General features: G+C 41.6%; 2 protein-coding genes, 1 long non-coding RNA gene, 2 other non-coding genes and 4 pseudogenes across 9 annotated transcripts; 4 read left to right on the top strand and 5 right to left on the bottom strand.

The window, feature by feature from the left end:
- Positions 1-46,177: 46,177 nt before the first annotated feature.
- On the bottom strand, positions 46,178-46,911 carry LOC101709907 (N-alpha-acetyltransferase 50 pseudogene; annotated as a pseudogene).
- A 7,852-nt stretch (positions 46,912-54,763) lies between these two features.
- LOC101710261 (large ribosomal subunit protein eL33 pseudogene) lies at positions 54,764-55,210 on the bottom strand (annotated as a pseudogene). Its single transcript, XR_015444995.1, has one exon. The product of XR_015444995.1 is annotated as a large ribosomal subunit protein eL33 pseudogene (transcript).
- Positions 55,211-73,291: 18,081 nt separating this feature from the next.
- LOC101703181 (F-box-like/WD repeat-containing protein TBL1XR1 pseudogene) lies at positions 73,292-74,841 on the top strand (annotated as a pseudogene).
- Positions 74,842-92,264: 17,423 nt separating this feature from the next.
- Sgpp1 (sphingosine-1-phosphate phosphatase 1) lies at positions 92,265-132,289 on the top strand. Its single transcript, XM_004837419.4, has 3 exons — positions 92,265-93,016; positions 116,700-116,789; positions 129,461-132,289. Exons 1-3 carry the CDS (start codon positions 92,387-92,389, stop codon positions 130,010-130,012), a joined length of 1,272 nt encoding a protein of 423 aa, XP_004837476.2. The 5' UTR covers positions 92,265-92,386; the 3' UTR covers positions 130,013-132,289.
- Positions 103,969-116,181, bottom strand: LOC147822742 (mitochondrial import receptor subunit TOM40B pseudogene; annotated as a pseudogene). Its single transcript, XR_015444993.1, has one exon. The product of XR_015444993.1 is annotated as a mitochondrial import receptor subunit TOM40B pseudogene (transcript).
- A 12,543-nt stretch (positions 132,290-144,832) lies between the features above and the next one.
- LOC147822740 (uncharacterized) lies at positions 144,833-178,495 on the bottom strand. Its single transcript, XR_015444994.1, has 2 exons — positions 178,110-178,495; positions 144,833-154,903 (listed from the first exon to the last, which is right to left on the bottom strand). It is a non-coding gene; the product is annotated as an uncharacterized LOC147822740 (long non-coding RNA).
- On the bottom strand, positions 152,459-152,565 carry LOC147822741 (U6 spliceosomal RNA). Its single transcript, XR_015445232.1, has one exon. It is a non-coding gene; the product is annotated as a U6 spliceosomal RNA (small nuclear RNA).
- Positions 178,496-178,613: 118 nt separating the features above from the next.
- Wdr89 (WD repeat domain 89) lies at positions 178,614-216,114 on the top strand. 3 transcript variants are annotated; one of them, XM_004837421.3, is made up of 2 exons: positions 178,614-178,786; positions 213,605-216,114. In XM_004837421.3, the coding sequence occupies exon 2, from the start codon at positions 213,714-213,716 to the stop codon at positions 214,887-214,889; it is 1,176 nt and encodes a 391-aa protein (XP_004837478.2). In that variant the 5' UTR covers positions 178,614-178,786; positions 213,605-213,713; the 3' UTR covers positions 214,890-216,114. The 3 variants fall into 3 exon arrangements, with proteins under 3 accessions (XP_004837478.2, XP_004837477.2, XP_087051370.1); XM_004837420.3 differs by having other exon boundaries at positions 178,677-179,063; XM_087195244.1 differs by lacking the exon at positions 178,614-178,786 and adding an exon at positions 212,544-212,566.
- Positions 216,115-233,464: 17,350 nt separating this feature from the next.
- On the top strand, positions 233,465-233,571 carry LOC147822739 (U6 spliceosomal RNA). The gene has a single exon (XR_015445248.1). It is a non-coding gene; the product is annotated as a U6 spliceosomal RNA (small nuclear RNA).
- Positions 233,572-235,698: the final 2,127 nt, after the last annotated feature.

The raw sequence follows: 235,698 nt of genomic DNA, 5'->3' as shown, positions 1-235,698 counted from the left end.
GTAGATGACAGTAGATAGATAGGCTGGGAGGTAGCTCAGTGCAAAGGCTTTGGATTCAATCCCCAGTACCACAAGAAAAAGTAACTGGATTTCCTAAACGATCCCATAAAGAAAAACAAGTCCCTAGGCTAAAATTCTTACTTTACTGTTACTTGAAAGAAGAAAAAAAACGTGTATATTCTTTAAGCCTCTCTACTTTGGGTTCCCTTTACTATGGCGAGGTTAGCTTTACCCATAGTAAGACACTAGATCAAAGATTTCAGTGTGAACATCAAAATAGTAGAACTTTCAGAAGAACGTAGGCATCATTAATTCGGGGTATGGCATAATTTCTTAATACATAGAACTAAAGGAAAAAGAGCACCTCCCCACATACATTAAGACTAAGAGTTCTGGGCCGAGGATTTAGCTCAGTGGTTTCGCTGCTTGCTGCACAAGCGCAAGGTCCTGAGTTCGATCCCCAGTACCAAAAAAGAAAAAGAAAAAGAAAAAAAAAAGACTAAGAGTTCTGGTCATGAAAAGGTACCATTAAAGAAATAAAAAGACAAGTTACGGAAAGAAGTTTGCCACTTTTCCCACACAAATAACTGGCCAAGATCTAGAATGAAGAATATGTGTAAATCTTTTATAAATCAATTAGGAAAAAAAATGAGACAAATAGAATAGTTGAACTGTAAATTAAAAGAAGAGAAAGTCCAAGTGTTCAATAAATGAGGAGAGACGCTCCATTTTATTAGTCAGAAAAATTTAAATTTAAAGCATGGTGAGGTAACATTTCTACTATATTGACAACATTTTTAAAAATATATGAATATGCCAAGTATTTTTGAGGATATGGACCAATAAGAATTTTTATATAATGGAATTAAAAATTGGTAAAATCACTCAAAGATATATTCACATTATCCTGTAAAGCTGAAAAGTTACAAACCCTATGTCAGAAGATTTGGATTTCTAGGTATATACTATGCATACTATGTAGAATGTACCTGCACATGGCGTGTATGAAATTCACATGGGCGAGGGTGGCAATAGCTACATTTCTAGCATCATTGTGTGTGTGAGTGTTGCTGGGAAATGAACCTAAGGCCTTGTACACGTTAAGCATTAGCTCTACAACTGAGCTTCATGCCCAACCAGCATTATTTTAAAATAAACTATTGAGGAATAATTTACTTATATAATAAATGCACAAAATGTAAGGGTACAGTTTCATGAAGTTGTTTGTTTGTTTGGTTTGCAGTACTGGGATTGAACCCAAGGCCTCCCACATGCCAGGCAAGTGTGAAGGACCCTAGTTAGCAAGACAGACTCCATATTGCTGCTTGACCCACCTGCCTGCCCTTTAGATGAACTCAGAAGGAGGAAGCTTAAAAACCTCCTCCCCTTAGAAAGTCTCTTTAGAAATAACAATTAATCAACTATTGTTTTACAAATGTTCCAACAGCAGGACGTTCTGCTTCTGTACCTTTTGCTTGCTTTGCCAGTTCTATCCCATAGGGGGGCCTAGAAACTGTTGGCCTCAAAGGTGTAAAAAAACATGTTTGTCAACCCCCAGTTGAGGCTTGAGTCTGATGCTCGGCTCAGTTCCCGGCCAGTAATAAACTCCTGTGTGGATTTAATATCGGTCTCTGGTTGGTTCTCTCTCACTGGGTGTAACAAAGTGCTCTACCATTAAGCAACTAGATGTGTCTAGATGGCCCCCCAAAGCCTCAAGCAGTCACAGGTGGGGGTTTTTCAAAGGTGGCTGGATCTAGAGTGTGTGACCCTGGGATTAAGGGTGTGTGTTTACTAAATCAGTCCACTGATTGCTTTGGCACCACCCTAATGTTTGTAACCTAGATAGAGTTTAAAAGGGACAGAAAAAAGCTGCTAAGGTCCCTTGCTGCTTTGCTACCTTCTTCCCACCATGAACTGTTTCTCCTCTGCAATGCCCCTCTTCCATGCCACCTGGCCTTGGAGCCAGCTGACTGTGGACTGAAACCACTACAAACTATGGACCAAATATGCCTTTCCTCCCTTTACTTCTAGCAGCAGTTATTTTGCCTCAGCAACAGAAAACGTCACTAAAACAACGCCCAATCCTTTTATATTTTGAGACAGACTCTCTAAATTTCCTAGGCTGGCCTCTGTTTTAGTTACTTTTCCTGCTGCTGAGACAAAAATACTCAATGCCCAAAGTTAAAGGAAGAAAGGTTTATTTGGCTCACAGTTTGTGGAGGTTTCAGTCTACCATCAGCTGGCTCCTCGGCAGGGCGGTGTGCCAGAGGGGCCTCGCAGAGGAGAAACAGCTTGTGGCAGCCAGCAGGCAGCAAAAGCATCCAAGCAGCAAGCAGTGAGTGACAAGTGGCCACAATGGCCCTTTTCCTCTCCCTTATATTTTATCTACGCGGGGTGGGGCAGCCTTAATCCTACCCGGAACCTTGCCAAGCCAATCCGTGACTGATTTAGTAATCATACACTCTTAATCCCAACATCACACACTCTGGATCCAGCCACCTCTGACTGCTTGAGGCTTTGGGGGCATCTAGACACAAGCACAACAGCCTCTCACCTGCAATCCTGGCATCCCATCCTCCTGAGCAGCTGGGTTTGTAAGCACACAGCACTGTGCCTAGCATCAGTGAGTTTTGATAAAAGTGTTTGCCTGTGCTACCGATTCCACATTGAAGATACTGAATATTTCCATAACCCCAGAAAATTTCTTTTGTACCCCGTCGTAGTTGATCTTTCTCCTCTGGCGACCACTGATCTGATTTCTGCCACCATATATTAGTTTTCCCTATTCTGGGATTTGTATAAATGCAATCAGTGTGCATTCTTTCACACTCGCATTTCCCTCGGGATGTTTTTGAGACTCACCAGTAGTTTCGGATGTATGAGTTCATTCACTTTCGTTACTCGTGAACTTTTCATTATATGAATATATCACCCCAATGGCTGTGCTGTTTCCATTTGAAATTGTTATTACAGATAAATCTGCTATAAGTATTTTTTTCTTTTTTTTTTCCAGTACCAGGCATCAAACTCAGGACCTTGTGCTTGCAAAGCAGGTGCAGTGCCACTGAGCTAAATCTCCAGCTGCTATAAATATTCTTGTACAAGTCTTTTTGTAGATACATGTTTTCATCTCTCTTATAAATACAGTACTCAGAAATGGGGGCCTGAGCAAGTAGCTCAGTGGTAAAAGCACTTGTCTAGCATGAATGAAGCCCTGGGTTCTATCCCCAGCACCAAAACAAAACAAAACAAAACAAAAACCAACCAAACAACAGCCTAGCAATGCAACTGCTGGGATATTAAGTAGATACAGCTTTAATTTTATTAAAACATAATGAAAAGGTTCTTTAAAGTAATCATACCGTTTTATATTTCCACAAACAGTGTACAAGATTTCCAGTTACCACACTTGACACCATCAGTCTTTAATATGAGTCTTTCTAATGGGTTCAAAGAAGTCAGGCAATATGGTTTTAGTTTGTTTTGTTTTGAGACAGAGTCTCACTATATAGTCCAGGCTGACCATAAACTCCCTACTTAGCCCAGGCTGGCATCAAACTTGTGACCCTCCTGCCCACAATATTTGGACACATGTATACATTGTGTAATGTTTACCTCAGGTTACACATATCTACCTCCTCAACTATATATCATTTCTTTGAGGTGAAAACATTAAAAATCATTTAACTTTTAAAATTTACAGTACACAATTTTTGTCTATAGTCACTTTACTGTTCAATAGCTTAGCAGAATTATTTACTCCTATCTAACTGTAACTTAGTACTCACTGATAAACCTTTCCCCATCTCCCTTTCCTCCCTAGGGTTTTTTTTTTTTTTTGGTACCTGGGATCGAACTCAGGTCCTTGTGCTTGCACAGCAGGCAGCAAAACCACTGAGCTAAATCCCCGGCCCTTTGCTTTTGTTTTTTAATCTTTATTTTTTGAGACAGGGCCTCTCTCTGTAGCCCAGGCTGGTCTCAAACTTGTAATGTTCCTGCCTCTGTGTCCCACGTGTTGGAATTACAGATGTGCACCACTGTGCCTGGTGCTTATTTTGTCTGCTTTTATTTATGTATTTGTTTATTTTTGTTGCTGTTGTTGTTTTGGGACTGGAGCTGAACTCAAGGCCTTGTGCTTGCTAGGTAGCTGCTGTGCTGCTGAGCTGCATCCCTGGCTCTTTTTTTTTTTTTTTTTTTTTGTGGTACGGGGGATTGAACTCAAGGTGCCACTAAACTAAATCCCCAGTCCCCTGGACCTATTTTGAATTGGATTCTTTGTGTAGTGTTGTTAGAGTTCTTTTATATAATCCATTATCAAATTTATGTACTACATTGTGAATATTTTCTCATAGTTTGTGATTTGACTTTCCTTTTTGTCTTTTCTCCTTCTCTTTTTCCTTCTTCTTCTCCTCCTCCCCCTCCTTATCCATCTTCTATTCTCTGTCTTTCTCTCTGTCTCTCTGTCTCTCTGTCTCTCTGTCTCTCTCTCTCTCTCTCTCTGCCAGCCAAGTGCTCTACCACAAAGTTACACCTCCAGCCCTCATTTTTTACAGGTATATTTGGGAAACAAAGGTTTGGTTTTTATTATGTTGTTGCTGTTTGAATTTGAAGACATAAATATAAATAATTAACAAACAGTTACCATTCTTACTTTTTTTTTTTTTGGTACCAGGGATCAAACTCAGGACCTTGCACTTGGAAAGCAGGCAGCGGCACCACTGAGCTAAATCCCCGGACCCATTCTTACTTTTCAAATGAGGAACACAATGCTCCTGATTATGCTATTTACCAAGACCTGTCATTACAATAACTCTTAAAACTTGGGTTATGTGGTAATTGTATGTTTAAGTTTTTTGAAGAACCACCAAATTATTTTCTGAGGTGACTACACTATTTTGCAATCCCACCAACAGTATACAAGTCTTCTGGTTTTTCATACTCTCATCCACTCTTCTGTCTTATATATTTTACCCATTCTTGAGTGTGTGAAATGGTATCTCATTAGGGTTTTGGTTTGCCTTTCCCTAGAAACTAGTGATGTTGTTTATCTTTTGTGGGATTATTGGCCATTTGCACATTTTCCTCAGAGAATTGTTTATCGAGATACTTTACTCATTCTATTTTCCATTTGGCTGTCTGTGCTTAACTATTCTGGCTACAAGTCTCTTACTTTACATATGATTAGTAAATACTTCTCCAATTCTGTGTGTTTTCTTTATGTTTTCAAGGATGTCTGAAGCATAAAAGTTTTTCATTTTAACAACATAAAATTCACCTATTTTTCTTTTGATGTCCTATTTTTTAAAAAACACCACCTAGGGCCGGGGATTTAGCTCAGTGGTTTCACTGCCTGCCTTGCAAGTGCAAGGACCCAAGTTTGATCCCGAGTACCAAAAAGAAATAAAATTTTAAAAAACAAAACAAAACAAAAAAACCACCACCTAACCCAAAGTCCTGAAGACAGACAGACACATAGGTTATCGTCTATGAGGTGTTTTTTTGTTTGTTTGTTTGTTTGTTTTTGGTACTGGGGATTGAACTCAGGACCTTGTGCCTGCCACTGAGCTAAATCCCTGGCCCTCTTCTATGAGTTTTATAGTTTACCTTTCACTTTTAGGTCACTGGCCCCCTGGAATTAGCTTCTGTACATGGTATGATGTAGGAGTCCAGTTCCAATTGTTTGAGTGTTAACGAACATCCAACTCTCCTCGCACTATTCATTGAAAAGACTTTTTGCCAATTGAAGTTGAACATTTTTTCATATATTTATTTGCCATTTCTTTTTTTTGTTTTTTTTAAGACAGGGTCTCACTATGTAGTTCAGGCTGGCCTTGAACTCACTATGTAGCTCAGGCTGGCCGAGAACTTGCAGTGATCCTCCTGCCTCAGCCTCCCTAGTGCTGGGATTACAGGTGTGCACCACCACACCTGGCATTATTTACCATTTCTAATCCTTCATCCAAAATGCATGTTTTTATTTCAGATGCCATTTTGTATTGGGTCTTTAAATTTGGGGGGCACAGGCACATTTTATAAGAACACAAGTCTGTGGGCCGGGGATTTAGCTCAGTGGTTTCACTGCCTGCTGCGCAAACGCAAGGACCCAAGTTTGATCCCCGGTACCAAAAAAAAAAAAAAAAGAACACAAGTCTGTGATTCTACATATATTAATGCTTAGAATTAGGTTAAGGTAGGTTTTTTAAAAAAGTATTAAAATGAAAATGTGTTACTTTTCTCTCCTTGCTGAGACAAAATGCCCAACCTCCAAAATTAAAGGGGAAAGGTTTATTTAGCTCACAGTTTGTAGGTTTCAATCTATAATCAGCCAGCGCCAAGGCAGAGTGGCACATGGCGGACGGATTTCAAAGAAGAGAAAAAGTTCATGGGCCCCACGTGGTACTAAAAGCAACAAGGGACGACCACGACTCTTTCTGCCCCTTTTATCTTATTCAGACTACTGAGGGCAGGTAGCACTCAACACCCTTAATCCCAGTGCCCTCAGACCTAGCATTTCACTATGATTCCATCACGCATTCTACACTCAGTCACCCCTGAAAAAGCCCCATCTAAGACTGCATGAGGCTTTGGGGGGACATCTAGACACAACCACAACATTCTGCCCTGGCCCTCAAAGACTCGGGTACATTCCTTTATAAAAAACACATTTAGTCCATCTCTAAGAGTTGCCAAAGTCCTAACAGTTACTCCTGAAAAGAATGAGTCCCAAGTCTATGAGATTTAAGGCAAACTCTTAGCTGCAAGCCCTTGTACAAATGAAAAAAAAGTTAAACACTCCAACATTTGATGTCACAAGATAGACATTACTATTCCAAAAGGTACAAATAGGGAGATACAAAGGAATGGGACCACAGCAAGTCCAAAATCCAGCAGGGCAAACATTAAATCCCACAGTTCCACTTCAGCATTCCCGGCAATCTGTGGCAAGTTGTGAACTCCAAAGGGCTTGGGTGGCTCCTCCCCTGTGACACTGCCAGTGGTTGTAGCTCCCATGGCTTCTCTCTTGGGCTGGTTCTGTTCCCTCCATGCAGCTTTCTTCAGATGATCCACGTTCCTGGCTTCTCCAAACTTCTGGGGTCTCCTCTGTACCTTTGGCCTCATACTCACAGATTCACACGCTACCCTCTCAGGGCACACTGCCTGGCCTCCCAGGCCTTCTTCTGAAATCTGGGTGGAAACCTTCCTAACCCCTCGCATTCTTCATGAGGCTAACATCAGCACCACATGGATAACATTAAGGTCTGCTCCCAGCTGGAGCAGAAGCCAAGCTTCCTTCTCTTTTGGCTGTATGGGTCGCGTGCCTATGAACCAAATCCTGAGCAATAACTTCCCTAGGCTGCTGCCACTCTGGATCATGGTGCTCTGGGACTTTCTCAGTCTTTCCTTTTTGTAATTTTGAGGCTGCAGAGGGTGGAGTCCTGCTGCTTCTTGTGATACCCTCAGGGCATCTTTCCTATTCTCCCATACCTTCTCAGCAATCAAGATCTCTTCTACTTTATCTTTGCTGGCCACAACTTCACTGGAGCATCCTTTCTGGCCAAACTCAAAACATTTTAAATCATTCTGCTGGGCTCTTTGCTCTTTTTTGGGGGGGGGGCTCTTTGCTCTTGATGCTCAACATAAATCTGGCTAAAAGCCCCCAACAGTAGCCATGCCACTGTCTCAACATTAAACTGTTTTGAAATTTCTTCTGCCGGATTAATTAGTTCACCACCCTTAATCTCAGTCTCAGACAAAGTCTCTGGACATGAGCAAAATGCAGACAAACTTTCTGCCAAGGCATAACACACATTGTCTGGGGGCAGGGACTTAGTTCAGTGATTCCACCACCTGCCTCCCAAGTGCAAGGTCCCGAGTTTGATTCCCGGTACCAAACAACAACAACAACAACAACAAACAAACACACTTGTTTAGAGTCCAGAAACCAGTGCTTCCTTCTTCTGTTGGGAAGAAGAAGGCCTGAGCCTGGCCTTTATCAGCTGGATTTCTTCAGCCTTCTATTCTAAACTCTGACCAGAATCTCTCACACAGTACAGCCTTAGGCATTCCAGCTCTACTTTTTCAGCCGGCATCTCTGAACCTTTCCTAACTCTTCCCACAGGCCAGTCCCAAAGGCTCCTGAACCACCTGGTCAGGTAAAGTCACAGCACTGACCCCCACTCTCAGTACCAAATTCTGTGTTAGTTACTTTCCTCTCATTGCTAATACAAAATATGCGATACCCGAAGTGAAAGGGGAAAGGATTTTCTTAGCTCACAGTTTATAGAAGCTTCAGTCCATAATTATCTGGCTCCAAGGCACAGTGGCACATGGCAGATCGGCATCCCAGAGGAGAAACAGTTCATGGGCACCACATGGTAGCAAAGGCAACTAGGGACCACCAAGGCTCTTTCGGCCCCTTTTACCTTATTCAGACTGAGGGCAGGTAGCACTCACACCTTTAATCCTAGTACCCTGAGGCTTAGCATTGTACCAAGAATCAATCACACACCCTAGATTCAGCCACCCCATCTAAGACTGCATGAGGCTTTGGGGGGACATCTAGGCACAACCATAATAGACAGGAATATGGATTGATGCAGAAGTATTTTTTAAACAATACCACATAAGGCTGGAGTATAGCTCAGTAGTAGAGCACTTGTGTAGCATGCACAAGGCCCTGGGTTCAATCCCCAGCATGGACACACACACACACACACACACACACACACACACACACACACCACAGTTAGCCTGATGATACTGCAAAAAGTTATGAATATAGCAAGTTTTAGAAAAATTAGAAAAATAATAAAGAAAAAAACCAAAGCACATTGTGTGTGATTAAGAAAGCAGTATTAATTTGATAAAATTTGAAAGAGAATCGGGAATCTGGACAGATCCACTTCTAAACAATGCATGGACAGCAGAGGTTGCCGTTATCCCCCTGTGGTTTTATCTCACACAGACTCAGGCTCTTCGTCCACTGCTGTTTCCTATCTCCTCGAAGTCCTATGACCCACCTGAGAGAGAAGCGACAAAGCAGACAGGGCTACATCTGTACATTCGCCCCCTGAAGGATTGGGTACAGAAAATCATCTATGTGGCTATTTAAACATGTTAATATTAATGAGAGCAATCTGTAATATATAATTTGATTCAGAAGTAACTTTCTTGAGGAATAATACACATACAGAAAAGCATCAAAGAAAAATCACACAGCAATTAGAGATTCCTAACACCATCTATCCTTTGTTTTTAAGCTGTCTTGCATTGCCGAAACTTATCTGTTCACTTTTGCCAGAATGAAATAGTGAAACAGACATTTGACTGCTAATCAGGATTTTGTAGCCATCATCTCTTGGAACTTCATAAAGAGGGGTGCTTTTAATTTTTAAAATTTAAGTGTGAAATAGCTTTATTATTGTTGTTTTGTTGTTGTTATGATTCTTCTTCTACTTCAACACAGAGGGAAGATTACCACAAGGGCATTTCTCTGGAGGGCTTTCATTCCAACAGTGGTCTTCGCTGTCTTTACTTTTCCTGGGCAGCTCATCTCCTTTAGTTGATTAAAAGCCCAAGCAGGAGTAGGAGTAGAACATAGGAAATAAATATATAAATAAATGCCCAAACAAAATATCTGCATTACTTTTTTAGTGTATTACTAAGCCTGTTAGAGTATGACTTTCTATTTCTCCTCTGTGACAGCTGATCTTCTACTACAGAGCTGCAAGCATCTCACCTGCCCCCACCCTGTTCTGAACTGTTCGATTGTAACTTCAAACAACCATTTTTCCATGGTGGATTACGCTGATTTTCAAATTCAGAAGAAAATTTCACAAACCTCACAAAAGAGGCTGGGTGTGGTGGCAGATGCCTATAATCTCAGCGCTCGGGAGGGTGAAGCAGGGGGATCACCTTGAGTTTATGGTCAGACTGGGCTACATAGCAAGACCCTGACTCAAGAAAAAAAAACCTCATGAAAGAGGACTTCCAGACTGTTTCAGAAAGTGGCGAGAATTGGTGGGAATACTATTCCAAACGGAGGAGAGAGTTCTAAAAGGGATTAATGGCAATGCACCTTTTATTATATTGTTAATTTTAAAAAATGTAAATATTTACTATATATTCTGATCATAAGTTTATAATATTTTAATGATGCCAGTAGTCATTAAGATTTTTAGAAAAATTAGCCAGCCATGGTGGCCCATGCCTATAATCTGAGCTATTCAGGAGGCTGAAGAAGGAGGATCGCAAGGTTGAGGGCAGCGTGGGCAACTTAGCAAGACCCTGTCTCAAAATAAAATAAGAACTGGGCCGGGGATTTAGCTCAGTGGTTCTGCCACCTGCCTCGCAAGTGCAAGGATCCAAGTTTGATCCCCGGTACCAAATATAAATAAATAAATAAATAAATAAATAAATAAAATAAAATAAAATAAGAAGTAAAAAATAAAATAAAATAAAATAAAATAAGAAGTGCTGGGGTGTAGCTCAGGGATAGAGAAGCCTGGGTTCAATCTCTGCTAACACACACATACAGACACTCAATTTTTAGACAGATAAGGATTATGTTCTAATATTCTCTACTTTCAGAGAGCTTATATGTATGATTCTTTTATCTTTTTCTCTCAAAGTTCAAATTTTTTTCTGGCATATGCCTCTAAGTATTAGTCTATTATCATTACCTTTTTTTTCTTAAAACATTCACTTCCAAAACTTAGGCATATGCCAGAAAGAAGTTTGAACTTCGAGAGAAAAAGATAAAAGAATCATACATACAAGCTAAAACAAATGCTAACAACAACAAAAAGAATCAAACCATGCTCAGACTTTCATCTATTTTTTTTTTTTTTTTTTGGTACCGGGGATTGAACTCAGGTCCTTGCGCTTGCGCAGCAGGTGGTGAAACCACTGAGCTAAATCCCCGGCCCTCATCTACTTTTGATACTAGAAAGCAATGAAAGAATGTCCTTGTACTTTGAGAGTTTCAGTTTCAAGATATCTACTCTTAGTCAAAATGTCACTTAAATATAAAGAGAGTTTTGTGAGAAAGGACAGCCTCTTCAAGAAATGGTGCTGGGAAAACGATATCCACATGCAGAAAAAGAAACAAGACCTCTATCACCATATACAAAAATCAACTAGAAATAGATCAAAGACTTAAGTGGAAGTAATGAAACTATAAAACCACTAGCAAAAAATATAGGAGAAATATTTCAGGACATTTGTCTGGGCAAAGATTATTTGGATATGGCCCTAAAAGGACAGGCAACAAAAGCAAAAATTGACAAATGAGATCACAACAAACCTCAAACCTTTTCACAGTAAAGAAAACAACCAACAGAGAGAAGAGAAAACCTACAGGCGGGAAAAATTATTTACAAACTACCCTCAAAAAAGGATGAATCATAAGATGATATAAAGAACGCATTGAATCTGGTGGTACATGCCTATAATCCCAGCACTCCAGGAAGCTGAGGTTGGAAGACCACAAGTTTAAGCCCAGCCTGGACAATTTAGTAACTTAGTGAAACCCTACCTCAAAATTTAAAAAAAAATTTTTTTTTTTGGTACCAGGGATTGAACTTGGGTCCTTGCGCTTGCACAGCAGGCAGTGAAACCACTGAGCTAAATCCCTGGGCCCAAAATGAAAAAAATTTAAAAGGGGCTGGGGATGTATCTCCATGTGAAGGCCTTGGGTTCAGTCTTTAGTACCATACACACACACACACACACGCACATAACATGCACATGTGCATGCAAAGAATATGTAAAAAATTCAAACAATCTAATAGCAAAAACAAAACAAAACAAAAATCCAATTAAAAACTTAGCAAATGGGCTGGAGATTTAGCTCAGCAGCACTGCACCTGCCTTGCAAGGACAAGGTCCTGAGTTCGATCCCTGGTACCAAAAAAAAAAAAACTAAGCAAATGACTTGGAGATATTTCTCAAAAGAGGACATACTAATGATCAACAAACGTTAGAAAAAATATTCAACATCACTAATAATCAGGGAAATAAATGCAAATCAATCCCACAAAACTACACCATCTGCTCCCAGTGAGAATGACTACTATAAAAAAGAAGACAAGCTGTTTCCTGACTGCCATGAGGTGAACAGCTTTCCTCCACCATGACCTTCCCCCATGATGCTTCTGCCTTGGAGCCAGTGGCCATGGACTGAAATGATCTCATAGTCCCCTTTAAACACACCTAAACTGACATGCAAAGACTCGTAGAAGGGTCTTGAAGATTTCATATTTGCCCTTGTGAAAGGATTAAAAACAGGAGTCAATATGTATATATCTGTGAATTCACTTAGACTCATCATTACAGATAATGGCATTGGCTGTATTTTTATCAAGAAAATTAAAAATTATTGACTCCATTAAAACAATCTGGTTGGATCACTTGTCATTCAAGAGATGCAGATGAAAACAACACTGAGATTCCACCTCACCCCAGAAAGAGTGGCTGCTATCAAGAAATCAACCAATAACAAATGCTGGTGGAGGTGTGGGGAGAAAGGAACCCTTCTCCATTGTTGGTGGGAGTGCAGACTGGTGGAATCACTGTGGAAATCAATATGGAGATACCTCAAAGAACCAGGACTAGAGTTCCCATTTGACCCAGCTATTCCCCTGCTGGGTATCTTCCCAAAAGAATTAAAAGAATCATACCACAGTGATATATGTGCACCCATGTTCATAGTGGCACAGTTTGTAATAGCCAAAGCTTGGAAGCAGCCCAAATGCACATCAACTAGAAACTGGATAAAGAAAATGTGGTTTTTTTATAAAATGGAGTACTACTCAGCCATAAAGAACGAGAAACTAGAGTCATTTATAGCTAAATAGATGCATATTGAGGCCATACTCTTAAGTGAAATAAATAGGACACATATGTGTAAATACCAAATAGTTTCTCTAGGGTGAGAAACTGAGAGTGTAAATAAGGATGAAAACGATTAAAATGAATAATTGATAATCTGAAATAGGAAAAAAGGTTCAAAGACGAAGGAGTGAAGGGAGGGGAAGGGGAAAGGAAAAGAGGGAAAGGAAAAACTATGAGAAAAGGAAAAAAAATGGAAATGAAATCTATGTAAATAGGGAAGGGTGGAGGGGGTAAAGGGTGCACAGGCAATGGGGAAAAAAAAATAGGAACCAAGATATATCATGTACAGGTACAAACACCCAATGATAAATGTAAATGAATTGTACCCCTAAAATGTACCAATAAAAGAACTAAAAAAAAACCCTAACAACAACAATCTGGTTGGGGGATCATATTGAATCCATAAATGAAGAAAATATCATTGGATGATGTCACTATGCCAAGAAGTTAAAAAAAATTTAAAAAGAGGAATTTTTCTTGTTTTTTAGTTTTTTGAGACAAGGTCTCACTATTACTTCAGTCTGGCCTAGAACTCACTATGTATCCCAGGCTGGTCTCGAACTCACAGCAATCCTCCTGCCTCAGCCTCCCAAGTGCTGGGATTACTTGTGTGTGCGACCACCCACAGCAAAAAAAGAACTCTTTTATCATGAAGTTAATAGAATTTAAGAAGGCATGGCTGGGCATGTTATGGTTTAAATGTGTCCTTCAAAATCCCTATGTTAAACTCCTAATGACCAGTACATTTGTTTTTGGTACCCGGGAGGGAATCGAACTCGGGACCTTGCACTTGTGCAGTAGGCGGCGAAACCACTGAGCTAAATCCCCAGCCCCTTGACCAGTACTTTTGAATGAGACAGTGTCTGGACATCTGGTCTTTAAAAAGTTAAAATGCCAGCACCTGCCTCGCAAGCCCAAGGTCCCAAGTTTGATCTTGGGTACCAAAAAACAAAAAGAAGAAAGAAAGAAAGAAAGAAAGAAAGAAAGAAAGAAAGAAAGAAAGAAAGAAAGAAAGAAAGAAAGAAAGAAAGAAAGAAGGAAGGAAGGAAGGAAGGAAGGAAGGAAGGAAGGAAGGAAGGAAGAAAGAAAGAAAGAAAGAAAGAAAGAAAGAAAGAAAGAAAGAAAGAAAGAAAGAAAGAAAGAAATAAGGTAAGTGCTGGTGAGAATGTGGAGAAAGGGAACTCTCATACACTGTTGATGGGAAAGTAGTAGAGCCATTATGGATAGTGGCATGGAGGTTGCTCAGAAGACAAGAAATAGAATCACCATGTGATCCAGGAGTCCCACTACTAGGTGGATAACCAAAGGAAGTGAAATCAGTACGTTAAAGAGGTATCTACCTTCACGTGTTTATTGCAGCACCACTCATAATAGACAAGCCAGAGAACTAACGTATGTGTCCATTGATGCAGAAATGGATCAAATATGTGATATATATTCACCAGGGAATATTATTGAGCCATTAAAAAATAAAATCCTGACATTTGCAGCAACACAGATGGAATTGGAGGACATTAATGTTAAGGGAAATAAGTCAGGCATAGAAAGATAAATACTGCATGTTTTAACTTGCAACTATTTTTCTCAAAAGTAGAGAGTAGCATAGAGCTTCCTTATAGTAGTCATTTTCCACTACTGGGACAAAATAACTGATACCCACAATTTAAAGGAGAAGAGGTTTAATTTGGCTCACAGTTCAGGAGACTCAATCCAGGTCAGCTGGCTCCCAGGAAGAAACATTATGGTGAAGGGATGTGAGAGAGGAAAACTGCTCACCTCATGGCAGCCAGGAAGCAGAGAGAAGGGAGGAGCCATAGAGGGAAATCTGTCCTCCAGGCCATGCCCCCAGTGACACACCTCTCTCAACCAGGCCCCACCTCTTAACAGCACAGTTAGCTATGAAATCGTTGGTGGATCAACCCACTGATGAGTACAGCACCCCCACGATCCAATCACCATTCAAAAGCCCCACCTCTGAGTATGAAACTTTTGTGGGGACATTTTAGATCTAAACCACAATATTCCTCCACACCTTTGTGGCAGAGGCAGGGATGGAGAGAGAATGGTCAGTGGCTAGAGGGGCAGAGTTGCACAGCAAGAATACTTTCTAATGTTTTGCAGCACAGTAGGATCACTATGGTTGATCATAATTAAGAGAGTATTTCAAAATAGCTGATAGGATTTTGATTATTCCCAGCACAAAGAAATGATATATGACTGAGGAGATATACAATTATCCTGATATGATCACTACCCATTGTATATATGCATTGAAATGTCACACTTTCTCCATAAATATGTATAATTACTACATGTGAATTTAATTAAAAACATATTAACTTGGGAGGCTGAGGCAGGAGGATCACAAGTTCCAGCCTGGGGAACTTAATGAGACGCTGTCTCAGAATTTAAAAGGCGAGGCTGCTGGAGATGTACCTCAGCATGAAGACTTGAGGTTCAATTCCCAGTACAAAAAAAAAAAAGACAAGCTTTGAGAATGAAGATTTTCAACTGCCGCAGACCAGCTGCAGTCGATGTAGGGTAGGAAGGGGAGAGGTCTCGGGCCAGCGATGAGAGAAGAACCTTCGCAAGCAATGTTCAGGTTCCCTCTGACAAGTCTCAGGGTCTGATTTATTTTTATATCTTTAAGCAATAGCTAAGAAGCATTGGGCGGAACATGTTTACATTTTTGGTTACCTTAGCAATATCTAGTGAGGTAAAAGTTATTTCTTACTAAACAGTATATTTTTTCTAAGCTGATTCATTTCAATGAACATCATGAATACATTTCTTAAAAATTACAATTGTCCCCTTATTTTCCCATACCTAAGCAGAACAAAATGTAACTTAATCAAAATCTCTGTATCAGTGGGGATACAAGCAAGATTTAATTAATTAAATGTCAAACTTGTGGTCACCAGCTAGCCCTTGAGAAACTGCACAATGGTTAATATAGTTTGCTATTAGCTCTCTACTTTCCTATACCTCTATTTGTCTTACCTAAGTGTCATTCGGGTTCATAGTCCATGAGCAGGAGATATTTTCAGCACTGTGAGAAGTACTGAATAACTTGCCCCCTTAATGTATTTGCCTGTCTTAACTTTCTCTCCATTTCTCATTTCCCACTATTACTTACATCTAAGGTCTGTCCTTCTAATTTCTTTATAAGACCCCTTTAGTAAAAGGAACGTCAGCAATAAGAGAGGGAGTTATAGTTAGTGGGAAAACAGAGGGAGTTTCAGGAGAGGTTTCTTTAGAAGTAGATGAGGTAATAGAACTAAGAGAAACTGGAATTTGGGACTTTTGAGCCAGATCAGATTTCAGTGCATCATTGCCAATTTGCCTCATGGAGAGTTTGTCGTTAGTCACAAACACAATGACTCCTGTGACCAGAGTAACAATTTTAAACATTAGGGCATGAAAAAAAAAAAACATGAGGGTACGATGTGTTCCACCCTTCTTTTCCCCAAGCTGGAACTTTGTCAAGCAGTATTGGAGGTCGGATGGGCTTCGACATTCAACAAAATGAAACATAGGTCAAATAATAATAATTCTTGGGGAATGGAACTCTTGGAGAGTTTCAAATGCATTCTGCCCTTTCCCACCAGTGGCTTCTAGGCTTCTGGTTCTTACAACTATTATAGTCATGACCAAGTTGTGGTATATCCATATAATGGAATACCACTTGGTAATGCAAAGGAATGACTTGTTGATTTTTGCAAGAAGGTAGATGAATTGTAAAACAATTGTGCAGGGAGAAAGAAGCCAGATGAAAAGAATACATATTACATGATTTTGTTTATATGATTTTTTATTTTTTTTTTGGTACTGGGGATCGAACTTGGGGCCTTGCGCTTGCGAGGCAGGAGGCGAAACCACTTAGCTAAATCCTTAGCTAAATCCTCTGCCCTTTATGAATTTTTTTTTTTTCTGGTACCAGGGATCAAACTCGGGTCCTTGTGCTTGCGCAGCAGGCAGTGAAACCACTGAGCTAAATCCCCAGCCCCCTTTATGAATTTTTTAAAAAATAAGTTAATCTGGGCCCAGGATTTAGCTCAGTGGTTCCGCCACCTGCCTCACAAGCTCAAGGTCCTGAGTTCGATCTCTGGCACCCCCCCAAAAAAGTTAATCTACAGTTTCAGAAAGCAAATCAGTGTTTGCTTTGGGATAGATAGGCTAAGGAGGGAATTTCAAAGGGATATTGTATCATTTTTGAGGTAAAAGATATTTTCTTTAGTTTATACTGATGGTTTTAAGGACTTTTAAATACAAAACTTGTTAAATTGTATACTTTACATATATACATTTTATTGTATACCAGCTACACTCATTAAAACATAAAAATAAGAAAATATATGATATTTCAGGGACTTATAAAAAAAAGATTTACTTGGATTTTGGTTGGGATTACGCTGACTATATAGATCAATTTGAAGTGAATTTCCAGCATGGTAGTGCACACATGTACTCCTTGTACTTTGGAAGGCTGATACAGGAGAATCTCAATTTTGAGCCCAGCCTAGGCAAATCAGCAATTTAGTGAGACCCTGTCTCAAAATAAAAGATAAAAAAGGGATGAGGATGCAGCCAGTGTGAAGGCCCTGGGTTTAATCCCAGTATCGAGGGGAGAGGGGGAGAGAGACACACACACACACATAAATTTACTGCACCATTGCAGAATCCTGCCAGAAAGCAAGCCATCACCTACCTGAGGATGGTGGTACATGCTTGTAACGCCAGCATCCTGGGAGGCTGAGGCAGGAGGATTGCAAGTTTGAACCCAGAGTGGGGTATTTACAGACTTAGAGAGACCCTGACCCAAAATAAAAAATTTAAAAAGAGCTGAGGAGGTAGCTCAATGAGAAGGCCCTGGATTCAATCTCCAGTACAAAAATTTAAAAATCCAAGAATGGGCCGGGGATTTAGCTCAGTGGTTCTGTCACCTGCTTAGCAAGTGCAAGTTTCCGAGTTTGATCCCCAGTACCAAAGACAAAACAAAACAAAACCTGAGAAAATTCTTTGAGGGCTGGGCATTTAGCTCAGTGGTTTCACCGTCTGCTGCGTAAGCGCAAGGACCCGAGTTTGATCCCCGGTACCAAAAAAAGTGTGAGATCTTCCTGCTTCTGCTATTTTTCAGTAAGCCAAAGTAGGATATTTTGGGGTAGCATGAACTAAGCCTCAGCACTTCCCATCTGAAACTTCTCCCGAGAAGCCTCATAGTCCTGAGGCTGGTAGACTGACCCATAACTCTCTGGTCCAGCCTTGCAGTTGGTGGGAAGAGTTCAGTCCTGTTCAATGACTGGGTTTCATTTCTGTGTTGCAGGTTGTCTCCCACCAAAGTTTGGCCTCTGAATGGTGTGGGCAATCAGGTGTTTAATAGAGGTATTTATATGGAAACAAAAGAAAATCTAAGGTTAAGGACTGAAGCCAATTATAAACTCAGTTTCTTTTCTTCCTTATTCTTTTGTAGCGCTAGGGTTCTAGTCCAGGCCCTTGCCCTTGCACATGGGAGGCAACGTTTCACCACTGAGCTACATCCCTAGATGCTCATAAACTGAGTTTCTGAGTCTGGAGGGTGGTCAGTTAAAAGATTTATATATTTTGAAGGCTGGGGATCTAGCTCAGTGGTTCCGCCTCCTGCCTCGCAAGCAAAAGGACCCGAGTTAGATCCCTGGTACCAAAAAAAAAAAGGAAAAAATTGATACATTTTGAGTTTCAAACATATCTTCTGCTCTTAGTGGCTTTTTTTTTTTTTTTTTTTGGGTACCGGGGATGGAACTCAGGTCCTTGCATTTGTGCAGCAGAGGGCGAAACCACTGAGCTAAAGCCCCAGCCCATGCTCTTAGTGTAGATAGCACTGCTGGGGCTGAAAGACCATTCCCTCCATTCACTGAAATCTGGGCAACACCTCTGGGCCAATCCTTCCCATGTCCTAAGAGAAGCAAAAGTAAAAATAACAAAGGCCCAGGAAATTCCTAAAGCTCCAGGCAAGGAGCACATGTGTGTCAGATAGCATAGCCAGACTACAGTAACCTTTTCACTACCCAAAATTCATTAACAGTTCATAGATAGGGACCACATGTCATGCATGTTATTATAGCAGAGTGAATGATGGGAAAGTCATGTGCACTGGATACCATGGAGATGATGGCTGCACCCTGTCAATCATTTGTCAATTCCACCAACAGAGATCCAATGAGAGACTCCCCAGGCAGGAAGCACATTTTTTCATGTTTTTTTTTTTTTTGTACCGGGGATCAAACTCTGGTCCTTGCGCTTACAGGAGGCACATTTTTTTAAAACTAAAAGCCTAACTCCTCTTCCATTACCTCTGGCCCCAACACTCATGCTATCTGTTTTGTTTCTGCTGTTCAATTCCTTCACTCTGAGCTCAACCCCTGCCCCCCATTAACTTCAATAAATGTAGCTGCTTTTTCTTTTATCTTCATGTGTATAACTTGCAATTTGTTCCTTGTGGCATGCAAGAATCTGGAATCTATCTCTCCGGAACCTGTCTCACACTGTTACTCTGAATATCCTAGGTGATGCTTTGGTGAAGTTTCTGAGTGGCCAGCACAAGCAGCAGGCCTGGAGACTGCCCATCCATAAGCTATTGGGGTGATTTCTTTGAAATTTATGCCAAATTCTCTACTTCAGCTTGAGGACTTTGGGAAAAGGGCAGTTTTTTTCTTAGTGATGGCAAGTCAGAAATAGAAGGCTGGAGGAAATTGGAAATTGGAGAATCACAGCCAGATATTGGAGCATATATAATCAAGAATCCAGCAGAAGCAGGAAGATCAAAATTTCAAGCCAGCCTGGAGTAACTAAGTGCCTTAGCAAGACCGTGTCTCAAAAAAAAAAGAGAGAGAGAAAAGAAAGGAAAAGAATAACGAAGAAAGTTACCTTAAAGATAATAAACATGGCTAGAGATGTGTAGGGAATAAGGAAAGGGGACGTTACCAGAACCTCTGCAGTGAGTCCTGGTCTCCTGTGAGCCCCAAAAGCACAATGTGAATTAAAGACTAAACACAGACAACGAGACTTAGAGCAGCAGCTGGGTTCTGGGCCTGATCAAAGACAAAGGCACCCCAAGCTTGCCACTATTTGGGGGGTTCATAGGGCATAACAGATGACTCAGAGGGCAGTGATAATCCTAAATTGACGAGGATCTTATAATCAGAGGAAGTATCAGAGGTCCCCAAGGGTGGCGATAATTCTGTGACCATGAAGATCTTATGCTGATGAGGATCTTATGTTGATTAGGATGCTAAGATGAGCAAAGATGTTTTTACAACAGTAGGTGGGTGAATTAAGCTGATAAGGAATTTGTCCCTCCCCAGGTGAAACTCTTCTACTCAGTTCTCAAGGAACCAGGATGTCTTCAATTTATGTAATTTTGCCCTTGAGCACAGTATCAAGGGACCACTGAGATCCAGCTGTGACCAGAGGCAAAAATGGAGTTATGTCTCAGCATGTCATAGCTGGCCTGTAGGCAAGGAGACTAGGCCTAGTCATAATTTGTAAGGGACAGGGAAAAAAGGGGACGTTACTAGAACCTCTGCAGTAAATCCTAGTCTCCTGCGAGCCATGGCAGCACACGGAGAATTACAGGAAAGGTAGACAAATGAGAAGAAGCTGAGCTTTGGGTCTGATCAGTGCTGCTCTGGGCGGCAAAGACAAAGCCCCCCGCTTACCGCACCTTTTACTCAGTACTCAGTACATCGGGAGAAACAAATGTAACAAATGACTTGCGGAGAGTTCAGTACATCCTGCGTAAATAAGATGTAACAATCCAAGATCAAGGAGGAACTGAGTAGATGTTTGTTCCTCCCAGGATGTTCTCAGCTCCCAGGATGTTCTCAGCTCCCAGGACGTTTCTTGTCCTGGAGCATCACAGCATCACCAGATCATTGGGGTCTCAGTTGTGACCGGAGGCCAAAATGGAATTATGTCTCGGAATTCCATAGCTGGGCTGTAGGCAGGAGAACTAGGCTAACCAAATGATTTTACCCTAAAATTATGTAGCATTGCTCCCGACAATAATTTAATTGTGAAATGATTTTTCTCCAAAATTATGTAGAATGGCTCCCGACAAAGATGCAGTATAGTTTTCTACAGAAATAATTTTTCTCTTTACAGTCACTCTCACTTCTATAAAAGATAATCATAATAAGACTCATTTGTTTGCAAAATAAATCTAGTATCATTATAATTGACCTGATTATTTACATAAATGTAACAAGAATAGTGATTGACCATCAGGGATTTTTTTTTTTTTGTACTGGGGACCTTGCATTTTTGAACTCAGGACCTTGTGCTTGGGAAGCAGGCAGCGGCACTGAGCTAAATCCCTGGCCCTATTAGGGCTATTTTAAAATGTCCTTTGTTGGAACTCCCCTCACCCCTCCAGCACTGGGGATTAAATCTAGGCACTACCATGGAACAGGCAGATGTGGTCCCAGCTCTTTTGTATGACAAGGAAAGAATTGCCAAGTACAGGGACGGGGGTAATAGCCAGGAAAAAAGATAAAATGGGATCTTACTAAGCTTCATAAAATTAATAAGAAGCCTTACTAAAGGAAGTTTCTGCTTCTACAGATAGACTCTGCAGTTAGAGCAATTGGAAAGACAAAGGAGGGAGAGAGAAACTAGACCTGGGAGGCACCAGTAACACAATTACTAAAAGAATTTATCAAGAAGAGGTAACAGAAGAAGCCAGAAACAAAAAAGACCAGAAAAACCAGCTCCCCTCACCCACCTGATAGAATGCAAGGGAGATAAGGGGCAGCCATCTCAGGATTCTTAAGTGTGTAAAGCACCACACACACGTACACACATGTATACACACCTACACATATACCTGTATATATATGTTCCCACTTTAACTTTACTATATTATTGCATCAGATACACACATGTACACATGTTCCCTTTATTTAATCATTACCTCTAAGTTACCTTTCTAGGAGGCCACACATACACACACACACACACACACATACCTCTATCATAAAGGGACAGGAAGAAATCAAAGGGCCAGAAGGAATGCAGGCAGACATGCCTAAATTAGGATCAAAGACAGCCAAGGGAGCAAACCAGTGACAACTTTCAGATGCCCACATGGGGAGTGGGAAAGACACTAGTTCCCAATAAAAGGGAGCTGAGACAAAGATCCACTAATATTTCACTTTCAAATACTCCCTATTTGACCAGAGTAGTTTTCCATCATCTCTTTCCCCTTTCCCCACCTTCAAATTAATGGTCTTCTTTTATTTTAAACTCTGCTTTCTTAGTTCTTTATTGATGCTGAGTATAGGATCACCAGAAGCTGTGTTTTCCAGCAGAACAGTGGTGTGCTGTCTACCCTGGATGTAACACAAGTGTATACCCAGTAGCAAGTGGCTAGCAGCTACATTTATTGGAGATTACAGAAAGTTGTGGTCAGGGCAAGTCCATACTGACAAAAGATATGACACAGACAGAAAAGCAGTGCCTGGGTGACAGAAAAGTAAAAGCACTGCACACCATTCATAACACATGGAAAACAGCAACAGCAGCAACCCCCATAAATCAGGCTTTTGGAATTCAAAGGACATGCATCTCAGGCCAGGTGCCTCCCCCTGAATCTTCAGGTGTGATTGGCAGGAGTGACTGACAGGGAGCTGGATCCCTTATTGTAGATAGCTAAGTTAGTTAGATATATTATAGAAAGTTAGACAGGGCTGGGCCCTGGAGGGAGTCGGCCCACAAGACAATTGTGTGAGGCACATTCACTGAAGGCCAGGCTTCAAGAAAAAGAGGAAGAACTACACCCACGTGCTTCCCCTAGGGATGAACAGCAGTGATTGATATTCTAAATAGGCATCAATCACTTGGATGGGGGACCAAGAGCCTAACTCATACAGGGAAGGTGCCTGACCCATCCCTTACCAAAAATCCTTGTTTGGACCTCATATGCTTTCTACATGGCTTACTTCCCCATTTGATCCTCATTTAATCAGTATTACCTAAGTGACTATATGTCAAGGAACAGAAGAGTATTAAGGCCTAATTGGCCTCCTCTGTGAGCACTGAGGAGAAAGGCTGCACTCAAGGGTGATTGCAGATTAGGGAACAGTTAAAACAGCTGTGGTTAAATTGTTTAGCAGAGAATGTACTAATGAATATTGGAAACCAGATGATTCTTGTGTTACTTTGATGGCTTGTGCCTGGGTTTGGGTGAATAAAAGCAACATGAGCTAAAGGCTTGGGACTTCTTTGCTACTAGAGACAGGAGATCCCTGGCTTCCACATTTAAGCTGGCTCCATGTCTCTGTCATTCATCCTCCTTTGCCCCTGGGTCAGGGAAAACAAGGTATGGAATCTAGATCCTGGAGCAAGGCTGGCTGAGTGGGTCCATTACAAGTGGTGCCCCAGTGTGGAGCTCAGGACCTGGGCTTGCTTACAGTTGGTACCCTGAACAGGGACCTGAGATCAAGGTCACCAACAACTATACTTATGGTAATCATATTGGTTGACCAAAGTGAAGCAGGAGAAAAGGTGGGATACCCGGACAGAACGCTCTGACACACAAAGAAGGAACAAATCAGCTTTAATGCCAGTGGCTCAGCAAGTGACTCCAATCAGCCTCAAGAGCCCAATAGAAGTTTGCTCTTCTTTATATACCTCTTTTTACATCTATGAGGCTTGATTTCATTCAAATATCTCTGGGAATGTAGCAAGCAGAATTTACACGGGGGCGGGGGGAGTTCTGGCAGGAGATTCTGAGACCCTTAGGGTCCTTTGGGGAAAGATTACAGAAGTTGTCATGGTTAATCAAGTGCATTCCACAAAGAGCATAGTTACCTAGTTAACCCATACTTGCCCAATTCCATATGGAGGGGTGGTTTCCTCTCTCGATAGTTTGTTCTATACCCACCTTGTGAGTTTCCATTGGATCAATATCACCTAAGGGGCTATACTTGTAATCTTATTAGTGAACTATGGTTTTGTCCCACCTTGTATCTGTCTCACCTTGTGGCTTTGCTCCATAAAAAATCCCTTGAGAAGTGGGGTCCCCAGCCACCTACTCAGGACTTCTTCTGTCTCTTAGACAGAAGCTATCTTTCTCAATAAATTCTTCCTACTCTTAACCTCTGTTCCTAGAATTCATCCTTTGATTTTAGAGAACAGGAACTCAGAGTGTTGGACATCTAACAGGTTTGGAGTTATAATATTTCCCTTATATTATTTGGAAGTTCATATATCATATGCCCTATATCATTCTCAGAGACTCTCAACGTGCATGCTTGTCCCAGATCCTATCTGAGCTTAATTACTTTTATGAAATGTACATATTTATGAACCTTTAATGGGGTGGGAGTAGAGTGCAGGTGACTGAAGGTCAAGCCAGGAGATCCAATATGCTTGTGCTCTTGCCTGCAATACCAGAGATTTCCTGGGTTTTTATTTTATTTTCTACCGTACCTCTCTTAGGACAATGGAAGGAGGAATGACCATAGGATGCCATAGGTACTGTTTAGCATTAAATGGATGGAAGGGAGTGACTCCCCCAGCTCTATTATTATTTTTGGGGGGGGGGGGGGACTGGGAATCGAACTTGGGACCTTGCGCTTGCAAGGCAGGTGCTGAAACCACTGAGCTAAATCCCCGGCTCAAGCTCTATTATTTCTAACCATACTATAGGGGCCTGTGCATGTTAGGCAAGTGCTCTATGGGCTACAGCCACAGCCTTTTCTATTTTGGGGGACAGAACCTCACAAAGCTGCCCTTGATGGCCTTAAACTTGTGATCTTCCTGCCTTAGCCTCCCAAGTAATTCCAGGCTGGGATTGCAGCCAGTTCCATCTCACCTGGCTGAAACTCTTAATAAGAAATTTCAGATTGACCCAGGCAAGGTGGCAGGAGGATTGCAAGTTACTCAGAGATGGAGGCAAGAATATTGCAAATTAGAGTCTAGCCTGGGCAGGGTAGTGAGACCCTATCTCAAAACAAAATAAAAAGGGGCTGGAGGTGTACCTCAGTGGAAAGGCCCTGAGTTCACTGCCCCCAAAGTATGGAGAGGGGTATGTATTCACAATCAAATGCTATTTCACAGTTTGAAAGTAGGAAATTTTGTCATTTATAACAAAACGGATGATCCCAGAGGACATTATGTTAAGTGAAATAACCCAGACACAGAGAAACAAGTACTTTAAAAACTCCACTCACAAAAATGAAATGGAGGCCGGGGATTTAGCTCAGTGGTTTCGCCGCCTGCTGCACAAGTGCAAGGACCCGAGTTTGATCTCCAGTACCAAAAAAAAAAAAAAAAAAGTGAAGTGGAGAGAGCTTTACTGTCTCAGAGACAGGGGGTGGGGGTAGACAGGGAAGCAGGAGACACCGGTCAATGAGTGCAAAGTACTAAGGAAAATCCCAGCACTTGGGAGGCTGAGGCAGGAGGATCACCTTGAGTTCAAGGCCAATATGGGCTACATAGTGAGTTCAAGGCCAGCTTGAACTAAAAAGCAAAACTCTGTCTGAAAAAAAAAAGAAGTACTGCAGATTGGACATAGGTCCTTTGCACTGAGCTGCGCTCCCAACACTTTTTACTTTATATTTTGAGACAGGGCCTCACTAAATTGCAAAACTGCCCAGGCTGGTTCAAACTTCTGATCCTCCTGCCTCAGCCTCCTAGAGTGCTGGGATTATATGGGTATACTACCCTGCCAAGCTCCGGATGGTCATAGTTTCTATTTCTTGATTATCTATGCTGTATAGAAGAAGAAAGGTGTTAAACTTTGAGTTATTTTTTTGCTAGGTATTTAGAATAACAAGCTTTTAATTTTTTGTGTTAATTTCTATAATTTTTAATTAAGTGATTTGTGTTTCTGATCCAAAGTGTTACATTTTATTGGCATGCAGTTATTAGTCTTTCCAAAAAACTAACTTTACTTTTCCTAAGTGTTTGAATTTCATTTCCTTTTTTCAATTCAATGATTTATGCTTTGTGTTGTTTCTTTTTCTTCTATGCTTTTGTTTTTAATTTGCTGTTTAAAATTTCCCTCTAAGTACTTATTCAGCTGTATCTCATAAATTTTATATCTTTGTTATATTCTACTTGCAACTGTTTAAAATTTCCACTATATTTTCCTCTACCACATGTAAGTTTTTAGGAAGTATTTTGGAAAATTTCTAGACACTGCAGATTTTTTAATTACCCAATAAAAAATTACCTATGTTTTTTCTTTAAACAGTTTGATGAGCCACATGGTTCAAGTCAACACATATGAGAATTGACGCTGCGATTTTTCTCTTGTTTTTGTTGGTGACTTGGCTGGATGCAGAGCTGAGCTTTGGACCCTGCAGGATGACTCTGGGCTCAACTTGCAGCACGTGCATCAGCTCTGGCGAGCACGAGGGATGAATCCCACCATGCTCCCCATCTGTTGTGTTTCTGTATAACTGCAGGCACAGGGAAACACTCAGGAGCTTACAAACGATTTTCTAGAGGGATTTCCTCCATCCTCATTTTGCTATTAAGTTCAACAATGATAGACAAAGAAAGTTCTTTCTTGTCTTTGTTAAGCCTTGAATGGATGTTTAGTGTAATAATTTTATTTAAAAACAATTTTTTTTCTCCTTAAATTCTTTTATTGGTACATTTTAGGTATACGATATGTTTACGTTTATCATTGGGTGCTTGTACCTGAACATGATGTATCTTGGTTCTTATTTTTTCCCCATTACCTGTGCACCCTTCACCCCCTCCACCCTTCCCTATTTACATAGACTTTGTTTCCATTTTTTTTTCTTTTCTCATAATTTTTCCTTTCCCTTTCCCCTCCCACCACCCCTACCCCTTTGGACCTTTTCCTATTTCAAAGTATCAATTATTTGTTATTAATCCTTTTCATCCTTATTTACACTTTCAGTTTCTCACACTAGTGAAACTATTCAGTATTTATGCATGTGTGTCCTATTTATTTCACTTAAGAGTATGGCCTCAATATGCATCCATTTTGCTATAAATGTGTCTAGTTTCTCGTTTTTTATGGTGGAGTAGTACTCCGTTTTATAATAAAAACACATTTTCTTTATCCAGTCTCCAGTTGATGGGCACTTGGGCTGCTTCCAAGTTTTAGCTATTACAAACTGTGCTGCTATGAACATGGGTGCACATATATATCTGTGGTATGATTCTTTTAATTCTTTGGGGAAGATCCCCAGCAGGGGAATAGCTGGGTCAAATGGGACTTCCAGTCCTAGTTCTTTGAGGTATCTCCATACTGATTTCCACAGTGGTTGCACCAGTCTACACTCCCACCAACAGTGGAGAAGGGTTCCTTTCTCCCCACAACCCAGCCAGCATTTGTTATTGGTTGATTTCTTGATAGCAGCCATTCTTTCTGGGGTGAGGTGGAATCTCAGTGTTGTTTTCATTTGCATCTCTCGAATGACCAGTGATGTTGAACATTTTTTCATATGTTTATTTTCTGCTTTTACTTCTTTGCCTGAGAAATGTCTGTTCATTTCAGATGCCCATTTTTGAATTGGATCTTTGAATTTAGGGGGTCTAATTTTTTTCAGTTCTTTATAGATTCTAGTTGAAATTTTTTTCCCCACATTATAGGTTGTCTCAGCCCTGTTGGTGGTTTCTCTTGCAGTGCAGAAGCTTTTTAATAAGATGAGATCCCAGTTGTTGATTCTTTGTGCTAGTTCCCGTGCTACTGAGGTTTTGTTCATAAAGTCTTTTCCTATCCCAATGTCTTCAAGAGTTCTATCTAACTTATCTTCCAGCAACTTTAGTGTTTCTGTCTTGATATTTAGATCTTTAATCCACTTCAATCTTAGTGTAGTGCATGGTGATAGATATGGGTCTAGTTTTAATCCCTGGCAGGTTGAAATTCAGTTTTTCCAACACCACTTATTAAATAGGCTATCTTTCCTTCAATGAGGGTGGTTGGCTCCTTTGTCAAAGATGAGGTGGCTGAGTATGTCTGGAGTTGTTTCTGCATCTTCTAATCTATTCCACTGATCCTCGGGTCTGTTAAAAACAATGTTTTTGGAAACAAGATTTTGTTGTGTGGCCCAGGCTGGTCTGGAACTTAAGACCCTCCTCAGCCCAGGGATGTAGCTCAGGGGTGCTCCCTGCCTTGTAAGTGCAAAGTCCTGAGTTTGATCCCCGGTACGAAAAAAAAAAAAGACCTTCCTGCCTCAGCTTTCCAATTGCTGGGATTAAGTGTGTACCACCATGCTTGGCAAATGTAATAATTTTAAGTGAGCTATTGCCAGGGATTTAGCTCAGTTGTTCCGCTGCCTACCTTGAAAGCACAAGGTCCCGAGTTTGATCCCCGGTACCAAAAAAAAAAGTGAGCTATTATTATACTTTATGTTTTAAAGAATTAGATGATAAAAGAATAGATAATATATATTTATATATGTAATATATTTATGTATGTAGGAATGAATGAAAGTTAACGAAGTATTCTAACTATTTTCCATCCTCAGAAAAGGTTGGAGCCAGGGATTAAGCTCAGTGGTTCCACCGCCTGCCTCGAAAGCACAAGGTCCTTAGTTCAATCCCTGGTACCAAAAAACAAAAAAGAAAAAGAAAAGGGTGGGAAACAGCACAGATCACAAAGATGCAAAAAGGTCCCCAAAAGAACTTCAAAATTAAGACATACTGAGAGAATTAAAAGTTCTTTACTAGATTGTCTTTGAATATTTGTCATTCTTCAGCAAGCTTTGCATGTTTTTATGTTTTCATTCTATTTGAGACAGGGTCTCACTATGTAGCCCAGGCTGAATTTGAACTTTCAGGGATCCTCCTGTCTCAGCCTCCTGAGTGCTGCAATTGCAGGAATGTGCCATCACTACTGGCTGTTGAATGTTTTTGGATATGGCCAAATCCTAAATTCTATACAACAGAATCTTTCCTGATATTCCTTTGAGGGAAATCATCCTGGGTTGCTGGGTGTGACAGTACAGGCCTGTAATCCCAGTCCTCTGGAGACTGAAGCAGAAGGATCCCCGTGAGTTCGAGGCCAACCTGAGCTACATAGTAAGTTCATGGCCAGTCTGAACCACGTAGCAAGCAAGACCCTGTCTCAACAACCCCCCCCCCCCAAAAAAATAAAATCCTGGGATAAGACCCATCTGCATCTCATGGCGGTGTTATCTATTAGGGAAAAAGAAAGACTCCTTTGACCCAAGGAGAAACAATGTTACTTTTCAAGTACAATAGTGACATCTAGTGGAAATAATTCTCAACTCTCAGTAGGCCACCAAATGGATGAATTAAACCTTGTCTGTCAATTTAAAAAGGTATGCTTTGGGGCTGGGGATTTACCTCAGTGGCTCTGCCGCCTGCCTCGAAGGCGCAGGGTCCTGAGTTCCATCCTCGGTACCAAAAGAAACAAACAAACAAACAAAAGGTATGCTTGGGGGGCTGGGATTTAGCTCAGTGATTCTGCCACCGGCCTCGCAAGTGCAAGGACCCGAGTTTGATCCCTGGTACCAAAAAAACCAAAAAAGATATGCTTATAAAAGTGCCCTTTCACCAGGCATGGTGATGCACACCTGCTGGCTGATTCAAGAAGACTGCTGCAAATTCAAGGCCAGCCTGAAATACTGTGTGTAGTGAGACCCCGTCTCAAAGAAACAAACATACAAACAAAAAAAGTGTCTTACTAGGACTAGAGGTCCCATTTGACCCAGCTATTCCCCTGCTGGGGATCTTCTCAAAAGAATTAAAGGAATCATACCACAGTGATATATGTGCACCCATGTTTATAGCTGCACAGTTCCTAATAGCTAAAGCTTGGAAACAGCCCAAGTGCCCATCAACTGGAAACTGGATAAAGAAGATGTGGGTTTTTTTCTAAAATGGAGTACTACTCAGCCATAAAGGACAACAAACTAGAGACATTTATAGCTAAATGAATGCACATTGAGGCCATCCTCTTAAGTGAAATAAATAGGACACACGTGTATAAATACTGAATAGTTTCTCTGGTGAAAGTGTAAGTAAGGATTGAAATGAATAATCGATAACGTGAAATAGGAAGAAAAGGTCCAAAGGGGTAGGGAAAGTAGAAGGGGTAGGGGAAAGGAAAGAAGAGAAAGGAAAAAAATATAAGAAAAGGAAAAAATGGAAATAAAGTCTTTGTAAACAGGGAAGGGTGGAGGGGGTGAAGGGAGGACAGGGAATGGGGAAAAAATAAGAACTAAGATACTCATGTAAAGGTACAAGTTCCCAATGATAAATGTAAATGTATACCTATAATGTAGTAATAAAAGAATTAAAGAAAAAAAAAGTGTCTCTTGGGCCAGGATGGTAGCACATGCTTGTAATCCTAGCATTCTGGGAGGTTGAAGCAAGAGGATCACAAATCCCAGCTCAGCCTGGGCAATTTAGTAATTTAGTGAGATTTCACCTCAAAATTTAAAAAACAATTTTTTGAAAGGGTTGGGGGATATGCTCAGTGTGAGGGCCTTGTTTTCAACCCCCAGGAACATATACACAAAAAGTGACCCTTAATAAATGCTTTTTTTTTTGGTACCAGGGATGGAACTCGGGTCCTTGTGCTTGCGTAGCAGGTGGTGAAACCACTGAGCTAAATCCCCAGCCCAATAAATAATGCATTTCTTTTAGAAATACAAGTGCCAACACTTACACTAAAAAGGCCCTCAGAAACTCGGTGAGTTGCTAGGACCTTGAGCTCTTAGACAAGTTGTTCGGCCAGTTATTAGGTAATATCTAGCACACATCAGAGTTCTTTTGGGAAAGGGACAAAGCCTGTTCCTAACCACCTTTCTTCCCTCCCGTGGGTCTCCAGTGTAGTGTTTTGACAACAGTAACCATCGAGACTGTGGATGGGGCCCTGATCATACTGAAATAGGACACCAAGTAATCTAAATAAGAACTCCCAACTTGCTAGACATCTGAAATGTGACTTCATGTTCTCTAAAATCAAAGAATGAATTCTAGGAACAATGGGAAGTTAAGAATTGGAAAAATTTATTGAGAGAAGATAGGTTCTGTCTAACAGAGACAGAAGGGGGACTGGAAAATGGGTTGCACGGGACCTCGTTTCCCAGGGAGTTTTAATGGAGCAAAGCCACAAGGTGAGATGGTACAAAAGTGAGGCAACTAATAAGATCCAATGGAAAGCCACAAGGTGGGCATGAGGTAGGACAAACCCATAATTCACCAATAATATTACAAGTACAGTCACCCAGGTAATATTGATTAAATGGGGATCAAAAGGGAAAACAAGTCACGTAGAATGTGTCTTGATTGTCTTTCATATTGAGTCCTCCAGGGCCGGCCCTGTCTAACTGCTTACAAGATATCTACTTAACTTAACTTACCTATCTACAATAATACTCCTTCAAGATTCTTGGAGAAAATACTTTTTTTTTTCTGATACTGTGGTTTAAATTTTATTCTTTCCACAAAAAGCATCTCCTTTCCCAGTTAATATTTTCAAAAAGCTGCTCTGAAGAGATCTGCTCTGCCCCAGTGGGGCAGTCTCAGCCCTGGGTACCTCCTGGGCCTCCTGACCCCTGGCAGTGGGCAGATGTGGGCGGCTCTCTCTGCTGGAACCTCCTGACCACCGTCCTCTCCATCAGGGCTAGGCTTTCAAGTCCCTGTGGCAAGTGGTATCCTACTTCTATCATTTGGGGGGGGCGGGGTGCCAGGGTTAGAACTCTGGACCTTGCACTTGTAAGGCAGGTGTGGTGTCACTGAGCTAAATCCATGGCACAACTTCTGTCATTTTTATTCTACACGGTGCTAAAGTCCTGGCCATATAACCAGGAAAGTGAAAAAATAAATGGCATCCAAATCAGAAAGGAAGCAGTGAAATTGTCAGTTTGCAGATGACATGATCTTACATAGACAAAACTCAAAGACCCAAGTATCGGGCAGGTAAGCTGAAGGGAGGTGCATCATGCCAGGTTCCCAAAGGAAAGAACACAAGTGGAGTAGACGTCACAAGACAGCAGGAACCAAACTTTAATTTTACAACATAAGGCATGAGAGTTGGAGCTCCAGCTGAAGAGCTCAAGAGCTATGTGTCTTTATTATCAGGTTTTCTGAGACAAAGCAGCCACATGACCCTGTATAGCCATGAGGTATGTGTGACTTATTATGGTAGGTATGCTGACTTATTATTATAACAAAGTCTGTCATGCGCCTGTGCTAAACAACAGACTTTGTATTCTCAGACGCCCAGGCTTTGACACATCTGCCAGTGGGCCCCTACATCCACCAAAAACCTATTTGAATTAAAATATTCAGCAAAGTTGAAGAACACAAAGTCAACACATAAAAATGAATACTATTTCTCTATGCCAATTGTGAGTTACCTGAAAAGGAAGGAATTAAGAAAGCAATCTTATTTATAATAGTTACAGAATAAAGCCCTAGAAATAAATTTAATCCAAATGCAAACAATCCTTACAATGAAAGGAATAAAAATTAATAAAAGACTCACATGTGCAAGGTCCTGAGTTCTATCCCCAGTAACAACAACAACAACAAAAATAATAATTAAAGAAATTGAAGCTGGGCCAGACATGCTTGTGCATGGCTATAATCCCAGCTACTCAGGAGGCTGAGGCAGAAGGATTGTTTGACCCAGATGTTTGGTGCTAGCTTGGACAACATGACAAGACTGTCTCTTAAACAAACAAAAAACTAGAATTAAAGGAAGGAAGAATGGAGGGAAAGGGAAGACAAAAAAAAAGAAAGAATAAGATTTTAAAAAAACAAAGACATCCATGTTCATGAATTGGAAGACTCAATACTGTTTAAATATCCTTATTACTGAAAATGATCCTACAGATTTAATGCAATCTATTAAAATGCCAATGACATTCTTCACAGAACTAGAGAAAAATTTCTAAAATTTGTCAAACCATACCAACCCCCCCCCACAAAACCAAACAACCAAAGCAATCTTGAGCAAAAAGAATAAAGATCTTGAACTCAAAATGTACTATAAAGCTATAATAATCAAAACAGCATGGCATTGGCATAAAAAGAAATACACAGGCTAGTGAAATTCCACCTTTCCAATTCCCCTCCTAGAGAAACCAAGGGCCTTTTCCCCCCCTTCTTCAGGGATAAGAGTAGCAATTTTCAGAACCATTGGATGATCTCTTCTTTTTTTTTTTTTAGTACCTGGGAATCAAACTCCTTGGGACCTTGAGCTTGCAAAGCAGGTGGCAGAACCACTGAGCTAAATCCCCAGCCCTCAGAACCATTGTATGAAATGTCTCTTCTAACCTGCTTTGTCCTCACCACCATGTGAAATCACAGGAGAGAACAGCAGGAACCCAGGTAGTGAGGTAGAATAGAAAATATAAAGATAGGTACTGGGCCAGGGATTTAGCTCAGTGGTTCTGCTGCCTGCCTTGAAAGCACAAGGTCCTGAGTTCGATCCCTGGTACCAAAAAAAAAAAAAGAAAGAAAGAAAGAAAGAAAAAGAAAATATAAAGATAGATACAAAGGAGACAAGGAAAATCAAAATTTTAAAAATGAAAACTACAGCTTCAGGACACAAGCCTACTTTAATTTTTTTCCCAGAACACAATAAGCTCCCCAATTCCCTTTTACCTGTAAATGGATTCAACCACTCTCTTTTTACTTGCAAATGGGCTTCTTTCACCTGTGAACAGACCCCCTCTTTTCACCTGTAAAATAGGCTTTTCCCCAGGAACAGGCCTGTGGGTGGGCCACCCCTTTTCCCAAAACTTACAGTAAGATGAAACTTACTGTAGAGCCACACATTCCTCCCCAGCTCCAAACTATAGTACCTCTCTCTCTCTTTCTGACCTACTTTATATTTCTTTGAATGTGTACTTTTAAATTTGTCTAATAAACTTTTACTGTGCCTCTTAAACAAAACAAAGAAAAGGAAATACACAGACCAATTAACAAAATAAAGAGTCTAGAACTAGCCTTAGACCTAATAGAACTAGATCTACAACCAACTGATTTTTTATAAAGGTGCTAAGAGCATGCACTAGTGAGAGTCTCTTTCATAAGTGGGGCTGGGAAAATGGGATATTCACATGTGGAACAATGAATCGAGATCCCAATCTCTCACCATATAAAAAAATCAACTCAAAATGGATTAAAGACTTAACTGTAAGACCTGAAACTATTAAACTACTAGAAGGAAATGTAAAGAAAATGCTTCACGACATTGGAATGTGCAAGGACTTTTTGGATAAGACCCTCAGAATACAAAAAACAAAAGCAAAAATCTACAACGAGATTACATAAGACTAAAAAGCTTCTGCACAGCAAAGGAAACAAAGTGAACAGATAAACTACAGGGCATAGGAGAAAATATTTACAAATTCTACATCTGACAAGGGGTTAATCTAGAATATATAAACAAATCAAATAGTAGCAAAAAAACCCAGAACAAAAACAAACAAAAAAGAAGATGAGCTGGCTGTGGTGGTGATATAGGGATGACAAAGGACCTCCAAATAATTCAAATAGCATAAAGGAAATATAACTCCCACCCTGCTTGATACATTGAGTTTATGTCCTCTAAAGTCAAAGAATTAATTCTAGGAACAACAGAAGTTAAGAGTAGTTAGTATTTATTGAGAGAAAGATAGCTTCTGGCTAGGAGAGACAGAAGGGGTCCCAAGTGGGTGGCCCACAAACCCCACTTCTCAAAGAGGTTTTATAAAGCAAAATCATAGGAGGGTACAAAATCACCAGGCAGGCATAAGGTGGGACAAAACTATGGTCAATCAATAAGACTACAAGTATAGTCCTTTAGATAATATTGATCCAATAAGGAAGCAAGTCCTTTAGCAAGTGTGCATAGAAAGAACAAGGGCCTTTATTGGAAGGGGTGAGTCAGGGACCTTTCTTAGAAAGGATGGGTCAAGGTCTTGGTCACACCCAGGTGATGGATGCCTATTTAGAATATCAATCATTATTGTTTATCCCTGGGGAAGTAGGTGTAGTAATTTTATCTTTTCATCTTTGTTTTGAGCTCTGGGCTTCAATGAATGTGCCTCCACCCACAGTTGTAATGTGTCCCCCCCCCCCCCCCACTGGAATCAAACTCTGGACCTTGCTCTACCCAGGCAGGTGCAGTGCCACTGAGCTACACCTAGGCTGCCCCTAATGAGTTCTTATCTTCCGCATTGGCTTCTACGAGGGCCCAGTCCTGTCTGACTGCCTGGAATATTTCTAACTAATTTAGCTGTCTACAATAGTGGTACTGCAGATAGGTAAGTTAATTGGATATCTTGTAGGCAGTTAGACAGGGCCAGCCCAGGAGGAGCCAACATGGAGGACAGTGAAGACACATTCACTGAAGACCAGAACTGTAAAAGGAGAGAAACTGTCACACCCATCTAGGATGAATAGCAGTGATTGATATTCTCTAAACAGGTATCAATCACTGGGGTTGGGGACAAAGATCTTCCAAGAAAGATCTCTGACCCATCCCTTTCCACTGAAATCCTTGCTCATTCCTTGTATGCTTGCTATGTGACTTGTTTCCCAATTGGATCCCCATTTAATCAATATTACCTAAGCAACTATATTTGTCATAATCTTATTGGTTGTTCATAGTTTTGTCTGCCTTGTGATTTCTCATTGGTCCAATATTACCTAAGCAACTGTACTTGTAATCTTACTCAGTTGGCTATAGTTTTGTCCCACCTTGAACCCACCTCACCTCATGGCTTTGCCCCATAAAACATCTTTGAGAAGTTGGGTGAGTGGGTAACCCACTTTCCAGTCCCCTTTCCATCTCTTAGACAGAAGCTTTCTTTCTCTCAATAAATTTTGCCTACTCTTAACCTCTGTTGTTCCTAGAATTCATTCTTCAATTTTAGAGAACACGAACCACAAACTCGCACTCTGGATATCTAGCAGCTTTGGGAGTTGCCTCTATTACGCCTGTATCAGTTTACTTCCCAACATCACACCCAGCTATAAACCCATCAGTGGAATGAGCCAAGCATGGTGCTGCACACCTATAGTCCTAGGACTTGGGAGGCTGAGGCAGGAGGATTACTATGAATCTGAGGCCAGCCTGGGCTAGGTAGTGAGACTCTGTCTCAAAAACAACAACAACAACAAAAATATATAAGGACTAATTCAGTGATGAGTTTCACACCCATGATCTAGTCACCCTCCCAAAGCCCCCTTATGGGCTCATAAGGCTTTGGAGGGACATTTAGATATAAATCGTAACATTGCATCCCTGGCCCCCAAAAGACCCGTGTGCATCCCTCTGTGCAGAAAGCATTTTGTCCTTCTCCAAGAGTTGCCAAAGTCTTATCAGTTTCAACACTGCTGAAAAGTCCAAGTCCCAAGTCTCCTCTCAGATTTAAGGCAAACTTAGCTGTTAAACCCAGTCAAAATGAAAAGAAAATTAAACACTCCCCCCCACACAATGGGACCGGCTAAGCACTGCCAGTCCACCAGGTACAAATAGGAGGACAGAATCAAGTGGGACCAAAGCAAGATGAAAATCCAGCAAGGCAAACATTAAATCCCACAGTTTCACAGCCAGGACCTGGGACAATCTGTAGTGAGATGTGAACTCCAAAGGGCTTGGGTGGCTCCACCCCTATGGCACTGCCAATAGTTGTGGCCCTCATGGGCTCATGGCCTCTCTCTTGGGCCGGCTTCCCTCACTCCTCTTGGCCTTCCTCAAATGTTTCATGTTCCTGGCATTTCTCACATCCTGGGGTCTCTACTGCACTGGCTTCACCCTCACAGCTTCATGCGTTGCCCTCTCAGGGCACACTGCCTGGCCTCCCAGGCCTTCTTCTGAAATCTGGGTGGAAGCCTTCCTGACTCCACAACTCCTGCATTCTGCATGTGCCTAAAACCAGCACCATGTGGATGACACCAAGGTCTGCTGCCAGCTGGAGCAGTAGTTGAGCCCCTTTGCATCTTGCTGGTGGTTGCAGAGGTCTTTGAGTGCCTGGATGAATGAGCAAGGTGAACAGAATGCTGGGGAATCAATTCGCATTCCCTAAACTGCAGCCATCCTGGAGCATGGTACCCTGGGGCTCTCTTCTCAAAGCAATCTTTCACCTTTGGAATTTTGAGGCTGCAAAGGGTGGAGTACTACTGGTTCTTGTGATACCCTCAGGCCATCATCTTTTCTATTATCTTCTTCCAGAGTACTTGGCTTTTTGGTTTTGTTTTGTTTTTTTTTAGATAGGGTCTCAGTCTGTAGCTCAAGCTGGCCTCAAACTCACAGCAATCCTCCTGTTTCAGCCTTCTAAATGCTGGGATTATAGGCATTTACCACCACCCCTAGCCAGTACTTGGCATTTTGAAGCTAATCTTTTCAGCAACCAAATTTTCCTGTTTCATCTTTGTGTAGGTCTCAACTTTAACGAGCTTCCTTTGCAACCAAACTCAAAATTTTTTAAATCATTCTTCTGGCCTGTTTGCTTTTTTTGTTGTTGTTACTAGGGATAGAACTCTGGTCTTTGTGCCTTCGAGGCAGGCAGTGGAACCACTGAGCTAAATCCCTGGCCCTGGGCTGCTTGCTTTTGATTCTCAAAATAGAGTTAGCTAAAAGCCTCCTCTAACAACATCCATGCCAGTTTCTTTAACCAGATTAATTAATTCACTGCCCTTAATCTTAGACCTGTGAAATGTCTCAGGACATGAGAAAACTGTAGACAAATTTTCTGGGGGTATTGGGAATCAAATTCAGGGCCTCATGCTTGCAGGCAAGTGCTGTGCCACTGAGCTACATCCCCAGCCCCACCAGCTGCATTTCTATTAGCATTCTGATCTTCTGAGCTCTGACCAGAATCTCTCATCAAGCTCAGCTCACAGCATTCTAGGACGGCTTCTCTCACCAGCATCTTCAAACCTTTCCAAACTCTTCCTATAAGCCAGTCCCAAAGGCTTCTGAATGACACGGTCAGGTAGTGTCACAGCAAAAACCTCACTCTTGGCACCAAAATCTGTCTTAGTTATTTTCTTGTTGCTGGGACAAAATGCCTAATACCTCTAAGTTAAAAGAGGAGAGGTTCACTCTGGCTCAGTGTTTTTTTGTGGTTTTTTTTGGTACCGGGGATCAAATTCGGGTCCTTGCGCTTGCAAGGCAGGTGACCGAACCACTGAGCTAAATACCTGGCCCCTGGCTCAATTTTTAATAGGTTTCAGTACATAATCAGCTGGTTCCAAGGCAGGGCGGCATGGCAGAGGGGCTTGGTAGAGGAGAAACAGTTCATGGCATGACAGGAGGAAGCAGAGAGGGATCAAGGGAGGAGGAGGGCTAAATTCCCTTCTAGGCCACACTCACAGTGACCACTTCTTCCTACCAGGCTTTACCTCCTGACATCACACCCAGGCAAAAACTCATCAGTGGACTAATCCAGCGATGAGTAGCACACATCCATGATCCAGTCACCTCCCCAAAGCTCTACCTATGAGCCCATGAGGCTTTGGGGGGCATACAGAAACAAACCATAACAAACTATAATGAAATATTACCTTCAGTTTTCTATTATCAAAAATAGTGGTGCATGCCTGTTCCCAGCACTCAGGAGGCTGAGGCGGGAGGATCGCTGCAAGCTCATGGCCAGCCTGCGCTACATAGTGAGTTCAAGGCCAGGTTGAACGAGAGACCCTGTCTTGGAAAAAAAAATTAAAGAGATAATTATACTACTCTATTCGTTGTAGCACTATTCCCAATAGCCAAGATACAGAATCAATCTATGTGTCCATTGACACATGAATGGATAAAGAAAATTTGGTGTATATATGCAGTAAAATGCTATCCAGCCATGAAAAAGGATGAAATCCTGTCATTACAACAATGTGGATGGAACTGGAAGACATTATATAATGTGAGATAAGCCAACCACAGAAAGACAAATACTGCATGATCACTCATACATGGATCTAAACAAATTGACCTCATAGAAGTTGAGAATAGAGTAATGAATATAAGCCATTGGGGAGGGCCGGGTGAGAGGAGGGGATAGAAAAAATAAGTTCTGGTTTTTTATTGCACTGTAGGATGACTATAGATCACAATAGTGTATTGTGCATTTCAAAAAGCTAGAGGAAAGGATACTGGATGTTTTCCCCATAAAGAAATGATAAATGGCTGAGGAGATAGATGAGCCTACTCTGACTAGAACACTGCACAATGTATACATGTGTGCGAGTCTGTTTTCCATTACTATAATGAAACGCCTGAGTCTGGGTACTTTATGAAGAAAAGAGGTTTATTTAGGTCACAGGGCTGACATCTTCTCAGGCCTCATGAGGCCTCTTGGCTGAGCCCCATGGTGGATGGCTCATGGTAGGGGGTATGTGAGAGTAAAAGGTCACATGGAGAGACTGGAAGCCAGAGACAGAAGTAGAGATTGTCTTTCTCTTCTAGAACAACCCTCTCTTGAGAACTAACCAGAGTTCCCCAAGAACCACATGAACCCCTTCCAGTGACAGTGCCCCAAGATGCAAGGATCCTACACTAGGTCCTTCCTCTTCAGGAGCCCATCCCACCCCTGAACATCACCACACTGGGTCTACACATCTGGGGCATGGTGTTTGGGACACAGACCACACCAACCCACGGCAACATGTACCAAGCACCACACAGTATCCACAAGTGGGTACACTTTCACACATCCACAGATGTCAACAGGGAAAGGAAATGGAGATGTTCTTTATTAGCTGAAGGATAAACTGTTTTTGCTGTTTTCCTAAAACTGGAAAATAACATCTTTGCTTGGTATAACCAAATTCAGTTTATATCTTCAATTTCAGGAGAAAGTCTCAATAATTTTGCTTCATCAAACATTTTAAAAGAGCACCAAAATTTGATTGAAGCCGGGCATGATGATGTCACTTATAATCTCAGCTACTTGGAAGGCTGAGGCATAAGGATTATAAATTTGAGGCCAAGGTGGGAACGACCCTATCTCAAGATGAAATGAAATTGGCAAGTGTGGCTGCATGCCAGTAATCCTAGCACTCTGGGACCCTGAGGCAGGAGGATAAAAAGGTCTAGCCCAACCTGGGCCATTTACCAACTTAGTGAGTGATAGAGTTCTCTACCAGACAAAATGGCACCAAAGGTCCTACATTCTAAAATGGCTCCCGTTCCTAAAATGGTTCCCACTTGTAGAAATGAGCCACTTGGGGCGGGTGTGTGTGTGTGTGTGTGTGTGAAACCTACCCCCTCTGGAGAAGCAAAACCTAACTTATTGCTCCATCCTGCTACTCACATGATCATCTCCTTCCAATCACCCGACATCCCATTGCCTGCCCAACAACCCGACCACTTTTCAACTTTCAGGATACTCTTTCCACTGCAGGGCCGGGGATTTAGCCCAGTGGTTCCAGCGCCTGCCTCGCAAGCGCAAGGTCCCAAGTTAGATCCCCGGTACCCAAAAAAACAACACACACTCTTCCCACTGCACTGCCATACATAAACTTCACCCCAGTTAGTCTTGCTCTCTCTCGCCATTGTTTGAGGCAGCCCTGCCGCTCTTTCCCCCAATAAAGCCTTGCCTCGGGTGCTCCTGTTTCGGCAGGCTCATTTTCTTTCAGTGAGACCCTGTCTCAAAACTTAAAAAGTGAAAGCGCTCTGGAGATGTAGCTCAGTGTGAAGGGTCTGGGTTAAAGTCCCAGGACTGCTAACTAAACAACAAATGAGCTGGGGATGTAGTTCAGTGGTAGAGTGCATTGTGAGGCCCTGGATTTGATCCTCAGCATTGTTGCAGGAATCTAAGAGACTAGAGGGACCCATGGACTGAAACAGGAGGACTTTATTTCAGGTTTAAGGAGTGCACCGCCTCAACAGACTCCTGTCCAAAGAAAGAGTGGTGAACAAAGGGAAGTTCCTTCTTGTATACATTTTGTCCAAGGGGGTGGTTTTTCTAGTGACATAGCAAGTTAGTTTACTGGAACAGGACAAAGGCAGACAGTTTTGTAACTTTGCCTTGAAAGAAGACAGTGTCTTATGAATCAAATGAGAACAAAGTGTCATACACTTTGTTTACAGGAGGTAGTTGTCAATTTTATCTGTACCAGAACAAAACAAAGAGTTACAGCTACCGAGGAAATGGAGTGGGGGGTGGGGAAGGACACGGTCCAAGGGTGGGAAGGACTTGTTTTTATTTAAGTCCTGCATCACAAAAAATAAAAATAAAATTATATATATTATATATTTTAAAATTTAGATTAGCAAAAAGCTAACCACATGACTTTTTTAATCAATTGCTTAGATTTGAACTCTGGTTTGCCTTTTTATTAACTGTGTGTTTTTCAGTAAGTTACTTAGCTTCCAAGTGCCTCCTCTAGAAACAGAATAATAATAGATATTCTCTCAGTGCTGTTTGGGGGATTAAAGTGCTTAGAACAATGCCTATTACATCACAAAGGCTTTTGTTTTTCAGAGCTGGGGATCAAACCCTGGGCCTCTGCACTGAGCTACACCCCTTGTTAGGGCTGTGTTTGGATGTCTCCCCACAGCCTCACACTTTTCCAGAGGTGGCTCAATCTAGAGTGTGTGATTGACTCATGGTGGGCACGAGGATTGAGGGTGTGAGTTCCACCCACCATAAGTAGTATGAATAAGGTAAAGGGGGCAGAAAGACGCTATTAAGGTCTCTTGTTGCCTTTGCTACTGTCTGTCCCCCGTGAACTGTTGCCCCTCTGCCACCTTGCCTTGGAGCCAGCCAATTATGGACTGAAACCTCTGTGAATTGTGTGCTAAATAAAAACTTTTCCCCTTTAACTTTGGGTATTGGCTATTTTGTCTCAGCAATGAGAGAAAAGTAACACACTCCTAGCCCTTTAATTTTTAAATTTTGAGACAGGGTCTTACTAAATTGCCCAGGCTGAGCTTGTTGTGCCCAGATCGCGAAGTCCCCAAAGACCATCAAGGAGCCGTTTCCGATGTAAACACACGGGGGTCGTTTATTCAAACTCGAGCAGGGGCACTCAATCGTCACCGACGCAGCGGATCAGGATTGAGAGCCCCGAATTCCAAATCAGGGTTTTTATTGTGGCTACCGCAAGGTTTGGAGATGTTCCATTTAGCAGTTACATGATTGGTTGATATTTAGCAAGCATGGGGGGGTTGAGGGGTGGCTACATGTAGAGTTTATGGGAAAAAGGAACAATCAGCACCATTGACAGAATGTTTTATAGATAATGGGCCCGGGAGCATCTGTTTTCTGGGCAGACAGAGGATTGAGTTAGGAGCTGTGTCTTTTTTTTATCTGTTGTCCCACAGCAAGGACATTTTATCATTAGTTTATGGGCACAAAGGAGACTAGGGGAATAGTTGACTTCAGTGAAGTGGAATTTATGTCAAGGCCATTTTACTGTCTTATATTTAAGATGGAGTCAAACTTTAAAATGGAGTTAGTTAGGTCTCACAAGCTCAAATTTACAATCCTCTTGCCTTAGTATTCCAGAGTGCTGGGATTACAGGTATGTGCCTCTACTCCCAGCTAGCCTGCCTTTTTGATAAGAGCCACTCTAGTGAGTATCTCACTAGTGATATCACTCTAGTTATATCCCACTGTAGTTTTAATTTGCATTTTCCTAGTGTTTATGACATTTCATAAGCTTATTAGTCACGTATCTCCTTTAGTGAATGTTTATTATTCTACTAATTGTTTGATGAGGTTATTTGTTTTCTTTTAATAAGTTGCAAGACTGTGTGCAGAGTTGTTCTTTTTCATTTAGAGTAGGGTATTCAAGTCTCCAGTTCTTGGAGCTGGGGTGGCAAAAGCGACAATGTTTGAAGAAGCCGCCTCTGTATTACAGATCCCACAGACTGCCTGCCCTTGGCTGAGCGGAACACTGTGACTGCTGACAGACAGAATGCGGGAGGTCAGGAGTCACAATGGTCTTGGCTTGGTTTCAGCCTCTGTATCTGACCTAACATCCTCATGACTATTAGGTAAATTTCTTGGAATGTGTAGTAAGATGAGCAGACCTCTGGCCCTCAACAACCCTAAAGCTAAGAGTGCTGTAAGGTAACTCTGGAAATACAGAAGCCATTTCCCCTACTTTGCTGCAGCCTGTCTATCTAATGGCCTCACATATGTACTTTCAAATGTATTGACTAACAACTTTTTGTTGTTGTGGCGGTTCTTTGGTTATAAAATTTCATAGCAGAACATGCCATTCAGAGTAACTTGAATCTATTTCAGGGTCATGGTCACTCATATTTGATGCAGAATATACTGTTTTCTTATCTTGAAGGCAGAGGGATTTTTTTGTTTGTTTTTGAGACAGGATCTGCTATGCAGTTCAGGCTGGCCTTGAACTCATGGCAATCTTCCTGCCTCAGCCTCCCAAGTGCCAGGATTACAAGCATGTGCCACCATACTCCGCTAGGTCTCTGTTTTAAATGTGTGTGTGTGTATATTTTTTTTGGGGGGGGTACCGGGGATCGAACTCAGGACCTTACACTTGAAAGGCAGGTGCCAGAACCACTGAGCTAAATCCCCAATCCCTTACATTTATATGTTTTTATAGTTGCTATATTTTACAGATGGACTGATCATTTTATCATTATAAAATGTCTCTTGGGGCAGGGATGTAGCCCAGCAGTCCTGGTGCCTGCCTGGGAAGCACAAGGTCCTGAGTTCAATACCTGGTACCCCTCCAAAAAAGTCTTTTTTTCACCTATAGTAACTTTTTTTCATCTCAAAGTTTACCTTGATATTAGTATATCCATTCCAGCTTTTGTGATTACTTTTCTTATCATCTTATGTTTAACTTATTTAAATTTTTGAATCGAAAGTGTATTCATGGATAGCAGGAGTTGAATGTTATTTATCTGACAATCTCAGCCTTTTTATTGTATTTTTTTGGTATTTTTTGGTACTGGGGATCGAACTGAGGTCCTTGCGCTTGTGGGGCAGGCGGCAAAACCACTGAGCTAAATCCCCAGCCCTTCAGCCTTTTTATTGGAGTGTTTAATGCATGTATATTTAATATAACTATTTGTATGACTGGGATTAGGCCTGCTATTTTCCCTTTTGTTTTCTGTGTTTTGTTGTTTTTGTTATTGTTCCAAATTTGTTGCTTTCTTTTCCATGAAACATATTTTTCAGTATATCATTTCAATTTCTTTGTTTTTTAGCTATTCTTTGATGTATTTTCTTATTGTTTGTTCTAAGAGTTATAGTATACATCATTTCTTTTTTTTTTTTTTGGTCCTGGGGATTGAACTCAGGACCTTGAGCTTTCGAGGCAAGCACTGGACCACTGAGCTAAATCGCTGGTCCTATAGTATACATCTTTAATTTATCAAAATCTGCATTAGGCAAGGCCAAGGATTTAGCTCAGTGGTTCCGCCACCTGCCGCGCAAGCGCAAGGACCCGAGTTCGATCCCTGGTATCTAAAAAAAACCCCAAAAAACAAAACCAAAATCTGCTTTAGGCATAAACTAATTCTGGCAAAATATAGCAAACTCAATATATTTTCATTTCTCCTCCCAGCGATAATGAAGGGAAAAAATGAAATAGATGGTACTGGTATGAAGGGAAACAGAGGAGGGTGGGGGACAGAGCTGAGAGAAGCAGCGTTTCTCAGCAGGTGCAGGGCCCTGGGTTTGATTCTGAACACACACACACACACACACTCAGAAAAAAGCAGTAAGGAAGTGACAGAAGCCTCAAATGTTGGACCTTGAAGCCATCTAAGTCCATGGGGAAGAGGGCACTGAAAGGGCACTAAATTTATTACATCATAGAGAGACTATATGGTCACATCTGCATTCCATTCCAGCTAGACCACTTTCTTAAACTTCGTTTCTTTTTGGTACTGGGTATTGAACTCGGGGCCTTGCGCTTGCTAGGCAGGCAGCAGAACCACTGAGCTAAATCCCCAGCCCTTAAACTTTTTTTATTTTTTATTTTTTATTTTTTTTTGGTACTGGGGATCGAACTCCGGTCCTTGCGCTTGCAAGGCTGGCGGCGGAACCACTGAGCTAAATCCCCAGCCCCTCTTAAACTTTTAATATTTATTCATTTATTACTCATGAAAGTTCATTGAACAGGAGTTTAAAAAAAAAAGTTTTCAAAGCAGTTACTTTTCCTTTTAAACTTTTTGATTAGTACGTGTTTATAGCATGCAAAGATTACATTCATTGTGAGAAGTTGGGACATGTATCTTACATCATAATTTTTTACTTCCTCTTTCTCTCCCAACATTCCCTTCCCCCATCTTTTTGGTTTTTTTGGACACAGGGTCTCTCTTTGTAGTCTAGGCTGGCTCTGAACTCACTATATAGCCCAGGCTGGCCTCGAACTTGCGGCAATTCTCCTGTCTCAGCCTAACAACTGTTGGGATTACAGGCCTGCACCACCATGCCTGGCATTCCCCTGTCTCTTGTTCCCTTCCCATTTATAAAAGATCTAGGTCCTTGTCTTTTGTTATCTATTTTTTTTTTCCTTTAGGGGTGTTAACCTATAAGTACATCAACTTCATTTTAAAAGTTAAACTCAATATACTATTGTTGGGCTTACTGAAGAAAAAGGACAGGAAAAAAACCTAAATCACAATAAACTTCTTTAGGTCAGTTAAAGGCCATTATCTCTAGCTAGGATATTAAAAAAATTTAATCTCACCAGCTCACACTCTAAATGTTAATACCTCTAGTAACAATAGCAGGAAAAACAAACCTGCTGACAACCAGTCCACTGGTTAACAAAAAAGCAGTTTAACTCAAATACTTAGGCCAAAGTATAACACTACCTACCCAAACTGTCCCACCCATCAGCAAGAGAAAAATCAATCGCTTTAAAAATCTAAATAAGCTTAGTATTTCTTACAAGGATAACAATGGTCCAACTCCTGAGAGTGCTCAGAAGGACTAAAGGTGGAGTGAAGGCAATGTCCAGGAATAAGCATCCCAGAAATAGTTTTTAAAAACCCAAAGTACCACAAACACACTAAACTTGTCTATGAAATCAGAGAAAAAGATATTGCTGCTGCTTCTTTTAGTCTTTTGAAATAAACAATATTTGTAGGCTCTACCCTTCAATGTGAAAATAGGACATTTAAAAAAAAAAGCTAAAAAATTTGAAATCATTTGATACCCAAAATTTTCGGGTTATACATCTTAACTATGAAACTAAACAGATCATCTTCCTTCAATCCAACCACCTCACAAAACTGAGAGAACTAAAACAATCCAAACATGATTATTTTTAGAAGTCCTTGAAATAAAACTTTTAAAGGATCAAAGGGCGAAGGGGGGTGGGAAGGAAAACAAGGAACAAGAGAACAAGGAGGGAAAGCTTAACAAAGGGGGCTGGGGAATTAATGGGCCTCTCTTTCTATTTGGCGATAAGCAAGTGCAAGAAAGTTCATTTGTAATTTGTTCAGTTGTCTGTCGTTTGCGCATCTGCATTCCGACCAGGAGGGACTTTGAGGTTTTTCTGAAGCACATGAGCATCAGCAGGCTCTATCCTCTTACAGTAGTTCTTCTTTGTCTCAATAATCTCAAAACCAAACTTCCTGTAGAAGTCAATTGCTGACTCATTGCTGATCTGGACGTGCAGATAGATGTTGTCAAAAGTGCCATCTTTTTCGCAGATGTTTAAGACATGATTTAGCATTTTAGTTCCTATTCCTGGCCTTCGGTAAGGTGCAAGACATCCTAGTGCCATGATGTAAAGTCTCTTCTGATTCTGTGAATGATCCACCCTGCAGCATACTGCGCCTACAGCAATATCATTGAAATAGGCAAGTTTTGCTAGCTCGCCAACCTCCAGCACATCCTTGTAGAACTTGTCATTATAGCTGACTGGAAAGATGACCTGGTTTAACCTCTTCAACTGTTTGATATTGTGTGGTGTTACATCTCCGAGCTCGATCCGGCTACCTTTCATCTTCCCCGCCTGCAGAGGCCGTCCTCCCCGCCGCTCTGAGCTTTCCGCGCCCTCGGCTGGGGCCACTCAACCCAAGCCGGCCTCCTCGCCTAGGGTAGGAGTTGAGGGGGTGACGGAGGCCGCAAAAGTCGAGCACGGCCCTGAATCTACGGAGCGGGCGGGGACGTCTCCCGCCGGCGCGCAGGTAACCCCGCTCCTCCACACGTGCACACGCTCCTCCCTCCCGCCGCCAGCCAGACCCGCCGCGCGGTGACCTTTCACCTCGCCTCTATCTATCTTTTACTGTGCTCTTTAAATTATTTATACTTTGGGTTTCTCATATAAAAGAAACCATGTGCTATTTAAGCTTCTGTGGATGATTTTTTTTTTTTTTTTTTTGAGACAGGGTCTCACTATGTAGCTCAGGCTAGCCTTGAATTTACAGTGATACTCCTGCTTCAGCCTCCCAAGTGCTGGGATTACAGGCATGCCCCACACCATGCCTGGCTCTGTGTCTGATTTATTTCACTTAACTTTTTGTTTTTGTTTTTGTTTTTTGAGACAGCGTCTCACTATGTAGTCCAGGATGGCCTCGAACTCATGGTGATCCTCCTGCCTCAGCCTCCTGAGTATTGGGATTACAGGTGTGCATCACCTCACTCAGCTTACACTTAACATTATGATCTCAAGCTACAAGTGACTCGAATTTTCTACAAATGACTCAAATTTACCCTTCTGTATGGCAGAGTAGTATCCCACTATGTACAAACACAATTTTTAAAATTCATTCATCTATAGATGGACATATAGGCTGCTTCCAAGATTTAGCTATTGTGAATTGTGCTGCTATAACTATGGATATGCATGTATTAGTATAATATGAGATCTTTAAATCTATTGGGAAGATTACTGGAAGGGGAAGAGCTGGGTCAAATGGAATTTCTAGTTTTGGTTTTCTGAGGAATCTCCATACTGATTTCCATAGTGGTTGTACCGGTTTACACTCCTACCAACAATGCAGGAGGGTTTCTTTCCCTCCAGGCTCTCCAGCTTTGTTATTATTTGATTTCTATTTTTTTTCGGCACTGGGGATTGAACTCTGGACTTTGCGCTTGTGCAGCAGGCGGGAGAACCACTGAGCTAAATCCCCGGCATTATTTGATTTCTTGATGATAGCCATTCTTTCTGGAGATGGAATCTTTTTTTTTTTTTTTTTTTGCTACCTAGGATCAAACTCACGACCTTGTGCTTGGAAGGCAGGCAGCAGAACCACTGAGCTAAATCCCTGGCCCCCTCAGTCTTGTTTTAATTTGCACTTCCCTAATGTCCAGAGACAGCCATCTCTGCCTGTATTTATTGGCCATTTGTACTTCTTCTGAGAAGTGTCTGTTCATGTTACCCCCAACCCTTCAGGACTTATACTTCTAGCTTGCAGGGCCCAAAGGTGTGGACTCCACGGCTTCGGACCTGCAGTGTGCAGAATTGTGCACTTCATTGTCCCATGGTCCATGAGCCTGCAAGTAGTGAGGCCCCAAGTGTCCCTGTCCCATGCCTTCTTCCTGCTTTAATCTCACTTATTAGGTCCTTCATATTATGGATGAAGAAAAAGAAAAAAAGCTTTCTACTTTTTCATAGAGTAAATGATGGGGGAGTAAGAGTTTGAAACTAAGAATCCAAATGAAGCTTGTGACTGTTGGTGTACTACAGTCCAGGTTACTCTAGTTTCTGTAAATTATAAACTTCTCCCCTTTTTTTTTTTTGGTACCAGGGATCAAACTCAGGACCTTGTGCTTGCAAGTCAGGCGCCACGCCACTGAGCTAAATCCCTGGCCCTACTTCACCCTTTTTCTGCATCCATTAACTTATCACCAGAACAGTCACTCCCAAAGTTATTAATAATTTTAATAAAGTTCTTGATTTTAATTAGTGTTTTACTTGCTTTTTTTGTGTGTGTGTGCCGGGGATTGAACTCAGGACCTTGAGCTTGCAAGTGTTTTGTTTTTACTTTAGGGGAGGGTATTTAGGCTCCTGAAAATTCCCACCTAGCTGGATGCGCCTATAATGACTATAATCCTTGCACTCTGGAAGGCTGAGGCTGACTTAGCAAGACCCTGTCTTAAAATGAAAAATAAAAGGGCTGGGGATTTAGCTCAGTGATGCTGTCGCCTGCCTCCCAAGCGCAAGGTTCTGAGTTCGATCCCCAGTACCAAAAATAAAAAAGGGTTGGGGATACAAGTCAATGCAAAGGCTCTGGGTTCAATACCTAATACATAAACAAAATCTCCCACATGAGGGATAATTATAAATAAAATTCATAGAGGGAGGAAAAAATACATAGTGAATAGTGAAATTATTCAACAATGTAACTGAATTGGTTTTTCTTTTTTCTTTTTGTTGGCACCAGAGATCGAACTCAGGACCTTGTGTTTTCGAGGCAGTTGTGGTGCCACTGAGTTAAATCCCTGGCCCTGAACTGGTATTTCTTAAAGTTAGAGGTAGATATTCTTTGGACACATATCTAACTACCATCCCTCAAGCACGGAAATTACATTAAATTGGAAGGGTAATACACTGATGACAATCTAAGGACCCAAAGAGTTTAACAAATCACTATGCCACAAATATTTGCAACTCCATTTGACAGAAAGTTAGACGTTAGCAGGCTGGAGACAGCGTCTGGAGGCTATAACTGAAAAGCAAAGAAGAGTGATTTTTTCCCCTCTGCTTTCCTATTTTTAGCTATAGATAAAATCTACACAAGCTTGTGGTTTCAAATTTTAGCTCAGAGAAAGTAACATCATCTGAGCCTACTGACAAGTCTGGGCCTTGTAGCAAGTCCAGACCATGGGTAGGGAGTGAAGAGGAAACCCTGAGGTCTCAAACTACAGGGAAAACCGCCGCTCTGCAGTGGACAGGGGTTTGGGAGGCCCACACAACCCATTTCTCAGGGAAGAAACGGATGAGGTCGGGGGAGGAAAGGCTAGTATTCTGTGGAAGGCCAGTCACTCCTATAACCGGCACCTGAGACACACGTGGCACTACGTCCTGGCCCTCGCTCACTTCTTATTCTCTCACGTCTGCCCTGAAATCTCTTGTTTTGCAATTTACTCTACCTGTAGTCTAGACAACAGCCCACGTGTCCTGTTGACAAAGAATGGAGGTTTGGGCCTGGAGGTGCTGGGATCCAGCCCCCCCGCCCCTTGCTCCGTGGTGTGCGATGCAGTAGCACTCAGTCTCAGTGCTGGGAGTCATGAAGGTGCCCTTGTCGGTGGGGGCAGAGTCCAGGGAGCTTGACTGACCGAAGCACCGCCTACAAAGCAGAGAGCCCTCACCAACGCTCCATGTGATACAGGGGAGGAGATGTAACTCCCAAACCTACTAGATATCCGAAGCGGGAGTTCTTGTTCTCTAAAATCGAAGAATGGGGGTCCAGGGATTTAGCTCAGTGGTTCTGCCGCCTGCCTTGCAAGCACAAGGAGCAGAGTTCGATCCCTGGTACCAAAAATAAATAAATGAATAAATAAATAAATAAATAAAAATAAAATCGAAGAATGAATTCTAGTAGGAAAAATGGTTTCGCCGCCTGCTGCGCAAGCGCAAGGACCCGAGTTCGATCCCCAATACAAAAAAAAAAGAAAAGAAAAAGAGTAGGAAAAATTTATTGAAAGAAAGCCTCTAAGAGAGACAGAAGGGGGACCGGAAAGTGGGTTGCCCGTCCACCCCACTTTTCAAAGATGTTTTATACAGCAAAGCCGTGTGGTGAGGCGGGTACAAAGTGGGACAAAACTATAAGACACAATGGAAATTTACAAGGCGGGCATGAGGTGGAACAAAACCATGACCAACCAATAAGATTACAAATACAGTCACCCAGGTAATATTGATTAAATGGGGATCAAAAGGGAAGACAAATCACATACAAGGAATTTCCCATTTAGAATATCAATTACTGGGCTGGGGACTTAGCTCAGTGGCACTGTTGCCTGCCTTGGAAGCGCAAGGTTCTGAGTTTGATCCCTGGTAACCCCCCCCCATCAATTACTGTTATCAATCTCTCGAGGAAGTAGGACTTTTCCTTTCTATAATGCTAACCAGTGAATGTCCCTCAGTTGTTCTCCATGTTGGCTCCTTGCTGTGTTGGCTCCTGGAGGGCTGGTCCCGTCTAATTGCACACAATATATCTAATTAAATTACCTATCTACAGTACATATGCTGGCACTTTGGTTGTGGGTTCCTACCTTCCAGAAAAACAAATTTGTATTGTTTATAAATTACCCAAGTTAGGAGTCGGGCATGGTGCCGCATGCCTGTAATCCCAGCACTCCAGAAGAGGAGGCAGTAGGATTGCTGAGTTCCAGGACAGCCCTGGGCTACAAAGTGAATTCAAGGCCAGTGTGAACTACATATCGAGACCCTGTCTCAAAACAAAACATTACCTAAGCTAAGGCATTTTGTTATAGCAGCCCAATTTTATGAAGAGAGAAGGCTAAAATAATCCACAAATAGGAGAGTTAAAATTTAGTAGGCTACAGCCGGGGATTTGGCTCAGTGGTACCATCACCTACCTCGAAAGTGCAAGGTCCCGAGTTTGATCCCGGTACAAAAAAAAAAGTTAGCAAGCCATAGATGCAGCTCAGTGGTACAGTGCATACTTGGCACACATGAGGCTCCAAGTTTGATCTCCAGCACCACCAGAAAGCTGCCCAAAACCACCAGCTGTAAACATCACAGCAGGAAGAATGAGTTTGGCTGTACAGAGGCTAAATTCACCTTTACTTAAGAACTTCCTGGTGTTTGGGACCAGGAAATGCAAAGAGAGGACTTTAGCAGTCGGCCCAGGGCAGTGCTCCCACCTGGGGAGGAGTCACAAGCCAGCACACACTCCCAAAATGTCACCAGGTGGCAGGGAACTCAAAGCTGCACCTGTGACAAACACTTGAGGTGTTTGTCCCGGAGAGCTGATGTTTGAAGTGTCCTCGGGAGAAAGATGAATCCCATCTCTGCTGGCCCACAGGGTGAAATGAAGGCCAATCAGTAGATGCCACCGACCAGCAGGTTTCAGCTCAAACTGAGATCTCTCCCACCCCGTCCCCCGATTCCATTCCCGTACTGGGGATCGAACTCAGGACTTTGCACTTGCCAGGCAGGCATGGTGCCACTGAGCTACATCCCTAACCAGCAAATTGAGATGTTTTTAATACTAGAACACTCACGAAATAAAATGGGCTGTTCGTGGAGATAGATTTCTAGCAATAATAATAATGGCTGTGACTGATTGAGGATTTATAATGCACCAAGCTATATCCTAAATGTTCTACATAAATTAATTCTTTGGACCTTCAAAATAACTCTACAAGGAGCCACTGTTATCCTCATTTTCCGGATAAAGAAACTAAATTTGCTGCCCACAGCCAGACACCAGACGGATAGAAAGCGGCAGATTTGGGGCTGAAAATTCGGCTCAGCCTGTGAGGGGCCAGGGCATGCATGAAGCCTAGGGCTGATCCTCGGCACACACACAAAAGGTGAGACAAAACCAGCTGGCCTGTCTGGAGCCACAGAAGCCTGACTCAAGGCTGGACTCTAAGGGAGCCGTGTGAGGGCAGGCAGAGGCTAACAGGAGGGCCGGGGTCGGAAGGTCGCACAGGGGATCCTACTCCAACTAGGATGAGAAAGTGCACGATACTGACAGCTGCACTTGCTGACCTGTGTAGCAAGCACCGGCCCAGAGATTTCTTAATCAGAACCCTTGGCAGAGCAGGTATTATAAATATTCAATGTACTGTTAGCTGTTACAATCACTTTGAATTGGCTCAGCAGCTGTATCAGATAAGTATTAGCATATTCATTTTTCTAATGGAGAAACGAACTGAAGTCTTGAGAAATTCCACAAATCACCAAAGGCCAAGCAGCTATAAGGGCTAAAGCCAGCAAGTGGGCATAGGTCATTGCTCCTGAGCTACAGCTCTGTCCTTTTGCCCTACGCCCTGCTTCCATCAGAGCACCCACATTTCCACCTGAAGTGCTGCAGTTCTAGGAAACCAGGAAGAAGTGACAATAAATTTAACTTAAAAAAAATGTTGGCTGGCATGGCAGTGCACACCTGTAATCCCAGCTATGTGTAAGATGGGAGGCTGAGGCAGCAGGATGGCAAGTTTGAGCCCAGCCTGCACAACTTAGCAAGAACGTGTCTCAAAATAAAAAGTTAAAAGGACTGAGGATGTGACTCAGTGTGAAGGCTTTGGGTTCAGTAACCATACCAAAAAAAAAAAAAAAGATTTCAAGCAACCAATGAGATAATGGTATTCTAATTTTTCGTGTGGGTGTGTGGGACTACAGCTTGAAGCCCGAGTACTGGGTGATGGGCACACACCATCACACTGTGGTGGATGTGTAGTTATAACCTTCTCAGAAGAGGCAATAGATGGCAACAGCAGAAAAAAGGGCATTATGGACAGGAATGGAGTGGAAATGAGAGCTATGGAAAACATGCCGAAGATGGTGCAGAAAGAAAGAAGAATATAGGAAAGAGAATTTTAGAAATGTGAAAAACGGAATAAGAAACTTCAACATGTGCCTAGGAAAAACACCAAGAGGAGGAAGAGTAGAGAGAATAGAGAGAAGTAATATTCAAAAAGCTTCAGGTGGGGGCTTTTCTAGACACAAATCTAAGACTGAAAATACCAATGAACTTTAGTCAGAACAAATACTGCAACTCCTAGCTGGGTGTGGTGGCACACACCTGTAATCCCAGCACTCTGGAGGCTGAGGCAGGAGGATGGATCGCCGTGAGTTCGAGGCCAGCCTAGGCTCCATAATGAGTTCAAGGCCAGCCTGACTACAGAGTGAGACCCTGTCTCAAAAAAAACAAACAGGGCCGGGGATTTAGCTCAGTGGTTCGCGCCTGCTACGCAAGCACAAGGACCTGAGTTCGATCCCCAGTACCAAAAAAACCCCCAAACAAATAAACAAAAGCAAAAAACAAAAAAGAAACAAATATAGCAACTCAACAGCACACTTCTGTTCATGAGCAAACCTTCCAACATACTGAGGATGAGAGGTAGGAAGATGTTGCCTGGGCTTCTCATCAGTGGGCTTTGTTCCTTTGTTTTGTTTTTTGAGACACGGTCTCACTGTGTAGTCAGGCTGGCCTTGGACTCAATCAATTCTTCTGCCTCAGCCTCCCAAATCAGTGGGCATTTTATTAGCAGTAGAGCATTAGGGAAACAAAACTGAGTGAAATTGGACATGTCTCTTCTCATACATCAGATCTGGGGCAGCCATTAAATCGCTCCTTCTCTGTACTGAGTCTAGACAGGATTTCTCCTCTCGTCAGAGAGGAGAGTTTGAAGAGGGGCCCAGGGAGAAGGAAGCTTCCACCAGGAGGTAAACAAGTAGCCAATAAAGTTATACCCTCGAGCTGGCGATTCTTTGCACACGGAGCAGGACGCCTCTGCCAGGTGTAGAACAGAGTGAGTCCTTTCCTGACCTTCTGTTCTCCTCACCTCTACTCGTTCTCGCCACCCACTGAGTGGAGACCATTATGTATCTTAGACATGCTTCTCTGCAATATTTGATTTCATTTTTTTCAAACTTCTCAACAAAGGGCTGGGGATTTAGCTCAGTGGATGGGATTACAGGCACGTGCTGCTGCACCTGGTTCAAAATATCTTATTGTACTGAATTTTTAGGCTGAGGTTGCCTTTGTAGAACTAAAACCTCAGAAAGCAAAGCTGAAGATAATAGAGAACTAATATAACATCAATTTTCTTTTTAGTGGTTGCTCTGAATTTTTTTTTTTTTTTTTTTTTTGGGTACTGGGGATCGAACTCAGGACCTTGTGCTTGTGAGGAATGTGGCGGAACCACTGAGCTAAATGCTCTGAATTGTTTGAGGGGGGCAGGTGTTGCTGAGGTGCTAGAACACACTAAATACATGCTCTACTGCTGAGCTACACCCCCAGCCCCAACTTTATTCATTTAGTTTTCTTTTTTTTTTTTTTTTTTTTAAATACAAGAGCACAAATCCACTTTTATTTTTCATTAGTTTAAATCCTTGACAGGTACAGCATCACACAGATTCGGTGTCCAATGGCCTTAGCAGGAAGGTTGCTTTGGAACTTGGCCCGACCCATGTCGCTGTTTCCATGGGCTCGAGTTACCTTTCCCCAGATCACTCTGGTTTTGTTTGGTTTGCCACCTGGAGTCACTGTGTTGTTTTTCGCTTTGTACACATAAGCACATCTCTTGCCCAAATAGAATTCAGTTTCATCGCGGGCATAAACACCTTCAATTTTAAGAAGAGCTGTGTATTCCCTTTGGTTCCGGAGACCTCGCTTATAGCCAGCAAAAATGGCCTTGCACCACAGTCTTCCAGACATGTTTGTCTTTTGTAAGTCCTGTTCCCAGCAGGCCTCCACAAACTCCAAGATGGCGGAAAGAGAAGGCCATGCATTTAGTTTTTTGAGACAAGGTCACACTATGTAGCACAGGCTGGCCTCAAACTTGTGGTGATCCTACTGCTTCAGGCTCCTGAGTGCTGGGATTATAGGTGGGCACCACCATGCCCACCTACTTTAACATTTATTTATTTATTTATTTTGGTACCAGGGATCAAACTCACATCCTTGTGCTTGAAAGGCAGGTACCAGAACCACTGAGCTAAGTCTCCGGCCCTACTTTAACATTTTTAATACCACATGCTACCTTTAAATACTATACTGCTGTGCAGTGACCTCACAAGTGCATATTTCCACTTCTCCCTTCCTGTCTCTGTATTATTGTCATGCTTTTTACTTCTACATCTGTTATAAATGCTATCATATGTTAGGTTTTTTTAGTTAAATCACCAATTACATTATAAAATATTTTTAATTAAGGAAAAGTCTCCCTCATCAATGTACTGAGCAGGGGTTAAAGATCTGGGTGGGGCCAGGGATTTAGCTCAGTGGCACTGTGCCTGCCTGGAAATCTCACGGTTCTGAGTTTGATCCAGAGTATAAAAAAAGAAATCTGGGTGGGATTTGCACGCAGAACTTGCTGTTCCATCTCTGCGGTTCTCTCCTTTCCTCATTTCTTTTTTTTTTTTCAGTCACTGACATCCCTCTAAGACTGTAGCCTTCAGCTTAGCTGAAGTTCTGGTTGTCCCACTCTGCATGACCTGGGGAAGGCCCAGGAGGGAAAATTCTTAATGATTATACATAAAGCCAGACATAGCGGCTCACCCCTGTAATCCCTGCTTGGGAGGCTGAGGCATGAGGATCACAAATTCACCTCAGCCTGGGCAATTTAGCGATTTAATGAGGCTCTGTCTCAAAATAGAAAAATAAAAAGGCCTGGGGATGCAGCTCATTGTGAAGGCCCTGGGTCCAATCTCCAGTACTGAAAAACTTTTTTCCTTCTGTGAGAGGTTGGCCCAATGAGAATTATTTCACCAGAAGTAAACTACCAGAACAGCAAGAGGGATATGGTAAAACCTTGGTTTTCAAGAATAATTCATGCTGGAAACGTGCTTGTAATCCAAAGCACTTGTATATCAAAGTGAATTTCCCCAGCAGAAATAATGGAAACTCAGGATTTGTTCCACGACCCAAAAATATTTCCATAAAAATGATTACAACCTGTAATATAATGCAAAATAATGAAGAAAATACACAATATAAAGAAAAATAAATTAACCTGTACTTACCTTTGAAAATTTTATGGCTGGTAGGAGAGAGACAAGAGAGGGTTATTGTGTATGACTTTCATTATCACTATCAGAATCACTGTGTGGTGGATTGACTAATGGTCAACTTGTAATGCCCAGCTGAACTGAATCAGCCTATTTTGGGTGTGGAAGACCCACATGAAGATTGTTACCAATAGCCATAAACAGAACAGGAGGGGACGATCAGGGCCTGTTGATTTTCTAGAAGCTTGCTGTGGATGGTTTTCCTGATGGGAATTAGGCTGTTCTCATCCGAGAAGGAGCTCGGGGCCTCACTGTCCCTAGGAATGGCTGCTGTTCTCTTTAGGGGAGCTCTGATCTTCACTGTGAGCATCACTTCCTGGCTCCAGTGTGGATCCCTCAGCTTGGTGCCACAAATCCTTCATCTCACCGGTGTAGGTTTTCTGGCTTCCACCACTGGTCTTTGGTCCTTCCAGGTGCCGATCCTCAATACTGACAAAGCATGAGACATTGCCGTGGGCTCTAGGCCACTGGCTGGACTCAAGGACATTGCCTTGGACTCTAAGCCTTTTTTTTTGGACTCTAAGCCTTTAGCTGGACTTGTGTGGGAAATTGCTGGGATACAGACCCTCAGCTGGATCCTTTGGGCCTGTAGTGTGTGGTTAATCTCTCTTGCACTTCTTTGCATTTGACTTTTTTTGGTAATTATTATAATCCTATAAATTATGTGTCTTATAGTAAATGTATACTCTTGTCAAAACCCTGACTACAACCACACTGCTGCCTATTGGCTCAATGGAATCGTTTTCTTTTCATGCATCTTTAACAAGGAACCCCTCGAATGACTCTTTTTTTTTTTTATGACTCTTGCTTTTGCCTCCTTTTGAGGATTTCACAGAAATGTGACACCACATCGTCATTAAAGATTCATCGCTCGCACTGCTAGAGCCCCATTCAGGTGGTGCTTTTCTACAAAAATGTGCACTTTTTCCTTCATTTTACACGTCTCCCTGATCTCATTTGAAGTCAGAGATTCCTCTGCCTTTTTCTCCTTCTCCTCCTCCTTCATAACCTTTTGCTGTTGGGAGACAATCACCCACAATCCTGCAATGAGAGAGAGAAGAAACATTGGCTCAGTTGTGATCATGTGATGTTCAGCCTCACGTACAACTCCTATTGCAAGTTAAAGTTTATTAGAAATGTTTGCTTGTCTCATGGAACACTTGCATAACACTTTACTCGCAATCCAAGGTTTTGCTGTATTTTTAAATTATAATCATTTTCTCTGGGTCCTCCATTTGAGGGCTTGAGTCTATTTATGTATATTAATTTCTGTGACAGATATAGTTAGAGATATTAACAAAATTTGGACATGCTTCCATCAGTAATAATTTATTTTCTGGGAATGGAAGATATATTTTCCCAGTTTTTGTTCTGAGTGTAAGTCTGTCATGTGTTCTAACAATGTGTTATGACAGAACAACCAAATGCAAATTCTTTCAGCTGTGAGTCACCCTTCTTATTAAAACCTGCATAATATGGTCTACAGACTTTCTCCATCTGTCAGGTAAAGAACACACTTCCTCCCAGAATAGCACCATTGTATTAGTTTCATATGATTTTCTTAGAAGGCCCTGTTTTTAAAAAGTTTGTAAATTCTAGTTCAGATAACCTTCTGGAGTCTCTCGAATGAAGTAACTTAATAACTTAATATATTTTAGTTTGCTTGGCTATGAGTGATATTTGTATATAAAAGTAAATTTTGGTGTAGAAATTCCCAGGCCTGGGAGAACCCCTTCAGTGTGCTGCTAGCCTGACACCAGCTGGGCTCACTTATCAGTAAATCACTCCTCTGATTTCTATTTGAACTCATCCCAGGAGCATAACACAGAACTCTCTTTATTACCAATGATTTTGCCGTCATTATTGTTAGTCTGTATGATTTTTTTCATGGCTTTGTTGTGAGAAAAAGAAAAGTTTATTCCAGTCAACAGAGACTAAAATCAGGAGATTCTAGCAGCTAGCTGGGAAAGGCTGAGTTTATCACATCCGTGTGTGGATGGGCTGACACTGGGAGAGAGCAGTAGCTAGCTAGGAGAGATTTCATCTGTGAGTGGATGGGCTAACACCAGGGGAGAGAGATGTTAGCAACTAACTGGGAAAGGAACTAAGCTTACCAAGGTTTTGAAGGGGCTAAGGAATCTGAGTGAAATATTTGACTTGGATGCCCCTGGATGGTCTGCTCAGGTGTGTACACAATTACTGGATTTCTCGGCACCAGAGGGGTTTCAACATTTTCTACATTTGAGTCTATTTGTCCTATTTACTAGGAAGCTCCTGTTTGCTGAGAGCAGTGTTTTCTTTGTCCTGTTTGTTTGTGAAGGACTAATGTAAGTTAGACCTGACAGTAATAAAACTAAAAGACAGGGCACCAGGAATGTAGCTCAACAGCACAGTGCCTGCCTAGCAAGGCCCTGAGTTCCATTCCTGGTATAAAAAACCAAAACAAAACAAAAACCTAGAAGACAAAGACAGGGTTTAGGGCTGGAGATGTAGCCCAGTGATAGAGCATTTGCCTTGCATGAGAGAGGTCTTGGCCTTTATCCCTGGCATCATATAAAAATAGAAAGAAAAGGGCCAGGGATTTAGCTCAGTGGCACTGCAGCTGCCTTGAAAGCGCAAGGTCCTGAGTTTGATCCTCCTACTACAAAAAGAAAAAAAAAATTTGTGCTGGTACAGTGTTCTTGGCAATGTTACTTAAGTTCAAAGGCCTGTGGCAGCTACACCAAAGGAAGATTTTTAGCACTGAGCTTCTAAAATCAGACACTGTCACAAGACTGTCATTGTTTGAGCGTTTCATTCAATCATATTTGTGATTTTTTTTGTAAGGTTCAGAATTGTCAACACCTAGACATACATATTCACCAGGAGGTGGAAATTGTCATTTTGTGCTTAGAATCATTAATCATCTGTCCATCTTATCAAGAGGAGTGAATACTGACAATCAATCACAGGGAGCCTCATTTAAATGCAAACAATGCAGCAATGTAGGTCAGTAAGTTCTCTCCCTCTTGGTGTACTTAGCAGTTAAGTACAGGCATTCTGAAGGTTGCTGATGGTAAAGGAAAAGTACTAGGTGCTCTTTTTGGTATGTTAACTGAGAAGACAATGTCGCGTCTTGGGCCTGTACACAAAGATATAATACCTGACCTAAAATACTGGCAGATTGCCCAACCTACACTGTAAGTTTCTTAAGGGACACAGGTCATGGGGAGGGGGTGTTGATTGAAAAATACACTGAAATGTTTAAATTTTTAAAATTTATTACAGTAAAGACAGTTGCCATGAATCCCTCTCAAAATACTCTCCTTTTTTTGAACACACTTATCCCATCATTCTGGCCACTTTCTGAAGCAGTTCTGGAAGTGTCTTTTACTATAATAAATTTTACAAATTCAAATACTTTTTTATTACATCTAGTATTATTATTTGCAATTTGGTCAGTGCCTCACATCTGCCTCATAATTTATTAGCTGGACAGCAAATATTTATTAAATCCATTAGCTTTTAGTAAACTGCATGAGCTAAGTTGCTCAACTATCAGGAGAGCTTGAGACCTAACTGACTTTTGCTTTGAGGAAGTCACTGTCTCTCAGCAGGGACAGGTTCCAGGCCAAATCCCTGATACACAACGCATGGGATTTGCATACAACCTATGCCCGGCTCCCATACATTTGAATCATCTCCAGATTGCTTAAAGTGTAATAGGGCACAAAGGCTGGGTAAACAGTCCTCCCACTGCAGTGCTTTGGGCGTCATGATAGCACCCAGAAGAAAATCCTTCTTGAGTTTCCTAAACTCTAAAATAGGGAAAATGTCTTCTACTGATTCTTGATAACCTGTAAAATAGCATACAAAGAAAATCTTCGTTTATCAAACTTGTGAACGACCTCTGAGAGGTCAGGATTTTAACTATCATCATAATTCAAAGCCAAGATGTTCTCTTAGCTCACTTGATCTTCACCAAAAGGCTGAGAAGCCATAAGATGTGCTGAGCTCAAACAAAAGATTATTCTATCAGAAAGATCATCACAGATAATCATTGGCAAATGGATGGGCATTTGCACTTTTCATTTACAACTGAAGTCTACTGCTTTAGAGATGACCTGTTTATAACCACACAAAAAACTAGTTTAAAATGGCCAAGTCATTTGTGCCTGTACTTGGGAGGCTGAGGCAGGAAGATTGAAGGTTTGAGACCACCCTAGGCCACTCAGCAAGACCCTGTTTCTCTCTCTCTCTCTCTTTTTTTTGGACCACAGATCGAACTCAGGACCTTGGGCTTGCCAGACTGGCACTATGCCAGTGAGGTACATCCTTGGCCCAAGACCCTGTCTCAAAATAAAAAATAATAAGGGCATGTAGTGTAGCTCAATGGTAGAGCAAAGGTGTGCTTAGCATATGCAAGGCCATGGCTTCAATCCCCAGCACTACCAAGATCATTTTTTAAAGTTTTTAAAAATAAGTCTTTATATATATATATATATATATATATATATGTATAGCCCCCCCAAAAAGTGTAAATAGCCAATTTTTTTGTTTTGTTTTTGGTACCGGGGATCGAACTCGGGTCCTTGCGCTTTCGAGGCAGGCAGTGGAACCACTGAGCTAAATCCCCAGCCCATAAATAGCCTATTTTAAAAATGCAGTAAAACCAATAGGCTATAAATAAAGTTATATCACTAATAATTACTAATAAAACTGTTCCTGATTTAATTATATTAAAATGTAATCATACTAATAAAGCAAATATAATTAATAAAAACAGCATACATTTATATTAATACTAATTAATAATAAAAAATTTGAAATGGAGTCTCGCTATGTTACTCAGGCTGATCTCAAACTCCTGGGTTCAAGCAATCTCCCTGCCTCAGCTTCCCAAGTAGCTAGGATCACAGGAGTGCTCCACGGCACCTAGCACTATTAGATTTTTTAAAAATGCAGACTAGCTATGGCAGGGACGGTTAGCTTAATGGTGACAAGTACATTTTTTCTAATTAAAACTAACCCAGGCCAGGGATTTAGCTCAGTGGTTCAGGAGCCTGCCTTGCAAGTGAAAGGTCCTGAGTTTGATCCCTGGTACCAAAAAAAAAAAAAACCTAACCAGTGCTAGGCATGGTGGTGCACTCCTGTAATCCAGCACTCTAGAGGGAGGGTGAGGCAGGTGGATCACAAGTTTGAGCCCAGCCTGGGTATCTTAGTGACTTAGCAAAAACCTGCCTTAAAGAAAAAGAAGAGATGGAGATACAGCTCAGTGCCAAGGCCCTGAGTTCAATCCTCAGCACTGCAAAACAAAAACAAAAAATTAGTAAAATTGTACAAATCACTGAAGTGAAGACCAGAGCCCAGGGAATGCACTGTGTGCTCTGTCTTCATGACTGGCCAGTGGAGACACTGGCGAGCAGGACAGGACATTCCCACCGGCCGAGTGGGCTCAGGCCTGGCCTCTCAGCCCTAGCACAGCTGAGCTTCCTACCACGGTTGACAGGAGCCTCCAGCTTGTTTATGCGGGGACTGATGACTTGCGGCAGCCACGGGAAGTCACAGGCTATGCCAGGGACCAGGAGCACGGGGGCAGCTCCTACTCTCAAAAGGGCAGCAAACATGGAGACTTCTGATGTTATTATTGGGAACTAGATGATAAATGCAAGAGTAAAGTACAACTAAGTATGTACAATTATAATAATCACCTGATTTTGAGTACTCTTTGCTACCTCTGAATAAGTGCCTGTTTTCTTTCCCTATCATTAATCTTCATATCATGGATCATACTGTAAGTTCCTCCCTCCCCACTTCTATACTGGGGATTGAACCAGGGCTTTGGGGGTGCTAGTCAAGCACTCGGCCACTGAGCTGCATCCTCAATCCTTTACTATGAGACCATCTCACTCTGCAGCCTAGACTAGCCTCATACTTAGATCCTCCTGAGTAGCTGGGATCACAAGCATGTGCCACTGTACCTGGGTCATTTCCATAGGCTCTCTGCTGTTGGAATACAGCAACAGACAAGGAGACCAGCTGTGCTGCTAGTAGTTTAGGGTCCAGCAGGGGTTCGAGGCATCAACGAAGTCTTGACAGGATAAGGGCTACCAAATGGAAAGTCCCAAAGGAAGCTTCCAAAAAAACTCACCTGCCAGGTGACATTTCTCACTGGGTGCTGGTTCCTTTTGATATGGGGGAATAGATGTAACCCACAAACCTGCTAGACATTCAAAGCGGGAGTTCATGTTCTCTAAAATCAAAGAATGAATTCTAGGAACAATGGAGGTTAAGAGTAGGAAAATTTGAGAGAAAGAAAGCTTCTAAGAGAGACTGAAGGGGACCAGAAAATGGGTTGCCCGCTCACCCAACTTCTCAAAGGCGTTTTATGGGACAAAGCCAGGAGGTGAGGCGGGTTCAAGGTGGGACAAAACTGTAGCCAACTAGTAAGATCACAAGTACAGTTGCTTAGGTAATATTGATCTAATGAGAAATCAAAAGGTGGAAAAAACTATGAACAACCAAACAGACTATGAGAAGTATATACACTTAGGTAATATTGATTAAATGCGAATCCAATGGGGACACAAGTCACATAGCAAGCGTACAAGAAAAGAGCAAGGATTTTCGGTGGTAAGGGGTGAGTCGGGCATCTTTTTTGGAAGATCTTGGTCCCTCACCCAGGTGATTGACACCTATGTAGAATATCAATCACTGCTATTCATCCTACATGGGAGTGGTAGTTTCTCTCCTTTTAGAGTGCTGGCCTTCAGTGAATGTGTCTTCACTGTCCTCCATGTTGGCTCCTCGTGGGCTGGCCCTATATAACTGCCTACCGGATATCTAATTAACTTACCTATCTGTAATACTGTCATTTGCGGGTTTCTTTTCTTCTTTTTTTTTTTTTTTGGTACCAGGGATTGAACTCGGGACCTTGTGCTTGCAAGGCAGGCACCGGAACCACTGAGCTAAATCCCTGGCCCTTATTTGTGGTTTTCCTTTGTTTGGGTCTTGAGGCTAATTTTGCTTCAAGTCAACTCAAATTCTTTGATGTAGCAAAGATGTGCTGGTGTGGTTGACCACACAGGGACATTCACAACCCTGCCCTTCACAAGACCCTGAAGTGACACATTGACTAGAACTTCTCAGCTGGGTTCTCACCCATGGAAATGGTGACTTATTTACAAGGAGACTCTAATCATCTCAGAAGTTGGCCAAACAGAGAAAGGAGAGAAGAGAGTGTGCACAGACTGGAGCTGGCCAGAATGAAGAGAAGAAAGGACGGGGCTGCTCGTCACTACAGTGTGGGTCTGGAGTGTCACCAAGGCCTGTGTGTTGGCGGCTTGGACAGGGTGGCACTTCTGAGAGATGGTGGGGCCTTCCGGCCATGAACCCCCACCCTTCCTCTCCCGTCCGCTTCCTGGCCTTGGTGAGGGTTCTGGCTCAATACTGTGGGTAGGTAAATTAATTAGCTATCTTGTAGGCAGTTAAACAAGGCCAGCCTCGAGGAGCCAACAGGAAGGACGATGGAGACACATTCACTGAAGGCCAGCATTGTAAAAAAGAAACTGCCAAAGCCACGTGCTTTCCCCCGCCCCACCCGGGATGAATAGCAGTGATAGATATTGTAAGTAGGTGTCTATCACCTGGGTGGGGGACCAAGATCTTACCCACCCCTTCCAGGAAAGGTCTGGGACCCATCCCCTACTGAAAATCCTTGCTCGGTCGTTGTATGCTTGCTGTGTGACTTGCTTCCCCATTGGATCTCCATTTAATCAATATTACCAAAATGTCTATACTTGCAATCTTATTGGTTGATCATAGTTCTGTCCCACCTTGTGATTTCTCATTGTATCAATATTACCTTAGGGACCATATTTGTAATCTTACTAGTTGATTACAGTTTTTTCCCACCTTGAACCCACCTCACCTCATGGCTTTGTCCCATAAAACAACTTTGAGAAGCAGGGTTGGCTGCTAACCCATTTTCCAGTCTTCTTTCTGTCTCTTAGACAGAAGCTATCTGGGCCAGGGATGTAGCTCAGCGGCACAGTACCTGCCGGGCAAGGGTGAAGTCCTGAGTTTGATCCCTGATACAAAAGAAAAAAGAAGAAGGAGTTAACTTTCTCTGAATACGTTTTTCCTACTCTTGACCTCTGTTGCTCCTAGAATTCTTTCTTCAATTTTAGAGAACACGAACTTGCGCTTTGGATGCCTAGCAGGTTTGGAAGTTACATCTATTCCTGCTATATCACCACCACGGCCTTTGGCACTCGGCATGGCCACGACATGGCCAAAGCCCTGGGGTCAGCCCCATCTGGGACGGCACCCCCTAAAACTGCAAGTCACACCAAATCTCTTCGTAAAGCCCAGGGAGCCCGAGGTCCCAGCAGGAAGCTGATCGAGGCTGTCTCCAGGCGACAACGGGCTGAGGAAGCAGCGGCCTTCCGGGCTGCGGTGGGGTCCGATCTATCAGAGAAGCAAGAAAGGAGATTTGCCTAGGAAACTCTCAAGTTTTAGGGTCTTTGGTGGTGGGGGGTGCCAGGGATTGAACTCGGGACCTTGTGCTTTTGAGGCAGATGCAGTACCACTGAGCTAAATCTCCAGCCCAGCGTCAAGTAATTTTTAAAATTCGTGCAAGCTGAATATACCGTTCTTGCCTTTTTGTGCTCGTGGGACTGTGTTGCACGGTGACTTTCCAGGCATGCAGACTTCTGGAACCGGTTTCCTTTCCCACTCTGCTCAGCTCTCCCCGCTCTGCCCCACCGGAACTTGCTCCTGCACCAGTGAGTCCATGGGAAGGCAGAGGTTAGCGGGCTTCCAGTTCTTCTCCCTGGCTTGCTTCACAGGAGTGGAGCAGGGGGGCGAGGCGAGTGTAAGGTTCTCTTTTCCCCTCCTTCTTTCCCGGAAGGCTGAGGCCGGGGTGAGAATGTCTTTCCTGCCTTGGCAGCGGCCCCCTTGAAGAGAGGAGCTCGGGAGCTCTCTACAGCTGACCCGTCCTCTGCCATGTTGTCACAGGGTGCAGTCCTGTCCCTGGGTGACCCCATGGAGTGCGACTTAACCACACTGTCACAAAGGAAACCCCAGCTGTCCCAACAGCTCTGTCTGTGTCCCACCATGAATGCTCCTTTTTTTTCTTTTTTTTTTTCGGGACAGGGTCTCCCGATGTAGTCCAGGCTGGCCTCAAACTCACAGCCATCTTCCTGCCTCAGCCTCCAAAGTGCTAGGATGATAGGCACACCTCACAGCACCTGGCTTCAGTTTTTGTTCACACATCAGTTAGGAGGTTCCAGAAGCAGATATAACTAAATAGGTGCTGCATTCCTTTGAGCACCTGCACTTCGCTCTTGAGTACATCCTACATCACCTCTAATACATCTTCATGCCTCTTAAAAAAAAATAAAACTGTAGGGCTGGGAATTTAGCTCAGTGGTTCTGCCACCTTCCTCACAAGGTGGAAGTGCAAGGACCCGAGTTTGATCCTTGGTACCAAAAAAAAAAAAAAAAAAAAGAAAAAGATAACTGTAAATATATTTGACTACTGAAGGTCCAAAATGAACTTAATATTTGGTAGCAATCCCACACAAATTCAGATATAGTTGGGACATACTTTTCCAGTCCTGCTTCTCATTAGTCTTTTCTCTCTTTTTTTTGGTACCTAGGATCAAACTCAGGACCTTGCGCTTTCGAGGCAGGCAGCAGAACCACTGAGCTAAATCCCTGGCCCATTAGTCTTTTTTCTTGAGCTGGGGTCTCACTGTGTTGCCCAGGTTGGCCTTGAACTCCTGGGCTAATAAAGCCACCTCGTGCCTCAGCCTCCCGAGTACTGGGACTACAGCCACAAGTCACCACGTCCGGCTTCTCACCATTCCCCACCCCATACTGGGAATCAAACTCAGGACCTTGTGCTTGCCAGGCAGGCGAGGCACCACTGAGCTACATTCCTGGCCCTCTCACCACTCTTACAATCAGCTCTAGACAGGAGTGGTGGCGCACACCTGTAATTCCAGCACTCAGGAGGCTGAGGCAGGAGAATCGTCAAGAGTGCAAGGTCAACCTGGGCTGCATAGGGAGTTCAAACTCAGCCTGCACTACCTAGCAAGACCCTGTGTCAAAACAACAACAAATCAAATACTGTTCCCAGAATTTCCTACTTCCTGTTGCTTGTCAAAATCCTGTCTCGTATGACACATCCAACTGCATACCAGCACACTCTGACGTACATGTCTCACAAACATCAGACCAGAGAGACTGACCTGTAGGAAGAGCGGTGGCTCTGAGGACATTTCTAGTGAATTTGTCCCCGGGGAGTCCCAGGAGCCGGCCTCTGTCAACCCGAGTAGACAGGTGTGGTTTTCTGTGGGGGCAGCTGTGTGGTTCTCTTGTGCAAGACTCGGTGGGTTGACACTGCACTTCTGCTCCTGCCTCCAGCACGCTGGGTGGAGACTCCCCAGGCCGAGTCACGGGCTGTAGTTGGTCCCAAGTTGACAGCTAGGATTTCTACCGAGAAGGAAGTCAGCTCCCACTGTGAGCAATGGAAAGAAGGCGGCAGCAAGGCCTGGGCGGGAGGCCCAGGGGAGGAAAGCTGGGATCAGGAAAGAAACTAAGAAGTTGAGTGAGTCGGGGGTCACAGGCGGGTGAGCCAAAGAAAGAGCTGCTGTCCACACCTGCAGAAAACACAGGCCAAGGGACCGGGGACTCCTGAGACCCCGAAAGCTGCATAGCTATTCCCACTGCTAATCCTCCTAGGCCTCAGATTCCTTTCTCTGTCCTTTGCCCTAAATTGCTGAGAGCAAATCCTGGGTTTGACAAGACACAGCTGAAGTGAATCAGTACTTCAGCTTCAGGTACCCTGAGGAGGCTGGCAACTTTCACAGCATTTAGTGGATAGATTGTTTTACATTTAATTTTTATTATTTTAAAAATAAATTTTATTTTACATTTAATTTGTAATATACATCTCTTTAAACTTAATTTTAAAAATATATTTCTGTTTTTTCCTCTGTTTTGTTTTGTTTTTTGAGACAAGCTTTCACTATGTAGTTCAGGCTGGCCTTGAATTTACTATGTAGCCCAGGCTGCCCTCAAACCTGTGATGATCCTCCTGCTTCAGCCACCCAAGTGCTGGGAATGCAGGTGTGCGCCACCACACTGGGCCTCTTCTTTTGTTGTTATGTTTTTCTTTTGTTGTCTTCTCTTATTATAATAATATAGTAGATACATCTTTTTTTTGGTACTGGGGATCGAACTCGGGTCCTTGTACTTTCGCAGCAGGTGGCGAAACCACTGAGCTAAATCCCCAGCCCCAATACATCTTTGAATAGACCTGGGGTTCAGAAAATGCCTGAACCTGATTATTTTTAGTATGCATGTTGACCTAGGGTCACTCCAATAGAAGTTAAGCTCTCCAGGGCGGGGGTTTGGCTCAGTGGTTCCTTTGCCTGCCTTCCAAGTGCAGAGTCCTGAGTTCGATCCCTAGTACCAAAACAAACAACAAAAAAGTTAAGGTCTCCAAAGAAGCATGACTAAAAAACTCATGGTAATTCTCCTGCCTCAGCCTCCCGAGTGCTGGGATTACAGGCCTGAGTCCCATGCCCAGCTGTGTGTCAGATCTTGATCTTTTCAGTCCCCTTCCCTCTCACTCGCCCTCTCTGCCTTTCCCTGGTCTTTCCACCCTCAAGACTCTGACCTCTCTGTTTCCTACCATCTTTCTTTTAAATTTTTCAAATAAGAAATCATGTGATACTTGACCTTCTGTTTGACTTATTTCACTTAACATTAAAGTCTCAAGATCTATCCATTTTCCTACAAATGAGTCAGACTCATCCTTTTATGGCTGAATAATACTCCAGTGCATATTTATACCACATTTTCCTTATTCATTCATTTATTGATGGGTATCTGGGCTGTTTCCATGGTTTCTGTATTTTGAAGTGAGCTGCTGTTGACATGGCTATACAAGAAGTATCGCTATAGACAGATGCTTACTTACAGTTTTTATCCTCTGCACTTGGGAGGCTGAGGCAGGAGGATCACCCATTTGAGGCCAGTCTAAACTATGTAGTAAGCTTGAGGCCAGCCTGGACTAAATAGTGAGACTATGTGTCAAAAATCAAAAACAGGGCCAGAGATTTAGCTCAGTGGTTCTGGGGCCTGCCTTGAAATCGCAAGGTCCCGAGTTCGCTCCCTGGTCCCCACTCCAAAAAAAATCAAAACCAAAAATTTTTATCCTTTATAGTTTTCAACATTCCCAATGTTTGGATATTCCAAAATTTCCAACATATAGTGTTGAATAAATGTGAAATACTATTGGAAATCCTTTAAGATTATGGTTCTCACTAGACTGGGACTGTGTATATTGAAAGAAGAGCAAGGGCCAGTTCTTTGCTTGCTCAAGTGCATTTGTTAATTGTCTCAGCAAGGTTTTCTAAAACTATTTCAATAACAGATAAGAATAATAAGAATATTGCAGTCATAGTTGGCACCTTAACCGAACATCAGTTTAAATTGCTGGCAAAAAACCAACCCTCCCCAGCACCCCCCCCACCTGTATAAATGTCCTCTAGTGCAGTCTTGAAATGCTATTTCACAACTTAACAACACTTATTCAACTCACAGAAGTGTTTCTCACACATAAACCATACCCATATACAACACCAATTACAAACATTACTTTCTTCAGTGTAGCAATGAAATATTTTTAATTTTAATTTATTTGTTTGATTGTTTATTTATTTTGAGACAGGGCCTCACTATGCATCCCAGGCTGGCCTTGAACTCGAGGTGATCCTCCTACCTCAGCCTCCTGAGTGCTGGGATCACAGGTGTGTGCCACCATGCCTGGCATTGTTTCTTTTCTTTTTAGACTGCCCATTTCTTTACTTTCTTTCTCTCTCTCTCTCTCTCTCTCTCTCTCTCTCTCTCTCTCTCTTCTCTTTCTTTCTGTACCTTGGATCAAACTCGGGTCCTTGTGCTTTTGCAGCAGGCGGCGAAACCACTGAGCTAAATCCCCGGTCCCCTATGTTTCAGATATTCTTTCTGGTGATGATTCTAAAGCTTAAGAATTTGAAACACAAATCCACATGCAGTGGCACATGCTTGTAATCTCAGCTACTTTGGAGCCTGAGGCAGGAAGATTGAAAGTTCAGAGCCAGCCTGGGCTATTTATGATGCCCTGTCTCAACATAAAAAAATAGAAAGGTCTGGGGTGATAACTCTGTGCTCCCTGGGTTCAATCTCTAATACCCCTCTTCCCTCCAAATTGAAACAGAAATGTATATTGAGGATCTGAAAGTATTTTTGTGAGCAACAAATGAAAGGTGTTGGGCATGGAAGTCCAGCCTACCATTGGTAGTGAAGTGTGATGTTTACACCTTTTCCCTCCCTGTTTCCTCGCCTGCACCTGCTCCCGAGCTCACACACGGTTTCCCGGGACTGCTGGCCCCACCTGCAGACGGAAGGTGCAGACCCTCCAGGCTCCGAGGAACCTGCAGAGACAACCTCCTCAGGACCTTTGCCAGCAACGTTGAGAAACTGGCACTGTCTGTTGCTGGGATCTGCAGCTGCGCGGAGGATGCAAGCCCGGAGGTGCAGATAACCACCTCAGGGAGCACAAAGCCCAACACAGAGTGGTGTGAGCGGCCTCCCAGGCAGGTGCTGGAGACTCTCAATCTGCTGTACTTAAAGCCAGACGCAAGGACATTTTTAACTTTTGCTGTTTATTATTACTGTTTTTTGAGATGAGACCTCATTATGTTGCCCAGGTTGGCCTAGAATTCCTGGTCTAGAAGTCCTCCTGCCTCAGCCTCCCTATACTCCCTCCTGCACTACAGACACCAGGCTCTAGAAGCAATTTTATATTCCCTGCTACATACCCCATGAAGCCCTTTGGGTTTAAATAATCGTGAGTTAGGTTTCTGCCATTTGCAACAAAAGAGAACCTTGACAGTGAGAACGCTATAAATATTCAGTTGCAGTAATGCCCAGGTATGGCCTTCATTCTAGGCACCTGCGGGTCAGAGCTCAGAAAGTGGGGAACTTCTGGTCTTCACTGAGGTATAATGAAGCACAACTCCATCACAGTGGCTCCAGCGTTTTAAATTATGCTTTAATTTCGATGAATTTTTAGATCTATCATGTATGTAAAGGGTTAAAAAACCTTAGAGAACAGTAATAAAAGGAACATCCATGTATCAACTCCGAGGTTGAGAAACAGGAGCCTGCAGCTGGGCATGGTGGTGAACACCTGCCGTTCCTGCACTGGGGAGGCTGAGGCCAGCTGATGACAAGTTTGAGCCCAGCCCAGGCCTCCTAGTGACTTCTCCACATCTCTCCAAGTAATAATAGAAAGGAAGCTGGGAGTGGTGATGCATACTTGTCATCCCAGTGAGCAGGAGACTGATATTTCAACTGTTCTCATGGCTGAACTGATTTAGTAGAATATGGCTATAAATCTTTGTGAATTGATCACATTTAATTTTTTATTCTCGCTGTTTTTGATTTTTTTTTTCGGTGCAGGGGATCAAGTCCAGTAGCTGAAATGATAATATGTGCCACCATGCCCAGCTTCTATCGTTTGAGATAGCATCTCATACCATCGTAGGCTAGGTTGACCCTGAACTCCTTCCTACCTGGCTAGGACTGGCCTTTTGGTGAAATTTGGCTTTAATTTCTCTTGATTTCTTAGGTCAAACAAGTTAGTTTTTTGATTTGGTGATGTGGAACTTCAGTATGAGTGGTCCCATTTTGGTGTTTTTTTGTTTGTTTTTTGGTACCGGGGATCGAACTCGGGTCCTTGAGCTTGCGCAGCAGGCGGCGAAACCGCTGAGCTAAATTCCCGGCTTGGTTTTTATTCTGATCGGTTAGGACCCAGTGTTTGGGGCTTAGGTCAAAACAGTGGCTTCCTGAGACGCTGACAAGTGTATCCCCAGACTTCCTTCCATTCAGTCCATCTTCGTTAATATACGTAAAACTGTGAAGTGTAGCTCAGCGGGGCCCCGCCTGCCTGGCAAGCACAAGGTCCGTCAATTCCCGGTACCGCCCCCCCCCCCCCCAAACACAACTGCCCAGGATCTCCATGACTTTATAGAAGAGGCATTTATCCATTCGCATATGCAAATAGTATTCCTCTGTTAGTAGAGATCTCTGGACTATAGTGAGAGGGAACCTGTTGAAGAACGTGTGTAAAGCAGCTAAAGATCTGAGTCAGGGGTAGTGAGCTGGGAGGGGGCGTGGCCAAGCTGGCTGGAGTGACAAGCGGGACCTGCTCCTTAGGAGATACCAGGACCGCGCCAAGTAATTCCCAGGATCCCCTATGCAGGACTTCTTGCTAGTTCTCACAAACTTTGGGCACTGTTTCTGGTTTGTCCGGTCCAATTCTTTGAGGCAAAAAGGACCTGGAATATGTTTAATTGGGAGCCAATTCTAAAGGAACTACCTGATAACAGTAGCGTACTTGCGCTAGGCCCTCCATTCTTTGCTCTGCAATATACTAGTGTGTGTGTGTGTGTGTGTGTGTGTGTGTGTGTAAGGCAGATAGATTTATTCGAAGTAAGTTCTTTCATCTGTATTATCTTTTTTTTTTTTTTTTTTGATGGTGGTGGTGGGACTGGGATTGAGCCCAGGATCTTTGTACTGAGCTATATCCCCAACCCTTTTTTAAAATTTTGAGACAGGGTCTAGCTAAGTCTCTAAGATCCCTGACCCACCCCTTACTGAAAATCCTTGCTCATTCCTTGTACGCTTGCTGTGTGACTTGCTTCTCCCTTCTCCATTGGATTCCCTTTTTTTTTTTTGGTACTGGGGATTGAACTCGGGACCTTGCACTTGCGAGGCAGGCACCAGAACCACTGAGATAAATCCCTGGCCCTGGGTTCCCATTTAATCAATATTACCTAAGCAACTATACTTGTCATAATCTTATTGGTTGTTCATAGTTTCGTCCACTTTTTGATTTCTCACTGGATCAATATTACCTAAGCGACTGTACTTGTGATCTTACTCAGTTGACTATAATTTTGTCCCACCTTGAGCCCATCTCCCCTCGTGGCTTTGTCCCATAAAACACCTTTGAGAAGTTGGGTGAGCGGGCAACCCACTTTCTGGTCCCCCTTCTGTCTCTCTTAGACAGAAGCTATCTTTCAATAAATTTTTCCTACTCTTAACCTCCATTGTTCCTAGAATTCATTCCTCAATTTTAGAGAACATGAACTCGAGCTTTGGATGTCTAGCAGGTTTGTGAGTTACATCTATTCCCTCACATCAGTATCATAACATGCCACTAAAAAAGTCCAGGAGCCTGTATCTCTCTTTTTTTCTTTATGGTGCTGGGAATTGAACCCTGTGCTTCATCCCCAGCCCTTTTAAATTATTTTTTGTTTGGACCCCAGGCTGGGCTCCAATTGAAGACCATCTTGCCTTAGCCTCCCAGAATGCTAGGCTGTGAGGCGTGTGATGCCACATCTGGCTAAGGTCATCATTCTTGACCTTCTCTTTGTTTTGTTTTTTTGGTACCAGGGATCAAACTCAGGACCCTGCACTTGCCAGGGAGGGGCAAGATCACTGAGCTACATCCCTGGTAAAATTTGTGAATTTGTGTTTGTGTGTGTGTGTGTGTGTGTGTGTGTGTGTGTGTGTGTATAGACTGGATAAATAAGAAGCTTATCTTCTATTTGCTTTGCCTAAGGTCCTCTTTTCAGCAACAATTCTGTGCCTTGTGTGGTGGCACACACATGTAAGGCCAGCACTTAGATGGCTGAGGCAGGAGGGTCGCATGAGTTCAAGGCTAATCTAGGCTACATAGTAAAACCCTATCTCAAAAACTAAACAATCTGAAGTTTTCATCTGTGCCTGGAACCCCGTTAGTGATCTCTGGCATCAGGGTTGGGAGAATCAACAGCAAGAATATGGAATTTTAGTGAAAACAGCACTGGTGGTTCCACACAGTTAGTACTTAGACATTGCATACGAGGAGGACAAGATGTTTCAAGTAACAAGGATGTAACATCTCTAGATTGGAATAGTGAACGTACGCTTCTAGCAACTGGTTCATAGGATGGATTTGCCAGAATATGGACTAAAGATGGTAATCTTGCTAGCACTTTAGGGCAGCATAAAGGCCCTGTATTTGCATTAAAATGGAATAAGAAAGGATATTTCATCCTAAGTGCTGGAGTAGATAAGACTACAATTATTTGGGATGCACATACTGGTGAAGCCAAGCAACAGTTTCCTTTTCATTCAGCACCAGCATTGGATGTTGACTGGCAGAGCAACAATACCTTCGCTTCCTGTAGTACAGATATGTGCATTCATGCCTGCAAATTAGGACAAGACAGACCTATTAAAACATTCCAGGGACATATGAATGAAGTAAATGCTATCAAATGGGACCCAACTGGCAATCTCCTGGCCTCCTGTTCTGATGACATGACTTTGAAGATACGGAGTATGAAACAAGACAATTGTGTCCATGATTTGCAAGCACATAATAAAGAAATGTATACTATTAAGTAGAGTCCAACAGGACCAGGGACAAATAATCTAAATGCCAATCTTATGTTAGCAAGTGCATCCTTTGATTCTACTGTTAGGTTATGGGATGTAGACCGAGGGATTTGTATCCATATTTTGACAAAACACCAAGAGCCTGTGTACAGTGTAGCGTTCAGTCCTGACGGCAGGTATCTATCTGGCAAGTGGTTCTTTTGACAAATGCGTGCACATCTAGAACACACAGACAGGCGCTCTAGTTCACAGCTGTAGGGGAACAGGTGGAATTTTTGAAGTTTGCTGGAATGCAGCAGGAGACAAAGTTGGAGCCAGTGCATCAGATGGTTCAGTTTGTGTATTAGACCTTCAGAAATAGTGCTACTAGTTGGGAGCCATGGACCGACTATGAATGTGTACATAGCCAAAATGACTGTCCCTGACCTATGTACTGGTATAGTCCCACTTGAACCATGACCAGTCCACTACAGCCAAATCTAAAAGAAATATATACATACCAGTGTATATAAACAAAATTGCACCCTGAAGATGACAGAGCTTTGTCACAGCTTGTGAATTCTGTTCACCAAGTGCTGGAATCTAATCTGCTGTGCCCCTAAAATAGCATTTAGAAGTTTTGGATATGAAAAACAGAAGAGAGAAAGAAATATATGTTATAAAAGCAGACCATCCATGTACCTGTTTTTGGATACTAATGACAGCCTTATTTCTCCCCTTTGAATCAGCAGACACCATGGATTATATTCTTTTTTTCCCTTCAGTAGTGAGCAGTTTGTATGTACAGAGAAAATGGACTTATAAAAACTTGCAGCAGTAGTTTGTTCTTGCTTTTAAATTTTGCTTTGGTTTAGATTATGGATGCATGAAGTAAGGGAGTGAATCAATTTCTTTATTTTTTTTCACCTTTTAAACAAAAAAAATTCTTTAAAATACTTTTATGCATTCTTTTTGAAGACATAGATGTTTGGTACATTTTATAGCTCTCACAGCATATATTCAGTTGGTGCATATTGTGAAAGAGGGAATTGGAAATTAAATGAAAACTTATGACTTTGGTCATGTCAATCTGTAAGACACATCAGTGAAAGGGTAATAGCTCTGGTTTTTTGTGGTTTTTGTTTTGTTTTTGGTGATGTGGCTTAAACACAATAGTTTCTTTTGGGGGGGACATTTCTGCCAATTAAAGACTAGGAGAGCACAACATTTTTTTTAAATACCATAGAGAAGATTCATTAAAAAAAAAATCTTCTGATATTTTGTAGCCATAACTAAATTATGGTTAAAATGTGCACTGTTGTAAAAAGGAGCAAAGTTTTGGATTTTTTTGTTTGTTTGTTTTACTCTGTTTTCTAAGAGATTAAAATGTTTCTGGATAAGGATTAGCTTCTCAAAGTGTCCATCATTCTGTGTAGAAGCTTAACTATGTAATGTAACCAAACTCCAATATTAAAAATCTCTCACGTTATTTTTCTTTATACAAAACAAGATAATGGCATATAATACTGCCATTACATGGCAAAATGTTTGCTACCTTAGTTTTAAAAACAATCTTTAAAATAAAAGACTTGCTTCAAGATGTTTTTAAATAGCAGTGATTCTTGGGCCAGGGATTTAGATTCTGAATTTTTTCAAAAGTATATAATTGCACTAACCTCCCTGGTGCTCTGAATATGCATTTGTGGTACTTGTGACTACATTTTTTCAAATATAGATAGATTTAAGCTGCTATTTTTTTCCAGTAATCACTACTATCTCATGTCTTTTACTCTGTTTATATCAAGTATTTTCTTAAAGAAGTAGGTATCAAATCTCCTCATGCTCACACAACTAAAGTAAAATATACAGATAAATGTTAGCATGAGGCCATGTGTATATATATTAACAGGGTTTGTCATGATTAAAATGATCCAGGAGTGTCAAGTTTAAAGAAAATTGTTGTCAAATTTATACCTTACAGATTTCAATTAACCAATTGCTTGTTTTCAAGCTTAGCAAATTAAAAACACTATTCCTGTCACTAATTACTTTGAGGCCTTTACTACTAAAATTTTAGCCTGTGTTCTAAGTAGAAACTGATTTAACCCAAGTAATGCAGCTTTGATTTGCATTTGTTGTTTTGCTATTTTTACAAAACAGCATTGATTGAAGCAAGTCTTGGTTTTCCTAAGGTAGGGTAGCATTTGCTATTGGTAAGAGAATAAATACACTTAATTTCACAATACATTGTTATATGTACCCCAGTTGCTGTTAGTGGGGACTTTGATACTGTAATAATATTTTTTAAAATTTACACCCAGAGAGACAGTCATGATGGTTTTGTGCCAGCTGTTTTTAGGGTTTTGGATCACATTAGAGATACTTAGAACTTATTACCCTGTGACTTATGTAGGAAACCTAATATGCTGAGTATCTGGCACTTGAAATCCTCCTTTTCTTGCTAGAGGTCCACATCTATGGTTGACCTCTGTTGTTGTTTAAAAATAAATAAATAAAAATTTAAAAATCTGTGCAATAATTTTTAAATGTGCTCCCAGGAATAGACACAAATGTTTTGAGTATGTTTAAGCTGCATTTTCCTTTCGCGATGCATTTGTCAATTGCACTGAACTTAAATCTGAACGTCAGAGGTGATTATTGATAGTTACTTTTGATTTTTGAAATGGACAGTTTATTCATTTGCATAGTTATTGACTTTTTTCCCCAGCTGATTAAAAGATAGCAAGAAATTCTGCAATATAGCTGCCAAAATAGACAGCTACATTTTAATGATATTGCCATCTTTTTTGTTTTTTAAATTTTTTAGCTATTTTACTTTAGCATAATAGTCGCAATAGGACATATAAAAGATTGTAAATGCTGAGCTTTATTATCCTGAAGTCTTGGGTCTTTTTAAGAATGAACTTCTCTTGAAAGGTATCCATTTTGTAGGCTTGGGTTCTTCATGAACATATGATTGTTTGTTTTTGCTGCTGTTCTCAACATCATCATTGCCTGCTGATGTGTCATGATGCTGCTCCAGTAGAAAAACATAAGATCGGGCTGGGGCTTTAGCTCCGTGGTTTTGCCGCCTGCTGCGCAAGCTCAAGGACCCCAGTTCGATCCCCGGTACCAAAAAAAAAAAGAAGAGAAAAACGTAAGATCGTCTCAAATTTGAACAGTAACATGTTTGCAAGAGATGAAGTTTCACAGCCTGGGAAGTTCTATATTTGAGGTTCTTACTCATTTTTCCTATTTTTTTTCCTAACAACTTACTCCTGAAGATCAGTTGAACCCAGTAATTTTTCTGTGGTGTTCATCATACACTATCATTTTATATACTACTACAAGGGGCTTATAAGGAAAAACAGGGAGGAAAATGAATGAATACTCCTTGATCAAAATAGAATAAAGAAAGAGCAGCTGCCACTCTTAAATGTCATGAAGGAATATCTTTTTCTCCACGTAGGAAATTCTTTACTTATATTTGTTCCAATCCCCTATAATGAATCAGGTAATATCGTTGACTTTCAAGTGACTTTTAGAAGTGGTAACTGGTAATTTCCTAACAGGTCTTAGAGTGTAGTAAATTCTGTTTTAATTAATTATTCTCTAGGTAAGTATGTCTTAGGATTAAACATCTTTTACAGATACTGAAAGTGCCTCCTTTTGTGGTGTAAAAAACAAATTATGGTGCAAAAACTAATCACTAGATTGAACTACATGAACGTTTTTTGCTTTTTGACATGTAAAAATGTCAAGAGAAGGGCCAAAGATTTGTATTCTTTCACTTAACTTATAAGGCACTCCTTTTTTCCTTAAACTTCTTTCTGTCAAATTAGATTTAATGAGAAAGTACTATTTTTATATTCTTTTTTTCTTTCTTTTGGTATCTGGTGTCGAACTTGGGTCCTTGCGCTTGTGCAGCAAGCGGCAAAACCACTGAGCTAAATCCCCGACCCTGAGGAAGTACTATTTTTAAGGAGCTATCTGTTTATGTAGAGTGGTTTTGTTAAGAGTAATGTAAACTATAAATGAGTAGAGGCCTAAAGAGGACTGTGCATTTTTGCTATTTAAAGGAATCACAAATGATCATACCTTAGTAAGAAAAAATGAAGAGTTTTACTAAGTGGAAAAATAAATCTGAAATGCAGCGTTTACTCTTTTAAGACAATTTTCATTTTCTTAAACACATTGTACATTTCTACAGAACCTGTGTTTATTCTCACATGCTAAGGACGGTACTTGCGTATGGTGAATTACTGTCGACAGTTTCTGTGGAAATCCTGTTTCAGTGGACCAACATTGCGGCAGGCAGCAAATGCTGACATTTTGGGGAATAGCAGCAAACCCAGAAGAGACCCTGGTTGTTGTTTTTGTTTGTTTTGTTTGTTTCTCCCTCTCTCCCTTCTCTGAACCAGCAGGGATGGAAGGAAAGTAGGGAAGTTATGAATTACTCCTTCCAGTAGTAGCTCTGAAGTGTCACATTTAATATCAAGTTTTTAAAAACACGATTCTAGTTAAATGTAGGAGTGGAAGAAAGAGGAAGTGTTCACTTTTTTAATACCCTGATTTAGAAATTTGATGTCTTATTTCAGTAGCTCTGAGGTATTGATAGCATTCTTTATTTCTGCTTTATGTTGACAGTGTTGAAGCAGGGTGAATAACTAGGGCATATTATTTTTTTCCTAGTAAGCCAGCCATTCATGATGTTTTCTTTGGAATTTCTGGATAAGTTCAAGAAAACATTCTGCATGTTAAATCTAGTCTGATGTACTTATCCATCTCATTACAAACAAAAACATGCAAACTGCATTTTGTAGCTCTATAATCCTTGAATATAGAAATAATCTTCTTTCCTGACTCTGACATTGTAGCTATGTTTTCATTTTGATTTTTACAAATCCTTTGGGTCTAATTCTGTGAGCACTATAGCACTGCATTAAAATGTCTGCATCATTTTTTAGTTATCCAGTTAACTTTAAAACTGTTGTAAAACTGTAAACCAGCCCGTGAGAGTTTTTTGTTTGTTTGTTTTTCGGGGGGTTTTTTTGGTACTGGGGATCGAACTCAGGTCCTTGCGCTTTCGAGGCAGGCGCCGGAACCACTGAACTAAACTCCTGGCCCCATGACAGTTTTTTGTACACATTAAAGAACTTTATTGTTCAGTTTTCATGATTATTGTGTAAGGAAGACTGATATAGATGCTCTATGCTGTCCTGGACTATGTTAATTACACTTATGATGTATTTTGGTTCCACATCACACTGATTTGTCCCTAATAACCCTTTTATCCTTTCTAGGCACACTTTTTGTTGTTGTTCTTGCAGTTTCCCTTTGCATTGTATTGCTTTGACAACTGTAATTTGAATCAGACCTGAAAGAGGTCCAGAATAAAATATATTTAAAAACAAAACAAAGCAAAACCCAACCAAACAAAAAACAGTTTTGGCATAGAGCCCTGACTAGGCCAGGGCATTAAACTGTAATGAGAATAGCTTTGAATAGAATGAAATGACTATCTTCCAAATAAACTTTAAAATACTAAAAATAAAATAAAATACTACCCTATAGTCTTTGTCCTGAGACTGAACATCCCAAAAACAACAACAACAAAGAGGAATCTGACTATAAAGGAATGTCTCTTTATTTTGACACTGTTGAATGTATATGAAAGTGGGAGAGGGCCAGAGATTTAGCTCAGTGGCAAGGCGCCTGCTTTGCAAGCGCAAGGTCCTGAGTTTGATCCCTGGTACTAAAAAAAAAAAAAAAAAAAAAGGTGGGAGAATCCCTTCATCCGTTTGTGATCCTGAAAACAGCTATTGCAAGCCCCCCCCCCCCGCCATGTGGTTGGCTGAGGCTTGGGAACCCCCTTGTCCATTCCCGAGGCCCCGATTCCCACTCCCTGCTGGTCGCCAGCGCGCCTGACTGACCCCGCCCCCAGTCCCCGCTAACCCCAAGGAAGGAAACGCTCCTCAGCCAACTTTGGTTCAAAGCACCCCACCCAGTCTGAGTCAGCCTCATCTCTGCTCCTCTCCCGTCCCGCGGCCTTTCATCCCCTCCCCACACTGCTTCTCTCCAGCTGCCTTCTGTCCTTTCTTTAGTAGAAAACTTTTCCTGGCCTCACTTCTGAAAACTGCGCTGTTAAGAGTCATAGACTCTGCCACGTTCCCTCTCAGGCTCCTACAGCGGGCTCCTCCCCCCTGTAATGATCCTCTGCGACCTGGATTTTTATTGGCAATCTGTCATTGTACATGGTTATGGTTTTTTTGGTTTTGTTTTTGAGGTTCTGGGGATTGAACCCAGGAACTCATGCATGCTAGGCAAAGGCTCTACCACAGAGTTACATCCCCATCCCTTTTGATTTTTTTATTTTGAAACAATCTCCCTAATTTGCCTGGACTGGCCTCAGACTTGCAATCTTTCTGCCTCAGCCTCTGAATGGCTGAGATCATAGGCAGGCATCACCACCACGTCAGGCACCAGGTCTTATATTTTAGTGACCAACTAGCTGGGCATGGTGGTGCGTGCCTGTGATGCCCGTAGGATCGAGGCAGGAGGATCATTGTGAGTTCAAGGCCAGCCTGGCCTACACAGGGAGTTCAAGGTCAGCCTGAACTGCAGAGTAAGACCTTGTCTAAAAATAAAAGTATGGGGGCTGGGGATTTAGCTCAGTGGTTCCGCCACCTGCCTGGAAAGCTGAAGGTCCCAAGTTTGATCCCTGGTACCAAAATGAAAAAAAAAAAAAATTATGGAAGTTCGGGATTTAGAAGTCAGTTGAATCTTGTTTTCTGAAAGGCCAAAGATGGGATTTCCTAAATAGTGACGGTTTAATAAGAGCAGGGTGGGGTGGCGCAGGCTTGTGATTCCAGCACGCTGAGAGGCTGAGGCGAAAGGATCACAAGTTTGAGCCAAGATTGGGTGACTTATCAAGACTCTGTCTCAGAATAAAAACATTTAAAAAGGGCTGGGGATGTAGCTCAGTGCCAAGACCCTGAGTTCAATCCTCAGAGTCACACACAAACACATACACATATGGAGAGAGAGAGAACAGAAAAAAATGGAAGAATAATCTTAATCTTAGGAGGCAGCATAGCACAGTTTATTTTTATTTTTTGAGACAGGATCTAGTTATGTGACCCAGGCTCTGCTCACGAACAGCTCTCTCTCTCTCTCTCACTTTCTCTCTCTCTTGTCTCCTCCCTCATAGCGGGAATTGAACTCAGGGATTGTCATGCTGAGCTACATCTCCAGCACTGTTTGTATTTTTTATTTTGAGACAGGGTCTCTTTAAATCACTGAGTTGTCCCAACTGGGCTTTAACATGAGATTCTCCCACTTCAGCCTCCTGTAGTGCTGGGATGACATATTTGCACCAGTACACCTCACTTTCTCTTTTCTATTTCTTTTTTATATTGATTGATTGCTGGGGAGCAAAGTGCTGCAGATCACTATGGCCAGGCCTAACTCGCCTCCTCCCACTGATGAAGCAGGGACCCTTGTGGAAGGAGGAACATGCATTTTGATTGCTTCCTCCCCTGGATGAGGCAGGGTCCTGCGGGAGGAGAACAGGGGATAAGAGGGCATGGCAGAGCATGGTCTGGCCTAGAAGAGGACTGTCTCCCTCCCCACCCATTCGCCAGAAAAGCAAGCCTGAAGTCTTGCAGACCTTAGCTACTCTCCTGCCTCCGGTTACAGACCAGCCCTTTTACCTCCCCGGCAGTTCCCTTATCTCTACAAATAAAGGTGTGGTCTTTTTATTTTTCTATTTTTTCGGTACCAGGGATTGAACTCAGGACTTTGTGCTTCAAGGCAGGTAGCAGAACCACTGAGCTAAATCCCTGGGCCCAAGACGTGGTCTTTTTTTTGGTACCAGGGATGCAACTCTCCAGGCAGGCAGTGGAACCACTGAGCTAAATCCATGGCCCCCAAGGGGATGGTCTTTTGCTTGGTGGTCTTTTCCTCCCATCAGGAGTTAAGAGCCCTACCTGGCCCCACCTAAACCTTATTAAATCTCTGTCTTTTTAAATCTCACCATTGTTTTTCACTCAGTGAACCATCTTTCTTTCTTTCTTTCTTTCTTTCTTTCTTTCTTTCTTTCTTTCTTTCTTTATTGAGACAGGGTCTCACTACATAGTCCAGACTGGCCTTGAACTCATTATGTAGCCCAGGCTGGTTTCAAACTTGCAGCAGCCCTCCTGCCTCAGCCTCCCAAGTACTGGTGTATGCTACCACACCTGGCTTTCTTTTTTATTTCTTTTGGCATCTTAGGCAGCATAATGTATGAGTGTAAACCCTGTTTTAGATGGTCTATTACTGCCCAGCTGTATGACCTTCAATATTCTGTGCTGAAAGTTTCTATGCCTCACTTTTTGCATAAGTGGAATGAGAATAAAAAGAACATTTACCTTACCATAGTTGTGAGAATTGGATTAGTTACTGCCTGTAAGACACATGCTGGTAATAAAGCCCAATAGATGTTACCATTATTGGTAAATGAAGAGGGAAGGGTGCACTTTGCATCCTAATCTTTTTTTTTTTTTTTATGTACCAGGGATCTAACTCAGGACCTGGCGCTTGTGAGGCAGACAGTGGAACCACTGAATTAAATCCCCAGCCCTCTTTCTCTTTCTTTCTCTCTTTTTCTTTCTCTTTCTTTCTCTCTCTCTCTCTCCCTTCCTTCCTTCCCTCTCTTCCTTTCTTTCTTCTTCCTTCCTTTCTCTCCCCTTCATTTTCTTCTGAGACAGACCGTCACTGTGTAGTGCACTGCTCATTATGCACTCACTGTGTAGTCCAGACTAGCCTGGATCCACCTGCCTCAGTGTCCCAGGTACTGAGATCTAGTAGTCATTTAAGTGAAATAATTGCAAAGAATGTGTTGCCAAACAGCTGCTAGACATGCTGGTTTGACCAGAAAATGTGCATCCCTAAGATCATCAGGCTGCCTTGAAGATTTGTCTACAGCTGTGATGTTGAACCTTTTAGAGCTTTCAATGATACAAACACCCCACTGGGGCACACATGCCACAGGTTTGCCACTACTGGTCCAGGGGGTTGGCGTGTAGCTTGGTGTGGAACACCTGAGGTCCTGGGTTCGATCCCCAGTACCACCCTGGTGGGGTGATTTGTATAAGGACTAGTAAAGAGTGACTCCCTAAAACCTGTAGCTGCCCTGGGAATGAGCCAATGCCAAACAGTTAAGATCAGACAAGTTTTAATAATCCTTCAGGGTCCAGCTTTGCTTTGGTTTTGTGTTTTGGTGCTGAGGGTCAAATGCTAGGCCAGCACTCCTCAGCTACACCTCCTGCCTATTTCAGTATCTCTTGGGGGAGTTCTATAGCAATGGGTTTTAAAAGTTCATGCATTCATATTTTTTAAATAACTTTATTATCAAACACACACACACAAATTAAAACCATTCAAAGAAGAACAATGCAAGGGGAAAAAACTACAATAATAATCAAATACAGTAGAACTCAAGCACAACAAAACTGAAAAGCACTTAAACATTTTTCCATATAACTTAAAAAAGCATCTGAAGCACCAACAAGACACCAGAGGATGTGATTTGTTTCAGAAAGATCCCCAAAACCAACATTGAATAAATAGTGGTCTGGAAAAAAAACTCCAGTTAGCTAGCAGACTCCACATAAGCCAAGCTTCTCCCTAATTTAAATTTTGATACAGTCATATGACATGTGATGGAAACACAATCTGAGAAATATGTTATTAGGCCATTTCATCTGTGTGTATCCTTATTTACACTTTCAGTTTCTCACACTAGAGAAACTATTCGGTATTTACACATGTGTGTCCTATTTATTTCACTTAAGAGGATGGCCTCAATGTGCATCCATTTCGCTATAAATGACTCTAATTTCTCATTCTTTATGGCTGAGTAGTACTCCATTTTATAAAAAAACCACATTTTCTTTATCCAGTTTCCAGTTGATGGGCACTTGGGCAGTTTCCAAGCTTTAGCTATTACAAACTGTGCTGCTGTAAACATGGGTGCACATAAATCACTGTGGTATGATTTTTTAAAATTCTTTTGGGAAGATATCCAGCAGGGGGATAACTGGGTTGAATGAGACCTCTAACCCTAATTCTTTGAGGTATCTCCATACTGATTTCCACAGTGGTTGCCCCAGTCTGCACTCCCACCAACAATGGAGAAGGGTTCCTTTCTCCCCACACCCCTGCCAGCATTTGTTATTGGTTGATTTCTTAATAGCAGCCATTCTTTCTGGGGTGAGGTGGAATCTCAGTGTTGTTTTCATCTGGATCTCTCAAATGACCAGTGATGTTGAACATTTTTTCATATATTTATTTGCTGCTTTTATTTCTTTTTTCTGAGAAATGTCTGTTCATTTCAGATGCCCATTTTGAATTGGGTCTTTGAATTTGGGGGGTTTTATTTTTTTCAGTTCTTTATATATTCTAGATAGTAGTCCTTTGTTTGAGGTACAGCTGCTGAAAATTTTTTCCCACATTGTAGGTTGTCTCTTAGCTCTGTTGATGGTTTCTCTTGCAGTGCAGAAGCTTTTTAATAAGATGAGATCCCAGTTGTTGATTCTTTGTGCAAGTTCCCATGCCACTGAGGTTTTCTTATTTTGGTACCAGGGATCGAACTTGGGTCCTTGCACTTGTGCAGCAGGCGGCGAAACCACTGAGCTAAATCCCCAGCCCACCACTGAGGTTTTGTTCATAAAAATCTTTTCCTATACCAGTGTCTTCGAGAGTTCTACCTAACTTATCTTCCAGCAAGTTTAGTGTTTCTGTCTTAAGATTTAGATCTTTAATCCACTTTGATCTTAATTTAGTGCATGGTGATAGGTATGGGTCTAGTTTTATTTGATTTTTTTTTTTTTTTTTTGGTACCGGGGATCGAACTCAGGTCCTTGCGCTTGTGCAGCAGGCGGCGAAACCACTGATCTAAATCCCTGGCCCAGGTCTAGTTTTAATCTTTGGCAGGTTGAAATCCAGTTTTTCTGACACCATTTATTAAATAGGCTATCTTTCCTCCAATGAGGATGGTTGGCTCCTTTGTCAAAGATGAGGTGGCTGAGCATATCTGTAGTCATTTCTGCATCTTCTAACCTATTCCGCTGATCCTTGGGTCTGTTTCTTTGCCAGTACCATGCTGTTTTTATCACAGTAGCTTTGTAGTATAGTTTCAAGTTGGGGATTGTGATACCTCCAGCCATATCTCTGTTGGCTAAAATTTCTTTTCCTATTCTAGGTCTCTTCTGGTTCCAAATGAATTTTTGGATTGTTTTCTCTAGTTCTGTGAAATATATTGTTGGAATTTCAATTGGCATTGCATTAAACCTATATAATAGTTTTGGAAGTATGGCCATTTTCACTATATTGGTTCTTCCTATCCAGGAGCAAGGGATGTCTTTCCATTTTCTTATATCCTCTTCAATCTCCTTTTTCAGAGTGCTGTAGTTTTCAGTGTAGAGGTCTTTTGCTTCCTTTGTTAGATTGACTCCTAGATATTTCATTTTTTTGGATGCTATTATAAAAGGAATTGTTTCCCTAATTTCTCTCTCAGTGAGTCTGCTATTTGTGTATAAGAAGGCTATTGTTTTTTGAGTGTTGACCTTATATCCAGCTACTCTACTGAATCTGTCAATTAAGTCTAGAAGGCTTTTGGCAGAGTATTTTGGGTCTTCTATGTAAAGTATCATATCGTCAGCAAATAATGACAGTTTAACTTCTTCCTTTCCTATTTTTATTCCTTTTATTTCTTTCTCTTTTCTAATTGCTGTGGCTAATGTTTCAAGAAGAATATTAAACAGGAGTGGTGATAGTGGGCATCCTTGTCTTGTTCCTGATTTTAGCGTGAAAGTTTTCAGATTTTGACCATTTAGTATGATGTTGGCTGTTGGTTTTTCATAGATAGCCTTAATCAGGTTGAGATAAAGACCTTCTATTCCAATTTTCTGTAGGGTTTTTATCATGAATGGGTGTTGGATTTCGCATGCATTCATGTTTATCCATTCCATCATTCAATAAATCCTTCTGAACTCTGTGTGTGTGTGTGTGTGTGTGTGTGTGTGTGTGTGTGTATGGCACATATTTGTAACCCCAGCACTATGTGAGGCTGAGACAGGAGGACTGCAAGTTCCAGCTCAGCCCAGGCAATTTAGGGATTTGGCCAGATCCCATCTCAAATAAAAAGAGGCTGGGGATGTAGCTCAGTGCAAGGGACCTGTACTCAATCCCTAATACCACCAAACAAACAAGGAAACAACTCAAAGCAAACAAAGAAAACCCCGGAACAAACTGTCTTGGGTTGTGTCTAGATGTTCCCCCATAGCCTCTTGTGGCCATGGGTGTGGGTTTTTTAGAGGTGCCTGGATCTAGGGTGTGTGATGCTGGGATCTAGAATGTGTGATTGGGACCAGGGATTTAGCTCAGTGGTTCTGCTGCCTGCTGCCCAAGCGCAAGGACCGGAGTTCAATCCCCAGTACCAAAAAAAAAAAAAAAAGAATGTGTGATTACTAATTAGTCTACTGACTGGCTTGGCATAGTGCTGGGTTAGATAAGGGGAAGGCCCACCCTGGGTGTGTGCTACCCACCCTAAGAACATGCAGCCTGGATAGAATACAAGGGACAGAAAGAGGGGTGCTCTTGTCCTACTGCTTCTTTGCTTTGCTGCCTTCTGCCTACCATGAACTGTTTCTCCTCTGTGATGCCCCTCTGCCATGCCACTCTGCCTTGGAGCCAGCCAGCTATGAACTGAAACCTCTACAAACTATGAGTCAAATAAACCTTTCCTGCTTTAACTTTGAGTGTTGAGTAAGTATTTTGTCTCAGCAACGAGAAAAGTAACCAAGACACAAACACACAAAACATTACTTTTCTGGGTTAAGAGATATGAATATAGAAATCAAGTATAGTGTTCCTGTCTTCTACTAACTCATGGTTTCATGTAGAAGATAGTCTTGTTTTGTGCTGTTTCTGGAGACAGGGTCTTGCTATGTAGTCCAGGCTGGCCTGGAACCTTCAATCCTTGTATTCAGCCTCTCAAATGCTCAGTTTACCAAGCCAGGTTCAGGAGTGGTCTTGAAGGATTCAGCAAGGGCAGCAGTGCAAGAGTTCAAGACAGAGAAAAATAGTATGAACTTCTGGGGTATAGCTGAGTAACGGAGCCTGTAAATTCAAGGCTCTGGGCTCAGCCTCAGTGTGTACATGCACACACACGCACACACATGTATGAACTGAAACACAGGCAGAAAAGAGCATGAAACACTCAGGGAGCTTCATTTCAGAATAACAGCACCTGGAGCGAGAGAAACGATACAGGATAGCCATGGGGGTCGGTCCTAGCAGCATCTGGCTCTCTGTTGTTTGTTTCGGTCCTCTCAGCTTGTACATCATGGGAGCTGGAAGGGCAGGCAAAAAACCCTGGCTATGAACCTTGGACATTAAGATCGAAGAAAGGCTGGGCGTGGTAGCACATACCTATAATCTCAGCACTCCAGGAGGCTGAGACCAGAAGATTGCAGAGCCCAACCTGGGTGATTTAGTGAGACCCTGTCTCAGAATAAAAAATAAAAAAGGGCTGGGGATGCAGCTCAGTGGGAAAGCCCTGGGTCCAGTACACTGGCCTCTCCAGTAGTCCTGCCCATCCTCCAAGTAATCAGGATGTGTGTGTGAGGCTCAGGCAGGTCTGCTGGGCAGAGGAAACAGTGCAGGACCTGAAGGGAGAGGTCATAGGGCCCCGAGCTTGGGCTTCTGCATGTGCTCCAGGAAGTGGCCTTTAAGGTGGTGACCTAAGCTGTTTTGCCTAAAGATGGTCTTTGAAAGCTTAGAATCTGCTTCTTCATTTGAAGGTCACCTCATCAAGAGGTTAATTCATGGGCCGGGGATTTAGCTCTGGTCTCACAGCCTGCTGTGCAAGCACAAGGGCCCAAGTTTGATCCCCGGTACAAAAAAAAAAAAGAGGTTAATTCATGGGTTTAGAGGATTTGGGTGTGGCTGGGCCTGGAAAGGAAAAAAAACCCCCAAACCCTAAAACCCCCATGGAGGATGAAGGAGGCTGGGGAGGGAAGATACGGAGGATGAGGACCTTGTGTCCTGAAGCTGCAGGTTTCTTGCAGTACAATTTTAAAACAAGTTTCCCTTCTCTCCTTTCTACCTGTCTTTATTTCTCCTATCTGACTTCATCCTTCTAGCCTTTCCACAACCCATCAAACGGAGAGGACTATCATTCTACCATTTTGCGATGAGGAACGATAACTCTGGGGTTCTAAAGGATTCCTTTCCATAAGGTTATGGAGGAAGTTGGGTGAAGATACAAATCTCAAACACAGCTCTTCTGACTGACAGTGTACTGAATGCCCTTGTTTGTTTCGGTCCCGAGATGAAACTCCAGACGTTGCGTTTGCCAGGCAGGCTCGGTGCTACTGAGCTACATCCCCAGCCTTGTTTTTTGAGACTCACTATGTAGTTCAGGCTGATCTTTTGGTTGTTGTCATTGTTTTTGTTTCTTTGTTTATTTTTTGAGACAGGGTCTTGGTATGTAGTTCAGGCTGGCCTTGAACTCACTAAGTAGCCCAAGCTGCCTTGAATTCATGATAATCCTCCTGCCTCAGCCTCCTGAGTGCTGGGATTTCAGGTGTGTGCCACCACCCTAGCTGATAGTGACCCATCAGCTCTTCATTGGCTATTGTGTAATCAATGGTGTAGTGGAAATAAAAAAGATTTATAGATTCAGATCAGAACCTTGCCTATAAGTGACAGTATCACTGTCAGTTGGCAAAGCTCTAAAACTGTCAAGTGGATCCTGGTCTCTGATGCCTCTAAGCACCTGTGTGATTATATTTTATCAGACAGTAACAGACACCCAACTCAAGGGAACCTAATCAGAGAGGGAACTTTATTGGCTCATGAAATCCAAGGAAAGGTTGACAAAATCAGGCATCAAGAAAGGCCAATTGCCAGGGAGATGGTATGAACAACTGACCCAAGGGCCTCCAACCTTGTTAGGAAGCTTCCAGAACTTTTCTTTGTTGCTTTCTGCCTGGCAACTAGTTACCCTTTCTCTTACTGCTAACCAGTTTTCTCTACAGGCCGGAAACATGCTTACAATGCTTCTGCATTTAGATTTAATGCTTTAAACAAAGAAGAAAAAAAGCTGAGCGAGGATGTTGGCACATACCTGTAATTTCAGCATTTGGGAGGCTGAGGCAGGAGGATTGTCAACCTTTAGTCCCACTTGGGCAATTTAGTGAGATCCTGTCTCAAAGAATAAAGAAAGGGCTGAGTAGCTCAGTGTGAAGGCCCTGGGTTGTTTTGTTTTGTTTTTGAGCAAAACCTTTGTTGGTACTTTTGTTGGGTTTTTTTGTTTGTTTGTTTTTGGTACAGGATCAAACTTGGGACCTTGGCTTGCTTCCCCTTCCTTCCAGTTTGAGACAGGACGTGGTAAATTACCCGGACTGACCTCAAACTCTCCTCCCTCCTGCCTCAGCCTCCTTGAGTACTAGTGTAGGTCAGAAGGGACCCCTGGGGAAGGTTAAAAGACCTGAGCCCTTTTTAGAGGGTAGAAAATGCAGGCTCTGTGTGGCTATGAGCAACAAGCAGTTTCCAAGCAGCATTGTGGTTTAGAGCTGACAGTTTGTGGTGCTGACACCTGGCCCTCCTAGTGCAGGCTGCCATGCCTGCCCAAATTCTCTTTAGCCCACAAGACCAAACCCCTAGCAACAAGCCCAGTGTCCAGTTGGCCAAGTGTGGACCCTCAAGGAGTAAAGACAAGACTCCTATCTATTCCCCATCCTGTGGCAGTAGGATATGGAATCAGAGGAGGAATTTAGGGACAGTGAGAAGGGGAGACAGGCAGAGATGCAGGGCATGGCTAACATAGCACAGCCTGTGGCAGACAGCTATAGAATTACTGGACATTACCCTTTGTGAAACCTTTAGTGGTGTGAAACAGCTATTCTTTAACTCTTAATAAAAGACTCATCTTTGTACACTGGAACCACCCTAAAACTCCATAAACCTTAGCCCACCCAAGCAACAAGCTCACCCCAGCAAGAAAGGCTAAGATCCTGACTGGCTGAAAACCCGTATAAAAAATGGGCAGAGCAAGGACACCATCCGGAAGGGCTCACTTTTGAGCTCTCCCTGCCAACCAAATTTGTTGCTGGACTGCTTTGTCCTGCCTTGGTAATGCTATAAGTAAACCTCTGCTTCACACCAAGTGTGCTCTCTGAGTTCCTCAGTCTGCTCCCCTAGGCCTGCCTCAGAGGCCCGGAGGATCCCACGCTTTGAGTCAGCAGTGCTCCGCCCTTGCATTCCTGGCCTGGGTGAGAGCAGACAACGAGAGGGCTGGCCTCAGAGAGCCCTTGGTCTCCTTCTTCTCACCATCTGTGGCCTTCCTAGAGTGTGAGTGCCTTTCTATAAGACACAGCAGGGATGGGCTAGTATCTGCATGTAGACCGGCGTTTAAAGGAAACAGCTTAAGTTTTCCTAGTCCCAGAATCTCATTCAAATCTCTCCCCTTTCCTCCATCCCCTGCATCGGCCCCAGAGGCCCTCCTCAGGCCCTCAACCTCTGGCATCTGATTACTGTAATTGCCTTCTAAATATTTGCCTGGGTTTCAGTCTCTGGCTTCTAGCAGTTCATCTGATTTCCTTCCCAGTTATCTCTCCAAAATTCGGATGAGGTAGTCTAGGAGGGCTCCCAATAGCTGCGTGTGGCCGTGGATGCCTGAGGCTGAGGCAGGAGGATCACTGCGAGTTCGAGACCAACCTGGGCTACAAACACTCCCTATAAAATGAAAGCCCTAGCTTGGAATTCAAGGCTTTACAATCCAATCCTACCCCTCCTTTCTAGCCCCATTTCTAATTTTAGTATATGTGCTGCTGAAGCCAGCACTCTAGCCCCATTTCCAATCACCCTTCCTACCCTGTGTCATATGCACTGTTACTTACCAAATATATCTTTGCTTATTTCTATTTCCTGTCTTTGTTCATTTTCTCTTCCTAAGAAAGACTTAGAGTGTGTTTTTTTCTTTCTTTCTTTCTTTTTTTTTTTTTTTTTTTCAGTACCAGGGATCAAACTCAGGACCTTGCGCTTGCAAGGCAGGCGAAGTGCCACTGAGCTAAATCCCTGGCCCTTGTGTGTGTGTTAATTAGGATGGAACCCAGGGCTTTCACACTGAACTACATCCCCAGCTCTTATTCACTATTTTGAGACAGGGTCTTGCTGGGCTCAAACTTGTGATCCTCGTGCCACAGCCTTCCAGAATGCTGGGATTACAGGTCTGTGCCACCATGGTGGGCTCCAGCCTTCTATTTTTTGAGGCAAGGTCTTGCTAAATTGCCAACTGGGATTAAAAGTTGGGCTCTTCCTGCCATAGCCTCCCAACTGTTAGATTTTTTTCTTTCTCTAACCACAGCTTATCAAAAGAGGAGGAATCAATAATTTTCTCTGGGAAGTTAAAGTATTTCTAATGAGGCAAGGGCATGGGACATTTTCCAGCCTTTTTCTTGGAATTCGCTCAAATTTGTTAATTATAGACCTACACCTTTCCCGAAATAACTTTCTAGAATTAGAGTTCACACACTTTATAATAAAAGTGTTCTCTCTAGCAGTCGTTTGTTACTTGTGAGACAGAAATTAAGCTTCTAAATCAGCCCAAATCAAACTGGAAATTTGCATACTACATTCCACACTGGTTCCATTTCTTCTGTGCAACTCTGCGGAGTATGAAAATTGATGAAGCTGACACGCATAATCCAGAATACCTGTGCTCCCTTCACATACACTAAAGTAGCTGATAAATGACAATATTTTGAATTTAAAGGCAATTGGTCCCGCCGACCCCAGCCTCAGCTGCTCATTTGACAGGTTACGCATCCTGGCTCAGTTCTAGTATCTAAGTATCTATGGCCAATCTTGCCACCCCTGGGCAATCGGCACGTGGCTTTCCGGACATCAACCATCCCAGGCAGCTCTGTAATTACTCGTTAATGACCAGAGTCGCACGGTGGCCTCCATTCATCATTCACTACTTGACTCTGTACCAACAGGATGTCTGGCAGCTTGGTCACCCGTGCTGCTCCCCCACCGGGATCGCGACCTTTCCGAGGCTGCGTAGGGCAGAGGGAAGCGGACAACACCAGCGCGCTCCGGTCGGGTGCAGTTGAAGCGGGACAGGCCAGGTCCTGCTCTCTGGACTCCGCGCCGCCTGGTGGCCGCACCTCGGAAGCCTCCGGGCGGGGCGAGGGGCGTGCGCGTGGAGGCGGCGGGGCGGGGCGCGCGCGTGGAGGCGGTGGTGGGGCGGGGCGCGCGGCCTGTGGCGCCGTCCCCGGCCGACTCGGGCGGGTGGAGCGAGGAGGCGCAGCCGCGCCGGGGGCCGGGCGCGCTGAGACGGTTCCGGGCTGCGCTGGGGCCCTCGCGCCCTGCCGCGCGTCCGGTCGGCATGTCGCTGGGGCCGCGCCTGGCCCGGCTGGCCGGCTGGCTGCAGGAGCCGCAGAAGGTGGCCCGCTTTCAGCGGCTGTGCGGCGTGCAGGCGCCGCCGCCCCGCGAAGCTGAGGCGGCCGAGGCGCCCTCGGCCAGAGCCCCCCGGCGCCGAGACGCGAGGTCGCGGCCCGCCAAACCCGGGGACGGCAGCGGCGGCGCCCCCAACGGCGTGCGCAACGGGCTGGCGGCCGAGCGGGGCCCGGGCGCGGCGCGGATGACGGGCGCCCAGCGCCGCAACTCGCTGACTGGCGAGGAGGGCGAGCCGGCGCGCGTGAGCAACTGGCCGCTTTACTACCTGTTCTGCCTGGGCACCGAGCTGGGTAACGAGCTCTTCTACATCCTCTTCTTCCCCTTCTGGATCTGGAACCTGGACCCCCTGGTGGGCCGCAGGCTGGTGATCGTCTGGGTGATGGTCATGTACCTGGGCCAGTGCACCAAGGACGTGATCCGCTGGCCGCGGCCCGCCTCGCCGCCCGTGGTCAAGCTGGAGGTGCTGTACAACTCCGAGTACGGCCTGCCCTCTACTCACGCCATGTCCGGCACCGCCATCCCCATCGCCCTGGTCCTGCTCACCTACGGCCGCTGGCAGGTAAGGACCTGCCGCCCCCGGACCCCGGCTCCCCACGGTACTCGGGGGCGCGCCTTCCCCTCCGCAACCCCTTTCCCGGGACCTTCTCGGTACCCGCCGACCAGCCCCTGCCGGGTTTAAAAAAATTGAGATGGAGAAAGCCTAGAAACTTAGCCAATAAATCATACATTCCTAGCAGTGCCTTTGTTAGAATCCAAACGCTTTTGATGCAGGAATACATTCTCACTGGACTTTGAGTTTTTAAACTGTCCTCATTCTTATGATGCACAGTGCAAGTGGATCTCCCTTAAAATCAGTCACTTGTTCTAAGACCCAGTTTTACTGAATATGGGGTGGCTTCCCCAAAACAGATTCGGTTTCAGGCTGAGGTAAAGTCCTCAGCTTTCCTGGGAGACGGTGTTTACAAAACCGCAGTGTAATTCCAAAGCAAACATGCTGGTTGTAAGCGATGAAAGGAGAGATTTTCAACAAAAGCTGCCCTTTTTGGGGAAAGTTAATGGAGCAGTGTCTAAGCGAGTTTGTTTTTAAGGGATGTGGTTGCTAATTTGCTGATAGACTCAAAGTTTAATTATCTCCTGGATCACTGATCTGTGGTATTGGTTTTGAGCTGTCACGGTATTATTGCCTTAACTGTAAAAGTGCATAGTTTTTCTTTTTCTTTCTTTCTTTCTTTCTTTTTTTTTTTTTTGGTACCAGGGATTGAACTTGGGACCTTTCGCTTTTGAGGCAGGTGGTGGAACCACTGAACTAAATCCCTGGCCTTTAAAAGTGCATAGTTTAACTATTCTCGTAGCTAGGGTTAGACCGTTGGGTTTATTAAAAGGGCCAATATGACCGCAGGATCAATCTTACAATAAAGGATGAGTGTTTAATAGTGATCATTTTTATCTTACCTACTTCCACTGGTCCTCCCCAATTCTGAGTTCTCCATGGTCCACATATGTTACATCGTTTTAGAAACTAATTATGTTTCATATTATGGGAGCATGTTTATTCTTAGACTGCTGGGCTTGCTTTATCTGTCTTAAATTGTAAGATTTGTTAGCCTTGCAGACCAGTCTCTTGAAAATAAAACATAATTGTGAAGACTCTAAGGAAGCTGACTTTCTCTAAGTTTTTCTTTTGCTGCAAAATCTTATTTTAAATTGAGAAACATTCTATGTAAAATGCTATTATGATACACTTGCTTAGCCCACATTCAGTTGCAGCATAGATAAAATCTTGTCGCTGTGGATAGTTCTCTGTCCTCTCTCTCAAGTAACAAAGTGTGTAACGTGCAGAGTTAAGAATGGCAGAATTAAGAGCGAACAGCGCCGCCGATAGTCTTTCACTGTGTAGCCAAAGGAGATGTACAGTGACCCTCAGGTTGTAAAAAAGGGCTACCTGTTTTGCTTAATAAATATCTCAAAATTTTTATATAATCTGTTTTCTCTGCAGTACTGAGGGTTGAATCCAGGGCCTCCCAAATGCTAGGCAAGCACTGTTTTTTTTTTTTTTTTTTTTTTTTTTTTGGTACCGCGGATTGAACTCAGGACCTTGTGCTTGCAAGGCAGGCATGGTACCACTGAGTTAAATCCCCAGCCCAGGCAAGCGCTCTTCTGAGTTGTATCTCCAATCCTTTTGCTTTTTAAAAATTTTACTTTGAGACAAGGTATCTCTTTGTTGCCAGTCTGGCTTTGAACTTGGGATCCTCCTGCTTCAGCCTACTGAGTAGTTGGGATTACAGGCATATGCTATCATTTAATCTAAGTATTTCAGAATTTAATACTGTCAGTCAGCTGTATTTAGCATTATGTTTACTCGTTAGCTGAAGATGTTTCTCTTAATTTCATGAGACTTTTGGGATTTTAAGATTGGGAGGCCTAATGCCTCTTCAGTGAGTAGTTAGGTCATATTATTATTAGGAATGTTTAGAAGACAGTTATGTGTTTGTTCCTCATGTATTCACAACACATGCTAATAGGAAGTCTGAAAATAGTACTTGTAAATGGGAGGTATCTACCACTATTATAACATTTCAGGGTAATTTGAATGATCAGGTTAAACTTACTTAAACCAATCTGTATTTAATTCAAAGCTTGAAGAATTTGTGTAGCATATAGTTTTAGAAATTTGAGCTAGACAGGATGTTAGAAAGCACATGTATCAGTCATTTTACAAATGTAGGAATTGCCTAGTTACATTGGAATTAATTTTATAATGACTTAAATTTTTTTGTTTTGTTTTTTAAGACAGGATCTGGCTATGTAGTTAAGGCTGGCCTGAACTCACTATGTAGCCCAGCCAGGCCTCCTACTCTGTAGTTCTCCTGCTTCATCCTCCAAAGTGCTGGAATTATAGGTGTGCACCACCATGGTTGGCTGTGGCTTAAATTTCTGGTTTTTCTTTTCACTCTAAATTTGAATAAACTTCTAAATTTGCATAACTGTTGATTTTTTTCTACATTGTTTTGAAAGAAAACCTTCTTTTTTTTTTTTTTTGGTACCGGGGATTGAACTCAGATCCTTGTCCTTTCAAGGCAGGCGGCGGAACCACTGAGCTAAATCCCCAGCCCTTGAAAGAAAACCTTCTTTTATAAAAGTTCTACCTTTATAAATGTTTAGCTGTAATCAGTACACAAACCAAAATGATTTTTTTGCTTTTTTACTTTCCTTTAAGTCCTTGTTATATATTGGTCAACTTGTTTGGTCCTCTTTGTCAGTGTTTTACTACTTTGGAGGCTTCTCTTTACAGGGTGGGTAATGAAAAAACTATCAGAAACTCTCAGAGAATTAAACAATGAAAGCCTGGTGCCTTTCTAACCAGCTCCCACCTTGGTGGCTGATCCTGTCCATTACCGCGCTGCAGCTGCGTGGTCAGGAGCGATGTGGTGCTGTTCCGTGTCCAGGATGTGGACATCCCTCCCAAAGTTGAATCACCTCTCCTCTCCTGCTGCTCCCCTCCTCACTGAATGTCCCACCCTCCTTGAAACTTGTTCAAGAGTCACCACCTATGTGGAGCCTTTCAAAGTGACTTTTTGTTTCTTTTTCTTTTTTGTGGCACTGGGGATCCAACCCGGGTCCTTGCGCTTGCAAGGCAGGTGGTGGAACCACTGAGCTAAATCCCTGGCCCTGTTTGATTATTTTTTTGCTTACTCTTAAAGTGACAGCATACCAAAAAAATTAACGGGGTTAAAGTACAAGTTTCTGTACCTTAATCCTAGAGATTCTGATCCGTTAGATGTGTAAGGAGCTTTGTATTTTGCTGGAGGAAGTTCCTCAAAGATTAGGACTCCTCTTAGCCCCTTAGAATATATCTTCCATTTAACAAAGCTTTTGTACATGGGGAGGGGAGGGTTACGAGGGGAGGGTGATGGGAAAAAAGAGGTGGGATGTACCTTGTACAGGTGCAAATTCCGTATGAGTGTTATCATTATGTATGCCTAAAATGTACCAGTAAATGTGCTATTAAAAAAAAGAATATATCTTCCATTTCTTCAAAATAATCTTTCTTCTTTTGAGACAGGGTCGCTGTGTAATACTATGGTGCTATGTTATCTTGCCTCTCAGTTATTTTACATTACTCTGTCAGATGCAGCCACACTGGGTGTGGCAGCAGTGCCTGTAGTCCCAGCTACTTGGGAGGCAGAGGCAGGAAAATCACTTGAATTCAAGTTTGAGACCTTCCTGACCATCCTGGGCAACAGTGAAACCCTGTCTCTAAACAATGCAACACAAGACTAAATGTATTTGAATTTTATTTATTTAGTAAATGATAGCACAGTATTATTAAAGGTGGGAAGAGAGGGCTGGGGATTTAGCTCGGTGCTGCTGCCTGCTTCGCAAGGGTAAGGTCCTGGATTTGACCCCCGGTACCAAAAAAAAAAAAGGAAAAGAAACAGGCTCTGTAGAGCAAGTCTGGGCCATGTAAAAGTAGGAAAAGAAGTATACCCTATAGTATGAGGGTGGGGAATTTTAACAGATAATATGAAATTGCCCTTTATAAATACTGTACCTATTTGCATTCCCGCCATCAATATATGACAGAACCTGTTTTCCTATGCTGTAGGCTCACAGTTGTAGTAATATATTGTGAAACTTACTGATCTTTCCCTTAGATAATTTTAATTATTTAATTTGCATTTCTCTTATCAGTGAAGAGCTTCACATAGGTTTACTGGCCTTTTATATTTCCTTCTTTTGAACTGCCCATTCTCTGCTTTTTCTGTTAGATTGTTGGTGTTTTATTTATTGCTTTTTTTAAAGTATACTTTTCCTTTTAAGTAATACTCTACCATTTCATGTGTGGCAAAAAAACCTTGTAAAAACCAGGCTGACTTCAAACTTGCAGTTACCTTCCTGCCTCAGCCTCCCAAATACTGGAATCACAGGTGTGCACCACCTCGCCTGGCCTGGCTTGTGTAACTTCTTAAAGAACTTCTTTTCACGTATTTTCTAGTGTAAATCTGTGAGCACTGATGCTTTCTTAGGTTTTTATTGGGGACACAGGGTCACTGCATCATTATTAAACTACATTCCCAGGCCTTTTAATTTAATTGTATTTATTTAAAAACTACTTTTGAGGTAGGCCAAGTGTAGTCACTAAGTTGGCCAGGTTGGCTCAGACTTGCCTCCTGCCATAGCTTCCCAGCGTGCTGCCATCACGGGTGTGCACCACCACGGCCGGCTCATTCCGCGTCTTTATTGTGGTGCTGGGGATGGAAACCAGGGCGTTTGCGCTCAGTCCCACCCCAGCCCTTTTTCAGCCTTGGTAAGTCGCGGGCCGCCTTTGACTTGCTTCCCACCCTCGGGTCAGTCTCCTAGTTGTCGGGATTGTAGGCAGGTGCTGACGCGAGCGACTGCCTGACTAGCTTTTTCCTTTTCCTTTCTTCAGTACTGTGGATTGAACCCAGGGCCTTTGTACTCAGCTACAGTCTCAGCCCTTTTCTATTTTTTGTTATTTTTATTTTTATTTATTTACTTTTTGTTTTGAGGCAGGGTCTAAGTCATCCAAGCTGGGCTCAAACCTGTGGCCCCCTTGCCTCATCCTCCCACAGGGCTGGGATTACAAGGGTGCGCCACCATGCCTGGCTGCAGTTTACGTTTTTCTTTGGAAAAATATTTTCATTTGGAAAAATATTTTTATGAGATATAGAATTCTAGGTTGATGGGTTTTCTTTCCCTACTTTTATCATCTTAAATATGTTGCTCCACTGTCTGCTGCTTTAAGCTTTTTTATTTTTTTTAAACAGTCTCACTATGCAGTTCAGGCTGGCTTTGAACTCACAGGGATCCTCCTGCCTCTGGCTCCCAAGTACTGAGATTATGGGTGTGCATCACCACTGGATGATTTGAATAGGCATCAACTTGCAGTGATTATTTGCAGCCCTCTGTATGTGGTTTTTTTTCTTCTGACTGCTTTTAAGATTTTCTTTATCATGAGATTTGAGCAATTTGAAAATGAAGGGTTGTGATAAAATTTTCTTTATAATTTGATTTGGGGTTTATTGATGTTGGGTCTGTGAGGTTTTTTTTCCGGGACTGGGAACTGAGCTCAGGACCTTGTGGTTGCCAGGCAGGCACGGCGCGCCTGAGCTAAACCCCTGGCAGGTCTGTGAGTTTCTATCTTTAATTATATTTGGTTTTGGTTTTGGTTTTTTGAGACAGGGTCTCCCTTTGTAGTTCAGGTTGACCCTGAACTCACTGTGTAGCCCAGGCTGGCCTCAAACTTAAGGCGATCCTCCTGCCTCAGCCTCCTGAAGTGCTGGGATCACAGGTGTGCGCCACACCTGGCTAGGTTAAGTTTTTCTATCATGAAGGATGTGCAATGAGAAGATTAAAGAGTGGCTTGAAATTAGGAGCATCGAGGGACATCGTGTGATGTTTGGGGCTCAGTAAACTTATGTATTTGAAGATAAGGACTTGTAAATTTTTAGTTGCATCCTTCTGACAAGATCTAAGGATCTAATTTTAGTAAAAATGTTCCAATTAGAGAAGATACATGAACTCTGAAGATAAAGCTTTCCGTTTAGCAGGTCTGCGGATGTAGCACAGTGGTAGAGTACTTGACTACCATGGGTTGAATCTTCAGTACTGAAAGAAAAAAAATATTGAGCGTTTTGAGACAAAGTCTTGCTGTGTAGTCCATTTATGTTCCTCCTGCCTCAGCTTCCCAAGTGGTAGAGTTATAAATATGTGCTGTCACACTCCATGCCCAGCATTTATTTTTCTCTGTCCTTCCTTTCCCTTTCTCTTTGTTTCTCTGTTTTTTTGAGATGGTCTCACTATGTTCATTTCTCTTGATATCTGCCTAGAATTGAATTTTGATTTTACAAAAAGCCAGCCAGGGCCGGGGATTTTAGTTCAGTGGTTCCCGTGCCTGCCTCGCAAGCACAAGGGTCCCGAGTTTGATCCCTGGTACCAAAAAAAAAAAAAGCCAGCCAGATTAGTGTTCAGAAATGAAGGACTAGATTAGATAGGAATAGATTAAAAGGCCAGGCGTGGTGGCACATGCCTGTCATCCCAGCACTTGAGACTGAGGCAGGAGGATCGCTGTGAGTTCAGGGTCAGCCTGGGTTACATAGTGAGTGCAAGGCCAGCCTGAACTACACAGTGAGACCTTGTCTCGAGCAAAATAAAAAAATAAAAAAAGAAATAGACAATGTGAAAGTGAAGTGGAGGAGCACAGCAAATATATGTATCAGAAGTAAGAGACAGGTTGGTTCAATTGCTATGGCAGAGGAAAAGGGGAAGAGATAGTTCCTCCTAAGTCTGCCTGCTTCTTACTTTTTAAAAACCAGAAACAAGGCCCTTAAAGAATTGCTAAAGGTGCCACACATGGTGGTGCATTCCTTTAATCCCAGAACTCTAAAAGGCTGAGGCAGGAGGATTGTGAGTTTGAGTTTTGCCTGAGCAATTTAGCAACTTAGTAAGGACGAATCTCAAAATTTAAAAGGGAGGGGCGGTCTGGTGATGTAGCTCAGTGCGAAGGTCCTAGGTTCCATCCCCAGTACTGGGGAAAAAAATTGCTAAACTTTCCAGTGTGGAAAAGACAGATTTTTTGATAAGTGTTGTAGTGCCTTTTGCGTTTTGAGATTTATTATCCTTAATTAACAGCGCTGCACTCACTGTCTGATGTGTAGGGCAGAGGCACAAGAACTGTTGCCATCCAGAGTCAGTTGGCTTCCAGTCTGGGTTAAGGGATCAAATAAAAATTGCACAGAATCGACACTAGAAAGCCAGTTTTTCCAGCGCCATTTATTAAAGAGGCTTTCTTCCAGTAAAGGTGTTTGGCTCCTTTGATAAGGTGGCTGAGTGTGTTTGGAGTTGTTTCTGCATCTTCCAATCTGTTCCGTTCATCCTGGAGTTGGTTTTTTTTTTTAATTTTTTTTTTTTTTTACCCCAGTACTGGAGATCAAACTCAGGACCTTGTGCTTTCGAGGCAGGTGTGACCAAATCCCTGGCAAGTCTGTTTTGTTTTTTTTTTAACCATGTTGTTTTGTAGTATAATTTCAACTCAGGGATTCTGATACCCCCAGCCATGTCTCTGTTGCCCAGAATTGCCTTTGCTATTCTAGGTCTCTTCGGGTTCCAAATGAATTTTAGGATTGTTTCTCTAATTCTGTGAGATATGCTGTTGGAATTTCCATCAGGATTGCATTAAATCTATATAATAGTTTTGGAAGTATGGCCATTTTCACTATATTGGTTCTTTCTGCCTCAAAACAAAGGATTTTGTTTTTGTTTTTTGTTTTGGTACCGGAGGCAGGTCGAACTCAGGTCCTTGCACTTGCAAGGCAGGCGCGGTGCCACTGAGCTAAATCCCCAGCCCTAAAACAAGGGCTATCTTTCCATTCTCTGATACCTTCAGTCTCTTTTTTTCAGAGTACTGTAGTTTTCAATGTAAAAGTCTTTTGCTTCCTTCATTAGATTGATTCCTAGGTATTTCATGTTTTTGGATGCTATTGTGAAAGGTGTTGTTTCCCTAATTTCTCAGTGAGTTGGTTATTTATGTAGAGGAATGCTATTGATTTTTGAGTGCTGACTTTGTATCTGGCAATGCTGCAGAATTTGGTTATTAAATCTAGATGTCTTTTGGTGGAGTTTTGGGGGGTCTTCTATATAGAATATCATGTCATCTGCAAATTATAATTTCAACTTTTGGGCCGGGGATTTAGCTCAGTGGTTCCGCCGCCTGCCTCACAAGCGCAAGGACCCGAGTTCGATCCCCGGTACCAAAAAAAAAAAAAAATAATAATTCCAATTTTTTCCTTTCCTATACTTAATCCTTTTCTTTCTTTCTCTTGTCTAATTGTGCTGGCTAATGTTTCCAGAATTATATTGAATAAAAATGATGATAGTGACATCCTTGTCTTGTTCCTGATTTTAGAGTGAAAGCTTTCAGTTTTTGACCATTTAGTATGAAGCTGGCTGTTGGATTGTCATAGATGGCTTTTATCAGATTGGGATAAAGACCATCTATTCCAATTTTCTGTAGGGTTTTTATCATGAATGGGTGTTGGAGTTTGTCAAATCCTTTTACGCATCTACTGAGATGATCATATGATTTTTGTCCTTGGCTCTGTTAATATGTGTATTACATTTATTGAATTGCATATGTTGAACCATCCCTATATCCCTGGGATGAATCCTACTTGGTCATGATGTATAATTTTCTTGATGATTTGCTGCATTCTGTTTGCCAATATCTTATTGAAGCTCTTTGCATCTGTGTTCATTAGGGAGATTAGCCCATATTTCTCTTTTTTGGTTGGATCCTTTTCTGGTTTTGGTATCAGGGTATGCTTGCTTCCAGGAATGAATTTGGGAGTACTGCTTCTTTTTCAGTTTCATTAAAGAGTTCAAGAAGTTTAAGAAGCATTAGATCTTAGATAGTAGAATTCAGCAGTGAATCTGTCAGGACCTCAGTTTTCTTTGGTGGTAGGTTTTTAATTAATATCTTCAGGGCCGGGGATTTAGCCCAGTGGTTCCATCGCCTGCCTCGCAAGCACAAGGACCTGAGTTTGATCTCCGGTACCAAAAAAAGAAAAAGAAAAAAAACCCTTCAATTTCGTTGACATTGGTTCACTTAGAATTTTTATATCTTTTTTGATTCAGCTTTGGTAATTCATTTGTGGATTTTTTTGTTTGATTGGTTTTGTTTTGGTTTTGGTACTGGGGATCAAACTCTGGACCTTGCGTTTTCGAGGCAGGTGCCAGAACCACTGAGCTAAATCCCTGGGCCTGTTTGTTTGTTTTTTGAGAGAGGGCCTCACTTTGTAGTTCAGGCTGGCCTGAACTCACTATGTAGCCTAGGCTAGCCTTGAACTCATGGCAATCCTCCTGCCTCTGCCTCCTGAGTGCTGGTAATTTCTTCTGTGTTTTCCATCTTATTAGAATACAGGTTCTCGAAGTAGGTATTAATGACCTGGATTTCTGTAGGATCTGTTGTGATTTCACCTTTTTCATCCTTAATTGCATGGATTTGAATCTTTCCCTTTTTTTTTTTTGGTACCAGGGATCCAACTTAGGACCTTGTGCTTGTGAGTCAGTCAGCAGCACCACTGAGCTAAATGCCCAGCCTAGTATTTCCTTTTTTTTTTTGTAATACTGGGGATTGAACTCAGGACCTTGAGCTTGCTAGGCAGCCGTGATGCCACTGACCTACATCCCTGGCATCTTTACTCTTTTTTTTTTCGGTACCGAGGATTGAACATCTTTCCTCTTTTTGATAAGGTTGGCTAAGTCTTTTTTTTTTTTTTTTTTGGTACGGGGTCGGGGGTGGGGGAGATTGAACTTGGGACCTTGCGCTTGTGAGGGAGACGCTGGAACCACTGAGCTAAATCCCTGGCCCTGATAAGGTTGTCTAAGAGTTTATCAATTTTTTTTGATCTTTCAAAGAACTCTTTGATTCATTGAGTTTTTTGGTAGTTTCTTAGTCTCAATTGCATTAATTTTTGCTCTGATCTATTGAGGTTTTTGGTATTTTCTTAGTCTCAATTGCATTAATTTTTGCTCTGATGTTTATAATTTTCTCCTTCCTATCAGCTTTCAGCTTGATTGTTCTTTTTTAGAAGCTGGATGTTCAACATTAGGTTGTTTATTTGAGCTTCTTCTATTTTTATCCTTTTTTCTTTTTGAGACCGGGTCTCACTTAGCCCAGGCTGGCTTCAAACTCATAGTGATCTTCCTGTCTCTGTCTCCCAAGTGCTGGAATTACAGGCATGCATTACAGCATCTGGCTATTTTTTGATATGGGAATTTGTTGCAGAATTCTAGGAGACAGGAGAGACCAAATGGGAGTCAGGAGGATTTAAAGTGTATACACCAGCTTAGTCAACTCTGTGTCCAAAATGGCTGAGTGTTGAACAAAGAGAAGTTTCAGCTTTTATACAGAAGGTGGGTAGTTTTTCTAGTGATGCAGCAAGTGATTTTATTGGGACAGGACAAGGGCAGACAGTTTTGTAACTTTGCCTTGAGAGAAGACAGTATCTTATGAATCATTTGAGAACAGAGTGTCATAAACTTTGTTTACAGGATGTAGTTGTCAATTTTATCTGTACCAGAACAAAGAGTTACAGTTACAGGGAAAAAGAGGGTGATGGGGGGAGTACTGCCCAAGACTGGGAAGGACTTGTTTTTGAGTCCTGCTTCAAATTCACCACTAAATATTTCCCTTGTAGGACTGCTTTCATTGTGTTCCATAATTTCCAGTATGTTGTTGGCATTATTGTTTAATAGTACAAACTAATTTCTTAATTTCATCTGTGACCACTGCTTGTTCAGAAGCGTGTTAATTTCCTTGTGTTTATGAAATTCTTATAGCTTCTTTTGCCATTGATTTCTAATTTCTTTCTTTTTTTTTTTTTTGGTACTGCGGATCGAACTCAGGTCCTTACTCTTGCAAGGCAGGCAGGCAGCGGAACCACTGAGCTAAATCCCCGGCCCCTGATTTCTGATTTCATTGCACTATGGTATGATAACATGCTTGGGATATTTTCAGTTCCTTTGCATTTACTTAAGCATGTTCTGTGAACTAATACGTGATCTGCTTTGGAGACCATCCTGTGTGCAGCTGAGAAGAATGTATTTTCTGATGGTGTGGGATGGAATACTCTGTAGAAATCTACTAAGTCCATTTGTTCAAAAATTTGTTTCAGTTGCTTTGTTGATTTTTTTGTCTGGTTGATCTATTTGTGATGGGTATTGAGGTTTCCTATTACAATTGTTTGTGTTTATTTGATTTTTCATGTCCATTAATATTTGTTTTATACAGTTGGGTGCACTGGCATTTGGTGTGTATATATTGATGATTGTTATCTCTTCCTTTTGGATTGTTCCCTTTACAAGGATGTGGTGATTTTTTTTGTGTCTTAATCAGCCTTGGCTTGAAATCTCCTTTGCAAATAGAATAGCTACCCTTGCTTTTTTTCCTGGTTCCTGTTGTATGGAGTATTGTTTTGCATACTTTGACTTTCAGTCTGTGAATTTCTTTTTGAGTTAAATGTGTTTCTTGTATGTGGCGTATTGTTGGATCTTGCTTCTTGATCCATTCTGCCAGTCTGTTTCTTTTAATTGGTGAATTGAGACCATTTACATTGATGGTTATAACTGATGATATGTATTGACTTATCTTTGTCATGCTATTTTCCTCTTGTTCGTTCCATTTCATTTTTCCCGTTTTTTTTTTTTTTTTTTGTACCGGGGATCAAACTCCAGACCTTGTTCCTTCGAGGCAGGTGGCGGAACCACTGAGCTAAATCCCTGCCACATCCCCCCTCCCACGCCCATTTAATTACTTGCCTTGCCTTTTTTTTTCTCTAGTACCTGGGATCAAACTCAGGACATTGCACTTTCAAGGCAGGCGAGGCACCACTGAGCCACATCACTGGCCCTCACTTTCTTTTTTTTTTTTTTTTGGTACTGGGGATCGAACTCAGGACTTTGTGCTTGCCAGGCAGGTGTGGTGCCACTGAGCTACATCTCTGGCCCTTGCCTTGCCTTTTGTTGGGGTTATGGAGTTGTAGTCCTCATTATCTCTTTCTAGAATGTCCTTCAGAAAATTTTGGAGTGCTGGTTTGGTGGTCATGAATTTCTTCAGGTGTTCTTTTTCATGAAAGTACCTTATTTATTCATCAGTTTTTAAAGATAGTTTTCTGGGGTACATCAATCTGGGTTGGAAGTTGTTTTCTTTTAGGGCTTGAAATACCTCACTCTGAGCTCTCCTTGACTTAAAGGTTTGTGTTGAAAAGTCTGCTATGATTCTGATGGGTTTCCTTTATAGGTGATTTGTTTCTTTTTCTCTAACAACTTTTAATATTCTTTTTTTGTGTTAAGTTTCTGGAATCTTGGCTATTATATACCTTGGTGAAGTTTTTTTTTTTGATCATGGCTAATCACAGTTCTATATACCTCACTTACCTGTATGTAATTTTCTGCCATTACTTCTGTGAACAGGTTTTTAAAATCGTTTGTGCTATCTCTTGCTTTTCATTGACTCCTGTCATTCTTTGCGTTATCTAGCAGCTGTTGGACTGATTTTTTTGCAATCCCTTGATATTTTTAAGCAACTTTCTTTTTATGATGCTAACCACAATCCTGTCTTCTGTATTCGATCTTCTAACCTCACATTGGCTCATTCTGCTGCATGTACTTTCAGTGGAATTTTTTAATCTCCTGGATATCAGTTTCATGTATTCAATTTCTATTCTGTTGGGTGTTCATGGTTTCTCTCATTTTCCTAACCTCCTCTATTGTTTTTATCTGTATCTGCTCTAGAATCACTGTGTCTTTAATTGTGATTATCATTTCTGTAGTTATCTGAGAAATTATTTCTGATTTAATATTTACCAGAACCTCATTCATATGCTTTGTTACTTCTGATGCTACCATTTTAGAGAGTACAGGTCAATGGCTTTTAAATTGTTTCACCTCGTTGCCCTCTGGGTTTGCCTTTAGTGAGCTGGAAGTTTGGGGTTGCATCTTGCTTAAGTGTCTTCTCCTTTTCTTCTTTTTTTTTTCAGTTTAATTCCTGGGTTGATGCTTATAAATTGCTTATGGCAAGTAGTTTTATTGTTAATATTTAGAACCTTTAGGAAATCACTGCGTCTCTTCTAACTTTTGGGTGTTGAGTTTGTTGCAAGATCCTCCCTCTATAATTTATTGGGGATGAGAAGTTGCTGCCTATTTGGCCTAGTCCCTGGTTCTTTGACACTGGTGTATAGTATTGTTTATGACCCTTAGGCAATCTTGGTCTTGGCATACCAGGACAACTACTTTTAAAACAGTTATGTCACCTTGGGTAAAGTAGTACAATCAGCAATAACAATAGTATCAAACAGAGCCTAGAAAATGAGAAACTGTGGTAACTACTAATTTGCCACCTTTAACTATATGAACTAGATTTGTGTTTATATAACAAAATCTAAAACAAACCAGAAAGTTGTATCCAGTAAATATGTCCTCAATATGGTGATTTTACCCTCAGAGGAGAAAATTTAAAAGGGGGTGGGGGAAAAATAGAGAAATAGAAGAAAAGAGGAAGAGATTAGAAACAAGGCCAGAGGACAAAGGAAGAGTACACAAGCTTTCTGAAACTGGTGAAGAAGACAGAAGAGAAAGAGAAAAGGAAGAATAAAAACAAGAATAGAGCCAGGTGTGGTGGTGCATGCCTGTAATCTCAGCAGTTGGGAGGCAGAGGCAGAAGCATTTCCTGGAGTTTGAGGCCTACCTGGGCTACATAGAGAGTTCAGGGCCAGCCTGAACAACAAAGTGAGACCCTGTCTCAAAACAAAAACAACAAGAATAGAACAGAACAGAAAAACAATTTTAAAAAACCCCTAGAAACAATGTTCACACTCATAAAAACAAGAACAGATAGTCAAGAAAAAAGAAAACAAAAGAAAAAGAAACAAAATGCCCACTTCAGGGCATGTGTCTGCTGTCACCAGTAGACAGATTGGGCAGACAGAGCCAATACTCATGTTGATTAATCCCAATATGCCATATGTAGGTTTATGATGGGGTAATGAATAATCCCAGGAATCCTGCGCCTTCAGTTCCACTGAAGTTTCATGTGGTTTCTTGGCTGTGATACTGGGACCCAATTTGTTTAGTCTGCAATACTCTATGTGCCTCCTGCCTGCTTGAGCTATGCTCCTTGATTTACTGCCAGTTTGAACTCGGTTCTGCCTTAACCTGATACTAGGAGCTGCTAGATGGAGCCAGTCCACAGCTGCTCTGAGTTCCAACTCAGTAGGCCTCTCTCCAAGATGGCTCCCAGCTAATCGCCCTCTCCTGGGGGGTCTTCTGAACCCAAATAACTCACCATGTACTACAGTCTGCTCCATCCCACTGGTGCATTTGTCCGTGGAGGCCTCTGAGGTCACCAGTTGTCACCGTGTGTCTGCAGGTTCAAACTGCCCCTCCCATGTGGTAGGTCAAGGCTCAGGGAAAAAGCACTGCTTGCCACCGCCTCTTTCTGCATTGAGGTCTCTTTCTTTGCTCTTCCCATGGGCTTTAATTGTTGTTTCAGATTCTTGCTTGTTTCCAGGGGACCCACTTCCTTCCTTCTTCTCTTTCTCATTTTCTATATTCCAGCATTTGGATACCAGATCTGAGAGAGGCTGTTTCTCTGCTGTTCTCCACACTGCCATCTTCCTGGAAGTCCCCTATTTTGTTAACATAAGACCATATCAACTACACTAATAAAAATAATACTTTCATTGTGGTTTGTGATATAAAGTATGCTTTAAAGTTATGACTTTAAGTGATTAGTTCTGTTGCCGTATTGGTTCTTTATAATTTTAAACCTTTGTAACATTGCAACTTTTGAGTTTGAAAGAAGAATGATAACTAGAACATGTATTTTTTTTTTCAAGCAAAACTTTTATGGGCATGTTTTAGATGCATGTAATGATAATACTCGTCATAGGGAATTTGCACTTGTACATGATATATCCTGTCTCTTCTTTTTTTCCCATTACCCCCCTCCCCTCAAGCCTTCCTCCCTTCCCTATATACAAAAGCTTTGTTTCCATTTTTTCTTTTATTTTTACTTTTTTTCCTTGTCCCTTTTTTCCTTTCTCCTTCCCCCCTTCCTTGTTCCCCTTCCCATTTGAACATTTAGAATGGGTATTTTTTTTTGGCACCAGGGATAAAATTCCGGACCTTGCGCTTATGAGCCAGGTGGCAGAACCACTGAGCTAAATCCCTGGCCCTAGAACAGGTATGTTTTAAGAGCTCAGACTATGGAATGTTCCCCTATTATGTTTAGATAAGCTTTGAAAGTCCCTTTAAAGTTTACTTAAATGGACTTTCCCAGTGTGGTTTATCATGGTGGATTCCCCAGATACTTTCAGAACTAAAAGTTAACACAGCCCATGTGTGAGGCCAGGAACTGAATGTTTCCATGGCTTTGACCCACATTATCCTGAATATGACACTGTAGGACTGGCATCCTTGGTGGGGGAAGCTTAGGGTTCTTTCATTTTAGTAAGTGTTATTGGTTAGTACATATTCTTGCATTCCTGGGAGAAATCTCAGTTGGCCATGGGGTATAATCATTTGAACATACTGCTGTATTCAGTTTGCTAATGTTTTGTAAAGGATTTTTATATTGGTATCCGTAAGGGATATTGGTCTATAATTTTTTTTCTTGTGATACCTGTTGTTTAGTTTTGCTATTGGGGTGATACTGGCCTCATAGAATGAGTTAGGAAGTAATCTTTTCTCATTTTTTGGAAGAATTGTAAAGATGGATGCTAATTCTTCTTTAAATGGTTTATGCAATTCACCAGTGAAGCCATCAAGTCCTAGGTTTTTCTTTCTTAGGAGGGTTTTGATCACTGATTTAGTCTCTTACTATGTTTGCTCGGACTTCTTATTTCTTCTTCAGTCAGTTCAAAGTTATTTGTGTATTTATAGGAGTTTGTCCATCTCATATAGGTTATGTAACTTTTTGGCATACAGCTGTCCATAGTGCGTTCTTATATTCCTTCTTATATAAGGAATATTATAATCTGTAAGATTGCTAGTTATGTTCCCACTTCGATTTCTCATTTTGGTCATTTACATTGTCAAGGCTTTTTTGTCATGCTAAGTTTATTGATTTTATTGATCTTTTCAAAGAAACAAGTTTTGCCTTTCCTGATTGTCTTTATTGTTTTTCTATTCTTGATCTTACTTTTTTCATTTAAGCCATTTTATTATTTCCCTATTATAACTGGATTTGGATTAGTTTGCTCTTTTTCTAGTTCCTTGGGAATCAGAGTTGTTTTGATTTGTTATTGATTTGAGTTGTTAATAATTTTTTTTTCGCTACCAGGAATCGAACTCAGGGTCTTGGACTTGCCAGGCAGGCACTGCGCTGCTGAGCTGCATTCCTAGCCCAAGTTGTTAATAATTTGAGATGTTTCTTCCTTTCAATATAGGCCTCTACTTCTATAACTTTCTCTGAGCACTGTGTTTAATGTATTCCATAATTTTTGGTAAATTGTGTTTTTGATTTTGTCTCCAAGTAGTCTCTAATTCCTCTTGTGATTTTTTTGAGCCACTGGTTATTTAAGATTGGTTTAATGTCTGCATGTAGTCAGTCCTTATTATTCCTGGATTCTCAGTTTGTAAATGAATCTACTTCCTGAAACTTCTTTGTAAGTCCATGTCAGTGTTTTTGGTGTTTCATAGCCATTCATGGACGTGTGCAGAGTGGTGAAAATTTGAGGTATTCCCAGCTGAGGTTGAGAAATATAGAAAAAAATATTTTGACCCAAAAAAGATAAATCAGTTGACTAAAATGAAAGTGATTTTTTTTTTTCTAACTACTGACCTCCTCCCGCAAGGACTATAGATGTCATGGAATAGGGGAAAAAGGAAGGGCTAAGAAAGTAGTTTGTGTGTTTTACTTCTTGGCCATCATTTGCTATTAATAGTGTTTTTGTTTGGTTTGGTTTTTTGATTTTTTGAGACAAGGTCCTACTGTGCAGTTTAGACTGGCTTTGAACTCACTGTGTAGCCCTCACTGGCCTCAACTTGCTGAGATCCTCTTGGCCCAGCATCCCAAGTGCTGGGATTGCAAGTGTGCGCCACCACGCCCGGCTGCTGGTAACAATTTTTAACAAATTAACAGAAACACAAAAGGCCTAAGCGCCTGCTGTAGAGACAGAAACCTCTTAACTAACTGGTCTCTCTGTTGCCACCTTTGGTCCTCAAAATTTCATCTCAGTGCAGCAGCCATCAGAACACTGTTCCACGCAAAACCCCGCATTGGGTTCCTGTTGATTCACAGCAGATGTCAAACTTCTTTCGACAGCCTCAGCTCTTCTTGGCCTGGCTCCATTTCCTCTCTGACCTCTCTCTGACACTTGCTTTCTCTGTCCCCATCACACTAACTTTGACACCAGCCATGCTGGGTTGGTAGGACTCCAGTAGTGATTCCCCTGCATTGTGTGTCCTCCCCGCAGGTGTGAACTACCTGTGTAGTTCATTCTCTTACTTCCATCCATCCTTGCCTTTAATCCCAGCTTTCAGTGAAGCCCACGATGACCATAGTGTCTTCTCCTTCACCAACACCCCAAACTCCCGATCCTGTGTCTGCTTTGTGTAGGCTTGGTGGTGCTCTGATATTGACTTAACCCCCAGATCTCAGTGATCTTACACAACAAAGCGTGTCTGATTTGTGTTACACGTCCACGCCAACTCAGCAACAGCTTTGTCCACTTAGGACCTAACAGACCCAGCCCTACAGAAGTTTGCCTGTACCAGGGACCCCTGAAACATTATCAGAAACCTCTGCAGTAGGCTCCAATCTCCTGCTCAGTGTACAATGCAAGCCTGAGAAAAAAACCTAAAAAACAGAACTAATGGAGACAGAAAGCAGGGCACTAGGATGACCAGTGCTGCTCTAGCAAAAGGCACTGGTCCATCCAAGCCACTCATTTTTATTAGTAATCAATTGAGGTGTAAAGGCAAGCTATGTGCAAGGGCAATACTATATGTGAGGATGCACAGTTGAGAGGTTTCTATGGAAATTAATGTAAGCAAGGCTCATGAAAGACAGGACAAAGCATTCTCGAATTGGGAACAGAAGAGACAGAATATATGGTTGTAATTAGAACATTGTCCTTCTAGTCAAGAAGACTGTGGGAACAGAATTTGGCTGCGAGTTACTCTGACCTTACTGCATAGACTTTGGCCAGACTCACTTCCATAAACAAGCCAATTGTGGGGTTAATTCTTTACAGCCTGCACTGCTTACAGCCTGCATGGGTATAATCAATATTGCAGTCCCCTGACCCCGTTCTGTGATACATCTCAACATACTGTTTGTGGGGTGACGTCTACAGAAAGGTTCAGTGAATGATGGAAGGTGGGATAAGCCCGCACCACCAGCTTATTGGCAAAAACTAGTCACAGGCCCCTAATCTAACTAACTGCAAGTGAACCTGAAGATGTGGAACATGGGGAATATTAATGAGTGCTACTGTTAATTTAACACTTCATTTCATTTTATGTTCTCTATGCTGTTTGATTTTATATATAATTTATTTATAATTTGCCTAGTTCTGTGTTTACTACATAGTGCCCCACTACCACGAGGAAGAATTATTCTAGCAGAAAATCACACTCTGCACAATTTCTTGCACGCTGAAGAGCCTTTGCTCATGCTGCTTCCGCTATTGCTAATTCTGTCTATCGTGTTTTTGCTCTGTCCCCACTCCTTCCTTTCATTAATGAAATCCTACCCATCTTTCAGGAAGTTTCAGTCTTCTTTAATCTGGGAGGCCTCGTTAACATCCCTAAGCTAAGTGCTCACCCCCTAGAGTCCCTCTAGAGTTTTATGTACTTCTGTCACAGCACTTAGCTCATTCTGTGGAGAAATGTCTGCCCCATAACCAAGTCCCTCATGCATGGCGGGGCTGAGGGGTGTTTGGAGAAATTGAGCCTTGGAATGAAGATGTGGAACTCTGAGTAAGAGCAATGTAAGTAAGGATGCGAAAGAGAGACACATCAAGGGATGTTTAGAAAATGAGACTTGGTAAGCCTAGATTATGTTATGAAATAGGAAATAGGAGAGACACATTTGGGTGATAGAGGGATGTTTGGTTTTCGGTATAGTGGGTTTAACTCCAAAGGGAGCTGAAGGTGCAGATATGTTCAAGAGTTGGACGTGTGTGTGTGTGTGTGTGTGTGTGTGTGTGTGTGTGTGTCTGTGTGTCTGTGTGTCTGTTTCTTTTTTTTTCTTTTATTAGATTTTATTTTATTGGTACATTTTAGGTATACAATATAATGACATTCATCATTGGAAATTTGCACCTTTACATAGTCTCTCTTGGTTCTTATTTTTTCCCCCTTCCCCTGCCCTCCCTTCAACCTATGTGTATGTTTCTTTTTACAGATTTTTAAGAATTCAATAGAGAGCAAAGTAGTAGCTCACAGGCTTGGTTATAAAAGCCTTCCTGAGATTGATAACATCTATCACTTCACCACTCCAGCATCACCAGACTGAAGTAGAGCATGGAAAGTCTTGTTCACTCTTCTTCCTAGGCTTTTTCTTTCCTCTCTAGTGGGTCAATTGGTTGGATTTTTCATTTCCCTTGAAGTTATGGTCATTCATAGTTTCATGGCCAAAGCCAATGGTTTATTGGTACATTTTAGGTATACAGTATGTTTACATTTATCATTGGGTGCTTGTACCTGTACATGATGTATCTTGGTTCTTATTTTTTCCCCATTACCTCTGAGCCCTTAACCCCTTCCACCCTTCCTTACATAGACTTTGTTTCCATTTTTTTCTTTTCTCGTAATTTTTCCTTTTCCTTCTTTCCTTTCCCCTTCCCCTCCCATTTCCCCTACCCCTTTAGAGCTTTTCTTCCTATTTCAAATTATTATTCGTTTTAATCATTTTAATCCTTATTTACACTTTCAGTTTCTCATACTAGAGAAACTATTTGGTATTTACACATGTGTGTCCTATTTATTTCACTTAAGAGTATGGCCTCAATGTGCATCCATTTAGCTATAAATGTCTCTAGTTTCTCATTCTTTATGGCTGAGTAGTACTCCATTTTATTAAAAAAACCACAACTTCTTTATCCAGTTTTCAGTTGATGGGCACTTGGGCTGTTTCCAAGCTTTAGCTATTCCAAACTGTGCCGCTATAAACATGGGTGCACATGTATTTCTGTGGTATGATTCTTTTAATTCTTTGGGGAAGATACCCAGCAGGGGAATAGCTGGGTCAAATGGGACCTCTAGCCCTAGTTCTTTGAGGTATCTCCACACTGATTTCCACAGTGGTTGCCCCAGTCTGCACTCCCACCAACAATGGAGAAGGGTTCCTTTCTCCCCACAGCCCCGCCAGCATTTGTTATTGTTTGATTTCTTGATAGCAGCCATTCTTTATGGTGGAATCTCAGTGTTGTTTTCATCTGCATCTCTTGAATAACCAGTGGCCAGTCCCTGGTTTAGTGGTTTACAGTCTACCTGGGCTATGAGGTATGAACCACTTCTGTCTTGCTCATTGCTTAATGAATGAGTGAGTTTGCCAGAGAGGGAACACTTTATACTACAGAACAACAAACTCACCTTGTAGAACTTGCTATAGAGGGCCAGACCCTCAGATTCTGTACAGTTCTGGCCATATCTGGAGTTTTCTTTACACCTGGCTCTCAGAGCTCTGGCTTTAGGAAAAACTTGGCATGGTGAGAGAAGACAGTGTGAGAGGCCCTGCTGGGGACCTTTGAAATTTGTGATAAATTTGTCATACCATGGGGCGGGGATTTAGTTTAGTGGCGCTGGACTTGCCTGGCAGGTGCAAGGTCCTGAGTTCAATCCCTGGAACCAAAAAAAAAAAAAATTTTTTTTTTCTCATACCAGAGCATGATTTTCTCTAATGTTCAGACTTCCCATCTCTGAGGGGTGGTTCTGGAGATCAGGGCCAGGACAAGAGTCCCTCCAAGCTGCCCTGTCTTTCCCTGGTCACCCCACTGCTTCCTGTGAAGGCTTCTGGATACAAAGTTGCTGGGCCTGTTGGTGGAGCTCCACAGCATGAACAGCACATTGCTGGCCCCAAACCCAGTGTATTCAGGGACTGCCCGATGTGATGCCCCTGCTTCAGCAGATCTGCAGCTGAGGCCGGGCTGACCTCCTGCCCCAGCCTTCCTGGGTCACACTGGCCTGGAAAGGGGAAATCATTGGGACAAGAGATTGGGAAGGAGGAAGGGAGCTCAGTGATGACAATGAATGACAGAAGCAATAACTGCCTCTTCATGCAGTCGTGGGGGTGGCCATGGGTACAAAGTTGTTATCTGGAAGCACAGAATACAGAGGAGGAAGCCTCAGGGAAGAGAGGTAACCCTCCTTCCTGGAACGGCGAGCCCCCACTTTCTGAGGCCACAGATTTAGCCTCTTCGCCGTCCTTTCTCAGGCTTGGGAGGCCATGGGATGGGAAAAAAGGATGGGGAGCGAGTCCCATGCAGACCTTGGCTCTCAAGAGCAAGGGGCTAGGTGCTTTAGTCCAGAGGAAAACAAGGATTTGAGGAGGAAGCTGCAGCCAGACACACTCCTTTCTCCTCCCTTTGTCCAGAGCCACAGCCTGGGGAAGGTGACAGTGGGGCCAGTGGCAGACGTAGGAGCCTCAGACCACTGCCTCATAGCTGACTCAGTGCCAGCTTCAGCTTTGAGGAGAGTGTGGTCCTGTGCCCTACTCTGTTCCTGAGACCTGAAGGTCACCCAGCAAGGTGGGTCTGGAGAGGGGCCTAGTGTTTGGCGTGGGGCACCTGACTCAGGTTCGAGCTGCTGTGGGCACAGCTCGGGTCGACCTCAGCCCACAGTGGTGCTGAAGCCACAGTGGACTCTATTGGGCGGGGACTGAGTAAGGCTCTGACGGCCAGGGTGACGGGCAGGGGCATCTTCTCCAGCACGGCACCTCTTCCCCAGTTCTGTTCACCAGGCCTGTAAATGCCGTGGTGGCCTGGGGGCGGGGTCAGGGGGCAACCAAAGGAGGAGGTTGTATCTGGAAGCCTCCACTCATTTGCTCTGTGGTGGTAACTTGCTTGGGTCCCACCTGATCCCACATTCCATGTAGCTGCCCACTGTATGTCCAAGTCCTTCCCAACCTGGGAAGGCCTCCGGGGGGCCTCCTCGCTGCCTGGGTGCCAGTGATGAACTAGCTCTCTTCCCAGCATCAGCTGGTGAGTGAGCTCTGCAGGAAGTGAGCAGCTGTGATCACTGATTCCCCAGTCAGGTCAGGATTTCCTAGGGTCAGTGGCTGTGTAATCATCTCCCTGATGCTCGCTATCTGAGTGTCGTGTCCGGAACTTGGCCTGCTGTGTCTGGAAGACAGCCTTAGCTGGGAGCCACTCTGCCAACAGAAGGGGCCTGGGCACTGAGGCTGCCACTGCCATCTGCACCCACTACCACCTGCACCCACTACCACAGTGGGGAGCACCTCAGTAGGGCTGAGCTGCCAGGCCCCTGCCTGGGTGGCATGGAGGTGATAGCCCAGCAGGCCCAGGGCAGTCGTGTACAGCATGAGACTCCTGGAGTGGCTGCTCAGACCATGTTGACAGCAAGCTTCTCTCCCTCCGTCTGTGCTGGGAATACATCTTGGCAGGGCTCTGGCCCAGTGTGTTCCCCATTTCAGTCTAGAGGACAAGGAGGGGCCGAGGTTAACCAGCTCAGACCATCCTGCAGCCCTTTCCCCGGGGACACCCCATCCTCTCGAGGGGGACAGCAATCTCAAGTGATACAGGGGGATGGATAGGTCTCCATCACCTTAAGTAGTATCTAGAAACTGAGAAAGGGCAAGACTACCAGTAACTCCAAAGGACAGAATCCTTATTCCTACTGATGTTGAAGGAACAAGAAGAGGAAGATAAACTCTTGTGTGGGAAACAGAGGAAAAAATAGAAGGTAAGAAGAAAACTGAAGAGCCTGAAACTGTGGCAGTCAGGGTATTTAGTTTCAAGAAGAAAGTGGGCCTTATAAGGAGAAGTCAGATCAAAAGAACGGTTACTGAAGCTTTCCTTCTCCTACAATCCAACTTCTTTCTTTCAGCTCCACTTGTCCAAACACCTTAGCTTCCGTTTCGTGGAGAAGCATGAAGGCCTAAGGCATGTGCTGTCCCAAGCGTGCCTGCCCCCGCCCTCCTTCCTCTGCAAACTGACCACTGCCATACCCACCTGCCTTTCCTCTCCCTCCCCTCCCAGGCCGCTAGGCAGCAGCTCTTGCCCTGGTGCCGTGGATACCAAAGGTGTCAGTACTTTCTTATGCTTTTCCCCTTCTTTGCAGTTTCTGCTCCCACTACACCACCAGCCTTTATGATTACCAATTGAAATCTTAGTGGAAATGAATGATGCAGCATTGAATACTGAAGGCAGGAGAGGAGAGGAAGTATGAGAACGATTGTACTCAGAGGTCACAGATAGGCCCAACAGGGCACGGACGTGGACTGGACCTGGGTGTTGTGTCAGAGCACTTTGATTTTGGAGCCTGTGACGACCTCCTCTAGCCTGTACAGCATGCCAGTGAGAGTGCTGAAAAGCGAAAGAAAGCCAGTTCTTCCCTTAAGAAGAGTGCAGAAACATGAGATTTTTTTGTTCATTTCAGCAAAAGTATTTCTTTAATGTTTGCTATGGAAGTAAAAACACGTGTACTTGGGTTTTTATCTGCCTGTTGTGTCTAACTGAGCTTTACTTTCCCCTCAGTACCCTCTGCTGTACGGCCTGGTGCTCATTCCCTGCTGGAGCTCTCTGGTGTGCCTGAGCAGGATATATATGGGCATGCACTCCCTGCTGGTAAGGAAACGCCACGTCCTTTATGCGATATGTTTTTACAAAGTTTTATAATTTTAATCATTTGCAAGCTTACATGAAACCTAAATGAGAAAATATAGCTGTTATAAGTCTTCTACCTTGATTTTGCAAAAACACCAATACAGTGGCTCACGAAGTAGCAAGGTCGTCATCATGTGTAGCATAGACACCTTTTCTGGCCACCACAGTGGCCAAATACTGTGCCCAGCAGAACATGTATTCCTGCTTCCAGTTTCACTTTTATTTTTCTTTAGAATCTCTTCTGTGCCTCTATCACTGAACCCAAACCAACAACTGTACAGAAACCCAGGAGAGCTCTAAGTATTAGCCAAGACTTAGTGACTGGAAACTACATGAAGGGAAACTGCCCTGGTCCCATTTGGGTTTACATAATGAAACTCCATTCCCCGACCCCATCCCCTTGGTACTTTTTAGGACTCAGATGTTTTGAGAATGCAGCTCAGTTTCAAAAGCAGCAGCACAGGGACCTTGCTCTGCTGGTAGCCCCTTCTCCCTTCCCATCCTTCTCACCCCGTTAATGCCCCTTTGTGGCCTGAGTTGTGTTCTGACAAGATTAGCTCACTCATTTGTTTGCAGGTGTGGGGGTTGAACCCAGAACCTTTACACTGAGCTGCACCCACAGCCCTTTTTATCTTTTGTTTTGAGACACAGTCTGGCTGAATTACCCAGGCGGGGCTCAGGTCTGTCCTCCTGTCTCAGACCTCTGTAGTCTGTGGTTCAGAGCCTGCTTCTAATTCGCCTCTGATCCACTTGGTATTCTAGACTTTCCCAAGCACAGATATGTTGGCATACTGAACTTCTTATATGTCTACAGTGAACGCGTATTTAATTTGTATCTTTTGGCCAGGGATTTAGCTCAGTGGTGCCACTGACTGCCTCGAAAGTGCAAGGTCCCGAGTTCAATACCCGGTACCAAAAAAAAATTTGTATTTTTAAGCTGGGCAGGATTGTGATGCACACCTGTGATCCCAGTGTTCCGAGAGGGTGAGGCAAAGAGGGTCTTAAATTCAAGCCCAATCTGGGCAACTTAGTGAGACCCTGTCTCCAGAATAAAAAATGAAAACGGGCTGAGGATGTAGCTCAGTGCAAAGGCCCTGGGTTCAATTGTTAGTATCACAAATAAAAAAGTTTTTAATTAATTAAAGAAGATTAAAAATTCAAAACATTTTTAATAATGTTTTGTAGTCAAGAGGGTATATTACAATGATTTTGTTGTCAGAAATCCTGTTGGTATCATTGGTACACTGAAATTAGAACCGGAACACTGAAATGTGTATAGTTAAATGAAAATCCACAGGAGACTGTTGACCTGAATTCCAGTCTTAGCAAATCACTAGCCGCTCTAGGTCTGTTTCAAGATCAGGAGAAATGAAAAGGAGATAAGTTTAGATTTAATACATAGTGCCTAATTTTTTTTTTTTGGTACCGGAGATCGAACTCGGGTCCTTGTGCTTGCAAGGCAAACGGCAGAACCACTGAGCTAAATCCCTGGCCCACATAGTGCCTGTTGAAATTCTGCCGTTTGATATCATCTGTAAATTTGTTGATAATCCTAAATATTCCATTCAAATGTACAATTAGTAACAACTTTTAGGGTTTAAGACTTAATAAATATCTACTGGGTGGCATCACACACCTGCAATCCAAGCTACTTCAGAGGCGGAGGCAGGAGGATCACAAGTACAAGGCCAGCCTGGGAGCCTGGGCAACAGTGAGATCCTGTGTCAAAATAACAATAATAGTAAGTATCTTCTCAGACTAGCACTCTGGAGACTGCGGCAGGAGGATTGTGAGTTTCAGACCAGCCACAGCTATATTGTAAGTTCAACTAGTCTTAAGCTATATAGCGAAACATTATCTCAAACAAAATAAAAACAAAACCACCTGCCTGTTTAAGGAAACCATACATTTTTGTCAACTTTGGACAATTCTGAGATGGGAAATTAGATGCTTTTAATATGTCCTGGAGGGCTCAGAGGTAGAGTACTTGCCTAGCATGCACAAGGCCTTGGGTTTAATTCCTGGCACTGCCCCCTCTCCCCCAAAAAGCAACTCTCGCAGATAACAAGAAGAAAATGGGACTTTTCAGGCAAGTCGTCAGACTTGATGTGATTACTAACCACTTACCAGTCCAGTTATTTAAATACAGGATGACTAAATACTGCATTTTTTTGTTAATTTTTATAAGATAACAGGAAATATAAAAATGACAATTTTATCAAACTTATTCAGTGCAAGAATTGACTGGTTGAAATGACACCTGTTCCAGTGACACTCCAGATAGTATGTATATGTTGGACTTTTTTTTTCTTTTTTTCTTTTTTTGGTACTGGAGATCGAACTCAGATCCTTGTGCTTGCAAGGCAGGTGGCAGAACCACTGAGCTAAATCCCCGACCAGATAGTATGTAAATGAATGCACTGCCTGAGCGATGCTTGGGGTATTGTTGAGTGGTTAAGTGTGACACTAATTGTAAAGTATTGGAACAATGTTTTTAGCACAAAAACTATTACTTGGAGTTTTTTGAGACAAGATCTCACTATGCAGTTCAGGATGGCCTTGAACTCACTATGTAGACCAGTCTGGCCTAGAACTTGCAGAGGTCCTCCTGTCTCAGCCTCCTGAGTGCTGGGATTAAAAGCATGCACATCACATCAGGCTAGAAAATATTATTGTTGAAAATGCTTTTAGGCCTGGTTCAAGATATTGTGCAGCATCTGTTTTTCTTAGAGAGTTCTTGTCAAGATGCAGTTAATATAGTCAGTGGGGTCTAAAGAATCAGTCTAATTGTCTTGATTTAACTAACCAAACATTTATTCTCTGCCAGCACTGAGGGTATGCATATAATTAAGATGAGGTTTTTGCTTTTGAGTAGTCACTGTCTGAATATGTAGTATCACTGTGTAATGTGGTAATTTTGACCTGGGAATGCATACTAGATTAATTGAGATTTTAAACAATCTTGACACACCCCCTTACACACACACAATTTATATTGTTAGATAAGACTCTCTGAAGAGTGTCCCAGGCATCAGTGTTTTTATAATGGTCTCCCAAGCAAATTGAACCCGCAACAGGGTTGTGAGCCGCTTTTCTGGGAGAAGTAGATATGCAAGGAATGGAAAGCTGCTGGGGTAGGTGTGTGGAGTGTGCTATTGGTCTGGAGAGGAAAAAGTTCCTTTACTGTGTGCCGAGTCTTGGACCTAGAGCCTCTTGCATGCTGCACAAGTTCTCTTCCACTGAGCTGTGCTCACACCCCAAGAAGGTTCCTTACATTGGGGTAAAAGGCCAAAGCTTAGGGAGGAGGTAGATGCCTGAGCAGAATCTCATAGAATATAAAACAGTTTGCCCAAAATATAGGCAGGACAGCTAGTTCCAAGACAAGAGGAAATAGTGTGAACTCACTGTCAGGTCTGGTATTACATGAGGCTCTGTGGCCAGCAGAAGCCAGAAGTGAAATGCTTATGCTGAAGAAGTTTGAACACATGAATGGTATTCATTGCTGTAGTTGATAACTTCTTAAACACGCTGTTAACTAATTATATAATATTTTCCTCTGTCTGTTATGAGAAGAGACTATATAAAAAGAACACCATCAAAATTTTAAATAACTGGGCTGGGGATTTGGCTCAGTGGCACCTTGCCTGCCTCCCAAGTGCTAGGTCCTGAGTTTGATCCCTGGTACTGGAAAAAAAAAGAAAAAAAATTTTGAATAACTTTTTTTCATATTGTGGAATAGGCAGATACTCACAAAACATTTTATATAGAAATGAATTTTGTAAATACTCTTTATTTTTGGGGGCTGAGGGTTGAATCCATTTCTTATGTTTATAATACAATATGATGAAGAGCAGAGTGAAGACATTTATTTACCAGTAATTTGGTAGATTCTTTTTTTTTTTTGGTAGATTCTTTCAAAATAGTTAAAGCAATTTCCTTTGAAAAGTTGGCTTATTTATTCATTCAGTCAACAAATATTTTAGTAATCTGTCAGGGAAAGTGGTTAAACAGAACAGGAATCTATTTTCCTCAACATTTTGTAGATGACTGTTCAGTTTCAGTTCATCTCCATCTTCTCTGTTATCCCACAGGGCTCTGACTTGGAGTTGAGTATAATTTAGAACAGTGGTTTCAAGCACTATTGACTTTGCTTATCCATGGCAGAGTTTTTATTGAATTATAGTACTGTAAGGATAATTGGGGGAGCTTTTCATTTATCCACATTCATTCATTTGGGGCCACTGTGTTCCCTCTTGCATGGTGGCTGCCATTATGCTGTAGGTACACTGTACTTTTCCTACTCTTACTTGACCCAAACTTGCTCTGCAGAGCTGGTTTCTTTTCCCACCTGTAATAAAACTTTCTTACTGTTTGTGCTTGTCTTGATCATTTCTTTGCTCAGGACAGAAAGAACCTAGAAACCATGTCCAGAAAGAGACTCCAGCATCCCAAAATCCAGTAGCAAGTTCAAGGCCAGACTGAACCCCAGAGGATGTAGCTCAGAGAGAAGCCCCTGGGGTCCAGCCCCAGAAAAACAAACAAACAAACATATATTCAATGGAAAGGACTGGCCTTTAGTCAGTGTTATTTTAGAATGTGTACTGTCAGGCTGTATATGAATTGGGGTGCCTATGTAATGGCAGGCTCAACTATCCCAATTCTTGCCATGAGAGAGTATATCAGCAAGGAAGAAAATAATTTCAAAAACAAATACCAGTTATTGAGCTCTTTTCTATATGTAATACTTCAAAAAATTGATGAAAATGAAAAATATGAAAGAGCTAAGGTCATAACTTAAGAGGTTAAAAAGATCAGAAAAAACTCTTCCTCCCTTCCTAGAATTAAAAGAGCTGGGTGTGGTAGGTAGCACATGCCTGTAGTCCCAGCTGGTGAGGCTGTCGAAACAGGAAGATTGTGCCAACCAGGCCCTCCAAGGCCAGCTTGGGCAACATCACGAGACTCTGTCTCAAAAAAAGAAAAGTAAAAGGAGGAAGAAATAGGAAAAAAGGAGCAGAAATTGGTAAGAAAAAACACACATGCACAATAGAGAATTAAACTTGGCACATTTAAGGGGGAAAGGGCAAAAAATAAGAAATATTATGAATTTTTTTTTTCCAGTATCAGGGATGGAACTCAGGACCTTGTGCTGTGAGGCAGGCACAGCTACATCCCTGGCCTAATATTATGAATTTAAATAAAAATATTAAAAACCATGCCAGGGACTTAAAGAATACTATAATTAGAAAATGTTACTAATGCCCTTATGCCAATAAATTTTAAAGTTTAGATGAGAAGAGCCTATTAGAAATACCTAGTGACTAAAAAAAAACTGACTCAAGAAGAAACAGCAAACCTTAGTCCCATAACTGGTAAAGAAATAGAACCAGTGGTTAAAAACCCACTCACAAGATTGACTGGAAGGGGACATGGGTCTCACTAAGTTGCTAAAATGCCCAGGCTGGGCTCAGACTTGTGATGCTCCTGCCTGAGCCCCCCAGAGTGCCGGGATTACAGGCACCATAGGTGTGTACCACCACGCTTGGCTTTTTCTTTCCAGTGCTGAGGATCAAACCCAGGCCTTACACACACCAAGCAAGAATTACCACTAAGCCACGCCTAGCCATCACTCTTAACTCTTTCAGTATTTTCTATGTATTGGCTAATACTGCCCAAATTATGTTGAAGAATAATGAAATATTATAAAAGAAATAGTGAATTCATTTGTTCCTTTTTTTTAATGATGTCTTTTATCAAAATATCGCTCATTAGTCACATTTGTCTTTGTTGTATTTTTTGAGAGACAAGGTCTCACTATGCAGTTCAGGCTGGCCTGGAACTCATTATGAAGCTGAGGCTGGCCTCAAACTTGGGGCAATCTTCCTGCTTCAGCCTCCCGAGTGCTGGGATTATAGGCGTGTGATACCACACTCAGCTCAGGCTTGTTCTTAAGTGTTGCTCTTGCTGAATCAAGTCAGCTGAATTTGAGATGCTGCACTGAGCAGCATCATTTCTTCAAAATTAACTCATCGTCTTGAGTTTAAGATACTGAACCAGGAACACCTGGCCCCATCCAAACCCTGCAAATAAATTTTTTTTTTGTGTGGTACCAGGGATTGAACTCGGGATGTTGCGCTTGCAAGGCAGGCAACAGAACCACTGAGCTAAATCCCCGGCCCTACATTTTTTTTTTGAGACAAGGTCTCACTTTGTATTTCAGGCTGGCCCTGAACTCACTAGGTAGCCCAGGCTGGCCTCAAACTTACAGCAATCCTCCTGCCTGGGCAGGAGTGTGCCACCATGCCCAGCTCTGCAGATACATTTTTCACTCAAGAAATTTCAGATTTCCGTGAGACCCACTCCCCTGAACAACAGCATGGATGGGAGAGTGAACACATACAGGCCGTGTCCTGCCATGCAAGGCCAGTGTCACACCCTCGATCGGGTCCTCTAAGTGCCTTTCTGTTCCCCACCTCTGCTGTCCTGGCCCACTTGTTCTTCCCAAGAAGATGGAATTCACATTGGTGCACACCTGTAATCCCAGAACTCTGGGAGCCTGAGGCTGGGGGATCACAAGGTCCAGACCAGCTTGCAGAGCTTGCAGTGACGGGGAGCTTTTGGTGATACAAACAGCCCGCTACAGCATGCGTGCCATAGGCTCACCACTGCTGGCTTCGTGATTAAGTGAGACTCTGCCACCAAAAGAGCTACACCAAGGGATGTAGCTGCTCAATGTGAAGGCCCTGGGTTCAGTTGCCAGTACTCCCAGGGAGGGGGCTGCGCACTACACCGTGCATTTTTTGAGACAGGGTCTCACTGTGTGTACCAGGCCAGTCGTGAACTTGTGACCCTCTTGCCTCAGCAGCCTTTTAAGTGCTGGGATTGCAGATGTTTAGCACCTTACCTGGCAACTGCATGCTACATGATAACATTTTTACAAAGTTCAAAGAGGCAAAACTAGGTAATATATTGATTGGAGATGTGTGGTAAAACAATTTTTAAAAGCATTTTTAAAAATTTTATTTTTATTAGTACATGTTAGCAGTATAATGATTACATATATTGGGTGGACTTTGTACATGTGCATAACACATCTTAGTTCATTTTGTCCCCTTCCCTTGCCGTCCCTCCTTGTTCCCTCCAGCTGTTGTTCTTCTTCCCACTTGATTTGAAAAAGCTCTGTAGTTCATGCTGGCCTTGAACTCAGCCTCCCTCAGCCTCAGGCATGCTGAGATGACTGGCTTGTGCCACTACGCCCAGCTATTCCATTATTTTTCAGTCCTTTTTTCCTTCTCTCCTCCCTCCATCTCTTCCCCTTCCCATTCCCAAAATATATCCTTGCTTCCTATTATCTATCCTTTGTTTTGCTCCTTATTTATATTTTGGGTTTCTTATGTAAGAGAAATCATGCGATATTTAAACTTGTGTCCTGATTTATTTCACTTAACATTTATGGTCTCAATGTGCACTCATTTACCTACAAATGCCTCAAGCTTGTCCTTTATGGCAGAGTGGTATTCCATTGTGTATATTACTACATTTTCTTTATCCATTTATCTGTTGATGGGTATACAGGGTCCATTTCAAAGATTTAGCTGTTGTAAATTGTGGTGCTGTAAACATGGGTATGCATGTATCACTGTAATATGATGACTTTAACTCTTTTGGGAAGATTCCTAGAAGGGGAATACCTAGGTCAAATTTTAGTTTTTTGAGGAATTTCCATAGTGGTTGTACTAGTTTATATTCCCACCAACAATGTAGAAGGAGCCCTTCCCCCCGAGCCTTGCTAGCAATTGTTATTACAGGATTTCTTTTTGGTACTGGGGATCGAACATGGGTCCTTGCACTTGTGCAGCAGGCGGTGAAACCACTGAGCTAAATCCCCGGCCAGGATTTCTTGATGATAGCCATTCTTTCTGGAGTAAGATGGAATCTCAAGTGTTGTTTTGTTGTTGTTGTTTTGTTTTGTTTTTTGCAGTTCGGGGGATGGAACTCAGGACCTTGTGCTTTGCTTTCAAGGCTGCCACAGTGCCATTGAGCTAAATCCCCAGCCCTCAAGTGTTGTTTTAATTTGCACTTCTTCAATGGCGAGTGATGTTGTTCTTTATATATTTATTGGCCATTTGTACTTCTTCTGAGAAGTATGTATTCATTTCAGTTGCCTGTTTCTTGATTGGGTCCTTTATTTTGAGGGGTCTAATTTTTTTGAGTTCTTTATATAATCTAGATGTTGTTTCTCTGAGCAATAGCTGGCAAAGTTTTTCCCCATTGTGTAGGTTGTCTCTTCATTGTATTTGTTGTTTCCTTTACTGTGCTGAAGCTTTTTAATCTGATGTGATCCCATTTGTTGATTCTCAATATCATTTCCTACGCCATTGGGGTACTGTTCAGAAAGTTCTTTCCTAGGCCTAGGTCTTCAAGAGTTTTATCTATTTCATCTTGCAGCAGATTGAGTGTTTCTGTTTTAACATTTAGATCTTTGATCTACTTTTAGTTTACTACATGATGAGATATTTGGGTCTAGACTCAATCTTCTGCATATGGATATTCAATTTTCCCAGCATTACTTATTAGAGGCTGTCGGGGCTGGGGGTGTTTTTCATTCGGTGTTTGCTTTTGCCTTTTTGTCACAGATCAAATAGCTGAATGTGTCTGGTGTTGTTTCTGCTTCCTCAGTGCTGTTCCACTGATCCATAAATCTGTTTGTGGATTGGTACCATGCTTTTTTTTTAATCATCACCGTAGCCTTGTACTATAACTTCAAATGTGTGATTATGATGCCGCCTGCTTGCTATTGTCTTTTCTGAATCCACATGAATGTTTGGATTATTTTCTCTCTGTATCTGTGAGAAATGCTGTTGGTATTTTAACTGAGATTACATTAAATCTATATATCAGTTTTGGAAGTATAGCCATGTTGACTCTATTGGTTCTGCCTATCCAGGAACATGGGATATATTTCTATTTTCCGATATCCTCTTCAATCTCTTCTTTCAGAGTGATGTAATTTTCTTTTTCTTTTTTTTTTTTTGGTACCTGGGATCGAACTCGGGTCCTTGTGCTCGCACAGCAGGCGGCAAAAACACTGAGCTAAATCCCCGGCCCATGATGTAATTTTCATTGTAGAAGTTTTTCACTTCCTTGGTTAGGTTAATTTCTAAGTGTGTAATTTTCCTTGTAGAAGTTTTTTACTTCCTTGGTTAGGTTAATTTCTAAGTGTGTAATTTTCCTTGATACTACTGTGAATGGTATTGTTTTCCTGATTTTTTTCTCAGTTCCTTATTAGTGTGTGAGAATGGTATTGATTTTTGTGTGTTCATTTTATATCCTGCTACACTTCTGAATTTAGTTATTAATTCTAGGGGTCTTTCAGTTGAATCTTTTGGGTCTTGTAAGTAGAGGATCATGTTATCTGCAAATAATGACACTCTGTGACTTCTTCTTTACCTTTTCTTTCTTTCTCTTGCCTGATTGCTCTGGCTAATGTTTCAAGGACTGTGTTAAACAGGAGTGGTGCTAATGGACATCCTTGTCTTCTTCCAGATTTAGAGTGAAAGCTTTCAATTTTTCCCTACTTGATGTGATGTTGGTGGTACTTTTGTCATAAATGGCTTTTATCAGATTGAGATAAGGTCTCTCTATACCTACTTTCTTCAGGGTTTTTATCATGAATAGATGTTGGCTTCTGTCAAAGGCTTTTGCTGCATCTATTGAGATGATCCTGTAATTTTTGCCCTTGCTTCTATTTATGTGGTATATTACATTTATTGATTTGCATATGTTAAGCCATCCTTGCATCCCTGAGATGAATGAATCCTACTTGGTCATGGTGTATGATCTTTTTGATGATTTGTTGCATTCTGTTTGCTAGTATCTTGCTGGGGACTTTTTGTATCTATGTTCATTACAGAAATTGGCCTATACCTCTCTTTTTTGGTTGGATCCTTGTCCAGTTTTTCAGTCAGGGTAATGCTAGCTTCCAGGAATGACTTTAGGAGTACTCTCTCCCTTTCAGTTTCATTAAATAGGAGTACTGGCATTAGATCTTCCCTGACTTTATAGAATTCAGTGGTGAATCCATCTGTTCCTGGATGGATTCTTAGTTGATATGTTTTTTATTACTGCTTCAATTTCATTACCTGTTATTTGATTATTTCGGAGTTTTATGTCCTCTTGGTTCAGTTTTAGTAATTCATACGTATCTAAGAGTCTCTGCATTTCTTCTGAGTTCTCCAATTTATTGGTGTACAAGTTTGAAGTAGTAGGAAGAATACTCTGGGTTTCAGCAGGGTCCATTGTGACCTCACCTTTTTCATTTCTAATTGGATTGATTGGGTTTTGGTAAGATTTGCTGAGGGTTTGTCTGTTTATTCTTTCAAAGAGCCAGCTCTTGGGTTCATTGATTTTTTTTTTGTACCCATTTCATTGATTTCTGCTGTGATTTTGCACTAGCTCTGGGTTTGGATTGTTCTTGTCTCTGTAGGACTTTGAGGTGCACATTGTGTTATTTTTCTGAGCTCTTTCTGTTAAGAAAGCATTTAACCAGCTCTTGGAAGTTGCCTCGGGGGAGGATAGAATGATACATTGAGAGGCAGCCTGTGAGTAAACTTGACCTTACGGTAATACAGTTTTGATAGTAACTTTATAATTCCATATGCATCTTACATGCATTTCTGTGTGTATCAAATACTGTTAGAAAATTTCACAGAGGAAACATGAAGCAAGCAGTGCACTGTTTAAGTGTCTTCAGTGCTGTTGAGAAATGACCATTGTTTTTTGGCAGCAGGAAGATCATTAGTATGAGGGAAAGGAATGGTTTCAGTGCAGTGGTGAGTCTAGAAAAAACCAGGCCATGTAGACAATGAATATAAACAACTTCCAGGTTTTGTTTGTTTTTTTCAAGGTTAAAATTATGGAACTGCTGTTGTATGTTTTCAGGACTGGTTCAGAAAGGGAAGTTTCCTGCCTGAAGTAGGAGTAACCTTTGGTGTCCCTCTTTTTTTTTTTTTTTTGGTACCGGGGATCGAACTTGGGCCCTTGCGCTTGGTCCCTCTCTTTTGCTCTTTTCCCACATTCAATCGATCACCAAGTTACAATTGTTGACTCTAATTTAAAAATATAGCGCTGACTCCACCTACGTACTTTCCATTTGGACATGGGCTGTGCTGAGTGTGGATCCCAGGGTGGTCTCCGTGGCTGTCTTCAGTGGTCTCCGCTACGCCACACTTTTCCAAACCAGCAATCTTCTCCCACAGCGCCGGGAGCACACTTCCACAAATACCAGTCAGATTGTCAGCTCCTGTGCAGAAAGCTCCCAGTGCTGGCTCCCTCCCACTTGGGAATTAAAATCTAAACTCTTTCCCTAGCCTACAAGGGCTGTACAGGATTGGACTTCTTTGTGTATCTTTTTGTGTGTGTGTGCGTGTATCTTTGACCTTGTAACACATCCCTCTTTCAAAAGATTTGTCTGTGCCTGCCTTCCAAGCACAAGGTCCTGAGTTCGATCCCTGGTACCAAACTAAAGATTTGAGTCATAACAGGTTTTTAGTTCCTTGAACTGTTCTCTGCCTCAAAATCTTTTGTTTTTTTTAAAAAAAATTTTTTTAAAAATTGGGGCATATTTGCAGTACATGATTAAATCCATCATGGGGAGTTGGTACATGTACATACCACATCTTCATTCTTTTATGTCCCCTTCTCTCTGTACCTCCCCTCACCCTCTGTCCTTTTGCCTTTGCATTTGGTATTCCTTCGACCTGAAATACTTCCTTTAGCTTTGACGATAAGGCTGACTCCTTTTTAGAATTAAATCTTTAGCTGAGTGTGGTGGCACACATCTGAAATTCCAGCGTTTGGGAGGCTGAGGCAGGAGGATTGCCACCAGTGACGCCAGTATAGAAGAGTTGCTATCTCAAAAACAACAACAACAAAGAATCAAATCTTAACTTGGGTCACCTCCTCAGACAAGCTTCCCTAACCACTGTAATGGAGTTTTTCATTATGGTATCTTGTCTTAGTTTCTTTCTTAGTTGTCTTCTGAAACTATAATATTTACCTGCTTTCTTACTTACATGGTTATTGTCAGTCTTCCCCACTAATAAAGCTCTACAACAGCAAGTAAACATCATTTCCTTGAATTATAAATACCCTCTTTTTGAGCCGGGGATTTAGCTCAGTGGTGCCATTACCTGCCTCGCAAGTGCAAGGTCCTGAGTTTGATCCCTGGTACCAAAAAAAAAAAGTATATATTATACTCTCTCTCTGTCTCCCCCCCCCATCAGAAATAAAACTGTCCCTAGTACTGCAAAAAGAAGGGGAGGGAAAAAGAGACAAGGAGAAAAGAAAAAAAACAACAACAAAACCACACAATATAAGCATAGTTTATTTTTCAGAATCTGAATACAAATTTGTGCATGCTATATATGTAGCTGATTTATGAAGCTAGAATTTAAGTGAAAACTAAATCTTATCATTAAAACAGTTTTTAGTGCCTATTATACAGTCAGTTTGTAAAGTTTATTTTAAGAATTTGGCTGTAAAATTCATATCCAGGATTTAAAAAGTGAAATAACACTTCTTTTAAATGCTAAAAAATAGTATATTAAACAACCACATTTTTTCTTTTTTCCCAGGACATTATTGCTGGCTTCCTATACACCATTTTAATCTTGGCTGTCTTCTATCCGTTTGTGGACCTGATTGACAACTTCAACCAAACTCACAAATATGCTCCATTGATCATCATTGGGCTCCATTTAGCTTTGGGGATCTTTTCTTTCACTCTGGACACCTGGAGCACATCCCGAGGAGACACAGCTCAGATTCTAGGAAGTGGTGCTGGAATTGCATGTGGATCTCATGTTACTCACAGCATGGCTCTAATATTAGATCCTTCTCCAGACATTTTACCTCTGCGTACCCCTCCCATTACTCTGACTGTCTTTGCAAAAGCCATATTGCGGGTCCTCATAGGAATGGGAGTTGTACTCATAGTTAGAAATATAATGAAAAAGATCACCATTCCTTTGGCCTGTAAAATCTTTAAAATACCTTGTGATGATATTCGAAAAGCAAGACAGCACATGGAAGTTGAACTTCCTTATCGATATATTACCTATGGAATGGTTGGTTTCTGTACCACATTTTTAGTTCCCTACATATTTTTGTTTATTGGTATCTCTTGATGGGGAAATACTGTTTATAATAAGAAAGGAGACTATCAGTTACTGACATCTAAAAATACACTGTAAGTAAAAGGTCAGAGTTAGGCTTTGGCAAGTAAATTCTTAAGAGTCAGTACATTTTATCATTGCACATCCAGGCATTGTTTTAGGTGGGCTGATCTATTTAACACTGAGAAAATGCTAAGTTTCCATTTAGAATGTTCATATGTTTGGAGAGTTTTGTGCTTTCATGGATTCAAGTTATATATATAATATATATTAAGGTACATAATATGCAATCATATATCTAATATATGTTATATATAAAATAATATACCTAAGTTTTTTTAGACAGTAGGGTGTGTATTATAAAATCAAGAATAATATGCAAACAATTGTGCCTGTGTATTTGGAAGTAATACAGGTATGTTGTTCCTAACAAATAATGTTTAGGGCCGGGGATTTAGCTCAGTGGTTCTGCTGCCTCCCTCGCAAGCGCAAGGACCTGAGTTTGATCCCCAGTACCAAAAAGAAAAAGAAACAAACCCTGACCCTAGCACCAGCTGTGTGACGTGGGGTGGTCACTTCTTAACTTCTTGGGCTGAGGACTTAGCTCAGTGGTTCTGCCACCTGCCTTGCAAGTGCAAGGTCCCGAGTTTGATCCTCGGTACCAAAAACACAACAAATAATGTTTAGCATTTATTTGCTATGGGAGTCATGACCTAACTGAACTGCATAATTGCTACACCAGAACTCTTAGGCTACCACATACTGATTTACTGCCTCTTTTTACACTGCCACCACCTTTCACGTTACCCATGAGGCTGAACATGGGGAGCAGTTTCACTGGACCAAACTGGGATTTGTTTTTGGAGTCCTTGTTTTTTTAAGTTCTGTACACTGTATTGAATGTACTTCTTTTGCAACTGTTTTGGGCATAAGTTTAATAAATCAGGTACTGAATTTTATTGCTTGCTAATTGTGCCTTTCTGTTGCTGACTTAAACACCATGTATACTGTGATGTAAAAGTAAGACTCTAAGTTGCATATACCTAGGCAAATATTTTTAAAATATATGTCAAACTAACAGGGATCGAAGTAAACCACCAGTATGTAACTCTTTAGTCTTTCTTTAGAAAGAAATTGAACTGGGCTAAAATTTCTCACTAATTTATTGGAAAGCTAAATAGATAAATACTTCCATTTTTGTAGGTATTTTTCTGTGTACTGTTAAGTTATAGGAACAAGATGTATTTTTGTACATTGTCTTGATTGTTTATACTACAAGTAGATGTTTCCAGTGCATGGGAAAGGGTGTTGGAGTTTATAGATGGAACAGTGCACATGGTTCCTTATGTAAACAAACTGTTTCTCTACATTACTTGGAAAGGATTGGATTTCCCACAATTAACTTTTAATACCTACTTACCAGCTGTAAAAGATGATAAATTGTAAAAAAAAAAATCTAAAAGTAGCATTAGTAGTTTAGATCCTTTTTTTTTCCAACTTTTTATTTTCACAGTGGAAAATTTGAGTATAGTGTGTATAGTATTGAACTATTCTTTTTTCTTTGTGTGCCTTTATATTTTGAAGTGTGATTGTAATTAGTTTAACGTTAAGTTTATTTGTAGTAAACTTGTCATAAAGAAGAAAATTGCCAGGTGTGGTGGTGCATGCCTGTAATCCCAGCATTCAGGAGGCTGAGACTGGAAGGTGGCGGTGAGTTTGAGGCCAGCCTCATCTGCATAGTGAGTTCAAGGTCAGCCTGGATTACTGAATTAAATAGTGAGACTTTGTCTCAAGAAAAGAAAAGAAAATTAACTTTCCATATAAATGAATATCAAGTATGAGATTACTGACTTTAGTGCAATATCTATATGGTTATCCAAAGTAGCAATTAAGATGTTTCTATTTTGGACAACAATTATTTGAGCTCATATTTTTATAATCCTGATTGAAAATTTAAGGGCATGGTAATTTTTACCAAAACTGAATCTGATAATTTTAAGTAAAGCAACTGAGTTTGGGCTGTTTACTTATTAGTTGAAAAGAAACCAGGGCACCTAGAAACTTGTCTCGGTACATTGGAAAATGTGACAACTTTTTGTTCAAAATGTGTAGTTAATGAATTGAATTTTAAGAATTGTTTCCCGAAATCTGGGTCTGTGCTAGCCTATTGATTTTTGTCTAGCTTAAAAAGTACTTGAAAATACTATTTCTTGGTGTTTTGTTACTTCCTGTCCTATGACAGTTCTATGCTAAATGTATTTTAAAATAAAAGTCAGATTCAAGATTGAAGGGTTTTTGTTTTGTTTTGTGTGTCTTCTATGTGTTTGTCTCTAAATTATCTGATAGAGAGTTCTGAAATGCATGTAAGATTTTTGTCTTGGCAGACTTCCTCTGAGCCATTTTATTCAAATCAGAGTAATGGGGCCAGGGATTTGGGTCAGTGGTTCCGCCGCCTGCCTCGCAAGCACAAGGTCTTGACTGAATTCAATCCCTGGTACCCCCCCAAAAAGAAGATATTGAAGAATTGAAGAAATTCCTTTTTTTGTTTTTTGCAGTACTATTAAAGAAATTCTTTGATTCAGTTTGAGAGTCCTGAGGATTTAGCTCAGTGGTGCCACGCCTGCCAAACACAAGGTCCTGAGTTCAGTTCCCAGTACCAGAAAAAACAAAAGGACACCAAAACCCAAAAAGATTCAGCCTGAGTTTTTGCTCCATTTATGATCATTTCTATCACTCTACTTAATGTGCTTTTAGTGAAAAGTTTTGTAATATTTCTTAGAAAAAAGTTTGAGTTTGAGACCAGCCCTGGGGTACATGAGTTCAAGGACAGCCTGAACTACATAGTGAGATCCTGTCTCAAAAAAGCAAAAATTTTTTTTAACTTTTTCTGCAAATATTTAAAGGTTATGGTTTAGATTCTTACAAAGTTTTATACATAATTATTACAATACCCTGTGGTATAGAGTAGGATTTGTATCTAAATTAGTTTTGAGATTTGTTTTTCCCAAGACAGGATCTTACTAGGTAGCCCAGACTGGCCTTGAACTTGTGATCTTCCTGCTTCAGCCTCCCAAGTTCTGGTGGACAGTGTTATTTTTGCTCATTTCTGAATGAAATTGAGTAACAGTCTTAATATAAATTAAGAGACTGGAAGCCAGGTGCAGTGGCACAGGCCTGTAATCCCAGAACTCTGGAAGACTGGGGCCGGAAGATTGTAAGTTCAAACCCAGCCTGGGCAACTCAGCGGCTTAGTGAGACCCTGTCTCAAAATCAAATAAAAAGGGCTAGATATGTAGTTAAGTGCAAGGCCCTGGGTTCAACCCCCTGTACCGAATAGAAAAAGAAAACAAAGCAGAGATACAATCCCTCAACATTCTCCACTCTGCAAAATATTTGAAATAGCTTTACAGATTTTACAGATAGATACTTAAAAGTACTTATTTCCAGCCGGGCGTGGTGGCGTGGGGCTGCATGCCTGTAATCCCAGCACTCGGGAGGCTGAGGCTGGGGCTGGGGCTGGGGCTGGGGCAGGAGGATTGCTGTGAGTTTGAAGCCAGCCTGAGCTACACAGGCCCTGTCTCAAAACCCCCCCAAAAACAAAAATTTGCTTCTTGGAAGTACATTCTCAAAATCTTATTTATTCAAGGACATGGTGTAAATTTTTTACCTTAATATGTAACTTGATTTATAGTTATCAACTGATTATAAATTGAAACCCAACATTTACATGTGAAAATTTTTCTGCCTTTTATAAAAAATATTTTTCTTTTCCTGCACTAAGCTACATCCTCAGCACTGCTCACTTAGCTCGTGGATGAAATCCACCAACTTGAAAGGGATCAAAACTATTATTTGTTTGGCTTTTTTTTTGGTGTTTTTGAGACAAGGTCTCACTATGTAGTGCAGGCTGGGCTCGAACTCACTGAGGTGATCCTCCTGTCCCAGCCTCCAGAGTGCTGGGATTATAGACGTTCACCACCATGCCTGGCTCAAAACTGTTATTTAACTGATGTTTAATTGTTTTTTTAGTCTGTGGTAATGAAGAGAATTATGTGTTTTAAGTTGTTTACTTATGAAGAGGAAAATAATGTAATTTTATATACAAAGCAGCCTGAGCCCTTCAATTTTAGTGAAATCAGAACTTTAGGGAGTTAGGGAATTTCGAGTGTGAAGGAGACTCTCCCCACCTTTTAAGAGGGTTGTGTAAGAAATTAATGAAGCAGTTAGAAGCCCATGCAGAACCACACCACTGAGGTGACAAAGGGCAGTGCAGACCAGGGCCATGGCCTTTCTGTCTCCAGGGAAGACTTCCGAGAGTCTCCCTCTGGGCTTCCCAGGCAGCTCTGGGAATAAAGCTGGAGCTAATGAATTGATGTTCACCCCATCATAATTAAAGGACTGAAATTTCTTCTGTGGACTGATAACAGAAGCAGCCACACATCTGTCTCATCCCAGCTGCTGGGGACCTGAAGTGGTGGCGTAGGCGTGGGTGGACTTGGGATACCTAGGTATGTCTGTGGGCATCAGTCATGCTCAGCACACCTGTAACCACGTATTTTTTTCTGATTTAATGTTATTGTCTGAAAAGGCTTTCTTTCATCTTCCTCATTAGGTTGTCTACTACCTAGGAAAATGGACATGATGACCACATTGTCTTACATTTACCTTATAACCACCCCACAAACAAGTTAGTAGCTATTGAAGATCTAAGATAGCAGTTCCGCAAGCATCAGTCACCTGAAATTCCAAGTCCAGAGACAACTTTGGTGACTTTTCTATGAGATGGTTTCACAGGTAAGGAGGAAAATGTACAGGCTTCTGCCTTTGGGGGTTGTAAGGTGTTCCGTGTCCCATGTTACATGATGTTTTCGCCTTGTTACCTCTGTCATAAAGCTGGCTTCAGATTGTGGACTTGCAAATAGTGGCTTTTCCCAAATCTTGATCCTACCACTTTACAGACCTCTTTTGCCCATTCTTGTTTAAAGTTTTGCATGTAAGTTCCTTCTGCTTGAAAATACGGGTGCCAAAAAAAAAAAAAAAAAAAAAAAAAGGGAAGAAAAGAAAATACAGGTGCCAAAATGGGTTGCTGGTTTTTGTGGGTTTTTTTGGTACTGGGGATTGAACTCAGGTCCTTGCGCTTGTGCAGCAGGCGGTAAAACCACTGAGCTAAATCCCCGGCCCTGTCTGAAATATTTTTTATGAGTTCTTGCATAAAACTTGGGGACAAAAAAAAATGTAATATACTATTATAAACAGAGCCAGGAACAAAAACTCTATGACCCTTTCAACAGATGCTGAAAAAGCGTGTGATAAGGTCCCACACCCATTCATGATAAAAAAACCCTACAGAAAATTTCTCAATCTGATAAAATCAGATTAAAAAAATAAAGAAAGAAAAGGAATAAGGATAGGAAAGGAAGAAGTTGGGCCAGGGACTTAGCTCAGTGGTTCCGGCGCCTGCCTCGAAAGTGCAAGGTCCAGAGTTTGCTTCCCGATACCAAAAAAAAAAAGACAGGAAAGGAAGAAGTTAAATTTAAATCATTATTTGCTGATGACATGATACTCTACATAGCCCCAAAACTCCACCAAAAGACTCCTAGATTTGATAACCAAATTCAGTGGCATAGCTGGATACAAAGTCAACACTCAAAAATCAATAGCCCTCCTGTATATGAATAACAGACTCATAGAGAAATTAAAGAAACAATCCCTTTCACAATAGCACCCCCAAAAATGAAATATGTAGGAATCAATCTAATGAAGAAAGTAAAAGATCTCTATGTTGAAAACTACAGAACTCTGAAAAAGGAGATTGAAGAGGATATCAGAAAATGGAAAGACATCCTTTGTTCTTGGATAAGAAAAACCAATATAGTGAAAATGGCCTTACTTCCAAAATTGTTACACAGATTCAATGCAAACCCGATCAAAATCCCAACAGCAGGGCTGGGCATTTAACTCAGTGGTTCCACTGCCTGCCTCACAGGCACAAGGTCCTGAGTTCGATCCCCAGTACTAAAAAAAAAAAAAAAAAATCCCAACGTCATATCTCACAGAATTAGAGAAAACAATCCTAAAATTCATTTGGAACCAGAAGAGACCTAGAATAGCAAAGGCAATCCTGGGCAACAAAGGCAAGGCAGGAGGCATCACAATCCCTGAGTTGAAATTATACTACAAAGCTACTGTGATAAAAACAGCATGGTACTGGCAAAAGAACAAAGCTGAGGATCAGTGGAATGGACTAGAGGATGCAGAAACAACTCCAGACATACTCAGCCACCTAATCTTTGACAAAGGAACCAAACACCTCTACTGGAAGAAAGCCTCTTTAATAAATGATGCTGGAAAAACTGGCTTTCCACATGCCAAAGATTGAAACTAGACCCATATCTGTCACCAAGCACTGACCTAAAATCAGAATGGATCAAAGATCTAAATATTAAAATTGAAACACTAAGCCTGCTGGAAGAGAGAATACGTAGAACGCTTGAGGACACAGGAGTAGGCAAAGACTTCATAAACAAAACCCAGATGGCATGGGAATTACTACAAAGAATCAACAACTGGGACCTCATCTTATTAATAAGCTTTTGAACTGTAAGAGAAACCACCAACAGAGTGAAGAGAAAACCCACAGTGTGGGAAAAATTTTTTACCAGCTATTCAGGTAAAGGACTATTATCTCGAATACATAAAGAACTCAAGGGCCGGGATTTAGCTCAGTGGTTCTGCCACCTGCCTTGCAAGCATAAGGACTCGAGTTCAATCTCTGGTACAAAAAAAAAAAAAAAAAAAGACAAAAAATCAGACTCTCCCAAATTTAAAGACCCAATTCAATAATGGGCATCTAAAATGACGATACTTCTTAGATGAAGAATTAGACACAACAAATAAATATATGAAAAAAATGTTCAACATCACTGGTCATTCATGAAGTACAAAGTAAAACACTGAGATTCCATCTCACTCCAGAAAGAATGGCTGCTATAAAAAAAAAATCAATGAATAACAAATGCTGGCAAGGCTATGGGGAGACACACTGTTCTCCACTGTTGGTGGGGAGTATAGACTGGTGCAACCACTATGGAAATCGGTATGGAGATTTCTCAATTTCTCAAAATTTCTCAATTTCTCAAAAAACCTAAAATTAGAGGTTCCATTTGACTCAGATACACCTTTTCTTGGTATTTTCCTGAAATAATTAAAAGTATCATACCACAGGGATATATGCACACCCATGTTTATGCACCACAGTGTGTAATAGCTAACTCTTGGAAACAGCCCAAATGCCCATCAGCTGACAAGTGGATAAAGAAGATGTGGTTTAAAAAAATATAATGGAGTACTCCTCAGCCATAAAGAAGGATAAACTAGAGACATTTAGAGCTAAATGGATGGGGCTTCAGATCATAATCCTAAGTGAAATGAATCAAGACACACATGTTTAAATACCATATTATTTCTCTAGTGTGAGAAACCTAAAGTAGAAATAAGGACTAAAATGTATACTAGATATTGAGAAATGGGAAGAAAATGTTCAAACAGGAAAGGAAACAAGGGAAGACGGAGGGAAAAAGGAAGGAAGGAACAGGAAAAATTCAAAATGGAAAAAATGGAAACAAAGCTTTTGTATGTAGGGAGGGGAGGAGGATGAAGGGAGGGAATGACATAAAATAAAACAAAATTCATTAAAGTATAAAAATATAATATTAGATCTCTCAAAAAAACCCAATCAAGGATGCACAACTGAAATGAACAGACACTTGTCAGAAGAAGTACAAATGTCCAAGAAATACATGAAAAAATGTTCAATATCTCTGGCCATTAGAGAAATGCAAATTAAAACAATACTGAGATTCTGTCTTGCTCCAGAAAGAATGGCCATCATCAAGAAGTCAGGGCCAGGGATTTAGCTCAGTGGCCCCACACCTGCCTTGCAAGTGCAAGGTCCTGAGTTCAATCCCTGGTACCCCCCCCCAAAGTCAAATAATAACAATTGCTGGCAAGGCTGTAGGGGAAAATGGAACCCTTCTACATTGTTGGTGGGGATGTAAACTAGTACAGCCACTATGGAAAGCAGTATGGAGATTTCTCAAAAAATTAAAGTAGAAATTTCATTCAATCCAGCTATTCCTCTTTATTTTTCCAAAACAGTTAAAGTCAAATTATAGTGATACATGCATACCCCTGTTTATAGCAGCACAATTCATAACAGCTAAACTTTGGAAGCAGCCTGTATGTCCATTAGCAATGTATGGATAAAGAATATGTGGTCTTTATATACAGTGGAGAACTACTCTGCCATGAAGGATAAATGTGAGTCATTTGTTGGAAAATGAATGTTAGTGTTAAGTGAAACAAATCAGACACAGAAGCTTAAATATTGCAAAGTTCCTTTTATATGACAATCCCAAAATATAAATAAGTCAAAGAGCAAAATAAAAGACAGATAATAGGAAACGGGGAAAAAGATCTTCTGCAAAAGGGAAGGGCATGTAGCCGGGGATGTAGCTTAGTAGCACAGCACCTGCCTGCCAAGCGTGAGGTCCTGAGTTTGATCCCTGGTACCAAAAAAAAAACACCAAAAAAGAAGGGGCCAAGAGGTGGAGGGAGATGGGAGGGCAGGCAAGGAAGGGTGATGAAAAAGGAATGAAGATGTGTTAGGTACTTGTACCAAATCTCCATGATGAATGTGATCATTGTGTACTTACCGCAAGTATGTACTAATAAAAATAAAAATTAAAAAAACCAAAATGGATCAAAGAGTTAAAACCATAAAATTCTTTTTTTTTTTTTTGTACCGGGGATCGAACTCGGGTCCTTGCGCTTGCACAGCAGGCGGCAAAACCACTGAGCTAAATCCCTGGCCCTAAAACCATAAAATTCTTAGAAGGATACCTAGAGCTGATAATACTTTTTTTTTTAACTTCAATTAGGCAATAAGATCTTAGATATGACACCAAAAATATTCAATAAGAACAAAAATTAGATAAGTTGGACTTCTTTAAAATTAAAGAACAAAGGATACTGTCAAGGAAGGGAAAAAATCATCTATGGAATGGGAAGAAAATATTTGCAAATCATATATCTGATAAAGGATCTGGTAGTCATAATATGAAAAGAACCTTTACAACTTGAAATTTTAAAAACTCCAATCTAAAAACTAGGCAAAGGGTTTAAATGACACTTCCCTAAAGGAGATATACAAAAAAGCCAATAAGCACTTGAAAAGATGTTCAACATTATTAGTTAGTAGAGAACTGGAAGTAAAAACCAAAATAATACAGTGGTTCATACCCACTAATATGACCATAATAAAAAGATGCATAATATCAAGTGTTCAAGATGTAGAGAAATTAGAATCCTGGTAAACTGCTGGTGGGATATGTATAATAGCTTAGTACTGTTGGAAAACAGTTCATCAGTTCCTCAAATGCAAATGTTGTTATCCTATGGCCCTGCAGTTCCACTCTTTGTAATGAGTTAATGTGGGAAGGGGATGGAATCAGAGAATGAGGCAGTAAGTACATTTCTGAGGTCTATAGATTTATAAAATTGGTACCCATTACATGCTAGAATGTTTTCATTATATGCAGTTTTTAAAAAATCCACATTAAATCTAAAATTAGACAACCTCTAATCAAAAGGTAAGTAAAGCTACGTGTTGTGGGGTGACTATAATCCCAGCATTCCAGGAGGCTGAGGCAGGAAAATCGAAAGTTCCAGCCCAGCCTGGACAACTTAGTGAGAGTGTCTCAAAACACTGGAGGGCTGGAAGTGTAGCTCAGTGTGAAGGCCCTGGTTTCAATCCCATTACCCTAGGCGGGGAAAGGTCAGTAAAACCTAAAGCAAACAATATGCAGCAAATGACTGTAGCACCTGATCTTAAGGTAATAAAGTCTAGTGCCATTAATGTAGTTTTTATCTTACACTCTTCAAACAACAGAAAAAATATTGAGAATCATATCAAGGGAATTAGCTCAACTGTCTGGCTTGGTAATTCTCAATGTGCAACCTCCTGAGCACAACACGGGCAGCTCCTGGATCCCATGTCTGACTCACTGAATCAGAACTTGGGGGCCAAGCCCCAGCAAGTTGGTTAACAAACCCCCAGGTAATTCAGATGCACACTCAAGTTATTACTCAAGTCACGCATTGAAGCAGAACTTTCCCGTTAAATAAACCATAGTTATTAAACTGCTGATCCACTCACTTTGCTGACCCAGATTCTCAAACACCAAACCCTTTCAAGCGGTGAGGGAGGACTGAAAGTCTTTTAAGGGTATTGAGGGCCGGACTGGCCAGCTGTGTTCTATTTTAAGCGCTCCAAAGCAAAGATCCTTCCCCCCCCCCCCCCATTGCGGGGCCTAAGCATTCCCGTTAAAGTCCGCAGTCGCCACGGTGAGGACCTGCTCTCACGCCCAGAGCCAATTTCTAGCAGGTTAAGGAACATACCACGAAGAACATACTGTTTGGTCGAATTTTGCTCACTCTCTATTTACAATATCAATCAATCCTACAACAGTTCTTCCCTTTTATAAAACGGTTTGCTTTACGTCTATGACATCGCTCCTTTACACTTCACACCTCATTGCCCGTGGTCTGAGAACAAAAAGTGAAGAATCCCACCAATGGCCATCCTTCTGGGTAGCATGGGGACTCACATCACCCTGCCTCACCCTCCTGAGGCGCCCTCAGCCGGCGACCCACGCAGTGTGAACCACCCTTGGCCCTCTCGCGTCTCGGCGCTTGCATCCGGGTGACCCGATTTACTTTAACGGTAGCCCCAAAGTGCAGGAGCAGTGAGGTCGACAATTCGGAGGTACCAGCGACAAACAGGACAGCGCTTCCTGTGAGGGAAAGGGTGGTGTTTCTTAGTAAGGAAGAAGAAAGCAATGCTGAGGTTGCTAAGGTGTGTGGCAGGAACATCCATTCTATGTGTTGGATACTCTCCGCCTTTTCAGGCCTCGCCTGGTGTCTTGCCCGACCGTTCGGCATTTCCAAATAACCAGCTCGTCACACAGACCCCTACTCTAGGAAGCACACCCTCCTGTCGGGTCTCTCCTGCAGCCTGTGGTAAGGGACTTAACCTAACGCGTTGGACATCTGGCTTCTTTGTGTAGCATCAGTTGAGTCCGAGGGACAGAATATGCAGCCAGCATTTACCTCAGAGTTGACTGTGCTGACTGACCTGTGCTCCTTACCCCATGCCTGTGGACTGCAACGTGGTCCCGGCTGTTACTGGTCAGGCTGTCTTTGGGCCAAAGCTGGCAGCAGCAGCTTTGCATGCGCCACACTGTCTGCCAGGCAGGAAGTCTGAGACAGAACTCCACTATTAGATCAATAACCTTGTGATTTAATATTGGCATAAATGGCCAGGAACATTGATTCATTAATGGTTTTCTCTTAAATAAAAAATTAAGAGCTGGGTGTGGTGGTGCATGCCTGTAATCTCAGCACTTGGAAGGCTGAGACAAGAGAATCGCAAGTTCAAGACCAGCCTGGGCAACATATGGAGATCCTGTCCCAACAAAACCAAACCAACAAAAATTAAAAATCCCCTCTAGTAATCAATAATTTATAATAAAAATTATAGCACTGGCTTAATGATATTTGCACCATCCATTTAAAATCATTTAAAGGGCCGAGGATTTAGCTCAGTGGTTCTGCCTGGTTTCAGAAGTGGTTCCCCTTCTGAACCGGGGTGGATCAGCATGTTCTGGGCAGCTCAGGAGCATCCTATGGCCTCCACATTTTTGCCCATCTGAACCAGGCTGTATCGGCATGTTGCCCACAGCTGGGGAACTTGTGTCCTCCACAGTACTGCCCGTCTGAACCGGACTGGATGGGCGTGTTTCCCCCAGCTCGGGAGCTTGCTGTGGCCTCGGTAGGGTTGCCTATCTGAACCAGGCTGGGTCGGCATATGCTGCATACCTCGGGTGCTTGCTGTGGCCTCCACAGGCTTGCCGGTCAGAACTGGGCTGGATAGGTGTGTTCTGCATAGCTTTGGAGCTTACTGTGGCCTCTGCTGAGTTGCCCATCTGAACCGGGCTGGATTGGCATGTTGCCCACAGCTCGGGAACTTGTAGCCTCCCCAGTCTTGCCCTTCTGAACTGGGCTGGATCGGCGTATTCCCTGCAGCTCCGGTGCTTGTTGTGGCCTTGGCAGTCTTGTCTGTCTGAACTGGTCTGGATCAGCGTGTTCAGCTCTGCTGGGGATCTTGCTGTGCCCTCTGAGACTTGCCCATCTGAACTGGGTTAGATCGGCATGTTCCTCACAGCTCGGGATCTTGCTGTGGCCTCGGAAGACTTGCCTATCTGAACTGGGCTGAATTGGCATGTTCTGCGCAGCTCAGGAACTTGGCTGTGGCCTCCAAGACTTGCCCGTCTGAACTGTGCAACATTGGCATGTTTTGAGTAGCTCGGGCACTTTCTGTGACCTCTGCAGACTTACCCATCCCAACTGTGCCGGATTGGCAAGTTCCTCGCAACTCAGGACATTTTTGTGCCCTCTGTAGACTTGCCCTTCTGAACCGGGGTGGACTGGCATGTTGCCCACAGCTCGGGAACTTACTGTGGCCTCTGCACACTTGCCCGTCTGAACCAGGGTGGATCATCGTGTTCTGGGCAGATGGGGAGCTTGCTGTTGCCTCTGCATGTGTGCCCTTTTGAACTGGGCTGGACTGGCGTGTTCCGTGTAGCTGGAGAGCTTGCTGTGGCCTCAGCAGCCTTGCCTATCTAAATCGGGCTGGATCGGCGTGTTCCACGCAGCTCAAGATCTTGCTGTGGCCTCTGCAGTCTTGCCCATCTGAACTGGGCTGGACTGGCCTGTTCCTCAGAGCTCAGGAGCTTGCTCTCTCCTTTGCAGACTTGCACATCTGAAGTGGTCTGGATCCGCCTTTTCCAGGAAGCTCGGGAGCTTGCTGTGTCTTCCGTGGATTTGCCCTTCTGAGCCGTGGTGGATAATCGTGTTCCTCGTAGCTCGGGAGCTTTGCTGTGGCCTCCGCAGACTTGCCTGTGTGTACCAGGCCAGATTGGCGTGTGCCTCACAGCTCGGGAGCTTGCTGTGGCCTCCACAGACTTGCCCGTCTGAACTGGGGTGGATCATCGTGTTCTTTGCAGATGGGGAGCTTGCTGTCCCCTCTTACATGACGTTTCAGTGTAGCTGTTTTCATGGAAGAAAAGTGAAAATCTCCCATCCACACCCTCAGTCACAGAATCTCACTCCTCAGAGGTAACCACCAATAACTAGTTATACTGTAGACTTTAAAAATGGATATATTAGCACATACCATTTTAGAAGTAATTTCAATAAAAATGAACTACATATGTGGCTCTGTAGATTCTTCACTTAGACATGTACCAGAAGGATTTATGTCATTTTAATGGCTGTGTATTACTTTATTCTTACAGTGTTATGTAGCTAGAATTCTATTTGGACATTTAGGGTACTGTGCGGTTTAAAAAGTTACAGTGGTAACAGTGCCCAGTCTTGCATAGACATTTTAATGCACTTACGGGAAGTGGAATTGATGAGTCTAAATTCTTGTGGATTTTGCATGTTGATAGACATTGTCAAATTGCCCCTATGGCATCAATTTACAGCGCCATGGATGGGATACCAGAGCACCAGTCTCCCCAGTCAGCATCGGCATTGGCTTGATATTACAGAACTTTCCTGCCTTTTCATTCCAGTGAAAACTCCTCATTCTACATATTATTTTTATTATTCTTTTCTTTTCAAAAGTTTTTTCTTGGCCTGGAGATTTAGCTCAGTGGCACCACACCTGCCTCACAAATGCAAGGTCCTGAGTTCGATCCCCAGTACCAAAAAAAGTTTTTTTCTTTGCTTTAAATATTCAAATGTATGTTACATTTTCTTAGGCTTGCTTTTCTTTGTCTTACTGATTTGTGAGAGCTCTTTATATATATCCCTTCCCCTAGGATATATGTATACTATGTAACACTTACATGATATTATTCCAAGGGATTGCTTTATGTAGTCCATAACAACAAAAAAGGGACAACTCTGTGCATACTTACATGGAATTAATGCCAAAGTATTTCTTTTCTTTTTTTTCCCCCTCAGTACTGGGAATTGAACTCAGGGCCTTGTGCTTGCCAGGAAGGTGCTGCGCCGCTGAGCTACATCCCTGGCCCCCAAAGTATTTCAAAGAATAAAAGGAATGAAAAGAAAAGTATGCTCCAAAATAGGCAAAGAAAGAAAAAGCAAAAAGAGAAAGAAAAAGCAAAAAAATGCTTGCATTTGGCTACCAAAACCAGATACATGCTGGGCGTGGTGGTGCATGCCTGAGCACTTGGGAGGCCGAGGCAGGAGGATCACCTTGAGTTTGAGGCCGGGCTGGGCTACACAGTGAGTTCAAGGCCAGCCTGCACTACAAAGTGAGACTGTCTCAAAAAAAGCCAAAACACAACAATAAAAAAATTCAGATACATATTTATATCTGTGTATGTTTTGTTTAGATCTAAAATGTCCTACAAAAGTCTCACGTGTTCAGAGGTGGGGTTTAGGGGAAGTGATTGGATCATGGGGGCATTACAATCATTGGAAGAGATGGATCACTGAGGGTGTGACGTGGAAAGGTGTATTCTTGTCCCCGGTTCCTCTCTCTTTCCTGTCTCTCTCCTTCCTGGCTGAGAGCAGCTTCCTTCCACCATTCCCCCCCACCTGCCATTTCTGCCTTCGAACCAGTCAACCATGGACTGAACCATCTGAAATTGTGAGCTGAACTAAATCTCGCCTCCTTTAAGTTGCAGGTGTTGAATGTTGTGCCAGCAACTGACTAATCCAATCTGTATTCATTCTATAGTGTGTGTGTGTGTGTGTGTGTGTGTGTGTGTGTGTACCATGGAGTATTTCTGAAAATACTTGAGAGACTGGTTGTATTAATTGTCTTTGCAAAGAGGAATGGATAGACAGAGTGGGTGGGGGTTCATTTTTTAATATATGTGTTTTGTACTGTTTTAAGATTTGCTGTTGTTCACCATGAATATGAATCAGCTACTCAGAGTCAATTTTTCTAAAGAAGTAGATGATTCAGAAATCAATCTTTGGGGCTGGAGATTTAGCTCAGTGGTTCTGCCGCCTGCCTCTCAAACGCAAAGACCTGAGTTTTATCCTTGGTACCAAAAAAAAAAAAATCAATCTTTTCTTTTATGGCTCTCCTGTTTTCCCAAAACTATTTCTTTTGTTTTTGGTACTGGGGATCAAACTCGGGTCCTTGGACTTGTGGGGCAGGCGGTGGAACCACTGAGCGAAATCCCCGGCCCTCAAAACTATTTCTTGAATAATCCATCCTGTAAGCTTTGATACAAAATGTCATCTTTATCATATACTAAATTCCCATATGAATGTTAATTTATTCCTGAAGTCATTATTTGACCTCATTGATTCATTAACTGGATGCAAAGGGATTCAAATACTGTAGCTTTTTGTTTGTTTTCGTTTTTTTTTCCAGTACTGGGGATAGAACTCAAGACCTTAAGCTTGCCAGGAAGGCACGGCAATGCACAGCGACATCCCTGGCCCTCTTTGTTTTCAAGACAGGGTCTCACTATGTAGTTCAGGCTGGCCTTGAACTCACAGTGATCCTCCTGCCTCAGCCTCCCTAGTGCTGGCATTACAGGTGTGTACTACCTCACTTGGGTGTAGGTTTAAATAAACTTTAATTTCTAGTAGATGAATTTCTTACTAATGACATTTTAAAGTGTTTTTGGAATATTCTCATATTCCTAAATTTTCTGTCAGTCGGATTTTAAAATTTATTAAATTTAGTCATAGGGGGTGCTAGGGATGCAGCTCAGTGCAAGAGCCCTGGTTTCAACTCCCTGTACCATAAATAAGTAGAGAGGGCTGGGGATGTAGCTCGCTGGTATTTCAGCCCTAATAGGATGAAGGTAAATGAAAGGATCATGACCGCCTGTGGAAGGCAAGGAGGTGTTATGAATTGAATTGGTACAGTTAGCTGTTGCCCAGGTTCTCTGTCATCACTGGCTTTTCCTGTCAGTCTTTGCTCCTGTCAGCAACCCAGGTTCCTGAGGCTTTGGAGAAGTCAGACAGGCCTGGCTTTTCTCCACAATGGGTAGAAAGGTCTGGCCCAAGAACCCATGCTTGGGCAGTCTATAGAACTGAGTGCTCTAAAGGCTTTTCCCTTCATGGCAAAGTGCATACTAAGTTAGTCACACACTGTTCAAGATATTTTGACTGTAGGAGCCTGGTCTTGCAGAGAGGGTTGGTTCAAGATGTAGGCTGAAGTTGCCAAGTTCTCACAGGAGCTTGAGCCCTTGCTCAGTGGGTAGGCAGTTGGCCCATGCCCCGCTAGGCCCCACCTGCGGACAGCTGTGGTGTACCTGCCCTCCAGTGACTCTTGTTCCCCCACAGCTCAGCCCCCTAGGCTCTTAACTACATTCACATCTCCAGAATCTAAGTGAATACTAATAACATTTTGTAAGTTCCAAAAGTAATTCTGTGGATACTGTGGTCATCACAATACCCATTATATAGATTAATTTATATAGACATCGCACTTCACAATTTTTTTTTTCAGTACTGGGGATTGAACTCAGGACTTTGCACTTGCCAGGCAGTCATACATTTTACAATATTAAATCTTCCTAACTAGCATAATATATAACTTTCATTTATTCATTCATTCACTTGATGAATTTATTGAGCACCTAATACATCAAGAATTCTGCTAGGAACTAGACATATAAATGTAAATGCAATCATGTTATTAAGGATCTTCTTAAATCTAGAAGAGATAACAAGCATATAATGGAACAAATAAACATAAAATTGTGCAGTTTTTTTTTTTTTGGTACCAGGGATCGAACTCAGGACCTTGCGCTTGTGAGGCAGGCGCCAGAACCACTGAGCTAAATCCCCAGCCCAAAATTGTGAAGTTTTTAAGTGCAAAGAAGGAGATATGCAGTCTTACAGTGAACTTTTTTTTTTAACTCAGGTCCTTGTGCTTGTGAGGCAGGCATGGTGCCACTAAGCTAAATCCCTGGCCCTACAGTGAACTTATATTAAGTGATTTTGTCTGTTCCAGGGAATCTAGGCAACATTAACTGAGGGAGCGACAACTGAACTGGTTCTGGAAAATATATTTGAATCATCCTCAGTATCCTCCAATTGGCTTCATGCTGAGCACATTTCTTACGTTTGTCCTTGAGTATATAACCTTTTTTGTTGTAATAATATGGGATCTTTTAAAATTTTTATTTTTATAGTACTGGAGATTGAACTCATGGCCTTCTCTCTGAGCTCCATCCCTAGCCTTTATTTTTTTGAGGTAAGGTCTCACAAAGTTGCTGAATTGCCCAGGCTGGGTTTGAATTTGGAATCCTCCTGCCTCAGCCTTCCAAGTGATGGGATTACAGGCATGAGCCACTGCATCCAGCTCAGCTATTGAGGGTTTGTTTTTTGTTTTTTTAAAACATGGTCTCACCATGTAGTTCAGTTTGGCCTTGAACTCACTATGTAGCCCAGGCTGGCCTTGAACTTGCGGAGATCCTCCCGCCTCAGCCTCTAGAGTGCTGCGATTACAAGCATACGCCACCATGCCTGTCTCAGCTATTGAGTTGTGTATATTAAATTTGTAATCAGCTGCTTTAGAAATTTCTTAAGGTTATTGAAGGAACTGATTCTCTCATTCTTGTACATTTCTTCCTCAGCCAATAAGATAGTTGTGTCTGTCCAAATTTCTATCCTTCTTGAACTTTTTTTTTTGTACCGGGGATCGAACTTGGGTCCTTGCGCCTGCGCAACAGGTGGTGAAACCATTGAGCTAAATCCCCGGCCCTCCTTCTTGAACTTTTTTTTTTTTTTTGGTACCGGGGATCGAACTCCGGTCTTTGCTCTTGCGCAGCAGGCGGCGGCGAAACCACTGAGCTAAATCCCCGGCCCTCCTTCTTGAACTTGTAAGGGAGATGCTGCTATCTTCACTGCCCCTGGATGAGTGCATTCGGTGATGCCTGACTGGGTGGATGCTAAGAACAGGGCATCTCCTGTGGCGTCCTTCTCCACTGGGCGGGAGGGACTCGTGTGGGCCCGTGGCTCGGTGTGACCCATCTCTTTTCATCCTCCATAGCTGATGAATAACGTGGATGCTACTTACTTTACTAGTGATTAGCAAATACTTTGCTCAAACTAAAAATAGTAATAATAGGTTATTTTTTTCATCTTGGTTTAATATGTCAGATATTGAGCTACTTGAAGGTCTGCTTTTACATTCACTTTAATTCTTATCACTATAGATGAAAAACATACCTCACAAAGTTAGAAGGATTCAAAGGGAAGTAGATAAAATCAAGATACTCATTTTTCAGTCATATTCCATAATTATATAAAATTTATTTATATTTCATTATAGCCATCATCCCTAATGTCAGTCAAAAGATGTTGTATTTTTATATTTAAAATTGGATTAAAATCTACTGAAACTCTTCACTTGGAAAATTTTCAAACAGCCTTGTTGAATTCTCTTTCCAAATTTCAGTATACTTCAATTTTTATAGCTGACAAACATATCATTTTTAGCAATGACATCACAGAACAATAGAAATACTTCAAATTATACTTGCTTTGTTTCTCTGGAACGAGGACTGACCTTAGGGCACTCTGCCAGTGAGCTACATCCCAGCACTTTTTATTTTTCATCTTGAGTCAGGGTCTCCTGCCTCAGCCTCCCAGAATGATGTCAGTTTTATTTTTTATAAAAGGAAATTGGAGGGCCGGGTACTTAGCTCAGCGGTTTTGCCGCCTGCTGCGCAAGTGCAAGGACCTGAGTTTGATCCCCGGTACTAAAAAAATATATATATATATAAATATATAAATAAATATATAATTATAATAAATATAATAATTATAAATATAATAAATATATATATAATCATGCAAAGTGGCACATGCCTATAACCCCAGCTACCTGGAAGATAGCTGAACTTCCTGCACAGTTGGAATCTCATCTCAAAATAAAAAGAGGTAGAGATGTAGCTTAGTGAAAGCATGCTCTATAGTTGGATATCAGTACTGAAAAAATATTGTAAAGAGGGTGTGCTAAATTTTTTTTTTTTCAGTACTGGGAATCAAACTCAGGACCTTGTGCTTGCCAGGCAGGCATGGCGCCACTGAGCTACATCCCTGGATGTGCTAAATATGTGAAGTATTGTTTTTATTAAAACAACTAGGTCAATGGAGATCATGGAGAAGTTTGTATAATGTCCCCAACCTTCTTTTTTATAAGACTTGTCACTGAAGACAAGAATGTAGTGGTTTGATTTCATGGGTATTGTTAGCACTAACACATAACAAGACTGTCTCAAAGGGGGAAAAAACCCAGAAACATCCCATGTGGCATAATTTATCCTATATCTTATTTTTTTATCCTTTATCTTATTTATATGACTTTTCCATAGAACTTTGTATGCAGATTTTCTTTAGTATTTGTTCACTAAAGAATATGTTTCGAGTTTGGCTCTTTTAAAAAATTCTGTGTTTTAGCTATTCTAACAGGCAGAAAAGAAATATTTCCCCAGCGGTGTATGAGTTGTTTTCTTTTTACTCACTTCTTTTGGGGGTGCATTCATTATGAAGTAAGAAATGTCAGAAATGAGAAATAGCATTTCACACATATGTCAGTTAACATAGTGAATGTGGTGTGCTGCACTGATGCAGAGGTATCAGGTACTTTGCTAACAGCAATGTCTTTACATTCCGCTAATGTCAGACCACTACAGTCACTAGGGTAAGAAGATGCATTTGCTACCAAAGTGGGTAGAAACTCCTCTTGCAATTAGTCTTTGTCATTTAGGAGCTTCTTGTTAGAGCTCATTAAGCTGTCAATTTTGTTCACATACCTCAGCTAAGAGCTTGTACTGAAAGTAGGACAAGAAGTAGTTCTGCCATTTTGTTGTTGTTGTTTTCTTTCTTTTTCGTCTCTCTCTCTCTCTCTCTCTCTCTCTCTCTCTCTCTCTCTCTTTCTTTCTTCTTTCTTTGGGCAGGTGGCGGAACCACTGAGCTAAATCCCTGGCCCTGTTGCTTTTATTTTTTATTTCTGATCTTTTAAATCCTTCTGTTCTTTGCACTACTATTTAAAAATCATTATATATATGCATGCCAAGTTCTCAGGAAGCAGAGCCTGAAATGGGGATTTTTGTGCCAGTGATTTTTCTTCCTAGCTAGGCTTTCTTTTTCTGTTAGTGCCTATGAGCACGTGTGCTGCACACAGTGACCACATCCCTTGTGTGGACTGGGTGCATGCTCATGATGCATCCAAGTTCCTTTTCTCACCCCTCTCCCTCCATCGGTTGACCCCCCTCCCCTGTGGTTAAGAGCTACCTCCCTACCTATTATCTATCTTTTATTCTACTCTTTACTTACATGTTGGGTTTCTTACATAAGAGAAATCATGTGATGGTTAGTCTTGCATGTCTGCTTTATCTCACTTAGCATTCTGGTCTCAAGGTGGATCCAGTTTCCTGGAGTTTTTGAGTGATCTGAGCTGAAACCTCTAAGTTGGGGAGGCGACAGAACAGGACAGGGGAGGAGGCCAAGCGAAGACATGACAGGAGGGGTGGTAGTTCAGCCCAGTCTGCCCTAAGTTTGCCTCGGAAGGAGCTCGGGAGTGTGGATGGCACCGCAGACCTGTCCACCTAGCACGCAGTCACTGACCACAGCTGCCTGGTGAAGTGACGGTGGTGGTACCCTAAGAGCTTCGGTTAGGTGGCTCCTTTCATTCCAGGTCAGCTCTCCCACGCAGGACACCCAGTACTATGAGCTGTTTGCACCCAAGAGTCCCAGCATGTGGAAGAGAGGGGGTGACCACTAAGTGGACTCTGGGCATGGAACCAACACCTATTTGTGAGTTTGGTTTAATTAAAGCTAGATAGCGTACCTGGTAAATCTTTACTTAAGCATTCTGCAAAGTCTCAGAATATGCTGCAGAGGAACAAACAAGTGGAGGTGACACAAAATTCCTGCTCTTGTCCCTGGATACCCTCATCTTATTTAACCACCTTATGTGACCTTCAGACTGGTAAAGATGAAAGTGCCAACCCACATACTAAATAACAGAAGAAATTAATTTCCTGTATTTATTTTTTAGTTTTTTTCATTTTTTGAGACAGGGTCTTGCTATGTAGTTCCGCCTGGCCTTGAACTCAGTATGTAGCCCAGGCAAGGCCGGGGATTTAGCTCAGTGGTTTCGCTGCCTGCTGCGCAAGCGCAAGGACCCTAGTTCGATCCCTGGTACCAAAAATAAATAAATAAATAAATTACAGAAAATGTGTAAGATTCTGCCATTGTGACCCAATATGTAGCCCAGCCTGGCCTTGAACTCATGGCGAGCCTCCTGTGTCAGTCTCCCGAGTTCTGGGATCACAGGTGTGTGCCACCACGATGGGCTCAACTTCCTGTTTTTACATGAACAAAAGAAATATAATAGTCCAGTGCACAGCACATAACTATAATCCTAGCATCTGGGAGGCTGCAGTAGGAAGATCACTGTGAATCTGAGGCCAGCCTGGGATTCACAGTGAGCTTAAGGCCAGACAGAACTATGTAACGTGTCCCTGTCTCAAAAAAAACAAAGGAAGCGAGAGAGACAGAAAGACTGAAATAGAAGTTCTAATATTTTTTCCTAAACTTCAGTGAGTCACTCTGCAAACTGCATTTTGGAGAAATCTGCACCAGTCATTAATGCTCAGGAAGCACAGGCCTCTAAAACACATGAAACGGGGTGGGGGTGCGGGGGTGTTACAAAGTTGGGCAGTAGGGGCATGAGTATGATCAAAATACACGATACGTGCTGAACCTCCCAAACACATGTGAAACTGGGGTGGGAGATGAGTGAAGGGCGTTGTGCGTGTACAAACCTGCCGAATGAAGCCTGTCAATCTGTATAGCCACGAATGCACTGATGAAAAAGGCAGGGTAAATAACATGAGCTAGAAAGGCTTATCTTGTACCTCTCCCACCTCCCTTCCAGTGTCTTTCCTTACATGAACCCATCCTTTTCCCATGTCTGCACATTATATCCACATATTCAAGCCGGCCAGAATCCCTCATTTCCAGGACTCTCTTTATATAGAAAAAGTTCTCACAAATCCGTCAAACCAATAATGCAATAGACATATGCAAAAGAAATAGTTCACTGAAATGGAAAAACACTTGTAAAAGAATTGCAAATCCGGGCCAGGGATTTAGCTCAGTGGTTCTGCAGCCCACCTCGCAAGCACAAGGACCCGAGTTTGATCCCTGGTACCAAAAAAACAAAAAAGAATTGCAAATCCAAACTGTAATGCAATACCAATAATTTCATCATACAGTGTATGCTGAGTAAGGTCAGAGAAGTAGATATTTTATGGAGGTAATTTTAGCAGTTGCTACCAAAATGTAAAATGCACATTCCTTTGACTGAACAATGAAAAAAAAAAAAAGGAACACTTCATGAATTTGCATGTCATCCTTGTGTAGGGGCTGTGCTAATCTTCTCTGCATCATTCAGATTTTAGGACATGTGCTGCTGAATCGAGCACATGAACAATTTTTTTTGGAGACAGGGTCCTATTCAGTCACTACATGGCCCAGCCTGGGCTCAAACTTGTCATCCTCCTGCCTCTGCCTCCCAGAGTGCCGGGATTACAGATGTGCATCACCATGCCCAGCAACAAATGTGTTTATTTTTTATTTTTTTCTGGTACCAGAGATCGAACTCAAGACCTTGTGCTTGTCAGGCAGGAGCAGCGCCGCGGAGCTACATTCCTGGCCCAACACTGTGTTTCTAATGACCTATGAAGTGATGTACTTGTGTACATCATGCATAATGATACACGAGCAAGGGCATTTATTGTAGCATTGTTTACAATAACAGAAGGTTAAACCATTATGCTATGTCCATAATAAGCAGAATTATAAAAGAATATATGCTTTGTGTATGTCTATGAGCAAATCTCTACATTATATGGTCGACTGAAGCAAGGCAAAGTGTAGAACAGGCTGTTGTACACACACTGGCTCATATAGGCAGATTGGCCCTGGTAGGGCAGACAGGAAACTGCTAATGCTCACTGCCTTCTGCAAGGGAATCTGCTGGGCTAAGAGACAGGTGTATAAGGGGATTTTTTTTTTCAACTGTGTCTCTTTTTGTGGCAGGGTGTGGTGGATTAATTAATGGTCAACTTGTAATGCCCAGCTGAAGGTGTGGAAGATCCACCTGAGGACTGTTGCCAACAGCCATAAAAAGAGAACTGGAGGGGAAGATCATGGGCTGTCGATTTTCTAGGAGAAGCTTGCTGCAGATGGTGTCCCTAATACAAACTTGGCTGTTCTTGCAGGAGGAGGAGCTTGGGGGCTCACTATAGCTCAGAATGACTGATGTTCTCATCAGGAGAGCTCTGCTCTTTGCCGTGAACATCACTTTCTTGCTCCAGTATAGATCCCCCAGCCTGGTGGCCCAAATCCTTCATCCCACCAGGGTAGAATTTCTGGCTTTCACCACTGGTCTTTGGTCCTTCCGGGTGCAGATCCTCAATACAGACAAGCATGAGACATTGCCGTGGGCTCTAGGCCACTGGCTGGACTCGTGGAGGACATTGCCTTGGACTCTAAGCCTTTAGCTGGACTTGTGTGGGAAACTGCTGGGATCCAGGTCCTCAGCTGGATTCTTTGGGCCTCTAGTCTGTGGCTAATCTCTTGTAATCCTCTGTTGTTTACTTTTTGGGTAAATATCATAAAATAATCCTATACATTGTGTTCTGTATTAAATGTATTCCCTTGACAAAACCCTGACTACAATACAGGATTTTGTTATGTAGTTCAGGCTGGCCTTGAACTCACTATGTAGCCCAGGCTAGCCTCAAATTGGTGGCAATCCTCCTGCCTCAGCTTCCTGAGTGCTGGGACTCATCTATGTCTTTTGAGCTATGCACCTGAAGTACTTTAAAAAAGAAGCAGGCACTGCAGGTCTGGTTCAGAGGTAGAGCTCTTGCCTAACATGAGAGAGGCCCTGGGTTTGACCCCGAGCACTGAGTGCAACCCTCCCTGCTACACAGACAGGAAGTGATAGTCCTTGGACCCTGAAGCTAGCATTTTTGAGGTTTTTTTTTTTTTGGTACCAGGGATTGAGCTTGGGTCCTTTCGCTTGTGAGGCAGGCGCCGGAACCACTGAGCTAAATCCCCAGCCCAAAGTTAGCATTTTTAATTACTAATAAGAACTTAATAATCCCGGTGAAATCTAATCAGAGAAAATGGGCAAAATGATTGGGGAAGAAGAACCTTTGTGAGACAAAGGTTCATGTTGTCCTTCTGCACACACACACAAAAACAAAACCCAAACCAACCAACCAACATTATCAAGGGCATGCAGCATTGGTGAGGCCAACTTGGGCCACACATTACTATTGTTCTTGGATTCCTAGAGAAGAAGCCATTGTCCCTACTTTATGTAAACCATCAAGTTCACTGAAGTGTATTAATTTTTTTATGCCTCTGTTTTTGCCATTAGTTCACTGATGATGGCAAAGACATGTCTATTTGTTACCATTCTCTAGAGGAACAGAATCAACAGTATACATGAAATTATATGGGATTATGAACTACACATATTATATCTATGTATGTAATTATGAAAGGGTTGACTGGCTCACAGGATCAGAGGCTGGATAGTCCAGCAGCTGTCTGCAGGTGGGGAACCTGAGGATCAGGAGCTGCTCAGCCCAAGAAGCTGGAAGCCTCAGATTAAGAGGGATCTAGGGTGTTGCAGCAGTCCAAGGCCGAAGCCTGAAGTTCCTTGTCTGGTTGCTGACACGTGTCCTCACTCAAAGGCTGAAGAAGCAGGAGTCTGATGTCCAAGGCAATCACTGCTGCAAGACACACCTGCTCAAGCAGAACTGAATTAGAAAGTGCATGTTGATTTCCTCCTCCTCCTCCTCCTCTTCCATCCAGGCTTCGAGCCTACTGGGTAGGTCCACCCACAATCAGGCAGGGTCTTCCTTGCTCAGGGTGCTGGGCTACTTGCCAGTTGTTTTGCAACCCCCCACAGACACACACATAAGTATGCTGCTTGATCTCTCTCTTTTCCTCTCTCCCTCGCCCTCTCTTTTTTTTGGGGGGGGGGTTGTTTTGGAGACAGGGTCTTGCTATGTAGCCCAGGCTGTCCTAGAACTCATGGTGATCCTCCTGCTTCAGCCTCTGACACACTGCAACTACAGCCATGTGCCACCACACTCAGCTATTTATAGTTTTAAAAAGACAGTACAAAAAGGCTTTTCAAACTTATGATACTGGAGATTGAGCCAAGAGGCTCATACATAACAGCTAAGCATTCTACAGTTACATCTCCAGGCCATGAGGTTTTAAGTAATTTGCTGCTTTACCCATCTCTACTTCTCTGTTTTGGTCACTAGGCAACTTCTTGAAATCTCCTAGAGAGTACCTTAATGTACTGCCGTATTGCTCAATAATGTTCTTTTTTTTTGGTACCGGGGATTGAAATTGGGTCCTTGCACTTGCGTAGCAGGTGGCAAAACCACTGAGCTAAATCCCCGGCCCTGAATAATGTTCTTACAGAGTAATTTCTTAGCATCTTTCTTTTCCTTCCTCCTTTTCCTTCCTTCTGTACTGGGGACTGGACCCAGGACCTTGTACATGCTAGCCAAGTGCTCTACCACTGAGCTACACTTCCAGCTGTTTTTATTTTTTTGAGACAGATCCTGCTAAATTTCACAGGCTGGCTTCAAACTTGTGGTCCTGCTTCATCAGCCTCCTGAGTGCTGAGATTATAGGTGTGCACCACCACACCCATGTGCACTAGTTTATGATTTATTAATTTTTTTGTGGTGCCAGGGATTGAACTCAGAGCCTTCACACTACACCCTTAGCCTCTTTTTCTTCCTCTCTTTTTTTTTTTCCAGTACCGGTGAGCAAATCTAACTCTTTTTTCAATGTTTGGTTTATTTTTATTCATTAATTTTATTGGTGCATTTTAGGTATATAATATGATGACATTCATCATTGGGAATTTGTACCTTTACATGACATATCTTAGTTCTTATTTTTTTCCCCATTCTCCGCCCTCCATTCAAACCCTCCATCCCTCCCTATTTACAAAGACTTTGTTTCCGTTTTATTTTGAAACAGGGTCTAAGTCACTAACTTCTCTAGGCTAGGCTCACGCTCTTGATCCTTCTGCCTCAGCCTCCCAAGTGCTGGGATTACAGGCATGCACCACCAGGCCCAGGGTGACTTGCAATTGCAGGTACTGATTTCCCATCATTTGGGGTGATCACTTTGCTCTGCCATGGGCCAATCTCACTACTGTGGCGCTTGCGAGATCTCTATGGGCCCAGGACACTGACATCTTCCAATGTGCATCTTAGCCGGGCATGGTGGCGCGTGCCCGTAATCAGGAGAATCAGGGTGAGTTGGAGGCCAGCCTGAACTACACAGAGACCCTGTCACAAGCAAACAAACAAACGCAAAACAAACAATGTGCATCTTAGTGTGTGGTCTCATTCCTTGTTTGGGGCATGCTTCAGATCACGTCCTCTTCTCTCAGACAAGTTCCTGTTTATTTCTTTGATAAATGGCTTCTGTTTTCTTTTTCAGACTTAATGTTAATTGACTTTTCTGAATTTTTTCAAATTTTTATCTTGATCTCTTTTCATTCTACCTTCCGTAAGTTTGTTCCATTTCCATGAGCTTGTTTATACATAAATACATATACAAAGTTCTTGTATAAAAGTACATAAATCAATTAATGACAGTTTTTACAAATAAGACATAATGTATCTATTAGCTTTTCCGTCACTGTAAGAAATACCTGAGACCCACAACTGAGAAAGGAGTGCTTTGTGTTGGCTTACAGTTCAGTGATCTCAGTCCACCAAGGCTGTGGCTCCAAGCAGAGGCCACAGCAGAAGGGCTTGGTGTGAGGAAATCTGCTTCCCTAACACAGCCAAGATGCAGGGTGGGAGAGGCAGGGCCAGGACAAATACACTTCCTTCTGGGCCACGCCTCCTGACAGGACATCTGGCTACTGAGCTCGCAAATGGGGGAATCCGCTAGTGATACAGCACCACTGTGACCCAACGCCCTTCCCATACATGAGATTGTGGGGGACATTTTAGATCTAAATGTAGGCAGGTGTGGTGGCACACACCTGTAATCCCAGCACTTGGGAGGCCGAGGCAGGAGGATTGCTGCAAGTTTGACACCAGCCTAGACTACACAGTGAGTTCAAAGTTAGCTTCAGCCTGGACTACACAGTAAGACTCTTGTCTCAAAAAAAAAAAAAAAATCTAAACATAATAATATGTAATATACATACACATTTCCGCTGTTCTTTGAGGATGTAAACTCTTATAAGTATGATTATTTAAAAATTTTTCCTGCACCAGCCCTATTTTTTCCTGGATCTTTTTCTCCATATATTTGTTTTACGAAGCCTGTATTGCAGGTTTTCCTCAGATGGCTGGAGTTTCTGTGGATCTTTTTAGCAGTGGCTGTGAAATGGGCAGGGGTTGGGGGTCCGGCCACTCTGAGTGCAGGCTTGGGTCCTGTGTCTCCTGCCACTGTGCAGAGTGTGCCTGTAAGCACTGAGCCTGGAGTTTCTTCGGAGGCTAATTAGCTTGCTTTCACTAGTATTTCTGATTTTTTGTTCCTTAATTCACTACTTCCTCTACCTTGTTAAATCAACTGTCATGCTTCCTCCCAATTTCCATCTTCTATAAATCCATTAAAATCTCTTTTTCTTCTCTCATTTGTTTTATCCTTTGGGGTTAACTCTTAAAAATTCTTTTATGGTCATTTTAGAAAACAGGAGGAAAAAGAGAAGCTTTTGGGGTACTCCACTTTTAAAAATGAAAAGTCCAGGCCGGGGATTTAGCTCAGTGGCACTAAGCCTGACTTGAAAGTGCAAGGTCCTGAGTTCTATCCCCGGTACAAAAAAAAAAAAAATAAGTCCAAGGAGCCAGGCGTGGCGGTGCATACCTGTGATCCCAGCCCTGGGAGGCTGAGGCAGGGGGATCACAAATAACAGCTCAGCTTGGGCAAATTGGTGACTTAGGGCTGGGGATGTAGCTTAGTGTTAAGGCCCTGGGTTTGATCCCTACTACCACACCAAAAAACCAACACCAAACAAAAATACCAGTGACTACAGAAAAAAGGCTGGAGGAAGGGAACAGGAAGGGAAGCACATGTGTGCAAAGCCACTGCAAAGTCCAAGTAGACGAGAGTGAGGGAAAGCACAAGAGCGTGCCAATGCTTCTGCTCTAGAGGTGCTGCGCCTCGGACATGTGACTGAATGCAGAGTGAGGGCCAAAGATGACAGGCAAGAAGGCTTTCAGTGAGTTCACTGGGAAGGCGAAGCCACCAGGCGAGGGAACACAGAAGGAAAGAAGATCGTGGACGTAAAGGAACTGAAAAAGGTCCGGAATGGAATAGAGGCAAAAGAGAGCAGTGTTTCACAAGAATGGGGAGGGCTCAACATGCTCAAATCAGGTCAAATCAGAGAGAGCCCTTGGCTTGGGCCAAGAAGGGCTGCTCTGTAACCTTTGAGAGGAAGATTTCCATCAAAGCCTGGGGACGAAAGCTATGTTCCAGTAGATCAAAGAATGAGAGGGGAAGAATGAAGCAAACAGGCAGCACAGTATAAGGTTTCACAGAAAGTGAAACTGTAAGTTAAGGGCTAATCAGGGTCACAGGAAAGTCTATGTTGGAATGGAAGAAACTTAAATTTTTGCAGAAAGAAGAAAAAGATAGAGCTAGAAAAGAGGCTGAAAATAACATGATGCAATGACAGTCCAAGGCCTTGGAAGATGTGAGCAAGCTCACGGAAGATCCAACTTCCAAGAAGGGCACTTGCGAGGCTGCTAGGGTCTGCTGGTAACCTCTGCTCCCTTACAGCTTGTCCTTCTGGTTGCACATTACCCCTCTGTCTGTCCTACCAGTTCAACCCACAGGAAACAGTAACTTATTGTAACAATAATCTAAAACAATGACTGTGGTCCACTGCACACAAAGGGCAGCATCGGCGAAGATGCCAAGGTTCACTCTGGTTCTCTCAGGTCTGTTGCCACTGGCGCCTCATCAGTGTGGGGCAGACAGAAGTCTCCCATGCTTGCTGGTCATGCAACACATCGCTGTTACATGCAGTATCAACATGTGTGCATGTGAGTGGGTGCATGTACACAAACATGCGCACACATGCACACACACAACCTCCCAATGAGCTATATCCCCAGCCTTTTTTCTGTTTTTTCTTTTGAGACAAGGTCTTGCTAAATTGCCCAGGTGGGACTTGAACTTGGGACCTCTTGCCTCAGCCTCCTTTAGTGCTGGGATTATAGGCATATGCCCAGCATTTGCTTTATTTTTCTTTATCCCACCAGTGTTGACAATATACGTTAGCATGCCTCTACCATTGCTATATTATTGAAACTCTACTTCTATGTTGGTAAGGAAATGGCTGCTGTGTTAGATCCTGAGTGCATACTCACTCAGCTTGAACCCCTGGGCCAGCAACTAAGCGCACAGTGCCAAGCACAAGAAGGAAAGGCAGACCCATGTTCTGATTGGGGGTGAGCAGGAAGCACGAGCGTATGTAGGGCAGTGATGGCGAACCTTTTAGAGTGTTCAATAATAACAAACAGGCTGCTGCAGCACACGTGCCATAGGTTCCCCACCACTGGTGCAGGGTCACAGTCATCCCCCATTATCGGTAGGGGATGTGCTTCAAGTCCCCCAGATATTGCCTGAAATCTCCGATAGCAGTGAACTCTATATACACTGTTTTCCTATACTTGCATACCTATGATAAAGTTTAATTTATATATTAGGCACAAAGGGGATTAACAACAATAACATAATAAAACAGACCAATTATAACAATATACCATAATGAAGTTTGCCAGCATTACTACTATTGCTCTTTGGGGCCATTATCAAATAAGTAAGTATTATTTGTCCTCAAGGACTGTGATATTCTGACAGTGGATCTGATAACCAAGAGGGCCACTAAGGGAGCAATGGAGGAGGCAGCCTGTATGGTATGGACCACTGGACAAAGACTAGGTGGGGTAGGGCAGGTGAGATTCATGACCCTACTTGGAATGGCACACAAGTTAAAACTCATGTTTATTTCTGGAATCTTCCATGGAATGTTTTAGGACCATGGTTGACTTGTGGAAAGCAAAACTGGAGACAAGGAGGAACTAACAATATATTGGGAAGTTCAGTGTCAAGGAAGTTGGCGTGAGCAGAAAAGGGAGGTGAGACAGAGAAGGAAGATACCAAATATAAAGGGTTCACTGTGGTGCATGCCTGTAATCCTAGCACTTGGGAGGCTGAGGCAGGAGAATCACTGCAAATTTGAGGTCAGCCTGGGCTACATAGTGAGTTCAAGACTGGCCTGAGCTACATAGGCCTTGTCTCAAAAAGCCAAACAAACCTAAAACAAAAACAAAAACAAAAAAACCCAAATGTATAATGGGGTACAAGAGGATGTGATGTCAAGCTAACCGTACCCATGGTAAATATGCAGAATATCCCACCTTGGATAGTAGTTATCGGTGCTAAAGTTACATTATGCACTTTTTAATACAAATTTGAGATACTCTCTCTCTGTAGATTAGAAAATAAGCTGCATGAAAGCAAGGGCTTTGTTCTGTTTCCCGTTGTCTTTCTAGGACCTAGAATACACCTGGAAGATAACGGGGCAGGGCCAGGGATTAAGCTCAGTGGTTCCAGCGCCTGCTTCGAAAGCACAAGGACCCGAGTTTGATCCCCGGTACCAAAAAAACAAAACAAAACGGGGCAAATAACATTTGCTGAATGAATCAATTCCCATTAAAGAAGAGAAAGAGGTGGGGTGTGGTGGTGGATCCCTGTAATCTCAGCTTCTCAAGAGGCTGAGGCAGGAGGACTGAAAGTTCAAAGCCTGCTTGGCAACTGTTTTTCCTTTTTGGTGCTGGAGACTGAAACTGGGGCCTCACAAGTGCTAAGTGTGCACTCTACCACTGAGACATTCCAGTCTCATGATTGGCTTTTTGAAAGAAACAGTCTTGTCTTTTCACTACTTGTTTTATTTTAAGTAATAGTAAAATAATTTGTTTTGGTATGGGGGATTGAACTCAGGACCTCTCTCCCTTGCCAGGCAGGTGCTGTGCTGCTGAAGCTATATTCCCAGCCCTCAAGTAAGTTTCTGAAATGTATTTTTTAATGTGGGAGATATCCAGAAAAAATTACTACATTCTACAAGTTTAGGTGATAGCTATTATAAAAAGTAATGAATTTTGTAGCATAAACCTACATTATGTATCAATTTTTAATATTTGAACTTGAGGGTGGATAATTGGAAATTAATTAGATGAATATATTCATGGCTGAGACTGTAATTTACTTAATGATCCTTCTATTTTCTCCCAAACGTAGGAGTAACTTTCACTTCATGAGCTTGACAGCGTTCATCTTTAATTATTTGTAATCATCTGATTACAAATTTATTCAAGCTTCCAGCTCTCGCTGTGACTGTAAGTTACCTCCATCATCAAAAAGCTGTTTCTAAACATATGTTTGAAAAGGAAAGAAAATATGGTTTTGTTCCATAATGATATTATTATTGCTCTGATATTAAGATGCTGGCAATCATAATCAATCCATCTTCACAATGCTCGGGGGCAACTTAGGATATTGTGGTATCTGGTAAAGAAATTCATTCGGCATAATGCTTAGAAAATTAAATCCAATCTCCTAATAAATACTTTTCCTGGGTAAAATATGAAAGTCAAAAAATATGTAAATCCACAAAGAAGGAGACAATGTGTAAAAATACCATTGGTATTTGAGCGTGGGGGCAAAAAACACCAGAAATCACACAAAAGAAATCAGAAGACTTCTGCATGTCTTTTACAGCTCAGATAAATAGTTCTGTGTTATATCATTGTACACAGCAGGTAGAAATCACCTGAGCTGGGCGTGGAGGCACATGCCTGTAATATCAGCACTTGGGAGGCTGAGGCAGGAGGATTGCCATGAGTTCCAGGCCAGCATGGACTACATAGTGAGACCCTATCTCAGAAAAACAAAACAAAACAAAAGAAGTTACCTGAAAACAAAGAAAAATCTTTATGTATATTAGTCTGAGTCTTATTTTACAGACATTTGTATCAACTGCACACCAGGTCTCTCTTTTCTCTGCCTTTACCTTTGATCTATTCCATTTATTCTCCCTTAATTGTATTTCTTGGCTGTTATACCTTCCTAATGCTATTTTTAGGGTCATTTTCAACAATGTCAAAGCCAGCAAACATACCCTTGTGCTTGTCACCCTGAGACAGGAGATTAGGGCCTGGAAAACCTGGCCAGGAAAGTAGGCTGGCCTGTTAATTACAAGTTCCTGGAACACATGCGCAGAACAGTTCCTAGAGTCCTGCACATGGACTTCTCGCAAGAACTCCAGCAGGTTTTCAGTAGGATGCCTGGACCTGACATCAGCCTGAGGTGTAGGATCCCAGCACCACCTCTCAGGACCAGTATGCAGAAGTTCTGCAACTTTTCCTCAACATTTGGACAGCATAAAATGACACAGGCACCAAGAAGAGCTCACGATCCTGGTTTTCCTCATGATAGCCCGCCCTTCTTCCTCCAGGGTGTACTTTTATCTTGCTTTTTCCTCTTTTACTTGGGCCAAACTCGCTCTGCAGAGCCAGTTTCTCCCTCATTCTTACTCTTACTTTTGCAAATAAACGTTGTCACTGTGTTTTCCCTTTTGTTTAATCCTTTGAGATGAGAAGAACCTGGAATCTAACTCCAGGAGGATACTCGAGCACCACAAAACCCACCAACATTCATTTGGTGAACCCCTTTTAGAAGGAGCTATTCAGTAACACTATTTGGTTAGCCAGCCAAGAGAATCAAAAACTAGGAGATTCCAGAAACATTACAGTGATACCTTGGTTCATGAACTTAATTCATTCCATGATTCTGGAAAAAATGGTCAAATTCATATTCATATGGGAAAGATGGATGTGGTTGTGTTTGTCATGATGCAGAGTTTACAAACAAAACCAAAATTTTGCCAAATGCTTTTATTTGGGAACCACACTGTTTGCAAACAAAAGTATTCGTGATCCGGGGTACCACTGTATTTGGCATAGCGAGCCAGGAGACTAGAGAAGGCCCCAGTGGGCACACATTCTGGTTTTTTTCTCTAAAATGTCACGAAGGCTTACGGCTTTTCTTTTCTCCTTTCCCTCACTCTCTCCCCTAGGCCAGGAATTCAGGGGACTCTTCTCAAGGCACACAGACAACTGCCTGTTGCTTTTCTGGCTGTGGGGAATGGGGAGGAGAATGAGATTTTTTTTTCTTCCAGCCACTGTAGATCTTTATTTTTTTTCTTTATTTCTTGTGGTATGCCTTGTGGTCCATGTATTTGTTTGCTACATTCTTCCTGGAAATTAACCTGGTCTCCACTTACTCCAGTTTTTTTTTTTTTTTTGGTACCGGGGATCGAACTCGGGTCCTTGCACTTGCGCAGCAGGTGGCGAAACCACTGAGCCAAATCCCCAGCCCCTTACTCCAGTTTTGTAAATGGCTTTTATTTCTCAGTTTGTCTTGTGGTGGTGCTGGGATTAAGGTTGCCCCACCCTGGTTGTGTGTGGCACTGATATATAGGCTTAGAGTCTGCATGGAATCATGCTGCTAGATGTGGGCTTATGTCAACCACTGCCATCTATTTCTTTTTTTACTAACTGGCCTTATGAGCTAAGCCTCTGACTTTGGAGAACAAGAGGGAGGAACCTCTTTTCTCTTTCAATTATTTTAACTGGCACAGTGGCTCTTCCCCACACAGAAAAGAAAAATTTGTCCCTTTAAAAAGGAAATACCCAAGGCTTTTGCTGGGGTGGGGCAAAGGGCGGGAGGGCCTATTCAAGCCAGCTTTAGCTGACTTGTTTCCTTCCTGCCTTACATCTCACTTGAGGCTATAGCTTCCTGGCTTGATTTCTTCCTTGTTTAAATGTTGATAATTAAAAACCCTATGCCTGATGACCTGAGCAGAATGAATAGTCAGCGTTTAAAATTTAATTAAAGAGGGCTGGGGATTTAGCTCAGTGGTTCTGGCACCTGCCTCTCAAGCTCCAGAGTTCCATCCTGGTAACAAAAAAAATTTAATTAAAGAGACTGTGAAATACAAAAGCAGAGCCATCCCAGTTCTTAGTGGTTATTTTTTTGTTGTTGTTTGTTTGTTTTTAAACTATTGGAGTAAATGCAAGAGATGATTTTCCCAATTGGCTCTATTCTGGTTAAATAGAGTCATCAGGGAACTGAAAATACCAGCTAAGCCATCAAAGGGCTTAGAATACAAGTAGAGTCATCAAGGAACTTGAAATGCCAATTGGGCCATCAAGTGGTTCAACTAAGTAAGTAAGGGACCTTTGCTTTGAGAAGTTCCACCCTTACTTCATGGGAGTTAGAGGACTAGGTAAGGCCAATAAGTGGCTTTGCCCCCTTCTCCCTAATGAGTCAGTGGGTTCCAATATGGAGACAAAAGCCTCCCTGCCCAGGGGCAGTTCTTCTGTGCCTAATGATGCCAACATCACACAGACAGAGATATCTGTGTAGCCTGTGTTAGGATCTCACAAAGGATGCTTTGTGGAACCCTCAGATCTCCTTCTGCGTGGGACGCCATCTTATGGAGTCAAGACCTAGGTGTCTCCTTCTCTCTACTGGCCAAAAGCTGAGCAGATGGGAACCTCTTGGACCTTGCCACCATGTAGATTTCACTGGCTTTGCCACTAGACCATATGCTTGATGAGTGGGAGAGGTTTGATCCTGACAATCTAAAACAGGAACAGCATATCTACTACTGCAATACAGTTTGGGTTCAGTAAAAACTGGGACATGGTAAGAGATGGATATGGGGTGGTACTTCCAACTGTAACACTGTTCTCCAGTTACAGGGTTTCTGCTCAAAGCATACAAGGTGGGATGAAACACCTTGTGTTTGGGCTTTGTGACTCTTTATCAGAGGAAATGCTCAGGAGCTATGGTGTTTAGAGTGACCCCCTAAGAGAAGAAAGATAACTGGATGACCCCATCCAGAGACCCCCATGTATCTCTCAGGGGGATGTGGGCCTCTGTGACCTGTTTGATTAGACTGACAGGTCACCTCGACCTCTTCCTTATAGTCCCCAGGCCAATAAATCAGGTCCCCTTTTCAGTTAACAAATGCACAAGAGACCAAGGATTTAACTCAGTGGTACCAGGCCTGCCTTGCAAGCACAAGGTCCTGAGTCCGATCCCTGGTACCAAAAAAAAAAAAAAGTGTGTTCAGTTTTCTGTAAGTACACTAATATAGATACATCTTCCAGGGAGGGAGAAGCACTAGTGGGACATCAACTAGCCCCAGATATTTGGTGTAGACTACAAAACCTTCAGATAGGCCCACAGACATCTATAGCCCAATTGTTGGATACAGCCCTTTCTGTGTTGAACAGTCCGAACCCAGAGGAGGGACAAGAGAGAAAGGTTAAGATAATAGCTGTCAAAATTGACAATGCTTTATTATTTATTTTTTGGTTTTTTTGAGATAGGTCCTACTATGTAGTTCAGTCTGGCCTTGAACTCTCTAGGTAGGCCAGGCCTGCCTCTAACTTTCGGTGATTCTCCTGCCTCGGCCTCACAGGTGCTGGAATCACAGGCGTGCACCACCATGTCCACTTATTGGCAAAGCTTTAAACCCACCCAGGTTGTCTGGGGAAAAACCTAGGGATAAACAGGGAAAAGGGTTCTGTTTCAAGTGTAAGAAGACTAGACACTGGGTACAAGATTGTACCAAGCCCCCGCCCGGGCCCTGTTCTGGATATGAGACAGCTAACTCATCTGACTCATGGCACTGGAGGCTTGACTATTCCCACTTGCAGAGAGGGGCTAGGCCAGCCAAAACCTTCATTTACTGAAGAGGCCAAGGGAAACCGTCAATGCTCCTGTCCATGGACATCACCATCTCCTCCAAGGAATCCTGGGTAATCTTAGATCTGTCTTCAGTGAACCAGTTTAATTACTTCATTTTGTTTTGACTTACAAGCATTCCTCTGGGTCTATAGCCATAGTTGATTTTGAGGAGACCTCTAATCAGAAATTCTTTGTAGATCTACTATTGTAGATAGGTAAGTTAATTAGATATCTTGTATGCAGTTAGACAGGATCGGCCCTCCAGGAGTCAATATAAAGGTCAATGGAGACACATTCACTGAAGGTCAGCATATAAAAAGAGAAAAACTACTATACCCAGTACTTCTCTTAAGGATAAATAGCAGTGACTGATGTTCTATTCTTTTTTTTTCTTTTTTGGGGAGGGAGGGTACCAGAGACTGAACTCAGGACCTTGTGCTTGCAAGGCAGGTGGCAGCTCCACTGAGCTAAATTAAATCCCCAGCCCTAAAGTTATATTCTTTTTTTTGATATTCTAAATAGGTATCAACCACCTGGGTGGGGGACCAAGACTTTAACCCACCCCTTACCGAAAATCCTTGTTCACTTCTTGTATGCTTGCTAAATGACTTGCTTCCCCATTTAATCCCCATTTAATCAATATTACCTAGGCAACTATACTTGTTGTCATCTTATTGGTTGATAACAGTTTTGTCCCACCTCATATCCACCTTGTGATTTCCCACTGGATCAATAATATCTAAGCAACTGTACTTGTAATCTTACTAGTTGACTATAGTTTTTTTTTTTTTTGGTACCTGGGATCGAACACGGTCCTTGCGTTTGCGCAGCAGGCAGTGAAACCACTGAGCTAAATCCCTGGCCCTATAAACCTTTCTTCTTCTTTTTTTTTTTTTTTGGTACTGGGGATTGAACTCGCGTTCTGGCACTTGTGCAGCAGGTGGTGAAACCACTGAGCTAAATCCCTGGCCCAGTTGACTATAGTTTTGTCCCACCTTGAACCCACCTCACCTTGTGGCTTTGTTCCATAAAATCCCCCTGGGAAACAGGGACCCCAGGCCACCTACTTTCTGTTCCCCCTTCTGTCTTTCTTAGACAGAAGCTATCTTCTCTCAATAAATTTTTCCTACTCTTAATCTTTGTTGTTCTTAGAATTCATTTGTTGATTTTAGAGAACATGAACTCATGTATTGGATATCTAGTAGGTTTGGAATTTACATCTATTTCCCCTATTTCACTACTAGCAGAAGAAGCTGCAAAGTTAACTTTGGGACAGAAACTAGAAGTCCTGACTCCCCATCAAGTCAGAGCTACTCTGGAGACAAAAGGTTACTTGTGGTTAACAGGGGAATATCTCACTAAGTATTAGGCCATGCTCTTAGACAACCTTGAGGATATTATAAAACTTGTACTACTATTAACACTGCTTCTTTGATACCTACAGGTCCAGAAGTTAGCCACTCTTGCAAACAAGTGATTTCCCAGACCTATGCAAGCATGCAGGACACCACTGACCTGCCCCTCCAAGACCCTGGGGTGTGGCTTACTGATGGAAATCATCTATAAAGCACAGACTGGAAATTCTATAACTCTTAGAGGCAGTCCATCTTCCCAAGCAGGATGCAGTCATGCACTGTAAAGGGCACCAAAGAGACATGTCCAAAATCTCTTTGGGAAATCAAAAGGCTGACAGGGAAGCAAAAACGGCAGCCTTACAGCCTTTTAAGACTCTAGCCTTATTCCCAGTTCCTGAAGAACCATTACAACCAATCTAAGGGCCGGGGATTTAGCTCAGTGGTGCCGCGCCTGCTTTGCAAGTGCAAGGTCCTGAGTTTGATCCCCAGTACTGGTACTGAGAAAAAAACAAACCATACTCCCCAGATTTGGACTACCCCAGTTTCTCCAGAGTGACAATGGACTTTCTTTTACCTCTCAGTAACTGGGAATGGCAAAAGATTTAGGAATAAAGTACAACTTCATTCTACCTGGCAGCCTCAATCTTCTGGAAAGGTAGAGAGGGCCAACCAAACCCTAAAGCGAGGTCTGGCAAACTTTGTCAAGAGACTGAATTCTGGCTCTGATTGCTACCAGTAGCACTCATGATGGTTTGTAACATGCCCCAAACTGGGCTAAGTTTGAGCCCAATTGAGATGTTATATGCGAGGCCATTTCTATCCTGATATGATAGTGTCAGGCCTGTCCTAAACCAACAGGAAAAAACAGAACAGGCAGTTTTTAGCAAACAACAACAACTTCTCAGTAAATAGGGCAAATGGACTCAAAATGTAGTATACAACCCCCGGAGCCGAGAAGTCCACTAATTGTCTACACACCTGAGCAGACCGTCCTTGGCCATCCAAGTCATAAATATTTCACCCAGATTCCTTAGCCTCTTCAATACCTATATAAGCCTAATTCCTTTCCCAGTTAGTTGCTCATATCTCTCTCCTGGTCTTAGCCTATCCATTCACGGATGAAATCTCTCCCAGCCAGCTGCCACTATCTCTCTTTCCTAACGTCTCAAAACAAAGAATACAATCCCCCTGGCGCCAAGAAGTCCAGTAATTGTGTACACACAGATGTGATAAACTCGGCTTTTCCCAGCTAGCTGCTAGAATCTGATTTTAGTCCCTGTTTACTGGAATAAACTTTCCTTTCCAAAGCCTATTTTTGACAAGTGGATTCTTTATAGCAGATAGTAGACCCAGAGACCATGGGGCTCTTACACTGTCTCATTAATCTGGGCCAGGTATAACAGGCTTTCCAAATGAATGGGAAAAAGAGTCCTGCCAGCTCCTGGCCCAGGAGAACCACCTACTGATTGTCCTGGAGACTAAATGTTTGTAAAAACTTGGAGACAGGGACACTTTGATGAATTAAAGCAAAATAGAAGGGCCCCTTCACAGTGATCCTTGCCATACCCACTGCAGTAAAGGTACAAGTATGAGAAGCCAACAAGGATTTTCAATAAGAAATAAGAGATGTGTCAGGGACCTTTCCTGGAAGGGATGGGTTAAAGTCTTGGTCCTGCATCCAGGTGATAGATACCTATTTAGAATATCAATCACTGCTATTTATCCCTAGGGGAAGTACATGGGTGTAGTAGTTTGTCTCTTTTTATTAACCAGTGAATGTGCCTCAGTTGTTTTTTTATGCTGAGGACCCAGCTTTGTCTAACTGCCTTATAATAATTTCTAACTAACTTAGCTTTCTGCAATAATACAATTCCTGAATGGGAGATATTGTCCTTTGCTGGATAACTGGAGATTTAGAGAGTGATAACTTGTTCAAGATGACATAGTTAGCTTTGAGTAATAGTCCTTATTAAAATGTATGCCTCTTGTGGTTTTTTGGGTTTTTTTGTGGTGCTGGGGATTGGATAAGGATGCTAGGAAAGCATCCAAGCCCTTGCACAGGATGCTAGGAAAGTGCTCTACCACTGAGCCACACTGGAGCCCCTTGTCATTATTATTTTTTAGTCCTTATCATTTACAGATGCAAAGTAGTACTTACAAATGATGAGTTTGGAATTTGCTTATAAATAATCTGAAAGGAAATGTGGAAGGTAGGGGGCAGAGATAAAAGGGTGGGACTTGAGTTAAAGGAAGGTGACAAGGTTTACAATAAAGGTCATGATAAGCATTTTTTCTATTTTTTCATATGATGGAAACGTTCTATGACTAAAAAACTTTGTAAGTAACTAACCAGAAAAACAGAATTAGGATTAAAGTGGGTGCAAGGAGAGAACAGGAAAGTGTAAATGTGTAGTTACTGTCAGGTCTGACTTAAGTGAGTCCTTCACAAACAGGACAAAGCAAACAGGCTGCTTTTAACAAACAGCAGCAGCTTCTCAGTAAATAGGGCAAATGGACTCAAAACGAAGTATACAACCCCCCTGGTGCCAAGAAGTCTAGTAACTGTCTACACATCTGAGCACCTAATATTTCACCCAAAATTTCTTAGCCCCTTTAAAACCTACGTAAGCCTAATTCATTTCCCAGCTAGTTGCTAGTATCTCTCTCCCCTGGTGTTAGCCCATCCACTCACAGATGAAATCTCTCCTAGCTAGCTGCTGCAGTCTCTCTCTCAATGTCAGCCCATCTACACACAGATGTGATAAACTTGGCCTTTCTCAGCTAACTGCTAGAATCTCCTGATTTTAGTCCCTGTTAACTGGAATAAACTTTCCTTTCGAAAGCCTGTTTTTTGACAAGTGGATTCTTTTTTTCTATGCCATTATAAATGTTTCTTTTTGTGTGTGTGGTTTTTTTTTTTTTGACAAGTGGATTCTTTATGACAGTTCAGTCAGTAACTTGTTCAGCTCTTCATTTAAGTCCATTTAGAGCCAATCTGGTAGCATATGCTTTTGACAAACTTCATGTGAAAGGAAAATGGGCACTTTCCCATATTACTTAACATGAATAAGTGAAGTCAGCCTGCTCTGGTGGTACACATCTGTAATCCCAGATACTGAGGAGGCTGAAGCAGGAAGATTACAAATTCAAGGCCAGTCTGGGCAATTTAGTCAGACCCTGTCTCAAAATAAACTAAAAAGGGCCAGGAATGTTGCTCAGCAGTAGAGAGGGCTGGCTAGCATGAGTGAGGCCCTTTGTTCAATCACCAGGACCACACACATGCAAAAAGTGAATTTGCTTTCATGGAATTATTAAGATCCCAAGCTGCTCCTTTTGGACCTAGCCCTATTTCTCTGTTTAAAATAAAGGCCAGAACAGTGATACACACCTGTTGTCCTAGAACTCTAAGGCTCAGGCAGGAGGACTGCAAGTGTGAGCACTTAGAGACTTATTGAGACCTTGTCTAAAAATGGGGTAGATTGTGCACTTGAGGTCAATCCTCAATAATGAGATAGGAGATAGGGCAGGGCTCAGGTTGGCTGGGTGGAGAGGTGTAGCAGGATCCTAAAATCTAAGCAGCACCGCTTCCCAGGACCCAGTATGTAGAAGTTCTTGCAGGCTCCCGCCTGATGTGGGAGGCATGAAAGGGCCCTGAGGAGCTTGAGACTGTTGCTTTCCTCATGGTGGGCTGCTTTCCTCATGGTGGGCTGCGTTCATCAGGGTGTACTTTGTTTCTTTTTTTATTCAGCCCAAATTCACTCTGCAGAGCCAGTTTCTCCCTTAACCTCAGGGCCTCACAATTGACAGGAGCTACATTCCTAGCCTGGACTTTTACTTTTTATTTTTATTTATTTTTTTGGTACCACAGATTGAACTCAGGTCCTTGTGCTTTCGAGGCAGGCGGCAGAACCACTGAGCTAAATCCCCGGCCCGACTTTTACTTTTTAAAATAAACTTTGTCACCGTTTTTGCTTGTCTTATTCAATTCATTGCTCCTGATGAGAAGAACCTAGAAACTACCTCTGAAGGAGACTCCAGCACTCCAAAACCCAGTAACAATACCACAAAGAATAAGGTAAAATAGTAAAAATACAAAAGCTGAGGGTAGCTCAGTACTAAAGGGCACCTGAGTCTGATCCCTAGTACCATCCCTCAATAGTAAAATAAAATATTGTAAAAAGTAATTTTGATGGCTTCCCAGTAAAGTAGCTAGGTAGGGAAGGCTCTGAGATAGAGGTGGGTAATCAGCCATATTGATAAGAATGAACTTCCTGGGCACCATGGAGTGCAGCCTCCTCTCTACTAAAGGAACTGCAGCCCCTCCCTACTACACTTCTGAGTTTCCAGGAACTTAAAATGCAAAACCACTGGTTCCTTTTCTCTAAAATTCCTGTTTCCTGCAAACTCTGCATGCTGAGGAACTGGATTAGAAGCCTGAGTTCTAACTGGTCATTTGAAACCTGCAGGGCCAGGGATTTAGTTCAGGGGTTCCCGCGCCTGCCTCACAAGCACAAGGTCCCAAGTTTGATCCCTGGTACCCAAAACAAAAACACCTCTTTTGCTTGTGCTCTCTTCGGCAGTACATAGGCTGAAACCTGCAGAGCCCCCTGTGATAGGTGGCCACTAAACAACTGAGCAATTCCTGGGCTTTGTTTATCCACAATTAGGTCTGGAGTGAGGGGCCAGCCACGTGAGACCCCTCCTGGAAATCCAAGAGCTACCCTTCTACTTATTTCCAATAAAAACTCTCCTAACTGGGCATGGTGGTGCATGCCTATAATCCCAGCACTCAGGAGGCTGAGGCAGGAGGATCACCGTAAGTTTGAGGCCAGCCTGGGCTACACAGTGAGTTCAAGGCTGGCCTGAACTACAAAGTAAGACTCTGTGAGACCCACTACTACTACCACTATGGAACTATACAGTGAGACCAAAAACAACAACAACTCTCCTAATCTCCTCCTTTGGTTTGCAACTTCATTTTCTGTGGAACTATGAGTTCGGTCCATATGGTAATATCAAGTCCTAATTTTTTTTTTTTTTTTTGGTACCAGGGATTGAACTTGGGACCCTGCGGTTGCAAGGCAGGCGCCAGAACCACTGAGCTAAACCCCTGGCCCCCATGTCCTAATTCTTAATTAGAAGCCCTAGACACTGGTTTCTCAGACACTCTGGCCTTTTTCTTCTAACTCCACTCATTGGAGCTATTTTACTATTTGTTCATTCTTTTAACTTCAAAGTGACACGAAAAGAATGTGAAGCCTAAGCCATTCAGTTCACCACTTTTGAGTAGCTGAGTGAGAAGGCCTTCTGGAGATAGATGGCATTTTTGATGAACATAATTGTCAGTTCCAATACTAGCCCCACCTCTTCCCCAACTTTCTATCTGTACAAACTAAAGAGACCAATAGTGAAGTTCATTTTAAAACTGAAGGAATAAACCACCACTACATCTTATCTTAGAAAGAGCAGTTTATAGTCACTGGTATAAAACCAGCCAGCACCTGTCACAGGCTGTCCCCAGCACCAAGGAGCCTCTGGTTTCAAGGGCATCTTTTTGACATTTCCAGAAGTGCCAGACCTCCTGGCTTGCAACAGGGACTCCTTAAACAGTAGAAGGATGCATGCGAGGGTGTGGGACTTCTATGCATAGGGAAACCATCCAGGAGCTCTGGGATTCAAATTTTGGCAATGGAATATGGTGCTTAGGATCAGAGGTGGAGTCTTCAAAAGGCCAGGTCTCAAGCAGGAAGGGTGGCAGGGAGTTAGCCACGGCTGGAGTGGACTTGGAGGCTAGGGCTGTTCCTATCAGACGTATTTTACCAAAGAGGAAATAGGATTGGCCTATACATTTTATATGTTTATACTAACCCACAAATGAAAGACAAAATGTGAAATACAGTTCTCTGGAATAAGTTCCAAGTCTCAAATCTCATGCTGGAATGACTAACTTGAAGTTCTATATATGTGATTGTCATAATCAATTTTCACCTTGAGAAGCAGTATTAATGTGCCTAAGCTTTAGTCTCCTGTGCTGTTATTCAATCAAACACGAAGCCATGTGTTGCTGGGAAGGTATTTTATACATGTGATAAAGATTTCACAATCAAGCACGGTGTGGTGATGCACATCTGTAATCTCAGCGCTCTGGGAGGTTGAGGCAGGAGGATCCCAAATTCCAGTCCTTGTCTCAAAAAACAAAAAACAAAAACAAAACAAAACAACAAAAAAAAGATGATGGGTTTAATCTCCAGTACCCCACTACCAAAATCTCATAATGAGTAGACTTTAAGTACAGGAGATTATCCTAGATAATCTGAGTGTGCCTGATTCAATCAGTTGAAAGACCCTTAGAGTAGAACAGGTTTGCCAAAGAATTCTTGGACTACAGCATGGTTTTTCAGAGTTCCAGCCTACCTTTCCTGCTGGCTGCTCCACAGACCTCAGACTTGACCAGCCAGTCCCCAACAATTGTGTAACCAATTCCTTGGCAAAGAAAAAGCTCTTTTATATATCTCTATTAGTTCTGTTTCTCTAGTTGAGCCCTGACACAGTGACTGAGCATAAGAACTTGCAAGCAGCACTGTGTACAATTAGGGCTTTATAGTATATTTTCTTTTTTGTGGTTTTTACACTTGATCTTAGCCAAAAGGCCAAGAAGCGATTTTTTTGTGGCTTTTATAATGTACATTTTACATGATTTTTAATGGTAAATAGTTTTATAAGCTATGACTTAAACCCTTCATACTGCAATTTAAAACTATTTCTTTTTTTTTTGGTATCAGGGATCGAACTTGGGATCTTTCACTTTCGAGGCAGATGGCGAAACCACTGAGCTAAATCCCCAGCCCTAAAACTATTTCTTAAACTTTGGAGCCAGGTTTGGTAGCCCACACCTGTAATCCCATCTACCTGGGTGGTTCAGGCAGAAAGATTATTGGTTTGATACCAGCTTGGGCAATTTATCAAGACTGTCTCACAATAAAATACAAAGGGCTGGGGGCTTCAGCTTAGTGCTCCTAAACTCAATCTTGAGCTACAAAAACCATATCAAACCACGGCTGGGGGTTTAGCTCAGTAGTTCTGCCGCCTGCCTCGCAAGCGCAAGGTCCCAAGTTCCATCCCCAGTACCAAAAAAAAAAAAACCGTATCAAATCAAACAAAAAACTCTGTAGCGATTTACTTACAAGTTCAATTTAAGAACAGAAATCAGTGCTGCCCACCTCTCAAGCACTGGTACTGAGTTCAGTCCCCAGTACCAAAAAAAAAAAAAGAAAGAATAGAAATCAGAATCGAGGTGCAGTGGCACATGCCTGTAATCCTGAGGCAGGAGTCTACTGTGTGGCAGACTGGGTGGGGAAGTAGATGTGACCTGTTCATTACAAAATCCCAGGACACAGTGGCAGAACAGTTCCCAAAGCCCTGCAGGTGGATTTCTCGAGAGAACTAGAGCAGGTTTTTGATAGGATGGCCTGGACCTGACCCAGCCTAGGGAGTGGGTGATATAAAAGGGCTGTCCACACTGAGCTCTCGGCCTGCTGCAGTGTTTTCTCTTGCCCTTATGCTGCAGGAGCTGTAGGGTGCACTTGTTTTCCTACTTTTACTCAGCCCAAATTTGCTCTGCAGAGCTGGTCTCTTTATGTGAAACTTTGCTACCATTTGCACTTGTCTTGACCAATTCTTTGTTCAGGACAGAAAGAACCTGGAAACCATCTCCAGAAGGAGACTCCAGCACCCCAAAACCCAGTAACAATCGCAGCACTGAGAGGCTGAGGCAGGAGGATTGCAAGCTTAAGCCCAGCCCAGGCAATTTACTGTCACAAAAACAAAAAAGAAAACGAAACAAAAGCATTCAGCCTCCTTCCTTTTATTTTCTAATTTGGAAATGAAAATTCAGGGGGTTTTTTTAGACAAAATCTTACTACGCAGTCCAAGCTGTCATTGAACTTGTGGTCTTCCTGCCTCAACCTCCTGAGTGCTGGAATTAAAGCCTACATCACCAAGACCTGGTAATTTTCCTTCTGAATAGATGGTTATAAAAACATATGTGTCTTCTGCTTTGACTTCTCTCCCCGAGATTTTTATTTTAAGCTGCAGTTGTCCTAAACCATTGATCTCAGTTGAATTTTTTTTCCTCACATGGCTCTCAATAAAGATTTACCCTTATAAATATATTTATATTTATTTATCAATATAAATATATTTTACACACATATCAAAAGCTTTATATCATTTATATGTAATTTAAAAAATAGAAATGGAAAATTATATTAAAAAGTATATACAAATAGGTATTCTAATGCTCATTTCCTCCATTTCAGATTACCTTGTATTTATTTCACTCTGAGGTCTCGCCTTCAATTACTGCCCAACAGGTGGTGTAAAAAGAGGACTCAGTGGCTGGGTGTGATGCCGAGGGCCTGTGATCCCAGCACTTCGGAGACTGGAGCAGGAGGATCACCGTGAGAGCAAGGCCACCTTGGGCTACACAGGGAGACCATGTATCAAAAAATAAATAAATAAGGGCCGGGGATATACTCAGTGGCACAGCGCCCGCCTGACAAGCGAGAGGCCCTGAGTTCAATTCCTGATACCAAAAAAAAAAAAAAAGGAACTGTCTGGCTAGGCTTGGTGGTACATGCCTGTTATCCCAGCACTCAGGAGGCAGCAGCAGGAGGATCACTGTGAGTTCGAAGCCAGCCTGAACTACGTAGTGAGAGCCTGTCTCAAAAAATAAATAAATTTAAACAAATAAATAAATAAATAAAAGACAATTCAGGCATCCACTGTGTTAAAAGCAATAATTGTGCCTGCTTCAATGTGGACTTTTAAATTCTCAACAAATTATCATAATTAAAGTATTTTTCTCTTCAAAATGGAACACTTAGCCAAGCATGGTGACACACACCTGCACTAAGGGAGGCTGGGGCAGGAGGATATCAAGTTTGAGTCCTACCTGGGCAAGTTATTGAGACCCTATCTCAAAAAAAAAATTTTAAAAGGCCAGAGGATTGGGATCTAGTTCAGTGGTAGAATGCACCTGGGTTTGATTCTCAGTACCAAATAAGGAAAGAACGGAAGAGAACACTTAGGGCAGGGGATGCAGTTCAGTGGTAGAGCCTGTGTTTAGCATGTGGCGCCCCCCCCCCCCCCCCCGACCCCAAATGTTAATAGTTATCATAGGAATCAACAATTTAACCTTTCAGTATGTATGCAACAGAAAGACAAAACAAAACATGTCTATCTACATACACAAATACCCTGCACATGAAATGAAAAAGATCACTTTGAGGGCTTCCACAAGCCTACTGGATGAAAACTTACATTTAGGTTAAAACAGATCAGACAGAAGTGCTCATAATTCAGTCAGCTGATTTATCATTCAGTTAACACTGCTAACCACAGTAACAGCCTTGATATCTTAAACCTCTGCAGGAACCTTGATAAGAGTTATTATTTTTTTCTTCTTAGTCACTGATATAAAATAGGAGGGCAAAACAAAATAGAAGCCAAAAGAAAAATCCCATTAAAATGCTAGTTAATAAAAGGCATTAAAATAGATCTGCTTTTTTTGCCTGTGCGATTGTCACCATATTCACGTTACTTTGTACATCAAAGAAAATATTAAAAGGAGAAATACAGGGTTGATTACACTTAATTTGGTACCTCATTTATTGGTAATATAAAGGGGCTACATCTGTAATATTTCATTTACAAACAACCTTAAATCTCTCATTTTGAAAAAGATTTTTAAGATTCTTCAATTTTTAAACAAAATGCAAGGATCCCAAGCATCAGTAATAAAAGCAGTTTTTGTTTAGCTTTAGCCCTATGAAGTGTACTTCATTTGTAACTTAGAAATATAGAACTCCTTTTTTTTTTGGTTTTTTGAGACAGGGTCTTGCTATGTAGTTCAGGCTGGCCTTGAACTCATTATGTAGCCTAGGCTGCCCTTGAGCTGGTGACGATCCTCCTGTCTCAGCTTCTCGAGTGCTGGGATTACAGGTATGTGTCACCACGCCCGGCCATAGAACTCTTACATATTCCAAATTATGTTTGTTTTTTCTTACACAAACCCAACAGTTCGCATGACATGCTAAGTAGGAAAAAAAAATCAAAATTCGTGACGACGATAATCTGCTCAGTAAAGTTTTGGTATTTAAAAATTGATTTTACATTTGCTGGATGCAAAAATGAAACGCTGTCTCAATAAAGGCTGAGAATGGACTTCACACTACAATCTTTCATTACATACCGTGTGCGTCCTCCTGGCTTTGGTCACGCTTAGCACCCTAACTACAGCACCATTCTCTTGTCCGGATAGCATGTAGTCCTGGTTCCAGTCCTAGCAACATTCGATTTCTGTAAATAGTTGCTATCCATGCCATACTGTGCATAATTCATTTAAGGTACTGTTAAAATATTTTCAAATGGGCATCAAAATGAATCAGAGACATTGTATTCTGATGGCAAGAATGCTGGTACAGTATACTGTTCAGTATACAAGTAATCACGAACACCTAGCGGAGCGCCAGCCGCAGTACTCGGAAGAATGCTTGATCCTTTACGAACACACCCAAAATCTTTCCATTTCCCCTAAATGTTTTTCGCTTTCAACGGTGCTGATAAACTAAAGGATAAAACACATAACGGAAATCCGAGCCACGAAAACGTCAGGGGGTGCTACCCACAATAAGGATAATCTCAGCAGCAACAACCACATTTAAAGATACAAGACGCGAAAATCCCAGAGTTCCCCAGGGCCGAGGCGGGGCTACCTCCAAATCGATAACTTGCTCCTCCAATGGCAGCCAGAGAACTCCCACCAGGGAGGGCGTGAAGGTCGGCTTCCTCTACGTTCAAACCTAGAAGTTATTTTCGAGGCTTTCTGTGCCTCTGTGGTGTGTGGGGCTCGCTTCTGAGTACCAGCATATTTCAAGCCCTCAGTAAAATCCTAGTTTTCTACCTCAAAAATGGAGTAGTATGCCCATTTTCTAATGTCTACAGGTAAAAACGCAAATAGCCTCAGAGCAACAGGAATATCCGGCTCACAGAGGAAGAGGCGGAACGCTCTTTATTCTTGCCCTTTATTGGTCACGCAGCCAGATAGCCCATCACAACCAATGGGGTCCTTGAGACCTAAATTAACATAACGTATGGGGCGGTGCTGTGTGGTGCTTTGCGGAAGTTTGATCTACGCAGGCGCAGGTATCCTGCTGTCGTCCAATCGGAAGCAAGCAAGACAGACCACCTCCCGGCAAGCTCTCGGCGCCTCCGCGCCCCGCCTCTTTTGTTGCCCGGGCGGTGTCGCCCGTTTCTTTGCTTCCGACCAATCCTGTGCCTTTTTCTTTGCGCTTTCTCCAGACGGAGAGGTAGAGGGCAGTTCTGGTCGTCTGGGCTGAGCCGCAGATGCGCGCGCTTTTTCTCCAGCTCTGGGTGGGAGTCGCTGCTCAAGGTACTCGCAATGACCGGGCTGGGCCAGGGACGGACAGCCTCGGTGTCCGCTCGGTCTAGGAAGCCGGTGACGCCGAACTCCTGGGGCGGGTGCGCCGCGGCGGGCCACGTGCGGGGCTCTCTGGAAGTAGGTAGTGTTAGGTCCCACGAGGTCCCTAGCGACGCCGACGCGGTAACCAGTCGCGACAAAAGTTAAGGGGGAGGTTTTCTTGCCTCCGGCGGCAGTGCACCAGACGCGTTCCGGAATATGCACAGGGCTCTGGGCTTAGGAGACACAGGTAAGAGTGACTGAATGGCGGGAACACTGCCGGTAAGGGTGATGGGACAGAAGGGGATTGGTTGAGCTAAATGCTGGTTTTCTAAGTTAAGTTTGTATTTTTATGAAATGGCACCACCTGGTTACGGTTGAGTTAAATTTTTCTTTCCGGAGTTAGGTTTTATCTCCGAAATGGTGTGGCCTGTCTCCCTGGGAGGCGGGGTGGGGAGTGGGTGCCGTTTGTGTTTTCGTTTTCCTGAGAAGAAACGGACTGACGCGTTAAGTTACCCTTGTGTGTATTGTCTTCACGTCTGACAGATTGAGCGTGGCATTCGTCTTCCATGGATGTAAAATAAAGATAGCATTGTAAAATACTGCTTCTGTTTTCTTTCGTAAGTTGAAATTTTTTGTAAAAAGTGAATACAGCATACCTGGCAGTGAATTACTGTTATCAAGGTAGAAGGATCCGGTGGGAAGACATCAAGGTGGGAGGCAGTCACTGGGTAGGTCGTCCTCAGATTCTTCACTGCAGTTAGTACCGAAGGACTGCTTCTAACAGCTGTGGTGAGCAAGTGAGAAAATTGATATAAGTTACATCTGACCGTTCCTGTCTTTGCTATTTTTTTTCTGCCACGCCTGGAGTGGCATTTGAACTACCGCACAGAATGAAACTGGTAGTGTGAAGCCCAGTAACACTAGTGTGAAATTTCTCTTCAGCCTACAGGAAACTTGAGTCCGCTGGTCTAGGGATGAGGACAGTTTCCCCCCTGTGAGCAGAAGTGAGATGAGTCTGGTTGGAGGTCTTACCTTAGACTGTTCTGTGTGGCATAAAGGAAAGACAGATCAGCCACATCCCTGCGTTTCTGAGTTTTCTCTCACCTAGTATTCGCGAAGCTCTAAGTCGTATCTTTGTTTTAACTTAAAATCTTGATTTCCTCTGCCACTAATATTACAAATGGAACTTAAGACCCTGCTTTTTTGCATTTTCACTATAATGCTGGAAAGAACACATTTTCAGTGAATTCTATATATTTATTTTCACTTGATAGCAAAAATAAGAGAATTTCTGTAATCTGAACCAGAACGATGTCCATGTTGTCAGTTTACTAGTACTTTAGAATGGATTATGTGCAAATCAGTGCTAACCTAGCCTTGTTTTGGAGGTTAGAAGTCTGAAATAATTTTCACTGGGTTAAAGTCGAGGTGTTGCAGGCCTGCTTCTTTTTGGAATCTCAGATCTGAGAGGAGGATCCATTTCCTACTGCCCCCCACCTCCAGGGATCAAACTCAGGATCTTGTGCTTGCCAGGCAGGTGTGGTGCCCCTGAGCTACATCCCCAGCCCCGTTTCCTACTATTTTTGACCTCCTAGTGGCTGTCTGTATTCCTGCTGAGTCCTTACTCATATCACTTCAGTGTCTGCTTCTGCCACCTTCTCTTCTTTAGTCAGATTTCCCTTTGCCTCCCTTTTATGGAGCCCTTCTGGTTTCTTGCCCACTCATCAAGGACAGGTGCGCCATCTAAGATGCTTACTTAGATGTGTAATGCCCCTTTTTTGTTGTGATGAAACATTCTTAGGTTCTAGGAGTTAGGACCTGAGTGTCTTTGGGGAACACTATTCAGCCTGTCCCAAAGGATATAAAGAAGTTTAAATCATACTATGGTAGTGCAGCTTAAAATCTAATAGGATTTGTAGGAGAAAAAAAAAAATTCACATAATATGAGATTGCTATGAAAAGAACCTTCAACATTACCACAGTTTAGTATGTCTCCAACTTTTCCACTGGACTTTAACAACAGAGGTAAATGAATATTCCTATGATAGATAACATGAAATCCGAAGTTTTTCAGAGAAATAAAGGTTTTTTGTTTGTTTTGTTTTGCTGGGGCTCCAACCCAGGGCCTTGTGCATGCTAGACAAATGCCCTACATCTGACCTACATCCTCAGACCTATTTTTCCCCCCCAGTGTTTGGAATTGAAGGGGGCTTTGTGGCTGGGCCATATTTCCCAGCTTTTTTTTTTTTTTTTGAGTAAGGAATATTTACTGAGTGAGAGCCCCTGCCTGAGAGGGACAGGAAAGGACACCAGGAAAATGGGTTGCTCTTCCCAGTTTTTTAATTTTATTTTTTGTTTTTTGGTACCAGGGATTAAACTCGGGTCCTTGTGCTTGTGCAACAGGCGGCGAAACCACTGAGCTAAATCCCCGGCCCCCAGGTTTTTTTTTGAGAAGGGTCTCACTAAATCACTAAATTGCCTAGGTGGGACTCAAGCTTGCAATTGCCTTGCCTTGGCTTCTCAGGGTGTGAGGATTATAGGCATGGGTCACCATGCCCAGCAAGAAGACTAAAATTTCATAGAACTCCAAACATCTATCTTCAAGTTTAGTGTGACCTTTGCCTTCAGTTTTGTACTATGTCCATAATTAATGCCATTTGGAATTGTTTTTTACATCATAACTTCTTTCCTAGTTTACCATAGTCGTACTTTTTGTGACCTTAGGTGATGGGAATGCATGGTTAAGGAAGCCGTTGAAACAACCAAATCAGTTCCCCCCTGGGTTCCATCAGAATGTCCAGAAGGGTTTATGGAGAACTGAACTACTATGACCCCCTCCCATCCCACCCCCAGCAAGAAGACGGTAGCTCTGATGACCAGGGTTTATCTTCAGAACAACCCAGCCATCTTTTGGTGGAGACAAGGATCTGATTGAGTTGGGTATGTTACCAACTATACTAGTATGGCTACTACTAGTAGTACTTGGAATAAGTTAGTGAATGAAAACCTAGCTCTAGTTAGACATTCATAGTAACTAGACAATAAAGACCTCTCTCTCTCTTTTTTGTTGTTTTTGTTTTTTCTTTTTTTGAGGCATGGTATCCCTTTGTAGTTCAGGCTGGCCCTGAACTCACAGTGTTCCTCAGGCTGGCCTCAAACTCATGGTGATCCTCTTACCTCAGCCTCCCAAGTGCTGGAACTACAGGTGTGCACCACTACGCCTGGCTCCCTCTCTCTCTCTCTCTCTCTCTCTCTCTCTTTTTTTTTATTTTGGTATTGGGGACCTCTTTTACGTGGTGAGTAGGAAGGGAAAAGGGCAAGGAGCATATGTGAGAAGTTCTGGGAGAGGCCTGGATATAACCTACATTATTTTCTCTCAAATTCCATTGGAATGTGACATGTAGATACACTTTAGTGTCTCTAGCTGGTGACGTGAGGCTTTGTTACAGTGGTGATGTACTAGCCAGATACTTAGAACTTGCCCTGAGCCTTGAAATTTCCAGCCCTTAGTTTATCCACCCTTTAAACTCTGCATTGTCATCCAAATGTCTCAGGACATCTATGTGTGGCAGAATCCCTTTGAAGTGGATTCCAGACCTGTGTTGCTGTCAGGTATGCAGCACAAAGCCATTGCCCTGATAAGGGTTGGGCTGTACAGGCCAGGAATGTTGCTAGGCTGTCATCTCTCCTTGTGTTGATTGAGTTTCTTCCTGTGCTTTCTAAGCAGGGAGATAGCCAGTCCAGACTTTTCCAACATGTATCTCATATCAAAACTTGAGCCAGGGGTGGGGTGGGTTTAGCTCAGGGACGCCACACCTGTCTTGTGAGGTCCTGAGTTAGACACCCCCCCCCCCCCCCCGGCGGTGTGGGAATTAACGGGACCGGTCAAGCTACTCATAATGGGGGACAAGGAAAAAATTCTGTAATATTTCCATAACTGGGCCGGGGATTTAGCTCAGTAGTTCTGCCGCCTGCCTTGCAAGTGCAAGGTCCTGAGTTTGACCCCCCTGGTACTCCCCCCCCCCAAAAAAATTGGGGGTGTAGCTCTGAAGACCCTGGGCTGAATCCCTAGTACCATAAAATTTTAAAAAACCCTTGATGTTTGGTTCACCAGTTCTGTTTCTGTATCTAGCAACTTGCCTTCAGTGACTGAGATGAATGATAGTTAGAAATGCAGGTTAACACAGATTCCATCTCAGTCCAGAAAGAATGGCTATGATCAAGCACTCAGCTGGGCTGGGGATTTAGCTCAGTGGTGCCGCCGCCTGCCTCTGAAGTGCAAGGTCACAAGTTTGATCCCCAGTGCCAAAAAAAGGAACTCAACCAATTACAAATGCTAGCAAGGCTGTGTTTCTCTGTTGGTGGAAGTGTAAACTGATAGAACCACTATGGAAATTCATATGGAGTGTCCTCAAAAAAAAATTAGAAGTTCCATTTGACCCAGCTATTCACCTTCTGGGTGTCCTCCTGAAAGAGTTAAAAGCATCACACCACAGTGATATATGCATACCCATATTTATAGCAGCACAATATGAAGTAGCTAAATCCTTGGAAATAGCCTACATGCCTATTAACAGGTGAATGGATAAAGGAAATAAGGCTTTTAAAAATATATACAATGGAGTACCACTCTCCCATAAAGGAGGATAAACTTGAGACTTTTAGGTAAATGGATGTGCCTTGAGACCATAATTTTAAGCCTAATCAGTCAGACACACAAGTTTAAATATTGCAATTATTTCTCTTGTGTGAGAAACCCAAAGGGTAAATAAGGAGTGTAATGGAGAACAGATAATTGGAAAGTAGGAAAAACATGTTCAGAAGGGCAGGGAAACACCAGGGATTTAGCTCAGTGGTGCCACTGCCTACCTTTCAAGCACAGGGTCCTGAGTTTGATCCCCGGTACCAAAAAAATTAAAAAAAATTAAAAATCTGATATTTAAAAAAAGGCAGGGGAAAGGGAAAGTGGATTAAACAAAAAATAGAGGGGGAAAAATGGAAACAAAGCTTTTGTAAATGGGAGAAGATGAAGGATTAAAGGGAGGGGAGGGGAATGGGAAAAAGAATGAAGACATACTGTGTGCAGGTACAGATTGCCTGTGATGAATGTGATCATTACTAATACAAAAATTTAAAAATGTAAAGTTCTTTGGCTAACAAAATGTAAGCTTATGTTGTCTAGTACCTTACAAAAGTTCAAATTAATTTAGAGTTTGCACTCTACTGGTATGTGTTATTTTGTTTTTGTTTTTTTTAACTCTGTCACAATTTTGCCTTTTAAAAGTTGACTGGATCAAAAAGTGTAAAAAGAAAAATCCTTTTGAGTCTTGTTTTATATTAGTGTGCCTTCAAATTTCACTTAGCTTAGCACTACAAGTTCATAGCACTACATGTTCCATCATAATGAAAAATCTTTTTCTAGTAATGTGTATCATTCGTGTCAGGTAAGGCATTCTCTTAGTGTTAGTAGGTTGCCACTGAAACAAATGATGCCTCCTGCTTTTTATTTTTTAATTTTTTATTCTTATTTATTTATTTTTCCCTGTACTGGGGATCGAACTCAGGACCTTAAGCTTGCGAGGCAGGCGCGGTGCTGCCACTGCCAATGCTTTTTACTGATACTCCTTCCCACTCCACTGGTGCTGGGGATGGAACCCAGGGTTGCACACGTGCTGGGCAAGTGAGCACTCTACTGGTGAGCCATATCCCCAACCCTTTATAATGGCTTAACCTGCCTCAGAGCTAGTGGTTAAAAACACAGATTCTTAGTCCATCTCACTGGGTTGAATCTCTGACTAGTTACTAGCTATGTGATCTGGGGCTGTTTAACTGATCTGTTTCACTTTCCTCAGCTGTGCAATTAGATAACGATAAGTATACCTCCTAGGGAATATTTGAAGGGTTTAAAACAATACCTGACACTTAGATAACTTACATCCCATCACCATTGATTTTATTCAATTTCATTAATCTAGTGTTAAAGTAACGTAATAGAAGAAAGGTCTAGATTAATTTATTATGTCTCACAATTTGTAGTATTTTAAATATTTATTTAAGGTTTAAATACTTAGAAACTTCTACGTTTGCCCCAGGCAACCACCTTTTACGCTGTATTTCATATCATTGATATTTAGGTTGGCCTTGAACTCACATGTACCCCAGGCTGGCCTTGAGCTCACTTCAAGGTGATTCTCGTGCCTCATTGAAACAAATGATGACTCCAGTCTCTCTGAACTCCTAAATGATGAGGTTACAGACTTATGCCACCACCCCCAGCTAGAAGAACAGGTTTTTTAAAACTGAATTTTTCAGGGCCTTTTTAATGTAGCACTAAATTATTTTTATGAAGGAATTTTATTCTCAAAGTTTCTATTTTCCCCTGAAATTATAAAATCAAATTAAGATTTTTTTTTTTAGGATCTAAGAAAGGACTTTGAGAATCATAAATTGCAAGCCATTCTAAAAATAACATTTTTGAATCATTGCTTTATTTTTGAAAATCTTGAATGATTAATACCTGAATTTTTTTGTATTAGAACATTCTTAGAGATAGTTTGATCTTCTAAACAATTTTGTAAAATGTAGTATTTTGAATATAATGTTAGAGTTAGAAATTACATGGAACTGTTTGTTAAAGGCTTTCTGTCTAGAGGGTAACATAGGATATGATTGTAAAGTGATGTTTCCAAATTCTAACACTTTCTTTAGCTTCTTCAATTATGCTGAGGTTGAGTGAATTGTCCTCAAAGTTATACATGTTTTATCAGTATTGTTCCAGTTTGGTTTATTTCTTATGTAGGAGCTTTGCTTTCTTTAAAAAAAATGGGAAAGGAAGGAAGACAGTTGCTTCTGAGGCTCAAGGGTTTCTCCGGTTCTCTTCCTGTTTAAGCTACTGTTGTTTCACAAAAGTATATGTAGTTCTTACCTTTGCTTGCTATTTTTCCTCTATTTAGTTTATTTTGTGGGTATTTGTATACTCTTTGCACAGAAAGTAGGATTTCTTAGCCTCAGATGGTAGAAGAACTGATATTAAAGAATTGAAAAGTATGCTCCTGGTCCCTAAGAAGTTTATACTCTGTAGTAAAGAGAGACAGAAAATTAACACTGCGGTATGTTTAGTACAGGATTATTTCTATATGAATAAAAGGCAATATTCTGGCATTCACAGGAAATAAAGACTAATTTTCTATTGGATTAATTAAGATTTTTATAGAACTAGTAGCATATGAAGTGGATCTTGAAACATGGATAGAATCTTGGTAACTCAAGAAAAGGATTTAGGATTCTTAGAGTAGCAGTTGGGTTTTTTGTTTTTGTTTTTGTTTTTTGAGATAGGGTTTCACTATGTAGTTCAGACTGGCCTTGAACTCACTATGTAGCCAGCCTAGGCTGGTCTCGAACTGGCAACAATCCTCCTACCTCACCCTCCTGAGTGTGCTGGGATTATAGATGGTCAGCCACTGTGCTGGCTAGCAGTTGTTTTTGTAGTTCAGTTGTAGGAAAAATATGTTACTGAGTAACAGATTTTACTCTTTAAAATATTTATGAGTCTGTAAAATACAGTAATTTACAAGTTGAAACTTTCATTCAATATCTGTAGCTCACATAGAAACAATGTATTATGCTACTTTATAAATAAGTATTTAGTTTTATATACCTAAGAAATGTTGGTAAAATCATGTATTTTTGTTTTTCAGCATCATGCTGAATTTTATTATTTTTGATGCCATTCTAATTTCTAAGAATAAAACCCTTTTATTTGAAATCTCTCCTGTGGGAAGTAAGAATTGGTCCTATTCTTACCATCTCGGTCCAGGAACCACTTAGATGTTGAATGCGTGTTTTCTGTCCTGAAGTGTTTATGTCACCGGGAAGAGGCAGGGAGGACAGTGGAAAGGCCACCCCTGAGGAGCTGGGTGTGAAGGGCAGTTCTCAAGGTGGGATTTATATCCCTTGCTTCCCTTAAATAAAAAATGATTCTGATTTTGAGCCTAGATAACTAAAATGATTGTTCAGGAAGATAGAGATTACAGGGATGCAAGTTATATGTTAGAAATATTTAATTTGAAGTTTCAGCACCATGTCTCTCTAGAGGTCTAGGTAGACAATTGTGGCATTAGAATTTTATTTTATTTTTATTTTCCCTGATCTATATCCTAGTCCTTATTTATTTAGGTACTGGGGATTGAACTCAGGACTCTGCGCTTCCAAGGCAGGCACTGGAACCACTGAGCCAAACCCCTGGCCCTGTTTTTTAATTTTAAGACATTTCGGCATTAGAATTTTAGAGAGAGATCAGAATTGAGGTAAGTTGCGAGTTCACAGAGAGGTAATAATTTACATTACTTAGGGAAGAGAGGAACTTCTGAGGAAAACTCAGTTCCATTTTAATTTATTATGGTTAACAACAAAAATTTGAGTAGTTATTAAGATGTTAAACCATCCTGTTGGGAGACTAGAGTCAGGTCCCAAAAGGTTTTTTTTGTGGCGGGTGGGGGGGTGGCCGGGGATTTGGCCCATAGGTTCCGCCACCTGCCTCACAAATGCAAAGTTCGGAGTTCAGTCCCCGGTGTCTGTCCCGTCCCCCCCCCCCCCCCCCCCCCGCCTCCCCAGCCCCAAAGAAAAGAAAACAACAACTAAAAGGTTTTTTGTGATTCTCTTTATCTTGGACTGGCTGCTAGATGGCAGTAGTGACCAACGCCAAGGGCAAGGCAGGCAGGCACTGGAACAGTTGGAGAATGCGTATCTAATTCCTATGTTAGTAAAGTCACAACTGACAGTACACTGTTTTAGGTTCTTTTATCCTTCACATCAGATCTAGAAAGTGTAGTTTTTTTGTTTTAATATCCGGCTTCACAGGGTGGTTCAAGGATTATGCCTTTTGTTGGATATTTCTCTGATATCAAGGTTCTTTACTATGTTCAGAAGAGAGGAAATGAGTTTAGAGCTTACTAGATTCTGATCTTGGCACAACATAGCAGAAGTGTTTAATACTTTATAGCACAAGTATTAGACAAGCTGTAAATATGCTCAAGGGTTTCATTACTTACTGTATTGATTTCTATTTCAGCATACTTCCTTTGGATATTAATTTGGAAAATTAAGCAGTGATTCTACCTCAAAATGTTAAAATAAGAAAAGGGATTTCTAGCTGTCAATTTATATCTAATTATGAAATGTTGCTGGGTTAGGGGATGTAGCTCGGTGCTTGAGCACCGGCTCCGCATGCACAAGCCCTGGGTTTGGTTCCCAGCACCAAAAAAAGGAGTTGTCTCATCATATGAAAACTATAAAGATGATCAGTAAGCTCTCCTGTGAAAGGAAGCCTTGATCTTACTTCAGTCACTGATTAACAATGGAAATTTAAAGAATCATTAATATAAGTTAAAGCATATTTCTGCTTCATGACAAAGGTTATCATTTTTGGAGGAACATTCACACTGGATTCACCATAGAAGTATCTGATTACATAGAGAAGATCTGATTGAACAATACAGTGATTGATTAAATTTAAACATTATAGTAAAAGACACAGCCATCAGTCCCCTTCATAGTACTCCGCCTCGCTTCAAGCAAACCCATCCCATTGTTCCTGCCACTTTCTGAACAGCTATCCTCTTTCCTGTGTCTTTAGTTATGTTTGCACTGTCATAGCTGCCTCAATGCCCTTAAATTGATTCAAATTGTATGCTTTTTTGAGACGGGATCTCACTATGTAGTCCAGGCTGACCTTGATTCACTGTGTACCCCAAGCTGGCCTCAAACTCCCAGCAATCCTCTTGCCTCAACCTCCCAGAGTGCTGGGATTACAGGTGTATGCTACCACACCCAGTTCAAAATGTTTACTTTTTGTAGTCATTTTGAGTCAGGGAAAAGCCAGCAGTTGCCTGCCTGTACCAGGTCCCCTGAGGAAGGTGGAGGAGGACACACGATAATGCCTTTTTGTTGGATGGCATGCAGCAGCATTCACCATAATTTTGATCACACCTTATAAAGATGTGTAGTTTATGCCTTTTATTAATTTTGGGAAATTCTTGGCCATTAACTCTTTTTTTGGTACCGGGGATTGAACTCCTCCTTGCACTTGAAGGCAGGCTGCAGCACCATTGAGCTAAATCCCCCGTCTGGCCATTAACTCTTAAATGTTTTAGCCACTTTGCCTTTTGGAACTTGAACTACATTAGGTTAGGGCTGACTCCTGTCCCACCCTCTCAGGTGCTGCTCTGGTTTGGATGGTTAGTGTCCCTCGGAGGCTCAGACGCTGTGGCTTGGTCCGAGTCAGTGTTAGAGGGGAGGGAGGTGGTGGCAGAGCCTGAGGAGGTGAGGTCTTGGGGCTTTTAAGATTATGGGGCCAGGCCCTCGAAAGGTGGTCTCCTGGGATTTGGTGATAACTCTCTGAAAAGGTTTGTTATGAAACCTGAGTGTGACCCCCTTCCCGTCCCTGAGATCGCTGTTTGTGTGCATTGTGCCACAGATGAGGCTAAGCTCACACCCCATTCCTAAGCTAGGTACCTTGAGGGCTTTGTTAAGGCCAGGTGGAGCTGACAGATTCTGCTGTGGGTTTGCCTCGCCTTGCCTGTGTGCTTTTTGCTCTTTGTGTTTCAGGTTGGATAATTTCTGTTGCCCTGTCTTAAATGAGTTCACAGGTTCTTCCTTCATCTGGTTTGAGTCTGCTGAAGCCCTTTGAAAGAATTCTTTATCTCTTATGTGGAATTTGGTAATAACGTGTTGCACCTGCTCTCAACCCAGCGGTGGCTCTCACACTCAGGAATAAAATCTGGACCCAACGTGTGGCACACACCTGTAATCCCAGCTATTCAGGAGGCTGAGCCAGGAGGATTGCAAGTGCAAGGTCAGCCTGGACAATTTTAGCAAGACCCTGTCTCAGAAACTAAAAAGAGCCAGGGGTGTAGCTCAGTGAGAGAGCACCTCTGGGTTCAGTTCCTGGTCCTGTAAACAAACACTGCAGTTGCCTGCAGAACTTGTCCGGGGGTCCTTTCTTAGCCCAGGCTGACTTCTCTGACTTACCTGTAACTGCCCTGGCCTCCCTTTCGTATCACTTCCTATTTCCTGCTGGTCTCAGGTGTCACCGCAGGGCAAAGCATTTCCTTAGTGATTGATTCTAAAGGGCTTTCCTGCTGCATTTTTCTTGTCTTATCCCATGTTATTTTCATAATGCCCATCACTGACCTTTATCCATATAGTCAGTTATTTTCCTGACTGTGCCCTCACTGTCCTTCACGAGGGCAGGTGCCTCTTGTTTTTCGTTGAACACAGTATTTTAGCTCTGTATGGCATATAACCCTTCACGAGTTACTTTTTAATTTTTTTTTTTGTTGGTGTGTTCTTTTGTTCTCTTTTGTTTTGTTTTTTGGTGGTAGTGGTGTGTGTGTGTTCTCCTTTTCTGTGAGCTGGAGTTTTGGTCTGTTGCCTAGGCTGGCCATGAACTCCTGGACTCAGGTGATTCTCCTGCCTGAGCCCTCTGAAGTAGCTGGAGCTACAGATGTTTGCCGCTGTACCTGGCTTTGTTTCTGAATTCTTGAATGGGAATTTTGAGTATTTTTAATGTTGTTAGAGCTTATCCGTTTCTAACTATGACACATAATATTCATAATATTCTGACTTTTTCATAGTTATCATTCTGTAACAGGGCATGATTCTTTATTTTTTTTAATAATTATTAAAGCCAGCATGTGCTTAACTTTTAAAAGCATCTTTTCACAATTTGAAGAAATAGTAAACATATAATACCATTTCAAGAATCATGACATTCTCCAGTGCTTCTAACTGTTCCAAATTAAGACATCTGGTGATTGGGGAAGTTTGGTTTCTCTGGTTAACCAGCTGGTTGTTCTGGAAAGGAAAAGGCAGTTAGTTGTTCTTGTTGAAAGAAGCTGGGCATGCATAGCCTTACTGTAAAGGGTGACTTTTGGATTAGTTACTTGAGAAACTGGACAGCTCGAGGTGTTGTGAAGAAAATGTGTTTATTTTGTTACATCTGGAACCTGAGGGATAATCCTCCATTGCATGAGAAAGTTTTTGTCATTCCCTCCCACCTCACCCTCCTTTTCCTTGGTAACAGATTCCTGCACTTTAAAAATTGTGGGGGCCAGGGATTTAGCTCAGTGGTTCCAGTGCCTGCCTCACAAGCCCAAGGACCCGAGTTCGATCCCCGGTACCAAAAAAAAAAAAATCATTCATTATAAAAATTGTGCTTTTCCTAAGAATTTTAGTGTATTTAATGCATAGGATGCCATATGTTACAGCAACCAGTATCTTGATCATTTATGTGAACAAGAATAGCACATTCAGACTCACTGAGCTGGATTAATTTACAAAGACATTAAGTCCCAGTTATTAGTAATATGAAATTTAAAATTATATTGAAGATGTAGCAGATGTCAGTTTAGCATAACTTCCACTAAGTGTTCGGCATTTTTTTCCAATTTAAAACAAATGGTTCTTTGGCAGATTGCTTTAAAGTCAATTCATGTTACTTTAAAACATACATACAACTTTCTCTGAATTGTTGATATAAATGTTTTCTGGGAAAGGTTTGGTGTAGTTAAACCAGTGTATGCTTTCTGCCCAAAGGTGCTGTTCCTTTTTGAGGAACTGGGAATGCATGTGAGTGAGTGATCCTACTTCAGTTTTCCTGATATTTCTGAAATGTTAATACCCATATTCCTAAGCTTCCCTGTGCGGTTTTGCCTCAGATGAGGTGACTGACATTAGAGAAGCTTTATAAATAATAAGCCTCTTTAGTGTCCAGTGTAGAGCTAGAGTGACTGCCATTCGGTTTTTCAGGTTTGCCACTGGCCTTGCCACTGGTCTATGACATTAGACATTAGCAGCTGCTGTTTCCAAGTGCTCTGCTAATGCTGCCCCCTGTAAAATATATGATATATGCTTAATGTAGAAGTGACATAGCATATGTCCCATTTCAACAAAATATGATAGGGGTTGGGGATTTACCTCGGTGGCACCATGCCTGCCCCAAAAGTGCAAGGTCCTGAGTTGGATCCCAGTACCGAAAAAAAAAAAATGGAGAGTTTAAAAAAATATGGTATATACTTACTACAGAGGCAGTATAGTACAGGAATTAATAGCATGGGCTCTAGAACAAGAGTGCTTGAATTCAGAAAGCAACTTTATTGTATATTGCTATTTTCATCAGTAAAATGTGCATAATTATGCTTGGGATTATTATGACATCATCATTAAAAATTTCAGCAATACAGAGAATTAGAAAGCAGCCCCCCCACACATTCTGGGTGCTTTGAAATACATTTTATGAACATTATGCTGGAAGCTTTCCTGTGTGTATATGAAGATAGGGTGAACAGGGGTATGCATGAACAGGAATAAGGAATTCCATTAAAGTGGAATAGTAAGTCATTCATTTTCTCTACATAATACTACATTTGTTTAAGTTGGATTTAATACACAAATACAGTGAATGCAGTGATTATAATTCAGGTGTTTAGTACTAGAGATTCTGCTTTTTTTTTTTCTTTTTTTGGTACCGGGGATCAAACTTGGGACCTTGTGTTTTCGAGGCAGGCGCCAGAACCACTGAGCTAAATCCCCGGCCCGAGATTCTGCTTCTTGAGTTTAATTTTTTTAAAGGTAAATTGGATTAAGAGATTGGAATCATTATATTTTTAAATTAACATTTGAGAGCTGTAACAGCTGAGTAGCTACTGCTGCAGCCGAGTGTAGCTTCCTGGTCACAGTCAGCCTGTGCTATGAGGGTGAGGGTGAGGACTCAGTCTCCTTTCCTGTCATAGTTGTCCCATCTGTAGCCTCTGGAGTCCTCCATACGCAGCCAGCAGAGAGATGAAGAAGAGAAGGTGGGAAGACTTACTATCTCTTGATCACCTGGCTTAAAAGGGACGGGCATCTTTTCATTGGCCAAATTGAACCCTGTGCTGTGGCTGAGGGAATCATTGCTGGGGGACCTGGACTTCAGATCCCTTTAAATGCCCTGTGCCAAGACCCAAGGGGCTGTCTCTTACTCCTCAGATGTAGTATGGAGATGCTAAAAAAAACAGCTGAGCTCCTGCTATAGGCAAAGCGTTTACTCCTGAGTTGTTGTTGGGGGTTTTTTTTTGTTTGCTTTTGTTTTTTGTTTTGAGACAGGTTCTTATTATATAGTTCAAGTTGGCCTTGAACTCACTATGTAGCCCAGGCTGGCCTTGAACTGGAGGAGATCCTCCTTCCGAGTGTTGGGATTACAGGTTTACTCTGCTTTGCCTGGTCACTCTTGAGTTTTTCTGAGGTCACTTACCTACCTCTTTGGCTGGCTGCTCCAAAGTCCAGGGGTCCTGGTAAGAATTCTCAAAATTTTATTTTCACTTTGCCTCAGGAATAGTTTTGGGAAGGGATATTGGCTTGCAGAAGGAGATTCCCTTTTTTTTTTTTTTTTTTGGTACTGGGAATTGAACTTGGGATCTTGTGCTTACAAGGCAGGCGGCAGAACCCCTGAGCTAAATCCCTGGCCCTGGAAGGAGATTCTTGTTAGGCTACTTTGCTAGTTTTAGTAGGACAGGGTATGAAATTAGGATTTTTGCTTCTTAAACCTATTGCTTTTGTTAAACTAAAAATATTTTGCTGCAATATTTACATTAAACTCAAAGTTGACAATTTCTGAAAGTATTCATAAGAAACTGGTAACATTTATTGCTTCCTTGAAGACAGAAATGTTCCACAACAGCTTTGGAGCCTTTTGAATTTGAACTATACTAGATGTCAGCAATATGTATACATTATTAGAGCACAAACTTACCAGATGGGGTTTTAGAATATATCATTTCAGTAGTTTTTTAAATTTTGTGGCTTTCTTTCTAATTAGAACCCTACCTAATTACTGAGCATGTTTTCTCAAGAGTCTTCTGAGAGTCCTGTGGATCTCCCATTTGCCATTTATTTGTTTGTTTGTTTGTTTGTTTGGGTACCAGGCATTGAACTCAGGATCTTGTGCTTGCTAGGCAGGCAAGGCTCCACTGAACTACATCCTCTGCCTCTGTCTTTTAGTTTTTAACAAAGGCAATTGAAAGAGAGAGTGGGAGAGAAAGAGGACAAAAGATCAAGTTCTTCTATTCAATATGAGTGGAATTTGACTTTTTAAAAGTATTTTTCTGAGACCATAATGTTAAGTGAAATACATCAGACACAAGCTTAAATATCTCATGGTTTCTGTTCTGTGAGAAATGCAAATATAAAGACCAAAATGAAAGATAATAGGAAACAGGGAAATAGATCTTTTGCAAAAAGGGAAGGGAACCAAGAGATGAAGGAAGTGGGAAGGGAAGGGAAAGAGATAAGAATCAAGATACGTCATGTACATGTACCAGCTCACCACAATAAATGTAATCATTACATTCTGTAAACATGTACCAATAAAACATAAAACTATTTTCCCTAATTTTTTTGTAGGTGTCTTGTACTTAGCCCAGTACTTGGTGATATATTCAAGAATTTATTTGATCATCTCTAATTAGGATAGTTCTGGTTGCATTAATAAGAAAGCATCTTGGAGGCAGACTGACTTAAATAATTAGAAATCTCTCATCTTTTATAATGTAAAAGTTCCTTCCATCATTTGGCTTGGTTCCACTTTTTTTTTTATTTTTTTGGTACCAGGGATTGAACTCAGGACCTTGTGCTTGCAAGGCAAGCACGGTGCCACCGAGCTAATGGCTTGGTTCCACTTGACTTTAGAGTTAGTGCTCCCATCTGGACAACTTGTAGTCAGGAGGGAGATGCCTGTAGAGATGGGCATTTTTGTAAGGTTTGTGAAATAATTGCTGATAAAAAAAGAATGGGATCGCTCTAAGCGGTTTAGGCTAATCAGGGTTGACCCCTGGAACTGGAGTCAAGTCCAGAAACCACAATGATGTCACATGGGTGTTGACATCATTCTCTCCATTCAGGTTTCTTAATTGCCTTTCCACAAACCATCCTATGACTGACTGGCCCTTCTGTTCCTGTGGACAGAGTGTGCTGGGTGAGGGCTGCAGAAGGTCTTGTGTTACTCTTCTCTTCTCCATACGTATTCCATGACAAAAAGTTTTAAAAATATAGTGGAACACAAAAATTGAAAAGGATGATTGCTTACTGTGACCATTTTTAGGTTGGTATGTTTTTTCTGTCATATTACTTCCTTTCTCTTTGGCCAATATGTAGATTAATATGTACATAATTCCTTCTCTCAAAGCCTGTTGTACATAATGCTTTCTTTTCCCTTCAGTACTAGGGATTAAACCCAGGATCTTTGCACTGAACTACATGCCTGCCCCCCCCCACCTTTATTTTGAAAGAGGGTCTTGTTAAATTGCCCAGGCTTGGCTGGAACTTGGAATTCTGCTTCAGCCTCTCAGTGCTGGAATTATAGGTATGTGTATATTCTCAATCAAAGTTCCCATTAGAGATTATGTTGTACCAAAAACGCTCAGGACTGTACGTGTCATTTTTTTTTTTTTGGTACCAGGGATTGAACTCAGGACCTTGCACTTGCCAGGCAGGCGGCAGCACCACTAAGCTAAATCCCAGGGCCTGTGTTTCAGATTTTGAAGTACTCCAATTTTGGAATATCTGAGTATCTTGGGGATGGAACCCTGAGTCTAAACACAAAGTCCCTTTAGGGGCCGAGGATTTAGCTCAGTGGTTTTGCCGCCTACTGCACAAGCGCAAGAACCCAAGTTCGATCCCTGGTACCAAACAAAACAAAACAAAAACACCACAGTCCCCTTGCCTTCACATAGACCTTATGCACATAGCCTAAAGGTAAATCTATGTAGTGGTGAACCTATGGCATTCGTGCTGCAGTGGGCTATTGGTATTATTGAAAGCTCTAAAAAGTTCACCATCACTAATCTATATGGTATTTTCAGTGCACCTGTGTTTACTGTGATATATCATGTGAGATCAAGTGAGCAGTTTTCCATTTGCAGTGTTACATTGGTACTCAAAAAAGTTTTAGATTTGGATCATTTTGGATTTTCAGATTAGGGATGCTCAAGCTATTGTACTTTAATAATACATAGAAGAGGGCTGGGGATTTAGCTCGGTGTGCAAGGTCCCAAGTTTGATCCCCGGTACCAAAAAAAAAAAAACCTACATAGAAGAGCTGTCACCTAGTATTTGACCGATCACAGGTTAACAGGTTTTGAAGTTAATTGAATCAGACTAAACTCCCACTTAGTTGACATGAAAACAGGGGTATGCTCTCTGAGCTTCAGTTTATCTGTGAAGTGGTGATAAAAATACTGCCTTGCAGGATTAAAGGATTAAGGTTTAAAAAGTGCTGGTAAGTTTCTAGTACATAGCCTAACATCTGTTAAATTCCACTTAGGGTTATTTTCTTTCAAGACTGTTATCCCAGCCAAGTTTAACAGATGCAGTAGCATTATTGTACTTACACTGTAAGCAGGGATTACTTTGGAGTCCCATTCCGGAATTCCTGCCATTACCGTTTCCCTGCACCTGGGACATTCACTGGATGTGTGCATTTCACAGTCATCAGCACTAGGTCCTTATCGTCCCAGGTGATACCGAGTTCCAGCTGTGGGACATTGGGATTGTTGTCTCTAAAAGAAAATTGGTCCTATTAGTCATTTATCCAACATGTACTTCAGATGCAATTGTTACTTTTCAATATTAAAGAAATAATAGTATATGCTGCTTATGCTGTCAAGCCTTTCAATTATGATGAACAGTCATACCTGAAAAATAAAAATATCTAACAACAACTATATATACATACATGTGTGTGTGTGTGTGTGTGTGTGTGTGTGTGTGTGTTATCTGAGGGTACTGCTAATTTTTTTTTTTTTTCAGTAGTGGAAAATGAACCCAGGGAACATATCCATCTCTTTCTGGCTTTTTTTTTTTGGTACTGGAAATCGAACTTGGGACCTTGTGCTTGCGAGGCAGGTGCCGGAACCACTGAGCTAAATCCTGGCCCCTTTCTTTTTTGAGACAGGGTCTTGCTATGTAGTTCAGGCTGGCCTTGAACTCACTTTGTAGCCCAGGCTAGCCTTGAATTCACAGCAATCCTCTTGCCTCAGCCTCTCAAGTGCCGGGATTACAGGCATGTGCCACCACACCACATGGTACCACTACTTTTTCTTTCACACAAAACTATTCTTGTAGTACAGTACCTTTTGTAATCAGTAGTTTTTAAACAGGTATAAAACATTTATTTCCTGTTAATACTTTTTTGTCTACTTTTATGAAATTATTTGAGCTAGCCTCTCAAATTTCATATTAAAACTGAGCCAATTAAGGAATAAGCAATACACAATTACAGCTAGGCATGTTTAAGATGTACTTTATAATTAAGAAGATTTTTTTTTTTTTTGAGACAGTCTTGCTACATAGTTCAGGCTGGCCTATAACTTGCAGGGATCTCTTCAGCCTCCCAAATGCAGGGATTACAGGCATGTGCCACCACACCCAGCTAAGAAGAACATTTTATTTGGTTTATTTAATCTATTTGTTTTTTGGTACGGGGGGGGGGCCGTTGAACTCAGGACTTTGTGCTTGCGAGGCAGGCTCGGTGCCACTGAGCTAAATTCCCAGCCCCTATTGGGTTTATTTTAATAGGAGATAAAATGAAATAGAGATTGATAAAAATAATTTAAATCTTATTAAGGCAAACAGTCAAAGGAGTTTCTGCTTAGGTGTACTAATTTTTGCTATTAAGCAGCCAACTCTTCCATTCGTTGATTTATTTGAGGGGCTGGGGCTTTAGCTCAGTGGTTCTGCTGCCTGCCTTGCAACCACAAGGTCCCGAGTTTGATCCCCAGTACCATTAAAAAAAAAAATGGTAGAGCAGGGATTTGAATCCAGGAAGTGTAGAATCTGTGTCTGGGCTGGGGATTTAGCTCAGTGGTTCCGCTGCCTGCCTCGAAAGCGCAAGGACCTGAGTTCGATCCCTGGTACCAAAAAAAATGATCTCATATTTGAGATGGCTCTCACTATGTAGTTCAGGCTGGGCTTGAATTTGAGATCACCCTGCCAGAGCCTCCCAGTTGCTAGTATTTACAGGCATGTGCCACCACACATGGCTTATCAGTAGTCAACTCTTTTCCTCTCTGTGGTACTGGAGATTGAATTCTGGACCTTCACACTGAGCTATATCCCCAGCCCTTTTTTTACTTTTAGACAGGGTCTTGGCAAGTTGCACAATCTGGGCTTGAACTTGTGATGTACTGTCTTGGTTTCCCAGAGTGCTTGGATGGCAGGTATGCACCAACATATGCTGTTAATAGTGAAGCTTTTTATTTATTTATTTATTTATTTATTTATTTTTATTTTTTAGTAGTGAAGCTTTTTGGGGGCAAGGGTGACGTTCTGTGGATTGAAGCCAGGGCTATCACATTGTGCTACATTTTTAGCCCTTAAAATTTTTTTTTTTTTTTGGTACTAGGGATCGAACCTCCTTTTTAAAATTCTGAGACAGGATCTTGCAATGTAGTTCAGGCTGACCTTGAATGCACTGTGTAGCCCTGGCTACACCTAACTTTTTTTTTCTTCACCTCAGAATCCCTTGAACTGAAGCTCTACAGGGGTTGGTTTCCACGTGAAGGAGTGTTGTCCTGCTGTCCTCCCTGGGTGTGACATGGGTAGTCCTGTAAATTATTATCAGCTCAAAGGTCACATTAAACTTTCCAATTTTTTTATCCATCTGATCTTTTATATGTGGAGATCAATATGAACTTATAATAAAGAACTGTTACTGGCCATGGAAGTGCGTGCCTGTAATCCCAGCACTTGGGAGGCTGAGACAGGAGGATCACTGTGAGTTCAAGATCAGCCTGGGCTACACAGTGAGTGCAGAGTCAGCCTGAACTATGTAGCAAGACACTGCAAAGAATTTTTTTAATAGAATGGTTTCTTTTATAACCCACAGGAACACTTTGAGTAGTTCAAGAATGAGCATTTATTTTACCTAGAACTGAAAAGGATTTTTGCATTATGTAGCTGGAAAATTCTTAAGTTAAATTCACATTTAAGGATATATTTGAATAATGTGTGGTAAAGAATCACATTAATATGTTTTCTTCATAAATATACACTCAATATTGCCTTTGTGCTTTAAAGTACTTTTATGAAGAATTTTATTATTTTATTAATTTCCATGAGCAGAGCTCCTCCCCAGAAAAATACAGATGCGTGTAAAATTCTTTCTGTTTCATCTGTTGCTCTTAGAACTCTTAAGCACTTTTTTCTTTATTTTATTGGTGGCACTGAGGGTCCAACCCATGGGCCCTTTACCAGTGAACTTTATCTCCAATCCTTTGCCTTTCTTTACTTTCAGACAGGGTCTCTCTAAGTTTCCTAGGCTGGCCTCAAATTTTTGATCCTCCCGACTTAGTTTCCTGATAGCCAGGATTACAGGTGTGTGTGACCACATCTGTCTTGAATGACCTTTTTTTTTTTTGGTACCGGGGATCGAACTTGGGTCCTTGCACTTGCACAGCAGGCAGCAAAACCACTGAGCTAATTCCCCGGCCCTTTGAATGACCATTTTTAATGACAAATAAGCAAGAACAAATCAGACAATAAAATATTTTGGCAGTAAAATAGTTTTTCAAAAAATATATTGGGCTGGGGATTTAGCTCAGTGGTCTCACTGCTTGCCTCATAAGTGCAAGGTCCCAAGTTGGACCCCTGGCACACACACAAAAAAAATGTGTGCGCATGCACGTGCGCACACACATATACTGAATGAACAGAAAAATTTCAAAAGACATATAAATGTGATATCCTTTTTATAAGTTCTTATAGGAGTAAAGTTTTAGTTTTGTCTGTAGTGTTTCATTAAATAAAAATTTAAATATGGCAAAATGTTAGCATCTGTTACACTTAAATATTACATATTTGGATATCTGTTAAACTTTTCTACACCTCTTTGTACATTAGAAGTAATTCAAAATTAAACATTTAAAATTTTGAATTAGTTGAACAAGCAGTATAACAGAATGAGAGGAGCTTGTTTAGGTAGAATCTGTCTGGGGAGGTGATTGCAGTAACAGGAAGGAGTTACTCATGCAGAAAATAGAGGGCAGGAGAGTATTCCAGGCAGAGCAGCAACTGTTGCTATGGTTCTGAGACAGCAGCAAGTGTGACACATTCAAGGTTGGGGACCAGGATCATTTGATCGCAGGAGTTTGAGGCCTGGACAACATAGTAAGATCCCATCTTAAGAAAAAAAAAAGCAACCAAGCAATGGACTATAATATATACATAATTTTTCCAAATTGTAATTTCTTGGTGATACTCAAAGAGAATGTTCTTTTTTTACATATAAGGTAGAAACAGTGATAGAGTGAATGTTTAGCAGATCTCAGTACAATCATTGATTCAGGCAAATCAGTAAATGTGAAAAATCTTTTGTCTAAAGGTTGTTGAAGATTAGGATATGCTAGAATCTCAAAGTATCACTCTTTCATTATTTACTAACTACAGAGGGAGAGATGGGCCTTTATGGTAGAGATCTGCTTGTTTCCACCTTATACTCATACTGCGCTATATGTGCCTCCTTGCTGATACCCCAGCTGTAGCAGCATCTCCTCCATGGAATTCCAGCTTACAACTGGAATTCATTCGTGAACAAACAGAACAACCCAGAATGTAGGACATCTGAGACAATTGGTCTTGACTTTTAAAACATTTAATGTCATGAGAAAAGGTTGGGGAGGTGTTACTATGCTGAAGTGTTTAGAAATGAAGTGTTTATTTTGCCTACAACTAACTTTGAAGTGGTGCATCAAAAAAAAAGTGATGTGTGTGGCAAATATCTCAAGTTAAAAGTTGAGGAATATAAGAGGTAAAGGGCTGTGTGTGTGTGTTCACTGTATTACTGTTCTTTCAGGGATTTTGATAAGTTTTTAAGTATTCAAAGTTAAAAGTTGAAGCAGTATATATTCCTATTTTGAACGTAAATGCAGCTTTTTAATATTTTCTGCCCATTGGTTTACTGGTGCTATTTGGAGCTACCTTGATCCATCCATATTCTTCCTCATGAAGTATTAGTGGTATTGGTAGTGGTAATACAGGTAATTTTTACATATTTATTGAATATGTACTATGCCATACCAGACTGCAGAACACATTACGTACATTGGTTCAGTTAATCCTCTTAATAACTCTTTGAGTTAGTAGTTGCTTCCACTTTTAAAGATGAAAAAGGCAATCCACATTGGAATATTATTTATCCATAAAGAACAATGAAACCATGTCATATGTAGAAAAATGGATGGAACCTGAGACCATAATCCTAATGCTAATAAGTCAGCCTGGTTTCTGTTATATAAGAAACCTTAAATAAATAAATAAATAAAATGAACAAAATGAGATGGAGCCAGATGTGGTGGCACACACCTGAAATCCAGCACTCGCGAGGCTGAGGCAGGAGGGTTGCTGTTTGAGGCCAGTTTGAGGTATGTATCAAGACCCTGTCTCAAAAGAACAAAAAAATAAAAAGGAGAGATGGCAGGAAACAAGGAGGCAGATTGTATTACAGGCATGCAATTCCCCAAAATGAACACTACCAGTCTATCACAAACATATACTAACAAAAAGAAAAAGAAAAAAAAAATATATATATATATATAGTGATTATTTTATCTTATGTATCCATTAACAAATTTCTATCTTTATTATTAGGGTTAATGAAAATTGATACACCATTATTTTTAGTGTGAAGTTATTTTGTATTTGTATATTTAGCTTTCATATATTTGTTTTCAAATGCTTTTATCCTGCTGGGTTTTTTTTTTTTTTGGCCCGCATATCCTGCTGTTTTAAACATTTCTTAAACTCGCTCAGTGTGTATTTCAGCAGCTGTATTGAGGTACCATTGAAATAATAAAGTTGTATATATTTATGTGTCCCCCAAAAAACATCAAAAGACAGGACTGGGGATTTAGCTCAGTGGTTTCGCCGCCTGCTGTGCAAGTGCAAGGACCCGAGTTTGATCCCAAAAAAAACCCCATCAAAAGACAGGTGGTTAAAAAGATATCACTGGGCCAGGGATTTAGCTCAGTCATTCTGGCACTGGCCTCACAAGCACAAGGTCCCAAGTTTGATCCCCGGTACCAAAAAAAAGATATCACAAAGGCAACAGGACAAAAAATTACCTTAAGAATGAAAATGTGAGGGCCGGGGATTTAGCTCAGTGGTTCCACTGCCTGCCTTGCAAGCACAAGATCCCGAGTTCGATCCCCGGTACAATTAAAACTTTAAAAAAGTAGATCAGGGATTTGAATCCAGGAAGTGTAGAATCTGTGTCTGGGCTGGGGATTTAGCTCAGTGGTTCCGCTGCCTGCCTTGCAAGTGCAAGGTCCTGAATTCGATCCCTGGTACCAACAACAAAAAAAATGAAAATGTGAGTTGGGGGGTGAGCAGTTGCAGGCTGACCAGGACCTGCTTCTTCCAGCTTGCTCCACCAGCTTACCACCAACACAGGCTTGCCACCAACACAGGGTGAGGAGGACCCCCGCCACGGGCACGCCGATAAGCCAACAGCTTGGCCGCATGGGTGCCTCCAACAGGGCTCCCCCACCCAGCCTCTGGCCTTTTGGCTGTGCAGCTACTTGTTTTCCACACTGCAGAGGCACAGGAGGATATAAAAGCCATTGTCCTGAGCAGCAGAAGTGAACAACAGAGAGAGGGGCTCTCTCAGGCTCCCTGATGAAAACGAGCACTGGAAAAGTGAAGGGATTCTCTATATTAAAGGCACACCAGACTACTATGATTGGTAAGTTGGAGGGATCATCAGCTCCCATTGGAACCTGGACTTTCTTCAGGGGAAAAGCAGCTGAAACCTGCAGTAGCACCTTGCAGAGTGCAACCCTGCAGGAGGACAGGGAGCTCAACTTGGGACTTGCAACCAGAAATCTGCCTGAATCTCATGGGTCTGGGATTAGCTTACTGAGACTCATTGACTTATAACTGCTCACTGCTGCCCACGTTGTGACAGCAGAGACATACCCTGAAGGAGGCCTTTCATTTTTAAAGGTGATAGATTAATAACTACCACAAATTGTCATTCTCTAAGAAGTATTTGATGCTACAGTGTTGCTGATTGTATCACTTGGGTTAAGGTGTTGTGATTGATCTAATCAGTTGTCCTTCCTGGTGTAATGAAAATGAGATAGCCTCAGAGTCATTAGAGACTCAAAACCTAAAGACCAGCTATATCTGGAAGATACCTCTGAGAATCAGTCATTCCATAAGGGTTTTAAATACATCAACAAAGATACAATAAACAACTTCAAAATATCAACCCAGGAACTAAACCAAGGACAGTATCAAAAACAATGAGAAGACATTTTAGCAAGTCACAAACCCAGACTTCCACCCCACAAAAGGCAAATTCTGGGGGAAATGAGGTGGAAAAGTCTGATAACCACCTGGACACCCTGAACTGATAGCACAGGAAGTAACAAAACAGATGAATGAGGCTCTAGAAAAATTCAAAGCAGAAATAATCTCCCAGATAACTACAGAGATGGTGGGCAGAGTGAAAGACATGATTAGAGGCTCTAGAAGAGAAATTGATTAAAAAAAAAATACACAAGCTCAGAAACATGCTGGAAGCCATGAATGCCCAGCATCAGAAAGAAATGGAAACCATGATTGCCCAACATAAGAAAGAAATGGAATCCATGACACAGATTCAAATAGATATTCAGGAGATTAAAAACTCCATTGAAAGCATGCAGAGCAGATTAAGAGAATCTGAAGCTAGAATATCAGATATAGAAGACAGGATTGTGGTGAAGGACCATGAAAACAGATTTCTTAAAAATAGTAAGGGGCCATGAGAAATCAATCCAGCAGCTGCTAGATGATGCAAAGAAGAATAACATAAGACTGATTTAAAAAAAAAGACTGATAGGAGTCCACGAAAAAACAGGAGAAAGTACAATTGACATAAACTGTTCACAGAAGTAATAGTAGAAAACTTCCCAGACAGAGGTGGAGAATTGGACATACAGATAAGTGAGGCATATAGAACTCCACCCAGCCATGATCAAAAAAAATCTACACCTAGACAGATAATAGTCAAGATTCCAGAAACCCAACAGAAGACCAACCTTATCAAAAAACGGAAAGAAAAGTCTCAAATCTAGGCCATTAAGAATAAAAAGGGGCAGTCACAACAGACCCAGCAGAAATCCAGAGGATCATCAATACCTGCTTCAAGAACCTGTACTCTAATAAAATGGAAAACACAGAAGAACAGATTCATAGATACATATGAATTGCCGAGTTAAATGAAGATACAGAAATTCTAAACACCCCAGTTACAATGAGTGAAATTGAAAATGTAATAAAATATTTACCAACAGAGAAAGCCCAGGTCCTGATGGCTTCACTGTTGAATTCTACAAGATATTTAAAGAAGAACTAATGCCATTACTCTTTAAACTCATCAAGGAAATTGAAAGGGAAGCAAGGCTTCCAAATTCATTCCTGGAGGCAAGTGTTACTTTGATTCCAAAACCAGGGAAAGACTCAACCCAAAAAGAACTGTAGGCCGATCTCCCTAATGAACATAGATGCAAAAATCCTCCACAAGATACTGGCAAAAATCCAGAGGGTCATCAAGAAGATCATACACCCTGACCAAGTCAGATTTACCCCAGGGATGCAAGGATGGTTCAACATTCATAAATCACTAAATGTAATACACTGTAGTAACAGAGTCAAGGACAAAAATCATGATCATCTCAATAGATGCAGAAAAGGCATTTGACAAAATCCAACACCCATTCATGATAAAAACTCTACAGAAAATTGGAATAAAAGGTCTTTATCTCAACCTGATTAAGGCTATCTATGAAAAACCAACAGCCAACATCATACTAAATGGTCAAAAACTGAAAACTTTCACACTAAAATCAGGAACAAGACAAGGATGCCCACTGTCACCACTCCTGTTCAATATAGTTCTGGAAACAGCCACAGCAGTGATAAAAGAGAAAGAAATAAAAGGAATAAAGATAGGAAAGGAAGAAGTTAACCTCATTATTTGCTGATGATATGATACTTTACATAGAAGACCCAAAAAACTCAGTCAAAAGACTTCTAGACTTAATTGACAGATTCAGTAGAGTAGCTGGAAGTCAACACTCAAAAAACAATAGCCTTCTTATACACAAATAGACCTACTGAGAGAGAAATTAGGGAAATAATTCCTTTTATAATTGCACCTAAAAAAAATGAAATATCTAGGAATCAACCTAACAAAGGAAGCAAAACACCTCTACACTGAAAACTACAGCACCCTGAAAAAAGAAAAGGAAGAGGATATAAGAAAATGGAAAGACATCCCTTGTTCCTGGGTAGGAAGAACCAATATAGTGAAAATGGCCATACTTCCAAAACTACTATATAGATTTAATGCAATACCCATTGAAATTCCAACAATATATTTCATAGAACTAGAGAAAACAATCCAAAACTTCATTTGGAACCAGAAGAGACCTAGAATAGCAAAAGCAATTCTGGGCAACAGAGGCATGGCTGGGGGTATCACAATACCCAACTTGAAGCTATAGTACAAAGGTACTCTGATGAAAACAGCATGGTACAGGCACAGAAACAGACCCGAGGATCAGTGGAATAGATTACAAGATGCAGAAACAACTTCAGACATACTCAGCCACCTCATCTTTGACAAAGGAGCTAACCACCCTCGTTGAAGAAAAGATAGCCTGTTTAATAAATGGTGTTGGAAAAACTGGATTTCAACCTGCCAGACATTAAAACTAGACCCATATCTATCACCATGCACTAAACTAAGATCAAAGTGGTACATTTTAGGTGTACAATATAATGACATTGGAGATATGCACCTTTACATACTCTCTTGGTTCTTATTTTTTTCCCCTTCCCCTGCCCTCCCTTCAACCCCTCCCTATTTACAGAGACTTCGTTTCCATTTTTTCATTTTCTCATATTCCATAAGATCAATGTGGATTAAAGATCTAAATATTGAGACAGAAACACTAAACTTGCTGGAAGATAAGTTAGGTGGAACTCTTGAAGATCTTGGCATAGGAAAAGGCTTTAAGAACAAAACCTCAATAGCCTGGGAACTAGCAGAAAGAATGAACAACTGAGATTTCATCTTATTAAAAACTTCTGCACTTCAAGAGAAACCACCAACAGAACAGACAACCTACAGTGTGGGAAAACATTTTTAGCAGCTGTAACTCAGCTACTATCTAGACTATATAAAGAACTGAAAAAAATCAGACCCCCCCGAATTCAAAGACCCAATTCAAAAATGGGCATCTGAAATGCATAGACATTTCTCAAAGAAGTAAAAGCAGCAAATAAACATGAAAAAATGTTCAACATTGCTAGTTATTTGAGAGATGCAGATGAAAACAACACTGAGATTCCACCTCACTCCAGAAAGGGTGGCTGTTCTCAAGAAATCAACCAATAACAAATGCTGGTGTGGGTGCGGAGAGAAAGGAACCCTTCATTGTTGGTGGGAGTGTAGACTTGTGCAACCACTATGGAAATCAGTGTGGAGATACCTCAATAAACTAGGGCTGGAGGTTCCATTTGACCCAACTATTCTGCTGGGTGTTTTCCCAAAAGAATTAAAAGAATCATACCACAGAGATATATGTGTACCCATGTTTATAGCGGTACAGTTTGTAATAGCTAAAGCTTGGAAACAGCCCAAGTGCCCATCAACTGGAAACTCAATAAAGAAGATGTGGTTTTTTAATAAAATGGAGTACTAAGCCATAAAGAACGAGAAACTAGTCATTCATAGCTAAATGGATGCATATTCAGGCCATACCCTTAAGTGAAATAAATAAGACACATGTATAAATACCGAATAGTTTCTCTAGTGTGAGAAACTGAGAGTGTAAATAAGGATTAAAAGGATTAATAACTAATAATTGATACTTTGAAGTAGGAAAAGGTCCAAAGGGGTAGGGGTGGTGGGAGGAGATGGGGAAAGGAAAGAAGAATGGAAAGGAAAAATTATGAGAAAAGAAAAAATAATAGAAATGAAGTCTATGTAAATAGGGAAGGGTTGAGGGGTGAAGGGTGCACAAGTAATGGGGAAAAAATAAAGACCAAGATACATCATATACAGGTACAAGCACCCAATCATAAATGTAAGTTTATTGTATACCTGAAATGTACCAGTAAAAGAATTTAAGCAAAAAAAAAAAAAAAAAAAAAAATGAGTTGGACACAGTGGGGCATTCCTGTAACCCCCTATGCTTCTGGGAAGCTAATGATGGAGGTTTGCAAGTTTGAGCCCACCTGGGTAACTTAGCAATTTAGTAAGACCTTATCTCAAAACAAAATATTTTTAGAAGACTGAGGATGTAGCTCAGTGCAAAGGCCCTGGGTTCAATTCCCAGTACCAAAAAGGAATGAAAGTGTGAATTTGTGAGGCACACTAGCATATACTGGAACATTTATTGGTGAACAGCACTACAGAAAAATTTGTGTTTAAAGTCACTCAGCATGCTTATTTTTCTAGGCTTGAACTTATTCTACACACCCCTACCATGGAGAGCCAATCTAGAAAGGTAGTTAAGAGCATACTTCTGAAGCCTGGACATTTAGTTTCCAATACCAGTTCCATCATTTGTAAACTGCTACTGCCTGAGCAGCATTTCTTCAGGATTCTACCACTGGGGTGTGGTAGCTTGAAAGAATGCAAATGGATTATCTTATAATTCTGAAGGCCAGATGTCCAAAGTAGAAGTCAGTGGGGTAAAATTAAGATATCTACAGGCCTGCTTTTCCATTTGGAGGCTTGGGAGGAGAAAGTTTTCTTGCATTTTCCATATTCTAGAGGTTACCTACATTTCTTTGCTTATGACCTCTATCATATATATATAGATAGATAGATAGGTAGATATAGATATATAGATCTCTCTCTATCTATCTATCTATCTATCTATCTATCTATCTATCTATCTATCTATATATATCAGGGATAGAGCTTGGGACCTTGCACTTGTGAAATGAGCTGTATCTTAAATCCAGCAATATTGTGTCTCATTGTGTATTCTATAGTAATATCTTCCTGTGACAATCTTCTGCTTCCCTCTTGTACCTTTTTTAGGGGGGTACTGGGGATTGAACTCAGGACTTTGCACTTGCCAGACAGGTGTAGTGCCACTGAGGTAAATCTCCAACCCGTTCCCTCTTGTACTTTTAAGACACTCAAGGTTACATTGGACCTTCCTAGATAATTTAGGATAATCTCCCTATTTTAAGGTCAGCTTTGATTAGGCTGATTAGGAACCTTAATTTGATCTGTAACTTCAGTTCCACTTTGCTGTGACTTAACATATTTTCACATTCCAGGGATTAAGGCATGAACATCTTTGAGGGACTTTTTATTTTGTTTGTGTGTTTTGCCTGTATATTTCTGTGTGGCCAGGAGAAGATGATCCTAGGTCCTGGCCAAGACTGAGGACAGTGAGTAGAACCAATTGGATTTGATCTAAAGGAACTGAGTGGTGGGTTTATGTGTTTTCTAAATCTCTTACTAGCATAAAATATTTGATAAATTCAGTATTAAAGAGTGATTTAATTAGAAGGCAGCTAAGTTTTCACTTACATTGTGGTGAGGAAATGATTAAAATATTAGAATACATTTTACTTTCTATTTTGTCAGGCCTGGCGGGTAAGACTGTTGAAGAGTACCATATCTCAGCCCTTCAGCCTCAGTTCTAGGAAATCTGTGTACAGCCACACTGCCCTCAATTCCTGAAAGTCCAAACCACTGCCCATTCCAAGAGCGTGGCCACACTGTTTCTGCCCCTAAACTCCTCAAGGCAATGACTCTATGCTGACTCCCTTTTTGGATTCGGCCTACTCACACCCAACTGAAACAGCCCCATTGCTCACAGAAAGCCTGCCTGGCTGGGCTCTTTGTACTCTGCTGTGCCTTCAATACATCTGGTGCTGAGACCTGGGATAGGGCAACTCTCTCTAGAGGGCTTTCAAGCTCTGCCTTGCACCTTTGTCCTGATGAGGCCACCATGTGATATCAGCTCCTCAGAGCACATTCCAGGCAGTCCCTTTCGGCTGCTTCAGATCCGCCTGACTCCTTCAGTTTTATGTCACTAACCTCTCCATATATGAGGTCTCAACAAAGCCCATACACAGCCCCAAGCCACTGATACTATTCTGATTTTCCAAGCCCCTGTCTGCATTCAGCATAATCTGTCCTCTGGCATACCACTAGGACATCTATTCCCCCATCAATGTAACTATATATGACTATATACAGCTTCAGCCAACCATGCCAATTACCAAGTTGCCCAGAATTCCCCATTCACTGAACCTGTCTGCTTTTCTAGCACTCCTGAGGTTGCAACAACATCACTGCTCAATAAACAGGTTTCTGTAACAACTGTCACTTCCCATGTAGGACCATACATCCATGGACCCCTTGTCACCAATCTCCCACTTGCTCAAAATGGCTTCTCTTGTCTACCTTTAAACCACTCCTCTCAGTGGCTTTTAATAGATATCAAAAGATTGTTTCTCTAGGGCCGGGGATTTAGCTCAGTGGTTTTGTCACCTGCTGTGCAAGCACAAGGACTCGAGTTCAATCCCTGGTACCAAAAACAAAAACAAAAAAAAAGATTCTTCCTCCAAAGGGAGGACAAAACACTAAATGATAGATATATCTTCCTCCAGGGGCTCTTCCAGACTAATGGGCACTGCCTTGTCAGGTGCTCTGGGTGTCTGGGAAAAAGAGAACCAAAAACCACACCTTAGTGTAGGGAACAGGGGAAGGGGACGTTACCAGAACTTCTGCAGTGAGTTCTGGTCTCCTGTGAGCTACGGCAGCACACGGCGAATTACAGAAAAGGTAGACAAATGAGACTGAGAAGAAGCTGAGCTTTGGGTCTGATCAGTGCTGCTCTCTCTGGGCAGCAAAGACCAAAGCCCCCAGCCCACCACACCTTTTATTCATTACCTCGTAACAAATGATTTGCAGAGAATTCAGTACATCCGGAGAAACAAATGCAACAAATGACTTACAGAGAGTTCAATAGTTCACATTGGGATAAACAAGGTGTAACAAAAAGCTTGCAGAGAGTTCAGTACATCTTCAGTAAACAAGATGTTAACAGTCCAAGAACAATGAGGAACGGAGCAGATGTTTGTTCTCCCAGGATGTTTCTTGCCCTGGAGAATCACAGCACCACTGGGTCACCGAAGTCTCAGCTGTGACCGGAGGCCAAACCGAAGTCATTCTGTAGCTGGGCTGTAGGCAAGAGAACCAGGCCAACCAAATAACTTTTCCCTAGAACTATGTAACATTGCTCCCAACACCTTAACATCCATAACCAATTCTGCTTACCCAGCCAAGCTGTGTTTTTCCTTTGTGAGACATCCACCTATTTGTGCCTGCCCACTAACTGGACCAGCACCTGCAGGCTGACATACATCAGCTCCAAAATAGACAGTGCTCCAGGAAACCAGAGCCTGTCACCATCAAAACCCAAATCCAATAACCTAGGCCCCTACAACGAAGTCCCTGCTTGACAGTCTGGTTATTACCACTGCCATGGGGACAGGCATAGCAGGTCTTCCTACCTCCCTATCCCAGGATCTCTCTTACAACCTCAAAGAAATAGCTGGCTCCATTCTTACCTTACAGAACCAGATAGACTCCCTGCCAGCAGTAACTCTCCAAAATCATAGAGGTCTAGATCTTCTCACTGCTGAAAAAGGCAGCCTGTCCATCTTTCAGGAAGAGTGCTGCTTCTATATCAACTAGTCAGCTATAGTCCGAAATGCAGCAAAAAGGGTAACTGAAAAGGCCTTAGAAATTAGGCAATATATCTCTGACTCTTGGACTGGTATTTGGAGCGGGCTGGACTTCATGGCTCCTTCTGTCAACTGGGTCTCTTGTCTGTATTCTTCTCTTTCACTTTGGGCCATTCCTCCTCAAGTTTCTCTCAGAATTCCTACAAAATCAAGTTCAGGCTATCACCAATCAGTCAATATGACAGATGCTTGCCCTGACCCCCCCACCCCCCCATATTCCCAACCTCTAAGAACCCTCGATTGATTAAGATGTCCATGCTGGCTCTTGTTAACATTGCTGCCTTGTGTGTGCCATGTTGTTTCTGCTCTGCCATGCACTTGTTTTCCCTGCCTTGGAGTTGGCTGATTATAGACTGAAACCTTTACAAACTGTAAACCAGATAAACCTCTTCCTTTTTAACTTTAGGTTTCTGGTGTTTTGTCTCAGCAATGAGAGAAGTAACACAGAAATTTGGTACCAGAGAAGTGGGGTCATTGCTGTGACATTACCTGGCCATGTGGCTCAAAACCTTTTGGAACGGCTTATGGGAAGAAGAGTTAGGAAAGATCCAGAGATGTTGGCTACAGAACCAGGTCTGGAATGCCTTAGGTGGTTCTGTATGGGAACTTCTGGTCAGAGCTCAGAAGACCAGAAAGCTGATAGAGACTAGGCTCAGGAGATTTCTGCTGGGAAGAAAGACTGTGTTGGCTGCTGGACTCCAGAAGATGTTTGTTACGACTTGGCAGAAAGTTTATCTGCATTTTGTTCATGTCCAGAGACTTTGCCTGAGACTGAGATTAAGGGTGGTAGACTAGTTAATCTTGCAGAAGAAATTTCAAGGCAGTTGAATATTGAGGCAGTGGTATGGCTGGTGATGAGGGCTTTTAGCCAGATCTACATTTAGAATCAAGAGCAAAGAGCCCAGCAGAATGATTTAAAACATTTTGAGTTGGGCCAGAAAGGAACCTCCAGTAAAGCTGTGGACTGCAAAGATAAAGCAGAGCAGATCTTGATTACTGAGAAGGAATAGGAAAATAGAAAAGATGGCTTGAGAGCATCATAGGAAGCAGCAGGTCTCCACACTTTGCATCCTCAGAGTTGCAAAGGTGAAGGAATTTGCATTGAGAAAAAAGCCTTAAAGAACTAGGTTCCAAAATGGTGACAGCCGCACCTTGTTCCAGAATGGTGGCAGCCTAGGGAAGTTGTTCCAAAATGGCGGCAGCATAGAGAATTTGTTCCTTGGGATCGGGCTCAGAGTGCTCAGCAATCCAGGCACTCAACCCCTACAGCCAAGAGAGATGGAACACTGGCCACTACTGCTCCAGCTGGCAGCAGATCTTTGTATCATCCACATGGCACTCATTTTAGGCACATGCAGAATGTAAGAGTTGTGGGATCAGGAAGGCTTCCACCCAGATTTCAGAAGAAGGACTGGGAGGCCAGGCAGTGTTCCCCTGGGAGGTCAATGTGTGAAGCTGTGAGTATGAAGCCAAAGGTGCATTGGAGACCCCAGAAGTTTGGAGAAGCCAGGAGCATGGATTGTCTGAGGAAAGCTGCAAGGAGGGAGCAGAGCAAGCCCAAGAGAGAAGCCATGGGAGCTACAACCACCAAAAGCACTGTAGGGACAGAGCCACCCCAAGCCCTTTGGAGTTCACAACTTGCCACAGATTGCTGGGGATGCTGGAAATGGAACCATGGGATTTAATGTTTCCCTTACTAGAATTTGGACTTTGGTCCCTTTCCTTTGTATCCTCCTGTTTGTACCTTTTGGAATGGAAATGTCTATCTTGTGCCATTGAATGTTGGAATTGTTTGACTTTCTTTTCATTTGTACAGGGGCCTGCAGTTAAGAGTATGCTTTAAATCTCAGAGGAGACTTTGGAGCTGGACTTTTCAGCAATGCTAAAATGGTTAGGACTTTGGCAACTCTTAGAGATGGACTAAATGCCTTTTGTGGAAAGTAATGTGCATGAGTTTTTGGGGGACCAGGGGCGGAATGTTATGGTTTGGGTCTAGATGTCCCCCCAAAGCCTTATGTGGTCATAGGTTTGATCTAGAGTGTATGAACTGGAATTCATTCATGATGCAATGCTAGGCTCAAGGGCACTAGGGTTAAAGGTGTGAGTGCTACCTGCCCTAAGTAGTCTGAATAAAAGGGGCAGGGAGACACTGTTAACTCACTTGTTACCATTGCTGCCTTTTGTGTGCCATGTTGTTTCTGCTCTACCATACCTGTTTTTTGTCCCTGCCTTGGAGTTGGCTGATTATGGTCTGAAACCTCTATAAACTGTAAGCCAAATAAACCCCTTCCCTTTAAAAAAAAAAAAAAGTCCAAGCTGCCCTCATGTCCCACATGAAGCAGCTATGAGAAATAGCATCCACCTCCCAATACTCTCTTTGTTTTGTTTTTGTTTTTGTTTTTTTGGTACTGGGGATTGAACTCAGGTCCTTGTGCTTGTGCAGCAGGTGGCGAAACCACTGAGCTAAATCCCCAGCCCTACTCTGTTTTTTTATAACAATAAAGAGACAGGAATGTCAGGTCCAGTGGGTAAGGCCATTGCAGAGCACCACAAGTATCTTAGCCTTTCAGCCTCAGTTCCAGGAAGTCCAAATATAGCTGTACTACCCTTGATTCCTGAAATTCCAAACTGCTGCCCATTCTGAGGATAATGACCACACTATCTCTGCCCTCACACTTCTCAAGGCAGTAACTCTTCAGGCCAATGCCTGCCAACCACTTCCCCTTTAAATCTTTGCCTCCCTCCCATATGGACTCCCTTTTTGGATTTAGCCTCCTCACACCCAAGTGTGAGCCTTGTTTACAGAGCCTGCCTGGGTGGTCGGTCTGCTCTCTGTGCCTTTGATACATATTTTATGCTAGATTTTTTTAAAATTGTGACTTTAGAGAACCTTCAAGTTTAATTTTAGTTTTTGTATTTTTATTGCAGAATTTTACTACTTTTGAATGCTGTTGTTATCTACGGCCATACCACCCTGAATGTGCCCAATCTCGTCTGACCTCAGAAGCTAAGCAGAGTTGCCCTGGTTAGTACTTGGATGGATGCTACTGTTGATATGGAGAAGATTGAGGAACACATCACTAATCTGCATATTGTTAAATGTTCCTCAGAACCTAAAGAACCCACTTACTTACTTGGAATAGACACATCAAAGACTGTACAAGCAGAAAAAGGAAGCTTGGTTGCTGTTTTATGTTCTAATGCCTCAATAAGAATATATGATAAAGAAACATTAAATGTGCTACAAGAAGTTAGTGGACATCCTGGACTTCTTAATGGAGTCAAATTTTCAAATTCCTGTGACAGTGTATATTCAGCAAGTACCGATGGCACTGTAAAACGGTGGGATGCCCGATTAGCCAGTAAAAAGCCTGTTCAGTTGTTCAAGGGTTACCCTTCCAATATTTTTATTAGTTTTGATATCAGCTGTAATGATCATGTCATTTGTGGTGGTACAGAAAAAGTTGATGATGATGCATTGTTGGTATTTTGGGATGCAAGAGTTAATTCTGAGGCTTTGTCCACTACTAGAGACCCACTTGGTACATACTCAGAGACACACAGTGATGACATCACACAAGTGTGTTTCCATCCCAGCAATCCCAACATGATCGTCACAGGTTCCACTGATGGCCTGGTAAATGTGTTTGATATTAGTGCTAATGATGAAGAGCAAGCACTGGTTACAACATGTAACTCAGCTTCCTCAGTGAGCTGCATTGGTTGGTCTGGGAGAGATTATAAACAGATTTATTGCATGACACATGATGAAGGATTTTGTTGGTGGGATCTTAATCATTTGGATACTGAGGAACCAATTACACGTTTGAACATCCAGAATGTCAGAGAAATAATTAACATGAAGGAAGATCAGTTGGACTATTTGATTGGAGGTTTATATCATGAAAAGATGGACAAATTGTTTGTTATTGGAGGAACACACACAGGAAGGATTCATTTAATGACCTGTACTTCGTCAGGACTAACCCCTATGACCACCCTTAAGAGAGGGCATGCTGCCACAGTTCGTTCTTTCTGTTGGGATGTGCAGGATGATTCTTTGCTGACTGGGGGAGAAGATGCACGCTTGGTACTTTGGAAATCTGGAGCTATAGAGAACACTTTGAAAGATAGTGTGAAAAGAGTGTTCTCCAAGTACCAGCAAGTACCCATTGATAGAAACAACTCTTACAAGAGAAGGAAAAAACAGTGATGTTATACAGTATTAGAAGTTTACTTCAGAGGCTTTATAATCTCAAGTAAGTTTTCTGGTGTACTACCTCTGGTAGACATGTTTAAAGGTTGTAGGTTAAAACAAGTTAGCTAACAGTTCTGAGCAAATTTTAAAAATTGTTTAATTCAGATCTGTATGTGTTTTTTTTTAAGATAGGGTCTCACTGACCTTGAACTCAGTATGCAGTCCAGGCTAGCCTCAAACTCATGACCATCCTCTTGCCTCACCCTCCCAAGCACTGAGATTACAGGAGTGCGCCATCACACCCAGCATCTAAAATATTTTTTAAAACTCTCAGTCGAGTATAAAAACTAGTGAATTGAGACCGGGAATATAGCTCAGTGGTTTCACCCCCTGCTGCACAAATGCAAGGACCTAAGTTTGGTCCCTGGTACCAAAAAAAAAAAAACCTAGTGAATCGAAAGTAAAACTAAATGCCTTATTTTTTAAGCCCATGTATTCAGATACAAAATGTTGAGTGTAGAGAAACAGCTCTGAGGGCCGGGGATTTAACTCAGTGGTTCTGGTGCCTGCCTTACAAGTGCAAGGTCCCGAGTTTGATCGCGGTACCAAAAAGACCCACAAAAACCAAAGAATAAGAAATAGCTCTGATAAGGATTCTTTAGAAGTAGAGATAGTAAAATTTGGGTTTTTCTTTTAAGCTCTAAGGTATCTTCATCCTTTCTTTTTTTGGCACTGGGGATTAAACTCGACCTTGCACTTGCAAGGCAGGTAGCATCACTGAGCTAAATCCCCACCCCCTGTCTTCATTATAGAATCAAATCAGATGGTTATCTTTATTTGAGGAGTTTATGCCTGCGCAATACCCCTAACATATTGCTTTGTAGTATTTAAACATAAACATTATAGTGAGCCTAAATAGAACTGAATTTTCTTAGAAAATAAAGTATGGGCATTTATAAAATGAGAGAAATATATTTAGTAAGTATTTGTATCTGTGGTTTAATACTATTGTTGGTTAACTAGTAAACAAGGATCTTCTGATGAAATTATCTTGCTACACTTTGACACTCAAAATATAAAAGGAATACTTTTATTTCAAAATATCCTTTCTCCAATGTTTTGTGATAAAATTTTCTTCCATATTTCATCCAGAATTAAACTTGAAGTTTTCTTTACTGCTAATTTTGTCATTTTCAAAAAATATTTCTGTAAAACATCTTAATAAAAGAATTTAATTTTTTGAAGATTTGGTATCTTTTCTTACACTTAAAGGTAAGAATATTCCTTAGAAATAAAAGAATTATTGTCAGCTAAAGCACAAATGTTGCTTTGGAATTGTTTTTTTTTTAGTATCAGGAATTGAACTTGGGTCCTTCCACTTGTGATGCAGGTGGCGGAACCACTGAGCTAAATCCCCAGTCCTTGCTTTGGAATTTTTAATACTTCTTTTTAGATGTTAATAGGTACATCTTTGGATCTTTGGCAGTAGGGAAAATTTTATTTATTTAATTTTTTTTTTTTTTCCATACCAGGGATCGAACTCGGCACCTGGAAGACAGGTGGCAGAACCACTGAGCTAAATCCCTGGCCCCAAAATTAATTTTTCTATTGGTGAATGTTGCATTTAGGCTGTGAATCAGTTTAACTCACCTGAGACTATATAGTAGATAAGTCACTTCAACATATTTAAAATATGTAGTTTGTGTGTGTGTGGTACTGGGGGTTTAATGCACTCTAGCACTGAACTACACCCCTTTATATATCCTCTAAAGTATGAACAGTTGTCACATATATCAATAGTTGGAAAAAGCCAAAAGAATATTGTGCAACATACGAAGTGTTGCTCATAATAGGTCAAAGGTGGAGGCCATCTAAATGTGCATCAGTAGATGGATGGATAAAATGTGATAGATCCATTCATGAGCTATTAGCCACAAAAAGAAGGAAATTTTTATTATTATCTCGTTTTTTGGTACTGGGGATCAAACTCAGGACCTTGTGCTTGCAAGGGAGGTGACAGCACCACTGAGCTAAATCCCTGGCCCAGAAGGAAATATTTATACCTGCTATGATTTCGATGAATCTTAAAACCATGCTGAAGTACAGTTGTGAAAGACCACATATTATATGATTCCATTTATATGCAATGCCAAGAATAGTAGTCTATGGAGAAAAACAAATTGGTGGTTGCTGAGAGCTGAAAGGCAGTAGAGGATGGGAAGATTAGTGAGTGATAGCTGAAGTGTGTGAGATCCTTTTTGAAGTTAAGGAAAATATTCTATGATGCACTGTGGTGATGATTGTACAACTCTGAACATATTAGAAATCTGTGAATTGTACTGTTTAAAATATTTACATTTATTTTTAACTGATACATAAATGTACAAAAAATTGTACATTTGTGGGGTACCATGCATTGTTTCCATATGTGTATACATTATGTTTAGATCAGGGTAAACATATCTGTCTCCTCAAACATTTATCAATTTATTATGGTGAAAACATTCAAAGTTTCTTCTAGGGTGTATTATCATGATCTATGGTTATCCCATTTTGCAGCAACACTCCAGAACTTTTTTTTTTCCATTAAGTTTATTGGTATATTTTAGGTATAAAATACAGTTATATTCATCATTGGGATCTTGTACCTTTACATGATGTATCTTGGTTCTTATTTTGTCCCCATTCCCCTGCCCTCCCTTCACTCCCTCCACCCTTCCCTATTTGCAAAGACTTTGTTTCCATTTTTTTCCTTTTCTCATATATTTTCTTTTCCCTTTCCTTTCCCCTACCCCCCCACTTCCTCTACTCCTTTAGACCTTTTCTTCCTGTTACACAATATCAATTATACATTTTAAAAATTACTATATCAAGATCTAGGAGACATTACCACAGATTTTACACAATTTAAAAGGATATAGAAAGCATATTACAAAAATCTTTTTTGAAATAAATGTGACAACTTCTAAGAAGTACCTTGGAATACAAATTAATGAAACTAACTCTGGAGGAAATATAAAATTTGAATAGCACCTATTAAAGAAAGTATATTCCTAGGTTGAAAACATACCTGTATGACAACAGCAGGCTCATATACATTTTAACTGATAAATTATATCAAACAATTAAAGCAGAAAAAAGAAGGAACACTTCTCTCATTTTAGGAAATCAACATTGTGCTAATCCTAAAACTGGATAGAGATAATAGAAGAAAAAAGTATGAACATAGAAATTTGTTTAACAAAACAAACTTAGAAGTCTGATCTGGCAATATGTAGAAAGTGGTTTTATTATAGGTACGGCAGTGTTGGTTCAGCATTGGAAGATCCACCCTCAAAAGTCATTTTAACAGAGGAAAGGAAAAAGCCATGTGATCCCCTCAATAGTTGCAGAGAAAGTGTTGGACTAAATTCTACAGCTGTTCATGGTAAAAGCTATCAGACTAGAAGTAGAACAGGAACCTTCTCAATAGATCAAAGACATGTACCTCCATACTTCCAGCAAAAATCTCTTATAAGAATGGAGAAGATACAATGGTTTCTTCCTAAGGTGGGGAACAAGGGCAGATATGCCTACTCTTCATCTGTCCATTAAACTTTGAAACATCGGCCCAAACCAAAATAGTCTGGCAATAAAATGACACAATTACGATAGGATTGGCAAGGTAGAAGCAAAATCTTTATATGTAGATGAAATGATCATCCACAGAGAAAAAGTAAATTCTCTAGGAGTCCCCAGAACTTGTATTTGAATTTAGCAGGATTAGATGTAGGAGTACAAAGGACCTAGAAGAGTAAAAAAAAAAAAAAAGTGTTGGAAGACATTTAGTACCTAATTTTAAGACTTCCTCTAAAGCAACAGTAATCAAGGCAGTGTTGGTATAAGGAAAGACATATAGATCATTGGAATAAAACAGAATCTAGAAATAGAACCACACATATATATTGTCCACTGAGTTTTGAAAGAGTAATTAACAGTGACATTTTATAGAACATAAACAGTTCAAGAGCAGAGGAAAAGATAGTGTTTTCAGCAAATGGCACTAAAACACCTTGGTATCTGTGTATGAAAAATTAACCTCAACCCTTTATTTCCATACATAAAAATAACTTGAAAGGATCTATGAACCTAAATAGGAAAGACTAAAACTATAAAACTTCAAGAAGAAATTATAAGGGAAAATTTTTATGAATTTAGGGTAGGCAAGAATTTCCTAGGATATAAAAAACATGATGTGTATAAAAAAATTGATAAATGAGATTCCATCAAAATTTAGAACTTTAAATGATATCATTAAGAAAATGAAAAGTAGTCCTTAACCAGAACATATTTATAATACATATAACCTATGGCCATAATATATAAAGAGCTCTTGCAGCTCATTGATAGACAACCCAATTAAAAAGTAGACACAAGAAGATGATAAATAGCCAATACATCACAAGGAATGGTGTACAACCCTAGAATCAGAAAAATACTAATCAGTACAATAACAAGATTGAATTATACACTCATTAAGGAGATGAAGTTAAAAGTATTAAAAGAACAAATGTCAGCTTAGGTGTGAACCATTTAGAACTTTCTAATACTGCTAATGTGAATGTGAAATGACAAAACCATTTTGGAAAACAATATAGAAATTTCTTTTATTACTGTTAAGAACCAATTGGGCCGGAGATTTAGCTCAGTGTTTTCACCACCTGCTACGCAAGCGGAAAGACCCAAGTTTGATCCCTGGTACCAAAAAAACCCAAAAAAAACCAACTGTCCTGTTCTTAAGTTTTTAGTACAGAGGAATGAAAACACATGTTCACAATACATCTGTACATACAAGTTGACTATCCCTTATCTGAAATTCTTGGGGCCAGAGTGTTTCAGATTTTGGGTTGAAATCCACTTGATCTGCAAAGAGGATAGCTACTCCTTTTTTGGGAGGGGGGGGGTGTCCTGTAACATGGAGCATTTTTTTCATCCTTTTAACTTTGAGACTGAATTTCTTTTTGAATTAAATGTGTTTCTTGTATGCAGCATATTGTTGGATCTTGCTTCTTGACACATTCTGCCCATCTATTTCTTTTAATTGGTGAGTTGAGACCATTAACATTGATGGTTATAACTCATACATATTGATTTATCATTGTCATGACTTTTTCTGTGTGTTGGATTCTCCCCCTTTGCTTTTAATTTCTTGTCACACCCAACAGATTCATTCTGCTGGGCTTCTTGGGGTTATGATCCTTGTCTTTCCCTAGGATATTGTCTAAAATATTTTTTTTCTTTCTTTTTTTTGGTACCAGGAATCGAACTTGGGTTCTTGCACTTGCGAGGCAAGCGGCTGAACCACTGAGCTAAATTCCCAGCCCTATTGTCTAAAATTTTTTGGAGTGCTGGTTTGTTATTCCTGAGTTTCCTAAGGTGCTCTTTGTCATGAAAGTATCTTATTTCTCTATCAATTTTGAAAGATAATTTTGCAGGGTACCTCAATCTGGGTTGGAGGCTGTTTTCTTTTCGGGCTTGGAATATGTCACTCCAAGCTCTTCTTGCCTTGAGGGTTTGCGTTGAGAAGTCTGCTGTGATTCTGATGGGCTTTCCTTTGTATGTGATTTGTTTCTTTTCCCTAACTGCTTGTAGAATTTTGTTCTTCTGTTGGGTTTCTGAAATCTTAACAATTATATGCCTATGTGTAGATTTTTTTTGATCATGGCGAGTTGGAGTCCTATTTGCTTCCCTTTTCTATAAGTCAAGTTCTTTTCCCTGCTTGGGAAGTTTTCTGCCATCACTACTGTGAAGTTTTTTTTATGTCATCTGCACTCTCTCCTCTTTCTTCATTGACTCCAGTCAGTCTTATGTTATTCTTCTTTGCACCGTCTAGCCTCTGCTGGATTGATTTCTCATGGTCCCTTACTATTTTAAAGCAATTTTTCTTTTCTTGGTCACTAATTGCAATCTTATTTTCTATATCTGAAATTCTGTCCTCACATTGGTTCATTCTGCTGTGTAAGCTTTCAATGGAGTTTTTAATCTCCTTGAAATCTGTTTGTATCTGTTTAATGGATTCCATTTGTTTCCTATGTTGGGATTCCATCATGTTCCTTAGTTCCTCTTTTTTTATCTGTGTCTTCTTAAGATTTATTAATCATGTCTTGTACTATGGGCACAATCTCTGCTGTTATCTTAGAATTACTTCTGATTTTATTTTTCCCAGATTCTCTTTTGTTACCAGTTCTGGGAGTCCACATGGTTTCATATCAGAGTGTTCCATCTTGGGCCAGGGATTTAGCTCAGTGGTTCCACTGCCTGCCTCGCAAGCACAAGGACCCGAGTTCGATCCCCAGTACCAAAAGAAGAGTGTTCCATCTTGTTTCCCTGGGTTTGTTTTAGGTCATCTGGAAGTCTGGTTTTGAGACTTGCTCATGTGTCTTCTCATTTTGATGGGGGGGGGGTGTTGCTGTCACCCACATGGCTCACCTCCTGTGTGCTGGGGGAGGGGGTGGTATGGTGACCTGGAAGCCTCCTCCTGGGCCCTGGGAGTGGCTCACCTCTGTGCTCACAGGGATGGTATAGCAGCCTGGAAGCCTCCCCTTGTGCGCTGGGAGGGTTCACCTCCTCTGTGCTCACAGGGGGGGATGGGGGGGGCTGTGGTGGCCTGGAAGCTTCCTCTGTGCTCTGGGATCAGCTCACCTCTGCTCATTGGAGGGGGTATATGGTGGCCTGGAAGCCTCCTCATGTGCACTGGGAGTGGCTCACCTCTTCTGTGCTCATGGGGAGGGGGTATGGTGGGCCAGAAGCCTCCTCTTGTGCACCTGGAGTGGCTCACCTCTGTGCTCGTCGTGGTGGTGGGTGACACTCCAAAACTTCTTACTCCTTTCTAAGCACAATTTAGTACCTCTTAATCAACCCTTCCCCATCCCACCCTGCCATACCTTAAATGTATGAATTTTATGATGTGTGATTATAACTCAGCTGTTATAATAATAACAAAAAGTAGCAGACAGGATGAGAAAGATAGGGTAGCAATCTTAATAACTGGCTACTGCGGGCCAACTCTGAAGATGATCCTTCACCTCCTCCCTACTCTCTTTCTCCTCCATAGACTAGACTGTGTCTGTTTGGCTAACATTGTAGACCCTGGATGGCACAGCCCCAGGAGACAGTTTCATTATGTATCTTTCTTCCTTATTCCCTTTCTGTGCATGCCCTAATCATGAGAGAGTCATGTTACATTCAGCATAGGCTACTCATGCTATGTCCATCCTAGGCCATGTAGCACAAGTTACCCTGCCTTCTCTTCCTGTTTGTCTTACACTATAAATAAAGAGTGCACTAGACTCCAAGCAGCCATTAGCTCTTGACAGGCTATGGTTCCACCTGGTTCCAGCTTTCAAGCATAATCTTGGTGTTCTTCATTTTTCTTTGTTTTTCTTCATCTTCCACCACTCTTCTTGGCTTTGGACCCTACTCTGTGCAGGTCTTGGCAACTGGCAAAATGGATTTTTAGGCTTACGTGATATTTCTAAAACCAGATAAAGTTGGAAAAAACATTATTTGTTTATGAATGGTTATTCACAATTTAAAAATATTAGGTAGCCCAATCTAATCATTAAACACATTATAACCACATGCAGTTTACCTCAGGAATGTCAGGATAACTCAACATCAAAAAATCTGTGATAGGGTCAGGGATTTAACTCAGTGATTCTACTACCTGCCTTGTAACCACAAGGACCTGAGTTTGATCTCCGGTTCCAAAAAAAAAAAAAAAAAAAAAAAAAAACTATGATAAAGGGCTGAGGATTTAGCTCAGTGGTGCCATGCCTGCCTCAAAAGTGCAACATTCTGGGATGCCCTACCAAGGTTGTGAGTCGCGCGGAACACGCTGAATCAGCCTGCGCCCTGGCAGCAATCCACTGGACACCCCCTCCCCCGCTCCCCTGTACAGCCACCTAGTTGCACACTACAAAGACGCAGAAGACACTGGACCACCAGACCACAGTACTGGGTTCTGCCACTCCTGGCCCAGAGGTAGGGACTTCTGAGCCACCGTCCCACTGCTCCTGGTCCAGAGGAAGGGCCTTCCTGGCCACCATCCCTCCCACTGCCCCCAGCCCAGAGGAAAGGGCTTTTGGGCCATCATCCCTACCACTGCTCCTGGACCCTGTGCCACCTCTCCCAGCTCAGAGGAGGTACTCCGTGCAGGCACCAACAGCACCACCCCCTCTCAGTCGAAATGAGAAAACACGTAAATAAGTCTCAAAACCAGACTTCCAGATCACCTACAGCAACCCCAAAGGGAAATGAGATGAAACACTCTGATACGCAACCACCTATACCCACTGAACTGGCAATAAAAGGGGATCTGGAAAAAAATGAAATCCGAAATAATTTCTCAGATAACAGGAGAAATTGTGCTCCTAGTGCAAGACATGATTAATAAATCTAGAGAGGAGCTGAGGAACATGATGGAATCCCAACATAGGAAACAAATGGAATCCATAAAACAGATGCAAATAGATTTCCAGGACATGAAAAACTCCATTGAAACTTTACACAGCAGAATGAGCTAATGTGAGGACAGAATTTCAGATCTAGAAGATAAGATTGCAATTAATGACCAGGAAAAGAAAAATTCTTTCAAAATTATAAGAGAACACAAGAAATCAATCCAGCAGCTGCTAGATGATGCAAAGAAGAATAACATAAGACTGATTGGAGTCAATGAAGAAACAGGAGAGAATGCAGATGACATAAAAAAAACTCTTCACAGAAGTAATGGCAGAAAACTTCCCAAGCAGGGGAAAAGAACTTGACATACAGATAAGTGAGGCATATAGGACTCCAAATAGCCTTGATCAAAAAACATCTACACATAGGCATATAATTGATAAGATTCAAGAAACTCAACAGAAGAACAAAGTTCTACAAGCAGTTAGAGAAAAGAAACAAATCACATACAAAGGAAAGCCCATCAGAATCATAGCAGACTTCTTCTCAACACAAACCATCAAGGCAAGAAAAGCTTGGAGTGACATATTCCAAGCCCGAAAAGAAAACAGCCTCCAACCCAGATTGAGGTACCCTGCAAAACTATCTTTCAAAATGGATGAAGAAATAAGATACTTTCATGACAAAGAGCACCTTAGGAACTTCGTGAATACCAAACCAGCACTCCAAAAAATTTTACACAATATCGTAGGAACAGACATTGAGGATCACAACCCCGGGAAGCAAAGCAGAATGAACCCATCTGGCATGACAAGAAATGAAATGTAAAGGGAGAGAACCCAACAAAAAGAAAAAGTCATGGAAATGACAAGTCAATACATTTCAGTTATAACCATCAATGTTAATGGTCTCAATTCACCAGTCAAAAGAAATAAGAGTGGCAGAATGGGTCAAGAAGCAAAATCCAACAATATGCTGCATACAAGAAACACAATTCAAAATGAAACTCATAGACTGAAAGTTAAAGGGTGGAAAACAATACTCCATGCAACAGGAACCCAAAAAAAAGCAGGAGTAGCTATCCTCTTTGCAGATCAAGTAGATTTCAAACCAACACTGATTAAGAGAGACGAAGGACACTACATCCTTGTAAAGGGAAGAATCCAAGAGGAAGAGATGACAATCATAAATATCTATGCACCAAACACTAGTGTGCCCAACTATATAAAATAAATACTAATGGATATGAAAAGTCATATATGCACTAATACAATTGTAGTGGGGCACCTCAACACCCCAATGTCACAAATAGATCAACTAGACAAAAAAGAAGTAGTGAAATACTAGAACTCAATTGAACTCTTGAACAAATGAACTTAACAGATGTTTGCAGAGTCTTCCACCCCACAAAATCAGAATACACATTCTTCTCAGCTGTGCATGGGTCATTCTCCAAAACAGACCACAATACTCACACATAGAACATGTTTAAATAAGTGCAAAGGAATTGAAGTTATCCCCTGTATATTATCAGATCATAGTGCAATGAAATTGGAGATCCATAGCAAAAGAAACTGAAAAAATTTCATAAACGTGTGGAAATTGAACAACACACCTCTGAATAACCAATGGGTCACAGAGGAAATTGAAGAAAACAGACAGTTCCTTCAATTAAAAGACAATGACAATACAACATATCGGAATCTATGGGACACAATGAAAGCAGTCTTACACGGGAAATTCATAGCAGTGAATATGCATATTGGGGAAACAGAGTGAGCCCAATTAAACAACCTGGTGCTGCACCACAAGCTTCTAGGAAAAGAACAGCAGGACAATCCCAGAGCTCATACAAGGGAGGAAATTATAAAGAACAGAGCAGAAATCAATGCAATGGAGACTAAGAGAATGATACAAAAAGTCAATGAAGCCAAGAGTTGGTTCTTCGAAAGAATCAACAAAATTGACAAACCCAAAATTGACAAAATGGACAGATTCCTAGATACATATGAATGACCAAAGTTGAATGAAGAAGACCTAAAAATTTTAAACAACCCAATATCAACCAATGAAATTGAAAACATAATTAAAAACTTATCAACTAAGAAAAGTCCAGGCCCTGATGCCTTCCGTGCTGAATTCTACAAGACATTTAGAGAGGAACTACTGCCACTACTTTTTAAACTCTTCAATGAAATTGAAAGGGAAGCAATACTCCCAAATTCATTCCTGGGAGCAAGCATCACCTTGATCCCCAAAGAAGAGAAAAACCCAACTGAAAAAGAGAACTATAGGTCAATCTCACTAATGAACATAGATGCAAAAATCCTGAATAAGGTACTGGCAAACAAAATGCAGAAGATCATCAAGAAGATCATACACCCTGATCAAGTGGGATTCATCCCAGGGATGCAGGGATGGTTCAACATATGCAAATCAATCAATGTAATACACTATATCAATAGAGCCAAGGACAAAAACCATATGATTATCTCCATAGATGCAAAAAAGGCATTTGACAAAATCCAACATGCATTTATGATAAAAACCCTACAAAATAGTGGAATAGATGGTCTCTACCTCAAGCTGATGAAAGCCATCTATGAAAAACCAACAGCCAATATCATACTAAATGGTCAAAAACTGAAATCTTTCACTCTAAAATCAGGAACAAGACAAGGATGTCCACTGTCACCACTCTTGTTCAATATAGTTCTGGAAACATTAGCCACGGCAATTAGACAAGAGAAAGAAATAAAAGGAATAAAGATAGGAAATGAAGAAGTCAAATTGTCATTATTTGCAGATGACATGATACTCTATATAGAAGACCCCAAGAACTCCACCAAAAGTCTTCTAGACTTAATAACCAAATTCAGTCAAGTAGCTGGTTACAAGGTCAACACACAAAAATCAATAGCTTTCCTCTACACCAATGACAGACTCACTGAGAGAGAAATAGGGCAAATAATTCCTTTCACAATAGCATCCAAAAAACTGAAATACCTAGGAATCAACCTAATGAAAGAAATCAAAGACCTCTTCTCTGAAAACTATAGCACTCTGAAAAGAGAGATTGAAGATGATATCAGAAAATGGACATACATCCCCTGCTCCTGGGTAGGAAGGATTAATATAGTGAAAATGGCCATACTTCCAAAACTGCTATATAGATTTAATGGAATTCCAATTGAGATCCCAGCAGCATACTTCATAGACCTTGAGAAAACAATACAAAAATTCATTTGGAACAAGAAGAGACCCAGAATATCAAAAGCAATTCTAGGTAACAGAGACATGGCAGGAGCTATCACAATCCTCAACCTTCAACTCTACTACAAAGCTACTGTGATAAAAACAGCATGGTACTGGCAAAGAAACAGACCTGAGGACCAGTGGAACAGATTAGAAGATGCAGAAACAATGCCAGACACATAGCCATCTCTTCAATAAAGGAGCCAAACACCCTCACTAGAGGAAATATAGCCTCTTTAATAAATGGTGCTGGAAAAATTGGATTTCAACTTGCTAAAGATTAAAACTAGACCTATATCTCTTGCCATGAACTAAAGTAAAATCAAAATGGATTAAAGATCTAAATATTAAAATAGAAACACTGAACCAGTTGGAACAGAGGTTAGGTAGAACTCTTGAAGACATCGGTGTAGGAAAAGATTTTATGAACAAAACCTCAGTTGCCTGTTAACTAGCACAAACAGTCAACAAATGGGATCTCTTCTTATTAAAAACCTTCTGCACAGCAAGTGAAACCACCAGCAGTGTGAAGAGACAACCCACAATGTGGGAAAATATCTTCACCTGCTTTTCCTCAGACAAAGGTCTACTATCTCGAATCTATAAAGAATTTTAAAAGATCAGACCTCCCAAATTTAAAGACCCAATCCAAAAATGGGCATCTGAAATGAACAGACATTCTCAGACAAAGAAGTAGAAATAGCAAATAAATACATAAAAAAATGTTCAACATCACTGGTCATTCGAGAGATGCAAATGAAAACAATGCTGAGATTCCACCTCACTCCAGAAAGAATGGCTGCTATAATGAAATCAACCAATAGCAAATGCTGGTGGGGCTGTGGGGAAAGAGGAACCCTGCTCCACTGCTGGTGGGAGTGTAGACTGGTGCAAGCACTGTGGAAATCAGTATGGAGATACCTGAAAGAACTAGGACTGGAAGTCCCATTTGACCGCTCTATTCCACTGCTGGGAATCTTCCCCAAAGAATTAGAAGAATCATACCACAGTGATATATGTGTGCCCATGTTCATAGCAGTGTAGTTTGTAATAGCTAAAACTTGGAAATAGCCCAAATGTCCATTAACTGGAGAATGGATCAAGAAAATGTGGTTTTTTTATAAAATGGAGTACTACTCAGCCATAAAAAATGAGAAATTAGAGACATTTGTACCTAAGCGGATCCACATTGAGGCAATACTCTTAAGTGAAATAAATAGGACACACATGTATAAATACCAAATAGTTTCTCTGGTGTGAGAAACTGAAAGTGTAAATAAGGACTAAATGTATAATAGGTAATGTGAAATAGGAAGGAAAGGGGCAAAGGGGAAGAAAGTGGGAGGGCTAGGGGAAAGGATAGAAGGGAATGGGATTAATATGAGAAAATGGAAAAATAGGAACAAAATCTTTGTAAACAGGGAGGAATGGAGGGGTTGAAGGGAGGGCTGGACAAGGGTGAAAAGAACCAAGAGAGACTATGTAAAGGTGCAAATTTCCAATGATGAATGTCATTATATTGTATACCTAAAATGTACCAATGATTAGAATGAATAATTGATAATGGAAAATAGGAAGAAAAGGTCCAAAGGGGTAGGGGTAGTGGGAGGGGCAGGGAAAAGGAAAGAAGCGAAAGGAAAAATGATGAGAAATGGAAAAAATGGAAATAAAGTCTTTGTAAATAGGGAAGGGTGGAGGGCATGAAGGGAGGGCTAGGAATGGGGAAAAAATAAGAACCAAGATGCATTATGTAAAGGTACAATTCCCAATGAGAAATGTAATTGTGTTGTATACCTACAATGTACCGAAAAATAATTTTACAAAAAAAAGTGCAAGATTCTTAATTCAATCCCTGATACTGGAAAAAAGAATCTATGATAGGACCAGGGATTTAGCTCAGTGGCACCATGCCTGCCTTGCAAGCACAAGGTCCTGAGTTTGATCCCTAGTGCCAAAAAAAAAAAAAAAGGAAAATATCTGTGATAAAGCCAAACATAGGGATGTATGCCTATAATTCCACTTATTCAAGGTGGCTCAGGCAAGAGGCTTGTGATTTAAAGCCAACCTGGACAGTACTGGAAAACAAAATGTCAGTGGAAAAATAGAATATGAAAAGAAAACTTTTCAGAAGAAACCAAAAATGTGGTCAAATTCCTTGATGATTAAAGAAATGAAAATGTGAAATAAGGCCAGGTGTGGTGCACACCTCTAATTCCAGCACTTGGGAGGCTGAGGGAGGAGTGCTGAGTGTGAGGCCTGCCTGGGCTACACAGTCAGTTCAAGGCCAGTGCGAGCTGCATAGTGAAACCCTGTCTCAAAAAGACCAAAGAAGAAAAAGCTTGAAATGACTTTGGGGGGTAGTGGTTGTTGAGACACGGTCTCAATATGTAGCCTAGGCTGACCTTGAACTGGTGGTGATCCTCTTCCCTCGGCCTCCCAAGTGCTGGGATTACAAGCATGCACTACTATGCCCAGCTCTTGTGTCTTTCAGGATTACGAAAAGAAAGTTATGTGAGCATGTAGGTACTCTCATGAACTGCTGATGGTAGTGTAGCCTCATGCAGACATGTGCGTATGTGTCTGTTACCCTGTGCCCTAGCAATTGCATTGCCTAGTTTAATATCCCAAAGATATTTTCTTTTTTCTTTCTTGTCTTTGGAGGGAGGGGTTTGAGACAGAGTCTTACTATGTAGTCCAGGCTGGCCTTGAACTAGCTTGCAGCAATCCTCCTGCCTCAGACTCCCAAGTGCTAGGATTACAGGCATGCACCACCACACCTAGCTCTTATATCTTTCAGGATTACAAAAATTAGAAAGTTGAATGATGCCCAATGTAGGTATGTGAGCATGTAGGAACCCTCATGAACTACTGATGTTAGTGTAGACTGAAGCAGGTATGTATGTATGTGTCTATTACCCTCTCTGCCCCAGCAATTGCATTGCCTGGTTTAATATCCGAAGGACATTTTCATACAGATACATTATTGAGAATCATTTTTGATGTCATAGATTTAGAGATAACCTGGATATTTCTCGCTGGGAGACAGTTTTCATAAAAAATGTTGCAGTGTACACAATAAAGTAGTATCAGCTACAGTCTACAGAATAGTTGCATGTTTAACTGTATGGTTTAATATAGTACCCAGTGAAAATAAGAGACAATGCATGTGTATGTACTGAGACATAATTAAACATAGACATGTATATAAATATATAAATTTTTAAAGTTTAATTTTATTGGTACATTTTAGGTATACAATATAATGACATTCATCATTGGAAATTTGCACCTTTACAGAATCTTTCAGTTCTTATTTTTTCCCCCTTGCCCTGCCCTCCCTTCAAACCCTCTATCCCTATTTACAAAGACTTTGTTTCCATTTTTTCATTTTCTCATATTAATTCCATTCCCTTTTTTTCCTCTATCCCTCCCACTTCCCCTTCCCCTTTGCCTCTTTTCTTCCCATATAAATATATAAATTAAAGGTTAACCAATCCAACTTATAGCAAGAAAATAAATAATTTTACACATTAAGTCCCATAGCATAATTACTTGGTATGTGGGAGAAAGAAATTGGAGTGGACACAGAAATAAATAGAAAGAAAGGGAAGAGAGAAGAAAAGATACCTAAGAAAAGAAAATTTATTTTGATAGAATCACAACACTGTTGGAGAGTTTAAGAACTAGTAATAGTCACACACATAAAACACGCACAAGGAGGGCTGGGGATTTACCTCAGTGTTGCTGCTGCCTGCCTTGCAAGCACAAGGTCCTGAGTTCTGTATTCGATCCCCTGTACCAAATACACACACACAAACACACATGCAGTGAGGACCAATTTTTAACTACAGGGAGTAAAAGCTTGTATAAGAAAAGACACACAGGACTGACAATTTAGCTCGGTGTCACCCTGCCTGCCTTGCAAGCACAAGGTCCTGAGTTTGATCCCTGGTACGAAAAAAAAAGAAAATACACGCAGTGGTGTAATGTGCTGTAAACAATATTTTTATAGTTGTAATATTGGTTTAAACAAAAGTTATTATAAAACTATTTTAGGAACTTCCAGGAAGATGGAGTTGTGAGCTACAAAAAAAGGTCTCTCCAAGGTTTGGTGTCCAAGTACTTGCATAAAGCAACATGAAGAGCAGAAGGAGGGAAGTGGGTCCCAGGGACTGAGGAAGGATCTGAAGTGAGAATTGACCCATGGGGAAGAGTGAAGAGAGTCTCCAACAAAGATGAAGGATGTGGCAGGTGGTGCCTTCTCCCTGAGCCCATACTACTTGGGAAGGGTGGCTCAAACCTGCAGACACATGGTGACTATTGGTGACCCAGAAACCTCCATGGAGAAACACCAGTGAAGTGACACAGTGGGTGGAGCAGACTGCATTGGACCTCAGTGCTTGGTGCATTGTTGGTGTTTGAATGACCTCCAGGAGAGAGTGATCAGCCAGTAGCCATCTTGGAAAGGGGCCACCTGAGCTGAGAACTCAGAATAGCTGCAGGCCGGCTTTATCTACTGGCTTCCAGTGTTAGTGTCAGAGTTCAAGTTCGCAGGAGGTCAGGGATGTAGGAGACATCCCTGACCAGTACTAGCAGGCAGTGAATGACACCTGCTTCTTGCTTTCCATAATTCGGCTATATTGTTTTATATCAGGAGTCAGACCAAAGCTCTATGTGACTCAAATGGACATGTCAGATGGAGGACTGGGTAAGTATAGCCCCTCCCTCAATGGCTGCCGTGGAAACCTAGGCCCTGGTCTGTGAAGTCCCAGGGCTCTGCTGAGTTACATCCAGCTAAGGTCAGCATGACCCCAATTAAAACCCTTTCCCCTAAATTATGGCTTCTCACTGACCCAGTGGGTTGTGTGCTAATTGGACCCAGTCCCAGTACCAGTTTGTTCTATCCAAGCAAGATAAACAGTGCATACTCACAGCCCTGGTGCCATCATGCCAGGTATTCGGCAATATTTCACTAGATACCTTCAAAGCATACCTTGCTCCCTATTCCTTCCCACAATTGTATTCAATAAATACTGGATGTGCTTGGAGGACTTTAGCTTTGCTGCCATCAGCAGCACTGACCAGGACCCAGACTCGGCATCTCCACTCTGTCTCATTTGTCTGTTCTTGAATTTGTCTTGTGCTGTGGTGGCTCACAGGGCAGGACCCACAACAGAGGTCCTGGTAAAGTCCCCTTCCCCATTCCCTACACAGGGGCCAAGTTCAAGCAGACAGGGAGTTGAGTTTCAGCCAGCAGGGGGTGTGTAGACTGTTGCAGGCTCAATAGGTCCAGTTCCAGGGTCACAGTCACAAACCAGCCTGAACTTCAGTAGAATTAAAGGTGCATGCTTACTAGGATTATCCACTAACCTGCCATAAAGATTAATCAGCTTGAATCTGTACCCTGCCCATGTAATGTACAAGTGACAGCAGAGGCACACTATGAAGTGGACATATTTCTTTTTTACATTTCTCCCTTGTTTTTCTTTTTGTTCTGGTTTGTTTTTTCTTGATTGTTCTTATTTTTATATGAGTGTGAACATGGTTTTTAGTTTTCTTGTTCATTTGTTCTATTATTATTTTTATTTCTTACTTTTCTCTTTCCCTCCTGTCTTCTAAACCAGTTTGCCAAAGTTTGTGTGATCTTCCTTTGTCCTCTAGCCTTACATCTAATCTTCCTCTTTTTCTATTTCTCTATTTTCTCCCTTGAACTCCTTTTAAATTTTCTCCTCAAAGGGTAAAATGGCTCTATTGAGGGCTTATTTACTGTATACAACTTTCTGGTTTGTTTTTAGATTTTTTTATATAACCACAAATCTAGTTCACACAGTTAAAGTTGGAAAATTGATAGCTGCCACAGTTTGTCATTTTCTAGGCTGTGTTTGATGCTATTGTTATTGCTGATGGTACTACTTTAGTGTCATAATTGTTCTAATCAGTTGTTCTTCCTGGTATACCCAGGCTGAGATTGCCTAAAATATTATAGGCCAGTGCCAAAGAACCAGGGGTTATGCCAAGTAGGCAGCAACTTCTCATCCCCAATAAATTGAGAAGGTATGATCTTGTAACTGAGTCAAAACCCAAAAGCTAGCTGCACCTGGAAGACATCTCTGAGAGAGAAGTAGTCATTTCCTAAGGGTTCTAAATACTAGCAATAAAGCTACTCACCATAAGCAATTTCCAAGCATCAACTCAAGAATTAAATATTTTAAAAAGTAGAAAATGAGAAAAGAAACAAGATGCAACCCCAGACAAGCACCTCCCCAAAGGCAGTCCCGGGGGCAATAAAGTGGAACAATTGGAAAGCCACCCACCTGGACTCTGAAGTGGTGAAAACAAAAGTAACAAAGCAGATGAATGAAGCTCTACAAAAAAGCAAATCAAAATAATTTCTCAATTAACTACAGATATGGTGACCAATATGAAAGACATGCTTAGTGACTCTAGAGCAGATACAGATTGAAAAAACAGAGATGCTTAGGAAAATGATGGAAACCATGATTTACCAACATAGGAAAGAAAAAAAATCCATGAAACATTCAAAAATATCCAGGAGATTAAAAATTCCATTGAAAGTATATGTACCACAATAAGCCAATGCAAAGACAGAATATCAGATATAGAAGACAGGATTGTATTTGTGATCATAAAAAGAAAAATTTCTTAAAAATAGCTGGAGACCACAAGGAATCCAGCAGCTCTTAGATATTGCAAAGAATAACATCAGATTAACTTGAGTCAATGAAAAAGCTGGAGATAGTACAAAAAATGACATTAAAAAACCTGTTCACAGAAGTAATGGCAGAAAACTTCCCAAAGAGGGAAAAAGAATTTGACATACAGATAAGAGGCATATAAGACTCCAACTAGCCATGATTTAAAAAAAATCTATAGTGCTCACTTTGGTAGCACATATATTAAAATTGGAATGATACAGAGAAGATTAGCATGGCCCCTGTGCAAAGATGACACACAAATTCATGAAGCATTCTATATTTTGAGGGAATACTCCTATGAAAACCTAAAAAAAAAATAGGCAAGAGTGCAGAAATCCAACACAAAAACAGAATATTAAAAGTTGTTAGAGCAAAGAAACAAATCACCTATAAAGGAAAGCCCATCAGAATCACATCAGACTTCTCAATACAAACCTTGAAGTCAAGGAGAACTTGGAGTGAAGTATTTCAAGCCCTAAAAGAAAGCAGCCTCCAACCCAGATTGATGTAGCCTGCAAAATTATCTTTCAAAATTAATGGAGAAATAAGATACTTCCATGACAACACCGGAGGAAATTCATGAACACCAAGTCAGCACTCCAAAATATTCTCAAGGATATTCTAGAAAGAGATAATGAGGATTATAACTGCAATGGACCCCAAACAGAATGAACCCACGAAGGCAAAAAAAAAAAGAGGTAACGAAACCAACAATAAAATAACATAACAAGAAAAGTCAATACGTAACAGTTAAAACCATCAATTTAAATGGTCTCAATCCACCAATCAAAAGAGACAGTCTGGAAGAATTCATGAAGAAACAAAATCCAACAGTATCTGCATACAAGAAACACATTTAATTAAAAAAATTCATACACTAAAAGTCAAATGATGATAAACAATACTCAATGTGAAGGAACCCAGAAAAAACCAGGGGTAGTTATTTTATTTGCAGACAAAGTGTACTTCAAGCCAAGACTGATTGAGACAAAGAAGGTCACTACATCCTTGTAAAGGGGACAATCAAAAGGGAAGAGTTAACAATCATAAATATATATGCACCAAATACTAGTGCACCCAAATGTGTAAAACAAATATTAACAGACATGAAAAATCAAATCAGCACTAATACAATTGTAATGGGAGACCTTAATGACCCACTGTCACAAAGAGATCAACTAGACAAAACAAATGTCAGAACTGAACCAAACTTTTGAACAAATGAACTCAGTAGATATCTACAGTGCATTCCACCCCGCAACATCAGAATACACATTCTCAGCTGCACACAGGACATTCTCGAAAATAGACCACCTACTAGCTCATGGAACATGCTTAAGTAAATGCAAAGCCATTGGAAATCAATGGCAAAAGAAACCACAACAACTTCATAAGCACATACAAATTAAATAACACCCTTCTGAGCAATGAATGAGTAACAGATGAAATTAATTGTGTTAGCATTTATTTGATTTTTCATTTCTGTTAATGTTTGTACTTTATAGTTGGGTGCACTGCTATTTGGTGCATATATTTTATGATAGTTATCTCTTCCTCTTGGGTTGTTCCTTTTTCAAGGAAGTAGTATACTCTGGTTTCTCTTCAGATCGTATAAATCTTTCGCCTTTTACAAGGAAGTAGTGATCTTTTTTATTTCTCTTAATCAGTCTTGGCTTGAAACCCACTGTATCTACAAATAGAATAACTACCCCCACTTTTTCCAGTTCTTATCACATGGAATATTGTTTTCCATCCTTGGACTTTCAGTCTATGAATTTCTTTTTGAACTAAATGTGTTTTTTGTATGCAGCATACTGTTGCATCTTGCTTCTTGATCCATTCTGGCTGTCTGTTCTTTTGATTGGTGAATTGAGATCATTAACATTGATGGTTATAATTGATATGTATTGACTTATCCCTGGGTCATGTTATTTTCCTGCTCTTTGCTCCCTTCTTTCCTCCTTTAATTTCTTGCCTTGCCTAGTGGATTCATGGAGTTGTAATCCTTGTCATCTCTTTCTAGAATATCCTTCAGAGCAAAAAGAAAGAAGAAAAGAGGTCCAATTCAAGGTGTGTCTCTCCTGTCACTGGTAGGCAGCTCGAGAGTCCAGAGCTGAATTGATTGATCCCAGAAAGCCAGCCACAGCTTCATGGTAGGGTAGTGGATAATCCCATCCAACCTGTCCCTTTAGTTCCCCTGATGTTCAGGCCAGTTTTTGGCTGTGAGGCTGAAACTGGATTCCTTGAGCCCACAACAGTCCATATGCCTCCTGCCTGCTTGAACTCTGCTCCTTGGCCTCCTGAGTTGAACTCAGCCCCTGTGCTAGGACAGCAAGAGCCACTGGATGGAGCTGGTCCATAGCTGTTTTGAGTTCTGAGCTCAGTTGGCCCCTTTCCAAGATGGCTATCAG

This window comes from Heterocephalus glaber, unplaced genomic scaffold, assembly GCF_053883595.1.
Source record: "Heterocephalus glaber isolate CG9 unplaced genomic scaffold, H.glaber_assembly_v1.0 deba00001608, whole genome shotgun sequence".
In the NCBI taxonomy this organism is placed as follows: Eukaryota; Metazoa; Chordata; class Mammalia; order Rodentia; family Bathyergidae; genus Heterocephalus; species Heterocephalus glaber.
The sequence above is the reverse complement of the archived record's forward strand: the minus strand, read 5'-3'. Positions and strand labels throughout refer to the sequence as shown.

What these genes read in the sequence shown, in the direction of transcription:
- Sgpp1 (XM_004837419.4), top strand. Translation starts at nt 92,387, where the DNA reads ATGTCGCTGGGGCCGCGCCTGGCCCGGCTGGCCGGCTGGCTGCAGGAG. An exon ending in TCACCTACGGCCGCTGGCAG is followed by an intron (nt 93,017 to 116,699) that starts GTAAGGACCTGC and finishes CTTTCCCCTCAG; the next exon opens with TACCCTCTGCTGTACGGCCT. An exon ending in TGGGCATGCACTCCCTGCTG is followed by an intron (nt 116,790 to 129,460) that starts GTAAGGAAACGC and finishes CTTTTTTCCCAG; the next exon opens with GACATTATTGCTGGCTTCCT.
- Wdr89 (XM_004837421.3), top strand. Translation starts at nt 213,714, where the DNA reads ATGGATGCTACTGTTGATATGGAGAAGATTGAGGAACACATCACTAAT.